The following is a 231,123-nucleotide window of genomic DNA, read 5'->3' on the forward strand; positions in this document are numbered from 1 at the left end:
CCACCCTATACCGGAAACCTACTGACCGCTATTCCTACCTACATGCCTCCAGCTTTCACCCTGACCACACCACACGATCCATCGTCTACAGCCAAGCTCTGCGATACAACCGCATTTGCTCCAACCCCTCAGACAGAGACAAACACCTACAAGATCTCTATCAGGCATTCTTACAACTACAATACCCACCTGCGGAAGTGAAGAAACAGATTGATAGAGCCAGAAGAGTTCCCAGAAGTCACCTACTACAGGACAGGCCTAACAAAGAAAATAACAGAACGCCACTAGCCGTCACCTTCAGCCCCTAACTAAAACCCCTCCAACGCATTATTAAGGATCTACAACCTATCCTGAAGGATGACCCAACACTCTCACAACTCTTGGGAGACAGGCCAGTCCTTGCCTACAGACAGCCCCCCAACCTGAAGCAAATACTCACCAGCAACCACATACCACACAACAGAACCACTAACCCAGGAACCTATCCTTGCAACAAAGCCCGTTGCCAACTGTGCCCACATATCTATTCAGGGGACACCATCACAGGGCCTAATAACATCAGCCACACTATCAGAGGCTCGTTCACCTGCACATCCACCAATGTGATATATGCCATCATGTGCCAGCAATGCCCCTTTGCCATGTACATTGGTCAAATTGGACAGTCTCTATGTAAAAGAATAAATGGACACAAATCAGATGTCAAGAATTATAACATTCATAAACCAGTCGGAGAACACTTCAATCTCTCTGGTCACGCGATTACAGACATGAAAGTTGCGATATTACAACAGAAAAACTTCAAATCCAGACTCCAGCGAGAGACTGTTGAATTGGAATTCATTTGCAAATTGGATACAATTAACTCAGGCTTGAAATAGAGACTGGGAGTGGCTAAGTCATTATGCAAGGTAACCTATTTCCCCTTGTTTTTTCGTACCCCCTCCCCCCGGACGTTCTTGTTAAACCCTGGATTTGTGCTGGAAATGGCCCAACTTGATTATCATACACAATGTAAGGAGAGTGATCACTTTAGATAAGCTCTTACCAACAGGAGAGTGGGTTTGTGGGGGTGGGGGGAGAAACCTGGATTTGTGCTGGAAACGGCCCAACTTGATTATCATACACATTGTAAGGAGAGTGATCACTTTAGATAAGCTATTACCAGCAGGAGAGTGGGGTGGGGGGAGAGAAAACCTTTTGTAGTGGTAAACACCCATTTTTTCATGGTTTGTGTGTATAAAAAGATCTTCTGTGCTTTCCACAGTATGCATCCGATGAAGTGAGCTGTAGCTCACCAAAGCTTATGCTCAAATAAATTGGTTAGTCTCTAAGGTGCCACAAATACTCCTTTTCTTTTTACGAATACAGACTAACACGGCTGTTACTCTGAAACCTATAAAAATGTTAGTCTACTGCAATTTTTTGTGGTGAAATACAAAACTGAAATAAAGCTAGGTTTATAACGAAACTGCTGACACAGCCTTCACCCTAGCTTCACAAATGCAAGTGTGATTTTATTTTAAACTTTGTTCAGCACAGAATTGAAAGCATATTTGTCTCTTTAAGACACTTAGCAAAATGTCACTAAAGTCAGTGAGAGCTCTATGAGATTTTTGTTGAGTTCATTTTTCTTAATTTCACAACTTTCAAGTACATTCCAGGGCACAAAAATTACCATATTTCATATAATCAGCTAATCTTACCTTGGAACTGGAGGAAGGGCACGGGGTGGGCACTGAAATAAAAAAATCTTCCATTAGTATGTTATGAAACCATCTCCCTTCTAAACCCTTGCTAAGCCATTTCACAGAAACAAGCTAATTCCAAGCATGACTGACACATCCAACAAATATTAAAACTTCTGATAGGCGATTCTGAACATAACATACATACGCATATGTACACAAGTGCATTGAGATCCTTGGATGGAAGGTACTATGTAGAAATGTAAAGTAGTATATGATACAAATTTGATGTCAATGCCTAAATTCAGATGTGTGCTGGATTTTAGAGAGATACTATAGACACCTCAGAGGCATATGTAGCTGTTCTCTTTAAATATTTTTACTTCTCTTATAATAAACTACACAAACAGGAAAGTTAATTCATCACTCCAATCAGTTATTGAAAATATTATCTACAAAAACACTGCCAAAAATTAGGCATTTAATATCAACATATTTGCAGATTATAGTATGAAGAGTTGCAGGTACTTTACTAGTGAAATTATAAATTTAGAGATAGAACAGTCTAACATGATAAAATGTGCAAGAAAACACAACCTTTTCAAATTATTTTGACCATAAGGTCAAAACAAAATTAAAACTACAAAATAATAAAACCTCTTGTTAACAGACTAGCTGAAGCATAGCTCACACACCTGATAAATGTTTCTCACCTAGAAAAAATGAGGCAGCTTAGATTCAGATTTTGTATTAAATAAGTAAACTGGACAAAGGAAAAATCCCCATGCTCCGAAGACTTTATTTCAATTAAAAATTACACAGATAATGTAATTAAAGGCTTGCTAGAACTGAACTCACCACTTGTTTCTTCCCCATACCATTCAAAATCAGTCCTTGAGAGAGACACTGAACAGCTTCCTAAACCCGACAGTGTTGACTCTGACCTCAGCTTACTCTGCACAAAAATAAGCTTCTGATAGACAGGATTAGCTAGACATGAACCTTGTTGTCCCTGATATTGCTCTTATTTAAGTCTATGGGAATTTTGCCATCAACTTTCCAAATGGAACAGCAGTAGGTCTTAATGCTGCTTGCAATTAAAGAAATCCAAGATCCCATGACCCTTAACTCACAAGAGTAATTCTTACCCATGCTTACATTGATCGGGATGCGGGACAAAGGGTTAAATATCGGGACATCTGGTCACCCTATCCAAATGTGACCCAGGCTAAATTGCACTGAACTGAATTTATTTGCCACAGAAGCATAACGGGCTAAGTCAGCACTGCCAGGATTTAAACCAGTGGTTCTGAGGAGTGTAGGTACTGCAAGTCCTGAGATTTAGACCATTCTTATTTTTATAGCTCTTTATATCTTCAAAACACATTACACTAATTTAAAAACCCTATGATATAAGCATATTTATTATAAGGATAAGGAAACCAAGGCAGTAAGAGAGACTTGCTTGCCCAAGCCCACAACAGAACAGGGATCAGAAATTCCTGGCTGCCATTTGCACGAGATCATGTTCATGTGCAAGACGTTGCTAGTTATTTGATCAATAAAGGGGGTTAATATGTCCCCTTGGAAAAAAGTCACTCTTTTTGGTCTACGGGGGGGGGGGGGGCAAAAAAAAGCCCACAATTGTTAACACTGGTGAACTCCAACAGCAACCGCACCAGTGTAAACAACGCTCCCACAAGCACTAGCATTCTTAATACAGTACTGTGTTATGTAGGTCTGAGCAGGGTTAACAACACTGTTCAAAAAGTTGGTGGCCACAGGAGCTTGGTTTACGCGAGGGCTCCCAATATTGCTACAACTAGGATGCAACTGCAAAACACGCCACCTGCTCAGTTATTTCAGCAAACTGATTTTAAGCACTGCTTTTAAAGCTACAATCTCCTAACGTGGCCGTGCTGGGCAGCTCAGATGGGGCACAGAACTTTACTGAAAGGGCTTTTGAAAAAAAGACTTTTCAAGATTGGTCTGTACCATGAACGGTTCTTAAACTACAGCTTTTAATCAAGATCTGGGTCCCATCTGCACAACCGAGGTAGCAGAATCCATATTCAACACAGTTACTTAGCAGGGCTGAAAATGCAGGTCAGGTTGGGGCCTCAGAAAGCTCAGCAGGATTAAAAGCCTCCATATAGCCATCCATCTGTGTTACAGACTGAACTGGTGCTGAAGGGGGGCCACTGACAGGGAGACGTCAAAACCCCTGCCTCCAACCTGAGAGGAAGAGGCTGTAAAACTCAAAAATAACTCTGAGAGCCCCCCCGCATCCTGCACACTCCCCCCATGAGGGAGCCTTCCCCCCCACGCCCCTTCCCCAACCTGCGATCCTCCCACACACACTCTCTCTCTCCACCTACACACGACCCCCATGAGGAAGCCTCACCCTACCTCCAACCCCCAACACATTCCCCCATAAGGGAGCTTCTCCCCACACAACCGCTCCCCACCTGCAACCCCTCCTACATGCCCTCTCCCCACACTCCCTGCTCCCCACCTACAACCCCCAACACATTCCCCCGACAAGGGAGCCACCCCGCATTTCCCCTCCTCTCGCTGCGGCAACCTGCCCAGGCCCCTCACCTGGCGGGCTCCCTGCTGCGGGGTCTCCATGCCGCGCCTTGCCTGGAGCTCGCGGCCGGCTCCACAGCCCAGCGCGCCCGTCGCCGAGACGCTGGAGCCGCAGGGGAAGGGGAGGGTGCTGCCGGGCAGGGATTTCCGGGCGGCCACCAGGGGCTCAGCAAGGAGGCTGCGGGCCTGCAGGGTAACGCCCCGGCCCCTGGCTCTGCCCGGGCCCAGGCTGCACAGCGAGGCGGGGGCGGGCCCGCCCCCCGAGCAGGGACCACCCCGGTCGGGCTGGAGCCCGCGCTGCGTGAGGCGGGGGCTGTAGCGTACGTGTGGCTCCGGCCCCCGGGGAGAGGATGGCGAACTCGGGGGGGCGGCCTGGTGTAGCAGCTGGAGCCCCCCCTCCAGCTCGGGGCGAGGCCGCTTTTGGCTCATCCCTCCTGCCCTTGGGCTAAGCGGGGTTGGTGCGGGCTCCGCTCTCCAAGGCCAAGAGCGCCGGGGGTAGCACCTAGGCCCCCAGCTGCTGGGTCACGCAGCCATCGCCCCTAGCCGGCTCCCCCTTCCCTCGCCCCCCAGCCCTTGTGTCAGACACTGTAGGGTGCAGGCGTCAAGCAGGCCCGAGCGGGCAGCCCCCTCCCCTTACAAGCGGGATCCGCAGTTAGGGCCCCGCCCCGGCTACCCCAGCTGGGGTGCCCCGGTAGCACTTGCGGCCCCTGGGGCTGCGGTCTGCAACCTTTGCTGGAGCATCTCTCCCTAGTGGACTGTATCGCACGCTGAGGCACCTGCTGATCACAGGGAACCTCACTTTTAAGTTTCAGAGTAACAGCGGTGTTAGTCTGTATTTGCAAAAAGAAAAGGAGTACTTGTGGCACCTATGCATCTGATGAAGTGAGCTGTAGCTCACGAAAGCTCATGCTCAAATAAATTGGTTAGGCTCTAAGGTGCCACAAGTACTCCTTGGCTTTTCACTTTTGTTTAAACTGGACCAAGATGCACTTAAAACATTTCAAGATGCACTTAAAAGTGAAAAGAAAAGGAGTACTTGTGGCACCTTAAAGACTAACCAATTTATTTGAGCATGAGCTTTCGTGAGCTACAGCTCACTTCATCAGATGCATAGGTGCCACAAGTACTCCTTTTCTTTTCACTTTTAAGTGCATCTTGAAATGTTTTGTTTAAACTGGACCAAGGGGGGGGGGGAGGGCTGGGGATGAAGCCTCAAAGAACACAACGATGAACAGCAGCGCCCTGCAATAGTACTTTGCATGGCCATCCTTGGAGCCTTTGCTCGTTTACCAATCGAGTTAGCTCATGTTGTTCATTTGTGATGCCGCCCACCAAGTCAAGGTTCCTCTGCAGCCCTGGACAGGAAGAATCAGAAGGAACGTGGGGGTTTGCGCACTCAGGCTCTGAAGGGGAGGAAATAATAAGTACAGTAACAGAAAAAAAATGGAACTAGTAAGAGGAATCCAGACTAAGAAAAACAAAATATATGGATTTACACAATTCTAAGAAAAATCTAAACAAACCTCCCACTGTCTAAACTAGGCTCTCTGTTCAATGACTGAATCACACATACTCTTAAAAGGGCAAAGTACAAGAGCCACCAGGATGGTGTAAAAGAGCTCTGTATGGCTTGTCAAATAACTATTTTCCAACTCTACCATTGCATTAAAATATGCTTTTAATATCACCACTTTTAAATGTGCAGGTTTTTTGTTTTGTCTTTTTAAACAGCCTTGACTGGCAATTATGAGAGAGCAAAGATTGCATTTTAAAAGCTCTTACAGGAAATCAAATGTAGAAAAAAGACAGGAAGACCATAACACCAATGCCCAAGCTGCCCTGTGATCAAAGGAACTGATTGTTGGGAAACACACCTACACATGAACACAGCTTAGTGCTTCAGATGGAGAGAGAAACCATCTCTAGGTTCTCTTCAGTTTGCTGGTAGTAGGGAGGGAAAGAACTGGAAGGAACCTATTCCTTTATACTGTCCTGACGTGTACTTTACACACTCGTCCAGAGTAGTGATGTATTGGCACATGAATGGTCAATAGCTGGTATAAGATACCGATCTTTAAAAGTGCACTCAACTGGAAGTGTACTACCTGGGTTTAATGTGTATTGTAATTTTTAGCTAGAGCAGTCAGTAGGTGTAAGAATTGCGCGAAGGGAAAACCCAGAATCTTTTCTATTAGACTTAAGAAACCCACATACATAGCCTTAACATTTGCGTTACTTATTTCCTGTAATGGTGAATGACTGGTGCAACACGTACAATAGAAAACTCAGGTGCATAAGGCACTGGACACTGAACTCTGCACTCTTGCTTTCCCTAGCTTTGAAAATCAAAGTTTGTTGCTAAATGCTTTAAACCGCTAATTGTTCTGTTTTACATAAATTAAAAATGACCCAGGAAAAGCAAGTTTTTACCAGTTTACCCAATTGACCTTGCAACACGTTTCAGTTATACTGGTTAGGATGAGAGAGGAGTGCAGAGTAACCAAATGCAAGTAAGTACTTGATGAGTTTATAGTGTTATACTTCTACATAAACTAGGACAGTTCTAGGATTCAGTTCTAAAGATACCATTATTCTTTAGTATATTACACAAACCTGTTCATTATCAGGCATCATAAATACACATTTGCTTCTAGTGGACAACAGTGGATTACTAGTATAAGCCAAGATGCACCAAAGGGAGTCAGGAGTTAAGAGTTACCAGCAGCTGTCCTCCTTTTGATGGTGCATCTCATTTCTAAATCCTGGACCAGAAGCAGGGTACTGCCATCAATCAGTTGTGCACATCATCATCTGCCATTCTTATTTACTGCTGTGTTTGGGAACCCTTGCAACCAAAGGACTCAGAACCCAAGGATGCTCTCTTACACTTAGGCACACGAGTAACTTCACTTATTTGACTTCAGTTAGACGAGTCATGTGAATAAGCATGTGCAGTATCAGGCACTTAAACCTGCTCTTGTAAATTGCTTCGGCTAAGCTGCTATGGACTAGATCATCATTACATTTAGTGATGTGTCTTTACAAAGATGATATCTGTCAGCATTCAATAGCTGTAAAAAAATTAAAATAAAGTCAATTTTATTTTACAGGTGAATGTGAGTTCTGGAGTCATTTGTGTTGTGAATGGCATTAAACCTAATTTAAAAAGAAACATCAGCTAAGAAACTTGTTTGAGACAGAAGCAAGTAGCAGAATAATACATTTATAAAGCACTCTCCCCTGGTGCATCAAGTCAACCTACTAAGCATACTCCAAACTTGCTACATCTTGATAAAACCATGGGGGATTATCCTTTGGGAATACACAAGCATCATAAAAATCAAGAAGGCTCTAACAAAAAGGAAGTATGGGAAGCACTTTTTCTTTAACTCAGGTATGATTAGACCACACAAGTACATGCAAGAAAACAGATCTTTTATTTCTGTAATTCTGAGATACTACAGCACTTTTTTGGTACAAAATTGATGTTAAGCATCTCATGTTGCAGTAAGAACTACAAGGAAGACAGTATGATTATCTTATTATAGCTTTTTACCTAATCCCCCTCCAAACTCTCTCCACACAAAGATATATTCTTACAATCCTGACAGGATTATTCTGGAGGTAAAACTAAGATATAATCTTTGTGAAGCTGCCTGCTTCTCAGAATTATGGCTGAGTGTCTGAACAAATCCATGTAGCAGGGACCCACTGGGGATCATCCTGTGCCTGATGGACTGCAGACAGCAGCTGCACACAGGCCTCTTGTAAGTTGTCATTTACAATCACTTGATCAAAGAATTGACCAAACTGAGCTTCCATTTTCTTAGCACAGTCCTCCATCTCCTGCAAGTCTTCCTCCTGTAAGAGACAGTACAGACCTATAGAACATTATAGTTTCATGTGGGACACTTTTGGATGGGAATAGGTTTATCCAAGTTTCCACTTTCTACTCTTCCAAAGAGGAACTGGAGGTTAGTGGCTAGATGACAGAACTGGGAGCCAGGAGATTTGATTTCTCTTCCCAGCTCTACCATTGACTCAGTATGTGACCTTGGGCAAGACACTTAGCCCGTCTGTGCTTAAGTTTCCAATTTGTAAAATAAAGGATACTACTACTTCCTTACCTCACAGGGAGGTTGTGAGGGTTAATTCACTGATGTTCATAAAACACTTTGAGATCCTCATATAAAAGGTGGCATAGAAATACAAAGTAATATTATAAATAAAGACCTTCTATTCTGCCATGGTTCCCCCTGAAAGTGTTGCAGACATCCCTTCAGAAAACTTTGTTTCTATATGTCAACTCCAAGCTATTTGCATGTGTGTCCCATTATAAACCTCATGCTTCTTGGAATAAGCTCCCCTGTATTAAAATATGATCACTTGATATTCATTTGAGAATAAGAGGGAGTTCTTGCATATAATTTCCAGTGGGACTCAATCCTGCAAACCATCTGCAAGCAGAAGTGCTGACTGAAGTCATTGCAAGTTCCACAGGGCTTCCAGGATCAGTTATTTTGTATGTCTTTTCAGGGTAGGGACAATTTGGAAAAACCACACCATGGGCCAGATCCTCAGCTAGTGTAAATTGGCGAAGTTCTAGGGACTTCAATGGAGCCGTGCCAATTTACATCAGCTGAGGATGGTTCCTGTCTGTAAACGTTAACACAAACGGAAATTATTCTGACTTATAACCTATAACAACTGTAAGATAGGCATGCCATTACAATGGTAATCAATTCTAAACTTTTGGAGCATGACTGATGGCTTGCATGGTTCACAAGAAGTCTTCCCTCTACCCCCACGTGCTGCATTGCACAGTTGCCTAGATGCTGTGAGGGTGCTGTTATTTGCCTCTGAAGTATCACTGTACTGGCTAATGCTACAGGCAGAATCCAGATGTGATAGACCAGAGGTCTGATCAGTTTTGCCACACCTATGTTCCTAATCTGTATTTCAGTCTGTCAGCAATATTTCCCCAAATTCCATGTTTTTTGTTATGTAATTATGATCACCTCCCACAGACAAAATGAAGGCAAAGGGAGTCTAGGAAGTCATCAGAAATCTAAAATTTTAAAACATACAGTGCTAGACAACGAAGGTCAAATTGAAGACTAAAAGTTACAGAAAAAAGTGTGACTTTTTTTAATCCTGTTTAATTTTTGTTAAGTGTCTAGACAAAGTAAGGCATCTATAATTTTACTGTAATATAGGTAGGAATGCATCACATGCAGAACACAACCACTGTGCTTTTGTTTGAAATATCTATAGCGGATGTCTATAGGAAAAGGGACTCTATGACAACACTGAAGGAAGAGGGTTCCACATATTTAACTTTAAACGACATGGAAGTGCCTACCCAGAGATCTAGGCACCTTGGCTATATATTACAAAAACAAACCAAATAACGCAAATATAGATACAGAAATCAGACTTCCTCCAAAGAAACCCACTCTAGCCACATATCCCAACCCCAGGGCACAATTCCCAGCCCTCTGTACTCCACTTCCACTCCAAAACACCAGGAAGAGAGAGGGGCTTCGCAACATGCTGAATGTTATCAGATCTGATTTATTTCAGACCAAAGACACGAGGGTCCTTTAAACCATTAATACAATATAGGAATGTGGCAATTTCTGACTGAACCATCACTGTTGCACCACCTTCATTCTCTGAAACTCACCTTGAATTTCATGTTCACATAATAGTCTGTAATGACCCTGGCGTTTTTCCGAGACTGTCTCATGCAGCTAATACTAGGTGGCTTGATGAATATAATATAGGCTTTTAGATCATGTGTCCGAGCCATTTGGATACCCTGCAAGTCAAGGTCAGATAGTGGTTACATTAAAATGTATCAGTCGTATTCATCCCATATTTTATTTCTATTAAAAACAAATGGTTATGTACCATCATTTCCAGACCTTGCAGTATTCAAAATCCTAAAATGGCCATTAAAAGGTTACATCGGCTACCTTTTATGGGAGTTTTAAATCTTCAATTGTAATTCCTTTTTAGAGGCTCAAAACTGTCTTGGTTTTGGGGCTGCCTTTGGAAAAGATTGATTCTCCTGCTCCATGTATTGCAAGGCACTGTCTGCCTTTTGTTTCCTTCTCTCCATGCATTGATGCAATTGTTGATGTCAACAGATCACTGTGAGTAAGTAGTATTTGTAACCTGTTGTGAAAAGCAGGGGGAGTTCAAAAAGTATATTCTGCCACAGTGGCAAAATCAAAATTTCCTTTTTTCATTGAGAACTGAATTCAGGCGAAGAAATGGACAAGAAGAAAAACTCGAAAGGCAGCAGGAGCACAGGGAACATCAATGCGCAGCATAGGAGCCTTCATGGTAGGTTGTTTTGTTATGGTTTTGAGCAGCACACCACTTCACACCTGAGGCTGTGTAACTTATCTTCATTTCTTCAACCAGCACAAGCCACTACACCAAGTCAAAGCTTGGACAATTCCAGGTCCATGTATCTAAAGTAAGTTTCCCTCTGGAATTTATTGCGCCACGGAGCCTTTCTTCCAGTTATGTTTTTAAATGATATTTTGTTAGGTTCCCAGAGACACCCAGGTATGGAAGCCCTCTAAAATTAGAAGAATTAATACCAGCAAATAAGGGAGTAATTTAGAAAAATCTTAGAAGGGTTCTTTGCAGGACTTAAAGCCTTCAGCACCTTCTGACAACTACTAACTCAGACCTTTATTAGCCTTATGCCTCCCTACCAGCAAGCCCAGGGCCAGGAATTAGAAAGAAGAAAGCCTATGTGAACTAGCAGCATGCTGACTTTTTCATTTGGCTGAGTGGTCTAGAAATGGATCAGGAATCGTAAAGGGAGCTGAGAGAAATCTTGTTCTTTTCTGGCCTTCGGAGAAATATTTTTTGCAGTGCCCAAAAGAGGAGCATATGTGGAAGTTATCTTAATGTTTGAAGCACTGATTGTGACCATCAGTTAAGAATAGTAGCTCCATCTAAGGAGCAACATTTTTAGATCTTTAAGGTGATACAACCTAAACTTCTCTAACCAATCACCTCGCTGAGGAGATATAGTGACCATTCCGCCTCATAAAAGAATCTCAAGTCACACAGGCAGCGTCTGAAAAATTCTTTTATCTCCACCCTGGCTCTCACCGATCAGTGAGAAGGAAGAGGAAAAAGGGGTCCTCCCTCTAACCCAGGGGTGGCCAACCTGAGCCTAAGCAGCCAGAATTTACTAATGTACATTGCCAAAGAGCCACAGTAATACATCAGCAGCCCCTCCATGAGCTCCCACCCCACCCCCAGCGCCTCCCACCCACCAGCAGTCCTGCTGATCAGCGCCTCCCCTTCCCTCCCCGCACCTCCGGATCAGCTGTTTCGTGGCATGCAGGAGGCTTGGAGGGGGAGTGGGAGGAACGAAGCCACAGCAGGCTTAGGGCTGGAGTGGGGGCAGGGCCTGTGCCAGAGCCAGGGGTGGAGCAATGAGCACCCCCTGACCCATTGGAAAGCTGGCACCCTGTAGCTCTAGCCCTGGAGTCAGTGCCACATATTAACTTCTGAAGAGCCGCATGTGGCTCTAGAGCCACGGGTTCGCCACCCCTGCTCTAAGCATTTAGAGAGAATTGGGGAAGGTGTTTCTTCAGTGACATTGCAGTGGTACTACTTTTAAGTCTAAAGAACACAACAATGTAAATTTAAGGTGGGGACACTTTAGACTGTCTCAGGAGAATCATTCTTTCTTAAACGTTCCCGTCTCTCCTACTGGATTAAGTTTCCAAGCTATGAACGAACAGTTTTTTCAGTTGCTAGTAGCATTCATTCAGGATGTACTGTCTCATTGTACAAAACAGTATAAGGCAATATGGGTCAGTGTCCATTTTTCCTGGAAAATTTTCAATTGAAAGTGATACAATAACCAGAATAGACTTCTAAACCATGGTGATAAGCACATTAGAAATGATAGCATGTGTGCATGTATATACTCCACCTCACTTGGTTGTTTACAATGTACACAATCTTATTAATGAATCCTGATCCAATTTTATAGTAAGTTTGCTAATTGAACCTTCTCTCCAAGCAGTTCTCAGGACCTGTAGGATGCAGATGACAGTCTCTTTCATGAAGTTTAAGTCTTAGATCCCCCTATTTACCTGTGGTTCCAAATCCACTATACAGATCTTCCCTTCATCAAGAACTGCTCGCACAGCATCAACACTGGTGCCATATAGGTGTCCCTTGTATTCCCCATGCTCCAGCATTCTGCAAGAGGGATGAGAAGGGAGAATGAGAAGAGAAATGAAGCAGACCCTTTAAATGACAGCCTCTGAAATATGCATTTAGCAATGAAATCAAGAGACCGAAGAGCTAAAGAAGGATTACTCCTCTGTGAAAACTGAATGATATTAAGATAGGAACCTTTACTGAGGATAAAAATCTAGATTAAACAGGACTGTCAGATCCAAATCTCCAGTTTCTGTAGAGACTCCAAAATTATTTATTTCTACCCACTTCCCCTCCAAATATACATGAGAAGGTTCAGAGGTCATGGTTTTGATTGGTATCAAGACATCTATATAGAAATTCTACACTGGTATTTACTACAGTAATAACAAAACAAATACTTTGCATTTATGTAGGGCTAACCATTGGGATCTCAAAAAGACAGTTACCTTTTCCGTAACTGGTGTTCTTCGAGATATGTTGCTCCTGTCTATTCAACTTAGGTGTGTGTGCTCACCACATACACCAGTGCCGGAAGTTTTTCCCTCAGCAGTATCCATAGGGCACATACATGCCGCGGTATATAGGGCACTGCTAGTTCTCCCCACCCTCAGTTCCTTCTTGCCAGAAACTCTGACAATGGGGAAGGAGGGCAGGTTGTGGAATAGACATGAGCAACACATCTTGAAGAACACCAGTTATGGAAAAGATAACTGTCTTTTCTTCGAGTGCTTGCTCATGTCCATTCAACTTAGGTGACTCCCAACCAGTATCCCTCGGAGGTGGGTAGGAGTTCACGGACATGGAGATTGCAACACCGCTCTGCCGAACTCAACGTCATCCCTGGCCTCCTGGGTAATGGCATAGACGGCTGTGAATGTGTGCACTGAGGGCTACGTTGTGGCTCAAAAGATGTCCTGGATTGGGAAGTGTTCCAGGAAGGCCACCAAAGATGCCTGTGCTCTGGTTGAGTGGGCTCTGATGATTGGCGCCGGAGCACTGCCGGGAGCATGGTCCTGGTAGCAGGTGTGCCCTAGTCCATAATAGCCCAGAACTCCTTCCTAGAAGCCTCAGGAAGGGAGCCCTTGAACTTGGCTATGGCTTGCCACATGTTAAAATCATAGCATCTCAGGAGGGCTTGATGGTTGGCCACCCTCAACTGGAGGACGAATAAACCTTACGCCCGAACAAGTCTAGTCTCTTGGAGTCTTTGTTCTTAGGGGTACCCCGGGTTGACCTTGTCGTCCCCTGTGGTTAACTGCTTCTACCACTAGGGAGTTGGGAGCAGGGTGGGTGTACAGGTACTCGTGGCCTTTGGATGGCACAAAATACTTGCGCTCGGCCCTCTTGGAGATGGGAGGAAGGAGTTTGCCACAGGGCATTAGTGATCTTAGAGACCCCATCATGAAGGGTAGAGCCACCCTGGCCAGTGCTGTGGAGCAGAGGACATTGAAGAGAGAATCCGAAGGCTCCTCTAGCTCCTCCACCTGAAGACCCAGGTTGGCAGCGACCCTCTTCAGTAGTTCCTGGTGTGCTTTACCATCATCCAGAGGAACTGGGAGAGGTGGCCCCGTTATAGCCTCGTCTGGTGATGACGAGGAAGATGCCGGTGCAGTAGGGTCCTCCACAACCATTTGTGGCCCAGTGGCTTGTTCCCCTGCTCCCTCTTTGACCTGCGGGGTCCTTGCACCCAAGGCTTTGTGCGCCACAGGAGGGCGGGAGAGGCAGCTGGTCTCTCCGAGGCTCCGGACATCGAGCGGGCGGCCTGGGAGGGCTGGATGAACCTGGCCTGAGGCCACGGGGCTGGTTTTGGTGCTAACCATGGAGCCAGTACCGCCGATACCGGAGCTTGTCCCGCTGTCAGGGAACCTTGCTCTGAACCAGGGCTGGATCCTGAGTGGTCACTCCCAGGTGACCAGGACAGAGAGGAACGGTGGCTCTGTCCTGACCGGTGCCAGTCACTCTGCCTGGAGTCTGATCTGGAGCGGGGTCTTAGGGACCAGTGGCACTCGACGGATCCACGATGGCTTGGAGCTGGTGATCTAAGTCTCGCACTTGACAAGCGGTACCGGGATGAGGAGTGGGCCCAGTGCCGGGAAGCGCCCAAATGTGGTGATGTCCTCCTACGGGATTGGCAACAGTCCGAGGAATGGTGACATCGATCCCTCGACGGGTCCCTGGCGCGGTACAGCAGTCTCGTAGATACCGGGTGCCAGGACCGGTACTCCTGCTGGGGGGTGCATGCCTCCAAAGGTCTGCGCCCGGTGGCCAGCAAGCTACGCCTCAAGCCTCTCTGCCCGTGCCCAAGGTCTGGGGACCAAATGGGGCTGCGCTGCAACTGCCTTTTGTGGTCAGATGCATGGCGGCTACAGGAGGGTGAGTGCTGGTGGGACGTTCCCAGAGGTGAAAGTAAGCCGGTACGGCATACCGGCAAGAGCCAGTACACCGTGCCGGACTGGCTTCCCCAAGCTGATGCTTTAAAGGGCCCTGGGCTCCCAGGCCCTTTAAAGTGCCCCCCGAGCCCCATTGCCAGATCCCTGGGTATCAACGGCCGGAGCCCCCGGGGCTCCCCCGCAGTGGTCCCCCCCACAGTGGCTGGAGCCCCCGGGCCCTTTAAAGCACCCCCCGAGCCCTGCTGCTGGAGCCCTGGGGTAGTGGTGGCAGGGCTCCGGTGCTGATTTAAAGGGCCTGGGGCTCCGGCCACTGCGGGGAGCCCCGCGCCCTTTAAAGCACGCCCCCAAAGGCTCCCCGCAGCGGCCAGAGCCCCTGGGCCCTTTAAAGTGCCACCTTACCCCAGGGCTCCAGCAGCAGGGCTCGTGGCGGTAGGGCTCCGGCGGCAATTTAAAGGGCCCAGAGCGCCGCTGCGGTAGCAGTGGCCAGAGCCCGGGACCCTTTAAATCGCCCCTGAGCTCCCAGCTCTGGGGGTGAATTAAAGGCCACAAGGCTCCCAGCTGCAGCGGGAGCCTTGGAGCCTTTAAACCTTGATTTAAAGGGCCTGGGTATTTAAAGGCCCCGGCTCTTCTGGTCAAGGCCACGCCCCCTGCTCAGGACTCCGGAGTACCGGTAAGTCCTTTAAGTTACTTTCACCCCTAGACGTTCCCCACGACGGGGAACGGTGCTGCTGAGGGCCGAAGTGGCCTGAACACGCGTTTACCCCATGACTGAGGAACCGCAGGAGCTGATGTGGGTGGCACCGGGAGGAACATGATTTTCTGTGCTGCCTGCAGAGCCTCTGGCATGGACGGCACCCAGAGCTGATGGGGCCTCTGCCGTTATCCAGGGCAGCCGGCGGGGAACAGGTTGGGCTACATCACGCCCCCGGAGCTTGGGCCTGAGATCCTGACATGGGTGAAGAGTTGCCTAGCATGGGACCTTGTTCACACTCTGTTTTATCCTTTCCCTTGCGGGAGGTTGGAGACTGACCTCCCATCGCCTTCTTTTGGCTTCTTGGTTGGAGCCACGGATGGGAACTGGTGCTGGCCAGTGGACGGTCCCAATGGGGCGCCGCGTACCAAGGTCACGGTGCTCGGTGCAGAGTCAGAGCATTGCTCTGGTGCTGGGGTGAGGGCTGATTCCATAAGGAGTGCTCTTAAACCAATATCGTGCTCCTTCTTAGTCCTTGGCTTGAAGGACTTGCAAATTTTGCACTTCTCACTAACGTGTCCTTCGCCCAAGCAACGCAGACAACTGCTGTGTGAATCACTAATGGGCACGGGCCTCTTGCAGCAATCACAGGGCTTAAAGCCTGGGGACTGGGACATGCCCCGTCCCGAGGCAAAGTCCAATTCAGAACCTACAAAGTCTCTAACTATAGCTAAGGGATTTATAAATACTAACAGAAAACTACATACACTATAATACAAGAGATAACTAGTTCGTACGAATGAGCAACAGCACTAGCTGAAGCAACAGTTCCAGCACCGTCACTGGCGGCAAGAAGGAACCGAGGGTGGGGAGAACCAGCAGCACCCTATATACCGCGGCATGTGCACGCCGCTCCAGGGGGCGCCAGAGCCAGTCCCCTACGAATACTGCTGAGGGAAAAACTTCCAGCACCAGTGCATGTGGCAAGCACACACACGTAAGTTGAATGGACATGAGCAAGCACTCGAAGAAGGGTACATTTACACAGCAAAAAACAAAAAAACCCACACCCAGACCCTGTGACAGTGAGTCTCAGGGACTGGGTTTACAGACTTAGGCTCATGGAGCTTGCACTACAAAGCTAAAAAAAATAGCCATACTACAGACCTTCTGGCTTGGGCCTGAGCTCAGGCTACGAAGCCCAGGGAAGAGGGTGGGTTTCAGAGCCCAAGCTGGAATGTCTACATCGCTATTTTTAACACTATGGTGTGAGCCCAAGTCTATAGACCCAGGCTCAGACTTGCTGCTGCAGGATTTTTTTTGCTGTGTAGACGTATCCAAAGTGTTTTACATGCTTTAATGAATTATGCTTCAAAACAGCCCTTTGAATTATGTAAATATCCTCATTTTACTAATGGGGAAACTGCAGCATACAAGTTAGAGGGCACTTTTGAAAATTTGGTCCTTAAAGGTTCTGGTGCCTTCATGGAGATACATTTGACTGCAAGGCCCACTCCCACTAAAGATGTGGATGTGGGATCAGGGCCTGATTTTGGGTGCTCAGTTTTAGCCTTATTTTAGAAATGTACAGTCTGATTTTCAGAAGTGTTGAGAACCCATAACTCCAACTGAAGTCAACAGGAGTTGCAGGTGCTCAGGCCTTCTAAGAGTCAGGTCCGAGGTTGCTAAAATTAGGCAGTCAAAAATCAACACACTCTAAAGGAGAGGCTACTTTGAAAATCTGGGCCTAAGGGTATTCATATATACACAGCAATTAGACATCCACTTCTGGGCAGTGCCAGCTGACCCAGGCTCATGGGGTTCGGGCTGTGCAGCTGTTTAATTGCAGTGTAGGCATTCAGGCTTGGGCTGCAGTCCTAGCTCTGGGACTCTCCAACTTTAGAGAGTTAGAGCCTGGGCTCCAGCCCAAGCCTAAACATCTACACTGCAATTAAACAGCCCCTTAGCCTGAGTCCAGTAAGCCCGAGTCAGCTGGCATGGGCCAGCTGTGGGTTTTTAAGTGCAGTGTACACATATCCTACAGCTCACACCAGAAGTCTGTGGCAGAAAAGGAAAAGAACCCTTGTCTTCTGACTCTCAGCATTTGGGCTAAACCACAAGACTATCCCTGCCTTGGAGCATGTTAAACTTTAGAGATTAAAGCAATAGGAATCCCAAAATTACCTGTGACTATATACCATGTTTTCAAATGTTTCCTTTGATACATAGTGATACTCACGACCATTCTCTTCATAGCTTTTCTGAGCACGAGTGGTGTCTTAAGAAAGAAAAATAAAAGTTTTTAAAGTTCTTGTAAGTATTTTCTTTCTTCAGTAAATCAATTTGAGAACAAAGTTCATAGTGAAAACCCAGGACTCCCAAACTCCATTTTTGGAGCTGTGAATATATAAATTTTAAAAACTCCGTTCATTTTCACAAGTAATCAAAAGGAAATAATATAACTAATGGTTTCTACTTTCTAGCTCACAGCAAAAGCCCTGTCTACACTAGAGTGAGGTCAGTAAATCTTCCAAAATTGAATGTGTGTCCCCACACTACCCCTTGGGGTCCATTTTAAGCACAATGGACATTGTTCCTGAAGGAACAGTGAACCATTAGACTTAGACCTTGTCTACACTACACAGTTTTGTCGACAAAAGTCAGCTTTTGTTGACTAAACAGTAGAGTTTTACACACTGCAATGCTCCTCCCGCCAATTTAACTTTCCTGCTACACGAAAATAAATAAAACCACCTCGACAAGTGGCAGTGCATGAAAACTGTTCTGCAGTAGTTTAAAAATGGCCTGCACCACTCCACTTTATATTGTGTTAATTTCTTTGAGAAGGCTAAGAAATGAAAGATTGAGGAACTGGAGCAATTTATCAATTTTAAAACTATTAAGACAGGGATTTAGAGCCTTGCACTTCTGGTGTTTTATCTTCACAAAACCTTGTACTGAATGAGCAGATGCCAAACATCTCTCCATTCAAGTCAGAGATGAGAAGTTGTGAGAATCTGCTTTAGATTTAGTATGCTAGAAGGGAAATCTACAAGGCTTGATAGTTTCCTGTCTATCTGGGTATTTATATGGCCCTCATTACCATAATATCTGGACACCTTATAAACAAACATTCAATGAATTTATCTTCACTACTCCCCTAGGAAGGGCCCTCAGCCCCATTTTACAAATGAGAAAAAATGAGGTATAATGAGATTAAGTGACTTGTCCAAAGTCACGCAGGTAATCCATTGGGATAACAAGAATCAAACCCAGGCATACCAAGAATCAAATCAAAGTAACAGTGGCTTAACCCAAAGACCATCCTTCCTCTTCCCCTGCCAGTTGCAAAAACTGGCCAAAGACAATATTTTAAATAAAGCCCCGTAAAAGAAAGTAGCTTTTCCTTCTTTCCTGTAGTTCCCACAAAAATAAAAGGGAATGTGTATTGTTAGTCTAGGCATCTGTGCCCTTTTAACAAATTCACAAATTCAGAGATAGCTCAATATTCTTGATTGATAGGAAAACCATCCCTGCAGCAAAGAGTCTATAAATATTCTGTGGCAGGAGAAAGGGAGTTGATATTTCATGTTTTCTTTCCCCAAAACAGGAAGTTAGAGAGTGAAAGGAACATGTCACATACGGGGTACAGCACTTTGAAAATGATGAGGGTTCATTCCAATAAGCCGCCGCCTTAGCTCATTCACGCCAACCCCTGAAGGACCTGGATAGTTTTAAAAAAAGCCACACACAGTACATTAATGACTGAGACTACACATAAAATAGTTTACTAAAACTATGAGTATCATATTTATAACAGTCATGTTCCGGTATTATCTCATATGCAAGAACTGGTGAAGCAAATGACTAGCATGGAAATCACGTTACTGCTTCCTCCACTGGGCTTCCCAATTGGTGGCATCACAAATTAAGTGCCTGACCCTGAAAAGTGCAAGGCACTTACAGTTCCCATTGAATTCAACAGGAGCTGTGACTGTTTAGTACTCTGCAGGATCAGGTCATCACTTTCTAGCAAAATAGCTACAGCCAGAAGGGGACTCAGCAATACTGATTTGAATTAAATCTATAGATCTAGATCTATAGATATATCTCAAAACATGTACAGATCTAGGCAGGATGAGAGGTTTTCCCCTCACCACAAATACCCAGGAATGCTGCGCCTAGCAAAAATATGAGCAGCTTCCTTTCAAACAGTTATTAAATCTAAAATTCCATTTTAGGACCAGCAACCCATCACATATCATGATACTCGCTCAGGGCAAGCCTTATGGGTGGGCAGTGAGGGCAATTGCCCAGGGTGCCGGGGAGTGGGGGCATTTCATGGTCAAGAGGCTGCAGAAGGGCCATGCCCACCCAGGGGGCAGGGGGAGGGGATAAAGAGGGCTGCGGGGCAGGAACCATGACAGCTGCAGTACCATTGCCGCTCCACTGGCCGATATCCACACTGATATCCTCTGAGCTTTCCCAGCTGCGTAAACTGAAGTTTTCTAGGCTGGTTTTTTAACATCCCTCCCGCCATTGCTGTTTCTGTTTGTTCTTAACCATAGTCCTACAAAAGCATCACTTCAACGTCTTGGTCACAAAGGATTTATAAATGTTTTATTATTGCTATTTATATAATAACCTCACTGAAGTTAAACTGGACTCTGTTTTTGTGATCATCCAATATTTGTTACTGTAGGGTTGTCTGAGAGTATTGCATTACTGAAACTTTTGAAGCATTGAAGGAAATGTTTTGGAACAACAGGAACCACATACAAGCACACAGACTTTATAAAACTGATGTTTGGAAAAAATAAAAGGTAGGTCAAACTTTGGGTCGACCACCTTCAGGAACTACCTGTTAGGGCCCATGTCACTGCCCACTGCAGTCAGTGGGAGGACTGCCACTGGATCGGGCTTTTATTGAATCTCTCATTCCACAAGCGCTTGAGCAGTAAGGACACTGCCCTCTGTATTTACTAGAGCTTGTAAGATTTGCATGAGTAGGTGCATCCCTGTCTGGAGGGCATGCTCCTGTCAGTTGCTGGAACCTACCCACTAGCACAATTAGTCGGTTTCGATCTGTGGGATGTCGCTGGTATCTCACCACCTCCTCATAAGGGGCTGCTGCTGCGCTGCAACAGCTGCTGGGACACCGTGCATAACAGGGCTGCTGGGTGTTCTGGGATTTCCTGCGGCAGAGACGCATGCTTCTACGGAAACCAGCTGAGAAGGGCAGAAAGTAACTAATATTGAAATCCAAGCAGTGGGTGCAGGTGATAACTAGTTCCACTATCTGAATGATCTCCAACTAAGCTACCAAGAACATACTGTGAGTTGTAGCTTTTCTTAAGGTAGAAAATAATTTATCTATAGTTCCTGATACAAGAGTTCGGTGGGGACTCTGAAAGCAGCTTGGATTTCCAAAATAGAAGCACAAGTATTGAAAGTCACTCTAACTTTGTCCAGAATTAGACCCCCAGAAACAAGTCTGCAAAACAAACCAGAGGGAGATTTCCAGCCATATAGATCATTAGGAATGGGTGACTTGCTCTGGAAAATGTAACTGCTCCAAAAAATCATCCAACCTCTCAACTGAATTCAACCTTTTTTTCAGCTCAGTTCATAAGAGTTCCGTAGTTCACTTACCAGACTTGCTGCTTGGCCTCATCCCCAGCAATGGAAACCTCACATGGTCTGCACTGTATAGCTTGGGAAAGCCCCAGAAGCCGTTCACACCACAGCATGAGATTTAAGGGGGAGATCTGAAGGACCAGAAGCCTAGTGCAGCTAAGTTATGCAGGGGCTGGCAACCTACTGGGGAGGTGGGCTTATTGGAAAAGAATCAACAAGCAAGGAGCTGAAAGGGAAGGATAGCTTACTGGGATCTATAAAGGCAAAGTGAATACAGATCGGGTCAGGGAATCTTCAGAGGCAAGGGAAAGGAATGCTTCTGAGAAAAAAATCACACACAATGGATTTAGCTTCAGACAAGCATCCAGTCTAAATCAAACCTTTTGCCTATTCCTAATCACCACATACCAATAAAGACCTGTTGGCCAGATCCACTGAACTCCTCCTCTTCTAGGTATGAAGAACAAACAAGCAGGAAGGAGAAAGGAGGGTGAATACTGAACAGTCAATTGAATTTCCCCTCATCTTTCATATCACAGAATTGGAAATATTTAAGTTACTGATAATGCCACTGAAATAAGGTCATGAAGTACAGAGACCAGTTTACTAAAGTACTGTATAATATCAAAGATTTAAACCAAGTCACTAACATTTCTATGAAAGTGAAATTTAAGCTCATCGCCCACTAGAAAGTCTAAATAAGAGTTTAAATGCCTCACTTTATTATCTTCGAAAAAGAACAGCTAAAGTGTTACACACTGTTTTTAAATATTCATAATGTAGAAAAGCGGTGTGCAATTTAAGTTCTTCAAGTGAAATCTAGCCGGCATGAAGTCCTTAAATGCAATATTAAAATAATCAAGAATCTGGGAGCTCAAAATATCAGTAAACCTAAAAAAAAAAATCCCAGAACAATTGTGTAAACTTCTGCTGTCTATATCTCAGCCTTAGATTCCACAACCAAAGGCACTTTGATACCTCACCACTGCCCAAATCACCTGCCTAACCGATCTCCTTCATTTCCTTCTCCTGCTCTCATTTTCAGACCTTCTCCCATGCTGTGCTGTGTGCTTGGAACAGCCTTCCTGAACAGTGCACACATTCCCTCCTTAAAACTCCCTTCTCCTGCAAAGCCCCTGATTTCTAATTCCCCACAAATCTCATATCACTCTTCTATAATAAAACATTTCCAAACTTTTATTATAAACGAGATGAAAAAAGTTAAAAATAACTAGCAAGAAACCTATTTTGACAGCAGTGTTCAGATCTCATTTCCCATCGGAAACTGTGCCTCGCCTCCCCTCTCTTCTGCCCAAGCTAAGCTGTATCTTCTTTCCCGTTATTCAGTTTTATTCTCCCTACATCTTCTCTGTCTGCTGTCTTTTCTTTGTCTCTTTGGTCTAACTTTATATGGAAGTTGTTCCAGGGCAGGGACATTGTCTTTACATTCACCTGGAAAGCGCCAGGCATGCTATGGGATTACCTTTTAAGATTAGACACTACACCGATGGATGCCTCATGAACAAATAAGTGCCAAAAAGGTAGTTGAATCGCATGGTGTTGTCCACAGTGGACTTAATAGACTCTGCTCTTCACTTTTCTCAGGTTCTTAGAAGCTTTGCTTCCTGCCTGTGTACACCAATGGATATACACTAATAACACCTCATGTTTGGTTATAGTGAGAAGTCTCTGACAAATAATGGGTTGTGGAGCATGCTCTGAAGACATTCAGGCTAAGGTATATAGCGATAATAAATTGCCTGGTTAGCAAAGATGACAGATTTCTGGATCAGAGTAAAATAAAATTGCATTTTAATCTGCCTACCTCACTTTCCATGGTCATTTCCTCCTGAGCTCTTGTTTGTTCCTCTGCCTGACCTGACCTCTCCACCCAGAGTTAACAAGCAAATTCAACAGCTATGTACTGCAATGGGCTGAATTCCCAAAGGTAACAGGGCTATCGTCTGTAGTATTTTTCTGGCTTTAGCAGATTACTGTTTAAAATCTATAGGAGACAAAAGTTTAAAGTTACCTTCTTTAAGCTCCTCTGGAGATTTGGATAAGTATGTACAAACAAGAAGAGAGAGATGAAAAATTAGGGCTCCGAGGAGACCAAGTTCAAGCCTAACTGGGCAAAACTGGACCAATTCATATGTCCTTCAACTTGAGTGCAAACTATGAAACACACAATGCTGGTTTGAAATTAAAATAAGCATGTGCCAGACAAACCACAAAACTTGGATCTGAATCCTACCTCCCTAAACAAGAGAGTGCTCAGGTACAGAGTTTGGCTCTGGCCACTCTCCAATAGCGTACTTGGAAAGTACAACCTATAGTTGCTCCAATGACTCAGTTGTCAAGGTAGAGCGGAGGCCTGAGCTGGGAGTGATCTTTGGACTTTTTTCCCTGGCTGCCTGGAAACAGAAAAGAGGGGACTCAGCTAATGAGCAGGATTTGAACTAATTCTCCAAGAACGCAGCTATTGCAGGAAAAAGGGCATTAATGGCCCTGAATAAAGATGCAAGTGACTTCCTCACAAACGCCCTTATTCTGTTTTGTAAGCCTCAAGCATTGCCCTCAAAAGAGGAGAAGAATGAAGGTTCTGTGAGTTGCAGTTAAGCAGATGGGGAAGAGCCCACATTCAGATCCTTGGTACTCTTGTACAGCAGCAACAGCACAGCAAGAAAAAGAAGAGGGCAAGTAATTTAACCAAAATAAGAAAGCAAATTATTTGAACTGAGAAATTTAGAAGTGATGTGGGATCTAATTTGTTCTAAAAGACCAAGTTTTGTAGCACTTCAGATACACAGTTGAACATGTATGACAGGGCTTTCAAAGTGTGATTGTAAAAATGGCATCCTGAGGTTCCATGATTGAGTGTCATGATTTTATCTCTGAGGTGCTCAGTTTACAATAATAAATGTTTGTTTCTATGCCTGCCCTGAAAACACAGACTAGGATTTAACAAACAGTTTCTTCATTTGTCTTCATCCACAGTAATAAAGATACCATGGACTAAATTAGGGTCTCAGTTATACTTGAGAAATCCCATTATCTTCCAGTTATCCCTTCTGACACCTTCGGTTTGCAAAACGTGTAATGGATTAGAGCTTAGTAAACATGACTGTCATCGCTGCATAAGAAGGAACAGAATTGAGCTCACTTTTCCTTCTGTATATGGGCTCTGCAGGGCTAACAGGAACAAACAGCAATAAAAATTTATTTTGGTCACTGAAGTCACCCAGATATGGCTCTGGATAAACACAGGGAGCAGTTCTACTGAGTAAACAGGTATAATTTTAAAGAGTCACTTTTCAAGAGAGAATTACACTTAAATCCTATTGCTTTTTGTTTGTTTTTTGTTGGATACCTCTTACTTGTCTTTGAGTCTTAGAGGATGAGACAGAACTGGAATTAAGCAAGAAGAATTTGACTTACCAGACTCAAATGTTTCTTCATCTTTTACGTCACCCAGATAGCAAAAATAGTAAATACATTTAGTTTCAATACTATTTCTGCTTAAAATAATTTTATCACATCAGAAATTATTTCCCTTCCAATACTGTAAGGACCACATAAGGCTCTGACTCCTGCCAACTTCCCAAACATACTTCCACTGCTTTCTTTTAGTTCAATTAGAAATGAACTTGAGCTGCCAAGTGAGAATCTGGATCCAAACTTCTGTCAAAGTTGCTTAAAAGTGAGAACTGGAATCCAAATGTCCACCAGAGTTTGAAGATGTTTGGATTCGGGGTTTTGATTTTTTTCCTCATTTTTACCATCAGTGAAGCACACCCAGCTCCTTGTATTTCACGCAATCCCATTCAGAAGGTTAATGTTCCAGAAATCAAACACAGTATATATGAAAGCTCTGATATGAGCATCATCCCTAACTCAAACTCCTTATTGACTTGCATTGAGAAATATAACAGTGGAAAATAGATCCTGCAATTTAGGAACATAGGAATTGCCATACTGAATCAGACCTGCAGTTCATCTTATCCAACATCACAGGGGTGGCCAACCTGTGGCTTCGGAGCCACATGCAGCTCTTCAGAAGTTAATATGCAGCTCCTTGTATAGGCACCAACTCTGGGGCTGGAGCTACAGGTGCCAACTTTCCAATGTGCCGGGGGGTGCTCACTGCTCCACCCTTGGCTCTGCCACAGGCTCTGCCCACACTCCACGCCTTCTGCCCCTTCCCCTGAGCCTGCCTTGCCCTCGGTACTTCCCCCCCACCGCCCCAGCCTCCTGCACTCCACGAAAGAGCTGATTGGGAGGTATGGGGAGGAAGGGGGAAGCGCTGATTGGTGGGGCTGCTGGCACTGGGAGTGGGGAGCTGATGGGGAGGCTGCTGACGTATTACTGTGGCTCTTTGGCAATGTACATTGGTAAATTCTGGCTCCTTCTCAGGCTCAGGTTGGCCACCCCTGCAGTATCATGTCTGCAAGAGTGGCCTTTGCCAGTTGCTTTAGAGGCTAGTGCAAGAAATCTTGTTATGGAATAGCCTGCCTCCAAGAAATCTGTCTAACCTCATTAGTAAGAGTTTGATTTGTGCTTTGAAGCAAAAAGGTTTATACCCTTTCTGAAATGCTTGTTTTTTTTAATCTGTATTAGTATAACTCTGCATAGTCTTGTTATCAATATATAAACATCCAATCCGTGTTTGAATCCAGCTAAGCTTTCTGCCTCAATGAAAACTTGTGGCAATGAGTTCCAGAGGGCCTTAAAAATCACAGTAACTTAATATTATAGGTTTAATAAGCCAAATTGAGACCAACTAGGTTTCACCCCTTTACATCAGTTCTGAATTTGGTCCACTGAATCTATAATCTGCATGGTAAATGGACTGGATCTCAAATTGAGTTTTATGTATTTAGAACAGCCATTCATTTCAACAGAACATCTTCACTACAAGCAAAGATTCATTATAACCAGAATTGCAATCTCTTCGTCTGCAGTGCTTTGAAATGGTCTCGGGCTTTCACGCTACTTCCCACACTCTACTATAAATAGAGCTTCTCTATATATGAGCTCACTATAAGGATGTTCCATTTTATTCAAGAAACACTAGTGGTCTGTCTCTGGCTGGTATATTGCTGCAAACACAGATGAATCTCCTTAAATGAAGTCAGTTACCTGTTTCTACGCACTTCTCATCAATCTGCATGTCGTCCTCTGCAGGTTATAACAGATTAAAAGAGAAAGGAAATAATCTGATCTCTAAAAGCATTGAAAAAAAAAAAATCACCAAATTCAAGACTTCAACATCAGAATAAAACTAATCCCCCCTGAAGCTCAAATTGGGTTAAAACATCTTTAATATTTCAATAGCGCGTCGCTCTGAAGTACTAATAACTTTCTCTTTCAATAGGCAGAGGAAAGAGGCTTCTTATACCAGTGCTCAAAAGGGTTCCCAGCTGGGAGGCAACACATCTGATTTGAATTGTCCAGTTGAAGCAAGAAAGGGGTTTAATTTGAACTGATGCAGTGTTTATATTTCAGATCATCTATTTGAGAAGGATCAGTATGACTATCAGAACATCATTCCCCCCCCGCAATACCCTTTGCATATTTTGCAAGTGTATGTTTTTCTAGAATGCTATACGTACACTGACAATTTTTAAAATTACAATTGGAAAAATAAAGCTTTTTAAACATCTCTCTTCTGTTTTTAGTAATTCCTTCGAAGCTTGAAACTGAAATCCATTTCCTTATCAGTTTGCTCCCTCCATTGCACACACCACACTGGTCAGCTCTTACAGGTAGGGATGTAAGTACCATTTAAAAAGTTAACCATTTAAATTATTAAAAATATTTAGTTTAAATGGTTAACTGATTAAAAGGGCAGGCCGGCACAGGGCTGCTGGGGCCGCTCCAGTCCAGGGGTTAATGGTTCAGATGGGTTAACCAGTAAGACTAATGCTTACCAGTTAACTGGTTAACATTTTACATCCCTACTTAGAGGTTCATACAAGAATAGGGTGAATATCCTGGTTTTCAGAGTCGGATGTGCTCAAAACACACAGTTTTGTCCTAGTGTTTGTATAAATCTGCAGGCTGGATCCATGAAGGGGCAGCTACCCAGCTGGGAAAATGTGACAGCAAGTAGGCTACGTTCCTGGTACAAACTTCAGGGACTGTCCTCCACCAGGCCACCTGTTGTCACTCTTCCTCACTGTGCACTGCCCTCAAAAGTAGACTCATAGGATTTTAAAGCCAGAAGGATCATCTAATCTGACCTGCTGCATAACACAATTAATAGGATTTCACCCAATAATTCCTACTTCAGGCCCAACATCTTGTAGTAGGGAGGCAAGATGCCCTACTCCCTACCCTCTTCCCCCTGCCTCTTTTAATATATGCTTCACAGCTGCTCCTAGCATTGGTGGGCTGCTGCAGAAACAAGAGAACAAGAAGGTACCCTTTTCTTCTTCCAAGCAGCCTGGTGTACCTTCTTGACTGCCCACCAAAACTCTCCCCTTCCCCTCTCCATGCAACACAAGCTCCGAGTTTTCCAGTTCAAACATCTGATCAGACACATGACTGCTGAGCTATGGGTATTTTTAAGTTAACAAAACCACAATGAAGCATTTGTTTAGTCACCCTATTTACCCATAATGCAGATAGACTTGGCAGAGAGATGTAAAAGGAAATCTGCCCCAACCAATCCTGACATGTATCCTTGTAAGTACAAGTATAGCATCTAGTCATTTTTAAAGTCTTTATAAACAGACAGTATCTTGTACATTTATATATCAGCTAACATTGGACTTGCAAGGGGATGTGAGGTACTGCAATGTGGTGTCATCCAGGCATCATCTCTTACCTTCTTCCACAGTACTCACTGTCCATGGCAAATCCATTGAAGCAGTTAAAAATAAATACACAGCTAAAGCTATTGCCAGTGCTACAGTTACCAAGTAAAATCAACTGCATCCGAAAGACTCTTGAAAGATGAAAATACAGAGCATTGACTTAACTGTGAAATTCACCTCATGGGTCATTAAAAGTATCAGCAAGTAATAGTGCAGACCACAGAAAAACAGAGAAGTTGTGGGAGAGGGAAAGGGGAAGTAGGAGAAAATAAATGTCCTGGCTAGGAAATTACTGCATTTATAGCCAGTAGAAGGATAGTTTAGGTGGGAGGTACATTTCTGGCTTCTTACTTTACAAATAAACCACAAAGTCAATTGGTTATATCTGTTTTTCCATGTCATCTTAGACACTAGGCCCAGAAATCAAACTAAAATTCGCAATGAACAAGCATTCACATGAGGAAAGAGACAGCTTTAATAAGAGAACTACAGTTTAAAACTATCAAATTTATTCTAAAAGGAAAGAATGAAAAATGAAATGGTATGATTGCAGTAACTGAAATGCTATACATGACACATTGCAGAATATTTTCTGGTACAGAACTGCTAGCTATTCCTTAGTCTCCCTTCCATGGAAATCTACAATAAACTTGTCTAATAAACGCTTCAGGAGGGAACAAACAGAGATTTCTTGCTGCGAATAGCCTATATATAAGGCTCAGTCCTGGATGGTGTTGAATACTCTCAGCTGCCATTGACTTAAATGGGAATTCAAGGTGCTCAGCACTTTACAGGATCAGATCCTAAATATACTGTATTCTGAGAACAATAATGATCCTTAGAATCCAAAACAGGTTAAGTGCCAAATTCAGATACACCTGCTACTCCCACAGATTTCAGTGGGGATTCTGAATGCATTTCTGAGGTCACAATATGGCCCAATTAATGATTCTTGATATATAAACTCATTTGATCATGTTTAATTTCTGTATTACTGGATGAAAGAAACAAAAAGTCTTCTCCCTCCCCACTTTCACTGGGAGCTGGAGAATTTTGCACTCACATATTGTTGATTTGAGACAGATATGGGGCTGGAAGGGCTGAGACCACCAGAATTCTCGCTGCTTCCTGAACAGAAGGGAATCCAACACAATAAGAAATCAATTCAGCATTGCATTACTTTCTACTTAGATGCTCCATTCTATCACCTGCACACAAAATTACAACAGTGCTCAGATCTACCTGAAGGATAAACACCATTACAAACCACCAAGAGTGGAAGCATAGCTAGTGTCTAGCCCACCTACAACTATTGGAGGGAAGCCAGTGTCCTACCACACCTATCAGAATGCCAATATTCAACATCTCTGGCCTGAAAGTACTGCCTTAAATTAATGCACGTAATGGAGGAGAGCAGTATTAACTGTATTGTGGTACACATGATTGGAAGTGTGTTGTATTGGGATCTCTCTGACACAGTCTTAATTACAACTCCCTCTGGGCCTCTGTGTGTTACAACTCTAAGCTTATCAGTAGTCAGTTGTCTGGCACAATTAGGGGCCCCCTATGCTTTTTTGGTTTGTACCCTGGATAGTACAACATGGTTCTAGAACCATGCTAGAGAAGCTGTATAACTAGGCAACTTTGTGTAAAAGGGTCCTTTCTATATATAAACTGACTATATGCAGAAAACAGGGAGGTGGTTGTGTGTTTCTCATTTTAAAAAAACCTGTCAGCTCTGCTTTGAGTATGAAAAACACAAAGCTACAGATACCTCAGACACACCTTTAAAATACTGTAGTGATTTTTAGAAATAATTATGCCTCTGTGGCATAAATTCTGATTTTTATCTTTACATTTTTTGTACCACGAAGGACAGCTCTGAGAAACCAAAGTCCTTAATCTTTGTCTGAAGCTATTTATCTTAGTTTGTGTATATAGGACCGATATTGTTAGGGGCTTTACACACTAATATAAAGACAATGCCTCTGCTCTGAATTACTTACAATCAGACTTAAGGTGAAAAAAATCCTGTTTTCACACAAATGTCCATAGTACTATTAAAACAGGAGAAGACACATGCAGAAAGCTCATACTGTCTGTCAGGCATCAGTGTGTCTTTATTGATTGAATCAATCTGTACTATAATTGCTAAGTTCAGATCATGAAACCCAAGGTAACTGGCTCATTCTCTGGTTTGAGTTCAGAAACCCTAATTTTCATACCTCTTCAGAAGATGGTTTGAAGGTATCAGCCCAGCACAGGCACTCAGGTCTGAGACTTGCCTGGCCTGCCACCAGAGGACATCATTCTGGTCAACAATCTGAAGGATTTCACCCTTTTTAAAGGGCAAGCCTGCATCAGCACAAGGTATGGCAGGGTCCTGCAGGGGCCAGTAATCTGCCATTGCTCTCACATAGAGCTGATACAGAACATACAGACATAAGTGAAGGCGAGCTTCTTCAGAACAGATACAGTAACAGTGTGTATGAATATTTACAAACTAAGGGCCTAATCTGACTTCAGATGAAGTCAACAAAAAAGTTTTGTTATTGACTTCAATGGGAAGAGCACCAGGTCCAAAATCCACTTATTTTCCTGATCAAGAAAAATGTAGTCATCTAGTATACTGTGAACAATTTGACCTTCTCCCTCTGGATCACTCCAGAGATGCCTTCATTATCTTTATCACAGCTTGCTATATTTAATTACATTACCTACAGCAAACTATTAATTTCAGTGGAGACATATATGTCTAGGCGAGACATGTTAGAGATTTCTGTGAGCTGGGCTGGCAATAAATGCTTCTAAACAACCTTACCCTCATGTATCACACTGTGCAGACTGCCCATTAGACATTATTGGATTAACTGCAGTAACAATAATAATCTGGAAGAAAAAATAAATCACTCTCTTACTGTTGTTTGGTTGCTGACTGGCCGATCAGAAACTGGAATCAGTTTGAACATAATTGTTCCCTGGGACAGAGACTAAAAGATTTCAGAAATAAAAAAGGTCAAAATATATTTACTACTGGTAACACACTGAAAGCATTTTAAGTTTCATCACTGCAAGATGAATGATGGCTCCAAAAGCCTGTTATAAATATCCGTTCTATAAGAATGGAAATTGCTTAGCTCCAGCAGAATGCCATATACAGAATCATTGTTAAAACAAAGATCTTTAAAGGAAAAAGATAGATTTAATTCCTGTGTCGGAAACTTTGGAACCTTGCTAAGACTTCTAATTCCCTTAAATATATGTCTTGTTATTTTCAGTATCAATTCACAATTAATTTTAGTTCTCAAATCTAAATTAACTATATAGGGCTGGGCAAGCATACAAGCAGGGAAAAGAATTGTTTTCAAGATTTGTAGATTTTGTGTTATGGTGAAGTTTGTATTTCTAATGGTGTGTTATGCATCTGAAGATAGGTGCAAACAGAGAAATCACGAGAGATAAACAAATAAAAACAGACACTAACCAGATTGGAACCTCACTGATTGGCACGAACAACTAGAGAGCCAATGAAGAATACTAAATATTGTGACCTGGTGAGCAAGCTGACCAACTTCAGGAATAGTGCATCACAGAGTGATCTTTGTTTGCTAATTTTGACAAAGATTATTTTAGTTTACATTATTTATGACAGTACTTGATAACATAGGAGTTAATGCATTTTGTAAAATGAATGAAGGCTTAGGAATGTGACACCTTATGACAGCATTCTGCACCTAATCCTTTGCAGATAAATGGAGTGAGACTGCTAGGGTAAGGGTTGGCTGAATTATTGATTTTAGATAGAGAGAATTAGTGAGGTTCTACTGGATTTTGTCCCAAAGGACCCCTAGTACAAATGGCAAAGGGTGGAATGCACCTCTACACAGAGATCCGGGCTTATGCACCACTTCAGCCCTATTTGGAAGGCTTAAATAGCCCATAGGCCATGTGCTGGCTCACTGCACAGAATAATTGTGATGTTATTGACATACCCTGCAACCACTGTTATATATTTGCAGCAAATATTGTACAGCAGTTGTCAGGTAAGGTGTCTATATAAAGGTTATGGTTTGCTGGTTATGATTATGCTATCTGTGTGTGTGTGTATCATTTTTGTAGTTGAAGTTATAAATGTTGGCTATGTACTTGTATATCAATGTGTTTTGATTCTGAAGTAGCCTTAGTAAAGCATTTGGTCAGCTTCTTGAGAAAGCACCATGCAAATTTAGTGCCCAAACAAGAAACACTTAACTGACAATGGATCTTGGAAAACTCCAATCCACATAAGAAGTCTTCCTGGGAACCTGCAAGGTAGCATGTGGGCCATGGCTACCACCTGTAAAGAACTGAGTCATGCATGGACATGTGACTTGCCCATGTGACTCCAGACTCCATTTTGCTGTAATTTTCCACAGTAAGAACAAAAGGGTGTTCTTACACCTGGAAGAGACTATAAAAGGCAGCTGCCTCATCTCCATCTTGTCTTCAATCCTGCTTCATACCTCTGGAGGAACTTTGCTACAAACCGAAGCTTTGAACAAAGGACTGAATGACCCATCCCAGCTGTGGATGTACTCCAGAGACTTGATTTGAACTTGCAGTTTATTCTATCGCTGCTACAAGCCTGAACAAAGAATTTGGCCATTATTGTGTGTAATTGATTCCATTTAACCAATTCTAGCTCTCATCTATATCTTTTTCCTTTTATGAATGAACCTTTAGATTTTAGATTCTAAAGGATTGGCAACAGTGTGATTTGTGGGTAAGATCTGATTTATATACTGACCTGGGTCTGGGGCTTGGTCCTTTGGCATCAGGAGAACCTTTTTTCTTTTACTAGGGTATGGGTTTTCATAACCATTTGTCCCCATAACAAGTGGCACTGATGGTGATACTGGGAAACTGGAGCGTCTAAGGGAATTGCTTGTGTGACTTGTGGTTAGCCAGTGGGGTAAAACCAAAAAGTCTTCTCTGTTTGGCTGGTTTGGTTTGCCTTGGTGTGCATAGAAACCCCAGCCTTGGGCTGTAACTGCCATGCTTTAAGCAATTTGTCCTGAATTGGCGCTCTCAGTTGGGTCCCATCAGAACCAGCATCGTTACAATGAACTTCACCCACAATGAAAAAACAGACAAAGTAGTACATTACATGTAAAATTATTGCTTGTGTGTAGGTCTTCCTCCCTCTAAAGTTTACATTGAGAATTTAGGCTGCTCTTTTTAAAGTGCACTTATGAGTACATATAATTACACTTGAGCTACAAATAAATAAATAAAAAAAGAAGAAAAAAAGAAAAAAGTAAAGTGCATTTCATACCAGAATGTGGATAACTTGCTCTGGCTCTAGTCCCTCCACTGGAACTCCATTCACCTCTACCAGCTTGTCTCCAGCATACAACAACCCTAAAATAAAAAGGTACAGGAAAGAAGACACTTATTATAGAGAAGATGTGATTCTGAAAAAGTTCAGAGATGCAACAGAAGACTGGAGAACAGCCCTGAAATAAGAAATGCTCCTATCCTAGATTCGGACCCGAGTCAGGAATTTCAGATCTGAAGTAGTATTGTGTTGTGGATAAAGCAGACAGCTCTGTTATAGCCTTCACTGTGGAATCTCAAGCAATTGACCTGACTTCTCTGAGCCTCAGTTTCTCTATCTGTAGAATAGGTGTATTCATTCTTCCTCTTTTTTGTAAAGCACTTTGAGATCTAGTGATTATGAAAAAGGACTCAAGGAGTGTTAACTATTCTTATCCAAACTAGAGTTCCCCCAAAACTGATGTGTTCCAATTCAGAGTTCTGGTAGTTGCATCTTCCCCTTTAACTGAGTTGAACAGGTTATCTCATCCTAACAGGATTTCATTCAGCCACTGTATACAACTTGCAACTGTATATCCTTGCAACAAACCCCGTTGCCAACTCTGTCCACATATCTATTCAAGGGACACCATCATAGGACCTAATCACATCATCCACACCATCAGGGGCTCGTTCACCTGCACATCTACCAATGTGATATATGCCATCATGTTCCAGCAATGCCCCTCTGCCATGTACATTGGCCAAACTGGACAGTCTCTACGTAAAAGAATAAATGGACACAAATCAGACGTCAAGAATTATAACATTCAAAAACCAGTTGAAGAACACTTCAACCTCCCTGGACACTCAATTACAGACCTAAAAGTGACAATTCTTCAACAAAAAAACTTCAAAAACAGACTCCAATGAGAAACTGCAAAACTGGAATTAATTTGCAAACTGGACACCACCAAATTAGGCTTGAATAAAGACTGGGAGTGGATGGGTCATTGCACAAACTAAAAACTATTTCCCCATCCTAATTTTTCCCCCCTACTGTTACTCACACCTTCTTGTCAAATGTTTGAAATGGGCTATCCTGATTATCACTACAAAAGTTTTTTTTCTCCTGCTGATAATAGCTGACCTTAATTGATTTGTCTCGTTAGAGTTGGTATGGCGACCCCCATCTTTTCATGTTCTCTGTGTATATATCTATATCTTCCTACTGTATTTTCCACTCCATACATCTGATGAAGTGGGTTTTAGCCCACAAAAGCTTATGCCCAAATAAATTTGTTAGTCTTTAAGGTGCCACAAGTACTCTTAGTCTGTATCAGCAAAAAGCACGAACACAGCTACCACTCTGAATACTGTAAGATTGTGTTTGAAGCTGGCTGTCTCACCTTTTTTAATGCAACACATTTAACCTGGAATGAGAGAGTCATGAAGAAATAAAAAAAAAAAAAGTCAGAAGTACTTCAATGTGAGGCAATTATTACTATTTATATGGTACTGTACAAGGTGTGTCCCTAAAAGTTGTAACAGGAGAGAATTTACAGTTGCAGAAAAAAAAACACGACTTTTCCCTGCTGTGTGTTTCAAATGACACTTACCACTTCTGTCTGCTAGCCCACCATGGATCACCCTGGCAACCACAATGTCACCAGTTATCTCATGGCGTTTAATGGTGGCACCCTGGCAAAATAAAAAATAAATAAATATCTTTCAATTCCTTTAAAACTGCAAGTCTGATCTCCTTAATGACTGGAGATTACTGAAAGAGATTCCTTTTCCCCTTAAAGCTGCACAGTATTGCAGGACCCATAAGTACAGTGCACAATACGTTAGAAGATGTGTAAACCTAGTCTCTTAAGGGACATGAACAAAATGGTCATTATACAGCCCAGTTTCCGACTCTCGCATTCTATAAAATCTTACATAGGGTCTACTGTAATACATCTTTTCCATCTCTAACATTATGATTTTCCAGTGCTAATCCCTGTATTTATCACAAGCATAGTACAACATAAAATCCTTAGTTCACAAGGGCAAACAACTTCCAAGAAATTTTGTTAGTTTTTTTCCTCCTTCCCACTCCATTTGCCAAGGAGGCACTTTATTTGTTCAAGATGAGTCTGTCAATTTAAAACACAACAGAAATAACAAAATTTCTATAGCATTGCTTATAAATAACCCATTTATACAAAACACTTTATTGAATCTATTGCACAAGTTCAAATAATCAAAACATGAGAAAGCTTCCTTACCAGGGGCTGCTTGTTCTTCACTAAGCAGACAATCCTCATGGCTTCTTCATTTTCAGGGATGTTATCTGGTAGAGGGGGAAGGATTGGTTCAAAATCTTTCTGGGCCACAGTATCATGAGCTGATAGTAAGGCCTGTGACATGAAGAAAGAGGCAAGCAAAGGTCATCCCAAGAAATAGCTTTGACTGGGGTCCAGGAGTCAGAAGTGGGAGACTATTCTTACATGAATACAGACCCACACGGCAGTGGGTGACATCATAGCTCTTTCCACTGAAAAATTCAATCACTGGACATTTTCCTGATTTCTTGGAATTTAATCTTAGGAGAACTGTGTCCTCGTTTGGTGCTATAGCACAAGCACATAAGCTTTGTAATAGTTTTTAAGACAAAACAAGTTTGTTCGTGTAAAAATCCTGCCCCATGTCTCTAAGAATTTTTTTTAAACAGATCTCTCAAAAGCATTGATATTAAAGACAGCAGTTACCATCAGTCTTTTGTGAGTACTGTAGATATTTAATTCTTTCATGAGGTAGGGGATGTGACACAGACTTCAGAGGTAGGGAAAAGAATCCCACAGTTGCAAATTCACAGATACCGTTGTCCACTAATTTCTTCTTGCCATAACTAATCCAAGTTTCTACTGCCTTCTTTGCTGTTTTCTGCAGGCAGCTGCAAAGCTCATTCCCCCCATACTGCAGTCGTTTCAGTGAGAGATGTTTCCATTCCCCTTTCAATGGCCAGCACTTGCCTTCAAGTTTGGATTTCGCAGAAGACGTCTCAGCTCTCTGATCTCTGTAGATTGAGGGACTCCACGCAACACCACCACCACCTGGTGATGAGAGAGTGGGAACTGGATCCATCTGGAATTCCTATTTTAAATACTATAGTAAACTTTATTTGGTGAACTTTATTTGGTAATGTAAACAGACCTTTTCTTTAACTCCATGCTAAGAGACTAAGTGAATTCTCTTCTCCAATCCTACAACTAGATTTAATGACCAGTGTAAGTTTCTAGCATGAACCATTAAGCTTCCAGCTAATTCGGTCACGAACTGATTAAAATCATCCTATCAGAAACCTTATAAAATTCACAGATCTGAGCTCCTTTATGGTCAGTTCTTATGACAAGGCAGATTTTGAATTGGGGAAGAGGGACGATCTAGCAGTTAATGCACAGGACTCGTAATCACTCTGCCACAGCCCATGCGATTCTGGGAATTCCACACCTTCTATGTGCCTTTGATCCCATATCTGTACAATGGAGATGATTAACTACTTGTCTCACAAGGGAGTGAGGCTACATTCATTAATGCTTGTGATGGGCACTCAGATCCTTGGACGGACTGCGCCACAGATATGCAGAGTATTATTATGTGCAATCAAATTTACAGATTAGGGTTCGGTAAAAAAAGGAATATAGTCTCTTATATAATCTCACCTCACGAGACAGTGCACGTGCTTGGGGTGTGACTGGGACTGGTTTTTCTCTGATAGATTGATGGAGGCATTCATAAACCTATAGGGTGAAATAAGAAAGAAAAAGGCACAATGCAATACTATTCAATGGTGCGATCCATTCACATGGAAACATACACATATACAGCAATGCCACACCACTAAGGACTTTCTAGGACTAGCTAGAATAAAAATCATAAATAAGGCTATGAGTTAGTCATGGAATCCATGACTTCCAGCAACCTTCATGACTTCAGCCTGCGGTGATCAGGAGCTGCAGGGTCCCTTGCCACCAGCGAGGGCAGGGAGCTGCAGGGTACCCCCGGCACCTCTGGCAGCTCCCCGAGCCCACAGCTGCCGGCGGGGGAATCCCTGAGCTGCCCATGCTGCGGATGGCTCCTAGCCCCTACACAGTTGTGTGGGGACGAGCAGATCCCCATTTTGTCAGGTATATTTTTAGTAAAAGTCACGGCGTCTGTGAATTTTTCTTTTTTGCCCACGACCTGTCCATGACTTTTACTGAAAATATCCACGACAAAATCTTGGCCTTTATGATTAAGGCTATCAATCCTTCTGATTCAGGACCTAACAACAGATTGCCAGCTGAGGCCAATCTTAAATCTCTGACATTGCATAGTACTACCCAATTAGCCAGGTACACTGGGGTTTTCCACCTTAATCTGAAGTATCTGTAACAGGTCGCTGTCAAAGGATGATAACAGGCTCACTGGACCAGTGCTCCAATCCAGTATGGCAAATCCTCAAAGATTTCACTGTTTCCTTTCTTCCCCTAACTATAATCCTTACTCAAAAAGCAAAGCTAAAGTAAATCACCAAATTTAAAGACTGATTTCAAGGAAATTTTTATTCACCTAGACCAGTGGTCTCCAACCTTTTTACGCCCAAGATCACTTTTTGAATCTAAGGGCAACCCAGGATCTGCCCCGCCCCTTCCCCAAGGCCCCACCCCTTCCCCAAGGCCCTGCCCCACTCACTCCATCCCCTCCCCCCTCACCTGATCTCTCACTCTCCTCCACCCTCACTCACTTTTACCGGGCTGGGGTAGGGGTTCGGGAGGGGGTGTGGGCTCTAGGGTGGGGGTTCACAGTGTGGGAGGGGGCTCTGGACTGAGCCTGGGGCAGGGGTTTGGGGTGCAGGAGGGGGTGAGGGGTGCAAGCTCTAGGAGGGAGTTTGAGTGCAGGAAGGGGCTCTGGCCTGGGGCAGAGTGTTGAGGGTACAGGGTGCTGGCTCTGGGAGGGTGTTTGGGTGCAGGAGGGGGCTCTGAGCTGGGGCAGAGTATTGGGGTGCAGGAGGGGGTACGGGGTGCTGGCTCCAGGAGGGGACTCAGGGCTGGGGTGCAGCCTTCCACTGGACAGCACTTACATCCAGCAGTGCAGCACTTACGGTGGCAAGTGCAGCAAGGCTAAGGCAGGCTCCCTGCCTACCCCGGCTCCACACTGCTCCCAGAAGGGGCCAACATGCCCCGGGGGGTTGAGGGGGGAAGACACGTGGCTCCGTGTGCTGCCCCTCTCTGCAAGCACCCCCCCTGCAGCTCTCCCGGCCAATGGAAGCTGCGGGGGGTGGTGCTTGCAGGCAGGAGCAGCGCACAGAAGACGACCCCTGCTCCCCCGCACCCGTGGGGCCACGCCGGCTGCTTCTGGGAGCGGCGTTGGGTAGGGAGTCTGCCTTAGTGGCAGCCACGCTGCACTGCCAGAGATCGCAATTGACTGGGAAATCCTCTAGGTTGGTGACCAGTGACCTGGAAGTTGTTTTTTATTTTTGTTTTATTAATATTGGACCTGTTTACAGACCTTAAGTTACTTTCCTGCTAAAATGTTTAACTTAGTTTTTTGAACTATTTTGTCTAACAGGAAAAATTTCCTTCCCAGTTTAGTCTGATGCTAACATACAGCCCTTGATTATACATCACACCAATGCAATCAATAGTAAATAATATTTCACCCTCATATAGTACTTTTCATTCATTCATTCGTACAAAACAGGACATCACCCCCGTTTTACAACTGGGGTACAGATCACCACCTGCAGCCAATCTTAAATCTCCCTGTGATTGCATGGTATTACCCAATTAGTCAGGTACACTGGGATTTTCCACCTTAATTAGAAGTATCTGAATTAACCTACAGTCTCCGCATGGCACAGTGAGGCAGATGCCAGTTGGACATATTGTTCATAGAATCATAGAATATTAGGATTGGAAGGGACCTCAAGGAGGTCATCTAGTCCAACCCCCTGCTCAAAGCAGGACCAGTCCCCAATTTTTGCCCCAAATCCCTAAATGGCACCCTCAAGGATTGAACTCACAACCCTGGGCTTAGCAGGCCAATGCTCAAACCACTGAGCTATCCCTCCCCTTCTTCTCTAAGGAAGACTGGCCTTGCAGACAAAGAGGACTTTACCTTTAGGAGAGCTTGCAGCCAGGGAGATCTGAGCAGGTCGTATAACACTCCAACTCCATTGACATCTCTTTTACAGAACAGACTCAATTCTTGTAACACTAGAGTCAGAACATGAGCTAAATGTGAGCCCAAGAAACAAGGAAGAAGTGCAGTGCATTTCAGCACAAACAGCTGAACAAAAAAGCCAAGTATTGGCCCAGACCTCTGAGAAGGTAATTCATTTGAATTTACATTCCCTTATAATGTGTCCCAGATACCCAACTGGTAATTCCTTAAGAAAAGGTTCCCTGTCCTCAGCTCTATGGTACATACCTTCGTATCTGCTGTATTTGTGCAGGGCAAGCAATTGTCCACTGATCAGAGAAACATATTCCCCATAGGCACCCCACACCCACTAAGTTTGAATCCAAGTTGACATTTATTCCAACCATGTACTGTAGTAACTCTGCCTTGCCCATGTTTTAGGGATTTCTTTTAGATTGTAAACTCTTTTGGGGGCAGGGATTGTATCTCTTCTCAACAGCGGAAAGTGCCAACCACATCTCAAGGGCTATTGAATATGTAATAATGATGCACATTCCAGTCTGACCTGATAGTTCAGTTAATAAATCTGTACCACTATCAGCCATCCTGTACATTACCTGCTGGGAATGGGGGAAAGAGTCACTCTTATCAGAAACAGCACCATTTCCCCTACATAAAGAGAACAGGAATAGTGTGCAGACACAATGGAAATCTAGACCTATTTAGAATCTGAAGGAGGCATAAGACTTTTGGCCCGTATCAATTTATGACCATTATTCAAAATCAGGCCTATATGCAACAGGAAACTAGATTTTTCCAGCAGTATTGGATCATTTCTAAAGTCCTATGCTCTGCCCAGGAAATATGAGAAAACTGAAAATATTAACATATGAAAGTCTGAGGATATGTGGCTAATTCCCATTGAAAGTCAATAGGACCTATGCATCTAATTCACTGAGGCACTTTGTAAATCCCACTAGGCACCTATCTGCATCTTCAAGTACCTAAATACCTTTGTAAATCTGCTCCTAGATGATTTTCTGACACAGGCCAAATAAAACGGATCTGCTCCCTCACCCCCAAATACACTCCGATTTTCAACACTTTCTATTATTTCCTCTCTTCCTTTTTTGTGCTTCCACAGGGTGACTATGCTTCTCCGTCCTGCCTCAAGTCAAGCATCTCACTAGTAAAACCAGTCAAGGGACAACATATTCTCTTCATTTCCTTCTCTCACTCCCCTTTGTTGTTAAGCGCTGAAGGCTGGAATGTCGTTGCCACAGTAACACTGTCCAGGCTACTAAGCTGTTACAGGTGCTCAGTGCTTCTGTCAAGGTTCCTTCCCCACTCTGAACTCTAGGGTACAGATATGGGGACCTACATGAAAACCCCCTAAGCTTATTTTTACCAGCTTAGGTTAAAACTTCCCCAAGGTACAAACTATTTTACCTTTTGCCCTTGGACTTTATTGCTGCCACCACCAAGCATCTAACAAATATATAACAGGGAAAGAGCCCGCTTGGAAATGTCTTTCCCCCCAAAATCCTCCCAAACCCTACACCCCCTTTCCTGGGGAAGGCTTGGTAAAAATCCTCACCAGTTTGCATTGGTGAACACAGATCCAAACCCTTGGATCTTAAGAACAATGAAAAAGCAATCAGGTTCTTAAAAGAAGAATTTTAATTGAAGTAAAAGAATCACCTCTGTAAAATCAGGATGGTAAATACCTTACAGGGTAAACAGATTCAAAACATAGAGAATCCCTCTAGGCAAAACCTTAAGTTACAAAAAGACACAAAAATAGGAATATACATTCCATTCACCACAGCTTATTTTATCAGCCATTTAAACAAAACAGAATCTAACGCCTATCTAGCTAGATTACTTACTAAGTTCTAAGACTCCATTCCTTTTCTGTTCCCTGCAAAAGCATCACCCAGACAGAGAGAACCTTTGTTTCTCCCCCCTCCAGCTTTGAAAGCATCTTGTCTCCTCATTGGTCATTTTGGTCAGGTGCCAGCGAGGTTATCCTAGCTTCTTAACCCTTTACAGGTGAAAGGGTTTTTCCTCTGGCCAGGAGGGATTTTAAAGGTGTTTACCCTTCCCTTTACATTTATGACAGCTTCTCTTCTTGGAGCTCCGGTGTTATCAGCATTGGAAGAGAGTGCAGCCTGCTAACTTAGCAGACCTTGATGTTACACGTAAGAAAGACCACAGGCTCAGTTTGGTGACAAAGGCACTCAGCCAAGTTTATTGCGCTCAAGACACATACCGGCTCCCTGTCTCTGTGGTTACAGGTACACTAACACATGAGTGCATAGTGGTAAGGAGTGGCTCAGTCAGCTGTGGGAGTCTCTTCTGTCACCTTGGCTGCACAAAGAATTAAGGTGAGGTACCCCAACATTTATCGACTGAGACAAAAACTTAATTACTACCTTATGGGTTTCATGACATCTGCTTGTTACCTCCCCTTGTACCTTGCTCCTGATGTCTCGGGCAAAACATCCCTCTTCATCACTTCTGTCAAACCCTCTTATTTTGCGCTAGGTCAGGGTGTACCCGGGCTCATCTTTTGGAAGGTGTTCACGTACATACCCAGTGCCAGGTACTTCTTAGGAGTGCCTGTGTTTTAGTACCCTTGCCAAGTTTATATATCAGACTGCGAACGTGTAAGCACCTGCTTTTAATACATGGCCTGACTTTGGTTCACAGCTTAGCCTGGATTTGCTGCCTGTGGTTCAGGCCTCAAGTCTTGCACCAGGCCCCGTGCTCCATGCTCGCTCTCGCACTCTCTCTACACTACACCCTTTTTGTGCTTTTTTCTGTTCTGCCTTTATGCTTGCAAATGTCTCATTGATCTAGTGCACCAAACAAGTTCCTTCTCATTCAAATGTCTCATAAAACCTCAATTCTTCCACCAGACTGATCATTCCCTCACATAAAATTTATATTAAAAAAACAACCTTGCTACAATACAGTCAGCTTGGGCCACTGCAGATAGCTACGCCAGACAAAGACTACATCTCTTCTTTTGTTTCCTGCTCTCCTGTCCACAGCCTTTCTACATTTGACAGTTCATTTTGGTTTTGCTATCACTTTAGGCCTTGAGCCTTATGCCTGTGCTTAGCTTTAAATTAACTGACTTCAAAATTAAATTATTCAGGTGCTTCTTTGCCAAATCAGTGCCTTAGAGTGTCAGCTTTTTGAGGTACGGACTTTGACCTACGTTATTGGGAAACACTAGTGATTTTGGATGCTCAATTTGAGAAATTTTAAAAAGGTGCCTGATTTGGAGGGAAGGTGCTCAGCGCTTTCTGAAAAAAAAAAAAATCAGACTCTTAAGGCATTTAAAAGCAGGTTTCCCAAATTCACTACTCACTTATAAAAATTTAAGCCCTTACCTCAATTGTGCCTGTAAAGCCTGACTCACACCTGTCTGGTACTATATAAAGAAACAAAAATCCTGTTCTTGCTTGGAATTTAGTCTTGTCATGTATACGATCAGTAATATTTTAAAATATCTGCTGATTTGATAAGAAAATCTGCATGTTCTTTCTTGTTTTGAAAAAGGAACACAAGAGTTATGTGCTGTACCGGTTTCCTGGCCATGTACTGCAAGCATCTCCATCTTCTCCTTCCTTCTAGGAGATTCTCCTTGTTTCTCTGAATGGATCATTCACAGCAGCAATGTTTCACAAAACAGACTCCGAACTGGGAAACAAAGAATAAGCATGTTGGAATAACTTTCGATTTGTAAGAAAGAAAGAAAGAACAAAAATACAATGGGGGATGAAAATAGTGTTTCAGATTCAAATGTCACAAAACAAGATCACGACCAGTTTAAATTAGATATGGGCCGAGAAAACCAAACTGGCAGGACTTGCATCTCAGTTTGAGTCCATGTCGACTGCTAAAGGTTAGGGTGGAATTCAAATTAAAATGCTTTTAGCCTTGTTCATCTCTAATTTAAACAGAGCAGAAGAATATGGTGCACAAAGCCCTGGTGCTCAATGGGCAGCCTACAGGTCAAAACTAGTCCATGGCTATATTTAAATTAGTAAGTAGATGTATTCTCCATGGGACGCTTGTGCTAACGTGCATTTCTTTACCTTAATCAAAATAGTCTCTCTGACTGCTCGTAGCACATCTTGGTGCAAGACCACATTTAATATTATCAGCAGTTAATGGGAAAGGCTTATCTGGTCAAACCATTAACTGTTCGAATTTCATATTAAACAAGGCATCACTCAGACAGTACAGCTCAAATCTGTTTACGCCTCATATACAGCCCTCCAATTCATGGTAAGTTGCTAATGTGGCTCTTAGTGGGACAAAAATTTGGGAATCCATAGTCAAAAGTAATTGTAGATTTAGTGGTAGTCTTATGTGAATTCATAATTAGCAATACTTTGAAGAGTTTGCCCCATTTGCCATAAAGCTGTTATAGTTTATTGGGTACATCCACATTTTGGAAATTTTACAAAACTCAGTTTAGATATGACTGAACTATACTGGCTTCTTGCAGTGGGAGGGGAGGGTTTAAGTTGCATGTTTTCAAGGAGTGTCTATGAACTCAAAATCTGCATTACAGTATTACACTAAGCCACTGTATTTAAATTATGAAGTTTCCACTGCCCCCTCAAAAATAAGTCACCCGTGTGAAAGCATGCTATACGCCACATTTTTAAATGCACTACCGCTGACAGCTGTAATTTGTTTCCCCCAAGGTATCTGAAAATAAAAATGAATAGCCCGTTTTTCAGTCTACAGGAACCGTCAAGTTAAGAGTCATATTTAAAAATAAACCAAATTTCTTTTCCTATTACTAATACGTTAGACTATTCATATTGAAAGAATTTGGAAAATCAGATTTGCTTTCCTACCACTAACAGGGCCAGAATCTGCAAAGACATCTTCGTATAAAGAGTTTAATTGCCTCCAAGTTGCTCTGGTATTCCAGACTTTGCCAGGCATTCCAAGGTATTGACTTCTTGGTATTTCTTTCATCTTGGACAATAAAAGTAGGCTTATCACTACCACACCCTAGTTCTCATGCACTAGTTCAATGCTACAGTGAACAAGGGAAAGAGGCCATTTAAATCCAAAGTGATTTTCAATTTCATTAAAATTACAAACACTGCTATTAATATAGGCTTTCATCAAACTTACTGCATGAACAGCCTTACAGTATCCCTCTAAAATTTTAGGTATAAAATTATGAAATGTAAAGCGTACACCAAAAACAGCATTAAAAACCAATAAATTCCATTTTTTGTTTTCACTCATAAAAACACTAATTTCTTCCTCAATTTCTCAAAAAATTCCTTCCAACAATCTCTATGATAACTTTAAGCCCAATTTACATTTTTATGGGCAGCTTAATACAGCAGTCACCCCTAAAAACTTAGCAACTTTGCCTTCGAGAACTAAGATCCTGATCCTGAAAACACTTATAAACATGCTCAGTTGTACCCAGGTGACATCACTAGAATTGATGGCAAGAGTAAAGTTAAGCATGTGCAGCAGTGTTTGCAAGACTGGGGCCTAAACAGTCTTATCTCAGTATTTGCAAAATAATCTAGACTTGCCTATACTTTCTGTATGGAAAAATGAAGACATTAAAATTAAAATTATTCAGTAATCAAAGGCAAAATTTTCCTCTCTTTTAGGGCAGCCCATGATATAAAACCTGAAAATGGTGTTTGATTATGGAAACACTAATACTGTCCACAGCAGCATGAATCATGGCATTCAAAAATGCTTGCAACTTAAACAAGTTCTTTAAACTTTTTTTTTAAGTACACAACATATGGGCAAATGAAATCTGTCAAATGATTACATTTTAAATTAATGATTAGACACAATGGACAACACACCCAGATTGAAATCAGAGGAAACTCTCCATTCCATTTCTTTTAGCAATTGTCGCTATAGGGAGACTGAGTCAAGGATTTTTAGAACTGGTATTTTACAGTGGCAGAAGAGTGAATCATCTATTCTAGAGAAAACTGAAGTTTTATGTTCAGTTTTTCATTTCCAGCAGCTCAGTGCCATCCATGAATCTGAAGGAACAGGACGAACACACCACATTCAGTCACATGCAATCTATCAGATTTGAAACCTAGGTCTCCAAAAGTAAAAGATCTGTATCAACCTAGTGTGTCTCCTGGACCCTAATATGATCTGTGTCTTCAACAGTGTTCTGCGTAAGGTTTCAAGGTAAAGCCGAGATTACAATTATAAAATTAACATTGAAGAAATCCCTTCCACTGAGAAATTCCTATGTTATAGCTCAATCCAAAGATAATGCCTCTCACAAACATTAATGAATTGCAACACAAAACATTTGAGCAAGGGAACCAACAACAATACTAATGTACAAGTAGTAAATACCATACCAACCTGTGTTAGATATACTGCAGTTTATCTCCTCGATTACCAAAGCAAGAAGGCAGCCATTTTCCCACTACTGTGGATGGGAAATTTATAAGGTACACCAAGAGATTTATTATCATGATCTGCTTATAAAAGCAGAAGGAATTACTGTCACTTTTACTGCACTTCTTAGTGCCTATTTTTGAAAGGCACTTCTTCTCTTGGGTCATGCCCTATCTTGAAAAGGCAGCTGGGATCAGGGAGAGAATTCAGAAGAGATACCTGATTATGGTTTAATCAACGTACTATTGAATATACCCTATTCACCACAAATTTGCCCCATAAGGGAGCAAAGGAAAGTACCATTTTAAACCTTTGGGGATCTGGTAGGGTCTCGTGTACTGCTTGTATAATTCTATTCCAAGAGATGGTAAAGAATAGTCTTTGAAAACATGCCTTATTGTTTTTTAAAAAAAAACAAACAAAAAAAAACCCCAGGCTTCCCCCAGCACAGTGTGATTTTCCTACCCCAACAATACATTGAGCAGTTTCTACTTCATTTCCTCTAATGACTCGAACTATTATTCATACATTTTATACATGCGGAGGTTTTCCCCCCTGTATCTTGTAGGTGCCGGTATTTAATGTTCCTCAATAACTTTGAATCTGTTCCTTTAAGAGTCTGTCTTCCCCTTTGTTAAGCAGAGCTGATCTGCCTAATGCTGGGATTTAACCAAGGAGGCTATGTAAGACAGATCATTAAATACCTGCTTCCTAAACTACTAAGCCATTAGAAAGAGCAATGCAGAAATCCTTTATTGCAGGGTGGCAGAGTGAAGGAAAGAAAATGCTATATGAAGGAGTAAATGAATTCAGGATAGGAGGACCCCTAGCTTCCATTCATTTCAGTCATACTGAAAACACATTACTAACTGCAGGATTTTGTGATATATTTGCAGTTTAGGTGCAACTGTTCAGACTGGTTCCAAAATGCAAGTGCAAACTGCACCCACAGAAGGGGAGGCAATGTTTCTGTAAACGTACCCCTATAATCTGTGTGGAGAAGTCCAATTCATTTCCTTATTGTGGAAAACTAGTCCCTAAACCATTTGTAACTTTATAACTATTCAGACATTGAAGAAGTGGAGATATGTCTCAACAGCTCTGAACTGGGAATGTGGAGCCAGACTTGAGTGCAATTTATTTTTAAGATTATACTGATAAGACACCCATACCCCATCTGAGAAGAGATTTTCTTGGTTTAAAAAACATCCCTTTATCTCACACAGGCTTTCTGGGAACTGTGGTTTACATTGAGAAGTTGAAGCTACACTGGAAAATTTCATTTTGAGTAGTCTAAAAGTTTTAAAGTTATGTAGGATGACCATGCTCATCTCCATGCATTTGTTACCACATATATAATTTTATAGTAGCTGGTGAATACTAGACAAAGAATAATGACTTATTTTTATAGAGCCAGTCTTCCATCCTCAGGGATCTCAAAGCACTTTTCAAAACTATACAATTCGTAAACAATAAAGACCAAACTGTTAAGGCTAGGATTCATTCCTGATTGTACTTTTCCATATTTTGTCCAATCCACATTTAAAGTCTCAAACAATGGGGTTTCTCACTACATGTCCCATGGAGTAGATAGGGGATTCTGAGAACACACATGTGGTAAGGTAAAATATAAACCCTAAAAGGAAGCAGAACAAAAATGTTACAATGCACAATATCACCTTCCTTATAAGTTTTCCCAGAAGCCTTGGTCAGGAAGAGAGTTTTGGGGGAGTCTTGGAAGTAGTTCAAGTTTTCTGCCTTCTTGTATTAGGTCCAATAAGAGTACCTTTTATTCCTCTTTATTGAAGTCTAAACTAAAACAAAAACCAAAACAAAAAAACAAAAAAAAACAAAACAAAAACTTTTCAGCTGTGATAATCACATTGAAATTCCCACCAGAATTCTGATCCCTCTGCCTCTATTTTCTTGACTATTGTAATCACCAGCCAAACTTGCATGCCAATGTATTGCCCAATGCATAAGGGAGCAGAGCCACGTGATTATATCGTCTTATGATACAAGCAAGTTGAAAAATACTGCATCTCAATGAAAGGCCCAATTACGTACTCCTTACAACCTATAGGGAATTCTCTTGTGCAAGAAATATTGATATCAATATTTGGCTCATGAAGGGATACTCAAGTTTGAGTATTTCTCAGCTAAGATGAAGTATACACAATAGATATGGCACCCAAACCAAGAAAACCCACATTTGTAGCTATCTGAGGCATATTTTACAGGTTTCCCACTGGGCAGCTATATTTCACTACAGTAAATAATTGTCAAATAATTAAGTCATGCCGCAAATAAAGCTCAGGCGCATTTCTGGAGGGATAATGACTTTTGAGAGCAGTGTCTCTTTACTATTTCCGACAGATCCCTTACTCCTTTGTCCATTAAACTAATGCATAGCTCCTGTTTACAGACCATTTGTTTTAATTGAGAATGGATGTGGGATTGGTCTGAAAGTAAGTGCTGTACATGTTATCTAATTCTGAACTTGCCTTTCGCCTTATGGTCACTGACCTCAGTTTCCAAGAAACTTGGGTTGGGAAAGCGGTTGCCTGCTGGTAGCCAGCAGCTGAGTGGGAACTCTTGTGCAGCTGTCAGATACCAGATGTGAATGTCAATAGACAAAAACCAGTTACAGATTTCTGGGCCCTTTTACCTTCTAACTGTAGGTTTCCTATTTTACTTTGAAAGAGAAGACATCTAAATATCAAAAGTTTCCATCAGCCACTCAGATTCCTCTCTTTCTCACAAGGTTCACTTCATAGGTTAAAAGGTGGCAATTTGCAAAGAGTGTGGCTACAGCGAACACTCACATACCTCAGGGTTGTTCCAGGGTATGAGGCACTAAGCCAAAGCAGAGGATCTTTCAACTTGTGAGACCCATGAAGCCTGACTTTAGTAGATGCTAGTGGTGAAAGACAATCAGGAACCACTAAGGGACAGACACATCCCTTGATCCAAGACAGGCCGTTAAAAAGCAGCAGCAAGCAAGCCTCATCCAACCACATGGCCTACCCAGGTAGCTACTAGGGAAAGGAGGGTAATTATGATGACATCTTCTACAGGGATTAGCACACGGATGGACAAACTTTTTGGCCCAAGGGCAATATCTATTTGGAGAATTTATATGCAGGGCCATGAATGTAGGGCTGGGGCAGGGGGTTGGGGTGCGGGAGAGAGAGTGTGGGGTGTAGGAGGGCGTGCACTGTGCAGGGGCGGTGTGGGGTGCGGCAGGGCGCTCAGGGCAGGGGGGGTGTGGGGTGCGGCAGGGCACAACAGGGGGCTAGGGAGCTCAGGGCAAGGGGTTGGGGTGCAGCAGGGGGCTCAGGTGCAGGAGGGATATGGCAGGGGGCTCAGGGCACGGGGTTAGAGTGCAGGAGCGGTTTGGGAGTGCAGGCTCTGGCCCGGCGCCGCTTAGCTTGAGCAGCTCTGGGGTGGCAGCGTCGCGCAGTGGGGCTAAGGCAGGCTCCCTGCCTGCCCTGGCCCCACGCCGCTCCCGGAAATGGCGAGCATGTCCAGCAGTGGCTCATGGGGGTGGGGTTGGGCAGGCGGCTCCGCTGCATGCTGCCCTGACCTTCAGGTACCACACCCAAACTCCGATTGGCTGCGGTTCCCCGTTCCCAGCCAATGGGAGATGCAGGGGGTGGTGCCTACAGGCCAGGGCAGTGCTTCTGGGAGTGGCGCAAGGCCAGGGCAGGCAGGGAGCCTGCCTTAGCCCCACTGTGCTACGGGGCTGATAATCCCACAGGCTGGATTGAAAGCCCTGACAGGCCAGATATGGCCCACGGGCCACAGTTTGCCCTCCCCTGGATTAGCAGCTGGGACTGTGCCAATCTGCCCTAGCACTGGTATGATCATGTATTCTACAGGTGTCACAGCCCAGAGAGAGTCTCCTCAACCCAGGATCACAATAAATTAGATGGCAAAGAACTACTAGAGTATTTGGCCTATCTCCCTACCAACGTAGCACTGTTCCCAAAAGCATAAAAGTGTATATACATTACACACATTTTAAGAAGTATCCATCACCATAGTATTTGGGTACACCACATAATTTGGATGAAAAAGCACATTTCTTCAACAGCAGGATGCAGAACTCCTGCCTCTATTGAGCCAACTACCTAGAACAAATAGTGGCAGGGAACTAATTCCAAGGGAAATTCTAATACCTACCATTAGTCACATGGGTGCAAATTTACAGAGCTTTCTGAACATGGCCAGATTTGAACTCGGATGAATTTCTACTGAGAACAAATGCCAGAGATGAAGTCCAGACATTCAGAAAATCCTGCCTACATTTCCTGCAAGCTGCCTTGCAATATCAGTGATGCTACTGAGCACTGATGTGGCAGAATATAGAGGAAGATGATGAGCCAATCTATAAGATTACCAGGACCTAGATAATTTAGCTCTTTGTAGATTGCAAATTAGTACTAGGGCAGGGTGAAAAAATGCAAAAACCTTAACTGAAAAAATTAATGAATTGTTTGATGAATATTCAACCAGCTGTAATTATTCACTTCCAGGTGAAATTTAAGGTGTCAGACAGGCAGTGTATATGCCTGAGAACAGATACAACGTGCTTCCACTGACCTGCCCTTCTCAAAAGTTTCTAATGCTTTGTTAAACAACAAACTAAAACTGGACAAGTCACTTGATTGCTATTCAGTTTCCCCATAGATGCAATGAGGATAGCATACTTCCCTGACTTTGTAAACTGCTTTGAGATCTACTGGTCAAAGATAATATTACGGTTTTTATATATATAAAATTTTGGATTTACTCTACCCTGTTTTTGACATCAAAAGAGTAAATATTGAGATCTGTTCTTGAAGTTATTCCATGGTGCCACGGTATTGATGTCCACATGCTAAAGTTGCTAATGTAACAAAATATTTGCACATTATTTGCACTGATCTACATTCAGTTATATGTTGACTTCTACTTCCCTCCTGAGCAATTTCCTACTACCTCCATTACATGTATGTAATACTGTTTATATCGGGACAGTTCCACTGTCAAAGAGTCTGCCGATTAGGTAGAGTATTACATAAGGAAATTACGATTTACAGTGCATGTGGAGTTCTGTGTAGCAGTCATCATACTCTTTTTCAGCTGATAATTTGGCCTTGTGTACACAGATCAGCCACAGTTAGTTCATGTTTATTGCTTAAACACATGCTGGCTGACGTATAATAAAGTATGAAAATTAACTCATTGACACACATGGCAAAATCATTCAACATAAGAATGAGATATTAAAAAAGTTGTTTTAAAAAACAAATCCAAAGCAAGGGATATTTGACCAGTCTATTATATTACATACAATAGCAATAAAAGCAGTTAGAAAATTAATCTGGATCTTTACTAGCAGAATAATTACTCATTCTACTGGGTAGAACCTGTCAGTATCGTAATGCCTTCTGAAGTTTTGGAAAAAATGCATTTGTTGAAGTCAACAAAATTCTGTTAATAAAAATAGGATCATGTGATTTTTGTTAAGGAACAACTTTTCCCCTACACAAGTTTCCAACGTCAAATCTTTAGCTAGCAGGCAAAGAACTAAACAGATGTCACAAGTTTAATTAGGGTCCCATTGGTACAAGCCAGATATTTTAAAGATATTTAAATTGGTTTACCTAGAATTATGTCACAGCAACGACATCAAAAACAAATTTCACAGTTGCAGGTGAGAAATGCATCTATGCTGTACAATTTGTCTCTTTCAGCAGAGTGTAAAATTTCTTACCTGTAAATGCTGCAGTATACACCATGTTCCAATCATGTAGAATTGCCACAAGGAAGAATATCTGTGGGCTATTAGTAGCCTAAATCACCTCACTGCCTTAGCTAATCTATGGACATCCTCCCCTTTCTAATCCGCAGAAATCTAACCTTAGAACCAGGGAGAGGAGAAATCTTCTTAACCCTTTTCTTGCATAAAAACCCTACTTTTAATTATCTTTAACTTATGTAGTTACTTGTTCCCACCAACTTTCCCCAATGGCCAACACACTTGGTTCTTAAGGTCTCTCTGCAGTACCACGCCTGTAAATGCAGATGAAGAGATATGTAATATTTTAGCTTTGATCTCCTATTACACGCAAGCTGAAATCCTGTAACAAGGAAGAAATACCCAGATTTTAATTTATGAACAAAATGTGGTAAAACAAAACGTGGTAAGACAAGTAATAAAGGGAGAGAAACCCTGCAGGTTAACTCATTTCTTGGTTACCTACAGGAACATACAATCAAAGCTGCCCCTTACTGCATCAGACCACAAAGGTTGAAAAGAGGAATCTTGTCTGATACACATTTACTCCCAAGAATCTTGTCAGCTAATAATTGAGCCATACATCAGAAGGATCAGAAATAATCCACTCACACATTCAGTTGTTTCCACCAATCAGAGGACAAAACACATTCGCAACATCATTGAGTTGCATAAGGGGATTATAAACCTAAAGCAAGGTATTCAATTCTCAGACTTCACATCAGACAATTGGCACTGTTAGAAATTGCCACATCTTTGCAGGTACAAAGTCCCTTTCACCAGCAAGAAATGCGGAAGGGCTGAGGGGGAACCATTTACTGTCCTTAAATCAGTTGCATTTTAAGGTTAAATTTTGTTTTCCTACTTTCTTCCTCACGCTTTAAAACACGAATTGGGGCTTTTAATGTGCTATGAACCACAGGTCAAGGTTAATTGTTTCTACTGAAACTGACATGAATTTTGATCTTCTACAAGAGACACAGGAAAATACTGTTTGTAACATGATCAGCTGTTGTAGAAGAAAAACTGAACCCTGAATTTAAATCTTGGCAGGTAAGCAGAAGGAGAAAATTATTTCCGTTTATTTTAAATTGTATTTGCTCAAGTCAAATCTGCATGATATTTAGCATGATACACTGTTCCTTTTCAATAGCAATTCTCCCATCGCATGTTTCAACTTGATATTTTCTGTGTACAGAAGTTCTAAAAATTACCTACCTCGAAAATCTACAGCTACAACAATAATTTACATTGCTGCCTAACCTTTCTTCCTCAATCAGTCATAAGTCTACACAGTATTTGAAAATACTTACTTCTTCTCTTAGGACCACCGCAATTTTATTTTTCAATTGTCACCTATCCCTGACTCCCCTCAAAATATTCAGTATTACATATGGCTAACAAAACCACATTTTAAAGTGAACAATTTTGTTCTCAAAGCATCAAGGGGCCTGATTTTTTTCCCTGTTGAATTCAGGGGCAAGGTTTCAATAGGACAATATCAGACCCATCAACCATACAGAATAGCTTTTGGACTGAAAGGACAACTTTTCAGATACATCCAAAAACTGCGGCCCAGAAAGAAATCTTTCTACAATTACACAAACTAGGATTTCAAGCTGAAACCTTTTGAGATCACTCAGATATTAATGCGATGGTCACATAAATGTCTTGATAAATTAGAAGGAACTATTAAAATATCAGAAGATTGTTAAAATGCACACCATTTCTATATTGTATTGTATTGAATATACAATATATTATATAATATTGTATCTATATTGAAGTAGTTCACCATTTCTATATTGGCTAAAAAGTCTTGGATGACTTGTATCGAACACCTTCATCTTGTCTCATGTGTACATATACTAAATATATAGTCACACAAACATGGTAAAGATGTTTAAATAACAACAATATTTTTATTTGACTTCCCAAGAATGTACTTGTAGAGAAAAGAAAGTAATCCCTTTGGTAACTCCACAAGGCTAAAAACTAATTTTTATCACCATAAGCCAATAGGATTCTGATTAAATGAGTCACTTATAGCATTGGAACCGCCAATAAAAGTTTGACCTTCTTCTACTTAAATATAATTTTTTGGGGTGGGAAGGGGATAAGGAGAAAGTAGAGGACAATTGGTTTATAAATGTTTTTACTAAAAAGACATGTATTTAGGAGGATTGAAGACTACCTGGGATTTTGTCAGTAACTATAAAATGGAGGAATACTTTCCTCCCTCGGAGGTATGCTGAAAGGATAAATATATAAAAGATTTGAAGCACTGTAAGATCCACTAATGAAAAATGCCATAAGAGCCAAAAATTATTAATTATTATTATAGTTTAAGGAGTCTTTGCTATGTTTGAGAATTTTGCTCTCAAAAAATGAAACATCTTACATTTTAAATAGGTTTTTTTTCCTGTTTGTATATAGAGTTGCAATGGTATCTTCTTCCTTTAAAAAAAAAAGAATCTATACTGAAACGATCCATAAATACCAGTAGTCATTATATGTTGACTTGTTCAACACAACCATTAGCTTGGGTATCCAGAGTTAACTATTACAATTTAAGTACCTTGTCAAGACTTTAAAATATGGTAGTTGGCTTCAACCGTCCTCCATTTCAAATGTTGTCATCTTATTTTCTGAAGTGCACCATGCAGACCTTGCATCAACCTTATGCTTGGATGGACAGGAATGTCTTTCATCTTCTGGACTTGTACATAAACAGGAAGCCTGCCAGAAGCCTGTCAGTTTCTTGGATTGGCTAGTTCATCCATATGAAAAGCCCACTGTCTTGCTGAACCTACAGTTCCCTCTAGCCTGAATGCTCTGAAGTACCTTTACTAGTACAAATATGAGAGAGTGTGTTGTTGTATCTACACAAATATTTTACTCTATCAAGGCTGAGATAATAGCTGAACAGAATTTTGCATTGAAGCTCAGTAATTCTAATTTTGAGGTTGTACACATATTTGGCTTTATCGTGATATTCTTTATTGACACCTTGTTTGGTATTTTCCCAGAAAAATGTTCACACGCAAGAGAAGAAACAAAAGCACAAAATTTGCACACAATATTGGTCTCTGCTAACCATAATCAAGAATGGGTGTATAAAAATAGGTTACTGTAAATGCGAAACAACAAAAGTTTTGTCCATCTAGAAATTGATTTGTATCAGGCACTGCAAATTCTGTAGGCTGGTAGAATGGAGATTCAGGTATATCAATTGCACCCAGGCTGGGAACATTTGGATTTTGTTGTAGCATGCTCTTTTTCAATGTAATCTTAGGTAAGCAGGTGAGCTGTTGATGAACAGACAATATAAGATAGGCAGATATATTGATAACAAATAAAGGATCAGCAGTATCATGATAAAGTTTTGAAGTACAGAGAGGAAATACAGGTATGTCTCTGAGGAAGGATTAGGGAGACAGTATGTATAGGAGTGTGAAACAGAATAGCCCTTTATAAACATTGAGCCAAATCCTGCCCTCTGATGCATGTATGTGGCTTCCCCTGAAGTCTGCATGGGGAGTGGGGGAGAGAGGAGTTTGGCCTTATTTAGAAAAGCATGACAACAAAATGGGGGGGACTTTTCACTGCATAGAAAGACGGGAGGTGGTCAGTTTGTGTCAAGTTTTCTAAACTTGTTTTTAACAAGTTTTTGCAGACTTTAGTGGTTTAATGTCAGCTCTGCTTCCCTATATTTACTATAAATGTTTGGACTTCACACCTGTCAGAAGATGGCAGATCAGTAGCCCCACTTCCTCTGCTGGTAAGATTCTTACAAAGCGGTATAAAGTAACCTTCCCACATTTTCCACCTCCCCATTCCCAGCACTTATCTTGCTTTCAGCTGTTAGATGGGGACCTTTCTCTAGGAAGTAAGAATAATCAAATTGTTACCTTGGGGGAGGAGGAGCAGGGGACCTCCATATTGATGCAAAATAATATTAATTAAATGACTTATTTTGTTTAAGTCATTACAAACTTGTTTGCACCTTTGCTGAATATTGATATAGCTACACGAGTGGTATAGCCAGAATATTTAGAAATGTAACAATATACATCTATAGCTAATTATATTACAAAATGTTAAAGCTAATCAAAGAAATTCCAGAAGGGTTCTGCTTTTATCTCCCAAGGACAAGCAAAGAAACCCTTTGACTAAATAGTGGGAGCCAGGTCCAGGAGGTGCCAGAAGAGAAATAATTAGGAAGAGTTGGCCTACCATCTCTTGTTCCTCGAAACTAAATATTTTTAATTGTTTTTAAAACAAAGTAACTTGGCATCATCAGCAGCAATCCCTTGATTTGAGGATGATCTCTACCACGGATTTATATATGGGTCCTGAGACAACTCAGGAGTCTGATCCTGGAACCACAGATCTGCCCTCAATAGGTACAGACATTTCCTGGTGGGCTAGCTGCCAGCTGGGAGAAAGCTTTTTTTCCATCCTTCTCTCTCTCTTTTCAGCTTTGAAGGCAAGGCGCTTCTCTTTGAAATGGGCCACTGCCTGATGGAAGACATGGCACCACTGGGGTTGGTTGGTGGCATGCTCTCCCAGCTTGTGATGTCCGCATCAGTTGTCTTGATACACTTTGTAGCATTTCCTTTGACCACCATGGGTGAGCTGAGAGTAAAAGGACTTGTTTTGGGAGGTGAGACTCTGGCATCTGCACACAATGTCCAGCCCAGCAGAATTGGTGCATGAGGATCATTGGTTCAATGCTGGGGAAAATGGCTTCAGTGAGGATGCTGGTGTTAGTGCAGTGATATTCCCACTTGATGTGAAGGAACTTCCGAAGGCATCATTGTGGGTACCTCTCCAGACTCTTGAGGTGCTGTTGAAAGGTTTCACATCCATAAAGGAATATAGGAATAACAATTGTCTTATAGACCTGGATCTTGGGGTCCTGCCGTAGGTAATGGTCTGAAAACGCACTGGAGTAATTTCCCAAAGGAAGCACTTGCGCACTGGATCCTGTGCTGGATCTCGCTGTCGATTTTTGCGTTTTCTGGAAAGGAAAATCTGCAGAGGACATGTGCATTCATGGTGTCTGTTTTGCAATTAGGAATAGTTTGTCAGTCAGCTTACAATAAATTGTCATGCAACAATTTAAAACTAAACTTTTCAACCTCGCACCATTTAGGGACAATAGCAACACTGCCGGGGGTGGGTGTGTGTGTGTGTGTGAGAAGAGAGAGACAGACAGACAGACAAACACACACAATGCCAAGTATTTTTCAACACTTTTCAAAATTCATTTTTAAAATACATTTTAATTTTCGGAAATATTAACTGTAGCGAAATAAAGCCCTGATTAATTTTCTATTGAAATCAACAGGCGCAAGATAAAACAGTTACTTACCTGTACTGTGACTTGTTCTTCAAGGTGTTATGCAGATGGGTATTCTATATAGTGTGCACACGCCCAGACAAAGCTGGAGAATTTTACCTACCAGTAGGGGCAGCATTTGCACCCTGTGGCCCTAGCCCCTCCCCTGTCTATAGGAGGGCAGTGCCACCCAGACCCTCCTCAGTTCCTTCACACTGAATATTAAAAGTACGGACTGAGGCAGGGGAGACAGAGGGTGGGTTGTGGAATGGAATACATGTCTACATCACATCTCAAAACAACCATTTTTTCTTCTTCGACTAGATGCAGCTATGTATTCCATGTAGGTGACTCAAGCAATACTAGCAGGAGGTGGGGCTCTGAGTCTATTTAAACAAGGGACTGCAGGATTGCCTTCCCAAAGTTTTCATCTGATCCAGATGCAGTAATAATGGCATAGTGGTCTGTAAATGTATGCACAGAGGACCAAGTGGCAGCCCTGCAAATATCCAATATAGGAACCTCACTTACAAAAGCCATCGACATTGCCGGGGCCCTTGTGAAATCATCTTGCACCTTTTGAGGAGGCATAGTCTGAGCTACTCTGTATGCTGTCATGATGCAAGGGAGTTATCCACCTTGGAAGAGTCTGTGAAGAGAGCGCGCTCACCCCTTCATTCAGTCCGCATACGAAACAGGCGGACGAGATAAACAGCAATGTTTAGTCCTATCCAGGTAAAAAGCTAAATATTGCATGACATCCAGTGTGTGCTCATCTGGGCTTGAATGTAGCTTAGGGAAAAAACATTGCTAGATATAGAACTTGGTTCATGTGAAACCGAGAAGCCACTTTAGATAAAAAGCTTAGGGTGCAGAGCAACAGGGTTACTTTGTCTTTGGAAAATTGCATGTAAGGAAGCTCTGCCATCAAAGCCTGCAACTCTCACACTCTCCTTGCAGCTGTTACCAACAAAGGGAAAGCAATTTTCCGATACACAAGGGAGAAAAGTTGCCAGAGGCTCAAATGGAAGTCCCATGAGAGCCATTAAGACAGCATTAAGGTCCCACAAAGGAACCAGTTCTTTAACCAGCACGTGGAGATGAGTGTTGCCTTTCAAGAACTTCACTGGCATGGAGTTTGAAAACCACTGACTTCGCATGGATGGGTGGAAGAACTGCTGCCAGATGCCAGCCAGAATTGCTGCCAGATTCACTCTCAACAAACTAAGTGCAATACCAGAAGACTAAAGGTATAGCAGGTTCTCCAAGATATTCTGAATACAAACCAGCATCAGTTGACCTCCCCAGGCTAACAATCATATCCAGAATTGCTTCCATTTGGCCAAACAGGACACTTGGGTGGAAAGCTTTCTACTATTAAGCAAGATTTGCCAGACAGCCTCCAAACATCATTCTTCCTCATTTCAGCTTGAGAATGACTTGAGGGATGATCAGAATTGGAAGAAAAGTTTACCAGAGTGCTGATTCCCAGCTCAGGTGAAAGGCATCAGTTGGAGCCTGGACTGAGATCCCCTCGAGAGCAAAACAGACAGCATTTCTTATTGTCTCATGAGGCAAACAGGCCAATCATCAATATGTCCCAAACTGTCAAGATGTACTGCAGGATGCTGGACTTCAGAGACCACTCGTGATTCAGGGAGAAATTTCTGCTGAAGTGGTCTGCAAGGTAAGTGATTGGCCATGGGGGTAATGTTTTCCCTAGCACAAAACTGCCAGACCCTGATCATGTCTTGACACAGCATGCTGCAGAGTGCTCCTACATCTGTTCACATAATACATCATGGTGGTACTGTTGGTAAGGATGTGCACTGCCTAGTCCCTGATGTAATCTTTAAGGGCGTTACAGGCACTGTATTTGGCACAAAGTTCCAGAAAGTTGATATGCAGAGAAGCTTCCTGTTCCAATCAAGGCCTTGAACTTTCAACAATCCCAGATGCACTCCCCAACTTATTAAGGAGACATTGGTGTCCAAAGTCCTGGTTGGTGGAGATTCAATAAAAGGAACGCCCTACCACCCATTGCCCTGAACCATCCAGCACTGTAAGGAGCTCAGGATTGGCTGGGCAAGTCAGACCAGTCTGTCCAAGGGACGACAGTTTGGATGATAGACCAACTTCAGCAACATTTGAAGAGGACGAACATATTGGTTACCTGTGTGCATGCAGCGATACGTGCGCTGTGGTTGAGGGTTGAAACTGCACTCCCAGACATACACAGCGAACCCATGTGGAATTGGTCAGTCAGCAGAAATGCTCTCAAACTCAGTCTATAATGGCCCCAGTGAACTTGATTCTTTGAGTTGGAACCAATGTTGACTTCCCATTATTTAAGACAAGACCTAAAGGATCAAGTAAGTGTAGCATGAATTAAACATGAGAGAGAACTTCTTCTCTGGACTTGCCCCTCAGTAACTAATTGTTCAGATATGGAAAGAAGATATGAATTGCCCTCCTACTAAGGTATGCTGCCATCACAATCGTGCATTTGGTAAAAACCCAGGGAACAGAAGACCGACCAAAAGGGAGCACGGTGTACTGATAGAGCCAGTCCATCACAACAAACTGGAGAAATCCAGTGGCTCAGAATTGCTATGTGGAAATAAATGTCCTGAAAGCTCAGGGCATAGGTGCCGACTTCTGCTCCCGCTGGTGGGTGCTGGACTCCCCTCTGCCCCTGGCTCCACCCTGACTCCACCCTTGTCCCATCCCCATTCCAACCCCTTCCCCAAAGTCCCCATCCCAACTCCGACTCCTTCCCCAAATCCCTGCCCTGGCCCTGCCTCTTCCCCGTCTCCTCCCCTGAGCATGCCACGTTCCCACTTCTCCCCCATCCCTCCCAGCATGCCGGTGACGAGCAGGAAGTGCTGGGAGGTAGGAAGAGGAGCAGGGATGTGACATGCTCAGGGGAGGAGGCGGAGAAGGAGGTGGGGAGCTGGGGGGAGGAGCTTGGCTGCTGGTGGGTGTAGAGCACCCACTAATTTTTCCCTGTGGGTGCTCCAGCCCTGGAGCACCTACAGAGTCAGTGCCTATGGTCAGGGCAGCAAAATAGTTACTGTGATATAACATAGGGAATATAGTTGCCAGGGTGACCATAGGGAATCTCACATATCAGATGTATTTGTTGACAGAGGTGGAAGACCCACCTTCAATGCTCTTTCCTGGGATGGGATGTAGAAGAACTACAGGGCCTCCAGCAGGAGGCCACAAAGGGCCAGGCACACCCCGTCACAGGGACAGGTGCCGCTTTACTGCATGTTTTGCCAAGGGAGGCAATGAAGCAGAAACACTCTAGATGGCCTTTGCAGGATCCAAGAGATCCTCATTTATCAGGAGGGCTACTCTCTCTCTCTAGAGTGAATGACTGGACAATATGCAACAGCTTAGGCATATTCTCCTGCAGAAAATTCAGCCTGAATGCCTACGGTGGTGGCCATATGCCTAAGGAGGTACTGATATGACTTAAAGTCCTCAGGCATCGAGAGAAAGCCCAGCACAATAAAGTCATCCAGAGAGGATGAAGAAGTGGTTTGCTGTGTCAATGATGGATCCTATTCTTGAACCCCAGGATCCATTTGGGATAACCCTGGAAGCCCAGAGGGAACGGGCTCAGCAGTTGCTTGTAACTGATCTGAGAAAGGGAACCCCCAATGGGACTGGCGATCTCACTGTGGAGTGGGTCTAAGAATGGGACCTCAAAGATCTGGGAACTTCCAAGGAGGCTACTTGGCAAACAGATATGGCATTGGTGGCCAGTAGGCACCAGGCCAAACAGCTCTTCTCCTGACTGAGGGAACAATGCCATTCTCCGTACCAATGGTGATCCGAGGATAGTCTCTAGTGCTTATCGGGGACAAAGGGGAATACGACCCTGATCTGGATCTCAAGGAGTCTCAGAGATTCAGAGACAATGGGGGAACCAGCCCCGATGGGGCAAGCAAACAATTGGACTCATCCAGACTGCAACACAGGGGTGGCATCAATGCCAATGAGGGAATATAGAATCGGCATTGGCAGAACCAAGTGAGATACACTCTCATCCAATATTAGGAGGCAGTACTGGCACAGAGGCCAAGGGCAGTACCAAACTTGATAACGGGATCAGCTGCTATGGCAATGACAGAGCCGAAGGGCACACCAGCATTGAGGGAGCCTTTGGTGTTTGACACAGCGTCAGCCTCAATTCCAGTCTGGGACCAGGGCAGTGAGAGCTGTGGTGCCGACAAACCCCAATAGCTCTGCAATGCATCCAGAAGGTCCAAGGGCACAACAGAGGATGAAGCAGTAGAAGCTCTAACACTGGAAAATTTTCCAGTGACTGGGCTTGGTGTGTGCATACACCTACATTGGAATGGACATGTGCAAGCACTTGAAGAAAACTCCTGAACTAGTGGAGAGTCAGACACAGCAGGTCAGATGCCGCTCAATATGCCACCAGCATCAAAAAACAGTAGGCACTGGTGCAGACGTGATCAGTACTGGACTCAGGCGCCCCGTCGCCAGAACTAGTGTTGACAATATGGGCTCTCCCTGATCTTAGCGTTGTACCAGAGAGCAGTTAGACCTACTCCATCCCACATGCCAGAAGAAGCATGGTGCCAGTCAGTATTCCTTTTAGAAGATGAGGAAACGTCTCCCCAAGCCATGGAGTTGTTCCAATTAGTCTTATGGGACCTCTTCCTCATTGCACCAGTGGGGGGAGAATAACTCCTCTTCCTCTTAGGGGGAACACCAGAGTCCGAAAGTGGAGGGGCATCACTTCCAGTTCCAAAGATTACCACTGATCAGATGAGGATCTCAGTGCTGAAGCGGGTCTCATGGCCTGCTCCCGAAGGTGCTGCTTCAACCATAAAAGTCACCTCGCCCAAGTCCTCTTTTTGAATGGATTTACAGACAGAGCACCACTCCTTAATGTATTCCTCACCAACGCACAACAAGCACCTTGTGTGGGAATAGAGTACAATGCCTGAACCCTGCTGAGGGCACCACACACAGCAGCCAACTACTCTAACACTAAACTAAACCTAATGTACTACTATTATCTAGAGAAAAAACTCTCAGGAAACGGAGATCAAAAACATGAGGTGAAAACACCCCACAGATCTTGGACTCTAGCTGCCAGGAGAGGGGCTAGGTCCAGAGGGTGTGAAAACCTCCCCTACGGGTACTGCTCAGCAAACTTCTCCAGCTTTGGTGCTATGGGCATGCGCACAACCACATGGAACACAGAGCTGAATCTACTCAAAGAAGAAATGGTTGTAAGATACTTTAAAAAAAAAAAGCCAAAACAAATCCATACACTGCAGTCTTCCTCCCCAGAAGCTCCTGTCCCTTAAGAGGTTTTTGAAATTCAGTAGGAAACACGTTACTTGGATCAAAAATAGTTATTTTAATTATTAAATATTTTCTCTGCAAGTACATCTTTGATAACAATCATTTGTATTAAAGAGACACCTTTTAAAAAAAAAAAGATATTAGTGGGAGTCTAGAGATAGTTCCTTTATCATCTCTGAGCAGTTAGGTGTTATATTAAATGAGATTTTAAATAGACTCTTGCTATACCTTTTAATTTTCTTTTCTCCAACCATCCACAAAAACAGTCTCAAAGACAAATACTCTTTACTTTATTATGAAAAGTGCTACGTTACAGTCACTGCTCCCAACAGCATTTCAATGAACAGTTTTGTTTGTTTTTTAAAGGGTCAACACACAAGCCATGATTCTGATTTCAAAACCGATTTAGCCTTTGCTATGCTAATTCAAGGTAAGTCATGAAAACATTTCATATATCTCCCACTTTTCTGTCAGACATGGTAAAGAACAGCACCCATTGTATCCAAATGTTCACTGGCATTATTTGTATAAATCAATATAAATGTAAACCACAAGAGAACATGCACACACACAAAAACCCAAACACTGAGATTAAGTTTTTGTTTTACAATGCCTTTGAGAATGTAACAGTGAGTTTTCCCTTGCTAAGTAACTACAACATAATGGAGGGAGTCAAAAATCTCAATCCAAATCTAGTGTCACTTAGTTTAAAACATGTTCTCATTCTCCTGCACCATGGACTTCACAAGAAGACCGTTCCAAAAACGGCCTGCACATTGTTCATCCTTGGGCCTTAGAATGCAAGGCAAGGAACAATTAAACTAATAGCTCTGCAAAAAAACTTTAGAAGTACCAAATTCAGCAATGAAATTCAAACCTGCTAGTGCTTTTTGTTTATGAAGTTAATTAAATAAAAAGGATATGTTCTTACCACTACAGATGTAAAGGAGCCCATGTCAAATTTGATCATTTCCATAACAGCAACTAAGGGCTGCTTTCAGCAATCCTGCTACAAATGATTCAATCAGAACCCTTCCAGACAGATATTCTGTAAACTGCCTATTATAAATACTAACATAGCAACTTTTCTTTTTTCCCTTTTCCAAAAACAAACATAGTTAGCAGCTTAATTCAGGAAGACACAGAGTGGTTCTATGATGCAATGTAATCCTTTCAAAGGAATCTGTGGTCAGTGCAGGTAGATTCAGGAAAACCATGAACCCATTGTCTAAGAAGCCATATGCCCAGACTACTCTTTGCATATGAACTCCAAGTTGATGTCTTGCCTTTTAAAAACACTGCTAATTTGGGAAGAACAAACAATCCCTCCTTTAGACCAGCAAATAGTCTCTCTTCTTGGAAACTGTTGGACAGGCCAAGTTTAAGTATTACTTTTCTGCTTCTGTCATTTCCTCTAGATGGCCTCAGTACTTGTTTTTTTCAATCTTTATATGAGTTCAGAAGCAATATCCACATATCTCTGTTGTAAGTGCCATTCTAAGGAAGAACATGGATGTTGCTGAAGCTCCACTCAGTAGATACTCATCTACTTTGGTTGCAGAGGCGATCTAGGTCAGCTTTTCATGTTGAATCTGATAGTAACAAGCCTGAATTGAAACAAAATTCAGTTTAATTTTAAAATACTACTTTCCATGATTTCCCCCTCCCCACCCCCTCCAGTTAACCTACAAAAAGGTTTAATTCCCCCACCCCCACCCCAAGAAGTCCAGAAAGTTAGACTTTCTGTGATCAGTTGTGCAGTGACAACATTCACTGTGCGGCAATCTTGTGAAATGCCATGAAGTATCGGGGGAAGGTCTGAGCTTTTAAGTTCAAATTGTGTTTAACTCCTCATGGAGTGGGAGGATGGTTTGGGACTCCGGATACTCAGACATTACAAGGAAACGTCCTAGGAGTAGCTAGAAAAAAGCACTAGCTTAGGCAGCCATTCAGTTCTAAAAAACTGTTTCATATATAGTTTAGGTGGGTAGCAACTGGAAACTTTGGGAAAATACTCATACCAATGGCAAAAAACCCTCCAATTACCTACCTTTTTGTCACGGTTATTCTTTGAGATGTGTTACTCCATGTCCATTCCATTCTAGGTGTGCACATGCCCACGTGCATGGTTGTTGGAGATTTTTGCCTTAGTGGTATCCGTAGGGTCGGCTGTGGCGGCCCTTGAGTGCTGTGCTCATATGTCAGTATATCAGGCACCACCAGCCCTACGGCCTCTCAGTTCCTTCCTGCCGGCAACTTCGATAGAGGGGCAGGAGGGCGAGTAATGGAATGGACACGAGCAACACATCCTGAAGAACAAGATACGAAAAGGTAAGTAACCGATTTTTCTTCAAGTACTTGGCTCATGTCGATTCTATTCTAAGTGACTTACAAGCAGTGTCCAATGGAGGTGGGCTCAGAGTTCACGGTCATGCAGCTTGCAACACTGCTCTGCCAAACCCAGTGTTGTCTGAAGCTTGCCGAGTGCATAATGAGACGCGAACATCTGGACAGATATCCAGGTAGCGGCTCTACAGATCTCTCTGATTAGAACCTGTGCCAGGAAGGCTGTTGGTGAGCCCTTTTCCCTGATCAAGTAAGCCATCATGAGTGCCGGCAGAGGCACATTTGCCAGCTCTAGCAGTAAGCGGATGCAGGCAATGATCCAGAATGAAATCCTTTGAGTAGACACTGCGCGACATCTCATTCTGTCTGCCACCGCCACAAACAGTTGCATCGACCTACGGAACAGCCCTTTCCTGTCTACATAGAAGGCCAATGCCCTCCTGACATCCACAGCGTGCAGCCTGCACTCATCATCTGATATATGAGGCTTTGGAAAGAAGACACGTAAGCATATGTGGTAAGTATATGTCCTGGCCAGTATGAAACTGGGAAACAACCTTGGGTAGAAACACCAGGTGTGGTCGCAGCTGGACCTTATCCTGAAGAATACCATACAGGGCAGTTCTGAAGCAAGCACCCTGATCTTGGACACCCTGCGGCCCAACGTTATTGCAACAAAACCTTCCAGGAGAGAAGCAGGAGAGAGCAGGAAGCCAGGGACTTGAAGAGGGGACCCATGAGTCTCGACAGCATGAGATTCAGATCCAAGAGAGGAACGGGATCTTAGACATGCAGGTAGAGATGCTCCAGACCTTTCAAAAAACGGGTTGTCATATCATGAGTGAAGACAGACCTGCCTTGGAACGGAGGGTGGAAGGCCGCAATAGCGGCTGGGTGGACCCTGACTGATGACAAGGTCAAACCTTGAAGTTTGAAGTGCAGAAAATAATCTATGACCTCCTCCAGTGAGGCCTGCGAGGCCCAGATATGGCATTCCGAGGCCCAGCACATGAACCTTTTCCATTTGGCCAAGTAAGCCACTCTGGTGGAGGGTTTCCTGCTACCCACCAAGACCTGCTGAACGTGGGCCGAGCATTCTCGTTGGTCCGCGTTTAGCCATGCTGTCAAGTGCAGCGCCGCCAGGTTCAGGTGCAGAAAGCTGCCGTGGTTCTGGGACAGCAGATCTGGCCAGAGGAGCAGCTGCAGCAGGGCGGCTACTAAAAGGTTCGGCAGCATGCCAAACCAGTGCTGGCGAGGCCACACGGGGGCTATTAGTATAACCACCCTGTCCTGCTTGATCTTCACAAGGAACCTGTGAATCAACGGCACTGGCCGGAAGGCATATATTAGAGCCCCTGACCATGGTATGAGAAACCCATCTGACAGGGAGCCCCTGTCCATCCCTCAGATTGAACAGAAGACATGGCATTTCCTGTTCTGCCTGGACGCAAACAGGTACACCCGGGGAGTCCCCCACCTCTGGAAGGATTATACTAACCCTCTCTGGATGTAGTGACAACTTGTGGCGAGACAAGAAGATCCTGCTGAGGTGATCTGCTAATACGTTCCTGGTCCTGGGCAGGTGCAGATGAATGGCATGTGGCACACAAGTCCCAAAACGCAGAGAGCTTCTTGGCAAAGGGCCGATGACTTGGCTCTGCCCTGCCTGTTGATGTAATACATTGCGGTGGTATTATCTGTCAAGATCTGCTCTACCTTGCCCTTCAGGTGGGGTAAGAAAGCTTGGCAGGCCAGATGAGCCACTCTGAGCTCCCTGACGTTGATATGGAGGGCCAGCTTGTCCCGCAACCAATGGCCCTGGGTGCTGAGCTTGCCCAGGTGGGCTCCCTAGCCCAGGTCTGAAGCAATGGAGATCAGGGTCAGCGACGAGGCTGCAAAGGGAACTCCCTCCAACACCAACCCGGGGTCCAGCCATGCTACCAAGGTGGTGCCATAGAAGTCGACGCAGCCTCTGCTGCCCAATTATGCTGGTGTAGTCTCGAAGAGGGGCTAAACTGCCCTTCTGTGCTGGAGGAATCCCCTTCTGGTGACCACGATGGGGCCATTGGCACCTGTGTTTGTCTGCTGGCTGTCGCCACTGGAAATTGGTGTTTGGGAATGGGAGGACTGTTGCTGGTGTTGGGGAGGACTGGTGATGGGGCAACTAGTATCATGACGGAGAGTGCTCCCATGGAGTGGGTGACTTAAGATCTGCGCTGAGAGGAAGACCGGCAGGAGGGCGAACGGCACCGGTGATACGGTGACTGGTGCCTCCCCCTAGGCGATCCGTGTCGAGATGGTGGGGACTGCAAACATGGTGCCGGTGATCGAGGGCAAGCCCCAGAGGATCTGGGCTGTGATGTCGGAGATCTGAGATGCAGAGATGGAGAGCGATGCCTTGGCTCAGGGGATCGGCGGCACTCATCTGCCCTCTGGAGGGTCTTGGCGGCTGGTTTGCCCTTGTAGGGAGCCTTTGCCGCTTCCTGTGGCACACACGGGGCCAGCGGTGTGGGTGGAGGCATCTGCTCTCTTGGCGCCAGGGGAGCTTGGGAAGGCATCAATGACTCCAAAAGTTTGGGTTCCCAACCCGTCCAAGGAGTCCATGGTGAATCCTTTAAGGGGCTAAGGGACCCAACTGGGAAAGCACATCCACAAGACTCTGGAGTGGCCAGGCGGCCCAAACTGGGTCCTTTGCCGATGCCCCCTGGCCTTTCTTGCCTGGTCCTGGGTAGCCATGCTCCTTCTGGGTTTTTTTGGGCACTGGTGATGGGGAGCAGTGCCGGGTGGAGCCCAGTGACAGGGGTGCACTGCGCATTGAGGCCGAGGTACCAGGGGTTGAGTCCGGCCGGGATGGCTCGGAAGCCGGTCAGAGGAGAGCCCTCAAACGAATATCATGCTCTTTCTGGGTCCTGGGTTCAAAGTTTTTGCAGATATGACACGCGTCCTTCACATATGATTCCCCCAAGCACTTGAGGCAGCTGCTGTGGGGGTCACTTACAAGCATAGGCCTGTTAAAGTCCACACAGGGCTTAAACCTAGGGACCAGGGCATGCCCCGCCTGCGACAAAGTCCCCGATTGGACTCTAACTTCTAACACTAACTACTATAAACAGCTATTTACAAGGCCTTAAGGCTCGAAGTCAGAAGAGGAGAAACCGCGAGCCCTTGCTATGCAAGGAAAGGCGCTCCAACTAACCACCACAGGCGGTAAGAAAGAACTGAGAGGTGTAGGGCCAGCGGCTCCTCATATACACCGATGTATGAGCGCAGCACTCCAGGGAGTGCCACAGCTGACCCTATGGATACAGCTAAGGCAAAAATCTCTGATGACCGCACACGTGGACACGCGCAACCTAGAATGGAATCAACATGAGCAACACATCTCGAAGAACCAGACAGATTGTTTTGTTACTAATTTAACAAAAATAAGATTTTTTTTGATATTTCACCTAGAATTTTAACTGCAGCGTTCACCTCCCCTCTGCTGCACCAGGACATAAAAGCAATCCCACTTCCAACTTCCACACTTGGAACCCTTGCACACTAGAACAGAACATCAATTGTTACCATACACTAGAGAGCTCAGTAATCACAGGAGCCACATGTTCAAATCTCTTTATACCAGGAATCTGATTTTTCTGGCGACAGAGAGATCAGAACCAGCACACTAAGTTTAAGTCTGAGCAACATGAAGTGATTTTGTACATGTACATGCGATTTTATTAATAACCAGCATTAACAGGGCTTTGTTACCTTGAAATTTTATCAGTGGGTGGTGCTATAAGTGGTTGAAAGAATTTGTTGCTAACTTTCATTGAAATTTAAATTGGCTCAGTTGTGGCCATTGCCATAGGAAAAGTACAAAGATTATTAGCTGCCAGAGAAAGGACAATAGGAATTTTAGACAGTTGATGTGTACATTTCATACTCACCTTCAGAGTAGTGAACATGATGCCTTGTTCCCCATGCTGGAGATACGGATCCATCAGGTCCTCAATCAAGTGCACCTCAGACCCCAAATTCCTTATCCTGTCACATGAGGAAAAGTCACTATTATATTTTGTTCTAGCCTTGTATACTTTAAGAATCTTTTTTAAATGGGCAAAATGTTTTTCCAGCCTTTTTCTCAGAAATGGCTGAACTGTTTTAGCTGAACTAGTTAGGGTTGCTAACAGCTCTACCTGCACTAACAGACTACCTTAAGACCCTCCACTGTACTGAATACAGTTCTGTTTCAACTTTAATAAACCATTCCCATTCAGGAAACAATTTTAGTTGGTCTGTGGGTTCTCTCACAATACTTTAAAACCGCTCACCTGGCTCGTAGCACCACATAGAGAAAAACAGGAAATAAGTCATCCATTGACCACAAGAAGTCTTCCTGAAGAGTGTCAAGCACACTCTGAGAGATCTCCTCAAAAGTCTGCTGGATCACCTTCAGTTTGTCAGATGGGGTAAAGGTTGTACTATTGAGAAAGGAAACCATCAGGATTACAATGAATAGTTGCAAATCGACTTAACTAAATAAAGACAGTTTGTTCATTTGTGTTTCTTCTTTCTTTTCTAGAAAGACAGAACCCTTCAAAACAGCCACTGATCACATTTGCATCACAGCCATCAAAAGCTGCCCATTTCTAAGAATATACCAGCTGCACAGCATACTGAATTGCAAGTGAACCAGATGAAGAGATATTACTGAACATAAAACAACATTTTAAGCTATTTTAAATCAGTGCTTGCTGTTTGAAAAGACTTTCTTCATTACTGCCACTCAAACATTTTTAAAACAAGATGACCAGCAACTGAGATGTCTTTTCCAGCCGTTAGCTGTGAAAACTCTCCATAAATACACCATTTTGTCCTGACTGCTTTAAAAAAAAAAAGCACATGCACAATTAAGTATCTTCTCCCTTTTGTTTCTGTCAAGGTAGCTTACAAAAACCTGCCTAGAAGATACCAACTGCCCCCACACAAAAGGGCTCACCCACCTCCTCACTTTGAAGAGTTAACATTTTTGGCAGAAAGACAGAAAAGTCTTTCAAAGCTTCTTGTTACAATGTGAATGGCAAACTGAAGATCACAATCTAATAACTAAATTAAGGCTTTGCTTACACTACCCACCTTTTAGCGACACAGCTGTGCCACTTCAGCTGTGCTGCTAAAAGGCACGCAGTGTAGCTGCTGATTGTTGGCAGGAGAGAGCTCTCCCACCGACAAAAAAGACTTCCACCCCCAACAAGCGGCAGCAGCTTTGTTGGCAGAAGAATGCTCCTGCCCACAAAGTGCTGTTCACAACAGTGCTTTTTGTCTGTAAAACTGTTGTTGTTCGGGGGGATGTTGGGGTTTTTTTGCCCATGAAGTTCCAGTGTAGACAAAGCCTTAGACTGAGGCAGTACTCTGAGCAGGAAAAGCAAGTCAGAGGGATAAAGTGAAAGGATTACCTGATCTGTTGTAAACATTCAACTGCTGAGGCAAAGCAGACATCTTTTGTGTTTGGTATCACCTAGGTAATCAGGAGAAGATCAGAATCTTTCTAGTAAATACCTCTGACAGCTCACAAGAAAGCGAACATGGCTATTGCAAAGTTAGCTATGCAACTGTATTAAACATAACAGGAGTACTTTTGGCACCTTAGAGACTAACAAACTTATTAGAGCATAAGCTTTCGTGGGCTACAGCCCACTTCATCGGATACATTGAATGGAACATATAGTAAGAAGATATATATGTACACACATACAGAGAAAGTGGAAGTTGCCATACAAACTGTAAGAGGCTAATTAATTAAGATGAGCTATTATCAGCAGGAGAAAAAAAAAAAAAACTTTTGTAGTGATAATCAAGATGGCCCATTTAGACAGTTGACAAGAAGATGCGAGGATACTTGAACATGTGGAAATAGATTCAAACGTGTAATTACCCAGCCACTCTCAGTCTCTATTCAAACCCAAGTTAATGGTATCTAGTTTGCATATTAATTCAAGCTCAGCAGTTTCTCGTTGGAGTCTGTTTTTACAGTTTTTCTGTTGCAAAATTGCCACCCTTAAATCTTTTACTGAGTGGCCAGAGAGGTTGAAGTGTTCTCCTACCGGTTTTTGAATATTATGATTCCTGATGTCAGATTTTTGTCCATTTATTCTTTTGCGTACCCAATCAGGTTCTTAAAAAACAGAACTTTATTAGAAGAACAAAAAAAAGATAAAAGAACAACTCTGTGATATTATCTTCCATTCTAATCTCAGGCAGTCAGATTCAAAACATAGAGAAACCCTCTAGGCAAAACCTTAAGTTACAAAAAGACACAAAAACAGGGATTCACTGTGCTGGAGGGAATGTGTATGTCACAAGCCAAAAACAAAAGAAAATCTAACGCATTTTCTAGCTAGATTACTTACTAACTCTATAGGAGTTGGATTGCTTGCTTTCTTGATCTGTCCCCGGCAGAGGAAATTACAATCCATCGGTGATCTTCCAGAAAACACCATCCTGGCCACTATGGATGTAGAAGCCCTCTACACCAACATTCCACACAAAGATGGACTACAAGCCGTCAGGAACAGTATCCCCGATAATGTCACGGCAAACCTGGTGGCTAACCTTTGTGACTTTGTCCTCAACCACAACTATTTCACATTTGGGGACAATATATACCTTCAAGTCAGCGGCACTGCTATGGGTACCCACATGGCCCCACAGTATGCCAACATTTTTATGGCTGACTTAGAACAACGCTTCTTCAGCTCTCGTCCCCTAATGCCCCTACTCTACTTGTGCTACGTTGATGACATCATCATCTGGACCCATGGAAAAGAAGTCCTTGAGGAATTCCACCATGATTTCAACAATTTCCATCCCACCATCAACCTCAGCCTAGACCAATCCACACAAGCGGTCCATTTCCTGGACACTACTGTGCTAATAAGCAATGGTCACATAAACACCACCCTATACCGGAAACCTATTGACCGCTATACTTACCTACATGCCTCCAGCTTCCATCCAGGACACACCACACGATCCATTGTCTACAGCCAAGCTCTAAAATACAACCGCATTTGCTCCAACCCCTCAGACAGAGACAAACACCTACAAGATCTCTATCAAGCATTCTTACAACTACAATACCCACCTGCTGAAGTGAAGAAACAGATTGACAGAGCCAGAAGAGTACCCAGAAGTCACCTACTACAGGACAGGGCCAACAAAGAAAATAACAGAATGCCACTAGCTGTCACCTTCAGCCCCCAACTAAAGCCTCTCCAGCGCATCAAAGATTTACAACCTATCCTGAAAAATGATCCCTCACTCTCGCAGATCTTGGGAGACAGATCAGTCCTCGCTTACAGACAGCCCCCCAATCTGAAGCAAATACTCACCAGCAACCACACACCACACAACAAAAACACTAACCCAGGAACCTATCCTTGCAACAAAGCCTGATGCCAACTCTGTCCACATATTTATTCAAGTGACACCATCATAGGACCTAATCACATTAGCCACGCCATCAGAGGCTCGTTCACCTGCACATCTACCAATGTGATATATGCCATCATGTGCCAGCAATGCCCCTCTGCCATGTACATTGGCCAAACCGGACCGTCTCTACACAAAAGAATAAATGGACACAAATCTGACATCAGGAATCATAACATTCAAAAACCGGTAGGAGAACACTTCAACCTCTCTGGCCACTCAGTAAAAGATTTAAGGGTGGCAATTTTGCAACAGAAAAGCTTCAAAAACAGACTCCAACGAGAAACTGCTGAGCTTGAATTAATATGCAAACTAGATACCATTAACTTGGGTTTGAATAGAGACTGGGAGTGGCTGGGTCATTACACATATTGAATCTATTTCCACATGTTAAGTATCCTCACACCTTCTTGTCAACTGTCTAAATGGGCCATCTTGATTATCACTACAAAAGTTTTTTTTCTCCTGCTGATAATAGCTCATCTTAATTAATTAGCCTCTTACAGTTTGTATGGCAACTTCCACCTTCTCTGTATGTGTGTATCTATATCTATATATCTTCTTACTATATGTTCCATTCAATGCATCTGATGAAGTGGGCAGTAGCCCATGAAAGCTTAATCTCTAATAAATTTGTTAGTCTCTAAGATGCCACAAGTACTCCTGACTTTTTTGTGGATACAGACTAACACAGCTGCTACTCTGAAACCTGTATTAAATATGAGTGAGAAAAACGCAGTAAAATAAAAGTATATTTTTATAGAGTGATTTTGGGGCTCATAAAAGATGCTCGATTGACTTAAGAAACTGAAGTCCTCTGTCAACAAAACTGTTACCTGTCTGGGCAATGTTTATGTAGGTTTCTTCATACTGCCTCACCAACAGATCTCAACTCTGATCTGGAAGGGCCAAGTCCAGAGGCAGAGAAATTCAGTCTCTTTTTTTATTCAGTCCTTCGCCTCACTCCTCATGATACCAACCAGGAGACTGATTAGAGTGAATTATATTGAAAATTTCTGAGATGGTGATACTTGTCTAAAACGAATTGGAAGGAGACCACCAAAATAGTCTCACATAATAGCAAGCATCTGATGGGAAAGAAAATTGGTCACTACTGACCTGTGCTGACTGAAGTAATGACCTAAAACTGAAAGGCTCTGCATCTCCATGGAAAATTGAATTTGACGTTTTTGATTAAGTCTTCCATATTTTTTCCTCCACAGCATAAATCTAGCCATATACTTAAACAAAATATTTAGGTTAACTAGTAAGAGACGTCTGATTGTTAAACCACCATTAGCAGAAAACAGAAACTGGCTACTCTAAAGTGGCTATTGTTCCTAACTGTATAATCTGTTCCTTTATCATCTTTATTAATAATGCCTTTTTTGGTGATAATCTACAATAAAAGTGGTATTACTCTATTTTTTAAAAGTCTTTATCAAATGCAATTTACAGCTTATCCTGGTAAGAGATGTTTCTAACCTCATCCTCTTTCACAACTGTGGACCAAACAAAACAGATGCAGGCTTCTTTTAAAATATTAGAAGTTCTCAGAACTATGCATCCTCTAATATATGGAATAAGGAAATTCTGGATAGAGCTGCACTTCTGAAGTGACAACTGCTTACAGTAAGGAAGTCTAATGTAGCTTTAAAATACATACAAAAGATGTAAGCACAAAGGAAAAATAAGAGCATAATAAATGTATTGCCAAGCATGTGAGCTCACATATTCCTCTGTTCCATTAAAAAGTGGATATACCTTTTTATTTTCTCCAAGGATGGACACAGTCACTGGCCAAAATTTGCTGTAAGAAACCACATGTATTCAATTAACAGAATGAGTTGTTTTTAAAAAGTGATTTTAACTTATCTTTTGCTTGATGCACAGAAAGGGACCCTCAAGATTTTTCTAATTTCCTCCCTCCACCACATGATTACCTACACTTGGCAGAAACAGTGGAAAATACTATAATTTGGAACACTACCCTTGAGTTCTTAAAGAATTGCCACGCCGCTTAAGCAAATTTTATATAACTAAAAAGTTATCAGGCTACTTCTTTTCCTATGACCAAGTACCATATTAGTTTAAAATGAGCATGTGTGTGATCAGCCCCCTCACATACCACTTACTGCAAAGATACAGTTACATATAGATGTTCTGATAATAAAAGAAAAGGAAATATAGAACAGCCCATGAGAGATTCATAGCGCAAAGGACAGCAGTTCTCAAACCGCAGCTCAATTAGCACACAACTGGGGCCCAGCTGTGTGCTAACGGCCGTCGAGCCACATGGGGTCTGGGTTCCCGACTGCCTAGCCAGGTTGGAGTCGCCGGCCCCACATGGCGAGGGTCCGGGGCTGCCATTCAGCTCCCCAGAGTCAGGGTCGGGGTTGGTCTCAGGACTGCCGGATGGCCTTGCGGGGTCAGGGTCGGGGCTGCCACCTAGCCCTCCACGTCTGGCTCCACTCTGTGGAGGTGTCTCTGGGTGGCAGGCACTGGATATAGAGGTCTGTGGGGCCCACAATGATAAGTAGGTTGAGAGCCACTGGCATAGGAAGTTTTTTGATACAGTGCCTTCACTTGGCCATGGTTTTCCAAGTATCACATTTTTGTTTTAGTGTTAAAGCCATTACTTTTAACAGCATACTCACATCTGAACTCCAAGAAAGCTCAGAAGAGCTGTATCTGACTGTTTGTTTAGACGAAGAACACATTCCCAGTAAATATCTTCTTCGCGTTCATTGTCTAAGGCATATAACATAAACAAAGGAGGGTAGAGTCGTGGTAACAACACAGGAAGCAGCAGCCCAGAACTGGTTACCACATAACTGAAAAAAGCAGAAAAGAAAAAAGGGGAAGGGGGGAACCAAGACACATATTTATAGAAAATGAATTGAGCCAAACAATTAGAACATATACATAGCCATTTCAGGGTATGTTCAGTTGGGGAGGAGAATTAGGAAAGGGTGCAGGTTAAGGAATTAACACTTGTGCTAAAGTTACACTTATGAGTAAGATCCTTTATTTAACAACACAGTCCAGGTACAATGCTGTAACACCAAATAGGTACCAAGTAGACTTTCCTACATAAGGCCATAAGAACAGCCACACTGGGTCAGATGAAAGATCCATCTAGTCCAGTATCCTGTCTTCTGGCAGTGGCCAGTGCCAGATGCTTCAGAGCGAATGAACAGAACAGGGCAATGCATCAAGTGATCCATCCTGTCATCCAGTCCCAGCTTCTGGCAGTCAGAGGTTTAGGGACACCTAGAGCATGGGGTTATGATCCTGACCATCTTGGCTAATAGCCATTGATGGACCTATAGCCATGAATTTATCTGATACTTTTTTGAGCTCACTTATACCTTTGGCCTCCACATCATCCCCTGGCAATCAGTTGCATGAGTTGACTGTATGTTGTGTGAAGAAATACTTCCTTATGTTTGTTTTAAACCTGCCACCTATTGATTTCATAGGGTGCCCCTGGATTCTGTGTTATGTGAAGAGGTAAATTACACTTCCTTATTCACTTTCTCCACACCATTCTTGACTTTATAGACCTCTGTCGTATTCCCCACCCCCGGTTGTCTCTTCCAAGCTAAGCAGTGCCAGTGTTTTTAATCTCTCCTCATACGGAAATGGTTCCATACCCCTCATCATTTTTGTTGCCCCTCTCTGTACCTTTCCCAGTTCTAATTATCTTTTTTGAGATGGGGTGATCAGAACCGCATGCAGTTCCTGCAATTCTAATTCAAAACTTGTATGTAAAATTTGAACTATAATGTAACACTCCTCTCCAAGCCATTCAAGTATGGTATTTGCATTTAGTCTCTACTTTAGGCCACTCAGAATTAAATATTTTTTGTGAATTCACATGGATGTTTGCTTAGGACAATCTGTCCTCGGAGCCAAAAGCTATTTTTCCGCCCTCCTTACTAGACACACTTTCCAAGGGAAAAAGATTTAACATAGGTACAAATCTAAGGTTCCAGTTCAGGACAGCACTTAAGCACATACTTAAATGCTTTCCTAACAAGGGACTGCTTTATGAATTGGGTACTAGTTTATGAACTGCGTAGTTTATTGGAGATGATTTTTCCCCTACACACCCTGGTTCAGGAGATTCTGATCTGGAGTCCATTTTCCCACTACAGAAGGATTTCCTTCTCTTTGTCTCAGTCACCAAGAGTGGAATTGTGCTGCCCTCATCAGGAAGATCAGGAAACAAGAACCTCAAAAATAAAATCATAATTGCATCACTTGATTTATCAGAAGATTCCATAAATAGCTAATATATTCATACTTCTAATGGAAAGCAGGGGAAGTTATTTGAGACACATTTTTCTAACACAAGTTGCACATAGTGATTTCTCCTGGGTGAGCCTAGCAGCAAAGCCATATCCAATTACTTAAGCTTATGACACAAACAAACAGCTTGATATACATTAATTAGGTTAATTTTTCCTTAGCTCCTTTTTCATTTGGTTCCTCTCTTAATTAGCTAACTATTCAGGCAAGATAGTGTTTTTTTTTTTTCAGATATGACAATCTCATTAAGCTACATCTGGGACCAGTAATTTTAAGAAACTATAAACTATTGACATCATACAACCTCACAAGAGTGCTCAAGAACAGTCAGATTCCTGGAAAATTTGGAGACAGAAAACAAGTATGGAATTATGCGATATAGCCCAGAGAATGAATTAGGGTATACTGGAGTTTAAAGAGAATTGTTTTCCTAATTGAAGATTTTCATCCCACATATCCTTATTTTACAGTTCATCCTCTCCTTAGTATTAATAATCAAAATTGTCATCAACTACCGACCTGGATAGAGTAGCACACTGTCAGAAGGTTTGCAGAGTGCAACTACTGTTTGGCTTGGAAAAAAAAAAAAAAAACTTAAAATGTGTTTGAATATCCTACAGTTTTCTTATTCATAGTTTCAGATTTCTTATTTAAAATACATGATCTTTAAAAAGCTTACACTGGGGTTCACAGTATGCGTCCACATGTGTAACCATAAGATTTAGTTAAAAGTCTCAGTGTATGTTGGTGTACTGTTTTCCTAGTCAAAATTAAACTAAAACATGCAGTTTTGCACAAACCTTAACTATATTAATATCTACATTACACCAAAAATGCAGATATCCATGGTAGAATAATAGCTTTGAAAATAACTTACTGTACTATAACTATAGCAGCTAGCAAGAATCTAAGCACAGCTCTTCACTTTAGTGTGAATGGAGATTACTACCAAGAATTCTTACGGAACACTCTGTGAACCCCGTGCTATGTGTCTGAGCTTGGTTTATATACTGCTCTAATACCATCCCCTCAAACATCCCCTGTATACACTGGTTTGGAATCAGACATTAGGGCTGGTCTACATGACGCACTAGTCCACACTAGACGGGCGTAAATTCTAGCGTGTGCTAATGTGTTGCATACTAACTGGGCTGGCATCCACTATAAAACTGCATTACTGTAGCACTCTTTGAAACAGGCCAGTTAGTGCATTAGTCAGCACTAGAGGAGTGTAAATTCTAGTGCACAACATGCTAGTGTGCACTAGAATTTACACTCCTCTAGTGCTGACTTATGCACTATGTGGACAAGCCCTTAGCGCCCAGCTAGAAACAACCACATTGAAGAATGCCTTCCACTGTGGACAGAGCCTTAATGGGTTCCACTGTGGACAGAGCTTTCAGGGGGAAAACGGTTTTCTGTCCAGATTCATCAAGTCAGCTAAGCACAGAATCCTATCATGACTCTTTTCAAATTTACGAGGAATGCTGGCACACAGAGCCAAATAACCAGATTAGGAGAATGAAATGTTTTTCAGTACATCCAGAAGCAATCTAACTTAAAACGTGATGCTTCTTACCTGATCAACTGGAAAATGCGTTTGAGGTAGGATTTAATTTCTCTTACTGCCTCCTGTAGTAACCGCCGATTGGCTCCCACTCCAACGTAGGTCATTCTGTACACAGCTACTAATGTCTCTACAAGCCTCCCCAGAGGGTGGAGAGGGGTGTCACAGGCCTGTGTGGAGAGGTATTAATCAGAGTCACCAGCTATGCAGCAGTAAGAGACAGATCCAAGAGACAGAAATGTTATCCCTTATGAATAAAAGCCTTGAGTACAAGAGACACAAGCAGGAGTCTCAGTTCAACTACTCAAGGTTCAAAATTTAACCTTTTTTAAAAGTTATACATGCATATCAACTATATACAACATACTACACATATAAACTAACTTCAGAAATAGTCAAAACTTTATTTTGACCGTAAAGTTTACACTTAGCTGAAAAGCGTAGCAAACTCCTCTATTAGGTAAGAATTCACACTACAGCCGCCTCAGGTAATTCAGTAAATCATCTATGCAGTTATACAGAAAACCCACAAAATATTTCAGTAACCTCACAAGCACTTCAAAATTCCACAGAATGCTCTATTGGGACCCAAACACTTTTTTAGGGTGATGAAACATAAGAAGCAAGGAACAGACTCCACGAGCAGATTGGTATTACCAGAGAAGTGACCATGAGGGCTCAAACTTTAGAGAAAGCAGTACCCATATATTTTTCTTAATAATTGGTGGGTTAGGTGAATTTGGCAATTACTTGAGAGAGCAAGAACTTAACTAGGACCTTAAATGTGCAAGTACAGAAAGTAACAGACACTGTACATTGATACTGACTGAAATCAGCTGGATAATTTAAGTGGCAATGAACAAGTTACGACACCTGAAATCATGCTTTATAGACAACAGCCAGCAATATTAGATGATGCTCACGATACCTTTATTAAATATTTCTTGATATTTTCATATTTCTCTAGTGTGAAGGCACCAACATGTTGTGGAATGAACTCTAAACTCTCCAGTGTCTGAGTGTGTGAACGACTCAATAGTTCTGGGCTGTAGAGATATAAAGGACAGAGATATTGTATGGATTATACATGAAATATGTACAGTACATGTGCATATATTTAATCAGATTTTACAGTCTAAAGATATATGACAAAATTTTTTTTTTTAATTATATGTCTTAAAGTGAGGTGGGAGGATAAATGGTGTATTAGGAAACATTTCCCTTCTCAAAACCTCTTAAATGTTGACACTGTTGTTCACACTGAACTTTCTTGCTCCTTCTGCATCTAATACCTGCAAATGTGCCTATCACCACTTCAACAATATTGCCTCAATTTCATCTCTGCTGAAGTCCTCATCCATACTTTTATCTCTTCTCAACTCTGCTACTGCAATTTACTTCTCTGTGGCCTTCCAAAAATCTCACCTCTACAGAATCCAGAATGTGCAGAATGCTGCTGCCCACTTTGTCATGTCTATGAAACAACATGACCTCACTATATCTCTTTGGTAGAAAAATCCATGGAGTTGAACACTGATTTCAGTATCATGTTCAAAATGGCTACTTGTTTGAAAAACCCTGCATAGATTTGCTCCAGCTGTCTCATGGATCTCTCCCACCTTCATCTAATGCCAACTTCCTCTTTTCCTTTGCACAATTGACACACTTGGTACAAGAGCCTTCCCTAAAGCTCTTTAAAGCCTTTCTGTACCTATTTTCTTTATCAGCGATTTCCAAATTTCAAATCTTCTCCCTAGCTTCTACCTCAGCGTCTCTTCTCCGCAGCTTTTATTTCTTATTTGAACTTTTCAAATACATTATGAATCATTCTGAGAAGTATAAAAGTTGGATTATGTTCTGTACTAACTAAATCCTCTATTACAGAGTTTTTACTTCACTGTCAAGTATCGGGGGTAGCTGTGTTAGTTATCCACAAAACAAGGAGTCCAGTTGCACTTTAAAGACTAAACAGATTTATTTGGGCAGAAGCTTTCATGGGTAAAAAACCACTTCTTCAGATGCAACTGTACTGTATATTTTAAATATACTTCAGAACAGATCATGACTGTTTCTAAACATGATTTAAAATAACTTAAGATATAGACACTTATGTAAATATACAAATATGTTTAAGGAAAATCTCTAATACATATCAATCTCTTGTGACAGATATGGCAATTTCCCAACATATCCTGGACAAACCTTACTGAATTAAGTTAAAATATCTTAGGAATTCATTTTATTACAAAAGCAAATGTTTATGTATTAGTGTGGGATTGTACGTATGGTCTTTAGTGGTGGGGAGATATGACTGGGTGGTGTTACGAGCTTCAAAAGGACTCTTAAAAATGAATCAGACAAGACAACTTTCAGTTGAATGGGTACCCCCTAGGAAATACTTGAATAAGAAGGATGGAATTCTGCCCTCCAGACCCACCTTGAAGAGAAACCCATTGTCTGGCTGATTACCTATTCAGGGTCTCTGCAGATCAAAGACCCAAACTCTATAAAGAAAAGATTCAGATTCATAGATGTGTTTCTTCTGAGCTAACAGCTGTTATGAACTTGTGACTCCTTTGCGGGTTTGAAGAACTGTTGACCTGCCACTGCCACAGCCCTTGTTACAGTTAGGGTAATCTCTGGTAAGCATACTAGCATTTAGGTAGGCTCTTTTGTTTGTGATTTTTTTATGTTTTCTCTGTAATGCTTTCACCTTAAGAATAAATATGCTTGCTTAGAAAGGGCGGTGTAGCTAACTTATACCTATGGGCAATTATGCGGTTTACAGCCTCTGAGGAGAAAAACAAAGAAGGCCTACTTAGGTAGTCTGACTTGCTGGGCTACTCAGTGAAGGTAGGGAACTGTGCAGCCTGAAAACCGTGCAGTCAGTCAGGAGACAGACATGTCTCTCCACCCAAGAGAGGCAATGACTAGGGAGCTGGAAGCTTATGAGTGGGTACCGATGAAGGACGAGAGGGAGTGAATACAGGTGCAGCTGCCCTGCATTCTGATACCTGTATCCACTCACACATATATTGCAAAATATATATAACACCATCTGTAATGATCTAAACTATCTCCTACCAACGGATCTGTTCTGAAAAAGAGATTTTGCATTACGAGGTGAAGTTAAACAATGCACTTCTGAAATTTTCATTAACTATAGATATCTCAAAGAAGTTTTCCTAGTCTTCCCTTGGTGTGCTCCCAGCTTCTTCTGAAATAATTTCTTCATCCTGGCTACTATACTTCTGGACACTAACCTGTCTTTGTGTTGACGGCGGTTGGTGGTCAGAGCCACAGCAATGCTGTCCCAAGCCTTCCATCTGTCTCCCTGGCCTGGATTCTCACAACCCAGCTGGTGCCAGCATTCTTCAAACACTGCCTTCCATTTCTCATCAGCAGGCACGGCTAGGTTTCCAAGCTTCCTCCTGATAAAATCATCACCAAATGCCACTCTGATTTCAGACAGTCTTGGAACACAACCCAGTGTGAAACTGCACCTAATTATATCTATGTGCTTGTAAGATATTCACACTTGTTTGAGGAAATCTGAACATTTAAGATTATATGAATATTAAGTGTTGTGTCTAATGTTAATTATTGGACCATTGTAAACTGACCTGGTATATAAAATATCTTTTCTGTTAAGCGTTAGGATTGAATCTAGAACTACTCTGATCTAGAGTAGTTTGACTATCAAAAGTTTCTGAAAAGAGTTCATTTAAGGATTAGCATGGTCCTTATGTTTCTCACTGCAAAGAGCAGCCTTGAAATGTACAGCAATCTGTGTACCTAATAACATTAACAGATTAAACAGAAACTGATACCCCTTCCACAACTAGAAATGTCAGTCTCTACTCTTTTTAATAGTGTCTTCCTATGAGACACAATCTGTTATAATATGGAACACATGTGGTTCCTCAAATATGCATTGCTTTGATGTAATAAATGGTTTTGAGACAAAGGAATATGCTGCATTTGGCTGTGTCTACTTTCACCATTATTGATACTCCCAGAAAAAAAAGCCTGGAGATCCCCAGAATGAACAAAAGTTACCAGTGATCAACAGTTGTATACAGATTTATGTATAGCCATTAAGATGTTATTGATACGGATAGTTTATTAGTATTCAATTTATTTCACAGCACTTGAGAACTAAGCACAATGAGAACTGCCAGTACTTTGATTGAAACTTTGTCTAGTTTCATACTGTCACAAAAGGTGGGTGCTAGCCCTTTTTACAACGATACCAATAGATTATGAACATCAAGGCAACTTGGGAAAAAAAAAAAGAAAAAAAAAAGAACTCTTGCTGTTTCACAGCCAGTCTTCACAACTGTGTACATACATTTATTCATAGACTCCCTACTGGGGTGAAAAGCAGACAGCTAGCTAAGATTGCAAGTGTTCAGTTCAGCAGGGATGCCTGTTTAACTTTGCATTAGGTTGTAGGTGTCAGTGCTGTCAAAAGAAAGTACCAGTGAATGCTTCAGGAAGCACAGTGACAAGCCAGCCAAGTAAAAACACGTGGGTTATAGTTCTCATTCTAACATATATTTCTGAAATTTCAGAGGGAGCTTTAGTGATCCTGAAACTGAAGAATCTATACTACAAGTATAACCAGGCACAGTGCTAGTAAATACTGTGAAGCTTCATCCACAGCTCTGCCAATGAATTTTTGGACAAAATGAAATCAAATGTATCTTCATTATGACTTAAAAAGAGACTCAAACACAGGTCTTAGAGACAACAAGTCAGCAGACTAACCCAACGTGCCACTTGTTCCTGATGTTTTCTAGAATTAGCTTTGCCAAGGTGTGAAAACACCATCGCTTGTGATCCAGGAGGTTCCCCCAGTACATTTCCAGTTGCTGTTAGCTACTTTCTATGCACAGCCCTAGTTCTACTAATATGTTGGTTTTTTTTAAAAACAGATTTCTCCACAGAACTAATGACAGGTCAAAAGGTCTGTGGCCAACAATCCTGCAAATATAAACTATCCCATTCTTTTCCCCTGCAGTCTCTAAACACAGTCATAACTTGTGTTCTGAAGCGGTCATTATCTTTGCCCCCAGCTAGTGTTCTGGGGAGAAGAAAGGAAAAACCATGAGAGAAAAGTAAGCCTCCCAAAGTCCACCATCCTGCACCTTGTCTTCAAGGACCTGCAATTCCTGCTTAGCAATGCAATGCAGTAATGCCTTGCCCTGACCCTTCTCCAACCAGAGAGTTGCTGTGAATGACCCTAGAAAAGCTACAGAAAGTCAAAAGACATTGTTCTAGATCAAATGTTTTTTCCTGAACGTAGTTAGCTTTGAATGAGATTGGTAATTAATTTCAGTTACACTTAAAGGCACTACTCTATACTATCAGAATAGCAGTGATTCCCCACCCATAACTCACAATGCTTTAGGTCTGTCCTTCTCACTGTCATACAAGCTGGGTTTGAAGTAGGTTCCAGTTATTTTTATCCCAGATCCCCATTCTCCAGTGAAGAGACCTTCAATGTAATCTCCATTTGGCAAGGTCAGGGTTCCCTTGTGGGGGAGAAAGAGAATTAAACTGAATCCCACTGAGAAATGATTCAAAGAAGAGAGAACAAATTTACAAAAAGGTACCCAAAAAGTATAATTACAACCTTTCCACTAAGGGTCCAGTTATCCGAAAACTCTCCTTCATAAATTGTATCATCTTCAGAAAGCAAAATCCCAGTTCCCTATATAAAGAACATAATTAACACAACAGAGCAATTATGGACAGATGGCATATACAGTAGTCACAATTAAAAAGACCGCATTCTAGGTATAGAGATATCCTAGGAGATCTCAGATTATATCCACTGGCAACTGTTGACTTTTTAAAGTGACAGCTACTATAGGAGATTGCAGTAAAATGTAGACCAGTCATTACAAAGACACTTTTAAAATTACAGGACAGAACTGAAGTGTTAGATTTTGATAGTGATATGTAGAGTGCTGCACAGGATAAACAACAGCTGGGGAAAAAAGAATATATAGTTTAAGGTCCAACTCACCATCATTTTGTTGTTGCTAAAGGCTCCTTCATAGTACAGTCCAAACTGAGTAACCACAACACCATTTCCCTGGCAGAGGTCATCTTGCCATGTTCCCATATATTTTTCTCCTCTGCAGAAATAGGAAAGTATATCTAGATAAAATAGCCTAATTTTTACAGGAAAGAGTGCTTATTATATCTGCTCTCAATTGGGCTCCACTATGACATTGAAAATGTGATGTCACAAGTTCAGGAAGTCACATGCCATACATTTGAACTCTGTATGGTGTTTTTTAATCTGGTTTCATTAGTTTAATGGAAAGAGGAGTCTCACCAGCAGAAATATACATAAACCTTAACAAAAATACTCTGAAATGACTGGATGTGGCAAGAGTGTTATTATGAAATTTAGTATTTCAGATGTTCTGGGAGATTAGAGTGTACAAAGAACAGAAAACTCAATAATAATGGGGGATTTCAACTATCCCCATATTGACTGGGTATATGTCAGCTTAGGATGGGATGCAGAGATGAATGTTCTTGACACTATGAAGGACTGCTTCTTGGAGTAGCTAGTCCTGAAACCCACAAGAGGAGAGGCAATTCTTGATTTAGTCCGAAGTGGAGCACAGGATCTGATCAAGAGGTGAATATAGCTGGACCGGTTGATAATATCAATCATAATATAAGTAAGTTTAACATCCTCATGGGGAGAAAAACAACTCACCAAAAGAGCCCACCACAGTAGCATTTAACTTCAGAAAGGGCAATACACAAAAATTAGGAAGCTATTTAAACAGAAATTAAAAGGTATAAGTCACAAAAGTGAAAGGCCTGCAACCTACATAGAAACTTTTTAAAAACACCATAATAGAGGTGCAAATTAAATGTGTACCCCAAAATTAAAAAACATAGTAAGAGGATCAAAGAAGTACCATTATGGGTAAACAAAATGAAAGAAGAGGTTAGAGGCAAAAAAAGTTATCCTTTAAAAACTGGAAGTTAAATCCTATTGAAGAAAATAAAAAGGAGCATGAACACTGGGAAGTCACGTGTAAAAGTACAATTAGGCAGCCCAAGAAAGAATTTGAAGAGCAACTAGCCAAAGATTCAAAAACTATAGCAAAAAAAATTATGTACATCAGAAGCAGGAAACTGCCAAACAAGCAGTGGGGTCACTGAATGATGAAGGTGCTAAAGGAGCACTCAAGAAAGATAAGGCCATTGCAGAGAAGCTAAATTAATTCTTTGCATAGGTTTACACTGCAGAGGATGTGGGGGAGATTCCCACATCTGAACCATTCTTTTAGATGACAAATCTGAGGAACTTCCCAGATTGAGGTGTCAGTAGAGGAGGTTTTGATTAAACAAACTGTAATAAGTCACCAGGACCAGATGATATTCTCCCAAGAGTTCTGAAGGAGCTCATATATGAAATTGCAGACCTAACTATGGTATGTAATCTTGCCTTAAAATCAGCTTCTGTACCAAACGACTGGAAGATAGCTAACGTGACACCAATTTTTTAAAAAGGCACCAGAGGTGATCCTGGCAATTACAGGCTGGTAAGCCTAACTTCAGTACCAGGCACACTGGTTGAAACAATTGTAAAGAACAGAATTATCAAACACAGATCAACACAGCATGTTGGGCAAGAGTCAACATGGCTTTTGTAAAGGGAAACCATGCCTCACCAACTTATTGGAATTCTTTGAGCTGGGTCAAACACATGGACAATGGGGATACAGTGGATATAGTGTACTAGGACTTTCAGAAAGCCTTTGACAAAGTCCCTCACTGACGGCTCTTAAGCAACGTAATCAATCATGGGATAAGAGGGAAGCGAAGTAGTCAATCAGGGATCAGTAACTGGTTAAAATACAGGAAACAAAAGGGCAGGAATAAATGGTCAGTTTTCAGAATGGAAAGAAGTGAATAACAATGTTCCCCAGGGATCTGTACTGGACCAGCACTGTTTAACATATTCATAAATGATCTGGAAAAAGGGGTAAACAGGGAGGTGACAAAATTTTCAGACGATACAAAATGATTCAAGATAGTTAAGTCCAAAGCAGACTGCAAAGAGCTACAAAGAGACTCACAAAACTGGGTGACTGGACAACAAAATGGCAGGTGAAATTGAATGTTGACAAATGCAAAGTATACACAATCCCAACTATACATACAAAATGATGGGGTCTAAATTAGTTGTTACCAATCAAGAAAGATCTTGGAGTCATTGTGGATAATTCTCTGAAAACATCTGCTCAATGTGCAGCAGCAGTCAAAAAAACTAATATTAGGAACCATTAGAAAAAAGGGACAGCGCATAAGACAGAAAATATCATAATGCTACTATATAAGTCCATGGTACACCCACACTTTGAATACTGCATGCAGTTCTGGTCTCCCCATCTCAAAAAAGATATATTCGAAATGGAAAAGGTACAGAGAAGGACAACAAAAATTACAGGGGATACGGAAGGAGAGATTAAAAAGGCTGGGAATTTTCAGTTTGGAGAAGAAAGGACTAAGAGGGGATGTGATAGAGAGCTATAAAAAAAATTGTGACTGGTGCAGAAAAAGAATAAGGACGCATTATTTACTCCTTCACATAACACAAGCACCAAGGGTCAACCCAATGAAATTAATAGGCAGCAGATTTAAAACAAACACAAGGAAGTACTTCTTCACATAATGCAGTCAACCTGGGGAATTCTGTGCCAACTTTGTGGAACTCATTGCCAAGGGATGCTGAAGGCCCAAACTATAATGAGGTTCAAAAAAAAAAAAAAGAACTAGTTAGGTTCATGGAGGATAGGTCCATCAATGGCTATTAGCCAAGATGGCTAGGGATGCCACCCTGTGCTCTGGAGTCCCTAGCCTCTGATTGCCAGAAGCTGGGACTGGATGACGGGATAGATCACAAAATAATTACCTGTTCTGCTCATTCCCTCTAAAAGCACCTGGCATTGGCCAGTGTCAGAAGACAGGATATTGGGGTAGATGGACCAATGGTCCGACCCATTATGTTCTTATTTTCAGAAACTGAAAGTTTTAATAAAGCAGAACACAATAAGCCAACATCTAAGCAAGTAGACCTGAACAACTGCTACAGAAGTAACAAGGGAAAAAGCCTGCTGGCTGATCTGGATCAGCATAAACTGAGCTTTGGAAAGAGCCACATATAAAAGGAGATCCTTACTGATGTGAGGCATGTGCAGAGGGTGGGTGAAGGTTAGATAAAACAAAATAAGATTTCCTTACAATCTTTTTTACCCAGACCTCTTGACTGACTCTTTGATTTCATGACAAACCAACCTGCCCTCACTTGAGCGGGCCCACATTATATACTGGGGTAGGACCAATAAGGGAGGAAGAAGGCAAGTTCCACAGGCTGCAGTTAAATTCAAGAGGGTATGGGGGGGGAAAAAAAACACGGTCAGAATAGTCATTTGGTTCATGGACTAATTATATTTAAAGCAAAGGGCTGAAATAAACCAATCAACCAGACATTCATTTTGAAGGTTCTGCAGTATCAAACATTGAGAAAATAAGAGCCATTTTGAAAGAAAGATATTTTGGATAACAACTAAACCTGATTACTGTCATAAATAGATTAGAGGATCTGAGTTATTTCTTACACATAAACATATGAATCTTTCAAGGCCACTGAAAGACACACGCAAAGGGGCCTTTCCTTTCCAAGTAAAAGGGATCAGCTTAGACTGTATGAATTTGTATTCTTGGAAGTAGATCTAACACTCTCTTCATTTTTTAACTGTCCCTGAAAAGGCATATGGTTTTATGCATTTCATGGTCTTCAATTAGTAAGTGAAACCAACTTACAAATGACTTTAAAAAAACCAAAAAACCAAAACAAAGAAACAAACGAAAAAAACCAACGGAGCCCAATGACGACTAAATAAATATAATTTTGCCTATGGAATATTTTGCTTTGGCACTCAAGAAAAATACAGCCATGATAGAGAGGAAGCTCAATAATGTATTTATCCTTAAAAAAAAAAAAAAAAAAAAAAAAAGCTGCTTGCCACTTGGTACCATGGCCTAGTGGGAGATGCTGGTTTGATTCATGGTTTCAGCCACTCCTGTCTGGTTGGGACTTGTTAGGAAGCAGATGCAGCAGGCTAAGCTTCTGGGACGGAGGAGGGGAGAGGTAAATTTCAGGCTTTGCTCAAGGTCACAATCGCTGCTCAGTAAGACACTAATGGATGAAAGCAGTCTATCCATTCCTTTGTGCCTTGAGTAAACATACTGAAAGAAATCCTCCTACCCAAAAACCAATGTTTAATTAAAGTTAAAGAAATATAAAATTCCACATTGCCTTTGATTTTTAATTATCTACAGAGGTGGCAGTGAAAGCTACTTTCTGAAGTCTCCTCCAAAATTCCTAGCTTTTCATAAAGCCAAAACTGAACTTTCAAGCGAAGAGTATTTCAATAGCAAGAATGGCAGGCCCGATATGTGGTTAAATACTATGGAAGTCTGAAGAATATTCTGAGGAAAGTACCTTATGACCAGGACCAAATGTGAAACTGATGTTAGGAACAAACTACAGAGGCCAGAACAGTTCTCCCTCTCATTAAAAACCCAGACCCTGGGTCATGGCTTTTCACTCTTCTACCTCGTAGATGGGCTTTCAGCTCTGAACTAGGACCAGCCACCTTAGCTTCCACGAAAAGCTCTTAGATTGGAGAAAGGAGACCTTGGCAGAGAGGGTTCAGGTGTTTTGTACAGGTGGCTCCTATTTATTTACCTCTGCTCATATCGAATCAGGGGTTTTAAGTACACTCCTGCTACTTACCTCATCTTTTCATTTTGCTCATTCATGAGGAGATGAAGTAACTTGTCCCCAGCTGCCAGAATGAATCAGTGGCTTTACCCGGATTAGAATCCAAGATGACCTAGTTCCTAAATCTTTACTCTAATCAATGGGCAACTCAGCCTTCCGGCTGATGGGATGAGAGAATACTACATATGCCATTTGCAAAGCATGCAGATGTATGGATGGTACTGAAGAAGCTATCACAGTCAGTGCCACACTTCAAGCAGAACTATGATGGAGAGCATGTAAAAATATTGGTTCAAACAAAGCAGTGGAATGGAACCCATACTTTGAGCTCCTAATCCTCCCCCATCAGCCCCAAAAACTTACAGTGGACTAAAGTCAAATTACAGAAACCGAAAACACAAAGAGATATCTACTGAACCTTTTCCCCCCAAGTTTATGTAGTTTTGGGTCAGATTAAAAGTTTAGGATTCCTGTTATCAACACATTACCTTGTGATATCATCGAAGACGCCATAGCCAGTCTTCTTATCCATCACCCACTGGCCAATGAACATACTGGGAGAGGAAGATGTCAGTTTGCCACTGCGCAGGAGACCATGCCCATGACGCACATTGTCCTGAAAACATCCTTCATACACCTCACCAGTGGCATAGCTGTAACGACAAAAAGAATGGGTATGGTTCTTATGATCTGTATTCTTTTATCCCAAGGTTTTCTGGAATAGATACTGAATTTTTCCCTTTTCCTTCAGAGACTGCACTAAACCCAAGCACAATTCTGGAATCAGATTAACAAATATGATTAGGAGGTGAATAAAAAAGGGTTGCTGCTTATGGGTCACTATAACAATGTTAAGAGCCTTTCTTAAGTGAGACATGAAATACCATGAGACATTTGTCACAATGCATTTCAAGAGAAAACTTGCAGGTTGAAAGGAGGAAGCAACATTAAAACAGAGACAGTGTAACAGCTATCAAGAGTGTGTGTGCGCGCACATGTACAGTAAGAAAACTCCCAAGAAATCTGGAAATTAAGCCATAGTAACTGCAGCCAGGAGTTTGGGAATATGAAAATAGCAATAGGAATGCTAGTGTGGAGACCTGAAACATTAGCCCTCCCCACTGGAAAGAAAACCAAGATCTAGTGCACCAACCAAAAGGGAATCAACTGCTACTGAAAGCTGCACTAGATATGTTAGCTGAAGTTCAAATAGTTATTGTTCCTTCTTGGACCACACTCTTGCAAGGAGCACAGATTATCTTAATGAAAGAAGGCATTACCTGTAGACTCCTTGTCCACACATTTTGCCCTCCTTCCAGTATCCCACATAATGGTCATCCTTGGTCAATGCTTTGTTTGGTATTTTGTATTCACCATACCTGCCAATGCATGAAGATCAAACAAGAGCAGTCATGATACAAATGTACAGACAAATCCAAACTCAGTTATTTACAAAAGCAGGCACAGAACCAAAACCAACATATTTCAACATTAGACTGCACTGGGTGGCTCTGTCTCCAGCTCCAGCAGTTAGAAATAATTTTTTGTACTGAAAAAAAAGGAAGAAGTTTAAATCACTAGGTTTTTTTTTTTTTTACTGTGTACTGTTTTCCACACATTTAGTTCTGGCCTGTAGTAAGCCTTCTCTTGCTCCATCAGTGCTTAGGCTTTTTGTGCTCCACAGTGGATCCCTGCAGCACAACAATTTGCAACTCTTTAGTAAAGCTATGGAAATTCAAGTCACTGGTGGTGTAGCAAGGCCTCAGTCTACTCTTTGCAAGAATCTCTCTTATTTCAGATCCTAAGGCAGAGGTGGGTAAACTACGACCCTCCGGCCCGGCCCCTGAGCTCCTGGCCCGGGGGGTCTAGCCCCTGGCCCCTCCCCTGCTGTTCCCCCTCCCCCGAGCGCTTGCTGGGCAGCACAGTTGCCCAGTGCTCTGTGCTGTGTGGTTGGCTCCAGCTGGGCGGCACGGCTGCCTGTCCTGGTGCTCTGGGCAGCGCAGCTGTAGCATCGCCAGCCACCAGTGCTCCAGGCAGCACGGTAAGGGGGTGCGGGGGTTGGATAGAGGGCAGGGGAGTTGAGGGTGGTGGGAGTGTGGATAGGGGTCAGGACAGTCAGAGGGTGGGGAACGGGGGGGGGGTTGAATGGGGGGGCAGGGGGCAGCCAGGAAGGAGAGGGGGAGTTGGATGGGGCAGCAAGATGGGAGGGGGGAGGGGGGGCCAGGCAGGAGTTCCGGGGGGCGGTAAGGGGACAGGGAGAAGTAGTTGTTGGATGGGGCAGGGGTCCTGGGGGGGCTGTCAGGAATGAGAGGAAAGGTCAGATGGGGCGGCGGGGGGCAGTCAGCTGCAGAGGGTCCAGGGGGCGTGGATGGGGCAGGGGCTGGGCCACCCCTGGCTGTTTGGGGAGGCACTGCCTCCCCTACCCGGCCCTCCATACAATCTCGGAAACCAGATGTGGCCCTCAGGCCAAAAAAAGTTTGCCTGCCTCTGTCCTAAGGGCTGGTCTTCACTACGGGGAGAGCGATGTTGCTGCAATTGATGCAGCAGGGGTTGATTTAGCAGGTCTAGTGAAGACCTGCTAAAAACTGATGGCAGTGCACTCTCTGGTCAACCCCGGTACTCCACCTCTGAGAAGAGTAAAGAAAGTTGACCGGAAAGTGTCTCCTGCAACGCAGCACAGGGAAGACACTGGGGTAAGTTGACCTAAGCTACGTCAACTCCAGCTACATTATTTACATCACTGGAGTAGTGTAACTTAGGTCGACTTACACCAGTAGTGAAGACAAGCCCTAAGTCTGTCTCCATCGCCTGTGCACTGCTCAGGTAAAACAGACAGCTCTGCCTTCAGTATTATTGCAAGCTAAGTTCTTAGATCTCTTTTTACCTTTATGGGTCAGTTACAAACATGGTTATTTTGGCTATGGACTTAAACATTTATAACCATTGAGAATATCTGAAGGAATAAAAGGATTGTAAAAAGCATCTAGCTAGATGGGGAAGATAGCACAGGTCTTCAATATGCTTGTGAAGTGCCAGAGGCTCAAGATGTTGGTGCTGCTGTCTTTCCAGACTGGCTTGTGGTTGGGTAGATGGTTCAGACAGGAAGTAATGGACAGCAAAGTATTCAACACTGACCACATGAGCTGCATACTCCCAAATATGCGTAGTGGTGTTTAATTACAAAATTAGTATTTCTAATCTTAACTACAGCTTAATGTTTTTGACCTGGAGAACTTTTTTTTTTTAAATGGATATTCCTGAGATACACTGTTGGCTGTGAATAACCAAATGGCCAGTTGGGGCTCTTAGATCTGTTATGTTGAGCTAGAGAGTTTAGGAAGTTGTCTGGAGGCTGTAAACATTCCAATCTTCCAGCCCCTACAGGTTCAATTACATACATTAGGAAATCCTGCTGCAATGTCTAGGTTGAAGTCCCTTATGAAACCATAAATTCCTTTTAAGTACCTAATATAACCACAGTTCTCATTATCCATATAAAATGTCTATTCCTCTTTTGAAAAAACTATTAAGCTCTTGGTTTCAATGATATACTTTAGAAGGGAAATTGCATGGGTTAAACTATATGTTGTACACAAAGTTATTCCTTTTTATCAGTTTTAAATGCTGCTTTTCAATTTTATTGAATAGCTCCTTTATCTTGTATTATGAGATGGGAATGCCTATTTATCTATGTTTTCCTTCTCTATACTATTCATTTTACATATCACTATCATGTACCCTTTCTTGTTCATCAACTCTCTTAAAAGCAGTCCTAACCTCCAGGCTTCTCTTTATGGAATCCTTTGCCTTTTTATTTCTTGTTGCTTTTCTCCAGGCCTTTTCTATTTCTACTCTTTTGAGACGAAGTGACCAGAACTTAAATACACTATTCAAGATGATGGTGCACTCCTAACTTATATAAAGGCATTATATGCCTTTTGAAAGAGCAAATAAAAATAATGAAGCCGAATCATTTAAAAAAAAAAAAAAAAAAAAAGCTTCAGATACTTACCTGGTAAGCAAAGATAAGAAAAGCATCAGGGGGTAGCTGTGTTAGTCTGTGTCCACAAAAAAAAACTAAGGAGTCCGGTGGCACCTTAAAGACTAACAGATTTATTTGGGCATAAGCTTTTGTGGGTAAAAACCCATTTCTTCAGATGCATCTGAAGAAGTGGGTTTTTACCCATGGAATCTTATTTCCAAATAAATCTGTTAGTCTTAAAAGATAAGAAAGTTGACTGATTTTTGCAGTTGACTGATCCTTCTTAAGGGAAGATGGCACAGACTCACTTGTCCATCTCTCACCATCCCCTCCTCCACTTCCAAACTTCATTTGTTTTTGTATTGTTTACTTACAGACAGCAAGCTTTTTACATACACACAACCTTGATCTAAAAAGAGAGAGAACGCTATCTACCATAAACACTTGCTCTGTGCTCTAGCTCAGAGGGTAGTGAACTCTGCTCTTACCCATCTTCCAGGCCATTTCGGAACATCCCGGAATACATCCTTCCATCAGCCCATCTTAGGATCCCTCTGGAACACACGTACACCCACTACAGTTAAGCCAGTTTCACTAGTATTTCATGTTTTATGCAAGGAAAATAATGATTATTTTGCACAGCACCCAAAACTACCTCCTCCTATCCCATTCAAATGTTGAGTTTGAATGCTTTTACCTGCCATGGGGTTTCCCAGATAGCCATCGCCCATCATAGATGGCATCTTTAAGCCGAGGGTCCTTGTAAAAGGTGTATTTCGCACTACGTGAAATAGGGGGCTCCTGCCTCTGAATATTCCCACCACTTCCATAAGGTGGTAAGTCAGATGTCCCCCTTAGGGCCTGATCCACAGCTTGGCTTATAGCCCTCAGCCACTTTGTCTGAAATAGACAGTTTATAGAAGAGTTTATTAGTAATCCATCATCTTTAGTAATCCATCTCTCTTTACACAGGTATTACTGCAGGACATATGTAGATAAAAATAAGACTTTTTAGTTCCTTGGATGAATTCTGCTAACATGCGATACCTATTCACATAACAGAGGTGTATCTTGTCTCACAGGTATTTTCCCCATATCCCCTGTATAAAAGGATGCTTAGCATCACCACACACTCCCACACCATGGAAGAGGAGGAAGAAACAGAAGAAAAATATATAAGGAAAGTTACCTGCAAATCACACAAGAAATCCAAAACAACTATAAATATCTGTATCTCATGACAGTCATCCAACAGAAAAAAAAACAAAAAGTGAAACTGCAACAACAGACTGCCACCTCCAGGAAAAAAACATGGCACCAGTACCTACCACTTGGACGCTACATGACACCTGATCATCAAACTTAATCAAGACTACCCCTAACTGGAGCTGAATTATCTTTACTCTAAGGGCACAGGTGAAAGTAAGCCAGTCCGGTTCAGTTTGGCATACCGGAAAGAGCTGGTACCCTGTGCCAGACTGGACCGGCTTTCCCATGCTGGTGATTTAAAGGGGCCGGGGCTCCCTGCAGCAGCCAGAGCCCCGGGCCCTTTAAATCACTGCTGGAGCCCTGCCACCACTACCCTGGGGCTCGGTAGGCGATTTAAACGGCCAGGGGCTCCGGATGCTGCGGGGAGCCCCAGACCCTTTAAATCGTCGCCTAAGCCCCGCTGCCGGAGCCCCAGGGTAGTGGCGGCAGGGCTCCGTCAGCGATTTAAAAGGCCTAAAGCCCTGGGCCCTTTAAATTGCCCCTGAGCCCCAGGGCTCCCAGCCGCCTCTGCAGCTGGTAGCTCTGGGGGTGATTTAAAGGGCCCAGAGCTCCCAGCCGCCACTACCACAGCTCGAGTCCCAGGGCCTTTAAAGCTTGATTTAAAGGGCTGAGGTATTTAAAGGCCCTGCCTCTTCCGGTTGAGGCCATGCCCCTTGCTCAGGACTCCGGCATACCGGTAAGTCCTTTAAGGAACTTTCACCCCTGTCTAAGGGACTGAACTTCTTCCCCTCCACAGAACCTGATACCATACTAACATGTGGAGAACCAGAAGAATTATTCCAGTGATTCTGCCTTGAAGAATTCTTTCACAACTATGACGACACCACTCACAATTACTATGTCCTCACTGACAGTCATAAGAAAAAAGAATCATCTGACTGGATACCAGAGTGGACAAAACAACACTCTTGATCATTACATGGATTGCTCCGGTGGGGGGGGGGGGGGAGGCAGCTGGGAAAAAGGGTGAGAAATCCTTAACATACACCAACATCCTTCACAGTGACAGCATAGCTGCCTGCCTCAAATATTTACAAGACCATGGACAACCCTCAGATAGCCACCCAAACACATCAAACTCAGCCAATTTCATCCTTGCCAAGAACAATTTTACATTCAACGAACATTTTGTCCAAACCATGGGAACAGCCATAGGTCCTAGGACTGCTTCCCAATATGCCAACCTCTTCATGGGCCCCCTTGAAGAGAATTTGTGGACAAATGCACCCAAAACCAATGAAATACCTTAGATATATTGATGCTATTTTTATCATCTGGACAGATGACTTACATTCCCTCAGATTTCAGCAACCACCACTTCTTCATTAAACTCTCTGTGGGACACATGCATCAACTTCCTGGACACCACAATCAGCTTCAAACAATGGAACCCTACGGACAACTATATACAAGGACCTCCCAGATCATCACACCTATCTTCCTAGGTCCAATAACCTCTCAACCAACCACCCCAAGAAATCTGTTATCTACAGCCAGGCATTTAGACACCACAGAAGATGCTCCGAGAAGGAAGTCCGGGATACACACCTTAAACACACAAAACCACCTTCACAAAAAAACAAAAAACAATACAAAAAAAACCCCTACGCTTCACCAGAGAAATAGATCACATCATGGAACAGGCCACCCAAGTACTCTGACAGAACCTGCTTCAATACCTACCACCTCACAATGAAACCCATATGGGGTATCAAACTACAACCCATACTCAATGGGGACCCCATCCTGAAAGAAATCTTTCCTGAACCCCCCACTTCTGGCCTTCATACATCCCCCCAACCTCTCCAAGCTCATCAAAAGCAAGCTACCCACAGACCGGGATACACCTACTCAAAACTGTACCAGACCCTGCCAGAACAGATGCAAAACCTGCAGACATATCTCCACTGCTACAATGATCAACTCCTCCCATAACACACCTTTCAAGATCTAGGGTCCTACACAGTTCTATCACAACATGTGGTCCTCACCCAGTGCACTAAATGCTTATGTGTGTGAAACCAGACAATCATTACAATCTTGAATGAACTCACACAGGAAAATGATACAAGACAAAAACATCGTATCACCTGTTGATGAACACTTTTCACAAAACGTTCACTCTATACCTGACCTCTCAGTCCTCATCCTTAAAAGAAACATGCACTTTCAAAAAACAAGACTGGGAGTTTAAATTCGTAACTTTGTCAGACACTAAAATTCATGGTCTTAATAAGTCACTGGATTTGTGTCTTACTACAATAATCTATAAGCCATTACGCCCCCACCCCTCTGTTTTTGTCCTATTACTACAGAGACGTTAACAGTCCACTCTACCTTGATTGGTCCCATAGAATATGTGGTAACTACTTACTTATACTAAACTATCTGTTCAATCTTGTATTTAGCTGTGACACTCTGTTTCCCAGATCTGAAGAACTCTGTATAGCTTGAAAGCTTGTCTCGCTCACCATCAGAAGTTGCTCCAATAAAAGATATTAGCTTACCCACCTTGTCTCTCTAGCGTCACCAGAGGTAATTAAGAAGTTCTGCATCTGCCTACCTTTTCCTGTGGTGTTGATGAAAGAAGAATGAAGTGTTCCTCTGGTGTAGTAACCTTCAAACCATTCCTAAGTGGAAACAAGAATAAAACCAATCAAGAAAAGACCTTTCACTAGCTGGTGAAATTTTCAGCCTGGAAAAATAACCTAGATTTCTTACCGAAGGAGGGATAGGTTAGCTTTTTTTTTTTTTTTTTTTTTTTTTAAATGAGTGTTACAGTGAGCATCACTTAGCTTTAACTGCTGGTTTAAAAGAAAACAGTAACAAGGAGTCTCAGAAATTGCTAATTTTTGCACTCTTCCTCATCACACCAACTGTAAATCACATGAGTGCATGAACAAGTACAAAACAAGAATATAGGATTCTGCTATTTTAACCAAGCACAGTGAAATACAAAATAAATAAATAGATAGAACTACATTAGAAGAATATATGGACCAAGGACACATACTGTACCATGCCTGGCTTACAAGACTTAGTCCAAATGATTGCAAATTTTATTATTATTATTAAGGAGCATCTGACTATTTCAGCAATAAAAAAAGAATGAACCCTAGATACAGAGGAATACTCACACATTACCAGCTTCTTCTGAAAGAGCCTCCACCCACAGCGTGGAAAGGGGGAAAATATGATGTGTTGAAAACTGTAGCAAGGGGAAGGAAGGGGGAAAACAAAAAATAAATTGCTCATACACCCATTTGCCCCAGCCCAAATTCCTTATGATGTATCTTCCCCCAGAGTTTTGTCTCCCCGCAGCTGAGAATGCGCATGAGACTTGGGCCCTGAAAGCTAGTTGTTCCTACAAGTGCCAGCTGCAAACCATGACACCTGTGAAGCCATAATGAAGACTCTGACGTATGAATATTTTTTATGTTGGACACACAGGGTTATTTCAACTCTTTGGAAACAGGCAACACTTCTCACTTTTAGGTATCCCAGCACCATCATGAGACACAATATAAAAACCTAGATTAAGAATGACAGACTCACCATATGGAAATATTGTCACATGCTTTCAACCAGCTGGGGTGAAAATAGTTCAGTTCTGAGAGCTATGGTAGCTGGCTCACCTGAGCATGGACAAGAGCATCATTAAAGAGGATGAACCAGTTCACTGAGAATCTCCCAGCATGCTGTAGGGACAACCCCCGATTACTGCTTTCACAGATTAACCGACGTTCTGGTCTCCTCAAGGAATCCTACCATTAAGATTTAAAAAAAAAAAAAAAAATTATTAGATGTGCTTGATAGTGTCTGAATTTCAGTGCAGTCTGTGTTATGATTATTGTTTACAAAAAGGGCCAAATTGAGATATTGAGTTAAAACTTCCAAAAATTAGAGAGGCTCAAGTAGATCATCATCATCATCATAAAGCAGGGAATGCAATGGGATGCTAGTGGTAATAGCAACTTAGCTGTCATCATACCGTCATTTTCCCAGGAAAGGTCTTCCAGAAGCTCAGTGTGTATTCTGCTTCCTTCCTTTTCCTATTGAGATGGACAGCAAGAGTCTCATAGCAAGAGCTGGAATCTTGTAGTTTTTGGTATTCTGGAGACGTCTAAATGGTAACAAACAAAAATAAATGGTTCTGTGAGACACAACGTTTCAAAGGATTTGTACCAACCACAATGGGTTAGTAGTTATGAGCCCCTGCTGCTGAGTGGCTCTGTCCTCAGGCCCTCTGTGACAGCAGAAGTGCAGAGGGCTCCCTGTGCTGCCAGTGATACATGATCCCTGCAGGTGTGGAGAAGGCTGCAGTCCTGGCCTGGCAGAGCAGAGACCCTCAGCCAAGGCCGCAAGGAGGATGACTAGCCCCTGACAATGAGGGAGGCTACCCCACTACTAAACTGCTCCTGCCCAGGGGCACAGCCCTTTAGAAATAGGATGGCCTCCCCCATGTCCCGGGGCTCATCCTCCTCCCTGCTGTCACAGGCATGAGGGAGCAGGCCCATGACAGCAGGGCCACAGAAGGCTCCCTGCATGGTGGCAAGGCCAGTGACACTGAATCTCTGCAGGCACAAGTGGGCAGCGGGGGAAGGCTGTACACCTACCAACTGTTACCAATCAATTTTTTTTTTCATCAATTTCAGCATGTCAGCTGAAATCAATGTGTACTGACAGTGATTAAAATAGAATTCTGCCAAGCCTACTTATAAACCTAAAGAGATAAGGGCTTTAATCAAATTGTTGTAGTATAGCCTTATAACAAATATTAGTTTTTGATTACACATTGGTATCACCAAACCATGAAATCACTAAACAAGCAATTTCCCCCCCCCCCAAATCTCCTACCAATTAAGTTTCATACATGACAAGATGGCTTACCACTTCAAAACATGTAGCAAGCTTTAGCAAAACTCTAGCATAGTTATGAAGTCGTCTGACTGGCAAGAAAAACAGGGTATTTAGCACTTCGACCAACTGTATGTTTTCCTCCTTCATTTCAGCTAGATCTTGTAACAACTCCTGGTTTTTACCTAAAAAGTCACTGAAGGTGAAAGAATGACATAACAAAACAAAACCTTAGTAATGCTTTGAAGTACTATTACAGAGCTCCCCTTATGGGGTTATATCAAACCAGCAGAGATTAAAAAGAGCAAGATGAACAGCACAAAGGATCCATTCCCATTATGGTTTAAGGAGATTTAGTTATAACACAGCAACATAGCTCTATGCTAACTTCAGTACTGGACTTGTTTGCCGACGTCAGTTAATTTAGTGACTGTGCATGTATACGCAGGTTTGCTGAAGGAACAATTACTCTCCAAGGAGGAAACTAGACAGCTACTTGCCTTTTTCCCATTAGATCTCCAACTAGCCAGGTGAAAATATATACAGAGAATGGGTTTCCATGCCACCTGTTAAACTAATGCGTCTCCAATACTGAGAAAAGTGATTTGCATAACAAAGTGCAATAAAAAGTCCCTATCTTTGCTCCAATGTAACTCCCTAAACACCTTTGTGTATTCTATACCCCGCCACTGTTGTTCAATGAAGTTGAACAGCCTTTTCCCCCAGCTAGAAAAAAATCATATCCTACTTCAAAGATACACAGGGAATTTAAGTCAATCCTCAGTCTGATTTCCTAAATGGAGGATTAATTTAGTTCATGTAAGAGAATGGAAATAGTTATGAGAATACTACATTTGGGAGCAAGAACAAGATTTCTTCACACACACAAAAATCAACCCCACTTCTCCTTTCCTTCAACACAGGTGTGTGAGAGAGAGAGAGAGAGAGAGAGAGAGAGAGATGCAAGTGCACACACGCACACACAGGCAATTATTCACAGAAGCTATTTGAACAGGGAATTCTGTGAGGCTCAAGCAATCTGAAAAGGCAAGCAACAGAGAACAAAGAACCAGCTTGGAGACTTGCACAGCAGGACATCTAAGAGTTCTACATGATCAGCAAGATGCTGCCGCACAAACAACAAATGAATATACCTTGCCTCGTTCTGCCCATGAGATTTAGGAGTCTTCTTGTTCAATAAGCATAAGGGGAAAACGAGCCTTCTTTGGAGATAAGACTGCTTTTCTTAGGACACAAGACTAACCATCTGGATAGTTTGCATTTCTAAAGTGCTTTGAGATCCTCACATGGAAGTCTCTGTAGCAGTATCAAGTAATAGAGTCCTCATGCCCACAGGTCTTGCCCACTGTCTCAGAAGAAATACCCAAGAGTCTGCCAACAAATTAGGACTCCTGGTGAAACTTATACTTTGTCTTTTTTTGTTGTTTACATATATAAGGTTTGACTACTAAAATGTCCATATTGGGAAATATCTATAGGAGATCAGCTTACATTAACCATTGACAGAGACTATCCTGCTGAAAAGCGCTCACAGAATGAATGATTCATTCTAACGACAATCATCATCTGCAAAGAAACCTTCTTGTTTTTTGTTACAAGGAACAGACCAAATTTCTAAAACTCATTTCCTCCCTGAAGTTTCAGAACCTGAAAAAGTGTTAGCTATCTAATGCGACTTAGGTGTCAGTATTAGAAGCTGTCACTACTGACAGTGACACTAGATAAAGATTGTCAGTGGATCTACAGTTTGTCCCAGAAATTTTGCCCGTACTGGGAGTTTGTATTTAGAGCTTGCAACACTGCACCATTAAAAAAAATTGATCAATGCATAGGTAGATGGGTCTGAACCTTTTTCCACTGAAAGATTTCATATTTAGCAAGGCACAGATGGTCCTCAGATGCACTCTAGAATTCTTTGCATTGGCTCCTAGGACACTCTGAAAGGAGGTAACAGACATGGTTTATGGAGTGCTTTGTACACCAGAGGATGGACAACTAACTGAGTCACTCCCATATCACTGGAAGAATTGAAACAAGAAACTTTTGCAAGACTGCAACTCCTAAGACACCAACTTATAACCCCCAAATTGCAATCACTTTTCCAAAGAATGAAGAGAGCCAAAAGATGTATTAAGTTGTTAATTCTGCATTGACAGAGATGAACTGTTATTTTCAATTGTTATCATACAACTGATAACCATTATTTTAAACAATGAACACTAAACGTCAGCGACATCATTCAGAGCAGCTTGAGAGGATCAACACTATGGAGAGTAAAGTACAATTACTCTTCCTTCTAGTCAAACAAGAGTTCCACTCACCTAGTAAGGGACAGTGTTCTCCTTGACAAGAATAAGAAAATAATATTCTTAAAAGAGAGGTGCCTCAAAATGCTGTACTATTAAATACTGCAAAATTAACAAAGATAAGTTAGGAGCAGTATTATCTAAGCTTATTAGCTCTTGAAGAAAGTTAGCTGCCATGGATTTACTTGGGAGTAATCTATATAAGGATCATATTTATAGGCATTGTGAATGGGTGATAGAAAGTTTAGCCTTCAGCTAAGCTCTCACGAATCATGATCTGACAAGTCTATTTAAAATAAATGTCAGTCAATTTTTGTTTACTCTTTCTTTCTCCACCTTCAAGAAAGCAGACCTAACTAAATACCTTCACTACTATTTATAAAAAGGGATAATATAATATATCATAGATGAGGACAGGTATACTGAAATTTCTCTTCACCTGATGGGAAAGAAATTACGGTACCCAAAAGTCCTGAAAGATTATGTGAGGGAAGCCAGGAAAATAAAATACATATATCTGCATGTCCATTATCATGCATATATGTTAACACAACAAAGTAAGTCCTTCTGATTAAGAAAACAAAACACTAGAAAAGATTTACTTACATTGCTGGCTTTGCAAGAAGCATGAATCCTCCCATCACCAGAAAGTTTGTTACAGCTGTGCAATACCTAGAACAGATAAGAAAAAACAAACCTCATTTTCAAATTAAAAACCACCTTCTGAAATCTCTGGGGAGAAGGGCAGTGAATTCCTTTATCTCTCAGCATTTTTACCAAATAATAATAGATTTTCAGTACCCACTTTATTACAAGAGTGCTCGAAAGATGCTTTTAGGTCAGGTCAGGAGAGAGAGAGCACACGCGCTGCACTTGCACATTTACATTCTCAACCATAATGCAGCTGCGAAGTCAAGGTTTCCATAACAAACTATTAACTCAGCCACATTCAACACCGTGTACATTGCATCCCAAAGTATCGATTTGGCCATTAGTGCCATGTAGCTCTGTTACTTTGCTATAGAAACCTTAGCATTTGGATTTCCCGACATCTGTGTATCCATGAAATGGCTATCTGGTCCTATACAATGGGCTAGTTTAATTTCTTATTATATTAAAAACAATAGGATCTCTTTCTTGCCATTTCAACCACTCCCTTAACCAGAAATTTGAATAAACATTCCTCTGGAGTGGTTAGGGACAGGCCTTCTACAATCTGACCAAAAGGATTCTCTTGGCCATAGTATTTAATACAATGAACTGTCAGCAAACCAAACCAAAAAGCAGCATGCATATGGGATATTTTCTGCAGTGTCGGTTTGAGCTTTTCTTTATTGGAAAACAGGTTTTGCACTTCATCTTTTGTCCATGCCACAAAGGGCTTTTGTTGAGCAGTACTGATCTTCAGAAGAGAGGGATAAGGTATGATTTCCATTTTTGCCCTGACAAGAACTTTTTTGTTTGTTTGTTCAGTGAATCTTGTGGCATTTCTTGAGCATGCCTGCTTAGCCTCAGTGATACCATGAAGTGGTGAATGTAAAGGAATACAAAAGTTTACATTTTTGATCCTGAAGGGATTTTAGTTTTTTGCTGGTTTCCTCCCCCTCCTTCTTTAATCCTCTTCTCCTCTCTCTTACTGTCTCTCAGGCCGGATGTTAAGTATATTGATGAGTAGAGCCCTGTAAATTTGTGGATATCTTATATCCGTAGATGCTGATTTCCACAGACCATTTTTGCAGATTGGATGTGGATACAAATTTTGTATCCATGCAGGGTTCTATTGATTACTATTTTATTATTCATATGACCTTGAAATATTCAGGAACAACCACCTGTCATAAAACCTTGTTCTCCAAACCTTCAGGTTCAGATTCAGAACATGCTCTTTCTTCAAAAAGGCAACAGGGGAGCTGCTGTAGGAAGAAAACATTTATTTAGTCTGAATCTTCATGACTGCTGGATGAAGATCTTGAACTATGAGCCTTCTTATTCTCTCAGACTAGTGCCTTGCTAGACTCTCTTCCGGAGAGGAAAAAAGATGAACTAAAAAATGAGAGAGACTGCTTTAAAAAAAAAATTTCTTGAGCTTCTTCCTTTGTTTCTGTTTACAGACATACAGTTCTAAAGCCAAGGAGAAATTCCATTTCTGTACAGCTAGACAAAAATATTCCTCCAGATCAGGGAGGACAGTTTTGGTTTTCCTGCGGATCAGAGATAGGAGCCTGGGGATTTATATCTTAACACAGAATGACAGGCCCTACCTTTGAAGCATTAAGTAAAGCTTAAAAAGTCACCTGGAAAGAAAAATAACCCAAGCATGTACCCTTTTTTAGGCTTTATAAAGAAAACTGGAAAGGATTCTCCCCCCCCCCGCCAAAGGCACAAATGAGAAAATCAAGTTGTATCTACCGTAGAAGATGATTCTATGGTGACTGAAGAACTAATCAAATTATGATATCATAGGAATTGAGAGGAAAGGCAATTTGAATCTTACTATTTTGAACTGTTTGTTTTTTTAAAATGGTGTAACATCAGTACCCAATGAACATTTGGAACAAAGAATATCCTCGTTAAAGACAACATTCCTGAGATTTCTATGGCCAAAAAAATAAAATAAATAAATAAATAAAAATCAAGCAAATTTTTAAAAAGCTCTACAGGTCATAAAAAGTTAGGCTTGGTCTACAACTAAGACTTAGCAGTATAACACTATTTCTTTGGTTTAAAAAAAAAAAAAAAAATCACACTACTAAGGTGGTTATACCAGTAATAGCCCTACTGTGGATATACTTATATCAGTATACAGGTGACATAATAGTATAGCTATTCCCCTTCCCCACACAGGAATAAAGTATCTTTATACTGATATAACTGTGTCCGCACTAGGAGGGTTGTACAGCTTTAACTATACCAATAACTTTTATGTTTAGAAAAGCCCTTAAGAAAGGAGGTGAGGCAGTAAGAAGAGGTCTCCACTGACACAAACCTTTCCTGTTTCCCAAAGACAAATATACCTGAGGCCTCTGAAGTAACTGTAACCTTCCTGAATATTCAATCTTTTTCTTCTCACCAAACTGCAAGAGATGCAGGGCAGGCCACAGAGACGTCGGCCATAATCAACAGTTTTGTGAGGTATAAAATTCAGCTTCCCTCTCCTGTTGTTCTCCAATCTGGGTGATGCCTGGCTGAGAGGGAGGTTGCCTCTAGCTCTGCTGCTTTGATTGCACTACTTTTAAAAAAGGCACAAGTCTCCCTCAATATATAACTGGAGTATTCAACGTGTGCACTTTTTGAGGTACTGTTAGGGCCTTTTAGTTTTGTAATTGGTTCCCTCAGTCATTTGGTGATTCTACCTAGAACTGAAGGAGCACTGTGAGGTGCTTCAGAAAAGAAGGTGCTAATTATCAGAAGACTCCTAAAAGCTAACTTATCAATTTAAGCAAGTTGCCATATATGCCCCTTTTAGGGGGTAAAATTGCTGTTATTTATGCTCTGCAAAGTGGGAGGCCTGAAGGTAGCCAGATCCTGCTGAGAGAGAGAATAATATGGCAAGGAACAAGAAGATAGGATTTAAACCGAAGCCAAAGAGTAATTGGTCCTTAACCCCCAATCTGGCTGACAACAGGCTAGCCCCTCTTTACCACGTCTGTCATTCTTATAGTGGCAAAAGTATCACTATTGGCAATGCTGTAGTATAAGAATCAAGGATAACTCAAAAGAGTTTAAGGTCTCTTTCAAACTTCAGATCAGAAACTGAATCTGTAGACTTGGAAAAAAAGAAGATCACAAATCAATGCACTTTCAGAGATGTTGACATCAGTTCCTCCACCTATCTACCACATCAGTTCAGGTTCAGTGTTTCCACCACAACAGTGGCACCAAACTTTATAAACATTGCAGCAGGCACAGGAAGAAAGTAGTCTCTACAGAACAGCACTTTACATTTGAATATCTAGATTAAAAGACTCACTATAGGAAAAGACAGAAAACGGCTTTAAGGCAGCAGCATAGAAAGACTGGCTGGGAAGTAGCAAGTTCAGCAGTGTCTGGGGCCACAGGAGAGAGCTTTTCCACTGGAACAAAGGACCATCATAAACTTTCCACGTCTGCTCTAAGTGCAAGGCACATGCCTTTGACCTTGCTTTTTTCAACATGAATATGTAGCAACACGTGTTTACACCATATTTTTATAAATTAAAAAATAAAATCCCAAACAAAAACACTCCACTGCACACTTCTCCACCTGGAGAGAAGTTGACAGAACACATGACAGATACTAGCCACATTGCTTAATGCACTACTAGAAGGCACTCAGATACAACCATGACTAGTGAAGTATAAGAACCTACAGAGAATAGAATGGATGGAGAAATATGCAGAGGAGATGAAGGAAAGAATTAAGGACCTGAAGAGAAAGACAGCAGTGAGGAAAAACAGCAGCAGACAGGAGGTGAAAAACAAGAGGAGACTAAGAAAGAATATGCAGAGATCCCAGATGAGAAGGAAATACAGGGAGAGAAACCAAGAAAACCACCCTGCCAGAAGCAGCACTCTGTTTCAGTCACCAATAATGTGGAAAGCACCAACTACATAAGAGCAAACTAATAGTAAGAACCAGCTCTGGAAACCAAGTCACAGGAAAAGCTGTATCTGGAACAGACAGGAATAGAGACGGTGGGGAGATGTCTGTTGCTGAATAACTCATGGGATGTACTTAATGCATGATGGGGTTTTGGTATTTATATGTTATAGTTTTTTTGCTGAGCAAAAAATATCCACTGGTATTGTCAGTTCAGCTCATTAAGAGAAACCAAGTGTCATTTACTGTTGCAGACAGAAACATGAAAATTGTCATCTCGGACATCAAGGAGAGGGAAAGAAACTGGTTATTCCAATTAATCAATATATTTAAAAACAAAAACATTTGTGTGAGACTCACACTTAGGAAAGGTGATGTACTGACTGCCCTGGTGACTGAAGTTCAGCCACAAAAACAGGTACAATACAGGCAGCTGTCATGCAGAGTTCCCTTAGAGTCTCTCCAGTGTACTCCAATACTCACCTGTAACAAGGCAACCTCTCTGGTTGAAAACAGGGCTCAACTGTGGTGGGTTGTAATACCTATCCCCTTGGAAATGAACTAAATACTAAATTCAATTGAACCATTTGCTTTAAACTTGTATGTGGTGTTGCAAGCCTATGATCTTCTATTTCTGATCTGGATTCACATTCCCCTATACAAATATTACAATCACTGGGCAGTTAAAACTTCAGGCTGAAGCTGTCCTCACTTTTCGTCACTTTTAAAATGCACAAGTTAAGGTGCAATAGCAGACTGCAGTGCCACAAAATCCCAGAAATTCTACATGGGCAGCCATCTGCACAAGTGCAAAGACTGATGGACTTCAAATGGGGCTCTGAGGATAGATCTCTGCACAGTCACTTACCAGATGGGGACCTTTAATAATTAAATATAGTTCTTATTTCACACTTCTTGATTTAAAGAGGTCAACTAATGGAACATTCAATAAAAATACAGAAGATTGCATACTTAGTGCTATCTTTAATTGTTATATGGTGGACATCATGGTGACTAGTGCTTTGGAAAAAAAAAGGGCTAGGATATTTAAAAATAATTATTCTAGAAACTAGAATGGCTCCAGCTTTTGGGTATAAGTTTGTAGGCAGTTATCAAATGTATGTACCTAGTTAGTTAAATATTGCTCCTGTGCCGGGCAACTTAAAAAAAATATTTGTGTAATAGCCTCTTTGAGACAGAATTATCTCCAAAAAAAGAGCATTCAGATTAATCTGGTAAGACCCTTTATAGTACAAGTATACGTATTATATTGGACGGTGGAGATAGATTGTTCTGTAATAAACTTTTTTGCAATATTACTTCCTACAGATGTATGTGCAGCAGCCGATCAAATGTGAATAAGTGAACCACTACATTTTTCTTTTTAAGTATCAAAAAGGTCTAGGCCACTGCATAGACAAAGGATTTGAAATCTGTAGTTTAACAGAGAGGGCTTTTTTTTTTTTTAAATCTTATTGCAAATTGTTTGAGTTAGGGTTTATCTATGCTTAAAATGCTACAGTGACACAACTGCAGCGCTACAGCTGTTCTCCCATCGCTGTAGCTAATCTATCTCCCCAAGAGGTGGTAGCTAGGTCAACAGAATTCTTCCATTGGCCTAGCACAGAATACATGAGGGTTTAGGTTGGCATAGCTACATGTCTGAAGGGTGTGGATTTTTCACATTCTTGAGACACATAGCTATGCCAATGTAAGTTTTCACTGTAGACCAGCCCTTATATTGCAAGATATTAAATTTGCAGAACATTAGGATTCTGCTTGGCAACTGAGGTTTCCTTATGCCAGGCTCCCTATGATCTATTCTTCTGTTACAGAGATATTCTGCTCTACAGAATAAACCTGCAGACACTCAGTATGAGACAGATGTTAATACTTGCTCTGTATAACTGTCCAAGAAGAGACTAGAATGCTTCAGGATGGCCAAGCTCTTTGCCTCCTTTATCCCATGAAGAAAACTACTCAGAGAAGCTCCATGTTGACCAATCAGATAACACAGCTTGCTGAACCTGCTTGCCATATCCTGCAACTGCTGGACTGTAGTTGCAGTGCCCAAGTTATCTGTAAAAAAAACAAGAAAGCAATATAACGTATATTTCCAAAAGAACAGTAACAGTTATATTAATAATGGGAATTAATCCAGGCACTTAATCTGCTATTACAGTTTTTGATTTCAAAGAATGCTATCACCTAGTGAATGTCTTCAGACTAATTGGGGTCCACAATCCATGCAATTCCTTCATACACACACAGTTTCATCATGGGAAGTGAAGATAATTCCTTGAATCAATCAATGATTGTCTCTTACCTAAACCTAGAAGGGGTCTGAGGACCTGAGATTTGATCTCACTCAGTTTGCAATAGAACCTTCTCTCTGTAGTAGCCAACTCGTGCAAGCTTGCAATATATCCCATAATGTTTCTGTCCACCAAGGCCAAAGAGTTGTCCCCACCTGCTGTCACGCTGCTTATGTACCCTAACTGAAAGAAAACAAATAGAAACTGCTTTAATATAGTATCCTAATACAAAATGAAAAGTAACCTAAGGTGATGAGCACAGTATAAAAACCTAGACTGGCAGATTAGGATCTTTGCTGTACTAAATAATTTGATGTCCAAGAGCGTATCCAATACTAGGAAAGTTACTCATTAGTTGGGTGTCAGCTATCTGTTCCCCTTCTTCCCCACCCATCTATGCTAGCAACCAACCCATTTTCAAAACTGTCTGACGGGAGCATGATGGAAAGGAGGAAGTCAGGAACCCATATTTAACATCCACTGTCAACCACTGGTAATTTTGCAAGTGTCAACAGGGCCTGGGAGACAAGAGATGACCCTTACCTCATGCAGCTGTCACTCATGCATGAGATACTGACCATGAAATTCAGCTACTTTCAAAACAGCAAAATGTTTCTTTGATTTAACTTTCCCTCAGTTTCTTCATGCATACACACCACATTCCATCCCCACACAATTTCTCCTTAGCGGAGGAAAGAAGATTCTCTCTTTTTCAATGTTTGGGAGTCACGCTGCTCCATTTTTCTCATTTTTTCAGAGCTATATCAATCAGCTCCCTTTCTGATGTGGAAAACATCAGTTAACTGATTGAGTAGGAGTAGTATTACAGTGCTGATTATGGTGTCTATGCTAAATTGTATCATCCAGGCTGCAATACTACTCCTACTCTATCAGTTAACTAATGATTGTAGGATGCCTCACTACAAGGTCACCGTGAGCTCTTAAGACTTACTGTGGAGCTCCACCAATACTAACTCAGTTTCAGCTATATATAGTGACAATGTTTCAGATCTCTACTTTTAATTCCCATTTAGTTAAATCTCGAAGAGCTTCTTAGAAGAAAGAGTGAGCCATCTCAAGAAAGCACCAGTACTATCTAAACCAAACAGAAGGAACAAGTAGTACTCACCTTACTACAGGCTAGCAAAAGAGCTGGAATCTTAGTGTAATTGTTTCCAGGTGAATTATTTTCCCTAGTCTCCTCTCGACCACTGTAATATAATCCAGGCTGGAAGTCTTCTCCATCCACTAAGAAGAGGGAATAATCTGGTCCTGCTGCTGTGCTCCAGACTCCACTATCATCACACACCTGTAGTTTAGGAGGAAAAAAAAAAATAGTATCCACTACCTATCAGAGAAGGGAGCCTTAACCTCACACATGATGTTTCTGCACAAAAGAAAGAAGTCTGAGTACCAATAAGAATCCTACAAGGACTGACATTCTTTAGACAGACATCAGTCTCTGTAACAAGTAAAATTCCTGTGTCTTGTCGAAAATCTGGCATGTCTCAATACTTGTACCCCATGGCTGATGCTTTGTAAGATTCATCTGCTTTGTAATGTAAAAGCAAACAGACAAATATAGAAATGGTTCAGATGCTGCTGTCTATATACACATTCCAACAGCATAAGAGACAGCCATTTAAGTTCCTATCGACTAGTTTGTAGGCGAGCTGCAGAACTTTCCTAGCTTTGTGGCAGTGTTTCATTCAGCCAGGCAAACATCAAAAGGCACAGACAAGTGGTTTAGTTCAGGGGTTCTCAACCTCTCTCTTTCTGAGGCCTCGACAACATGCTATAAAAACTCCACAGCCCACCTGTGCCACAATAACTGATTTTCTGAATATAAAAGTCAGCACAGGTGTTAGGGGATAGCAAGCCGGGCAACTGCGTGGGGCCACGTCACAGGGCCCCCCCGCGAAGCTGCATTGATCAGGCTTTGGCTTCAGCCCCAGGTGGCAGGGCTCCCGGCCCTGGGCTTTCGCTGTTTGCGGTGGGGCTTCAGCTTTCTACCATGGGCCCCAGCGAGTCTAATGCTGGCCCTGTTTGGCAGCCCCACTGAAACTTCTTACGGCCTCCCAGGGGGCCCCAGACCCCTGGTTGAGAACCACTGGTTTAGTTGAACCTACACTCATCATTTGGATACACATATCTGATCAAAGAATTTGCTTCTAAAGCCGATCATGACAAACTGATTCTTTGTAAGGCATAACTAACATGTCCAGAAGTATATAGACAAATGACAAAAATGGTAAATTAGTGATTAGGATAACATGAATGAACAGCTTTAACTAAGATTACTGGAACTTTGAAGGCGAAAGATGAATAACTGGGGAGAGACAAGTTATGCTATCAACATCAAATCTGAAAATTATCTTTCAAGGAATAGTATCTTAGATTTGGGCAAAGAGGTAGATATATTTTTAAAAAGAAACTTAACAAAATTTAAGACTAAATATGCTGGAAATTTCTGTTTCTAAACAAATTAGAGTTTAAAGTCAGAACACTGGAGCATTAAGAATGTGAAAAAGAATACTGCTAACAGAAAGGAAACTTATTTGAAAGAAATGTAAGATAACTTTCCCTGTTTGTAACTCCCATGTTACAATTCTTATAAATAATTCAGTAGTGACTTTAACTTTGTGTAAAAGTAATTTTTTTTACATTAACAGTGCCTCTTTAAATAACACTGCTACCAGTTACCATGGAATCATCTGAGGATCAGGGTAACAATGGAAACCAGAAGGTTTTGCAACTTTAGAGCACTGTCAAAAGCTTTTCGTGGGGTATTTTAACAAAAGAGAAGGTCAGACAGTTTTTCAAAATTCCTTAAAACTCTCTGCTCTGGGAGGATTCTGTATTATAAAAACAGATATGGAATCCATAAATATGAAGACAGTACCTTTGCAAGACGGGGGACAGTAGTTGGAGAATTTAAGTGACCAAGCTGGCCAAAGGTATTACTACCCCACGAATATACCTGTGTAAAAACATGGGGAAAAAATAGTTTGCATGCACAGAGTACACAGTAATAAAACCACAGTGACAGACAGCATATATAAACAAGACACTTATGCACATATGTATAATATCCCTACGGATAAAAATTTTAAACAAAAATCTATATTTGAAGGGACAGCTGAAGAGAACTTTGGGAAGTGCTTCCTTACCTCCACTCTCTTCCTTCTTACATTTCTGTGTGTGTGTGTGTGTGTGTGTGTGTGTGTGTGTGTGTGTGTGTGTGTGTGTGTGTGTGTGTGTGTGTGTGTGTGTGTGTGTGTGTGTGTGTGTGTGTGTGTGTGTGTGTGTGTGTGTGTGTGTGTGTGTGTGGTAACCACACTCGAAATAGCACATAAAGAGCAATCCAGAAAACAGTGAACAAGTCAACTATGCTGTGGATGCATGATAAAAGTGACCATTATCCTCATACCTGTGATTTGGCAGTGAGGGCCAAGGAATGGTGGCCACCAGCCGAAAGCTGTATCACTTCTTTACTGTCCAGACTTTTTACACATAACGGTTGAAGCCTGTAACAACCCCATAGAACAAACAAACAAACAAAAAAAAAAACAACAACCCAGAATCAGGGGTACTCTCAGCATGAAACACAAGAGGCAGGGAACACCAAATATAAAACATTTGGTATATTTTTGAAACAGAACAAACATGCACCACAGCACCAGAAATCACAAAGCTCTAGGGTGATAAACCAGCTTAGTCATCAGAAGAAGGGTACTGAGCCACTCCACTGACACTCTAGGTATAAATTTCACAATTGACTTCGCCACTTGAACCAGGATTTTGCCCTTCAAGTCCACTAATTAGCCTGCATAAATCACATTAGCGGTAATAGTTAAAACCAAGATTTTCAAAAACAGGAGCCTACCTTTGGGGTCCTAAGACTATATTCAGGCAGTTGACAGACTTTCAAGAGTTCTGAGCACCCAAAAACTATTGTCCCATGAGGTAAGATTAGCTTTCTGCCACTGAAATCTTACCTTGGCAGGACATCACCATGTCCTAACTGTCCTTCCTTCCCTTTCCCCCAGCTCCACACCTCAGTTCTTAAAGATGGGAGAAGTGCATCAGCCTCTCCACTATAGGTTGGGGTCAGAGCCACGGTCCTCATTTTTGCCCGTCCTACTTTTCTTAGGAGCCTTGGAGAAACTAGAAGCAGATCAGGAGAAACTACAATCAATTTTATTTTATTTTTTTTAAAAAGCTCCACACAGAAACTGAGATAGACAACATTAGTTTATCCCTATTTTAAATTAAACACGGCATTTACTCAGAGCTAATGTTTATATGATATGGGTACCATATACTAAGTCACTTGACTTCACTGAAAAAAAGTGTCCTCTTAGGTATTTTACTTAAGAATTAGTAATGCTGGAGAGAAAAAAGGTACATAGCTGAAGGCAGCTGTAACAGCACATATGCTGATACAGATCTAGGTCTTAAACAGAGTTTACCCATTATTTCCTTTCAATAGCTGTAAACGCAAAGTATGTAATTACACTGAAGTGAATATGACCTGTGATGTTCACTGCCAATAAGATTTTTCTTACTGAAATAAAAAACTACCCTGTAGAGATCATACACCTTCTGATAATTTCTCTCTCAGCTTGGAAAGAGTGTCACTGAACTCAACCTTACTACTGTGTGTTACACAAAGTACTGCATATTCAGAACAGTTAACATTAAAAACAAGAAAGGAGACGACCACCTGGCTAAGAAGTTTGGTAATGGGACAGGGAATTTTTCTAAACCACTGGCTCCAAACCAATCAAGAGCAGTAGTGACAGAGGGTCAGACCAACTGACATCTGTTATGCAGACTACATGAAGCGAGTTGGTGGTTACCAGTCCCTTTTGTAATGAACAAACATCCATATCACCAAAAGCAGCACCACAATGGGTTTGAAATAATCCTTATTTTAAGTCCTTTGTCTTGCTCAAATAGCATGCATTTCCCACTAGTTTTCTCCCCTCTCTCTCCACATTCAATAAGGTCTGAAGGACTCTTCACACATCTCAGCAGGGGGTTGAATCTGTGTTCATATTGTAGGTAATATTGTCAAATGAGGCACACATCTAGTAATTACCACACTACATTAACTCTCCCCGGCCTCTTGGTTCCTCCTAGTCACTATCTTACCTTGGGACAACAAGCCAGGCAGGGAAAGTCTTCGACTGACTCCTTCAGATTCCTCTTCTCGAATATCCACTAGGCTAGAACTCTTCTTTCCTTGCATTGATTCCAGTTTGACTTGCTCTTCCCGAGTGTCCTTCAGCCCCTCAGGACCTGGGGAAGGACTACTAGACTGAGATCCTAGTTCACCTGGAGTTGTGCCATAGAAATTCATTACTTTCTTCAGAGACAACGCCCCAGCTTCATATGTAGCTGCAACTCTCACACCAACTGCTGATGCACAAGAGACCACCAAGCTGTTCAAGGCAGATGTACTTACACCTGGAGGGCCAGGGAGACAAGCAGTGAGTTCTTCTTCTTGAGAAGGCTAAAAACAGAAAGAGAAATCAATGAAACCTATCATAATTCCCAACCCAGGGCAATAGTGTGACCTTAAATAAAATCTAGTACTCTTACACCCTCTGTTGCATTTATCAGACACTGTTAAGACACTTTTTAGTAGTTTAAGTCTACACTTCATAATAATCCTTTATAGTTGGAAGCTGGAAATCAATACCTGTTTCTGTAATAAAACAAAAAGAAAAGGAGTACTTGTGGCACCTTAGAGACTAACAAATTTGAGCATAAGCTTTCGTGAGCTACAGCTCAATTTATTTGAGAATAAGCTTTCGTGAGCTACAGCTCACTTCATCCGATGAAATGAGCTGTAGCTCACGAAAGCTTATGCTCAAATAAATTTGTTAGTCTCTAAGGTGCCACAAGTACTCCTTTTCTTTTTGCGAATACAGACTAACATGGTGCTACTCTGACACCTGTAATAAAACAGGTTCTCTGTTGCATATTGGTTTGGCAGTGAAGGGCTGTTAATTAGTGCTGGGACAGTGGGTTTGTGTTTCTGTTTTTTGTTTTAAGAGAAGAATGCATGTTTTGAAAAAATAAAAATAACTTGCGAACAAATATAAGAAGACGGGTTACATTTTGGGCTTATAACCTTGACTATGTGCCTTTAAGTTCAAGTCTCTGCTGTTGATTACAGTATATCAGCAAGCATGCTACCTTTATGAGAAGACAGTTGGGAAAGCTTATCAAAGGAAAACAAATTATTAACTTTGCTCATACTGACAAACAGACATCTAGTTAAATTGTTAATAAAGCTTTATACAGACAGCACTATCATAAGCAGGAATGTACCAGAGAGGCTTGGTCAGGCAGACCTCAAAAATTATGGCTCTGGTGTAGATCAGAAGACAGTCCTCTAAAGTTTATTGTTATAGTCAGCCAATTAGAACCAGTCATTATATAAAAAGCAGTATACTTAAACCCTACCGAAAACAGCTTTCAAGCTATTGACAGATATCAAATACAAAAGGCAGTAAACCCCATTTCCCTTCTTCATATAGGTCCCTTAATACACATCTTCCTATAGCCTCCCTGTAAAAAGGGATCCTTTTGACATCTTCCTTGTGAATAAAGAAGACTAAGATACTGGAATCATTCTTATTTATGAAATATAAATAGACCGATATGACAATTTCCTGCAATACTGTGGATAAACCTTAGTGAATTAAGTTCAAGTATTTTAGGAGTGTACCATACTAAAAATGCAAATGTTTATATATTATTGTAGGATTGTATATAATGTTTGGAGGGGGAAAAGATAGATATGACTAATGTAAACCCTGAGAAGTATTATGAGCTTCAAAGGACTCTTAAAGAACGTACCAGAGAAGAATGAACTTTTAGTTGAGTGGGTTTCCTAGGAAATACCCAGAGGGAGGGAATGCAAATTCTAACCTCCAGACCCAACCTTTTAAAGATACACCTTGAGGAGAACCACACTGTCTGTTGATTACCTGTTCCAAGATCAAAGGCCCAACCTGTCTAAAGGAGTGACTCTCAGATTCATCGGGGTTCTTGTTCTGAGCAAAAGATGTTATGAATGTGTAACCACAGAGAAACTCTTTGGTGGGGTTTGAGGGACTGACCATCTGCTAGAGCCCTGGTTGCAGTGGAGTAAGTTCTTTTAATATGTTCTCTCTGTAATACTTTCACCTTCAGGAGAAATACGCTTGCTTAGAAAGGGCTCTGTGGCAACTTCTAACAGTGGGCAATTATGCTGTTGATAGCTTCTGAGGAGAAGGCAAAGCAGGCCTGCTTAGGCAATCTGAGGGAATGGTTGCTAGGGAACTCACAGTACAGGCAGGGAATGGTGCAGTCTGCAAAAACCCGAGTAAAGAGAGACAGAGATGCAAACCTGTGCCCAAGAGAGGAGAAAACTAAGGAGCTGGGAGCCTAGTGTGAATGACCATGGTGGACCATATAGGGGGAATACAGGTGCAGTTGCCCTGAAGGATATACTAGCAGGCTACAAACACTGCCAAGCAACCCAGAAAGACACAATCCATTTGTGAACGGAAGCTACATCAAGAGGGAAAACCTCTAACTGCCACTGTAAGTGAAACATTACACAATCACCTTCCGTCCTCATCTTTCCCCTTCAAACAGCATCCATATATTGGATGGTGTTAAGATTCAGTGAGTCTTCAAGGCTTTGAAGTAATACTATACTGTAGTTCTGTAAACCGTGCATGCGAAAGTATTTTCAGAAACATGGGGGAGGAGGGAAAGAGAGGAAGAGAAGAAAATGAGCAGGAGACTACTTGTTTTCTACTCCTCAGAGGAGTCCACAACTGTTGAAAATAAAAAGTTGGTTTTAACTTTACCACCTCCTCTTTCTTAACTCCCAAAATCCAACAGCGTGGAAGGGTGGAACTGGCCTCTAGAAGAGATCCCACATACTATGTATGAGTCACTTTCTTGAGTTTATATTTTGTAAGTATCTGCAGCTACTGCAGTAATTTTCCAAGTTCATCTGTGAAGCCATCACGCTGCTTGTACAGTAAGATGCCACTAGCAGTACAAAGGATTTTCCAAGCAGAAACAAACTTCCCTAGCATAAAGTTATCTAGTGGGACAGAACTTGGGTAGGGATGGGGAGACAACACTGCTGGACAGATAAATCTGGTGTGGTCGTCTACAGAATAATTTACATATTACATCACTTAAATATTCTGATTAAGTCAACTAAGTGATTATTTCAGTTTGAAAGATGACATGTAGGCAAAAAGTTTGAAATGGGTTGTTTCTTTACATGTCAGACCACCTCTCCTCTTCCCCTAACCCTCCAAAATAGCAACACATTTTACAGCAGATTCGATAACTCAAATCAAGAGTTTCCCTTCCGATGGCTACTAAAAGGTCTGCTGATTACTGCGGTCTTCGGACCGTCATAAGTTTGACATGTGGAAGATTAATTCGCCACTCATTACGCTTGCCACGGTCTCCCAAAGTGGGGCAAATAGGGAAAAAATGTGGATCCTTCAATAAAAGTTAACTATCCAGCTAAAATCCTTAGCTTGCCTCAAGAAGAATCAGACAGAATTGTGAGGGTGATGGGGGTCTCTCTTCATAGGAACAGAAGTATTATACCAGCTGGCCAAATCCCAGAATATTGATCTAGCTGAACAGGATACCAATATATCCTAAGGAACTAGAGAAGGGAATGGGAGATGGGTTTTACTGTGTTTTCACTACTGAATAGTCCACAGCACACGACTAGAGAACTATCTGGCAAGGCTGCTCATATAAAGGCCTAGGACTGAACAAGCATGATGACAATTCTACTTTCAGTCCAAAATCACTTCTGTATTTGTGTTTGATTGCTAAAAGTGTGAAAGAAACACTGTGATAACTCCAGAATTGTAGCTATAGCTTCAAAATTATGTTAATATTGAGAATCCTTTAGTTTTCATGGGCACATTACAGGATGTCATGCATACAGTACAAATATTAAAAGTATAGACCAGTGATGGCTGGTACCTGTTCAAGTTCTGTACTGATGCTTTTCTCCTGGCTGTCATTTAATGGGTGATCTGACAGATTCTCCAAGTACTCTTTTACTGCTTTTTTGTCAGGAAACAAAACATTTCCAGGACTGGAAATTCCACTATCTTCCTGTCCATCATTGTTAGAAAGCACACTCGTCACCTCTGATTCTGAAGCAGCTGGCTCATCTTCTACAAAGGTTTTCTGACAATCTTCACTTTGGCTACCTGTAGCACTTTTCCCCTCAAGAGTCTCCAATGAGGAGCAGGAGACATGGTCTGCTGATTGGGAGTCAGCCAGTGCCACACCTAACGGGCAGCAGTGACTATCCGATATGATTACGTGGTCTTCTTTATCTGTCATCGTAATCAGGAGCTGGCTGCAATGATTGCATCTCTCTGGGATAGGTTTCATGTCCTGTGCAGGGAGACATTGTACAAGAGCCAGGCTGTGGTACGCTCCACAGGCAACTTGGAGCACAACACGTCCTGCCAGGTGTTCTACCTTTTGAGGCTTGGTCACTGGGAAAGTAGTTGTTATGAGACCTAGCTGACAGCCACTTCCCCATGCCCATATTTCTCGGCTTAGTGAAAGTGCCAGGGTGTGCTCCTCTCCACATGCCAATTGCAAAATCCTGACTGACAGCAGAGGACTGGTTTCAGAGTCAGAAATACTAATAGGATTTGGTTCTCGCAGATAGGGCTGGTTAGCCACTGCACACTGTCCAGCAGAATTGTTTCCCCACATGTATACCACACCACTCTCGGTCACTGCTCCATTATGGTAGCTTCCAGCTGCCACAGTAGTAACATGCTGTCCAACCAAAGCATTTTCTAAGATGGGGCTCTTAGTGCAAGTTTCCTCTAGCCCAACCCTCCAGGGAAGTTTTCCAAAGCTGTAGACCTCGCCACCTGAAAGACAGCATCATTCTAATGAAGTTAACCATATAAACAACTAAGGAACTCATTTAATCAGATTTTCATTTTTAATTTGTTCTGGGCTCAGTGTTAACTGCAGTTGTTGATTTACTGAAATTATCTGAGAGATCTGGTTTCAATAACTATTAGGGACTCTGTGCTACTGCTGGCAAGAGGTCTTACACTTGATACCGATTTATCTGTTGGTCCATTCTAGTAAATCACTAGCATGGATGCATTATACAGTGGGGATTTGACCTAGTATTGCATGCTGCCTTTAAAATGAATTCTAGTACATCCAATTTAAATTTTTATCTATTCTGAGCAACCTGCTAATCTATTATGGGCTCAAAAGAGAGCTTTTCAGTCAATACCTTCATGAATAAGTGTAATTCAGCCTGCCAGTGCTAATCATTCTGATATACTAATGTCAAGAGAATTTGCATAAAATTCTCTTAAAATGCATAAAACATATTCCATTTCTTAATATTTACACTGTTCATCTTCAGTAGAAGTTAATTTTGTACCATTATTAATATTGTAGTATCAGACTTGAAATATAACAAAGGAAACTCTAAATTGAGGCTTCCATGGAGACTGTGGGCCTACCATGTACTCTACAAATACAACAATGTTGGAGGAGCAGGTTAAAGCATGGTTGCCTTCTAGCTGTACAAATATTCAGTGTCCCTGAAGCATGCCAAAGTGCTGGACCGTGATATGTAGCAAGAGTGCATAAAACAGTAAACAATTTGTCCTACTATTTATTCCTTAATTATGGAAAAATATACTTATTGTTGGTTTGACCTTTTAAACATAGTCTCTCTGGAATTTCATCAACATTGTCCAAGACTGTGGTAACAGTGCCAACTCATTTGAAATGAATCAGCAAGCAACAAAAAAGGCAAAAAAATAGAATCCTATAAGAAGGACTGATTTGGTTAACACTTTTTTGATAGTTATATACCAGTGATCACTACAGTCATATCCATAAAACAGTGCACTTCAAGTCATATGTGCACAGAAGCAAAGTTTTTCTAGTTCAGAAATGTTCTATTAGACAGGTCTATCAGGTCAGAAATTTCAACTGGCTCTAATTGGCATTCCCCTAAACTACAACATTCTTTACCTGCAGCTCAGTGATATACAAAGGTGTGAAATTATTTTCTTCCTTTGAAAACATCAGAGAAATATCAAAGACATTACTTCCAGTCTAATCTTTACAATGGTATACCCATTGATCAGTACAATCAAGTGGCAAAATATATCACAACCAAAGGAATTGTCTTTTGGAAAGTATTTTTTGATTCAAAGAGACAACTGATCAAACCAAATTTCACTGCTGCATCTACTTGCTTGCAATTTTTCAGAACACAAAAAAACCCAAAGTTATCCCATATCAAGATGGCTTTTTGTAATGTTGTATTTTTTAAATCCAATACATTGTTGTAACACGCATTTAGAGGTAACACAGAGGGTGAAGTAGCTCCAAATTATCTTGCCATTTTATAAGTAAGGCTTCTCAAACTTTGAGCCACTTTTTATTAAAGAGAAAAATTAGCCTAGTGCAATTTAAAATGACTGATGAAAATAAAGTGGAAAAGTTGACTCTTACTCAGCCTTTACAATGAAGACATTTTGGTAGTAATACAAATCTTAAATATTTCTTTAAAGTTTGTTTTAGAATTTTACACTAATTTCAATCTAGTGTTAACTGGAATTTTAAGTTGTTCATAGTCTGAGACCTAAAACAATACTGTCTAATACCTTCTGTTAGAAGCAACCCATGGTTTATTCCTAGAGCTGCCTGCAGTACTGTCTTTCCACTCCAGCCTGGAAGTCTCTCAGGTGTTAAGGAGAGGGAACCAGCCTGCCAGATATGGACCAGGCCTCTCTCTTTGGCTCCTTCTGCCTCTGCTGAGCTATAAAGAAAAGGAAGAATCAAAGAATCAGCTTGTAGTTTTCTGCAAGCCAGTTTACTTTTCATTTACATATAGGAAAGAAAGGAAGAACGGTTCAGTGACTAAGGTACTAAAGTTTGGACTTGGAACCAAGGTTCAATTCCCTACTCTGCAACAGACTTCCTGCGTGACCTTGAACAAATCACTTACTTTGTACTTTGTTTCCTGGATGTAAAATAGCACTTGCCTACCTCACCTAGATGTTGTGAAGTTAAATGCATTAAAGATTGTGAGATGCTCAGTTACTATGGTAATGGGGGCCTACAGTAGAGTATGAAGTGACATCTCACCTCCAACCTAAAAGAACCTAAAAACAATTAACCTACTGCTAAGGGGTGATCTGCACCCATTTGAGCATGGTACATCCATTACTGTCGGAAGGTGGCTGCAGCAAATATTCATACATTTTATAGTCTCATCAAACCATCTCTAACTATGAAGGAAGTCTATTTTTGAGAAACTCTGGAACATCCAAGATCAGGTGAGACTAAGTTGTTCCAATGGAATGTTGTCTTATTTCAGTTCTTTTTCTTTCCGCTGGGTTTCCATGTCAGAAAGCTGAGGAGAAGGACGACGACGACCGACAAGAGCTCTTGTAAAGTTATAAGTACGGCATTTGGTCCAACTAGTAGAACCAATATTTAAATTTAAAGACAGTTTTTACTTTAGATAAATTTTATTTAAAATAGAATTTGCTGAAAATTAACTAACTGGATTTTTATCCAATTAAGAAAAGTAGTAATTAATGTGACATATTTTGGATATTTTACTAAAATTATAATATACATTTTGCTAAGGGACAGAATAATGGAATACAGAGCCTTTCATCACCGTACCATGTTATATTCAGCCAAAAGTGCTAACAAATGGATACTGACCATCTAATAGCCCTCTGTGAAATTAATGTGGTGGGTTTATTGCCCGAGTGTAAATGCCCACATTACAAAAACTATCACTACAACTGACACTAACCAACCCCTTTGTTGGTAGTGACAGTAAAGAGGCTAAGGAGTGAAAGGATACGAAGACTGAACTCTCCCTTTCACTTAAGATTTCACCCCTCTAGGGCAGGCTAAAGCACATTAGGAAGGCAGTGCAGTGAAAGTTTATACAGCCACTGCTGCATGTGTTTCTCTGAATAATCAGAGGATTTGAGTCTCCAGACCTGTCAATCCAGTGCTGTTCATAAGAACTGAAAATCATGCACACAATTTTTTTAAATTAGTAAATTCTACTGTACACAAGAAGTGTAAATGATTTCTGGTGAATTCATATTTTCAACCCTTCAACAGACATTCTGAAGTTTCAGTAGCTAACTTAAAAAAAATATATATATAAAAAAAATAGTCACAGTTGCAAGAAGTCATGGAGAGTACCAATCATCCCAAAATCCTGAAGTACGATTAAGCTACTACATTTTTTTTTCCTTTGGCCTAAAATACTGTACGGTATTCTAAAAAATTATATTGACAAAGAACATTTCAACTAGAACTGTGCAAACTGATTCCTTGATTCGCTGGCCAAATTGGAAAATAAACAGAAAAAAATTGTTTCAAGATGGCACAAAATGAACATTCTTCAGCAAACAAAAAAACACCCACTTTTGTTTCAGGTCGAATGAAATGTTTCATTTAACGCAAAATAAAATAAAACTAAAAATCAAAAGAAAAAGTCATTTAAAATCTTAATTTTTTTTAAAAAGTGAAAAAAACCAACATTTTTCAGTTTTTTTTTACCAAAATAATCTGCTGAATTAAATACAAATTCTTAAAATGTTTTAGTTGACTCACACATGCATTTTTTTGTCCCCAAAAAAACTGTCCAAACATTTTTGCCCAACTTTAATTTAGACCTTAGAAATTAATTTTAAAGGCAGTTATTAGCTGAAATGGTTTTATGGGGTCTGTATTGTCTCCGCATGTTTTTACCTTCTCTCTTGTTGGTCCATCAGTCAGTGGAAGCACTCCATCACCAAATCATTCCTCTTTGCAGAACGTATGGGACACCTCTGTCAACTGTTCCGTGAAACTGTAAGATGAATAGGCTATAGAACTGCACATCACCCGTAAGCACTGTAAAAAGACAGGAGATAAAGCTTTGAATACACACTATCTTAGATGTCCAATAAATGAACATCCACACACTATAAGAATGCTTAAAAGTATTTAGACTATTTCATACTGAGTGGCAAAACAAAAGTCAGACATATTCTGCCCACTCATCCTACAATGGTGTCAAACAGATTGAACAAAGCTATTTCTAAGACAGAATAGACTCAGCCTATAAGCAGGCTGTTTGAGCTTTCCCAACCAGCAACATCCTTATTACAAACTGCTAAAAAGTAGTATTTAGGATTCAGAAATCTCTGGAAAGTGTTGTGTTGCTTTTGCAATGACACTTCTCTTTCCTGGGCAAAAAGGTAGTTTATACCAATATCTCTATAATACGCGAAAGATGTCATTCAAAAATTTAACAGCAAGACAGCAACTTTTTCACTGATGTCTGATAGTTTAATAATATACTTCTATACTCAGACTTAATAATACAGCAATAAAGCATTACTGCAATCAGCTCATACAATTAGGAGTGCCGAATCCATAAACTTATTCCCGAATCGTAAAATACATACTACCACTAAACTGCACAGTTATTAGGCCTTGTGCTATAGTAGGAATTTAATAATGCAAGAATTAAATTATAGATTAAAGACTCTTTCCTTTATAAGCTTGCACAGTAGTGTGCATACAGCATAGCCAAATTCACAGAGAAATGGGAGAGTTTAAAACTGACATGGTCAGTTGTCTCCAACCTTTTTGTCCTTTCAGCTTTCAAACCCTGGTCTTTCTTCCCTCCCACCCACCATCTTACCACCTCTCCTCCCAGCCTTCCCACCCCAGGACAACAATTTCCCATTTCTACTTTTAAAATCTTAGATGGAAGCCCTTAAACACGCTTCCAGTGCAGCAGGGTGAAATTCAGGTAGAAGGAGGCTAAACAATTTGATTTCAAATCCACTGGAAATGAAAAACAGATTTAAAGAATTGTATACCTTTCTGTTCTGCATTAAATTTTATAGCATTTGTCAAAGACAGAATGCCTAGACCATCATTTACTCTACTGTAAAACCTTCCTAAACCAGAGACTAAGTCAAAGATGCAATTACGTATTATATTTATTGAAGACACCGGGTCCCATAAAGATTCTTATATATGGCCTTTTGAATGCAAAGAAACCACAGTACGTCTTTCAAATAATTTTAATTTTGTTTATAAGAAACAGTTACCAATGACTTTTCACTCAGTTATCAACATCCAGAAATTCAAAACTTTGATTCTTATTGGCCAAATGCCTTGCTAAACACTGAACTAAAAATAATCCTTGATAAAAAATGACAGCAGTGCATGCTGGTGATATCTTATCCATTCAAATCAATTTGGTTTTATGTACAAGAGATCTTTGGAAAGTTTTGCAATATTATGACAAGATAACAGTGTTTATTATGACAGGGAGGTATGCTGAAAAAGCATTCAATTTGATTGAATGGATCTTTTATGCACCAAAGGAAACAGAGAAAAGACTCAGAACCCGGAGAAGTTGTAAGCCTTTTACTGTAGAAAGATTAGAACTAAAACTCTGTCAGTCACACTCATGAAGTTTAGTTATGTGTAGATAACCTCTTGTACTAGAACAGATGCATCTAGCATTCTACAATTTAACAAAATATTAGATAAATGTGAAATATCGTACACTGAGTTGGGAAAAAACAGTTTTGGGGAACCAGACACAAAATCCAATTACCCCAAATAGTTACATATTTGGGAGAAGGGGGGCAGAGAGGGTGACATTTCAGGTACATAAAGTTGAGAGGTAATAATGGCTGTGGCATAAAAATGTTCAGTTGTTCAAATACAGTACATTGCACTGTTGTTGTAGCCATGTTGGTGCAAGAATAAGAGAGAGACAAAAAGTAGGTGAGGTAATATCTTTTATTGGACCAACTTCTGTTGGTGGAAGGGACAAGCATTTGAGCTTCACCGAGCTCTTCTTCCGTTTGACACATTGGTTATCTTCAACAGCCCTGAAGAAGAGCTCGGTGAAGCTCAAATGCTTGTCCCTTCCACCAACAGAAGTTGGTTCAATAAAAGATATTACCTCACCTACCTTGTCTCTCTCAAAGATGTTACACTGATGCATATTGTTTGTCACATGCAGTCATTCTAATAAAAACTAAGTCCAAGTGATGACATTTTTCAGAGATAAATAAAAGAGCCATCAAATAAAAATGCTCAACTTATTTTAATATGGTACAATCTGAAAACAATGATAAAATAAATTAGATAACCTTAATTAAATATTGTGGCCCACTCTCTAAGAAATAGGACACTTAAGCCATATTTCCCACAACACAGTTACTAACTGCCTCAGTTACATTTACAGTTAACACCTGTTGCAAAAAGTCATTTTAAAATTATCTTTGATTAAAATCTCACAGTCATGATATGCAATACCTGAGAAAAATCAATAAACTATAGCTTAAATTTTTTAAAATGAGTCACAAAATGTTTTTGGAACCTCTAGCCATGTGAAATATTCTTATCCATAATAATAAACAAACAACAAACAATAATAATACATTACAGTGAAGAAACTCAAGAAAACACAAATTCTTAGGGTTAGAAAGTGTCAGACTCAAAGATTCACGTACGCTTAAATTCACCAGTGCCCCATCACTGTGGGCAACCCAGGCTTCAGAGATACAGATATGATTGAAATATGACTCCAATGAAGGAAGACTTACACAGATAATGGTAAACATCCAGTGATTAGATTGTAGTCATGAGCAGGAAACTAAGCTTACTCAAGATCATGCACGCACATGTTTTGTAATATCAGAGGCTACAAAGTTTTAGTTTTGTTTTTGCTAAGGTGCTAAAAACAACTGAGCAGTGGACTAAGTTTTAGATATCTGGCAAGATCTCTTCTAGCACTCATCTGAAGAATGGCACTATACAGTTGATGTAGTTAAGTATGAAAAAATTACAACATGGATTGAGACTAGGCAAAATAGAAAAGGTAAGTGGTGTTTTAATTTTTGTAAACACACTCCATATACTAAAATTAAAAAGTTACTAGGTATACTTATTAGAAAGTATTATTTAAATTACACATTAACCGTTTTACCTAAGTTATCTTTATACAATACCTTGTCATTCATTAGAGAGAGACAAGGTGGATGAGGTAATAACTTTTTATCATACCAACTTCTTTTGGTAAAACAGCCAAGCTCCTGAAGAAGAGCTCTGTGTAAGCTAAAAAACTTGTCCCTTTCACCAGCAGATGTTGGTCCAATAACAGATATTACCTCACTGACCTTGACTCCTGGGAACAACAAACAATGTCATTTCTAAGGTATTTAAAACCTTTAAATTCTATGTTAGGATTAATTAAAGCTTATATCACTCCTGTGAGGTAGTTCGTTATTATTTACATTGTACAGATAGGTAATTGAAGGACAAAATTTAAATAACCTGCCCAAGCCATAGTGAGTAGCTCGGATTAGAGCTTGGGAATTCCCAATTTCTAATTATATTCTGACCACTGGACATGCTACCTTAAAAACAAACAAAAAAATTTTCTTCCTTTACTTATCTTCATACGTTCTTAAATTCATCTCTACATTATATTAGATTACAAAGGTTTTAAAAATGTTACTTGTCTCCATGAGTTTAATGCTCATGAAAGTGAACCACCAGGTGCAGACTTTTAAAGCCATGTATCACGTGAGAACCTTACACTACACCAATACTTATGTAGCTCTGCCCACACATCGCAGTCCTGACATGCAACATCCCTACTATTCCAAACCTAGGCCTCTCTTGAACAAAAACTAGAAATAATGCTGAATAGAGCCAAATTATGGGATGGTTTTGTTTTGTGGACAGATGATGACTATCAAGAGATGGACCTCATACTTTCCATTGGTGACCTAACCTCGGATTTTAGCCCAAATGCTCCAAGAAGTGAAACATCAGTGCACTATCCTATAACCTAGTAAGAATAATTTCAAAAGCAAGAAAAAAAAGAGTACGATACAATATATAGTATGCTGGTTACTATAGAACTGTGTTCCTTATTGACCATTCAGTGATAAAATCACACATATTCGATGCCACAGTACATTTCCCATTACACTCAAAACTCAACCAAAACAAAGGACCTCATTTTTATAGGTACGTCCCCCTTTGATTTACTTACCATTTCCATTTAATAACTGGACCACACATTTCAGTGACCATACAAAACACAATTAGCTAAATAGTCACAAAGGAAGTTTTAACTAAATGTGTTTCAGCATATGCTTCAAATGTATATTAACAAAAACATAAATTTGCAATATTTCTGTCAAACAGATGAAGCAGCAGCAGGGGTTCTGGAGGAAGTTACATCCAGCCCTCCTCAGTCAGGTACATAAAGTCAGACAAAAGTTGGCCCTGCTGATGTCTGGAAAATTTTCTGTAACTGTCACATTGTTGCTAACAGTGGTTCAGGTCCACTGGTATTAGCAATGCAGGTAGCTCCCATGTATATGGGCCACTAGTTGCCAACAATGTTTTTAACACTGTGCCAATTAGGTCTGCCCTAAGCCAGGTTAAATGACATAATGTTTAAAATGAAGCAGGGCTGCAGCAGGTGGTCCATCTATGTTAGGGCTCCCAATGTTGCTAACACCAGTGCAGGTGAACCTGTAATAGCAACTGCAGACAGCGCTGATATATGGCCTTTAGAAATGTGATCCTAGGAGACCTAGTGTAGAAAGGTAAGCAGAGTGGGGAAAAAGAAGATTTTAGCAAACCAAAAACAGGGTAGGAGGGAGGAGGAGAGACCAGCTAAAATAAAGAATTTTTTAAAAAAAGAGGAACATCTAGACACAGAAGAGAGAAGAGAAAAAACAGAGAAGATGTGAACAGCTTAATATCAGGAGGAATCTGGTAATTGGGCTGAAATGCTGAAAAGCAATAGTACAGCTCCAACACAAGGGGAAAGAGTTTATTGGAGGAGTAAACAAACCTTCAATAAAATATTCAGGCTAGAATTGCTAGTCCCTTGTTTGACAGCATGTGAGTGGGAGTCACTGACGAACAAAAAAAGAAATTAGATTTGTGCACCCTTACGCCTTTTTGATTTTTTTTTAAATTAAGATATTTGATCTGTGCATGTATTTCATCTGGCGTTTATGCCATATAATTGGTCACAAAAAAGCACACCCACACAGTACTATTAAGAATAGTGCATGCTCCTCCATAAGCACACTTCAGCCTGGCCCTGGAAGAGCCACCTTTAATAAATACTACTACTTAGCAATCCATGGTCTGTCTTCTGACATTATCAACACGTTTGTCAAATGAGCACCAGTCAAGCTGGATTCCCCCCACCCCTTCATGGTGGGCACTAATCCTCTGGGAACTGGAGTGACATTACCAAACTTATTTTACACAGGTGACTGAACAGCCGCCAGATAACTTTCACTTAACACCTGAGGGAGCTGAATTCAACACAGCGACCCAAAGAGGTTGGACTGGTCCATGGACCTACTGCCACCCCGTGAGCTAGCCACTGGCCAGCCCAGCGCTCCGGCCGTTCCAGCTTTAACTGCGTGAGGGGCTGCCACAACTCCCGCCCCAGAGGCTGCTCGGCCGGCTGCTGCATCTCACTGCCCGGCGGGGCCCCTGGCCCCTTTCTTCCGTGTATCTCACAGCCTTAGTTATTCCCCCACACCGAGACGCCACCAGCCCCCTTGGCAAGTCACCTGCACCTAGACCCCAACCCGCTGCCCTCCTCGGAGACGATGCAGGGGCCTGAGGCAGCCTCACCTCAGCGGGGTGGCCGGGGACCATCCCCGCCCGCCCGCCCGCCGAAAGCGCTCCGGGCTGCGGGGAGGCGCTGAGTGCCCAGCCGGCACCTGGCACTCCCAGGCAGTCACGTCCCAGGGACCCGGTCGGTGAGGGAGACGCGCACAGGCGGGGAACGTGCCACGGCAAGAGCCCCCCGGCTCTCGGTCCCCGCGCGGAGCGGAGCTCTGAGGGGCACGGGCAGGCGGACGGCGAACGATGGGGGCCTTGCGCGCCCTGGAGAACGGATGAGGCGGTTGGGCGATTGGAGCGGCTCGGCCCCCCCCCCCGCGTCACGTGACTCAAGTTTCACTCCCAGCCGGGCTCCAGCCCTTCGCTCCCTCCTCACTGAAGCCGGCACTCGCGCTACCTCAGCCGGCCGGGAACCACTCCACCTGGCGCCGCTCTCGCCTTAACAGCCGGATCGCCGCCGGCTTCTGGGGCTCAGAGATCAGCTGATTCACGCGGGGGCAAAGGGGTGGAGCCTAACGCCAGCTCCCTCCGCGTCAGGGCGGGTTGGTAAAGAGGTCGAACTGAGGGGCGGGGGCTGGACTGAGCGCGTAGACGGGCGTCCGTTTGGGACAAACTAGTGTGAGGGGCGTTAGAGAACCGTCCGAGATGTGAGCGCCGGGGAGGAAGAGTTAGCACAAAGCGGACCGCGTGGGGATGGTTTGCCTCCCCCACCCGCACGGTGCAATGAGGGGGTGGAGAGGCGGTGGTGCTAGGGGCATTCCCCCCCTCCCCCAGGGGAACGGCACAGCCCTAACATTAGACCGATCCCATAGAGCCAGGGTAAATGCACCTTTCCCTGCACCCCAAGCACTGGTCAGCACCCACCAGCACAGGGCAGGCCTCAGCCACATCGCCCCATAGCACCCCACCTCATCCTCCTGCCTCCCAGGCCTCGGCCTGCATAGGTGGCATCCCCCACATTGCCAGCCACAACCAACCACGTGTTCAAAAATCATGTCAAGCCCCTCAAAACTTCAGGGTTCTTTTTATTTGCCTTCTGATGTTTGAGTCTCTGAGGTGCACTTGGGTCATGTTTCAAGCTTTTCTCTGTCACCACAATGGTTAGAAATGTTAGAAAAAATTTAAACTGAGAATCTTGCGTATTCACATGACTCCAGGAACTGGCACTTCGGGAAAACAACCAGATATAGTGACGCAATAAAATTGTGAGAGTTGGTAATTCTGCATCCTCAGAATGCCGGGATCTCCTCCAACCCCACTCCAGTCTCACTCCTGTAGTGCTAGGAAAGGGGTTCTCAACCTTTTTTGAATCATGTCCCAATTTTAGCATAGTTTTTCTTTTTAACTTGAAGGCCCCCATTACAATAGCAAGACAGATACTGCCACTTACCATTGCTAATGCGTTTCTTCAGGAGATACCAGGCAAATTACTCAAAAATGCAAGTCAAATGGTACTATAAAAACACCCTTACCTGTATTAGTGCTGATAATGCCAGTCAGTGAGAGATTTGAGTCAGTGGTTCGCAACCTTGTGCACAGGGTCATAATACTGTTCAAATTTGGCCAATCTGCTCCTCTGTCATGCCATGTAATTCCTGAATTATTAGAAGCCTCGCCGCATGCTCCTAGGAATTTTGATGGATCCCTGCCTGCTTCCCTGTCTGAGAACCTCTGTACTACAGCAAACCATTTTATAACATTGTACTGGAACTTGACACATACGGTAAAAACACCAGTAAAACCCAGAGTTTTACACATTCAAAACACTGGACTTGTATTACTTGCAACATCGATGTAAAGGGGTTCAGCATTATTATTCCCACTTTACACATGGATCAATGGTGGTAAAAAGAGGCAAAGGGACTTTCCCAAGATCACAGAGAGTGGATGACAGCACTGGGTTTAGATCTCAAGAGCTCCAAACTCTATATTCATTTATCTTACCATTAGAGGTCTGCTTGGACCTAATTTGAAAGCCCGACTCCAACTAGCCCACAAACGACCTGAACCCAACCTAAGCCTGAGTGTCGAGTTGTTTTCAGACCCAGCCTGACCCTGACAGTCCTCCTCTGTAGGATGTAATATGTAGACTCTCAGGGTCACCACCTCATCCTTGGGGCTTGGCCTGATGGGGCTTCCTGGTCCCCAGGTCCTGTGCCCACAATCCATTTCCTGCTGCCTCCTGCCTGTGGGGTTGGCTCAGCAGCAGCTGCATGCCCCACTCCTGACAGCCTCCCCACCTCACTGCATTGTGTGAGCTACAGAGTGAGAGGTGCAGTGAGGTTGTGGCGACCAGTAGGAGTGGCTCACACAGCCTGGACCACCGTGCCAACCCCACCGGCAGGAAGAGGTGATAAGAGACCACTGAACCTTTGCCTGAGAGTGTTGGTTGTTTTCAGGGCTGACCCAACCCCGACACTTGTAGTCAGGTCCCATCAGACTCAAGTCACATTGCAAGACTCTAACTACCACTTACTAAAGCCAGAATTTCTGGTAAGTAATAGCAGACACAGAGTGGATCATTTCTGATCCCATCCAGTAGAGGGCAGTGTTGCACATACACACTTCCAGTTCATTACCATATAAACCATGAGAAGGTACAGGAAAAGTAAAACTTAATATTGGGTATGTTACATCATATAATAAATGCTAAGAAGCAAAGTCATGACCATTTTTTTCATATTATTATTATTATTATTATTGAAACTTGAATCTCTCACCCACCTTATTTCCAAGATTTGCAGTGTGTCAAAGGAGAAGCAAGAAGTTATATTTTCAGTATTACCAACTCTCACGGTTTTATTGTGAATCTCATGAAATTTGGTTTTATTCTTAAAGTCCCAGCTCTTGGAGTCATGTGACTAGAACGTTTCTGAGCTTTCGTTTTTTTTAAAAAAGTAAGTTTCTAGTCCTTAGGGGTGCAAAGAAAAGTTTCAAAATGTGATAAAAGTTCATAAAGGCTCAAAACTAGAAGACCAATGAAAATAATTCAATATTTATAAATTTTTAACTAATCTCATTATTTTTAAACTAATCTCATGATTTTGGGACCTAACATGTTTTTTGAACATGTTTAAACAATACTGTGTTTTACTCTGAAGCCTTCAAAATATGATAAAAGACCCAATCCTTCCTCAACTCACAGAACATCCTTAATACAGGGATACTTTATACTTCTATCGCATCTTTCGTCTGAAGCTCTCTAAGCACTGTATAAACATTAAGCTTCATAATACCCCTGCAAAATAGCAAGTGTTATTACTGGAGAAACTGATGTACAAAGAGGTTAGGAAATTTATCCAACCTCACACAACAAGTCAGTGACACACCTGAGAACAGAGACCAGAAGACTTGACTCCTTTTCCTCTGATCCAACCCTCTCACAAATTATCACAACCTCTTATGGGAGAGTCCACTGGCATGTCCAATGACAAGATAATTATTATGTTTATAGAGTTAATTGGTTTGGGGCTATGACTGAAAACAAGGAGGTAGGAAAGGATAACAAGTAAGTTAGGGGGGAAATTGAAAGCTACTCTTTACAAACAGTGTGTTGTTCTTATTAAGGCACTGCCAGCTTGTAATTAACAACTAAATTATTTTTATTTAAACATTACATAAAATCAACAAGAGTCTGCTCTAGGGCCTTGTCTACATATGAAAGATTTTTCAATATCTCTTTAGGTTTTTTGGCGTAAGTACCTGCATCTGCACACAAATAATCTTTTTCTACCTTATTTTGCATCTTATCCTGCTATATACAAATATAATTACTCCACTTTGGAAGCAACATATTTTGGAATGAGTTATACCACTATAAGGTTCATGTGGATGCAGTCCTATTTCAAATTAATTATACCACTTTAGGTACTCCTTCCATAGCAATACCACACCTCATTGCTTCATATCTGGACTGACCTGTCTGATTACCTGTTATCTGCACTGCTCTGGGATCATCTTGACCAGATGTCTCCCTGTATTTGAATGCTGGTACACACCTAAGCCAATGGGAGTTTTGCTATTGAAGTCAATGGGAGCAGAATAAAGCCCCAAATTTCCAAAGTCCCAGTCCAGGGCATTAATTGCAAAACCATTCTTTGTTTCCTTTTTTTTTTAAATTATATTTAAAACACTTTAATGTTTTTAAAATAATGTGCTCTTCTGTGTAATTATTTGTGTAGTGACAAGAATGTCTTTTATATTACCTTGCAGCATTTCTTTAGATACTGAGGTGCCATAATGCAGCAGTTACAGGGAGTCCAGTATTTGCTCTCACCTTCCCTCACAGTAATCATTATAACAGTAAATTAGAGAGTCTACCTCTGCTACGTGGGCTGAATACTCCATTTTTATTCAGTACTTTGAAGTACAGACCTATTGTGATGCTTTGTTCGTTTCACTGCTTCAGCGAGCTGGGAGAAGTGACATTAGCATTTTTGTTATAACAAAGTGATTTTTTTCCTGTGATGTAGTATGAAGTGTGTCACGGAGAAATAATTCTAATCCAATCTAATCTAATCTATCATAAATTTACATCTTTCATTGGTATTTATGCTTAAATGTATTTTAAAAGGCAGTTTCCATTCACTGGGGTTTGTACAGGTGTACCTCTCTAATTTCCCTAAGCTAGACAAGTTCTGACTCAAACATACACACTTAGGATCATAATGGAGCAACAAGAGTCAGAGGATACAGAGAAAGGCGATAAATGCTCAAGAAACAGGATGTTCAATAGGTTGTTAACTGGGGAACTGCTTGGGTTGGATTGGGAAGGGAAGTCCATATAAATGAGATACCTGCTTTCCGTGTGCCATAACTTCTGCCCCCAGGACACCCATGACATGCCTCTTCCCACCCTATATGCTGGGTGGGAGGGGGAAAGTTGGTTCAAGAGGCAGCAGAGCCACTTCCACTGGCAGAGGGTTCCCATGAAAGGGGGAGATTCTTCACCCTCTCTCTGGCCAGTTTAAGGCCACTTTGCACTGATTATGCAATGTACAATTGATGGGATATATTTTGGGCTGGATTCATCACTCTGCTAAAGCTACTTTGTGCTCATAGCCCAGAATATATTCCATCAATCACAGCATGCTCTGTCCTTCAAAAAAAACAACCAAACAAGGACATGCAGTGCCCAAAGCCTACATTATTATTACATGATAGCTAACAACTTAGATGCACAGAAGTGAGGAAATTCAAATGTACAGTTTCTGCAGAAACCATAGCTCACCCACACTGTACATATAAAATGGCATAAAACCTCACAGCATGTACTATAATTAATGCAAGCTATTATATATGTACAAGCAAACCAAGCCACTGTTGCTGGGGGAACCAGAACATTTAATTACTTGGTAAATTACACTGAATTACTTCATTAAAACACTATTGAATTAACAGAGGTTTTCTTTTCCCATTGAGCTTGTACATAAATATTGGCAGTTTTTAGAAGCTACTGGGCCAAATTAACTGAAATCAATGGAGTTACACCAGGGATGAATTTGACCCATTGGGTGTTGGACTGATGGAGGAAAACTGCTGAAATCATGAGACTACTTGAGGTACAAACCTCATGTGAGTCATATGAACACTCTGGCATAACACGCTTCTAGCAACAGAGGAGCAGAGAGTCGAAAGAAAGAGATTAAGATAATATTTTTTTACCAAACTCAGGAGAACATGGGGGAAGCACTGTGTGTAAATGCTCTCAAACCTGGATCATGCTGTTGCTGTTCAGAGAGAAAGGGCTCTCAACGCAGCCAGAGTACCCAGTCTGTGGAAGTGGAGTCTATGATGGAGGTATTCAGTATCCCAGACAGCGTTTTAGCAGAGAGATAAATAAAGGAGCTCAGAGTCTGCCATTCTGTTTGGAAGTCGGAAATGTCTGCCGTGTTTTTCTAATTCACTAAGGGTCAAACTTTCCATTGAAACCACACAGAGGACTTCTGGCTATCTCAGCTCTAGTCTTGTGGATTCCCTGCTGAGAGGAATTATAATCGCCCCATGCTTTAGCTTGTGAAGAATTCCCTCCATCTGATGTTTTCAGGAGAAGTCCCACTCCAGCTATCTCTGTGCAAGACAGAAAGGGGAGCCAAAGATTTACAGCTTGCTAAAGGAGGCATCCTGCTGTGGATTAGAAATCCTGTTACATCTGGATTAAATAGTATATAGGCATCCAACCCAGTGCAGTTGTGCTATATGTGTTTGGAGGCTGCACACCACTAATTATTATTTTTATTTAATGTTGACATATTAAATAAATGTCATAACTTTGCATGGTGTTTTACAGCAATAAAAAGACAAATGGGTCAAGTCAGAGATGATGTATAAAAATGTGTCAGTTACATAGTGGTAAGAGAGTCTCAGTGCTTATGCTCTAATGAATTTGTTAGTCTCTAAGGTGCCACAAGTACTCCTGTTCTTTTTGCGGATACAGACTAACACGGCTGTTACTCAGAAACCTGTCAGTATGAAGGGTAATTGTGGGGGAAGGGAGCAGAAGAAGGTGTAAATTTAGACTTCCGTAAACCTCTCTTCTGAATTTGCTTTGCAGTCCCTGCCCCAAACAGATTACAGCCAAAACAGAGGGGTAAATCAGCCCAGTTACTGATGCATTCTTAAATATCAGCTTCGCAAGCTATACCATATACAAAAGCTGTAAAATGTAAACAGTTGATCCCATTATGGCTACTTAGAGAATCAGCAGATGGGCACGAGTGTGGGAAAGGAGATGGGAAAAAAAACAAGAGCTGAAAATCAGAGAAAATGAGGAGAAAAGAGAGAAAATCATCAATAAGTAGGAGGAATTTGTCTTTGATTTAGTTTGCTTCCTCCCTCTCAGTTACCAGATCTGAGCAGAGTGCCACATCCCATGGATTCACTCCAATCACAGTGGTTCCAAACACTCCAACTACAAAAGTCTGGGAGAAAGAGACCACGGAGTAACAGCGATCCTTCCCAGGAGATGGATTTTGTGAAGAGATTCCAGTGGGTGAGTGTGCAGTATGTATACAGCCATTATAAGATGTTTATCCAGAGATGATCATTAGCCATGAATCACAGTATAATTATCCAGCATTGTGTACAGATGTCATGCAAATAGCCTTTGTTTTGCTGGGGGGGAAAAGGATCTAAAAAAATGCCTTTTCCTCATCTAAGCAGAGACAGGGCCTCCCGTTTGGAACGGCCTCATCCTACCTGAATCTGGAGAAGCTGTATGAAGGTTCTTACTCTACAGTTTACAAGGGGATTAGCAGGTGAGCAGGTTCCAGAGGGAGCTTCCTGCCATTTTGCCATTCATTTAGTCCACTGAAACCAGCGGACCTTCCCAGAAGTGAATTTGAAATTAGAAGATTCTGAATATTCAAAACGAGAGAGGAGCAAATAAAGGGTTTTGTTTTCCCTTTACTGGGATATTACACACAATTGTGAGACCCGTTCAGTTTCTCAGAGAAGTTATTTGTTAAGATGGAGGGTGCTTTGCCCTATCAGAGCTGTGCAGTCATCTTAAAGCTGTTCCAAAGGAGGAGCTCTAGATTCCCCTGGCAAAGCAGAATCCTCGGATGGTGTGAAGCTGCTTAAGTCTTCATTGTGGGGTGCTGCCAGGAGGCAAGGAGGGTGTGTTTTGACACGTGGAGAGGGCAGAGTGGAAGTACAATGCATTCCACTGACACTTAGCCAACAGGATGGTTCTTAGGGGACTATTTTAGCCAACTCAAATTTGTGCCAGTGCCCAAATGGCCACCAACCTGTCCAGGATTAGAGGAGCCATTAAGGTGGTTTTGAATCACCTTTGCTGCCCCTTCACAGTTGTGCTGAGCATGACCTTGACAGAGTCCGGGACTGAGCCTTTAAATGCCTTATTAGAAAAGCGCAGAATAGTCCCAAGTGAATTAGTATTAGTTGGCATGTTAGGCACTGATGGGCACCTTCTGAGTCCATTTATGTCCTTTCACTCTGACCCTTTAGAATAAATGGCCACTTGGTGGCTTTGAAAGTAATCAGTCTGGAGACAGAGGAAGGAGTGCCTTTTACTGCCATCCGAGAAGGTAAGGACATGTAGTCAATCCAAACATTGAAGAGAGAGTGGGAATATCATTTTTCAACATGTATTTTAATTTAAAATCTCCATATCTGGCAACTTCCTAACTTCTTTTTATTTTCTTGCCTGCTCTGCTCTTCTGCTTATACTTTATTATGAGCATTTGTATAATTCTGTTTGCCACTGGTGGGTTTAGGAACAAGCAGAAGTTTGGTTTTGTGATTAAGGCATTGGATTAGGACTCTAGACATCTGGGTCTGATTTGTGTGTCACTTAATCACCTAATCTCTCTGGGCCTCAGGTTCCCATCTGTAAAACATGGATAATAAGACTTCCTTTCTTGCATTCTTTATCTGTCTTTAGATTTTGACTGCAGGCTTTTCAGGGCAGACAACAACTCTTACTGTGTTTGAACAGTGCTTAGCATAAATTGGAATGTGTAGGTGCTACAATAATAAATAATAACAATTGTAGATAATTGAAAATGTCCATGGCAATAAAAATATATGAGTTGACAGTGATTCTTTAATAATACAGTAATACTTTTGATGAAGATCCCAAATGCTTTATATAAAGGGTATTATTACTAAGTATTTTACAGCTGGGAAACAGAGGCACAAAGAGACTGAGTAATTTACCCAAAGCTGCACAGGAAGCTAGTTTCAGAAATTGAACAACAACTTAAGTCTCTTGACAATCAAAGTCATGCTTTAACCACTAGACAAGACTGCCTGCGGAGAAAAAATAGCATGCGATCGTATAATTAAGGATTGTGTCATGCATATGAACAAGGGAGATGGCTTTGATACCCTGATACTCTTTTAACATGGCATGTTGTATGTAATAGATTATCATACTGATGGCTGTTCATATCAGGAGCATTAGAAATTCCGGTCTGATGGCAGACATTTTTAGATACAGCTGACTTTTGGGAAAATGCACCATTTCAACATGGCAAGAAATGTTTCTCAACATGAGACCTCATAGAGCACTGGGCTAAATGTCTGCAGCTTTCTTGATTTCTTTCCTTTATGTCTTTCCTCAAGTTCCTGATTTTTTGTCTTATCAGTTTAGATGCCCCTACAAACATAATTTCCCAAACTGCCTGTTTAATCTACCATTAAGGCTGCTTTTTTAGTATAAGATCCCAAAGGAAATATAATCCAGTTTCTTTTTTACACTGAGGAGAATAGAAGTAGAAATATGTAACCTTTCTGCCAGTCTATTGTCTAATATAAGTAAAATCTATAAATGGAAGGGGTCATGACACTCCAGTTTTATAGTTCCACTCAGAATTGCACTTCAAAGCTGGGGTTGATTTTGCCAATGCTCACATCAGTGGTATGCAGGGGGAGACCAGATGGAACCGCATTCACAGGACAACCCTAGAACAGAGAAGGAGGTCCAAACTCTGCTCTCAGTTACACCAGTCTAAATCCAGAGTAACTGCAGAGAAGTCAGTGGAGCTGCTTCAGGTTTACACCAATGTAAACAAGATCAGAATTGGTGTGGACACTTTACCCCAATTCTGGGTGAAAGCAAAGCGAGATACCGAGCTGACCCTATTTGCAGGGAAGCTCATATTATGGGGCCACTGACACTCAAAGTAGGACCATTTGCTGATCTACTTACCACAAGAACCTTACCAGTACAATAAGCTTTAGAAGAGAATCCCTCCAACATTTACCTGCTTAGAACTCTGGTGCTAGTTCTTTACTCAAAAGATCAGGTTGCCCTAATTTAGGGTGAGCTGCTTAATTGAGGTGCCTTAATTGAAATGCCAAGAGCCTTTAATTTCCATTCACTCAGATAAAACTAAGAAGTTCCTAAGAAGGATCTATTTTAAATAGTTCTTATGTGTTGTATTGAGCTTTGTGACATCTGACATCTTAAATTTACAATGTAAGTCAATAGTGCAAGTGTCATTAAACAAAGCTTTAGATTTATTAACATGTTGCACTCTATGTTACCTTAAAGGAGTGGCACTAAACACTTAACAGCCAAAGGGGTAATTTATCTGAGAGAGCCTCAAAAGGATTAAACATACTTAAGGCACAATTATGGCTGTAATGCTACAGTAGAGGGATGCTGAGATGCACCAGCTGAAAGGCACTGAGACCTCTAAGAGGCACTATGTCCAACTCAGGACACAATAGTCTTGATTCTTCATTTCACTATAGAGCCTTTGTGCTGCTCCACTGGTACAAAAGGGCGGGAAACCCACAGGATCTGGCCAGCTGGGAATTCCTTCATGATAGAAGAATCTCTGGGTAGCATAAAGCCAGTGTAGTTGCATTATATCTCTCCCCTCCAAAGCATAAGGGATGTGGCTAAAGCATCTTTATTTGGTCCATAGGAATCCAGATACAATTTTTAGAGGAGCCCTGAGTTTACTACACTATGTCAAGGGCTCGACTAACCCCTGGATGGCCTTGGAATCAGGGAGTCTCAAAAGGCTGCTTTTGCCGACCTCTTGGTGTCCTGGACTGAGCACAATTTGATTGAGTGCAAGAATTGGACTCAAAATCTCTGGAGCACCAGAGATCTGCAGGCCAGCAGCCTCTGATACATCCTTTCTCCTCCCTCTCCATTGGGAAAGCTATTATTGTCTCAAGCCTCAGGCAGAACAAGGCCTCTGAGGATATGTCTACACTGCAATTACGAACCTGCAGCTGGCCTGTGCCAGCTGACTTAGGTCACAGGGCTCAGGCTAAGGAGCTGTTTAATTGCAGTGGTGACATTTGACCAAGGCCCGCAGTCTGAGCTCTGGGACCTTCCCAGTTTGCAGGGTCCTAGAGCCCAGGCTCCAGGGTGAACCAGACATCTACACTGCAATTAAAGGTTTCAGAGTAGCAGCCGTGTTAGTCTGTATTCGTAAAAAGAAAAAAGAAAAGGAGTACTTGTGGCACCTTAGAGACTAACCAGTTTATTTGAGCATGAGCTTTCGTGAGCTACAGCTCACTTCATCGGATGCATAGCATATCGTGGAAACTGCAGAAGACATTATATACACACAGAGACCATGAAACAAAACTTCCTCCCACCCCACTGTCCTGCTCGTAACAGCTTATCTAAAGTGATCATCAAGGAGGGCCATTTCCAGCACAAATCCAGGTTTTCTCACCCTTCCCCCCCCCCCCCCCCACAGACACACATACAAACTCACTCTCCTGCTGGTAATAGCCCATCCCTCTTTGAAACCTCTCTTTATAATGCGCATGATAATCAAGGTGGGTCATTTCCAGCACTAATCCAGGTTTTCTCACCCCCCCCCCACACACACCCCCCTCCAAAAACCACACACACAAACTCACTCGCCTGCTGGCAATTAAACAGTCCCTTAGCCCAAGTCAGCTGGCACAGGCCAGCAGCAGGTTTTTATTGCAATGTAGATGTACCCTGATTGTGACTATCCCCTAAGCAAGGCACAAAGTGCTGAGACTTTGTGCAATCTCTCCCTGCCAGCCTGTCTCTGCTGCGCCAGGCAAGCTAGACCTCAGAATACAAAGATGAGTGTAACAAGCTTGTTTTATAGTAATAAGTACTGCGGTCATCAGCGCAAGTTACAGGAGGAACTACCACCATGAACCAAACATTTTCACTTACCTAAGTTGGCTACCAACATAAAGATTTAACCTGTCTGTGTTTCATTTTAAATTGGTATTTTAACCTCTGGAGCTAACCACCACAGTGTCAGGATGAGAGCTGTGCATAAGTAACTTTTTGGTTCAGCGGCCAAATCAAAAAAATATTTAATTTCAGTTCAACCTGAAATGAATTTTTTTTCAAATTTTTCGGCAAACCCAAAAAGTAGAAAAATAAAATAAAATAAAAATAGTTTAGGTTTGAACAAAACATTTAGGTTAATTTTTATGGGATTGTTTACCTTTAAAAAAAATAAAACTGAAGTAAAATTCAAATCAAAAAGTTGTTTCAAGTAAAAATGTAAACTGTTTTATTTCAAAAATGTTTCAACTTGTTTTATATTTTTAAATGGAAACAATTTGGCTACACAAACAACACAAATTCATGAAATGTTTCAATCAGTCAACCCAAATCTGCATTTTTCAGAAAAAAAGGGGTTTTCTGAAAAATTTTGCCCAGTTCTAGTTAGGACTTCATGTGATGTCTCCCGCAAGTTGGAATGCACAGTGCTTGAGCCACATGTGGCTTGTGAATCTGATGGTTGAGTCAATGCTCTTTTTAAGGCAGAAATTGCCTGTTAATATGTGTGTGTACAGCGCCTAGCACAATGGGACTGATTGGGGTCCCTGGACTGGACTGTATTACAAGCAATAAATACTAATTGCTCTAGCATTTAATGTCCATTCAAAATTCTAGAGACATTCTGTTGGGAAGTTTCCTTAATGAGATTGTCAGCTGCAGCCCATCCCTAGCGTGAGAAACGCTAAAGCATGCCCACAGGGGAGAGTCGAGTCTAGTGGGCTGTATACTTGCAGTGGCTCTGCCAGCTGGTTAGGCAAGCAATAAAAACATGCTGAAGTTATATAAATGCAGCTGAGGTACTGTTAACTTAATGACTGCACTCTTGGCACTCATTAGAGAGTAGTTCTGTGGAGCATGAAGGTGTGAGAATTAACCAATATGCTTTTCAAAAACAGAAACTGGCGAAATCCTGCCTAACATCTAAACCAGTTTACACTGGCATAGATATCAGCACAAACTCCCTGATATTGTACTTCTTGAAAGTGACTACAAACCCTCTTCTGCACAAAGTCAACCTTGCCCCAAAATTGGGTGGCAGCTCCCATGTGCAGCCTGGGAAGTCATAGAATGTGCTGAATCAGTGCATCTTCTCAGAAACCATGAGAGAGGGCAAGTGGTGACAATGTTGCCAGCCTTCCTTTAGGATGAAATCCCCCTTGCAGTACACAAGGGGCCAGACTGTTTCATGAGGGCCATGTAACTCCCTCCCTCAGCTTCAGAGTATCTGGCCCAGCGATTTTTCCAGACAGCCTGATTGATGAAGCCATGTATAACCCAGGCCATAAATATGCTACTTCCACTGCCAAAAGCAGCTCTTGGGCTCATAGCTTCATTTCTGTTTCACCAGCATCTCTTCTCAAGAGTCTGAAACACGCCAATATTGTGCTCCTGCACGACATTATCCAGACAAAGGACACTCTGACATTGGTCTTCGAATACATGGTGAGCTGCTCCTTTGCTAGTTTGTTATGAAGCATCAAGAAGAGACCTGGTGATAGTATAATGAATGTTAATATTTCATAGCATTATCAAAAGAAGGTGTTATGATTATTACATACAGTGATTATTTCTTTCACTCTCAATATCTGACTTCAATCTATATGGCCTTGGCTCTTCCTGCTTCCTTTCTCCCTTTAGTGACAGCCACATTCAAGAAGGGTCTCCCACCGTATTTGCACTACACTGGCAGAAGCTGATTTCCTTCATTGCTACCATGATAAAGTGGTGAAACCTGTGCTGTTGAGACACAGTTTCTCTCACCATTGATCTCAGTCAACAAGCTCCCTAATTTCAGCATCTGGTTTGGTAAAAATCAACAAAAAGACCCATTAAGCAAGCGGGAAAATACATGAGTCAGGGTTTCCTCTATTTGCAATTTTCTGACCACTAGTAGCCCCTGGTCTTAAACTGTTAGGATGGGCCAACATGCTGATCAGGGCCCTGATTTCATATACCACTTAAGCATGTGCTTAACTTTAAGGATGTGCTTAAGTGCTTTGCTGGATCAAGACTTAAGTGAAGTGTTTCTTTCCAGGGTGAAAAAAATACAACTTTGCAACCTGTGTTGTTTTCTACACTTTAGTCACAAAAGGGTCACTGCCATTATATGTATGTTGTACCACTGTGGATTTGACTTAATAGTGTGATCCTAGTCAGTCTTCCCTAGAGCTGATTCACCTGCAGCTTTGTCCTAAGTCGTCTTTCCTTCTCCCCCCCACACTTATTTAGCACACAGATCTGGCACAGTACATGGCCCAGCATCCTGGAGGACTTCATGCTCACAATGTCGTGGTGAGTTCTTTAAGGGACAAGTATCCCTTAAAGCATGAAATGTATGTTTATTTTCCATTATGGAGAGTCATTGTAAAATGTTGCGGTGCTTAAAACATCTTAAATCTTTTGCTAATATCTATTTATCTCAAATACCTGACAAACAGTTCAGAGAAAAGATCTAGTTGTTAAAGATTTAACCATACTCACTCTTCAATTAAAGATTGAAAAAGTCCTCACTCCAGTTTTCTGACTGTTCAAGAAGGCTTCAACAACATCTTGTGGCAATGAGTTCCATCTCTATTTAATTCATTACTTTATCATCTCCCCACTCACTGGTCTCTTCTCAAAACTCAACAATCTATCCCTCCTAATATGGAACTATCTTCATGTCTCTAAGCTTTCTAGATCCCTTTTATTTCTGCTATATCTTTCTGAGGTAGGTTGACTACAAGCGAGGGTGAGGGTGTACCATTAATTTATAGAAGGGCATTGTAATATTTTCTATATCTTCTATCCCATTTCTTACACATCCTCACATTTTGATTGCTTTTTTTTTACCTCCACTGCATACTGAGAAGCGGTTTCCATTGAGATGTCCACAATGAACACCCAGGTCTTTTTTCCTGAGTAGTTTCAGTTAATTTAGAACCCATCACTGTGTATGCATAATTCAAACAACTCCTCCCAACGTGCCCCATCTTACGTCTGTGAACAATGAATTTCATTTGTCATGCTCTCCTAGCTTTATTAGGCCCCTCTGAAGTTCCTCAAAGTCTTCTCCCATCTTAACTAATTTAAATAATTCTGTCATCTGCAGATTTTGCCACTTTACTCGTCGCCCATTTCCCCAGATCATTAATAAAGTTATTAAACTACACCCTTTCTGACGGTCAACCCCCTCTAAATCTTTTGCCTTGTTTAAAAATAAGGACTTATCTGAATCCTTGTTCAGATGTCAAACACTCTCAAAGTTCAGAGATGTCCACGATCCAGTGTTTTTGTTTTGGCACAGTTCTACTTTTTACAAAATCTTCGTCACATTAATATTCTAAAACAAAATGGCAGGTTGCAAGTTCTCTGGAGCAAAGACCATATCTGCCTGTATGTTTATATAGCACCTAGCACAATGATTCTCTGATCCTGGTCAGGGCATCTTAGTACTACCCTAACATAAATGTTAAATATCAGAAACATTTCAGAATATCAGAAATGTTTAAGGCTGAATTCTGGTTCCATTAACTAAAGACGAGTTTTGCCACTAACTGTAATGGGACCAAAATTCAGCTCTTAGGTTGTTTAAAAAAAGGAAGATTTTTTAGTGTATAGTAAAATAATTTAGGAAAAGCAGGTTCATACCCTGCAGTTTCTACTCTCCTGTAGAGCACTGGATGAGCAAATGGCTCCTATTCTAATATTTTTAAACTAATGTTACAATTCAGAATGGAAACCTAAATTAATTGGAATGGAATTGTGGTGCTCAGCCTTTGCCCATTATAATTCCAAAATTAATGCCAACCTTGACTGACAGGGGAGATCTCAGAAGCGTGTGGGCAACAGTCACTTGCCCCTGAAGATGGAGCTCCTCGGCGTCTCCACTTCCAGAAAATGATGGGTCGGTGCAGTGCACCACACAAGTGCTATGCCACCAGGAAGGCTTGTTTAAAAAAAACCCAAAAAACTGTAACGTGGTCTGACTGGCACTTGCATTAGTAAATACGAGCCAGCTGCCCTCCTTAGATGTTTTCATTTGTCATTGACAAGAAGACTGGAAAACAGCAAAGTGATTTACTATGAGCCTGCAGGAGGGTGTCGTATGGCTTGTTTCTTTCATCCTTGCGAAGCAATTTTTGAGATCTCACATGGAAGATGCTATATAATATTATTTTGCATTTTTATATCTGATTTTTGTTTGCCTCTTTTCCAGTAGAAAAGCTAACCATGAATGTCACCTTTTTTTCTAGTCTCCAGGAAAGGTCTCAGATAAAAAGTGTTTCCCCTCTGGAGAAGGCTAATAACTTATGCAATGAGTTGTTTTCTATCCTTCATGCCTTTTCAGACCCTGTTCTGGGTCTGATTCTCATTTACTTTAGGATCACTTTACACTGCCAGAGTAGTGAGAATCAGGCCCTCTGGCTTTATTTTTTCCTTCTGAATCCTCTCTTCTCCTTCTCCCTCTTTTCTTCTGTGGTTTTTCCTCCTCTACGTACATTTTTCCTCTCTGGCGTCTCCCTCAGTGATTAACACCAATACCAGGACATCTGACATTGCAGATGCTGTGTCTGTGCTTTGGGAAGCCTTAAGTCATCTTTGCTCCTAAAATAAACAGTCAGATTCTAAAGGGCAAAGCTTTTGAAATGCCCATTTAGGATATGAAAAGTGACAGCCCCTTCACTGTCACAGTATGACACACTGAAAGCATCAGGGAGACTGGTAGGAAGCATATAACCATCAGCTGATGTAACTATCGAAGATTCCATAATTTTTATTGTTGCAATTTTCCAGTCCCCCTGCTCAGCCTGTGCCACTGCTTAACAAGTTGACAAAGTTTTTACTGATTCCTCCCTCCCTTTTGCACCGTTTCATTGTAAAGGTTTTCCTGACATTCAGAGTAAATACATTGATGCAAAATCCCACAAATCTGCTAAAGTTTGTTGCCCGTTTTTTCTAGCTCTTCATGTTCCAACTTTTGCGAGGCCTGGCTTACATCCACCAACACCACATTCTTCATCGTGATCTGAAACCCCAGAACTTGCTCATCAGTTGCCTCGGCGAGCTCAAATTAGCTGACTTTGGTGAGTCGCTGCCTAGTTACAACTAGCGCATCTAAGAGCCGTGTTTTCACATACTTATATTTACGCATCCAAAGCCACCAATGGGTATGTGAGCATAACCTCTCTCACTGCACTTCAAGAAAAGCATTTCTGTGATCAATCTGTAGACCTGATCCTCCTCTCCTTATACTGGTTTACACTGAAAGTAACTTTATTTAAAACAATACAATTCCAGTAGTATAGGAGTAATTCCAGGGAGATGAGAATCAGACCCCGACATTAAATATGTTGCATACAGAATAGATGATTATGTAGGGAAGGGTAGAGATTTTATTGGCATGAACTTGCTTTGCCAAAACTGAATTATACAGGTCATCCCAAATGTGGGCTAATAAAACTTTCCTTTCACACCATCATGTATTCTGCATATGCCACATTTTACAGGACAAAATTATGTTAGAAATGTCCGAGATTTACTTTTTTCTTTTTAAATTGGCAGCATTTTTGTTACCCTTCCTCTCTGTAAAGTCAGTTCATCTCAGCCCCACACAGCCAATGATACAAACCTTGTAGAGAGAAAAAAATATAACTAAACCTTTAAAATTTTTATAAAAATCATAACATCTTGATTTTAAGGTCTGATAATTTGAGATCTAAGAGGGTTACGAATAAAGGCCTTGAATTCTCCCTTACACTAAGGCCCCTTTATACCCCTCTCACAGTTACACCCACTTTAAGGGCCAAGCTACAGCAGTGTCAAAGTAACTGAGAATTCAGGCCAAATGCTTCAGAGCTGTGGGAAGGAGAGATTCTCAGCTCTCCAGTGGTATAAGGCTTCCTTTTTCCAGCCCTGATGAGTCTCACCATATTTTGGGACAGATCCTCAGCTGGTAGTGTTGCCACTTTTGGGTGGACATATTCCTGAAGGTTTCATCACATGACATAATCTTTAATTAAAGATTAATCTTTAATTCCTGGGGACTACAGGACAATCCTGGAGGGCTGGCAATCCTACCAGCTGGTGTCAATGATCATAGCTACATAGAAGTCCATGGATGGAACTATGACAGTTTTTACACCAGCTGAGGATCTGCCGTTCTGTCTTAATCTGCCAGGATCTAGGACTGACTCTGGCACATCCTGCACTTCGGATCCATGTCATTTTGAGGAGTCGGGAGAGAATGTCACATTTTGCAGGAAGGAAAGAAACATTCTGAAGGTGTTTGTTCATTCTAAAACGGTAGCTGTCTGAAGCTGCTCAGAGGTTTGCAATGCCAATAGTTGTCTCACCCGGTTTGAATCAGTGGGCTAAGTGCCTTAGAAACACTGAAAAGGTGGAAAATAAATGCAATTTATCCCATGGCTATACATACTGTGTATGTATAAAATGTATGCAAATATTATGTACACACAAATCAGCATATCTGCTGAAACTGGATATTTCAGACAAAATCCAAAATTTTAAATACATGTCGTACATATCTTTAAACTGCATGCTCTCTCCATTCTGAAACAGATAAATTAAGTACCACAAAGGTAAGTATAAGTGGGTTTTTAAGCAGAGACCTTAGAAGCCAAGGTCCATCTGCTTTGCATAAAAATCAGTGGCATGTTTTTTAAGAGCAGGGCTTTGCCCAGTGTCCTCAGTCAAAACATCCCGTTTTCCTCCTCACTGATTTACAAAATGTAGCAGGTTGTATTCTACATACTTTGTATGTATCTGTTGATTGTAAAGTGCTTTGGGATCACTTAGGATGAAAAGTGCTACAGAAAAGTAAACTGTTCTTCTGATTCTTAGGACTCGGGTACTGTCCAGGCAGAAGGAAGTGGGATGTCACAATGAGTTACAAAGGGACATGAAAGTATAACTAGATACGTGTTTTTCCTGTTCTGGCAGGTCTTGCTCGTGCCAAGTCCATCCCCAGTCAGACATACTCTTCTGAGGTGGTGACACTCTGGTACCGTCCTCCTGATGTCCTACTCGGAGCCACTGATTATTCTTCTGATTTGGATATCTGGTGAGAAACCAACTTTGACACATTTTGGTATCTCTCAGGGAAACTGAACTATCATTTGCCTCATCTTTAGATGACTGAAACGGAGTCAGCCAAGTTTGAGCAAATATAGACTGAAAGATGTATCAAGGCCTGTGAGTAGTGAAGGTGCTGTGCTTATACTGTTGGGTTCCTACATGTGGCAAACATCAGTAGCTATGCTTTCAGGAATGCCATCCTCATATCTCACCTATACACCTCCCAGAGGTGTCATGAGTTCACTAACCTTTGTAAAGCACTTTCACATCTAATGCAAACGTGTATTATTCTGGAGGTATCTGACTGGCCAAGGCTGTGGTATCATTCTGGAAATACTGGTTTCTGGACACATGATAACTAGAAGAAGAATTACACCAAGAATAAATCTGACCTTTGATAACAAAACACAGCTCTGGCCATCAAAGAGTCCTAGATGGGTTTGGAGTTTGAAGGATATTTGGATTATCTTTACTTCTGTGATACCTCATCTTTTACACCACTGTTCATTTCCAAACACACTCCGCAGTTAAAATAGGCAAAGTCCCATGCTCTATACAATTAGACAACTGAGTAAACTTCTGCTCAATTTCACTCCTTCCTCAAGCGCCAGTTAATACTTTGTAACTCCATCATTCTGCTATGACCACTTCTGTGCCTGGACAAAGACCTCATTAGGGTCTTTGGGGGACTGGGCAGGAGCCTAATAGGCTGACAAAATCTGCAAGAAGCACAGGGAGACTTGCATTAGCAGGTGTGTGCCCAGCAGAACTCCAGCGCCACAAGGCAGGCATATTCTCCAGCAGCATGAGGCTTATCGGAGGTTCTGGTGGCCTGGGTCAGGAGGGCAGTGCAGGGGAGTGGGAGCTCTAAGTCTCTTCCTCTCTCCAAGGCTACTGCCACTTTAATTGCATCAAATTTTCAATGACTAAAATAACCTGTTTCTCCATTATAACGGCTCTCAGCAGCTAGGCAGATCTAAATTGGAATGTCCTCCCCCCACCTCTCTCTAAGCAGCCACCAGTCAATTGGCTCTCCCCAGGCTAAGCCACCTACAGCCCCTCATGGACTGTTGAAGAAGATGCCTGCCTGCCTAGTGGAACATGCAGTTGTACTCAAGGGTGTCAGAGCTTTCCCAAAAGTAGGGGAGGCTGCGGGCCCACCCCTGCCCTCCGAAGCCCCACCCCTGCCCTGGGCCGGGCAGGGAGGCCAGGGGTGGGGACACAGGACGGGGGCTGCTCTCGGCCCCCCTGCTCTGCAGGCAAGTGGAGGGTCTGCACGGCTCCTACAACTGCCCAGGCTCCCTGGCCAGGGCTTCACACTGGCCTAGCTGGGGGGCGGGGCGGGGCCTTGGGGGGAAGAGGAAGGGAAGGGGGCGGGGTCCACTCCGGCAAAAAGTGGACAGGACAGGCCTGTCCGCTTTCAAAAAGTGGGAGGGCTATGGCCCCCTTGTCCCCCCCCCCCCCCGGTTCCAGCGCCACTGGTGTACAAGGCAGACACCTTCTGGTACCTGCCCTCCTGCGCCTCACTGACTCAAGGCCAGTCCACGGGCCTGATCATCCCCTAAATATATAAACCTGGGGTTCCTGCTGTACAAAGCCAGGATCTCTGTTGCATAATTTTGCCCTAATGTACCATGTAGGACACAGGGGCTTGTCTATAAAGATTTCATCCAGCACTATCTGTCACCAGTAGCCCAGCATAAGGGACTCTGAGCCCCACTCCATTACATTCCAGTACAGCACCTTTGTTATAACACCTCCTTATAATAATAGCATTCAAAGTGTTCGCCTTTCAGAAAGACGTCATGCTGAGAGAATGGAAAGTATGTGAACTCTATTCCCTGACTTCCTCTCACAAGAGTCATTTATTATCTTGATGTAGGCTCCATATAAGTTCAATTTTTATCTATTAGGAAAAGATGTCCATTCACACAGATGTTACTTGTCTATCAGGAAAAAAGAAAAAAATCCTCTTCTTTCGGACATAGCAATTTACATGAAGTCGGGTCGGAATGCCCTTGGCAATGGCATGTGACAGTGAGTGTTAAAGCCTTGGTTTAAAGGAACCAATTATAAAAAATAAAACATGATGGCAATTCATCCATAATGCGCATGAGCAGCAATATTGTCAGTGGGAGGCACATGGAAAGTGAATAGGGCCTTGAATAGATTAAGAGAGATATAGAGGGAGGCTCACTAGCTCTTGGACTAACTTGCAGAGCTTCTTTAATCTCTTTCTCTCTTTCTCCCTCACTGTCTCTCCGAGACCTTAGAAGATTCAATTAAGGGACTTCAGGGAGACTAACAGAATGTTTCGGGAAGATTACACTGAACATCAGGGAAATTTTTTTTAAACACAAAATTCTTTATGAATACATAGAGTTGCTTTCGGCAGCTGCTGGTTTTGTGAGTACTGCCAGCTTGGCTGTATATCTTATTTTCAGTAAACCCCGCCCCCACAAGTGCCAAATATAATCTTACAGGAATATTACACCCAGGGCAGATTCATGCAGACCTGGAGCCCCCATGAGGTCATTTGTTGGGGATCTGTCCACTGCAAGGCCCTAGATTCAACATTCTTCTCATTCCTGCCTCAAATTTCTCTGCTCTCTATGCCAGCTAGGGCACTCAAAGGTGTTTAAGGACAACAGGAAATGCATCCAGAACTGGGAACTGTACTTGAAGATGAGGGGAACAGTGGATGAAGGTTTCCCATTGAACAGGAGGAGGGGGAAACCTGCAAATTACCCTCCTCAGTGACATGATAAAGAGGGAGAGAGAAATCCTGAATCCCCAGAGGGCCCAAGTTCTTATCACCACAGAGATCACCACCGTACACCACATGATGTAGCCCAGGAGCATGAGCAGCAAGTATCACACTAGCATTTGAACCTGTCCCTGGTGAATTGAGAGATGCTGTGACAGTAGATTTGGTAGCATTGTCTAAACCTGCCTTGATTACACCCACTTGAATTGAAGAATCTAATACCAAATTTTACATCTCATTGCACTTCAGCAATTTGTATCTTATTTTACAGCCCACATGAACATCAGGAACTTGTTGAAATCACAACTGTAGGCCCCTTTGTGAGGGATTTTACAAAGGGATTTAAGATAGCGCTCTCTGTTATTTAGTATTGGGGTTGGTAGGAAGGTCTGTTCAGGTTGGGTCACAGGAGGTGGAAGAGAAAATCCAGGAAGTACCCAAAAAAGGCAGAAAACATACTCTTAATTGGGTTAGATGCTAATCTCACTTGCCCCAATTTTACACCAGTGTAACTCCATTGAATTCAGTAGTTACTCTTGATTTATACCACAGCAAGTGAGATTAGCATAAAGGCCACACTCTGATTCTCCTGTATCACAAATATAAATCAGAGGAAACCCAGTGAAGCAAGTGGAATTACCCCAGTTTAAAATGGGTGCAAGTGAGAGGAGATTCATGCCCCCAAGCTATTGAATAATCACAAATGGAGCAGTAAAATGCACCATTGCATTTTTCCCTTAGGGAAGAATTTGCTTTTTTCCCCACCAATATACCCCTTCATCTCCACTGATTCCTCCAAAAGGTAGCTCTACAGAATAGAAATCCTTTGAGAAGCTTGTAGATATGAAGGGGCAGGGAGCCTCAAGAATAAAAATTCAGAAATTTAAGAAAAGAAATAAAGAAAAGAAAAAAGGAAAAAGCAAATTAAACGATTGTGTGCCTGGGCCTAACTCTTAGAAAATTTAAAATAAAATGTTTTTAGAAACATCCTGCGTAAGACAGCAATGAAGAAGCACTGCTCATTCCTATGGGGCTGGATCCAGAATAAATACCACGAAGGCTACTGAAAAGCAAAAGAAGAAAAAAAGAGGGGATGTGGATATACACTGAGGCAAATGTAAACATTTAAAAGTACATATTTAAATATTACAGAAGCACAGCTGCCAATTCCTAATTCACAGCAAATGTTAACTGAGCGTGGAAAAACTTGTTGAGTTCTACTTCCAGTTGTCACCCCGACTGGATCTCTGCACTAATGATTAGCAGCTCTGGATTTCTGTTTCCTATATTCTTTTCTGTTCAGATTGGAACTCTAGACCCTTGTGTCAGATGGCAGTTTAGGTAACAGAGATCAGTTTTGCAACACCCTTTTATGTCACTTACATGTGCAAACTTCCTAGCAGGACAGAAACCCTGGCCCTGATCTTGAAGAGGTGGAGTGCACCTCCAATTGAGAGTTAGAGACACTTGTGGCCTTGACGTCTTAGATTAAAATAGCAGCCCTGGCAGCACTGTACTGACTTATATTTATCAAAACAGGCTCTCCAGAAAGCTGCCTAGTTCTATCTACCTTATCTTGGGGGCTGCAAATAAATTAGGCCTGATATGAATCGATGTAAGACGTCACAATCTCACTGTTGCTGCTAAAGCTAATGACCATTTCCACCTAGCATTTCAAAAGCCATAAAAAAAGCCCTATCTGTATCACTGTGTAAGTGCCAGGGACCATTACTACAATACTATCTACCACCCTACCCAGAGTTACATTAACATCTAGGCCAACGTGCTGGAGAATAGACTTTTACATATATATATATATATATATATATATATATATATATATATATATATATACACACACACACACACACACACACACACACTGTACGTGCTGCTTACTTGAATGAGTTGGTATTTCTTTTTTGCAGGGGTGCAGGTTGTATATTGGTTGAAATGCTCCAGGGTCAACCCGTGTTCCCAGCAGTTACTGGTACGCTGGAACAGCTGGAGAAGATCTGGGCAGTGAGTAAAATACAGCCAGGAAATTGAGAGGAAAATATCAATGTTGTTAAATTGTACATCCTGAACATGGCTGCTTTATACAAGAGACGTAATTTGGTTTGAATCCTCAGTCCGATGTGCTAAGTTTACAGATATATCCTATAAACCATTTTATATTTGGTAACTTTCCTACAGTCACTAGAGTGCATCAAAATGGCTTTCCTTTGATGTTTGTCATCTCATCAAAAATTTAAAACCAATTACACTGACATCAAACTGAAGGAGTCATAAAAGGTATGTCGTTACTGCAAATCCTGTTCCCTCTAGTTAACACCCTTACTTGTCCAAGACATAAAGTAGATTGTCCTCTTTAAGAGGTGCTAACATTGTCCTAGCGCAGCATTTCACAGATTGGGCTCCTTACTCCAGGGGTCCATGGGCCCCACTGATCAATTCCTCCCCCGCCCTCCCTCCCTCCTGTCCCAGTATCTCCTGCACACTGGGGAACAGCTGTTCAGTGGCATGCAGGAGGAGCTGGGAGGGAAGGAGAGGAGTGGGGGCAGGACACGCTCAGGGAAGGGGGTGGAAAGAGGCAGGGAAGAGGAGGGGTAGGGGTAGAACAGGAGCGGTAAGAGGTAGGGCAGGGGTGGGACCTTGGGGGAAGGGGACAGGTCCTGGGGCTGAGTGGGGAATTTGGGGTTCACGAAAAATTTTAAATCAAAATAAAAGTCCTTAGGTTGCTAAAGTTTGAGAACCGCTGTCCTATCGGCTTATGCTGCTGATTTGTGACTGCTGCACTGAAAATGGCAACAAGATTCTGGGCTGGTCTATACTAGAAAATTAGGTCGGTAGCTAAAATGACCTATATCCTGTGACAAAGTTCCTCCTCTGCCTTGGTGGGTCCTGCGCTTATTGGCAGATTTGCTCGCCTCAGAGATTCATGGCAGCCCTCAGTTTGGCTACCCTTGCTAGTGGCTCAAACCTGCCATCCACTCAGCTAACCTCATCACTGGCCAGCATGGGGGAAACAGAGAACAATCCCCACAGTCTCTGTGTCCCACTTAGTGGGTTGGGGGCAGGGCAGATCCCTTTCCAATTTAGACCTTCCCTTCTGGTGTTTCTCACAGACCAGGTCAACTCCTCCTGTGTCTGATCAGGAGTTGGGCGGATGGAGGGAACCCCGGCCCACCCTCTACACCAGGTTCCAGCCCAGGGCCCTGTGGATGGCAGCTGTCCACAATGTTCCCTGTATCAGCTGTGTGACAGCTACAACACCCTGGGCTACTTCCCCATTGTCCTCCCCCCAGCACCTTCTTTATCCTCACTGCAGGATCTTCCTCCTGAAGCCTGATCACGCTTGAACTCTTCACTCCTCCAGCAGCACGCCTTCTCACTCCCTGCTCCTGGCACGTCCCCCTACTAACTGCTGGGAGGTCCTTTTTAAGCCAGGTGTCCTGATTAGCCTGCCTGCCATAATTGAATCTAGAAACTTCTTAATTGGCTCCAGGTGTCTTGATTAGCTTACCTGTCTTAATTGGTTCTGGCAGGTTCCTGATAGCTCTAGGGCAGCCCCTGCTCTGGTCACTCAGGGAACAGAAAACTGTTCATTCAGTGGCCAATATATTTGCCTTCTACCAGACTCCTGTATCCCACTGGTCTGGGTCTGTCACAATCCCCATGTAAACAGCACTAGGTCAATGGAAGAATTCTTCTGTTGACCTAGCTACTGCCTCTCAGGGAGGTGGATTACCTGTTCTGAAAGGAGAATCCCTCCCATCAGCATAGGTAGAGTTTACACTAAAGTACTACAGTGGCACATCTGCAGAGCTGTTACTGTAGCGTTGTACGTGTAGACAAGCCCTTTAAGGACACACTCCTGTTCCCACTGATGTTAATGTCAACACTATCATTGACATCCATCAAGGGGAGTAGATTGAAGGCCTAAGCCCATATAAGAGACTACTCAAGGAACTGTATGCTGCTGGATAATTAAGAGGATTAGGAAAAATCAACAGGGTCTGCCATCGTTCTGTATCACAGACCCACTCAGAAATTCTAGTTTTCATTTTTCATCTGGTTCCAACTGATGCTGGACTCGAACTATGGGTCTACTGATATCCATGGGATTCCTGGTGCACCAGCAAAAACCAAGAAAAAAAGACAGTTACCTTTTCCTTAACTGGTGTTCTTCGAGATGTGTTGCTCATGTCCACTCTATATTAGTTGTGGTGTGCTCACCACATGCACTGGTGCCAGAAGTTTTTCCTTTAGAAGTATCCATAGGGGACCGGCTCTGGCGCCCTCTGGAGTGGCACCCGCATGTTGCAGTATCAGGGGCGCCACCGTCTCCCTCCACCCTCAGTTCCTTCTTGCTGGAAACTCTGACAGTGGGGAAGGAGGGCAGTTGTGGAATGGACATGAGCAACACATCTTGAAGAACACCAGTTACGGAAAAGGTAACTGTCTTTTCTTCTTCAAGTGCTTGCTCATGTCCATGCCATATTAGGTGACTCCCAAGCAGTACCCCTGGAGGCGGGTAGGAATTCATGGACGTGTTGATTGCAACACAGCTCTGCCGAACCCAGCGTCATCTCTGGCCTGCTGAGTGATGGCATAATGAGAGGTAAATGTGTGAACAGAGGACCACATTGCAGCTCTACAGATGTCCTGGATAGGGACGTGCGCCGGGAAGGCCACCAAAGAAGCCTACGCTCTCATCGAGTGGGCTCTGACAATCGGCGGTGGCGGAACCCCCGCCAGGTTGTAACAGGTCCGTATGCACGAGGTGAACCAATTGGAAATCCTCTGCGAGGACAGCTGGTGACCCTTCATCCTACCCGCTGTAGCGATGAACAGTTGAGTCGATTTTCAGAAAGGTTTAGTACCGTTCTAAGTAGAAAGCCAAGGCCCTCCAGACGTCCAGGGAGTGAAGACGCATCTCTTCACTGGTCTTGGGTTTGGGACAGAACACCGGGAGGAAGATGTCCCGGTTCATATGGAAGGTGGAGACCACCTTTGGCAGGAAGGCTGGGGGGAGCCGCAACTGAACCTTATCTTTGTAGAAGACAGGTTACGGAGGTCCTGAGGTCAAGGCTTTAATTTCAGAGACCTGTCTTGCCGATGTCACCGCCACCAGGAACGCAACCTTCCATGACAGGTGGAAAAGGGAGCAGGAACCCAGCGGCTCAAACAGCAGGCCAGTGAGGCTAGAGAGGACCAAGTTAAGATTCCACTGCAGAACAGGAGTCCGTACCTGCAGGAAGAGTTTCTTGAGGTCTCTCAAGAATCTGACTGTCATGTCATGAGAAAACACTGTCTGGCCCTGGATTGGCGGGTGAAAAGTGGAGATGGCCATGAGATGCACTCTAATGGAAGAGTGTGCCAGGTCCTGGTTCCTCAGATGAAGCAGGTAGTCTAAGATAGACTGTATAGAAGAGTGTGTGGGAGAGATGCCATGCTTGGAGGCCCAGTGGGAAAACCTCATCCACTTGGCCAGGTAAGTCAGTCTAGTTGAGGGCTTCCTGCTTCCCAGAAAGACCTGTTGGACTTCATCTGAGCAGGTCCGCTCCTCCGGGTTCAGCCACACAGCATCCATGCCGAGAGGTGGAGGGACATGAGGTTGGGGTGAAGGAACTGACCATGATCCTGTGACAGCAAGTCTGGTTGGTTGGGCAGGAGGCAAGGGCCAGGGAGGGGCCACTGCCAGGTTCATGAGTGTGCCAACCAGTGCTGGCAGGGCCACACCCGGACAATCATGATAAACTGTGCTGTGTCTCTCTTGATCTTTGCCAGGACCCTGCTGATGAGAAGAATCGGAGGGAACGCGTATATCAGGTTCCCTGACCACGACAGGAGGAAGGCATCGAGAGGGAGGCCTTGCCGCAAACGAAACCAGTGGCAGTTCCTGTTTAGCCTTGTGGTGAACAAGTCCATTTGGGGAGTTCCTCACCTCTGGAAGATCTGCAGGCTACCTCTGGGTGGAGCGACCACTCGTGATGGGAGGAGAAGTCCCTGCTGAGGTGATCCACTAGCGTGTTCTTGACGCCAGGGAGGTGACAAGCTTCCAGATAGATTTCGTGGCTGATGCAGAAGTCCCAAAGATGGAGTGCTTCTTGGCAGAGTCGACGAACGTGCTCCCCCTTGCCTGTTGATGTAGAACATCGAGGCCATGTTGTCTGTCAGGACTCTCAGCACCTTGCCCAACAGGTGAGGTAGGAAGACTCCACATGCCAAGTGGACCACCCTGACTTCTTTGACGTTTATGTGTAATGTCATCTCCTCTGGGGATCACATACCCTGGCTCTTGAGATTGCCAAGGTGCGCGCCCCAGCTGAAGTCTGAGGCGTCCAATACCAATTCGATGGAGTGATGGGGGGTGTCAAATGGAACCCCCTCCAGAAGGGTCATGTGATCGGTCCACCATCGCAGTGAGACAAGTACCGTCAGGGGAATGGTAACAACCTTTTCCAGGTGATCTCTGGACTGGGATTAGACTGTTGCCAGCCATTGCTGCAGGGGTCACATCCGGAGCCTGGCATGGTGGACAACGTAGGTGTACACTGCCATGTGACCCAGCAGGCTCAGGCAAACCCTGGCCACAGTCAGGGGGAACGTGGAGACCTCCGCGATGAGGTCCATCAATGTCTGGAACCTTTCTAGGGGCAGGAACACTCTGGCGCACGTCGATTTGAGCACTGCTCCAATTAACTCTATCCTCTGCACCAGGACTAACGTAGATTTTTTGTCGTTTACCAGTAGCCACAGGGAGAGGCACATGGCTTGCAGCACTGCGACATCCTCTTGGACCTGAGACCTAGAGTTGCCCTTGACTAGCCAGTCGTCGAGGTACGGGTAGATCTGGATACCCTGATGCCTGAGGTAAACAGCCACCACTGACATGCACTTGGTAAACATGCTGGGTGCTGTGACCAGACCGAATGGGAGGACCACAAACTGGTAGTGGTGGGGCCCCACTGTAAATTGGAGGAAGCATCTGTGACCTTGAAAGATCGCTATATGGAAGTATGCGTCCTTCAAGTTGAGGGCAGCATACCAGTCTCCTGGATCCAGGGAGGGGATGATAGAAGCCAAGGAGACCATGCAGAACTTTAGCTTCTTTAGATACTTGTTGAGGTCCCTCAGGTCCAGGATGGGCCATAGACCACCCTTGGCTTTTGGATCAAGAAGTACTGGGAATAGAACCCCTTGTTTCTGTACTCGAGAGGAACTTCTTCCACTGCACCCAACTGTAGCAACCCCTTTACCTCCTGTGCGAGGAGACTCTCATGAGAAGGGTCCCTGAAGAGGGACGGGGAAAGGGGTTGCGGGAGGAAGTAAACTGTAGAATATAACCCTCCACCACAGTATTGAGGACCCAGCGGTCTGAAGTTATAGCTGTCCATGCAGGGAGGAAAAAAGAAAGGCAGTTGGAGAATGGCAGGACAGATGGATCCGGGGTAAAGTCTGGTAGGTCACCCTTGAGCGCACACTCAAAACGCTCGCTTGCCCCCCCTACTTATTGCGGGTCGAGCCTGACTGGGCAGAGGGAGGAGGTGGGTGGTTCAGACGGTGCTTGTCGCCCCTACTCTTCATATGGGGAGGCTCCTGTTGGGTTTGACTTCCTTGGCCCTGAGATTGCTGCAGTTTGAATGGCTTACAGGCTGTACCTGGAATGTCGGTCCCCTATGGATACTGCTAAGGGAAAAACTTCTGGCATCGGTGCATGTGGTGAGCACACACACCTAATATGGAATGGACATGAGCAAGCACTCGAAGAAGAACTAGAAGGAATAAGGAGAGACCAGTAGGAGTATTCTAATGAAGTCTATTGGGGAATTCACTAGGGGACATAGAATTTCTGAATGAGAACTCATTTCTATGACCTGCAGTGTCCCATCCTTTATTTGTGCTGCTGAATGACCTACATCTCCCTGCACCTGGGCTAAATCAAGGTGGATGTAACCAATATATGCGCTGTTGTATATTGCTCTTGGTCATTGACTCTTCAGAAACATGAAACATTAGCTTCTTGTTGTTTTTTGCTTTGAGTGGCCAACACTGCCATCCTCTGGCCACATCTTCAGCTTCTCTGTGGACTTACCCCTCTGAAATGGGACTTTCCCAAAGGTGATTGATCCAAAGAGGGGAAAACACAGAACTCTTCAACCAAGGCAGTAGGAAAATGGTTCTTTAGCCTCAAGCCTGAGGCTATGTCTACACTACAAATTACTTTGGTTTAATTTAGGTCACTATATATCTGAGCTGTTTGAAAGCTTCTTATGCGTTGGGTTAATAATTCATACTACAAAAGACAGAAATAATATTTAAGAATCAGGAAAGGAAGGTCTAAGAGCCATGAAATAGTTAATCCATTACACAGAAGGTTCGTTGTTGTTATACATTACATCGGGAAGATGACTATACTGAGACCAAGATTTTCAGAACTGATTAGCGACTGTTGGGTGTCCAACTTGGGACACTTTAAATGATGTTTAGAGGATAGGTGCTTGGTATTTTCTAAAAATCAGGTCCTTTAAAATGTCCCAATTTAAGTACCAAAAACTGAGGCAACCTCCATCACTAGTCACTTCTGAAAATCTTCAGCCTATGTCTGGTGTGCTTGTCTCAGTTTGAAGCTGTTTGTATAGAATCAACACCAACGTAGACAGTTCTGACGCTGTGAAATGAGCATTCATCCAAACTAGTCAGCAAGGCTGAGAGTCTGATAAAGTAAAATGTGTTCTTTAAAAACGTGCGTTGTAGATAGAAGTAAGCTTAATAAGCTTAAATTATTAGCTCAAAGCTCCCAGGTGTCAGATACCAATTTTGCACTAGATAGTCACACATTCAGTGGCTGTCAGTGACTTCTGTAGGGCTCAATGTGGGTACAGGAGTTCACCCATGTGGTTCTAGGAATGGGGCCAAAATAAGGCAAGCTCTACCAATTAATTGTCCAAAATGTTACCCAGCTAAAGCACACAAGGGAAAAATATAAGAGGGCTGGTAACACAAAGCAGCCAACAGACAAGGTGGGAGGGTGGTCTCTGTGGAATATAACATTGCATTTGTATGAATTTTTTTACAAACTGTTTTACGAATGGTAGCAAGTGCTCTAGCCCAGTCAGGCTGTGACATTTCCTTACCTGTGTCTTAGTTCCAGACATGTGGTATAGGAGGATATTTTTCATCTACAGCATTCTGTAGGACTGTGTGACATTGAGAAATAAAATGCTTTGGACTGTTTTTATACTGAATATGTTTGTTGTGTGAAATGGTAGAGACAGCTGGATTCAGCACATGTAAAATCATTTTGTTTCTTTATAGTGGTGTTGATGCAGTTGATTGAAGGGCAGAAGAATATTACAAGGAGGGAACAATATCTTTCCTGGTCTAGGAATTAATATTTTATTTTTCTTTGCAGGCTGAAATTGAGTGAATCCTACAACAAGTGTGACAATCAAAGGATGTTTTATATTTAGAAATGTGCAGATTTTGTGGCTATTTTTCAGGGGTAGGGCTTCAATCAGATTGATTTTTAAAAATGGCATGTAATTTGTTTCAGACAAGAGGTTAAGGTATTCAGGAGAAATCACATTCTGTTCAGTCATGTGCCATGCTATCTGAAACAGAAATTTTGCCATTCCTATATCAGATGTAGTGATGCTGCACCGTGAGAGTCTGGAAGGACAAGATGCCTTGTTTCCTTGAGCAATTTTAACTTACTAATGCTAATTCTAGGCTTCTTGTTTATCCATACAAAATGTTTGATAACTTGACCCAGAGATTTGTTATAGCTAGATTAAAAGAATGTAGGAAGGACTTGTAAAGGGTAAAGTAATCTTAGGAGTATGTTCATATCAATTAAATATATAGAGTCCAGGCCTAGATTCCAATCAGGAACCTATTCATTGAGGGGTCAAACTCAAAACAAAGCCCTGGATCCCAATCCCTGAGAATTTAACAGTGGACCCAAACGTCATGGTTTGCGACCACATCAACTTTTAAAGAGCAGACTGAAAAAATGTATTTCTAGCTTCTGATGAAATTGTGTAATTGATACTATATACTGGTATTCCGAGCCCATGCCTCATTCACACTCCAGTCCAGCAAGGCATTTAACCATGCACTTTAATCCCTCCCTGCTCAGCAAAGAACTTAAGCACATACTTACAGTTAAGTGCATTCTTAAGTTCTTTGCTGAACAGGATGATCTGCTGAATTGGGCTACAGAGCCAAATTCTGCCAGGTGCTGAACTCTCTCACTTTCCACTGACTTCTGTAGGAATTAAAGACTCTCTGTACCTCACAGGAGGTGCTCAGCATGTAGCAGAGTCAGGGCCAGAATTACAGTAGGAACAACAAAAAGAAAAGGAGTACTTGTGGCACCTTAGAGACTAACCAATTTATTTGAGCATAAGCTTTCGTGAGCTACAGCTCACTTCAAGCTTATGCTCAAATAAATTGGTTAGTCTCTAAGGTGCCACAAGTACTCCTTTTCTTTTTGTGAGTACAGACTAACACGGCTGTTACTCTGAAACCTGTCAGTAGGAAGAAGATTTCAAAACGTAGAGCTGGATTTTCTACACTGTGTATTTCAGGGATTTCAGATTCAGAGTTTTGATGTGGCTTGTTAGAAAGATAAGAGTCTACTGCACAATTCTGAATTCAGGTTCAGATTATAAATGACCCCCTCCCCCACAATTTAGGGGTGTGCAGGTCTGGGGTTTGCTTTGAGCCAATCTGTTGACATAACGTGTCCTATTTGTGCTATAAATGTGCTATTTATAAATTAATGTATCCTCATCCACATCCAGAGCAGTCACCCTAGCTGTTCTGCCCATCTTGCAGAGTCTAGGAATTTTCATCATAGCCTCATTATTGTTTCCAAAATACAGGTGAAAAATGCATGCCACTTTTAATGACCACTCTCCATATTTGCTGTCTGTATCATATTTCACAGTGTTGTCAACTCTTGCAATTTTATCACAAGTCTCTTAATATTTGGTGTTTACTTAAAGACCCAGCTCCTGATGTCAGGTGATTATATGAGAATCTTAGCTTTCATTTTAAAGAAAGGTTAAGTTCCTAGCCCTCCTGGTTGCAGAATAAAACCTGAGAGTAATCTAAAAGGCTCCAAAAGCAGAAAGCAAATAAATGATTTTGGGGGCCTGACTCAGATTTCTGAATGCCTGGAGATGGCAGTACGGTTTCTATCATCTCATGCCATAAACTGGGTATAAGCGTTACGTGTTTGGCACAGCTCATTTACAGAGTGTTTTACGCAGGGCACTTTGTATGTAATAAATAATAACTATCACACTGAACAGCTGCAATTCCAAAGAGAAAATGTATACATATGTGCTCAGTCTCATAGTCCTCTGCAGCAAAAGTGACCTTAGGGGATACTTACTGGCCTGAACTCCACTACTTGAGGGGTGCTGAGCTGCACTGATTGACATTCAAGGCAAAAGGAGACGTTGAGGCTCAGCACCTCTCAGAATCAGGCCCTGAATTATTTTTTAGCACCTGTCAGTAGATGTTTACCATCTTTTCTTTTTGATCTCGAAACAGCAGGGGTCTCTATTACAGCTACAGTGCATGGCCACTGAATGCATATCATGCGGTGCAAGTACAACTGCAGAGAACCACTCATCAATATAATCCTGGCCCTAGAGGGACATCTTTAGCTGTAAACATGGCTATACAATGACCCTGTTATTGCACATACCCTTGTAAATGACACCTGTCAGTGCAGCTGCACATGTACATTGATATTCCCAGCAGCAGTGGCATTAAACTTTGGCAAGTCCCTTTTTACTATAAATTCAGCAGTACTAAAGCATATCTCTCCTTTACACATAGGGCCAGATTTCAATTTCAGCTACACTAGAGTAGGTCCAGGTGTAAATGCATTGATTTCCAAGGGATTACTCTGGATTCACACTAGTGTAACTGAGGTCAGAATCTGACTCTGTCTCAGACTGTACAAATGGATTCAAACAGTTGATTTCTGATCTCTTGCCCCACACAGGTGTTGGGGGTCCCAACTGAGGATACCTGGCCAGGACTTTCCAAGCTTCCCAACTATAAACCAGGTACAGTCTCACAGAAAGAGCTTCTACATGCACTCTGAGTTACTAACCTTTTAAGAACTGGATCAGTAATTTTCCATTAAAAAAATTCAACGCCTTGCAGAAATTAGGGGGGGGTCTTAGTACATCCCTAAAGCTTAGATTGATTTAACATTTTGTTGTACCAAGTGCTGAAGAGTCAGGCTTTGCCTACACTAGCACTTTTGTTGGCAAAATTATGTCGGTCAGGTGTGTGAAAAAACACACCCCGACCGACATAAGTTTTACTGACAGATTCGCTCGTGTGGACAGCACTATGTCAGCGGGAGATGCTCTCCCATTGACATAGCTACCGCCACTCGTTGGGCGTGGTTTAATTGTGCTGGTGGGAGAGCTTTCTCCCGCCAGCATAGAGCAACGATACAGGAGACCTTCCGGTGGTGCAGCTGCAGCACTACGGCTGTGCCACGGAAAGGTTCGTATGAGACATAGCCTTAGTTAGGGCTAGTCTACGCCGGCAACGTTAAGGCGCTATCGCGGCAGTGCTTTAACATGGCTTGTGTAGTCACGGCAGAGCGCTCTCTCAGTCGCAGGAGAGAGATCTCCCGGTACTCTAAAAAGCCCACTTCCATGAGGGCCGCGGCTCCCAGCACTGGTGCACTGTCTACACTGACGCTTTACAGCGCTGAAACTTGCTGCGCTCAGGGGTGTGTTTTTTCACACCCCTGAGTGAGAAAATTGCAGCGCTGTAAAGTGTGAGGGTAGACAAGCCCTAATTAGTCTACTGTTCAACTTAAAGGGCCAGCATCTCCTATTTTACACTGGACAAGGTGACAAATACTTGTAGGTATGATCTAACTATGCCTTTTATTCTTATGGAGCTGAGGTCTGAGGCCTTTAAACTTTGTTTTCAAAGGTCACTGCTCCTGATTCTGATGTGGGCAAGGTGAGAAGTGTGTGTGATTTATAAAGCTGGTTTATTCTATTTCCATGCAGGCTGGCTGAGAAGTCTGTGTCCTGAACTTCAAAGGGCCAGTTGTTTCTTATTTTGATGTGGGCAGATTGAGAAGTATGCTTTGAAAAGCAGGCTCTCTCTCTCTCTCTCTCTCTCTCTCTCTCTCTCGTTAATGTTTTCTTCTGGGATATCTTTCAGTGCAATATATCCAAGTGTCAATGAGGGGGAAATGATGAGCACTGATTCTCAGCCTCTCAGCAGGATCATTCTCTCAGAGAAATATAAAAGTGAAATATTAAAAACCCTGGAACGTGAAATCCATCCATCCGCAGACTTAGACCTCACTCACTCCCTGAGAGGTGGGAGCGGGGAAATCTATCTTGAAAAAAGTGGAGGAGGGAAAAGAAGTGCTTTGAGCAAGAGGTTTACATGTTTAGTAGAGCATAGTAACATCCCTTCAAAGGAGTGGGTGTTGCTCTGTGACCCACTCCAAGACACCCCTCCTTTGACTCCAACACTTGGACACTAAACATCCCCCATTTTCACATGCTAACTGTGATTGGATGAACAATAACCTGGTCTCACATTCTAAAAGACTGGAATCTTTCACACAATTAGCCGAGACACATTAATCAAACTGGCGTGAAATTTGGAATGTGTCGCCTTCTTCAGCAACTTGCTAGTCTGGCTGGGGAGGGAGCACAGAGCAGACAGTTGGGGGGAAATGAACGGTTTTCCTCACTAAGTGCTGGATTGGGATACTCTCACTCAAAACAGTGATCAATATTTTATAGCACAAACTGTCCCAGACTGCTTGTGGAATAAGGCAATCCTTATGCGACTAAGGGTAGCATAATCTGACCCAAGGAAAGGAATTTTCTGATGTCAACAGAATAAACGGGCCCATTCACAGGCAGAGTTACGGTAAGCTTTAGCACCAAACTCCACCCAGTCCAAACTGTACACATTCAAATGCTGTCCCGGGTGACCGTGATGACACCAGAGCTGATACACTTCCATCCACTATGGCAGGGGGATTCTAGGCAGTCTTGAAATTGTTTCAGCAAAAATGGATCAGGCCAGCTTAAGCAGCTCTGTCTGGTTTTGAAACCACTTCATCTGAAGTGGTCTGAAAACCGGTAAGAAAGTTTCTGCAGTGCAGACAAGCCCTAGGAATTCATGAGGGCAGAGCAGGCTTCCCATCTGCTATGAAGCCCACAGGCAAGGCATTTCTGTGGGTGGGGCAGACTGGGAGCTGGTGGACACATCCCTGTATATGTCCCCTCTATTCAGGCACCCACATGGGGGAAGGAAGAAGGATGTGCTGCAGTCCCAGCAACTACTAAAGCCACTTCTTTGTAAACCAGCAAGAAGGATTCCCTTCCCGTCCTCAGAGCCCCCCTGAATGACTCCCGCACACACCTGGCGTCTCTTGCCATACTCTCGAGCCAGCATTTGATTCTAAATCAGGAATACATCAACCCATTTGGATAAAATAAGAACCTACCTGGGCATCTGCCCTCGACATGAACTGAACCAAGCCATTTCTGATGGAGAGGGGGAGAGGATATATGAAACAAACATGGTCACTTTTTTAAAATGTATTTTTCATTTGCACACTCTTCTGCACTTTCTGCTTCCATCCAAAGCAAAAGTGCTGTTATCCCTAAGATATGCCAAGCCTGAGGGGAGGCTGTGGAGATCGGATGAGAGAACCTTTTCTCTTGAGATTATTTCCAGCCCAGCTGTGCCGATCCAAGTGGCTGGGATGGTTCAGCTAAGCAGAGAAACTTCCGAGTGCTTCTCCAAACCTAGGTACTAGTCTGTATATAGCTAGTACCATTGAAGTCCCAGCACTGCACTATAAGCACAGATAACAAATAACCAGGTCCATGCCTGGAGACACAGAAGGAGAAATATCACAAAACAAAGCACAGAGGGTCTGATCCTATTCTCATTGAAACCAATGGGAAATCTTCCATTGTCTTCCACAGCGCAGGATCAGCTCCAGAACTGAGGTGACCTCACCGTTTTGTAGTTGAAAGGGTTCCTGGACTAGATAGGTCTGTAGGAACCTATTAAACTGGAACCTCCAGGTGTACCTGGCACCATGAGGGGCTCCCCAAGTGTAGCTTTGCCACAAACCCTGACCGAGGGGTGACATGCAGTTGTGCAGGCCCTGCAATCACTTCCTGCCCACAGGAGGGGAAGTAACAGCCCCCTGGGAGGATGCGCTCTCATAGCCTGTGCAAGGCAGTAATAGGGCACCTTAAGCCCCTTTGCTCCCTTGCATAAAACAGTTCAGAAGAGGGCCCTATATTAAAGAAAACTCTGTCCTTCCTTTACATCATTTTAACCCACCTGTCGTTGCTTATATGCCAAATCCTCAACCCAGGTCCAAAACCCAACTGAACAGGAAGGTGAGGCAAGGAAGTCTCCCTCAAGCCAGAGAGCAGTGCCCTGGGCTGCCTTGTCCACACACTTGCCCTTGCACTCCACCTCTTTACACATAACTGTGGATCCACGGGCACGCTGCCCTTACTCTGTCCCTGCCTGCACGGCTGCAGAACCAGTCACTGCAGCATGCTGTGGGTATGGAAAGCCCCTGTTTGGGCTCTCAGTGGCCCACCTGCCAGTCCCACTGCACTCAGGAGCCACTGTATCCTCAACAGCAATGGCAAGACTTTGCCCTGTGTTTGTTCATGTTTTTGTCCCTCTCCTTTTGCTTCCTGTGAAAGAGGCAGTTGTAGCTCTGTTAACACTATTTTTGAAAGCTCTCATGCTGTGTGAGCTCAAATCCTTGCATTAATCTACTGCTGTGTTCATTTCACCACACTGAAAAGCAGGGAGTTTAAATCCCCTCTCAACTCTATTTGTGGCACGAGAAGGCCAGTGTCTTGATCCATCTCCACTAATGGTTACAAGTTAGAATCTAGACACCAGGGGTCAAAGGCAGGAAAGAATTAGGAGTAACAGCATGACATTAACCAATGCTTTTGCCGGACTGTAAATTAGTTACTGATATACTGAGTTTTTCACATCTCCGCTTTCTGACGCTTTTCTGATTCCAAAGGGAAGGGAACAGTTCATAATGTTCTTACAACTTTGTTAGAACTCGTTGCCTTAAATGCCTTTTACTGCATAAGCTGAGCAACAGAAGAGCATTTAGTTTTTTCTGTCGGTTAGTATCATCTCAATCGTGATAGATGAGCTTTACAAGGAAGTTCTTCTGATGTAGCAATGACATTTAAAGCAAAAGAGGCTCTCTAGTATCATTTATCGAATATATGCAGGCGGCTCTGCTACCAGGAATGGGATTTAGATGCTTCTAAAAATGAGCATTTTTTCCCCCTCCTCCAAATATAGAGGTATTTTCAGTGTCCCTTGCCTTTTCAACTTTCCACCAGCAGATGGAAGCAAGAAGCAACAAGCACTGAAACACCAGCATCTAATTACATTTTTGCAAATGAAGTCTAAGCTCTCAGAATGTGTGGGTTTTTTTAATCTCACTTTCTATACTGAGACTTCATTTAACAAGAAGTCTCTATGGGATAGAAGGAAATTGAATCCTAAAATGATGGAGATCTTTATTTCATAATAACCTGCGTATGGTTTTGGACCCAAAGGAACCCAGGAACTCATGAGCAGTGCCGTCAGTCTGCAGGGCAGCTTGCTATGTCTGGCATTGGCCATGTACTGCAGTCTATCCCACACAGCCACACTGATTCTATCCGGCTGCACCACCAGTTTTGCTGATGATAGATATATATTTTCTTGAGGCAAGGTGGGTGAGGTAATGTCTTTTATTAGACCAACAGAAATTGGTCTGAAGAAGTGTTCTGCGTAAGCTTGAAAGCTTCTCTCTCTCACCATCAGAAGTTGGTCCAATAAAAGATATTACCTCACCCACCTTGTCTCTGTAATATCCTGGGACCAACATGGCTACAGCAACACTGCATACAAGTATTTTCTTATGCATATATGCAGAAACATTGCCTTCAGTTAGCAGCATTTAATATCATCTTCAATAAAAAGAAAAAAGAAAAGGAGTACTTGTGGCACCTTAGAGACTAACCAGTTTATTTGAGCATGAGCTTTCGTGAGCTACAGCTCACTTCATCGGATGCATAGCACGATGAAGTGAGCTGTAGCTCACGAAAGCTCATGCTCAAATAAACTGGTTAGTCTCTAAGGTGCCACAAGTACTCCTTTTCTTTTTTCTTTTTACGAATACAGACTAACACGGCTGTTACTCTGAAACCTATCATCTTCAATGTTCATCAAATGGGATTGTTTATTACTTTAACTTTTGTCCTCTAGGTTTGCTTGTCTTATCATCTGCCCCTTAGCGGGTCTTTTGTTTTGCAATGAGGAGGGCTTTTCTCATGAGCAGACACTGCATTTTGAATTTATAGAAAATAACAGAATTATTGAGTATCTAGGGTTTGCACTCATTGTTAGTGAAGACCGATCAGCCATAAATGGTATCATTATCTTGTGTGTACATCACCATAATCATATATCACTTGATCAGCATTTCACCCATTTTGTTGAACAGTATTCAATGATCCTTGAATTCCTTTATCTTTCATCTTCAATCAGTATCTATTTACATAGCTTTAAAATTGTAGGTCTGTTTTACCGTTTGGGGCAGGAACTATATTTACCAGGGTGTTTGTAATGTGCCTCTTACAATAGCGCCTCAAGCCTGTCTGAGGTCTTTGAGAACTACTTCAAATAAGGATAGTAATAATATTTTTTTCCACACTAATGAAGTTGGAAGGTGTCCATCTTGCCACTGGCCTTGTTCAGAATATAGGAATTGCCAAACTAGATCAGACCCAAGGTCCATCCAGTCAGTGGCCAGAACCAGATGCTTCAGAGGAAGGGGCAAGAAACCATACAGTGGCAGATCAAGGATACTTTCCCCCCTCCACCAAATTAGGTCTCATCCTGATCCCTAATAGTTAGAGATTGCCTTAAGACCTGAAGCATGAGGTAGTTACAAATTCTGGCAGATATAACTACTTGTAAAGGATTTGAAAAACGTGTTTTTTAATATTAGTCCTGTATCCCCAGGGATTAAAGCAAGTAGCACAATTTTGTTAGCTCATCATATTTAAAAATGATGTTTTCAAAAAAATAATTACATTTTGTCTAGTCCCTCATCTATTATATTATAGTTCTTTTCTGAATTTTGCACCTGTTCCCAACTGAAATAATAAAATAGTAATTCAGACCTCAATTCAGGGAAAGATTCATGTTCAGGAAGGGCACTTAAGCACATGCTTTACTTTACAGTTAACTTTTAAAATCCCAATGTGCTTTCCTGAATAGAGATGGATTAAATCACATGTGTAAGTGCGTTTCCTGAAGCAGGACCTAACATTTATAGTGTTTTGCATACGTTTTCAAAGCTCTGTACACACCATATGGCAAACACAACAGTACTTACTGAAGCAAAAGACTCCTATGGGAGTTTTGCTTGGGCAAGGACTGCAGTATGTTGCTCATTAGCTAATCCTAACACCACCACTCTGAGGTAGATAAGTATTATTCTCCCCATTATACAGGTGGGAAACCCAAGACAGAGAGGTTAAATGATTCACCCAAGTTTACACAGCAAGGCAGTGGGATGTTCAGGCATAGAATTCCGGAGTTCCTGGCTCCCAGCCTTGTGTTCAGAACACTAGACAACACTGTATCTCTAGCCTAATTTAAGAGGTAGAGCTGGTTGGACCTCGGAATCTCATTTCACAGGAAATTTCAAATTTTTTCATTCCAAATCAGAATGAAAATTCAAAATTTTGAAATTTCCCACAGAATGGGAATTCTGAAATTTTGCTTAGGAATAATCAGAACATTTCATTTTGACTTTACTGGTGCTACTTTTGTGTTATATTATATTGTAGATTATAACATAATAAAATGTAACACTGAAGTCTGATTGAAATGTTTTGGTATGGTCAAAATGAAATATTTTGAATTGTTTGAATGATTTTTTTCAAAAACATTGATTAAATTGATACATTTCCATAAAACATTCTGATTTTGTCAAATCAGCATTTTCTGATGGACAACTCAACTGTTTTGTCAGAAAAATTTCAATCAGTTACATTAATAGGCAAAAAGTTCTATAATAAGCTAAATAATTATAAATCATGTAAAATTATAAATAATTTTACACTCTCTTTGGGATAACATTATTTCTTTTCATCCTTTTTCTTTGCTCTCTGCTTTCAAACAAACTGCATCTCTACTCAATACGACAAATAATTACCACAAACTTACTGAAAGGTGAGAAACCAAAATAAAGCAAAAAGGAGGGGGAAAGGAAGATCCCAGGGAAATGGTTAACAGTGATCCAACAGGTATATGGATTTGAGTTAATTTAAATGATTGATTAGAGGAAGGGGTTATAAAAGATGCTAATAGTAACTCCCAGGGAGATATTTCCAGAGCTCTGGCACTAAAACAGTAATGACTCTAATCACAATGTATACAGTCACCTACTATTAGTGACTTCATTGACATTTGGCAGCAGGAGTCTGCTACATTTCTGAAATATTGCTTACACTGTGATACAATCGAAAGGTGTCAGCTACTTGTTTGCCCAGCCTAATGGGGAAAACCTGTTGCTGAAAAGATTAAGTTTTGAGAGCTTATTTACTTATGTCTTTGCAGACATGTCTGTGCATCAAATGAAATAATGCATGACCCAGCCCTAAAGCCTGGCTCCCCACTGTCTTGCACCCTCTGTATTTATTCACACTCACTTTCCAAGGGTGTAAATTACTACACAAGGTGCAAGGCAAAAGAGAATCAGGCCCCCAGTTAATAGTCTACCCTGAAGTAGTTTGTGGCTCCAAACAAGGTGGTTGTATTAAGCAGTTACGCTGCTACCAAAGGCAAACCATGAGCCTGATTCTACACCGCTTGAGCCAGACCCTAGCTCTGAAGCTGTTTTGCACTGTCTACTGGCACAAAACTGGCTAAGCCAGCTACCTGAGGATCTCCCTGGTACATGTGGCATGGGGCTAGAATATGTGGCTCTATGCTACTCCATCCAGTTTCTCTTAGGATAGAGAATGTGGCCAAGGAAGAGGGGCATGTAGAACACCCTTGCTCTCCAGAGATCATCATCGTCACAACAGGCACTCAAGGGCCTTTACAGATGGGCACAAGCTAGAGCACCCTTGAAGCCGCTCTAATGTATACTGGGGCGTGAACCACGCCACAAACAGCCCCAGGACAGGGGGGCATAAAGGTAGCACACAGTCTCCTTCCAACTCCCTACCTACGGGACTCCATTGAAGTCATGCTGCCAGAGCTTTCCCAATCCCAACCCACCACTAGCCCTGAAACTCCCCTCACTTTGAGGGAGGTGTGACAGGGACCTTGTCCTGGGATGCATGTGCCTGTCCCAGCAGTCTGTTTCAAGGGGGTTCCAAGGCAAGGAAAGGGCTGCAAAGAATATGTAACCTAGCCTGAGGCTGCATTAACTTTTCTGAAGACTCCTGGTGAGGTTGGTGGAAGAACAATGCACGTCCATTCCTCCAGCCTGGCTTACCTCCTTCCTCTACACTGAACCTGTGGAAAGCTGTTCAGAGATCTGGGAACAAGGGGTGGGGTGGGATCATGTGACTGATATAACCAATGTTCCCCTTTGGAGCAGAAAGCATAAGATCTGCACACTGATCTCCGGGAGGTTGAGCTGGCTCTCCTACAGCAATTAATTACACTGTCTGAATTGCACAACTTTGTGTTTTCATCAGAATTGAAAAAGAATTTGAATTGGAGTTGTTTAGGTTGCCTCATATTCTCCTCTCCTGTGTTCTCTTAACACTAGGATTTGAAAAGCCAATCAGCAGAAGGGAACATCCCCCCTCAGGGGGAAGGCGGGTGGGAGAAGGTATCAAAGAACTGCCATCTGTCCATTCATATGTTTATTAATTAAGTTATAGTTCTCAAGAAGTTCCAAGAATAAACCTACAGTGTATTTCTGATTTTACCTAAAATCATACTATTTTTAAGCACCTACCTACTCTTCTGTACCATTGTGGCGATTACCATTGTGGCAGATTACTAAATATTACATTGCACTGTAAAAGTGAACACGAGTTTGTGACAGAGCTCAGTCTTAATTTTGTTTGTCTTATAACTCACTGTAAAGTTATATGTCAAGGCAGCTAAGTAAGTCTGGTAACAGTTTCAGCCCTTACTATCTCAGATCAAGAACAGGAGGACTTGTGGCACCTTAGAGACTAACAAATTTATTTGAGCATAAGCTTTCGTGAGTTACAGCTCACTTCATCGGATGCATGCATTTTTGCAGATACAGACTAACACGGCTGCTACTCTGAAACCAATCTCAGATCAGTAGACACAGTGCATTGCCGTGTGGCAGTTTTGGGAGTGCTACTTCAATTACCCTTAGAACTGCCAAGGAATCCTGTAGTCATTGTAGTAAAACGATGGTAACTATACACCTGTATATCTCAAACTTGTAAGTCAACATGGTGAACATTAGTAAGACTAGGAGTACTTGTGGCAATTTAGAGACTAACAAATTTATTTGAGCATACGCTTTCGGGCTCTAAGGTGCCACAAGTCCTCCCTTTCTTTTTGCGAATACAGACTAACACGGCTGCTACTCTGAAACCTGTCATTAGTAAGACTGTTGTGCTTTCAGTGAGACAGCACTGTGGTTAGGACATACTGTGGACCCAATCCTGAAATCCTTACTGACTTCAGTGGGAGTCTGGCCTATGAAGAGATTCAGGAATGGTCCCAAGATTAATTTAATTAATTTAGCAGTTTCTTGTAATATTACTACAATAGCTATAGTTCTTCCTTAACCTTCGCCTTCCTGTAAAACCTGTGGGTTTGATTCAGTCCTGCTGCTAGGGATGCCTGGAGTCAGCTGTGCTCTAGAAGTGTTTGCACTGCTACCCACTGTCAGTGATCTGCCAAGTGAGGGCAACTTTTAGATGTAGCTAAGACTTCATAGGAGTCCTCTGCCAATAGCGTCTGACTCTGGCTGCCCTGGCCAGCACTGCACACTTTGGGTGACATTCATCCCTGTTCAGAAAGCCTGCTTAATACATATGAACCGCTTAAATCCCAGTTAAGTCCCATTTTGAACACCATGCGCTGTACAAGCCTGCTGTGGGCTTTCTACACAGATGTGAACATCTCCTTGGAAGATGCACTGAGTGATTTTGTGGACATCCTAGCAAAGTGGGGAATCACAGGTGCTTTGTGCCTCTACAATCCCACCCCAGCAGACTTTGCAGGAGGCGTAAGAAGTGGCGAAGAAGGCTCCTTTCACTCTCCCCACCTCAGTGCACTCATGCAACAGCCAGGCGCTACCTTGTGACCCTAAATGTGAATATACTGGGCCAGACCCTCAGCTGCTGTAAATTGGCACAGCTCCGTTGAACTCAATGGGCGAAATCTTCAGAGGGTATACATCATCATAAAACCATTGAAGTCAGTGGAGTAATGTGTCACCAACAGAGGATCTAGCCCATAGAATTTCTGGACTACAGACTACTGCATTGTGGAAAATAATGGCTCCTTCTGAGCCATTTCAATCTAAAGGGATGCAAAGCAGCTGCAGGAAATCTCACATTAAAAATTATTTTGAAGGCTTTGGTATTAAAATGGCTGTGCAGATGCAATACTTCCCTTGTCTGAAATGAAATACAATGGACCCTACTAATAGTTTGGGAGAGAGTGAAACTCCATTGAACAGTGAAGTGGAATGAAAGCCCTGAACTGTGTCAGTGCATTGTGCAGACTGCAATTCCAGTGACAGGGAATTGTTTGGTGATAAGAATGTACCAGTTAAAAAGCTCAAAGGAGATTGTTTCTTTCTTTTTTTTTCTTTTAAAGCTTCAAGTGACTAGTCCATACTATGGATGCCATAAATGTGACGTTACATTAATTTTTGAGCTTGAAAAGTGGAAGATGACATTTGAAAAATCTGTTTTCACTCTCAATGTATACGTCACAAAGATTCCAGTTGTTTTGAAAATTGACCATTAAAAAAACGAACCCCCTCCCAAACTGCAAAGTCTGCAAGGTTTCAGTTTGCTAGAAAGATTATAAAGGAAGCATGACAGTGGGAATCTGGATAAGCACACTTAGCCATCCTAGAGCAGTGGCTCTTAACCTTTCCAGACCACTGTATCCTTTTCAGAAGTCTGATTTGTTTGTGTAACCCTAAGTTACACCTCACTTAAAAACTACTTGCTTACACAATCAGCCATAACAATACAAAAGTATCACAGCACAGTGTTACTGAAAAATTGCTTACTTTCTCATTTTTACCATTATTTTATTTATTTATTATTTTAATTATAAAACAAATGAATTTGAATATAAATCTTGTACTTACATCTCAGCGTATAGTATATATACCAGTATAAAACAAGTCATTGTCTGTATAAAATTTTAGTTTGTACTGCCTTTGTTAGTGCTTATTATGTAGCCCATTGTAAAACTAGGCAAATATCTAGAGGAGTTGATGTATCCCCCTGGAAGACCTCTGCGTACCCCCAGGAGTACACATATCCCTGGTTGAGAACACTGTCCTAGAGCCCTCACTCAGGCTCTGTCTTGCAATCAGATCCATAAAGGCAAACCCTTGCACCTATGTGGGAGCTCCTGGACCTCAGTGGTCCTCTCTGTGGGTGTAAGGGTCTGCCCAGGCAGATCTCCTTGCTGGATTGGGTCCCTGGTTCTGACTAGGCAACACTACCCCTGATTTCTTAGTCTTAGGTTTTGGGGACTGATCTTGCTTCTGTGGAAGTCAAAAGCAAAACTCCCACTGGCTTTAATGGAAACAGAATCAGGCCCAAGACCTGCCCTCATAGGTGTATGAAAAGAAAGGGTTACAAAACGGTAACAGCCTTATTAACATCACTGCTGATATTCAAGTCCTATAGGAATAATGTATATTTATAAATGCTACAGCGACAGATTCTATAGGAGCCTTTGAAATTCCAAGCGCGTGTTTTTGTAAGGGCTCAAAGAATGGTTGGTTGCTTGATTTTTGTTTAATCTTTTGATTGCATATTAACTTTCTAGAGAGGGTCGTCTCCAGTAGACCTCAGAGGCTCCGAATGATCTGTGCCAGGTAAGCTACCTATGACAGCAATGTCAAAGCGGCCTCTGGGTTTGTTTGTTTTTATATGCAACCATTTAACTTTAAATGAGCTTCAGTAAGTTCAGGATGAGTACGGCAGTTCTTAGTAATAATCAGACCTGCCATAAGGTAAGCATCAGACTCTGAGAGACTGCAGTAGGGATAGGCACTTAGTGGCTTTATTATTCTCAGACAAGCAGCAGTTCAACAGCATTATGTGTGGCTGTTTGAGGGGCACAATTTGATTCAGGAAGGTTATGCTTTCCCAGGCCCTCTGGAGCAGACGTGATGGCCAATTTCTCTTGCATAGAAATAGTTGATAGGAATATTGCCAGAAAGAGTTAGTTAAGGTATACAAGGGTCTTGTCTACACAACATCTTGGGGTTAATTAGGGCAGGAGAACTCACATTCTTCAGTGACCAAATGCTACTAGAGATGGCCTGGGCCTTGATTTAGCAGCTCATCCTAGAGACAGCACTTCAAACACTGCAGTAGAGCAGAGTACCTTTCTCACTCACTTTCTCCTGGGCTAAAGTGTCAGCATTAAAATAGCTCCCCCTCCTCCTTCCCTCCACATCTGTCCACCCCACGGCCAAGGAAAGGTATTTATAATCTGGGAAATTGCTTTTCACTCAGCACAGTACCCAAATCTATTTCAGAGGGCCTGGTCACTACAGTTTGATTTGATCAATAATAGAGAAGTATTATTGTGAAGTGGCTCCGAGAGGATTGAAGTCTTCCCTGGTCACTGCTGGCTGGCAGTTTTTAGTCAGATAGGTCGCCTCATAGAGATAACATCCCTGCACCTTAATCCCTGAAGATCGGATATGAGGTCAGGAGGGGAACATTGCCTGATCATGGACTGGCAGCAGCAAGATCATGGACTGTTATCCATAATTAACCTGGCTGTACCAGATTAGGAATAACTCTGTGGAGGTTTTCGATGCCTGAAATAAAGCTGCACAATGTGGCCATGGACATTCAGCACTACAGACCTTCCCTCTCTAAACACCCCATTGTGCTAGGTGCTTTGCACAAACATAGGTTAGCCAAAAAGACTATTCCTGCTTGTAACAGGGAGCAGCTGGCCCTCCTGTCTCCTGCCTCTGTAAAGTCACTCAGAGGCCCTTGGGTTCTGAAACCACTGGTGCTTTTATTTACAAATTTGTGCTCCTACCACCTTCTCACCATACAGCTTGTACAGCTCTGGGTTCCTTGGGTCTAAACCCAGAAAGGAAGGGCTTTCTCCTTGTGTGCCCTCACTCTCCTCCATCCCACCACCCCCACTTCCTTCTTCCCAGCCTCTTATATAGCCCTGGGCTAACTGGGCTGGCAGCTGGCTCTCATTCCCCAATTAGGGCAGGTTCTTTCCAGCCAGCTCCACTTTATTCTCTGAAATGGGGCTGGCGTGGCAGGCGGCTGATTCTGCCGTGTTTCTGCTCAGCATCCTGTCACCACTCCACTCACACACCTATAGATCCAGGGTGGAATATGGCCTTTACACAGTAACTACCCTTTTCATCATCGTTGTTCAGTACCTCACTGCTTTGTCCAGTATCGCTCTATGGGAACATACGCTCTGCTGTAGAGCTGGCATCCTTAGCCTCTGTTCTGAATTTCTGAAAGGAGATGCTGCTGAAGTCTTCAGCAAAGTACCGTTCCTAGACGCACGTGCAATTTTAATCCATGTCTTCAGAAACTTTCAGGAATACACAAACTAACATTTCTCTAACTTGAATTCCAGGCTCCCTGCTTGCTACCATTAAAAACAGGGAAATGGATGTATTCCCTGAAACCATGCTGGGTGGCACAGCTTCCTTCTCACTCCTCAGAGTCCCTTGGTAATAGGACCCAGTCGCTAAAACTTGAAAGGGTCCATTACAGATCACACCAATGAGCTGGCCAGCGCCTTGGTGGCAGAGTTCTGCACTGAATGCTAAACCCGCTTTGATTCTTTGTTTCTGACTCTCTAAGTGAGCAGGATCTAAACACTACAGAGGCAGCACGCTCAGTTCTTGAGAAGGGAAGGAGAACTTCATCGTGTTAAACCCTCCATGGCCAGTTAAGGAGTTCTACCCAGTGCTTGGTAGCTGTGTGGAGCCTGGAAGAGGGGTACTGGAAAGCTTGGTGGCATTGCATGGAGCCTTGAGCATGGGGATACCAAGCAGGGCAAAGGGGATCATAGGAGAGGGGGAAGAAGAGCCTGGCACACTTTTTCCAATGGTCTGCCTTCCCACAGGCTAACACCTAGAATTTGAGTCCCAGTATCATACTCCCCTACACAGCAGGGGCTGGTATGGTTTTGCTTGAGGTGAGAATTGAGCAATCAACCATCACAGCCTAGAGAAGCTAAGACCTGACTTTTCCCAAAGCTGTGTGCTCTAGCGTCTCATTTTTTTAACATCCTCTCTCCTCAAAACATGACACCCAGAGCACGAGGCCCTCTGTGCAGCATAAGCATCAGAGGAATGAAACAGTAGGACACATGGGCGATACCAGTCCTGTGATGTCATTTAGAGGGGAAGCACCAGCTGGGGTAGTCAGCAGAAACACAACAGGCCAAGCTCTGATGTGCCACCTGATGCTGAAACCCCAGGAGCAGAGCAAACAAAGTAAAAGCCGTAAAACCAAAAGCACTGTTTTTATTAGTTTGCTTGTTTGTTTGTTTTCTCTCTTTCACTTCCTAGTCTCCCAGCTGCCGTCCTCTCTGGGAGTCGGCCACTTGCCATTGGCATTTGCTGGGCATATTTTCTTATTTAAAACATTCATCCTGAGCAAGTGAGTCACATCGGCACACCCCCAACACATTTAGAGCCGAATTGCATGGCCAAACTGGAGGGTAGTAGACGGGGAAAGGATATTTTGTTTGGCTTCTTAATTCTGAACGCAAATCTATAGTGGCCACTGAAGGTATCTCTCTACACAGCAAAGAAAAACCCATGGCGGGCCCGTGCCAGCCTTCTTGCGCTCGCAGTACTCAGGCTACGGGGCTGTTTCATTGCTGTGTAGACTTCCAAGCGCGGGCTGGAGCCCAACCTCTGGGATCCTCCCACCCTGCAGGGTCCTAGAGCCCAGCCCCAGCCCACGCCCGGAAGTCTACACAGCAATGAAACAACCCCACAATGCGAGCCCGAGTTGCTGCATAGACATACCCTGACAGGTCTAGCAGAGTATTGGCAAGTTGACATTTGACATTTTCTCACCTGTACATTTCTAAGAGTCTGACCGTAATAGTAACTTGTGAGGTTCCAGTTATGACCCATGTAACATACAGCCCTCAGTAATTGCAAAGTAACAATTTATCTTCAAAAGGGAGAAGGGAGGATTCTAAACAGGTTTATTTGGAGATAGGAATAACCAAATTCCTGGACATATGCACCCTCAAAATGGAGTAAGTTCCCGTGAAGCTCCAGACTTCAGGACAGGCCCATATCTCCATTACGGACATACCCCAATTCCCCAGATTGTACACCTCCCCCCATACCCAGCTTTAAGGAAGTTCAGATCCAGATCTGGTTCCAGATCTTAGCTATCTGGCTTGGACCCATCTCTGGTGCAATTTATTTCTCTTGCTTTTCTAGGCTGGGCCGGGTGCCAGGAGCTGAAGACCTCGCATTGAAAATGTTAAAAGCTTTTCCTCGAGAGCGGGTCTCTGCACAGGATGCACTTGTTCATAACTTCTTCAGCTCTCTGCCCTCTCGGCTGCATCAGCTTCGTGATGGTACGTTATATCCTGATTCCATCCCAGGAAGAAGGGGGCTACTTCACATTTGATTTGTTAAGAGCATCCCTAGTAAATTCAAAGCCTGAGGACTCCTCCTAGGCTCCCATAAGCTGCAAAGTTTTGGGGCTCTGCGCTGCAGTTTGAACAAGTGTTAGCTTTTTTCCCCAACACATGACAATATTTTAATATTAGAAGAGAACATGGAGGGAACCTTAATATTGGGGGTTCATTGAAAAAGGAATGGTGTGAATGCCTTGATATAATGCCATCCTTTCCCAATTGTGTGACTACGTGTCCAAAGTTCCTTCCTAGAGCTGGATGATGCTGTATTTTCAGAGGGAGTAGTTTAATTCAAATTGTGATTTGCTCATATCCTGAATTCCCAGCTGCTTGGCGCAATGTGTTAGGCCTGGTTCCCTGAAATAGACCTCCTGCTGCCTTTTGAAGTTTGAAGACACCAGCTGTCCCTTGCATCCTGTCAAACCAGCTCTCCCTTGGAACTACCTACATTTACTTCTCTCTCCCGCTGTAGCTCACTCATCACATAAAAACAAAAACCACACATTCACATACTACCCCAGTACCTAAAGAGAATAGTGCCTGCCTAGCTACGGAGCTGGAAAATCTCTTATTTTATATATTTATATTTTATATTTTATATAACCCTGTATAATGTGCCCAGTGGTCCTGGCATTCTCCAAAGATTCCTGGGCACCAGCTCCTTTTCTAGATAAGGGTGATTAAGGAGGAATCTTCTTGGACCAAGCTGCAAAGTTATTTGAAAACTTCTGTTTTTGGATTTTCTGACATATCCTAAGCAAAAGAGCTTGCAGCTAGCATCTCTCCTGCACTGCCACCTTTCTGAAGGTGCTGTGTGTGTGTGTGCGCGCGTGTGTGTATATATATGTGTGAGTGAGAGAGACACATCTGTATTCCTTTTCTGTTCACCCAGCCACAGAGCACAAATCTACTTTGACAATTTCAGAAAAATGAAAAGATGGAATCTCGCAGGAGCCTGCCTGTGCTGGGGGGGAGGTGGGGAGCACTCACAGCAGGAGGGAAGTTGACTTTTCTTTATACATATAGGGTTTTTTCCATGCAGAGTTTAAATTATGCCTGATAAAAGGAGTTTCGTGGCTGTTTCAGTTCTTTCAAACCCTCCTGGCTTCCTCCCAATTAAATGAGGTTTGTCAAAGCCACAGGGCTCTGCTGCTGCTGGAGAGGCGGACAAGCACTTCCTGCAGTGACATCTCAGATCCCCAAGGGAGGAGATGAAAGTGCCAGTGCCAAGAGACAGAGAAAGAGAGAGCGTGGAAAAAATAGGTACAGAGACAGACAGACAGTGAGAGAAAGGAGAAATAGGAGAGGGAATGAGACAACAGATTGGCACAATGTGTCACTCTCCTGGACAAGATATAATATCCAAGGCATATTTCCATACAGGAGATGAATTCTTTTCACATGGGTTTATATACCCATCTCGTATTTATTGTCACTGGTATTGCACAGCATAGCAGCGAGAGGCACCTCAGTGGACAAGAAATTACATATCGTTAGCGTAGCGACGACTATGCTGGGAACAAAATTAAGTCTATTGGATTGAAACAAGTACAGTATGATTGTACAAGATCATATCCGTGAGCAACTCATTAGGACTGTACAAATTAGGCAATTTTGAATAATTCCCAATGCATCCATCTCCATTGCTATGATCATGTAAGACATTTGTTCTCCCATGTCATTTTGGTATCACATCATTTTGGAACTGAAATGTAGCATTCTGGTTGCTATGATAACAGTGCAGATTTTAATATGTTCTGTTCCTACTCTGTTCTGAAGGATGCTGGGGGGTAGTTTCTGCCCTCAGAAGGAGAAAGTTAAAGCAGGAGGGCAAAGAATGAGATGGCAATAAAAGGTAAAAGGGGGGTGGGTAGACTTCAAGGGATGCAGGGAGGAACCAAAATAAGGGGGCAGAAACCAACATAAAAAATGCTCCCCCTGGAAATTCTTTTCTCTTTTTGTGAAATAATTGTAGCCTGAACTGTCCTTTATATAAGTTGCCCTGACAAGTTTATAGCCAGAGGATATCTTCTAAAGGTTACTTCTGAGGGGAAATTGAGGGAATCAACGATTCAAAGGCAAGAGCCCTCCTAAATAGCATCTTTGTGATTACTGAAATGAATGCTGATGGACAGACAGTGGCTGCTGGCCCGTGAGCCTGAGAGTTGGGCGACAGGAAGCAGGGAGCTCTTTCTTCCCACTTGAGAACCCTGAGTAGAGGGGGCTAGAATGCTGGCCTTTGTGCTCCATTAATACAAGCTACTGGGGAACTGGTGTAACCCACACTAGCAGAGTGTGGGTCTTAGTCCGCCCTCTACTGGTTGGTCCACATAAGAAGATACAAGCTACCAGCTAATGTACTCCCCTTTAGCGCCAATGACAGAGATTCAAGCTTTCAGCACGGTAGGTCCTAGGTTCAAACCCCACTCACAGTCCAGCTGGGCTCAAATACATCAGCACCCCTGCTGTATATCAAAGGGTTACGGTCTTGCCTTTTTCAGGATGAGCTGGTAGTCTGGAGCCAGCAATGCTGTCCCCTTTAAAAAGGTGTAGCAATTTTCACTCCTTCTCACCCTGAGCTACCCTATGACACAGCCCCCTGCCACAGCAGTGCAGATAAAGCCACAAGCTAGAGCTGTGAATTGCATCTTGCTGCCTGGTACGGCTCAGGATTTACTGCCTGAACACCAGCATGTCGACTCAACCATTTATGTGGCAAAACAGAGCTCCCTCTTCCTTTCGTTCTAGTACCCCACTTCCAATGGCCTTACACTAAGGTAGCCCCCGAGGTTGTGTGCTATCAGAACTAAGGCAGAGTAATATTTGCCATAACTGCAAATTTAGTTTATTTTTACATTTCGTTTGCCTTCAAAGGCTTTAGAGCTGTCCTTTGGGATGGGAATGCAGCAAGCCGTGACATGTTGTGGATGTCACCAATATAGTCCTGTAGGAAGAACTTAACTAGAGAGCAGCTTCACCCAAGCGCCCAAGACTGTGATGCTTGATTAGCAGCGATTGAGGAAGCACAGAGGTCTGAGCTTGATGTGCCTTCAAGTTCCCATTGGACTCAAGGCCCAGCTCAACAGAAGCCTTTCTCACAATGTGGGTGACATTCAGTCCTGTGCAGAGGATCAGCCCAAGGTCTACAGACCATTAAGTCTCACTCAAGTCCTATTTTGAGGGGCTAAGTAAGATTTAAGTGGTGCATAGGCCTGATGCTGGGCCTTTGCTAGCAGGGAAATTTCACCCTTTGTGAACTGGTGATGAGAGATTTCAAGACATGCAAGAGTGCTTCCCAGCCACCTTCAGGCACACATGTGTGTCTGCTTCGCCTGGTTGGCCTAAAATTCCCCATCGTTGCTACCACCACTTCAGTTCCAGTGTGTGGGGGTGCTGGTGTCAACAGGGCACATGCCTTTTAGCCGCTGTATCATGTAACTCTGCTCAGAACACAGTGCTTAAAACAGCACTACCTTGTCACTGCCTACACTAGAGCTTCCACTGCTGCTACCACTGGCCCAGCTGCACCGGTGAGAAATTTCAGTGCAGCATAGTGTAAACAATAGGCAGCCTGCAGGAGGCTTCTGTCTGTGAAATAATCTCTTGACTGAGTCAGCTGCTTTGATTAGATTCTTAGTCACAGTTGAAAAGTTTATGTACTCACATCAGTGTCCGACCATGTGCCTGATCCACCGCTGAGTTCTGCTGTTGGGATGGAGACATCCTCAGGACTCACGGTTAGACATCTCATGTTGAAAAGCAATTTTAGATGCATTGGAAGATTTAAGGCCATTTTAAATGTAAAAATCCAGTTTTAATATGTCTTATATGGGCGTGACTCAAAGTTCTGCCTTTGGTGATAAACCACCACCTCAATTTATGCTGGCCCATGAATCAAAGCAATCCTTTCTATAGGGCAGGGGTGGGCAAACTTTTTGGCCTGAGGGCCACATCGGGAAATAGAAATTGTATGGCGGGCCATGAATGCTCACAAAATTGGGGTTGGGGGGGGGGCAGTGAGGGCTCTGGGGCGGGGCTGAGGATGAGGAATTTGGGGTGTAGGAGGGTGCTCTGAGCTGGGATTGAGGGGTTTGGAGGGTGGGAGGGGGATCACGGTTGAGGCAGGGGTGCAGGTTCCCGCTGGGGGTGTGGGCTCGGGGGTGGGGCTGGGGATGAGAGGTTTGGGGTGCAGGAGGGTGCTCCGGGCTGGGATCAAAGGGTTTGGAGAGCGAGAGGGGGATCAGGGCTAGGTCAGGGGGTTGGGGCATAGTGAGAGGCTCAGGGGTGCAGGCTCTGGGCAGCGCTTACCTCAAGCGGCTCCCGGAAGCAGTGGCATGTCCCTTCTCCAGCTCCTATGCGGAGGTGCGGCCAGGCAGCTCTGCACATTGCCCCATCTGCAAGCACTATTCCTGCAGCTCCCACTGAAGCACCAGAGAGGGCCACTGGAGCACATAGGAGCTGAAGCAGGGCCATGCCGCGGCTTCTGGGAGCTGTGTGGAGCAGCCCCCGACCCAGTGCCCAGCCGGAGCGGGCCCAAGCCACGTGGTACGGGCCGCAACCCAGCACCCTGGCTGGAGCAGCACCCAACCCAGCGCCCCAGCTGGAGCCAAGCCGCATAGTGTGGCCCCCGACCCAGCGCCCCGGCTGGAGCGGAGAAGCAGGGCAAACCCCAGACCCCGCTCCCCAGCGGGAGCTCGTGGGCCGTCTTAAAACAGCATGCAAGCTGGATCTGGCCTGCGGGTTGTAGTTTGCCCACCCCTGCTATAGGGTTATTTCTGGACAATTTTCCAAATCTTTTCTCATTCCTTACTCAGGCAAAATTCCCATCAGCCTCAAGTGGTCTGATTTTCAGAGAGGCTGACTTGTATGGGAGTTCTGCCTGTGTAAAGACTGAGTGCCTTTATACCACAGCTGTCGGTAGCAGGCAATGCAAGGGTGCATCACCCTAGAGCAGGAGCTCCTGGAGGCAGAGTACCTGAGGCACAGGCCTCTGGAAATGTAGCCTCTGTCCTACTTCTGTCAGGAGCACAGGGGAGTAGGGCTGGGTGATGGGAGGGAAGGAAGGTTCCCTGTGTCTATTCCCCCATTCATGCTCCTGAAAAAGTACAACTAGCCTTGAGTATAAACCTCAAAGTCTGGCCCATATGCACTCTGGCAAACTAAATACAACAGACAATAAGGTGAATGCTGCTCTCAGTCACACTACTGTAAATCCAAAGTAACTCTACAGTGGACCTATGTTTAATAAGTAAATGTTCAGGCAGCAGAACGTCCATGACTGATGGGTGCTGTTAATACCCTTGAATATTACAGACACCACACAGTAAGAGTCTGGCTTATTTTGTCTACAAAATTGTATCAGAGGTTTCTTTAAGTTGCACTTTTCCTTTAAGATCATTACAGGCAAATCTAAAAAGATTTAGCTGTCTTGTTTGCTGTGAAAGGTGCTGAGACCAGCAATACCATTTAGTCATTTTCCACTCTCAACTGCACTTCTGCCTTCATCGGGTTATCAGCAGAGAAGCGTAAATGGAGATGCAGTGATCAGATTTCTAAGGCACAAAAGTTAAAGCTAAGTTTGAGACAGTGACAGCAAGCAGCCATGAGCCTAGGAACTCAATTAGTCTGAAAGACAACTATCTCATTATCTTTCCCAAAATGATATAAATACATAGGAATTTAAAAATTTAAAATAAACTCTCTCTATTGACTGTCTAGATGACTGAATTTCCCTTCTCAATTTCTTTAAACACCCACTTTAGTATTTATTTATTCTAAGCGCGAAGCAGCCGTGATAATTAGACTGTCAGATTCGGTAAGTTAATGAGGAGTCACTGGAGTGGAAGGTTTTGCATTTGTGAGATTGCTGAAGGAGAGAAGCTCTATGCCTTTGCTCTCTTTCTCTCTCCTTTCTTTTTCTTTCTTTTCTCCCTCCACTGGGTGGGAAGGAGAGAGCTTGGCAGTGCACAGATCGATTTGAATCCTTTTGATTAGCGGGTTGCATTCCCACCACTGTTCTGCCAAATAATGTTTTCCTATTGTTTGTTTGCTTTAAAAAAAAAGGAGCAAACAAACAAAAACAGAGATGAGATTTTTAGGGAGCCTGAGTTTCAGAAACACACCTGCATTCTCTCCTTCCCTCTCCAAAAATGCATAAGAAAGTGAGCTGTGAGAAAGAAGTTTCCAAACTAATTTATGTCAGGTGATATGAACTGCCAGTATTAGCAAAGTAGTAATGTAAGATTCCCCCTTCCTCACACTTTACAAATGGAGGTACTGTAAACCAAGGAAAGTGATTACAGGTTTGCTTCAACTGAAACTTGAACAGGGGAATTTCAGCAGTTCTGCAGTTGAAAAGGTTCCCTCTTTCCACTGGTTAAACAAAGTTTCAGTGGATTTTAGTTAACTAAGGGGGGGCCTGATCCTGCAAAGACGTAAGCACACAAATAATTTCATTCATGTGATCAGTAATGAGATTGCTCATGCACTGAAGGGTTTGCGGGATCAAGTCCACAGCTAATATGTTTTACAGCATCCTATACTTTGTTTTCTAAAGTGCCTGCTCCTGAATTAAATGCCATATTTTTAACACCAGGAGTTGGGGACAATTGTGATTCAGATAAACAGTTTATCTGCACTAACACTAATACAAGTGGAAGGATTTGCCTGGGTGAATGTCCCATGTATACGAAACTATATTTCTCTGAACAGTGGCTTTGGGAAACATTAGGCAGATCAGAGCTTCTCTGGTGTCTCTGCAGCCATTGCTGCTCCCACCCACAATTTTAGGTTAAGAAGCAAAGATATTTGCAGGTGGAGTGAGAGTGCAGACAATACAGAGCAGGTATGGTGAGGAAAACATCCTTTTCAGTCTCTTTCCTCAAACTTGGTTTCTCCACAGCACAGTCACTGTTTACAGTTCCGGGAGTGAGGCTGCAGCCAGAAATCTGTGACCTATTTGCTCCTTACCAAAAGGGTCATCGCCAAGCCAGTTCAAGCAAGTTTTGGTGAAAAACAAGAATATTCAACAGCCTTTTAGGTGAGGAACTAAAAGAACAGTGTTTGTTTTTCACTATAGAAGCTACTGCCAACATCCTCACCAAATGAGAGCCCATAACGAGTCCCCATGTGGGCTGGTAAGGCCCTAAGGTGGGGAGAGCGGGACAGAAAAAGGTTACAATCGCTCGTCCCATGGCAAAACCCATGGCTAAGGAAAGGTTAAGCAGGAAATTCTAAAAAGTTCTTATTCCTGAGCTTCCACCCAGGTGGAGGAAAGGGGGATTGCAGGCCTGTAGCCTCCAAACACAGCTACACCAACATCCACAAAGATATCCTACAGCTCTCAGAATAGCCAGACAGAGGGCAGACCTGTCTGCCACTAACCCATAGGCCCTCTCCCTTACCCGCCATCTGAAGGGTGTAGGGGCGAGGAGCAGACTCTGCAGGCGTTATAGCTCATAGCATTAGCAGCATTGGCTCCCATAGAAACTTCCCCATCTCTATTTTTAACAGCAATATGTTTGCCACACCAGCTTCCCTAACTCTCAGACCAGTGCCCTCCCCGTGAGGGCAGGATGCCCCCTCCCCCAAATATTTTTGAATTTCATGTCATTCGTAATTACAGGACTGCTTAACGTTTTTCTTTGCTTGGTCTGCATTTGCCAATGGTGAGTTAATCAAGTTTTGCAGTTAGCTTCTGAGCATGATCAGCAGTTAATTTCTTCAAACTTGCTTACTGGTATTAGTTTCCCAAACATTTTTCAGTCATACAAAGAGATTACTGTTGAAGTAACTGGGGAAAGGTACAGGCGCTCTACTCATCTGAACAGGGTGAGTCCTAACAAATGTTCCCTGTCATGCTTAGAGTTTGCACTATATACATTCCTTCAGGGGTGTGTATACCCTACATTAGATTATCTGAGCCTAGGAACCACTGATGGATGGCTTCTCAGCTCTGGGACTGCTGTTTGTTATATTAACCTATTCTAGTTCTCCACAGATCTCGAGGCCGGAATTTATTGTGTAGGCCTTTTCCTTTTAGGGTTAAAAATGCCAAAATGTACGCCCAGGTATACTCCCCACTACCACTCATACCTTCATTATCTAAGGCTACGTCTACACTGGCAGAGTTTTTGCGCTGTCAGTTTCACCGGGAACCGGTAAAAGGAAAGCACTGGTTTGTGTTCTCACTTACTTCCAGAGGGGTCAGATCGTGTTCACATTTGCAGCACTTCCATCCCCGATGAGAGCCACACGCTGAGGGCAGCTATCCCACAGTGCAGCTCTCTCCATTTTGAGGATAGCTCTTGTGGGAAGGGGTGGGAGGTGATCGCGAGGCATCCTGGGTCCCTGCACAGCCTCCTCTCCCCAAACACTGATCAGCTCCAGTAGCTCAGCATTGCTCCAAGCAGGGGATCATTTGCTCCATGGAGCAGCCATTGTCACCTGGCCAAATGATAAGTGAGCATTTGCCAAGAAAACAGGAAGGGGAGTTTCAAAGTTCCCGGGGCTTTACAGGGGAAGGGGCGGACGTCTGTTTATCTGGCCTCAGAGCAACAGAGCTGCTGGCCAGAGTGGTCACCAAGGTGCTGTGAGATATCCTCCGGAGGCTAAAAGCTGTGTAAACAGGAAGAAAGTGTCTTCATTTGCACATCACCGCAAAGTAGCACCAGTAAGAACTGTACGCTTCTTGTGGAGGTGATTTTCTGTTTGCGGTGAAACGTCTGAGTGTAGACATGCCCTGAGTAACTCAGCACACATGCCATGGATCAGATTATGCTTTCAATTACATCATTGTAAAACCAGGACCACTTCAGTAGATGGAATTACTTTGGGTTTAGATCAGCATAACAGTATTATCAGAATTTGGCCCTATATGTGATCTAATGTCTGAGAAGAGCTAGGTAAAGATGCTGAAGTTGTCTTAAATTATAACAGCATTGATTTTACCTGGTTTGTATTTCAGTTTTACTGGGAAATTGTTAACTTAAAACTCCCGCTTCTGTCTGAATACCTTTTACCTACTATTGCTACAAATAACACCTCAGATCACTATTACTGAAAGAAAATACAGAAAAAAAGTTCCATTTTTTTTTCAGTTTGTTTACTTTGTGCATTTGTCAGGAGATTTTGTGCAGTCAGTTTTGCTGTTTCCTCTGTGCAGTCAGATAGGTCCTGATCCTGCAAACACATGAGTAACTTTATTCTGGTCAGTAATTCCATCGAAAGCTCTAGGACTACTCACTTGAGTAAAGTTATGCTCGTGCTTCAGTGTTTGCAGGATCAAAACCTTAATCAGTTTGCCCCATTTTTGGGGGTCTTTCACACACAAAATACACAATCACAAAAATAATTAATTTTTAAAATATTTACTAGATTTCATGTTGACACTATTCCTTCTTATTTCCCCATCTCTCTCTCTTTCACACACACGCCTTACATACTAGACAAGTTTAAATGTCACTCAAGCTTTCTTCCAATGTTCAATTACTGGGATGTAATCTAGTAGTGTATGAATTTAGATTTTTTAATTTTTATTACAAAAAGAGTGAGATGTTAAATGTATTTTAAAAGCTGCCAATTAAAAGCAGGTTTAAAATAATCTAAATAATGGTAACTTGGCATCTAAAGCACAACATTATGCTCATGTATGAGAAAGTGAAACGGACTAGAAACAGGGAAATTGGCAGCCTGCTTTCACTACTCAACCTGAATGGGGTGCAAAAATAAAAACAAACAACAGAACATAAAAGGTTCAATGGTGGCTTTGCCATGAACTCAGAGTAAGGGGCACCACATCACTGTCACAATCTCCTCCCTGTACTCCCTGTGCTCTGTGAGGAAATAAAAACTGTGCCAAGTCCATATGCAGGATGTCCTATGTTCCATGCCATAGCTCCATTCAGTCTCCACCCTGTTGTGAACATCCATCTGAAGGAGAGGGAATTTAGTGGTACCCTTAATGCAAATATCCAATATAGGGGCCCCTTTATACCTTTGTGCTACTGAACTAGCTGGGCCACAAGGGGTGTCCATGCAAAGCTTAGAGTTGTTTTAAATTCATCTTTAATAATCAAAGTCACGAAAGCAAATAAATCTGCAGAATATTTGGGATTATACATTTTTTCTTTGGATTCATAGATTTAGTCGATCAAGAATTCTCTAGGCACAAGATTTTTATCCTGAAAGCATTCTTGGTTACAGGGGCAGATTCTGCTCTCTGTTGCACCTGTGGACATCTCGAATAGCTCCTCTGAAATCAGCAGATTTACACTGATGTAACCGAGAAGACAGTCTGGTCCAGGGAGATTTCTTTATAAAAGCCACCTTTCAATGGAAAGAAGGAGACAGTGCAGATGTCCTGATGTGTCTTTTGTATTTTTTAGAAAGCAACGTCAGGAAGATTGACTTGGCAACCAAGAAGTAAAAGCACAGTCTAGAGTTTGGACCTTCCAAATAAACCCAGCCATTTGTCTCTTAATAGAGAGATCCCTGGACCAGAAGATTGATGAACAAACGGGACTGATGGGGGTTGACAATTGAAAGAAAGTAGGGACTGATCCAAGGCTTACAGAGACCTGTCAGGCCTGGGCTTGCCTACAATCTCCTCCAACAAAAGAGCTCCTGAGGGAAGGAGGGGATTAGTCTAAAGTTGAGTGAAGTTTCCAGGGAAGATGGTTTCTTGGATAAAGTCATCAACAAAAGGAATTGTTTGAAACTATTTGTTATAATTTCCAAGGGGGAGCTTCTGCCATTACTAACAGGATTATCACTCTACCGATTCCACACCAGCAGAGCATTGGAAATGTGCATTGTGGGCCAGCTGTTTAGAGCCTAATTCAGAGGTCTTCTTATGCTGTATCCAAAAGATGTGTAGGTGTTGATGAGAGCGAGCGCAGTGCAGAATTAAGATGATTGAAAACAAAGATTGGTTATGGTAAAATTGTTGCATAGAGCACTGATGCACTAATGAGTTACCAGCCTGTTTTAATATCCTTGATCTCTAGGCTGCTGACAGACTATGAACAGAAAAGGTACTTTCTGGTGTCTCCTGACAGGGAAGGCTGGTGGGAGTAGCTGGGAGTTCTTTCACTCCTACCACATTTCTCACAGGGATTCTTCCTGGAAGAAGTTAGAAGAAGAGTTCTTACTAACAGTGCTTTTCTCTGTTTCATTCAATCATCTAAAGCACCTTTGCTCATCTCCTAGTATTTGGAGAAATCCGGAAACTGGAAGCCTCAGCATAGTCACAAAGCAAAGCTGTGAGGGAAATTTAAGCAAAGAAATTATTCTAAAGGCCTGATCCTGCAAACCTTACATGCGTGAATAATCCTTACTCACCTAAGTAGTGCCACTGAAGTGAATGGGAGAACTTGTATGAGTAAGGAATATGCTGATGATTAAAGTGTGCAGGATTAGACCCTAAATCAGTGATGACTTAGGACATACTTTGAATTTCTTAGCATATTTCACAATCTTAATGCTATCTACCTTGACAGGGAGACAAACTATGACTTTTCAATTTATACATTGTATGGACCTAATTCTCATTTACACTAAGTCCCCTTTACACAACCTCAATGTGGGTGTTACTTATGCCCACTTTCCAGCCCCTTTACAGTGTCAGAGGGAATTTAGTGTAAATAATATGACCCTCTGATTCTGATTTTGAGTTGATTTGTGCAGCTTTAAATTGGGAGTAATTCCACTATTCAGTGGGGTTATACTGGTATAGGTGTGGGATAAGCAAGGTAATAGATTCACAGATTCCAAAGCCAGAAGGATCCATTCTGATTATTTAATATGACCTCCTGTATAGCACAGGCCATAGAACTTCCCCAAAATAACTCCTGGAGCACATCTTTCAGCAATCTTGATTTAAATGTTGTCTCAGTAATGGAGAATCCACCAATTTACCCTTGGTAAATTGTTCCAATAATTAATTACTCTCACTGTTAAAAATGTATGCCTTATTTCCAGTCTGAATTTGTCTAGTTTCAACTTCCAGCCACTGAATCATGTTATACCTTTCTCTGCTAGAATAAAGAGCCTGTTATCAAATATTTGTTTCCCATGCAGGTACTTACAGACTGCAGTCAAGTCATCCTTTAACATTCTCTTTGTTAAGCTAAATAGATTGAGCTCCTTAAGTCTAGCACTATAAAGCAGGTTTTCTAATCCTTGAATCATTTTTGTGGCTTATCTCTGAACCCCTTCCAGTTTATCAACATCTTTCTTGAATTGTGGACACCAGAACTGGACACAGTATTCCGGCAGTGGTTGCACCAGTGCCAAATTTAGAGGTAAAATAACCTCTTTACTCTTTCTCGAGGTTCCCCTGTTTATCCATCCCAAGCATCCCTTTTTGGCCAGTGTAACACTGAGAGCTCACTTTCAACTAATCTTTTTCAAAGTCACTGCTTCCTAGGATGGAGTCCCCTGTCCTGTAAGTATGGCCTAGATTCTTTGTTTCTAGATGCACGCCTTCACATTTAGCCTTATTAAAATGTATATTGTTTGCAGTACGCAGTTTACTAAGCAATCCAGATCGTTCTGTATTTGTGACCTGTGCTCTTCATTATTTACCACTTCCTCATCTCACGTGTCATCTGCAAACTTTATCAGTAATAATTTTATGTTTTCTTCCAGCTCATCAATAAAAGTGTTAAATAGTGTAGGGTCAAGAACAACTCCCTGTAGAAACCCACTAGAAACATACCCACTTGCTTAATGATTCCCCATTTACAATTACATTTTGAGACCTATTAGTTAGCAAGCATTTAAGCCATTTAATATGTGCCAAGTTAATGTTATATAGTTTTATTTTATAATCAAAATGTCATGTGACACCAAGTCAAAGGCCTACAGAAGTCTAAGTACATTACATCAACACTATTACCTTTGTCAACCAAACTTTTCAACTCATTTAAAAAAAAAAAAAAAAGACATCACGTTAGTTTGACAGGATCTATTTTCTATGCTGATTGCTCATAAATATATTATCCTCCTTTAATTCTTTATTCATTGAGTCTCTTTTGAGCCACTCCATTATCTAGCCCCAGGATCAATATCAGACTGACAGGCCTATAATTATCTAGGAGATCCCATTTACCCGTCTTAAATGATAGCACATTAGGTTTCTTTCAGTCTTCTGGAACTTCCTCAGTGTTCTAAGACTTATTGAAAAATCAACATTAACCACCAGTTCTTTTAAAACTCTTGGATGCAAGTTATAAGAACGTAAGAATGGCCATACTGGGTCAGACTGTCTTGTCTTCTGACAGTGGCCAATGCCAGATGCTTCAGAGGGAATGAACAGAACAGGGCAATTACCAAGTGACCCATCCTCTGTTGTCCAGTCCCAACATCTGGCAGTCAGAGGATTAGGGACACTCAGAGCATGGAGTTGCATCCCTGACCATCTTGGCTAATAGCCATTGATGGACCTATCCTCCATGAATTTATCTAATTCTTTTTTGAACCCAGTTATACTTGTGGCCTTCACAGCATCCCTGGCAATGAGTTCTTCAGGTTGACTGCATTTTGCAAAGAAGTACTTCCTTGTATTTGTTTGAAACCTACTGTCAATTTCATTGAGTTACTCCTGGTTCTTATGTTAGGTGAAGGGGTAAATAACACTTCCCAATTCACTTTCTCCCCACCATTCATGATTATATATTCACACACATACACACCCACCCACCCACCCACCCATACCCCCAGACCCCTCTCTCTCATATACCCCCTTAGGTCCTCTCTTTTCCAAGCTGAATAGTCCCTCTCTTGTTAATCTCCCCTCATAGAGAAGCTGTTCCATACGCGTAACCATTTTTGTTGCTGTTCTCTGTACCTTCTCCATTTCTAATATATCTTTTTTGAGATGGAGTGACCAGAAATTTATGCAGATTCAAGGTGTGGGCAAACCATGGATTTATATAGTGACATTATGATATTTACTGTCTTATTATCTATGACTTTCCTAATGGTTCCTAACATGGTTAGCTTTTTAGACTGCCGTTGCACATTGAGCGGATGTTTTCGAGAACTATCCGCAACAACTCCAAGATCTCTTTCTTGAACGGTAAAAGCTAATTTAGACCCCATCATTTTGTATGCATATTTTGGATTACGTTTTCCAATATGCGTTTATCAATACTGAATTTCTTCTGCCATTTTGTAGCACAGTTGCCCAGCTTTGTGAAATCCCTTTGTAACTATTCACAGTCTGCTTTGGACTTAACTATCTTGAGTAATTCTGGATCATCTGCAAACTCTGCCACCTCACTGTTTACCCCTTTTTCCAGATCATTTCTGAATATGTTGAAGAGCACTGATCCCAGTACAGATCCCTGGGAGACACTGCTATTTCCCTCTCTCCATTCTGAAAACTGACCATTTATTCCTTCTCTTGGTTTCCCGTCTTTAACTAGTTACTGGTCCACGAGTATTCCATGACTCCACTGCATTTATTTGGAATACAAAATACATGAAATACAAAATTTATTTGAGCATAAAATTATGTGAGCTGCAGCTCACTTCATCGGATGCATTCAGTGCATTTTTCCACTGCATGCATCCGATGAAGTGAGCTGTAGCTCACGAAAGCTTATGTTCAAATAAATTGGTTAGTCTCTAAGGTGCCACAAGTACTCCTTTTCTTTTTGCGAATACAGACTAACAGGGCTGCTACTCTGAAACCAGTTGTTAGATGGTAACAGCTTTTTTAACAAGTAGAAAGGCATGGTGCATTTCAAATTTGTATTATTGACCATAATGGCTCTCCATTGTCATTGTATAGTCGTTTACAAGTGCAAAATGGGTGTCAAAAGCTACCAAGTCAGAATGGTAGTGTTTTGCACTCTCTTTGGAAAGGTGTAAATGAACACACAAGGTGCAGGGCAGTGGAGAACCAAGGGCTATAAGGTCTATTCTGGAATGATTATGGTCTGATGTCTCTTCCTAATTAGGGGCCAATAAGCACCAAAAACATGTTAAATGAAAGGATTTGTAGTGAATAGATGGTGACAGAATTCTGGAAGCTGGAAGATTGGAAGCAGACCACTTTTTCAGAGTGGTGTCTGTTGGGACTATGCATTACAGATTCCTATGGAAAGTAGTTTTTGCAATTGCAGAACAGCTACTTTTCAAAGCTACCTTCCCTTGCCCCATAAAACTCAAATTGCCAAAGGGACAAATCATACCTTATGCTCCTGTGGGTGGAGGAACATGAAGATCCTGGCAGAAGGATGTACTGCCCCTCAGCACTCTTTTCCTATTCTTGATCCCATGGTGGAAGTGGTCCATGGATCTTCTGTTTAGAAAATTTGTAGGAGGGACTTTGGGATGGAGAGGGAAGCTGCCTGCTCTACACAGCATCATTGATACTACCTGCCAACACCTGCCAACAGGGATTTTCTTCTTAAACTACTGATGACTGGGGAAGCCCGAACTTAAGCAGGTTTCCCTTTTGAGATTTGACACACACACCCCAGCCCAGCAATGATTTCAGGGGCAACAGCTAGCCAGGGAACACCATGTCTGGACAAAACCCTTTACAAATGGCATGAAGAGGAAACCTTGATAGCAGCATCAGCAGAGAGGCCAAGGGCTGAATGAACTGTCCTCTCCCGCGACACTCCCTCAAAACAGGGATACGGTTAATTAGTAGGGTAGGGTGGGGGACATAAGTGGAGAACTTCAGGCTCCAGCCCCACCACCACACCAAAAAAGCAGGTCATACAAAAATACATATATTTAAAAAGAAATTTGAGTGAAAAAAGCCATTTAACTTATAAACATCCTTTTTTAAAATGTGCACAGTTTAACAGCAGATTTTTTTAATGAATATTTGCCTTTAAGATAAATAAATAAATCAAACAACCTCCGTGCCAGGTTAAGATTCTCTCTGTTTTGCTTCAGCCGAGAGCGAACTTTTATGGCCAATTTATAAATCCCAAGAAAAAAGAAGAGTTTTCTAATACAAATGGTGACAAAACTCTATCCATAATGGCACAAATGGGCAATGCACCGTGCACAAAAAAATCCCACCATAACCCAGAACTGCATTTGGGGAACACAGATAAAAGACCTGACTTGGGTCATGTGACAGGTGTCACTTCAGTAATGATATTGGGGGCAGAGATAAAAGTCCTCTCACTCTGGTCATGTGACACAGCTTCATTACTCTCACAGCAGGTGGTCTGCGAGGCTCAATGCCTTTATTTTATTTATTTATTTATTCTGTGATAATGAGAAAATGTTTAAACTCCCATCCCTGTGTTTAAACACTTCTTCCTGCTGACAGCAGTGGGGGATCCCTTGATCAACTGTCAGATTGGAAAGTGCAATTTTTCTGGAAAGTAAACATCATGTTTGCCAGTTGGAAATAATTTTCTGTTTGTTGGGACTGCTGTTGTTGGAGTGAGGGAGCCATGTCATGGCGTCTGACAAGTTGGGAATGGGGTATAAGAAACAGGCTAAAAAATACCTTTTGTACTGTGCCTCTGATAACAAGAGTCTGAGATTTTTTGAGATTTCACTATTGTCATGTAGTAAAAATAAAATCACTTAAGGACTGTATATGAAAAACTTTTAAAGCAGTGGCTCAGACTGAGGATGGACACGTGGGACCTACTGTTAGCTAAACCCACTGTGTTTTAATAGAAACTTTCCTTCATCTCGGGCGATTAGCCAAGATGGTCAGAGATGCAACCCCATGTTCTGGGTGTCCCTAAGCAGGGACTGGATGACAGGGGATGGATCACTCAATAATTGCCCTGTTCTGTTTGTTCCCTCTGAATAACATAAAGGAGACTCATGAGCTTCCAGCCCTCTGTGTGGGATAAGACAACGAAGTGGATTTTATGGTCCTACATTATTTTTTCAAACTTGGTGAGCGAGCTGGCTATAGGGGATGGCATTGGTCACTGTCAGAGGGCAGGATACTGGGCTAAATGAACCGCTGGTCTGACCCCGAATGGCCATTCTTATGAAAATGAAGTAGAACTAGAGAAGGACTAGGTGATGATGATTGTATTGGGAAGAGTATATTACACGGATTTGACATCACAGCAATGAGACGTTCCCTTTTTTCAAGGATGAGAAAAATTAAAGACAACTATCATACAACACAAACAATGAGGGTTAATGGAAGTCAGTGGGAGTTTGGAGCGTAACAAGGAATGTAGGCTTAGGTCCTATGATTACAGGAATTAAACCCAGCTATGATAACTGGCGTGTTATGTCTGAAGTCATAGGTACACGATACCATGAAACTGTTCATAACTTCCTTGAAATCAAACAAAATATAACTTTATGATCTGTACATTTTCTCTCTTCTATTAGACAAATATATTTTAAATCAATTCTCATTAAAAAAACTAAAGATACACTGTGTATAAGATTTCCATTAAAAATGGTTTAAATGTACATTCACACAGAGACTCACACAGCATTGTATATGCAAACAGGAGGAACCATGTTAAACTTGACTGCAATATTCAATAAGGTAAATGGCAACATTTGCTTACAAATGATTAGAAGTTTTCATTCCACATTGAAAGTGTATTTAATTTATACTAAGTTGTGAATTAATAATATTTCATTTCTGAGCATGGTCAAGTGTGTCCCCTGTGTGAGTCAGCTAAGAGACCTTCAGTGTACTGATGAAATGTACTATGAGCTAGTTGTATGTGAAAATTTGCTGCATGGAAGCCTTGTTCTCTCAACATCTTACTCTGGTGCCTGAATGTTAGTGTCCAAGGGACAGAATTAGATTGGGGTTTTTTGGTTTTTTTTCTTCTTCTCTTGATAAATGTCAGTACTAAGGACTCACTTCCCCCCCATTATATGAAGTTTCGGTTTGTTACAAGAAAAGATTTGAGGCCAGATTCTGATCTCATTTACACACAATAAAAAGAGAGTACCAACCACTACCACCTGGAGTATATCACTCCAGATACAGGCCCTGATTCAGGACAACACTTAAGCACATGCTTAATTGGAAGCATGTGCTTAAATGCAGTCCTGAATAAGGGCGCTCTCCTGAATTGAGCGTAGCCTACTCCTCCACCCTTCAATTAAGCTATGGCACTCCAGGTTGGCATAGATTTAAGAGAGATCAGAATCTGGCTTTTTGTCAGCAGTCATTAAAAATATACAATTTTTTAAATGATAACATTCATTTAGCAGACTGACAGTTTGCATCTCTGAAATGGGGGATTTCCCTGGGGAATCTCTGAGTCAGTACAGCCGCTAACACTGAAGCAGCTCTGAACAGTAGATTATCCCTCTCCAAACCGAACAAGTATGAACAGGCCAGACATGAGAAAGGGTTTATTTGGGGTTATATAGGAAATAGAGCCCCTGCTTTTCCTCAAGGCCCTCTAAAGGTGACAGCACAGAGTGTTAGTCACAAATGTTGGAAAGAACCGGGAGGATCATGGCACCAAACTGTAACTGCCTTAGACATGAGACTCCCTGATCTCTGACAAACACTCTGACATTTGGCAGCCTGACAGCTTCACAGTTCCATAAGAAGCTTCCTAATTAGAGCCTCTGTGAGAAATAATCCACAACTTGAAGTTTGTCTCTGACTTCCTCGCTGTACTGTTTTCCTTTTTTGTTAGTTCCCATTCTCTCTCTTTTTCTTCCTCTTCTCACTGCTTTCTCTCTCACACTCTCACTGCCCCTCCCCTCCCTCTCTGCAGGCAGGGGCAGTGAAGTGTAAGGCAAGACAGATGTTGATTTCTTTCTGTCCCTTCAGCTAAGTACACACATGGGCAGAAGTGCACCTTCTGCGATCTAGGGTCACCTTTGGAGATGGCAGATAATACGGAAGAGAGCACAGCAGAAAGTGAGGCAATGAGACAAAAACGATTCAGTATAACTAGTCTGCAAAAAAAGGGTTCATTTCATCCAAGTTTGAATAAGCTAGAACAAGAGATGGGCCTAGACCAAACCCCTGGATACAAACACTTTCTAACTGTGGGGCAGCAAGAGACTGTATATTCTCGATCTGGATCCAGATCTGAATTTTGCAGCTGTACCCCAAATCTGTACTGGGCTGACCCACTATCCTGGATCTGCACAACCTTGATTTTCGGTTGGATGAGAAGGTGAACTATGGAGGAGAATTTAGCAGCTCAGGCCCCTATATTTAGAACACCGCTTACAACAGAAATAGCGCTGTTGTATGGGGTGGGAGGAATTCACCCAGTAGACCTGAAGAGGAGAACATATCCTTAAATGTACATGTGCCATTAAAAATGTCTCGTTTGTGGAGCTTATCGTTTTGGGGCACATTCTGCCACCTTTACTCACACTGAGTTGTACCTTACTCTCCAAGTAGTCCAAGAATCCAGCCCTTGGTGAGCACTTTAAGCACAATAAACAGTGCTATCACCCTTGGAATTTGACCACATTAATAAGCAGTATCTGCTATCACAAGTTTATGCGACTTAATGGATCAGATTCAATGGGGGGACAGATTGTTTTAGATGCGAAATCCCAAAACCCTTTACAGAGCAGTCAGACTGGCAGCACAGTCACGAACACATGACAGTCATTATTTCACTCAGCAGTAGCTTACTCACGGGACTGGGCATTAGAACCAGCTTTACGGAGCCAGGGAATTCAATTCCCATCTGCTACTTTTTTCAAAGGAGTGCCATAGACTCTAACTCCCACCTGGACAGTCACCAGTGGTGGGCAGAACCCAAGGGATTTTGGCTCAAGCTGATAAATGATGGACAGGCCTGCATATATTCCGTAGGACTGCTCTGCAGGTGTCAGCATTAAGTAGGATCCCAAATCCCATTGTGGAGCTTGAATCTACAATTATTAACCATTAACCTTAGTGGAAATTCGAGATTTAATTCAAAGCATCCAATGAGACTACATGACTTGTGTGAAATCATTAAGGCTCTTGATCCAGTGCCCATGAAAGTCAGTGGGAGTCTTTCCACCGGATCAGGTCCTCAGAGAATCAATCCTTTTAGTTACAAATATTTTTATTTGCAAACATTGCAGATGTCATTCTAATCCTTGCAAATCCAGGTACTTCAAATACTGCACCTGTACATGCATCTGTTTCAGAGTGATCTGGATCAGTTGGTAAACGGGGCACAAGCAAACAACGTGTTTTAATACAACTGAATGTAAATGTACACATCTTGGAACAAAGAATGCAGGCCACACTTAAAGGATGGGAGTACTTGTGGCACCTTAGAGACTAACCAATTTATTTGAGCATAAGCTTTCGTGAGCTACAGCTCACTTCATCGGATGCATTCAGTGGATTTTCTAGTCTCTAAGGTGCCACAAGTACTCCTTTTCTTTTTGCGAATACAGACTAACACGGCTGCTACTCTGAAACTTAAAGGATGGAGGACTCTATCCTGGGAAGCAGTGACTCAAAGAGATTTCCAACAACAGATGACCTTCAAGTAAATACAGCTGTTCCCCATGGCTCATATTTACAAATGCTCCCTAAGCAGACTGTAGCTGTGGATTCTCTGAGACCATATTTAGTGTTTTTATATAAACTGAATAGATTTGTATTGTTCAGGTGCACTCCATCTACATACAACGCTTGTACTGAAAAACTCATTTTGCAGTTCACTAACTATCTATAGAGCCCAAATCAGAACACCCTGAAGCAGCAGGAGGGTAAGGCTGCATCTATAACCATATGCCAATGCTGTCTCCAGCTTCTGCAATGGGACATATCAAAACTTGGCCTCCAAACACCTCAACATTTTGGAGTCAGATCCAGAACCAAACTTTGTGATGTGGGCCCCTCTCTAATTTAGTGCATGAGCTACTATTCAGATTAGTACCGACACAGATGAAGAGGAGAGCACAGACTTGGGGAAGGTATTCATTCAGCAGTGGCCTGATAGAGGTTTGTGGTAGAGAACACAGGGGAAATGAGACAGAGGCACAGGTGTCGACTTTCAGCTTTCCCCGGAGGTGCTCCACCCTGAGGCTCCGCCCTACTCCGCCCTCTCCCCCAAAGCCCCACTCTCACCCTGCCTCTTCCTGCTCCTGCTCCGCCCCTCCCCGAGACTCTGCCCCACCCAGCCTCTTCCCCCAAGTGCGCCCCGCCCCGCCCTTGCTCACTAACACAGATTATACCATCTGAACACTTGTGAAAACTAAAGTCATGTTATGAAAGGTCCTTCATACCTTGGATTAAATGCTGATCAACAGCCTTCCCAAGACAGAAGTGCAGTCACGTGTCTATACCCACTTATCCCAGTGTGTCTGACAAAGCAAATATTAGCAGTCAAGAACGTTGAGCTGATTATGCAGAATCTCTGAAGGATATGCCTTCCCTAGGATTTGATTTTATTGGTAACTAAGGGTGGGATTTTCAAAGGCACTGAAGAGAATTAGGTGCCCATATCCCACTGAAAAAAATCACAGCTTTAGCAATAACCCAACATTAGCTTAATCTTAAAACTTCCTCCCCATGCTTGGCTGTTCCTAGGTTTTCCCCACAAAAACCTCTGTTCCAAACCCTGGTTTTCTCTATGCCTGAAAGAGGCCATGGCTCATCTTATATCCTGGCTGTATGTAACTAAACCTTCTCAGCAATAATTACATCGTAACCTAATGCAACATTCCAGCACCTGGTAACAGGATGATTCAATAGAGGAGCCCTGTGTCCTTAAACAGGGGGCTTGAGTCTGCCACACTCTTGTAAAGAAGAAGCAAAACTACTACCACAGGTAAGGCCAGATACAAGCTGACTCAAAGCAAACCCTTAGCACTAGGGTTGATCACTTAGAAAACTGGAAGAAACTAACATGCCGAACACCAAGATGACTTCAGCTCCATTTTCAAAGGCAGGTGCTGCACGTGCAAATGCTGAAATGCCAACCTTGTCCCAAAACATCAGATGCAACATTAAGGAGGTAGCCCAGCATGCACCTGATGAGTGCAAATGCTGATCGGGTGTGAGACAAACCAAAGTTATGGTTCACAGGATGCATGATCATAGAATCATAGAGCTGTAGGACGGGAAGCTCCACCTAGATTGTGTTTCCATAATTTGTTTACGAGAAGGTTGTGCAAGACCATATCAAAAGCCTCATTAAAGTCAAGATATACCACATCTACGGCTTCCCCCTATCCTCAAGGCTTGTGATCCTGTAAAAGAAAGCTATTAGGTTGGTTTGACATAATTTGTTCCTGACAAATCCATGTTGACTGATGAGATGCTGGAGCTTCTCACTTTAGTAGAAGTCACAGCAAGTCTGGTTCAGGCAAACCTGGGATCCCCTAGGAAGCCATTCAGTTGGACATGTGTCTGCAAGACCCAAGAGTCCATGTATGTCCTCCTCCTCTACAGCCAACCTCAAACAGCTCCACTATAGGGGGTGGGGTGACCAGACAGCAAGTGTGAAAAAAATCAGGGCACTTATTTTCCAGGGTCAGGTGTATAGTTACCTATATAAGACAAAGCCCCTAATATTGGGATGTCTGGTCACCCTAATGGGAGGGAAGGAGGGAGGTGTTAGTTTTGTAGTGTGGGGGCTTGCAGAGAATGCACCCAGAAATGGTTTGTGCATTGCCCCTAGAGGGATTGAGTTATCTCCACAGAACTATCAGTCAGCCCTAAGGAGCTTGTATTCCACACCAGGAGCAGAAGTGGTAAACATGTCAGTGCCATTTCACCCTGTTCATATGGGGTAGGGTTCCAGTGACCCAAAGCACCTCTGTTGGTACACTTTTAGGCAGTTTTGACAGCCTGGAGTCAGCTGGAGGCAGCTGCTACGTTCAGAGCTATAATCACCACCAAGGCAGACTGTGCCCGGATGCTGCAGGACAACATGGAGCAGAACTGCCATTTTTAAGCAGACAACAGATGAATTTTTAATTCTTCAGGGCTTTTTGCTCCACTACTTATAGAAGGTCAGATCAGCTTTTGCAAGGTAGCCACGGGGACAATATCCCAGCCATACACACCTTGGAACCTCTGTGGGAAATTCAAGAAAGCAGCTGATTGGAGTGAATACAAGGAGCCATGCCATTCAGGTTTGGCAGATGAGCTCATACAATTCTCTATATTTTCCCATATCCTGTAGTTAATTATCTGTGTGTGACAGTCTGTACCACAGTCACACCCATGGAGGGGACTCTGATGGAGTTAATGCATTAGCTCAAACTCAGTTATCCAACTGGAAAACAACAGGGTCTGGAGGAGCTGTGAAGACCAACTGCTCACCTGCTCCATCCATGGCGCTGGTCCCAAACTCCTGTGAAATCCAATCCCCAGGGAGGACCTTCCATCGGGTCCTGGGGTGAAGTGGATACTCTCTGCTTCTGTTCTCACCTTTCACAGCAAGCTCTGCTAAGTTTAGCTGCCGTCCATTCACACGAGCAGAGAAGGAGAATATAGCCCTATCTGACAAATTTCTATTGCTTCTGCCATGCTCCTAGTTAACAGTTCAGAGGGAAGTAGACAGAGAAGCTTGTCACTGATAACTGGAGTCTCAGCCGTCAGCAACAGCTGACGACCAAGCCGCGGTGCTCAGGCCGAGTGGTGGAAGCAAGAGTTCGGCCTACCAGTTAGAGCTGGGTCTAGGGCGGAAAGAGTCCAGGAAACAAGCTCAGGGTCAGTATCGGAGGGATGGAAGCCAAATGCCACAGCCAGGGGTAAACCGGAGTCATAAGCCAGAAACGGAGCCCGGCATCAGTACCAGAGAGGCAGAAGTCAACTGACAGAACTGGAGGGTCAGCCAGAGGCAGAGCAGAGGATCAAAGCCAGAAGGCTGGGGCTAGGGCCTGGCACATGGTACACATTGAGCAGCCACTGATCTGCTGGGAGGGTCAGGCTTATAAGCAGGGCTGTGGCCACCATGTCAGTTCCAAGGCAGTGCAGGTGGGCTCACTGGTTGCCTAGCAGTGAAATTAGGGAGCTGGTCAGCACTGGCCCTAGCTGTTCTGGGCCCTGACAGCAGCACACATTTTAGTAAGCTGCGCCGTACCTCCACGAGCTACACTAGCTCATGCTCCACTGAAGGAACAGCGAATACCATAATGCACGGTTAGATCCATGTCAATGTAGGTTTGGTCTCTCCTTTGTTCAAATGAATCCTCCAAATGGCGCTGACGCAAGCAAATGAAGCCTTCCATCTCAGGCAGATGTCTGAGCTCTCAGCATGGTATCCAGATTTACCATGTGTTCAAAACCACTTTAAAAGGGCTGGACAGTCTTTTTATACATATTATAAACTCCCACACTCTCTCGCTCTCTCACCCACACACACAAAATAATAGTACTAATGAGAATTGAAGCCAGTCATTGTATGATCTCACTCTAACCCATTTAGAGAATAATCTACTCTAGATATTAATATTTTTATTAATGTAGATCCTTTTATCCCTGTATTTTGGCACCAGGTTCTGATTTATTAATAGCTGGTTCTCCCTGGACTAGGGGGAGCAGGATACCATGTTGCGATAAGCTTTAATAACTCACTGTTACCCATTAGTAAATCACAGGCTCACACTTTGCATTCATGGACAGAATTGAGTTAGTTCCCTTCACCTGAAGTATCTTTGCCCTGTTGTGCAAAACTACCTGCTAAATGATTTTTATTAAACCCGCTGAGATCTTTAACCTGGATTCAGCAGGCTCTGCTGAACTTTTAACTATATTTCAGGGAACGGAGACCAAGTGCGATAGAAGAATTAAAGGTTTCAGAGTAGCAGCCGTGTTAGTCTGTATTTGCAAAAAGAAAAGGAGGACTGGTGGCACCTTAGAGACTGGTTAGTCTCTAAGGTGCCACCAGTCCTCCTTTTCTTTTTAGGAGAATTAAAGAATTTCACTGGCTGTTACTGCCCATATTCAGGCTGCCCATCCCATAACAGGGTGTTTTTCCGCAGGCAGCAGCAGTATAGCATGCAGCAGAATTAATGGATTTATTATTTTAGAGGAGCTCATGTTATTTTAATGTCTCCCAGTTTGAAGGGAGGGTTGAAATTAAGGCCAACCTATTTGCATGGTGAATAAAGTTATCCACCCACCACAAATATGCAGAAATAAATGCCTTCTAATGAACCCTGGAGGGCTGAGCCTTTGATATGGATCCTGCTAGGGGCATGGGGGGAGGAGGGGAGAAGTTCTAGCCAGACTGAAACCCAGCATGGCACAGAGGGTAGGCAGGCCAAGCAGTCTTCCTCAGAATGAGAGCGAAAGGAAATTGGATTATCTTGCTAGCACTAGCAGTTGGTGTTTTTCTATAGTCAAGAATCTACAGCTGAGAGGCCCCAGTTGGGAAGTTAAATTCAGCCTTGTTTAAACAGCGTGCCTCCTCCCTCATCAAAACAAAACAGATCATTGCGTCCGAGATCCAAAAAGCCTAAATCTGCTGCTCTGGCTGGATCCAGAGCTGGTACAGAAAGAATAAAAACTTCTGGGTTTGAATGTTGTTCTTGTGGCTGCTGAAACAGAGAGAGAGAGAACGAACACACACAGACAGACATTACTCTCTTTGAATGTGACATCTGGCTTTCAAGGAGCTCCCACAGCAGGCAGAATCAGAGCAGCACACACTTCAGTTCCCTCAGACAAATCTATTGCCGTTTACAACGCACCAAATAAGCTCAAAAATCAACAAATGCAGCTGAAGTCCCTTAACAGAGAAAATCTGGTTAAATGGGTCGTTTCCTGGGAACAAATTGCTGGATAAAAGAATACCCTGGCAATGGGGATGTTCTCTGTGTTGTCAAGGGTCCCTTAAAAAGACCATTTTACTATGTTAACCCTTTCCTTCTAGAAAGGCAGAGTATGCAGTAGTAAGACACCAATGGCTGGAGAGTGGCAAAGTAGAAAGATAACCTGATATAATAGCTGTTGAAAAAATTGAGTATCCAATGTGATGCCATAGTGATAGTGGGCAAATGCAATTTTGGGATGTAGAATGCGGGCTTCACATGTCATGGCAGACCACGGAGGTAATCCTTCATCTTGACTTGCAGACAGAACTAGAGGCATGCTTCCTAATAGAGACGAGGCAACGGTGGGAGCACAGAACAAGCAGGCTGGTGCCTAGGATCTGGCATTGCCCTCCTCCTGTGGGAGGGGAAAAGGAGTCACTAAGATCTCCCTTCTCTCCAGGTAGACATGAAGATAGAGGGGGGCGGGGTGGAGTAGGGCATATATAACACTGAAAGGAGTCTCAGAAAGCCACAAAGGAATCAAGATGTGATGTCCCAATATTGGTTCACAGTGTCTGTGCCACAATACTGCATCAGTAAATGAGTCACAGAAAGATGCAGCATCCTAATGGACTAGTGCAATGTCTCAAGAGCAGTGGGTCAGAACATTTGTTATTAAATGTTTATTTATTAAATATACTAAACTAACCAAACAATTATTAAAGACTCTTTGCAACTCCATTCAGTGGCAGACGAACCGGCCCTCCCACACTGTGAGTTGTTGGAATCCTTCAGAATAAGGCTGTGAGGTACTGAATGTGTCCTGTGAAGTGTTGCAGAGCAACTAGAGGAATTCACATCAGTCAGTACTCGAGTTGCCTGCGACAGCCTAAGTAGGTTGTATTTAGCTACAACGGTTTAGTATCAAAAGGCATTATGAACTTTAATGACCACAGGTGGCCAGGACAGGACCCCAACACCATTCTCGGTACTGACCCAGGAGAAAGCACCACCTACGGAATCACCAGTGCCACTCTCTGCCCCACCTGTGTCTTCCCTAGAGATCTCCCATCTAATAAAGAAGGTCCCTCAAGATGTATAAAGCCTTGTAGGTGAATGCCAAGGTAAAGTATTCCTGATCCAGACCCTGCAAGACATGCCAAATATAGAGGAGACTTTGTATACCCTCTGAATTCTTCAGGATTGTCATTAATTTGAACACCTTAATTTCTGGCTGGGGGATCAGATTCCCATATTTTTCCATGCTTTTACGGAGGTTACTCTGTTATATTTTTACAGAAACTGTGCAAAAACATTACAAGTAACAGACAGATCTTGGCAAGGGGAGAATGGGGAAGGTGCACACCATTTTCCTCATTTAAGCATGCAGGGAAATAGAACTCCCTTATCCAGCTGTGAGCCTTTCCAGTATGCATCCTGGAAGTATGGCTAATGTGTATCCCTCACACAGCTTGTAGGGTTTGATGCTATTCCAGGCATGCTTCATAGGGAATACACTGTTCAAAATAATTATCCATTTGAGCAGCGTAAGTACCAATCCATGCTAAAGCCACTCTGGCTGCTATCGGGGAATGAATTACAAAGCAAATGTGGCTATATGCATGCCTATAAATTTAAATTACTGGGGAGATCTATAGGTCTAGAGAGCATCAGTGACCAAAGAAAGGAGATGTCCAAATATGGTTACTTTCTCCGGCACAATGAACCAGATCCACAGCTGGTATAAGTCAACATACCTTTACTGGATTTCAATTAGGCCAATTTACACCAACTGAAGATCTGGCCCAATATTTCTAAGATCCGACCTTTTCTCTCTGTCCATGCAGTTAAAGCTCTCATCCGAGTCCCCATATCCCATGTTGATTCCTGTCACTTCCTCCTCATGGCTTCCCTGACACACACAACGTTCTACCTCCAGGTCAGACAAAACAAAGAAGCTGATTTTAGCAACTTTGCCTGGCAATCTAACTATGTTGCCTTCCACCGGATTTCACATCTCCTTTAAGCTTCTTGTCACTGCCTTCACGGTCCTGCATAACTCTGCTTCTCCCCATTAATCCATCTAATTACAATGCTAACTGGTTGCCCTTCATGGCACCAACAATGGCTGCTTAGTTGCCCTGTTTGTCTGCCTGCATCTCCTCCCCACCCGAAAATAGTCTCCCCGCTTTCTTTCACGTTGACCACAATGCATGGAATGGCTTTCCTGAATAGGTCTACAAAACCAATACCATCCCTTCCTTAAATCCCTCCAGAGCGCCCACATTATCTGTGATGACCACAAGAAACTAGATGACTCTTCCCCCTACTTAGCCATTTTATTTATTTATCTCAGGAGCGAACTGCTCACCTATGGCTACCTCTACACTTATGGCAGAGTGCCGAGAACCGACACTGCATGCCCAGTCAGCCTGGGCATACAGTGCAGTGTAGATGGTGAGTCGAGTACTGAACCTGAACACACCAGAACCCCCAGTGTACGTACCCTACATGCCCAAGCAGTGCCTCTCCCATCTGCACTGCTATTTTTAGCAGTACAGTGTCCCACTGCCTCCCCACTGCCAGACCCTTTCCCCACCCCAGCAAAAGACTCCGGCAGCAGGGAAAGGCTACAGCAGAGGACAGCTACTGGATCCTTTTCCCACTGCCTCTCCACTGTTGGAGCCACACACAGCAGACAGAGATGGGGACACAGCCCGCCTTTCTACATGCCACTATAAGTGCAGCCATAGCCTCTATGGAGGGAGAGGGTTGAATTTTAAAAGGTTGGGGTGCAAGGACGTTGGCGTTTAAGCTGGGAATTGGTGTAGGAGACACATCAGGGCTGAATTGTGGGGAGAATTTTGCGTGCGACTTAAATAAAACTAACAACCATGTAACTAACGGTGTGTACCTAGCAGCACCCTGATCACTCCGCCTCCTGGGGCTCAAGCGTAGTCTGCAACGTGTGACAAAGAACCAGGATTAGGGATACAAAAATCATTCATGCAGGAGACAAAGTGCTGTGGGATTTATTTGTTTTAGTGTAAATAATCCTTTCTGTGACTTGCCTCGTGATTCATTCTGATGCAAATCAATTTGCACCAACAGGAGCGAGGGAGTCACCAGATTTCTATGAAATGTAGGCAAGGCAAGGCAGAGACTGAACTGAGAGAAATCTGAGAGGGCTGGCGGACCACATATTGTCTCTCTTTCCCCTCCCAATCATCTGCCTGTCTCCTTTAAGGCCATAAGCTCTGTTGGGGCAAAGACTATTCCTCTGTGTCTGTAAAGCACATTGCATAGTTTGGGCACAAATTCGAATATATTTGCAACTAGTCCATATGGCCAAGAAAGAGGAAATTCTTGACAAATAATCGTGAGCAAAGGCAACACGGGAGGTAGCTGACCACAGGGTAAAGAACACTGTGGGATGCACCCCTTATATCCCCACAGGCTTAGGAAGAAGGCAGAACATAGGAAGGAAGATAGTGGTCATGGCCACAGTGCAGGGAAAGGGTTAACTGGATTCTGACTCTCTCACTGTTGAACTCAGTGATTCATTTTCTCTGTTCCTATTTCTGTCTTTCACTTTCTTCTCTGTCTTACAGCCTGATTAAAAACTCTTTGAGTTTGAAGGTTTTTGTGTCAAAACAGCTCTGCTGCCAGCTGGGTGCCAGGCAGTGAATATTCATGGTATTTAAATGGGACAGGATGGTGGGGGCTGCAGGCCAGGCTAGTTCACTCTTTTTAGATGGAGATTAACTGCCACTTTGCTCCATGTGTTCTTAATCACCACTGTTGTTAAAATATTACCTCTTCTGTTACAACTAATAATGGCCTAAACGAGGAACAGGCTCCTCCAAATTACATCAAACATGAAATGGTCACTTCTACTTTTCGGTTGCATTTCTTCCCACTTTGGTAACGTGTATTTTCATTTTAAACTAAAGATGTGCCCTGGTACCAGGTTGCTCAGTTGCAAGCTCTTACTATAGGGAAGAGTTGGGATGGCTTAAGAGAGTGGGGAATGGGATCTGGAGCTTTCACCTCTGGGTCACTGGTTCAGTAAGGGCAGTAGCTAGCCAAATGGTATTTACTGTCCCAGGGCTGCTTGGAGCCAGACCTCAAATGCGGTGATAGGTACTGTTTATTTCCCAGTAAACAAGCATCCATGATCTGCTGCTATAATTAAAACCCCTCCTTAGCAGGGTCAGAAGAGAGGCCAGTGACAGAAAGTACATGAATAATTAGCTCTCTTTTTGCACCTAGCCTAGGTGGTCTTTGCAAGGCAGAGACGGGCACATCAGCAAAGCCAGGTCAGAGAAGGGTGCCCTGCAGCTCCCTATGTGTTGCTTTTGTTCTGTGGATAAACGGAGGCAACAGTTTTAATTTCTGCAACAGCAACATTAACTATGGGCCAAATCAGAAGGTCCTTTATACTCAGCCCTCACTCAGGCACAGCTCCCACTGGGTCACATCCTGAAACCCCTACTCAGCCCTTACTCAGGCAAAATTGCCACTGAAGTCAAGGCCTGAGTAAGCTCCGTCTGAGGGATTTACACCATTCACAGCAATACCTAGAACAGTGTTTCCCAAACAGCAGGTCGCCACCCACCACCATGCTGTGGGAAGGTTCTAGCTGAGCGGTGGGCCTGAAAGCGAAACTGCCCTGCACTCACCCCCCAGTAGTGGCTCCTGTTCCAAGAGGCTGAGACCAGCTCCCCATTCCTGGCAGTGCGACCTGGCACACAGGGTAGCAAGGCCACTCATGGGCAGCTGGGCCAAACCTGGGTAGGACTGCGACCCCATACTCCAGGTTGCAAAGGCCTGAAGGAGGGAGCCAGGCCCCTGTGACCCCCCCCAGGACAGGAGCCACCACTGCAGAGTGAATGTGGGGTGGGCTCCCCCTCCAACCGCCTCCTTGCTGGGCCTCCCCTCTGCATTGGGCCAGGTTTAGGGTTGTGGTGCCAGGGCAGAGGGTGCTACTGCAGGTGGCCAGTGCCTGTGAGGCAAAGAGGAGGCAGTGGCAGCAGAAGAGAAGGATGCTGACCTATGATTTTTTGGGGGGTTGGGGGGGAGTACCCTCCAATTAATTTGGACTATGGGTAGGTTGCAAATAAATAAATAAAAAATAAAGTGTGGAGGGACACAACGTGCAGTTGGTGGGTCACCTTACTAAAATGTTTGTGAGCCACCGATTCAGACTGAACCTTGACGGAAGAGATTTCACCCATGAAAAAGTGGGACAGCCCTTGAAGGAAGTGTCTACCATCACTTGGAACCAATCTGCGTTATCCACAAAAAAAAAACCCCGTTATCCAAAAACAGGGAGTGTGAGGAGGAGCAGGAGGAGGAGGTGGTGGCGGTGACGACACAGGTGTGGTCCTTGGAGTCTGGCAGAACACCGCACTATTGATTTCATGTTTGCTTGAAAAACCAATAGGAGGGAGTTGCTGGAGTAAGGCTGATCTGCAGCCTGAACCAGACAATCTTCTTCCACAATGTCACATGCGTTCCCCAGAGTCACGGTCTTTCGGAGCAGGATGCAATTTATGGCCCTGCACACTCCTGTCAACACTAGTTGAACGGTCGACTTTCCCACTCTGAACTGGTTAGCGACGGATTGGTAGCAGTCTGGAGTGGCCAGCTTCCACAGTGCAATCAGCGCGCGCTTCTCCAGCGACAGGGAGCTCTCATTCTCATGTCCTTGTGCCGCAGGGCTGGGGCGAGCTTATCACACAGTCCCATGAATGTGGCTTTCCTCATCCCAAAGTTCTGCAGCCACGGCTCATCATCCCAGACGTGCATCACGATGTGGTCCCACCACTCAGTGCTTGTTTCCCGAGCCCAAAAGCGGCGTTCCACTGTGGTCAGCACCTCCGTGAAATGCCACAAGCAATCTCGTGTCGTAGCTACTACGTGTGGCGAGATCAATGTCGAACTCCTCTTGCCTTCGTAGTTTAAGGAATAACCCCTCTGCCACTCGTGGCGTGTTAGTGAGAGTGAGCAGAATACTGGTCACCAGTGCGGGATCCATTCCTGCAGCCTGAAGAGGCAGAGCGCGCGGTACTCAAACCGTTGAAAGGTGGCGCCAAATGCCGACGGAAGCACAGGGATTGCTGGGATGTGAAGCAATGCATCATGGGGCATTGGGACAGGACTCAGGATGCCCTGCGACCCCCTCCGCCTTCCCACAACCCTTAGCGGCAGAAGAGGAAGAGGTGCTCGGTGGGCTAGCTGCCCAGAGTGCACCGCTCCGAATACCGCTGCAAGTGCCGCAAGTGTGAACACGCTGTTGCGCAGGCAGCTGACAGCATGAACACACAACAGCGGTTTCCCTTCAGCGCTCTCCGAGCGGCGCGGTAACCGCCTGCGCTGTAACTCTGCCAGTGGAGGCATACCCTTACTATATATAAATATAAATAAAGGCACAGAACCATGAGATTGTCTAGAATTCAGATCTTTCTCAGTAGAACAGATGGATAGAGATTGCTTGTTTGGCGAGTTCACCATGAAGGAAAACCAAAACAAAAAGGCATTTAGAGAACCATTAGAGAACAGCAGACTTGAGCACTGGCCTGTTAGAATCATTAGTTTCCATGGGTGGCACCCAACATATACTGTCGTGGCCCTTTAAAATTCCTCTTGTCTGGCTGGAAATTTTCTTGCCTGCAGGGAAAATTCTACTGAATAAACAGTGAGTTCCTGTAACAGAAATTTAAAGATATTCTCTTCTAGCAGGAGAAGAGGAATTTTAAAGGGTGAGAACTTTGGTGGATCCACATTTTAGGACTCCACAGATTACACTTGACATTCAGGATGCATTTGGGCAGCTTGGCTGCAGAGGGAAAGTACTGTAACTTTAATTTTATCATGGCTACCTTTGTAAAGTACATCCCATTTAGGAAAAAAAAAAAACTTCTATTTAAATATTCAAAAGAATCTACTGGCCATATTATTACTTAAAGCAAACAGCTTCCCAAAGATTCTTGGTGCAGTATTTAAAAGTCCCTAATGTTCACAGTAATAATACTAAAGCCTTCAGATGTCTTATCTATTGAAGTTAAAAATGGCCTGAACTGAATGTGATTTTCCCTTGCACAGTGGCTGCCTCATTTTTTATGTGTGGTTTTTTTAGTAAATCAGATGGTACTTGGTACACACTTCTGGAGGAAGGAAAAAGAAAAAAAGATGGACTTAGCTCCCAGCAGGCAGAAGATGCGTGCTGTTTTCAAATACATTGACAGCCCCAGTCTATTCTTTGACAGACTGGACTGTCTCTTCCCTTCTTAAAATAATTTTCTTCAAATCTCTTAGCAATGTAAATTGTCAGGATGAAAATGCCTCTGAAAATGAAAGACCTAAGACACAGCACCACTGGAAAATACTCACTAGTAATTCACACTCCATGGCTATAAGTGGTTAGTAAGAAACCGTCCACAGAATATCTTCCAGTTTGCAGTGTTGTAGCCCTGTTGGTCCCAGGATATCCGACACATGGTGAGTGAGGTAATGTCTTTTATCAGACCAATGATAAACAGAATGTTAAACATAACTATAATAATAAGACTTTGCACTCCTTATTCGTGCCTAAACTTCTCTGTAGACAGATCTTCATATATCATACAGTGACATGCATCACACTATTTGATTAGCTGTCATGCCAAACCCACAAATCACTTCATCTGCTCCCATTAGCTCCACAAAAGGAAGGAATCTATAAAAACTGGAAACCTCACTGATGGCACCATTTTCCTCTAATGCAGGTGTCTGGAGGCATCTCTCTCTTCTTTCAGAACTACATGGGGGGGCAGATTGTTTTGTAAATAGGGGATTGTTTAAGAAAGAATGGTCATTTTCTAAAAACTATTAATCTTGATTGGAGTTAATTAGAATAGGTGAAAAGGCAAAAAAAAAAAAATTCAATGAGTCATCAAAGATGTAGCCCCAGGGCCCTAGAGGAAGTGGTGAATCTGATACCTGCCCTCACCATCTCCACTGCTTTCAGAGTAACAGCCCTGTTAGTCTGTATTTGCAAAAAGAAAAGGAGGACTTGTGGCACCTTAGAGACTAACCAATTTGAGCATAAGCTTTCGTGAGCTACAGCTCACTTCATCCTTGTCCATTCTCTTGCCTGGATTACATTCCCTCTCACTTCTTCACCAGGGCCGGCTCCAGGCACCAGCGTTCCAAGCAGGTGCTTGGGGTGGCAGTTAGAAAGGGGCGGCAGAGTTGCCGTGGTGGCGGGAATTCGGCGGCAGCCCCTCTGTCCTGCCAGCCGCAGCGGCAATTCGGTGGTAGCTGCTCCGTTTTGCCGTCCGAGGCGGCAGGTTTTTCCTCCACTGCTTGGGGCGGCAAAAACTGTAAGAGCCGGCCCTGCTCTTCACGCTAGTCTAACCAAAAATGCAGCTGCTGAATTGATTGTCCACTACCTTGGTCCAATCATGTCACCTTCCCCACCACCACCCTTTCATTTAATTCTTGTCCCCTCATATTCAAACTCCTCCACCTCCCATTTGAGGCCTATATTTCTGATTTCAGTCCCTATTCACTCCCTACATTCCCCCCAACCCTCTCCCCTTACTACTCCCTTTTCACACACACTCAGCTTTGCACTCATCATCAGTGATGAGCTGCCAAAATCTTAACAACCGGTTCCCTCCTCACCCCACGGAGGGGGGTCGTTTCCCACCCCTGCTCCCCAGGACCCCTGCCCCATCCACCCTCCACCCCTGACTGCCCCCAGAACCGGGCAGGAGGGTCTCGTGGGCCACTGTACTGGGTGTCCACCCCACCCCTAAGAGCCAGAGGGACCTGCCGGGGGGCGAAGTGGGGAGTCCCAGTGGTACTTACCTGGGGCAGCTCCCAGGAAGCATCCAGCAGGTCCCTCTGGCTTCTAGGGGCAGGGGAGCGAAGCTGGGGGGAAGCAGGGGGAAGCAGGGATCACATCAAAAGTGGCACCTTAGGCACTGACTCTGTGGGTGCTCCGGGGCTGGAGCACCAGCAGGGAAAATTTGGTGGGTGCAGCTCCCTACCCCACCCCCAGCTCACCTCCGCTCCACCTTCTCCCCTGAATGCACTGCCCTGCTCTGCTTCTCCATGCACCCTCCCTCCCCCCGCTTCCCGTGAATCAGCTGTTCGGCGGGAAGCCAGGGAGGGCTGAGAAGCAGGCGGCGGCTTCCCGCTCAGGCCGAGGTGGCAGAGGTGAGCTGGGGCAGGGAGCAGTTCCCCTGCGCCCCTCCCCCCAGTTACCTGTTGCAGCGCAGGCGGCCCTCCTCGCACTCCCCCGCTCCAGCTCACCTCCGCCTCCCTGGGCCCGAGTGTGAAGCCGCTGCCTGCTTCTCAGCCTGCCCTGGCTTCCCGCGCAAAAAGCTGATTCGCAGGAAGTCGGGGGGGGGAGGAGGGCGGAGAAGCAGGGCGGGGCTGCGCGTTCGGGGGAGGAGGCGGAAGTTAGGGGCTGGGGTGGGGCGGGGAGCTGCCGGTGGGTCCTCTGCACCCACCAAATTTTCCCCTTGGGTGCTCCAATTCTGGAGCACCCATGGAGTCGGCACCTAAGATGCCACTTTTGGCTAGTTAACTTTAGAAGCCCTTTTAGAACCGGTTGTCCCTCGCGGAACAACCGGTTCTAAAAGGGCTTCTAAATTTAACAACCGGTTCTAGCGAACCGGTGCGAACCGGCTCAAGCTCACCACTGATCATCATGCTGACCCTACATGCTTGGCACAGTCTCCCATTCATAGATATTAAGGTCAGAAGGGACCATTATGATCATCCAGTCCGACCTCCTGCACAACGCAGGCCACAGATTCCTACCCACCCACTCCTGCGATAAACCTCTCACCTATGTCTGAGCTATTGAAGTCCTCAAATCATGGTTTAGAGACTTCAAGGAGCAGAGATTCCTCCAGCAAGCAACCCGAGCCCCATGCTACAGAGGAAGGTAAAAAACCTCCACGGCCTCTTCCAATCTGCCCTGGAGGAAAATTCCTTCCTGACCCCAAATATGGCGATCAGCTGAACCCTGAGCATTTCGGAAGATTCACCAGCCAGATACTCAGGAAAGAATTCTCTGTAGTAACTCAGATCCCACCCCATCTAACATCCCATCACAGGCCATTGGGCTTATTTACCATATTTACATATTCCTGATCACCAAGCCACCCACACCATAGGCACCACCTTTTAAAGCAATTCTCCAGCTCTTCCCACTGTCCCAGGTCTCTTGATTTGTAAGATGTTTGGGGAGACAGCTTGTCTTACTCTATGTTTGTAAGGCACTATAAATTTACAGAGGTGAACAAAAGATTTTATTTTCTTGCTGTAGTAAGAGTCTTGGTGTTGGTCTGTTATTAATGAGGTTCACAGCCAGTGGGCCCTTTTAGATGCTTAGCTGGAATTCAAGGTAGTACACCTAGCAAGGTATGAGTCCTTTCATTTTGTGTTTGTGTCCCTCACTATAGGTCTTCACCTCTTCTTCTATGGCCACAGGCTACAACCCTGGTTGGCTGGGCCTTTATGGCCTCCAGACTACATTACTACACTGCACACTACATAGTGCTGATCCTGAAGCTCATTGGAAGACATAGAATGCAAAGAGTGGCCGTCTGCTTGCTTCTCAGAGCTTCTCCATTACAGCATGTTACTCCTGTGCTAGGCAGGTGGGCCTTCGCTTACCAGTTTGCTTCTAGGCACTCAAGGCTTGATCCAGAAAGTCGTCCTATACGGTTTGCATCCTGGCTATATGAGAAACCATTTGTCTTCTTATTCACATTCTCAGCAGAGGAGAACTGGGCTGCTTTGCTAAATAGCCACTGGGCTACCTTCATCTCTGATTTATGCCGGCTTCTGTTGGCATAAGCCAGATGTGGTGCTCCTGTCAGTGAAAAGTCTGCCAGAGAATAGGCTGGAACAGTGGACAATGGAAGTAATCTTTCCCCAGCAATCATTGGGCAGAGCTGGCTGAGAAAGGGTGGCTAACCCGTATTCTGGTTCTAAGCAGCCACATGCACACATTCCATCGTTCCCCCGGCCTCTGAGAAGGATTCCTTTTTGGCATATGCCTCAGGTATCCCTCATTTCCAGCGACATTGCTCATTTTAGTGCCAAAATAACAGACGTTCCACACAAACGGGGTGTTCCCTCTCTCTGGTAAAAATATTTCCGCCATTAGTCATGAGATTGAGGTAACACAAATGGATGTTTACATTAGCGGAATTTCCTGCATCAACCAATTATGGGTCCTTCATTTTGCACCCCACAGCTGGGGCTTGGCAGGGTGAGATATGTGCTTCTGCACGGTACAACTTCTTATCTGAGTATGCACAGGGACCCATTTTCTGCATGGGCATAAAATCTGAACCTTTCCCTGACAATCTACCATGCCTCCTCATGAAAAGCCTGCCAAACATCTTCTCTGTGAAGGAGGCACCACAGGAATGGACAATAACCAAATCAAACTCTCACTGCTGGCCATGGGTTTTCTGGCACACACCTATGCATAGCACCAACTAGAATTTGGTGTCTGCAGTGCATGAATCCTCTAGCCTCTCTTCCACTCCTCTACTCAAGCAAGAGTCCAGCTGAGGCTCCTAGAGACGAATGCATCTCCAGCTCTGTGCGCGTACACTCTCGCACACTCACTTGATCTCTCCCTCTCCCCGCCACTCCAGCACAGTTTTTAAGCTTATTATTTCCATTTTCTAGTCGAGATCATTACATCTTATTAGGGTTTTGTTCATTACAGCAATCTGTATTTGCATAGTGGGTTTGTTTGTTTGGACAATTCGTGACTGCCTTGCCACTGACCTGTCTAGCAGCATTAAGCATGAAGAGGAAATTGAATGCAGGGTCTGGATTCGTTTCACAAGACAAAAGCCTGGTTTTCCTCTGGGACGGTCATGTCTTCACACATCAACTCTGCAGTTCAGACCCACAAGGACCTTTGTGCTTTCTTCAAGGAGCTTTGGATGAGGCGCACCTTCACCTTCTTACTTCACAGGACAAATATTGTATAGAGGAGCAGGTCCTTAAATCAGCCCCAGCTTCAGGAATCTAAACCCTGGACAGGATTAATTACCCGGCAAGCGGCTTGTTAGAAGCTGTGCTGGCACGCAGATAAGGGGAACTGTAGCAGAATCAGCCAATTAACCAGCCAATGGTGCTGAACTAAATGTGACCTCATAGCTAATTGTGGAAGTTGTTTCTCAGCAGTTTCTCATCTCACTGGGCACTTTGGTGAGGGGAGGGAGAGCGTACTCATAGGTACTTAATTTATTTCTGCTCACAAACAGGAATCATAGAATATAATCTTAATGACAATTACAAGGTAGAATTTTCATTCTCAATGCACCTGCACTTTGGTCTTTCCTGAAAACAAGGAGAGATTACATCCAGACGTCTCCTTGCTCTCTTCAGCACACTAAACAGCTGTCCAATATAAAGAAGACTTCCTAATGGAGTTTGCCTACAGCACTGCATAACAGGAACTCTTCTTGCTCTGTTACAGAGTGCATGGCCCAGATGTGCTGTACATAACCGAACATAACGCTTTCTAAGAGTGCTGGATGGAGAAAATTAGAGATAGTTCCAATCCATGGTCTTTGTATCTGGATCCAAACATTCCCAAAGTCCAGAGAGCCTTAGTTCAGCCCATTACAGAGCTAGAGAACCAGATGCAAAGTCTGGAAAGGAGTTTCCCTAAAATCCAGGAGAATTCAGATCCTGGGTTTTGCTTTAGAATTTAGATCCATCTCTAGGGATGACCTTTGTTTTACAGCACTTATGGGGCAAAGATCGTGTCTTCTTGTGGCCTCTCCCTCCAAGGAACCCACTGAAGAGCTCTTTGTAAGAATTACCCCTTCCATGGGCTAGCATTACGATACAAGTTAGCATCTACCACAAGAAACATGATCTTCATTGCAATGTGTAATATTGGCTTCTGTAGAAGCTAAATCAATGATTTAGCATGAACTTGGGTGGGACACATTAATACAGACACTTTACCTGAGAGACATTCCCTCACTCCTCCACCTATCTGACAGGTGCTCACTGTCCCAGTTTTCCCCCTACTATAATCAAACAGGCATGTGTGAGCACGATCATCCTTCTGGATGAGGAGGACTGGTTGTGACTCCTTAATCAGCCAGAGGCAACACAGCTGAGTGATGCAACACACAACACTCCTTTTCGATCCTAACACTGGCATTTTCCTCCTAAACACCAGCACCCTTCCTGCTGCAGCCAGTTCCCTCCCAGCTTTTGCCATCCTGATCCCTTCCCCACCACTGCAGTGCCCCAACAGAGAGATCTTAAATTAAACCCAGGGCTCCCTTATAGTAGCTCAGAGTGCGGCATTCAGGATTTGACTACGGAGAGAAGAAATCGGAAAGAGAGCTTTGGACTAGTCTGTTAAAACTACAAGCTTGGTCAAACGGCAGAGAAGAAAAGGTCTACAACTGTACTAGTTTAGATCGTTCCCTGAAGGGGACCAGTGTGGGATGGCAGTCTGCAGAATATTTTCTCCAGTTTGGTTTTAAGTGTCCAATGCACTGGGGCTCCCGCTCTTTCCCATGGAGAACTATCTCACATCTCACCTTTAGGATGTTTATCCTTGTATTAGCTTAAATTTCCCTTTTTTGTTATTTAATTCCATTACTTCTATTCATATCACATTATAGCAACTTAAAGAATTCTTCTCCCTCTCTGGAGCTTACACTCTCATCCCCACCCTCTTTGTTATTTAGCCAAGCTATATTTATTTCTTCTAATCTTGCCTCATAAATCAGTCCCTCCAGGCTTATAATAATTTTTAGTGCTCTTCTCTGAATTCCCTCCAGTTTTATCTATACCTTTCTACTGTGACATAGCCCAGAACCAAACGCAGTATATTCTAGATGTGCTCTCAGAGGAGTAGAGAGGAATTGTTCCCTTCCTTATCCATGATTTGATGTCTTGCCATAAGCAGCCCAAAAAATCTCATTAGCCATTTTTTTTGCTGCCATCTCACATTGGCTACAGCGTGAAACTGCAATTTGCTGTCCACGATCACCCTCATGTCTTTTAGCGCTATGGCTTTTCATGTGCCTCTCTCTCATTAGCTAACTATGGGCCAGCTTCTCAGCTAATGTTAGTGGAGTTATGTCAGTTTACAGCAATTGAGGATATGGCCACATGTTCCGAATGTAGCCTGCTTTTGTCCAGGTTGAATCTCATGTTATTTCCTGCCTGTAACCTTGCTAGAATCCTGTGGATTATTTCTCTATTCACAATTCCTCCCTGTTTGCTATCTGCTCCATATTTTCACTAGCATATCATTCACCCTCACCTATCAGATAATTAATGAAGTTAAACAAGATGATTCCACCCCCACTCACATACCTTCCCCAGAGGAACCCACTAGACATCTCCCCCAACACAATGCATTGCCATTTATCTTTACATTTTGTTTATGGCTCTTCTGCAGGTCTCCAGTCCAGGTGACAGTGTTAATTGCCCAAACAATTTGCAATTAATTGTTCGAGCAACGCTGTGCCTGTTTATCCAACATGTTTGCCCAGTTTTATTCCATTTGAACTCTGACTCCAACGGAGTGACACCAGCATGGAGTTGTAGTAATGTAGCTGCAGCACAGAATCAGGCCTACTGTGTCCAAGGCTTTCCTAGCATTAAATTACATCTAGGCTGTCCAATACAGCAGCACTAACTCCAGCAAAATGCTCAAAGAGCTAACGCCTGCAGATCTCTACATTTTAGTTGCTGAAGCATAATAGAGGCTAACACCTTAGTGTCTCTGAGCCAACCCTCCATCACCAACTGCCTAACCCTGCAGCAGAGAATCTTCCAGGACTAGACTAATAAGAATGGTTTTGACCTATGTGCTCTCAGATGGGAATTGGATCCCTTGCTAAGCCACAGAGATTCTTCACATTGCGACACCAACTCCCTCCTTGTCACCATTCCTCATAAAAAGGGAGGGGATGTGTTCTTTTGCCAGCTGTTAGGAGAGCAGGGATATGCAGCTGCAGAGAGAGAGAGAAGGAGAGAGGTTTAGTGTAACCTTCCACTATACCAGCTGAAGAGATGGCTGTCTGGGTTGGAAGGTGAAATAGCAAGTATGACTTAGGTATAAGGGAGAGAGTAACTTGGCATGACCATCCCACTACTCTCTCCAGTACTACCTATGACTTGGCTAGATGAAGAGGGGAGCCCACCCCAGTGCTACAGTAGTAGTCAAAAACATGCTTATTTAACGATTAATAAAAAATTCCTTCATATTTTCCCCTCCCATTCCCATGAGCGCTAGAAGATCCAATCTGTAGCGCAAAGGACCTTACACAGATTTCATAGAGCACCCAAGTTCTAGAAGTGCCTTGCATGTGAAGATGAAGGATGGTGCACAGCTCCATAAATGGAACATCTAATAGGGATGAAAGGGCAGCTCAGTCAGAACCCCTGGCAATGGGCACATGTTGAAAAGGAGGAGGAGCTGGCCCTGAGATCGGTGCTTGTGCAGAGTTAGTGGAGCGGGTCAGCTGCGTCAGTCCTTCAATAAGCAAAATTTCCTGAGATTTTAGGGTGCCGTGCTGTCGTAACAAGAATAAAGCCTATTAAGAGGACTTCACACTACTAGAAATCAAAGACTCTCCCCTCCCCTCAGAGAGAGCCTGAGGTATAACCCTGTCTTGTAACTGCCCATGGCTCTTCCTTCTCAAAGGCATTCTCATAACTATGGTTACCAATCCTACTCCTTAGGGCTGGCTGGACTGGACAGGACAAAGGATATAGGATAGGGGTAAAGGTGGCTTTACACTATCATATGCTTCCCTACCAATTCTGGGGCTGCCAGAAGCCAATATGGTGCATGCTGTGAGTTACAGCAGCCTCAGAGCTTCTTTAACTTGCACTTGGAGTTATCTGGCAGTCAGGACTCAGGGGAGCTCAGCAATGCCCCAGCCATACCTCCTACACCAGGGGCTTCAAGTGGGTAGCACAGAACCAGGTGTGCTGGGTATCAGGGAAATCCTCAGCTGGCTATTTATGCCAGCATTAATTCCTTTTGCCACACTGGAGTGGTGCAAGGGGGCCAGAGTGGGACAAAGGATCTAACCCACTGATTCTCCTGTATCCCCAACAAAAAGCATGATTGGACCTTTAGTCCGGAGCCTGACGCCACCCTGAACATCCGTGTGAAGACTGAGTTGGAAGTCAGGTAGGGCCCTGCACCCTGTCATAATGCTATTTCAGGGTCCATGCAACTCATGAGTGTCTGACTTAAAGCAGACAGCAGCTTTGAGTAAACAAATGACCAAGACGCAATATGTAAATTAATCCCCACTTTCCCTCGCACCTTACATGCCTGATTGCTCGCTATATATCCATGAGGGGCTTCATGTACTCCATGTTCCTGCTCCTGCCCCCCAGGAGGTTAGGAGAACATATTTTAAAGACACTCTTGGGAACTCATTCAAGCTCCCTGTTTACACAGCAGATTGGTTGCTTTTTGTTTGAAGTCAGGATTTAAGCTGTTCCTTCTAATTACAGAAAGACTCTGAAACCTGAGATATCTACTGCTGAACAGTAAGAGCACACGTGCTCGCGCACACACACACACACACACAAAAAATGGTTGCATGGGTGGAAAAAATGCTACATGCCAAACCCCAGAGTTCACGTTAAACAAAAGACCCCTGCAGCAAAATAAGACACATGTGCTTATTTTCCTTTTATACTCTTTTCCTCACTTATTTTTTTGTTCATCATCTCTGCTCCTTATAAAATCACTGCCATCACTCAAGCACATTTGTCCCAGTGGATGGGGGATGCCAGAAAGTGACTGAGTCCTAATGACCTTCAGTACCTGGACAAAGGAAAACCTGTGTATTTCTACACATCTCCAAACCGAAGATGGTGGTGGGATCCTATGGAAGTAGACTACAGTAATCACACTATAGGCTGAAGGTCATTTGAACTAATCACTCAGTAATATTTCCCTTATGAAAAAAATGGAAACACCACCTCCTCTGCCCTTTCAGAAAGGTGGTTATTTAAAATTATAGATATTACTTTAACAAGCAGCCCTATTATTGTGTTACCAAGAGGTGGAGATAGGCCTAAGCCACAAAGTTTGGATCCAGATCCACAAATTTAAATCCGGATTCCTAAAATTTGTATGGCCCATCTCTATTTGGGAGAAAGGACAATGTGGGCAAGGCACTGCATTGGGATTCAGGACATATGGGAATTGGAATACTACTACTTCGGGCTGGTCTACACTACCACAGTAAATCGATCTAATTTACGCAACTTCAGTTACATGAATAATGTAACTGAAGTCAACGTAGTTAGATCCACTTACCGCGGTGGCTACACTCAGCCATTAACTTCCCTTATGCTTCTCTGGGAGGTGGAATACACAAATCGAGGGGAGAGTGCTCTCCCATCTATTTAGTGTGTCTTCACCAGACCCAGTAAATCGACACTTGCTGCATTGATTGCCAAATACCCGGTAAGTAATACAATTAATACTATCAGCAGTGTAAAATAGGAAATGGTCATTATTTTGGGCTTACCTTGCTATCCCTAACAAGTGCAAAGCTTTGGCTGTTGATGGGGGAGGAGAAAAGCTGGGAAGAGACTGGGGGAACTTCCCAAGCACAATGTAAAAGGCTTAGTATTAAAGCAGCAACAAACAATAACTGACCTGGTTCCCACCTCACTTCAGGTGTGTTGGTCAAGGCAGGAAATGTTAGTCATGCATTAAACAAGAGATGGAAACACTTCTAATGGGATAAAGTGCACTTAGTGTGACAGTAAGTCCAGCTCTCCACTAAAACCATCCAAGCAAAAGAAAAATCATATACATTTGTCCCAGCCCGTTTTCCTGCTCTGTGCTGAGAGGATGGCATCTTTGTAATCAGATTAAGGGCCTCAAACAACAGCTGTGTTTGTTCTATAGTTTAACAGCAGAATAATTATAAAGGATTGTCTTCCTGTAAATTAAAAGACTGTCTCCTATCCTTGTGTTTTCCAATTTGTTCTTGAATAAATACACCCTAGCATTAATAGCAACGAAGTATTGCTGTTGATCTGTGTAGACTTCATAGCAATTTTAATCTTTTATCTGAAAATGACTTTAGGAAAGGAGGCCATAAATCCCATTGAAACTGAATTCTTTCCAGTGTTATCCACCATTCAAATGGATATACGTTGAATTATTGGGCCTGATTAAACAAAAGCTGCAGGGCACCAGAGGGTGAGACCAATATAGGTCCTCACATTTTGTTTTTTTTAAAGTCACTTTTGTACAGACTTTTAAAGATACAAAAGCCCTTTCTCACTGCTTCATTCATTGTAGACCAAGCAATACCTGAAAGTAGGATCATTTTTGCAAGCATAATGGCTGCCATCTTTCTTTCAGACTGTGGGACAAACCAAGTGATTCTCACAGCATCGTGGCCTAGTACAACACCGCAACAGCATTCCAATGTGGACACCCCCCCCCAACTAATTTAGGGGAATGTTCAAATGTCCAACAACCCTCTGGTACTTACATGGCCCACATCTCTGAGTTTCTGAGTAGTTCATAGTCATTAATGAATTTTATTTTCAACATCCTTGTGAGGTAGGGAAGCATTATCTCCATTTTAAGGGTAATTAAATGATATACCCAAGGTCACGCAGCATGACTGTGGCTGAGCTGGGGATGGAACCAAGTCTCCTACCAGTAACTTATCCACTAGACCATCCTTCCTACCTATCTACACTGAAGCTGCTATTATTGCTACCATGGTGGAGCTGCATAGGTGGTAGATTTCCAAGCAAAATCTAGTGCAGATGCAGCCCTGGATGAAAAATATCATAAAAATGTAAAGAATGAACCAAAGGTTGATGCTGTGGTGAGATTTAGACTCAATTTTCTGTCCTGCATTGCCAGCCTTAATATCACATGGACACAATACACTCAGTAAAAGAAGGTTGTTCTAAGGAAAACCTGTGATGCCAACCAAGCTCTTACTCTGTTAAATCTCCACTTGAAGTCAATGAAAGTTTTGCCTGACTAAGGACTGAGTAAGGACTTCAGGATTTGGCCCTGTATTGTGTCAGAAGCAGGAATTAGCCTAGTGGAATTTCTAAAAAGTTTCTATTCCAGCAGCCACATTTTGGTCAGAAGACAGTGTAGGTAAAGAAACTGTGTGAAATCTGCAATGTACATAAGTTGTTCCTCCTCCATTCCTCATTTATGGTCACTGGCTTCCCCCAATTTGGAAGATTATGCACATAGCTGTAGACCATGAAACACGAGGGCTGCAGTGATGTACTTTTATTCCCTTCATTAGTGTTGAAACAGAAAGGAGAATAGTGAATAAAAGGCAATAGGCAACGCAGCTCCCATGCAGGAGAAAGGCTAACTCAGGATATGAGAGTGACACTGGCAAGACTCCGCTGATGTTTCGAGTTGACATTACAAAGTATGCTTTAGGTATGGGGGGAAAAAAGCTAAATTCAACTCATCAGCACTCCCCAAGCTCTGTTTGTCCACTGGGGAGGCTTGCCCACAGAGAAACCCCATGGGGCCATATGTGATGTGGGGAATTCCTCAACGGTATGTAGAACAGGAGTCACAGTGCTGGTAGTGGGGTGCCAGCTAACTTATTCTAACTCAATTTGAAACTCCATAGTGAAGTGAATCTGCCCCCTGCTTGGGTGGAAAAGTTCACTCTCTTGCTAAGAGCTTAGCTCTCCCCCCTCCCATTGTCTTTATTCTGACAGTCTCCAGAGAGTCTCTCTGTAAAATGTCAGCCAGAAGCAACAGCTGACTTTTCTACAACAGTGGAGCTGGGAACAGAATTCAAAGTTACCATCAGCTCTGCTTTAATCCATACCTCACAGAAAATGCTCCCTTCTATTCAAGTCAAAGTCAAAAAGTATTAGCGGTCTATCAACTAGAATAGCATCTGCCTCCCATTCCTGACATTAGCCGGTTTTAAATCAGACTGTAAGTTCCTCTGGGGCAGGGGCTTAAATAAATAATGATAATCTGCAATTACACTAGCTAGGAGAATGGAGGGAATTCTTATTAAACATCTTGCCCAAACTACTGCAATATATACTGAAAAAGATGGTTTGAGTGTTCCTGTATTAACGGGAGCCAGCCAGCTGCTGGAAAAAACGCAAGCAAGTCACTGAACTAAATAACTTCAGTACATGGCCTGAAAGGTAAGGCAATTCACGGTCAGTGGTGAGATGGACAACTATAAAACACTGAAGCAATTTCCATGTAAGAGGTGTGGTCCTGCAGTCTTTACTCAGGCGTAACGCCCACTGACTTCTTTCTGAGTTTTTAATTCTCAGTAAGAATTACACAACTGGATGCTAAATCTTGGCTGTTTAACCCCGACATGTGGTTTGACACAGTGTACTCTGGAGTCATTTACAGTATTAAAAAGATAAAACTAAAACTTCAAACCCATAATTCTAGGACCCTCATGGTATATCTCACAGTACCAACAGTATGGAGAGACACGGATCTGAATCCAGCTCCAGGCAACAGCACCCAAAAGTTATTATCTGATGGCCATATGATAAATCTGTGTTTAATGAGTTGTAGTCTCAGTCCAGTTCACTGTGGACCAGCATATGCACATCAGACATTACAACAGGCAACAACTGGAAATCATTTTGGCAGTCTCAGCAGAGCCCAAGGACTGAATGGAGCGACTCTAGAGCTTCTCCTTTACAGGTGATCTCTCATAGGGCTGAGGCACATTGGTGGGACAGTGTAGCACAGGAAAGCTGTACAATGTTGCTACATGTGCTGGGGCCTGTTCTCTAGACAGAGGACTTCCGTTTCGAGTGCCATGTTTCAAGGGCATGGAATTCACACACCTACATGCATGCACACAATGGAGTTGAGCTGATATAGAGCTGGTTTGGGTGGCTTAGGGCTACATAAGTACGGAGACAAGATCATCCCCAGGTTAAACAAGGATGCACCCAGATCAGGCCTGAAGAACGGAGAACTGTAAGTAAGAAAAGAATCAAATGAAACAGAAAATGAATGCCCTAGTGCCCATGAGACAGAGTTCAAGGCAGGAGAGTACATTCAGTTTAGGGATGATTCAAGAAGCAGTTCAGAACAGCACTTAAGTGAGCATTCCTAATTTTCAAGAAACCTTCAGTGCACAAAGAGTTAATACTATAAAACGCATTCACCATGCCTGCAAAGTTGAAGTTTAAGTACCGTACAACCAGACTTGGAAAGTCAGAAAATTGCTAATGATCCTGTAAGCCCTCCAAACTGTCCTTTGAAGGTCCCCGGGCAGGAGCCTGAGAGCACTGGCACCCAATCAATCAAGATGCGTGCCATTTTCTGTAGGCAATAATACAAAGCCAAGAGTTTTAAAGACAGTGCATTCTGTTGCTGGAAACTAAGCAGCCTTGTAAAAGTAAAAGTCACGTAACTGAGTGCTCTGTTACTGAAGAAAGAGTTGGAGTTATCTGTTAGAGAGAGGCTGGGGGAGGGGCACAGCTACCATTTTCTCCTGCTGTGTTTGCTTAAGGAGTCCAGGGCACCTGATAAGTTAGTCCTAAACGATTTAATGACTCAGAACTTCCCTCTCCTCTGACCTTGCAATCAGGCTGCCTATGCAGAGAAGCTAGCTCACATAAGTATTTGTTGATTTGATCTGCTTAGGTTTGTAATGAAAGGTCTCCCTATTTATTGCAATAATATAGGTAAAGATGTTCCTGCAACCAAGTACAGAACTTCTTCAAAATATAAAGAAAAGGAGTACTTGTGGCACCTTAAATTGGTTAGTCTCGAAGGTGCCACTAGTCCTCCTTTTCTTTTTGCGAACACAGACTAACACGGCTGCTACTCTGAAACCTTTCAAAATATAAGTGTCCCTGGGAGAAGTTTCAGAGTAGCAGCCGTGTTAGTCTGTACCCGCAAAAAGAAGAGGACGACTCTTATCTGGGTGCCTAGAGGGCTTAGGGGATAGTAATGGAACAGGGAGTAAGTCACCGTGTCAGACCAAATCCAGTTCGGTAGGGACCAAAATATTATTTATTAATATATTATATATATATGTGCGCGCGCACACACACACACCATTTAAAGCCTGTTCTATGGCTTATATGAAATGAGTTGGGTGGTCTCAGTCCACTTCCCCGTGGAGAAGTGCCCACACCACAAAATCCAATGGCACTGACTAGCACCTAGGTTAGCATTCTCACTAGGGAGGCCAAGGAGCGAGTGGGCAGGGAGACTTCCTACAAATGGTCCCTCCAGAACAAGGGCAAAGCACATTTGCAGCAGTGTATCTTTCCAAAGGCAGTCCTAACACCACTGTCTTGGTGTCAAATGCTCCAGAGAATCCAGGTCAAGCAATGTTTTAGTCCCATATTTCCACTTTAAGTACTTGGTTAAGGACCCACATAAGCACCTGAATCTTTGCCAGATCTCTGACTCATCTGCCTGAGGAGTCAACATCAATGGGCTCTCTTAAAATTGCTTTAGCTCTGGAACAGTAATATCCCCTAGTTCTGATATAGTGTTTTTCATCCATAGATCTCAAAGTGCTTTAGACAGGTGGTAATTATCAGTGTCCCCATTTTACAGATGGAGAAATGGAGGCATAGGGAGGGACGTGACTTGCCCCAGATCACTGAACAGGCCAGTGGAAGAGCCAGAAATTGAACCCAGGTCTCCTGAGACCCAGTCCAGTGCTCTATCCACTAGGCCACACTGCTGGTTTTGATTCCTTCAGGAGTGCCAATCTGTCCTTCTCAGCAGATTGACAGATTGGCTGTTAAGTATTAAAATGATATTTTTTAAGAGTTTTGCAAAACTGCATTACATAGCACCACTAGAAACGAGTAGGCTTCGGTAGTGGTTGAGATATTACCACCTTATTTTGCATATAGTACTGTAAATATTCACAGCTTGGTCTGATGGATAAACTATACCCCAAATAGATTACACTCCAAAAGCACTCTCTGGATATACAGAGGATAGTAAAGTACACTACTATTTCATGCAGAACATAGCTCGACTGGCCCGTGCTGTGCATAGCTGAAACTCTTCACAGAGCAGGTGGGTTTTCAAAGGGTACCGATGCAGGACACGGAGGGAGGCATGGTGAACATTAATTAGGGTCAGTGCATACAGGTACATCTCAGAGAGGAGGAGTTAACAAGACAGGATATGGAGGGGTAAGGAGGATATGAAAGTTATAGTTAAGTTTAAAATTGAGATGGGCCTAAAACCAAAACACATTCCGAGGCTTTGGGGTTTCAGAGATGAACTGTGCAGATCTGCTACAAATGTGTTTTATGCAAATCAGAATCTTACCCTTTCCAACTGGCAGGAAATGCACTCAGTTAAATTTTAGTTTAATGTATTTGCAGGCCCCTTTAATTCACAAAATAATGACAGCATTGTCTCATTGAAGTAATTTTTGGACCAAAGAGCAGTGTTATTTTGCGTGAGTAGGAAACATTTATATATTCTACTATCTGCTCACGCACAAGTCCATAGCCCTCCTTTTTAGGGATGAGACTTTCTGCATCTGTGAAGTTATAGAGGAGTTCTCATCACCAACATGAAGATCGGGAATTAACTCTGCAATATACGAGTTTGAATCTCACTGTGCCAAACATGTTTTGTGCCAAACATGACTGCCTCTTCAGCATGTTGGTTGCTCAGCATACTTGGCATAAAGAATCAGCCCTGGCAGAGTTTCAGAGTAGGGCAGCTTGTTACTGCTCATCAAATACCAGCAGCTTCCACTGTGAGCAGCAGAAATGTCTCTCATCACATCCGTTATTTTGTGTGCATTTTGTATCAGTATTTTTCTGAGATGCACTTCGGCTCTAGTACAAAAGCATTTCTTCACCTTTGAACAGACGATAGTAACATTTCACCTTCCCCCCCAAAAGAAAGTCTCTCTCTGGAGATTAAAACAAAGAATGTCACCCACCACCTCTTTTGGAAAGCACACAGTAATAAACCTGTCATCTGTTTGGCAGCAAATAGCATGGCAATTAATGCAGAAAATCCTCTCTGAAATATATGGCTCATAAATAATGAAATACTGCAGGACCTCCCCAGAATAAAAATATAAAAGCAGATGTGAAGAACCAAGGGTTCATCAATGCCTGACACCACTACCCTGGTCATCGCCTTCCACAAATACAATATAGCTTTTGCAACTGCAGTGTATGGGACACGTCTGCCATACCCTAACAGGTATCCTTGCTGATATGACAAAAAGGGAAAGACATTTCTCAACACAAAACTGGGGATCATCTCAAGCCTGTTCATATAAGCAAGAAGCAGCGTGTCTAAAATATAGACAACAGTGTCAGGAAACATGCTTACAGCACTGTTGCAGAATGTAGTGTAGATGGAATGTTAACCATGTTCTGGAACAGGGTTAATGTCCCATCCAGACCACAAATTGCAAGTGTAGTAACCAGGCCAGAGGAAGTCAACACCCCAACTCATTTCACAGTATTGCCAACCCCAAATGTTCAGAAATCATGAGTCAGGCTCACCAAAAATCATGATATTGGCTTTGAAAAAAAATAAATAAAAAAAAAATCACAAGATTATGTAAATAGAATATATTAGATGCGCTTTTTATTTGCCTTCTGCTTTTTGAGCGCTTAGGGTGCACTGGGGTCACATTTTGAATCTTTCTCCATAGCCATGCGGGCTAGAAACTTACTTTGTCTTTAAGAATGAAGGCTGAAATCATCATAATCCACTTGACTCCAAGAGCTGGGGCTTTAAGGACAACAATAATTATCATGAGACTCATGACAAAAATCATGAGTCGGCAACCAACACCGAGTTCTACATACAGAGATGGACTCGGCCTGCCTGAGTATTGACACTGGAAACTTGGATAGGTAAAAGGGAGAGAAAATAGAAGTTTAAAAGATGACTTGACTATGGGGGAGGAGAGGAGCCGCCCTGGCCACATTTACTGTAGTGTATTCTTCAAGCAAGACTGAAGAAGTGTGCTGTCCAGGATGGTAGCAGCAAGAGAGAAAGACACCTTTAATTTTGCTGGGGAAAATGCATCAAAGCCCCCTTCCCAACAGCATTTCTTAGGTGCGAAACTCTAACTGCAATTATTGTAATTTGCTTTGTTACACAATCAGGACATTGGGACCCAGTTTTATTTTTCAGAGGCAAAGCAAGCAACCCCTCTGGCTGGCCAGCCAACCCAGTGGAGTATAACAACAATTAACTAATTAGCTCCTATAGCCAGTGACTGTACTAACCCAGCTCAGCCAAAGCTGTTTCTGTTTCTCTCGTGGTCCACATAGGTGGATATTAATTTGTTTTATTTACTCTTTGCTTTTTCTGCTCGTAATTTTTCTTCTTCTTTTTTTCTTTTTTGCACTGACCTGCACCCATCTATAACCTAGAAGTGGAGTTCAGCCTCTGTAGAGCCAATAGAAATGGACATTTCCCCACATCCTATTATGGTTAGCCTAACATGAAACAAAAACTTCTAGCTGCACGATCATCTTTTCTCTCACTATCTTCCTGGATTCTATGCTGTTTTTAGAATCATGCTGTCGCTGAACATGAACACATCTGAATGCCTGACCCCCGAATCCAAATCTGAACATAATTGTCAGAAGCTGAGCATATCCATGGTATTTAACAGGCACCATGGCAGACAGGAGAGAGGCTTCTAAATATGCAATTAAAAGCTGTCTGGAAAAGTGATTAGATATTTTATTAATAGGTCTGGGATTCCATACGCTCATAGTTTTTAGCCTTCATGATAAAGAAAAGAAGCAATAGCAAATTTGCTTTTGAGGCAGATTCCAAAAGTCAGAAAACAGGCAACATTTCTGAGCCTAGCAAGCACGTATGATTGAGACTGGGAGGGAAATGCACTCATGCTTCTTTGTATCTTTGAGACAGCAAGAGTTGCAAATTTGGGGACAGAAAATCTCAGGAGGCTTTTGAGAACTGAGTTGCATACAGGCAGGGACATGAATTTCAGCGGAGGTGGAGAAGAAGCAATGAAGTGCAGCAAAATGTGTTTATAGATGCTTATCGTTCCCACTGAGTATATATTTGCTGAAGGCAAAATGTGAAGGTAAAGATTCAATAGTGACCAACTATGCTTCTTGGTCTGATAGCCATGTTGGGCCCATTCCCCCAATATATTGCACCTTGGGCATTTAAGCAAGATGAAGGCAAATTAGAGGTAAAACTTAACAGGCCGGATTCTCCATTCTCTGTGCACAGCTCTGCTGCAGCAACAGGCCTGTAAAGACAGCAGTGCTGGGAGCCAGAAACTCCCTTTTTGTCACTCCAAGGAAAGGGGACAAGGCTGGAGTGTCTCCTGCTCCAGCTATTTCTGCTTATCAGAATGACCTCTTGGGGCCATAAGCAGCCAGGCAAAAATTAGAGCAGCCTTGAGGCTGTTCTAATTTACATCAAGGGCAGCCCCCAGAACCTAGGAGTTGCAAAAGTGGAGTGAAATCACCTTTACTCAGCTGTTCTTCTCTTCTCCCCCACCCTCCGGTCCTGCATCACGTGCAGGTCGGCTAGACATGTGAATCAGGCCCTTCCATTCCACTCTAGCAGCATTTCATACCCCCTTTGCATGAGTGTAAGTGACTGTGGAGGATACAGGGCCGTGGAGAATCAGGCTTGTTATCTTCTAACTATAGACTAACTTATCAATTGAACCCTGTGTGTTGGGTTCCTATTGTATGTATTTTGCCTAGCTGTAAACACATGTTTTACTTTAGCACTCTGTACAACTCTTAGGAACTGTTATCATGGTTGCATGTCATTACATAAGCCATTTTAATGCTCCTACAAGATAATTGCTGTAAAATATGGAAGTTGTCACCGTTGAGAGTGTCCACACAGGAAACGTTAATCTCTGGCAAAAAGCATGGCTTATATCTGAGAAACCCGAGTCCACATCAGCAAGATCATGAAAGATATCACCAGCACCAAGATTTCCCCCACCAGCACTAGGACAGATGTGAAGCACTTAGATACTATGGGGGTGGGCACTGTAGAAATCTCTATGACAGGCAGACAGAAAACTACTACACACACACAAACACAAAATAGGAAAGGACTAATTCAGTGAGGAGAGTTTTCCCCTCTTCTCACCTACTACCCTTCCCCTTTTAACTCCTGTTCCCGTTTCCTGGCTCATCCTTTTGACATCAGGACAATTGCAGCTATTCATACCTAACCCTCAGGCCACCTGCCTGTGGGCCATTCTCATTCACAAGGGGCTAAAGATCAGGCACAATGCAGACCAATCGGAGGTATTTTTAACAGGATACCACTGAGAGCAAGTCTCTTTTGGCCCCCACTGAGTGTATTCAGGGCAGATGTGGGCCCTCTTGATTAAATTCCAAGGAGGACTGTGGGTTAGACGTTTCAAAGCAGAAAAGATGCCCGAGCCTGTCTTAGTTAGGTGACTCAAGGACCAGTAATGTGAAATTGTTTGCTATAGGAGGTTTGGTAAACAAGAATTCTACCTTACGGACAAAGAAATCTGTCTAGCACAACTAGATTTGAAGACAACAGGCATGGCAATCTGGTTTAAAAAAAGCCAGGGGCAAGTTTGCATAATTCCTCTTAGTTACAAAGGAGGGCATAATTACACAGTGTGAAATGTCATCCCTGTTTGGCGTTTGATCCAAATCCACTGAAATCAATGGCAGCTTTTCTGTTGACTTCAGTGAGAGCTGGGTCTTCCCTGTGGAGAACAAACCATCATTTGGTACCAACTTTACATTGCCCCTTTCTGATAGCATTTTTTGTTATTTTTCTTATA

General features: G+C 42.8%; 3 protein-coding genes and 1 long non-coding RNA gene across 6 annotated transcripts; 2 read left to right on the top strand and 2 right to left on the bottom strand.

Moving 5' to 3' along the window:
* Positions 1 to 7,838: 7,838 nt before the first annotated feature.
* Positions 7,839 to 45,902, bottom strand: MPP4 (MAGUK p55 scaffold protein 4). The gene is made up of 22 exons (XM_074967929.1): positions 45,890 to 45,902; positions 43,082 to 43,198; positions 39,464 to 39,561; positions 37,027 to 37,104; positions 36,337 to 36,417; positions 35,590 to 35,721; positions 34,936 to 35,017; positions 33,336 to 33,421; positions 30,940 to 31,011; positions 30,247 to 30,443; positions 29,085 to 29,149; positions 28,033 to 28,050; positions 26,343 to 26,381; positions 24,642 to 24,662; positions 23,236 to 23,250; positions 21,612 to 21,653; positions 20,625 to 20,795; positions 19,210 to 19,290; positions 17,751 to 17,844; positions 12,413 to 12,521; positions 9,964 to 10,098; positions 7,839 to 8,138 (listed from the first exon to the last, which is right to left on the bottom strand). The coding sequence occupies exons 2-22, from the start codon at positions 43,161 to 43,163 to the stop codon at positions 7,947 to 7,949; spliced, it is 1,890 nt and encodes a 629-aa protein (XP_074824030.1). The 5' UTR covers positions 43,164 to 43,198; positions 45,890 to 45,902; the 3' UTR covers positions 7,839 to 7,946.
* A 6,525-nt stretch (positions 45,903 to 52,427) lies between these two features.
* On the top strand, positions 52,428 to 70,678 carry LOC141996129 (uncharacterized). 2 transcript variants are annotated; one of them, XR_012641483.1, is made up of 4 exons: positions 52,428 to 52,763; positions 62,773 to 62,836; positions 64,512 to 64,737; positions 69,320 to 70,678. It is a non-coding gene; the product is annotated as an uncharacterized LOC141996129 (long non-coding RNA). The 2 variants fall into 2 exon arrangements; XR_012641482.1 differs by lacking the exon at positions 64,512 to 64,737.
* On the bottom strand, positions 62,499 to 128,525 carry ALS2 (alsin Rho guanine nucleotide exchange factor ALS2). Of its 2 annotated transcripts, none has more exons than XM_074967928.1 (34): positions 128,440 to 128,525; positions 122,109 to 122,252; positions 119,987 to 120,141; positions 117,297 to 118,213; positions 113,424 to 113,784; positions 112,265 to 112,433; positions 111,697 to 111,793; positions 111,169 to 111,246; positions 109,396 to 109,575; positions 108,278 to 108,449; positions 107,850 to 108,030; positions 101,979 to 102,044; positions 99,079 to 99,241; positions 98,180 to 98,311; positions 97,824 to 97,952; positions 97,326 to 97,396; positions 96,752 to 96,818; positions 93,617 to 93,819; positions 93,408 to 93,473; positions 90,218 to 90,316; positions 89,426 to 89,590; positions 84,144 to 84,255; positions 83,748 to 83,825; positions 83,513 to 83,646; positions 81,373 to 81,540; positions 79,038 to 79,155; positions 78,122 to 78,279; positions 76,344 to 76,466; positions 74,886 to 75,062; positions 73,993 to 74,038; positions 70,194 to 70,255; positions 69,069 to 69,218; positions 68,685 to 68,781; positions 62,499 to 64,013 (listed from the first exon to the last, which is right to left on the bottom strand). In XM_074967928.1, exons 2-34 carry the CDS (start codon positions 122,126 to 122,128, stop codon positions 63,975 to 63,977), a joined length of 4,953 nt encoding a protein of 1,650 aa, XP_074824029.1. In that variant the 5' UTR covers positions 122,129 to 122,252; positions 128,440 to 128,525; the 3' UTR covers positions 62,499 to 63,974. The 2 variants fall into 2 exon arrangements, with proteins under 2 accessions (XP_074824029.1, XP_074824028.1); XM_074967927.1 differs by lacking the exon at positions 128,440 to 128,525 and adding an exon at positions 128,052 to 128,237.
* Positions 128,526 to 133,577: 5,052 nt separating this feature from the next.
* On the top strand, positions 133,578 to 188,634 carry CDK15 (cyclin dependent kinase 15). The gene is made up of 15 exons (XM_074966884.1): positions 133,578 to 133,841; positions 134,884 to 135,033; positions 135,204 to 135,298; positions 136,011 to 136,090; positions 141,158 to 141,252; positions 142,039 to 142,101; positions 144,752 to 144,875; positions 146,752 to 146,872; positions 151,582 to 151,675; positions 161,685 to 161,748; positions 173,719 to 173,726; positions 176,908 to 176,935; positions 177,362 to 177,553; positions 184,518 to 184,655; positions 188,002 to 188,634. The coding sequence occupies exons 1-14, from the start codon at positions 133,722 to 133,724 to the stop codon at positions 184,625 to 184,627; spliced, it is 1,344 nt and encodes a 447-aa protein (XP_074822985.1). The 5' UTR covers positions 133,578 to 133,721; the 3' UTR covers positions 184,628 to 184,655; positions 188,002 to 188,634.
* The last annotated feature ends 42,489 nt before the right edge of the window (positions 188,635 to 231,123 follow it).

This window comes from Natator depressus, chromosome 11 (genome assembly GCF_965152275.1).
Source record: "Natator depressus isolate rNatDep1 chromosome 11, rNatDep2.hap1, whole genome shotgun sequence".
NCBI classification, from domain to species: domain Eukaryota; kingdom Metazoa; phylum Chordata; order Testudines; family Cheloniidae; genus Natator; species Natator depressus.

What these genes read in the sequence shown, in the direction of transcription:
- MPP4 (XM_074967929.1), bottom strand. Translation starts at nt 43,163, where the DNA reads ATGATCCATTCAGAGAAACAAGGAGAATCTCCTAGAAGGAAGGAGAAG. An exon ending in AGTACATGGCCAGGAAACCG is followed by an intron (nt 39,562 to 43,081) that starts GTACAGCACATA and finishes TTCTGACTCTAG; the next exon opens with TGTTACAAGAATTGAGTCTG. An exon ending in ATGTGAACATGAAATTCAAG is followed by an intron (nt 8,139 to 9,963) that starts GTGAGTTTCAGA and finishes TGTCTCTTACAG; the next exon opens with GAGGAAGACTTGCAGGAGAT.
- ALS2 (XM_074967928.1), bottom strand. Translation starts at nt 122,128, where the DNA reads ATGGACCAACAAGAGAGAAG. An exon ending in TTAGCAACAACAAAATGATG is followed by an intron (nt 83,826 to 84,143) that starts GTGAGTTGGACC and finishes TTCTTTATATAG; the next exon opens with GGAACTGGGATTTTGCTTTC. An exon ending in TCAAGAAATATTTAATAAAG is followed by an intron (nt 78,280 to 79,037) that starts GTATCGTGAGCA and finishes CTCTCCACACAG; the next exon opens with GCCTGTGACACCCCTCTCCA.
- CDK15 (XM_074966884.1), top strand. Translation starts at nt 133,722, where the DNA reads ATGGGGGAAGCACTGTGTGTAAATGCTCTCAAACCTGGATCATGCTGT. An exon ending in GTTTACAAGGGGATTAGCAG is followed by an intron (nt 135,299 to 136,010) that starts GTGAGCAGGTTC and finishes CTGACCCTTTAG; the next exon opens with AATAAATGGCCACTTGGTGG. An exon ending in GCTGCATCAGCTTCGTGATG is followed by an intron (nt 177,554 to 184,517) that starts GTACGTTATATC and finishes GTTTCTCCACAG; the next exon opens with CACAGTCACTGTTTACAGTT.